The 247,636-nt window shown below is 41.7% G+C and overlaps 6 protein-coding genes across 17 annotated transcripts; 3 read left to right on the forward strand and 3 right to left on the reverse strand.

The window, feature by feature from the left end:
- Positions 1 to 205: 205 nt before the first annotated feature.
- On the reverse strand, positions 206 to 11,016 carry TAF1A (TATA-box binding protein associated factor, RNA polymerase I subunit A). The gene is made up of 10 exons (XM_066316240.1): positions 10,790 to 11,016; positions 9,170 to 9,339; positions 8,232 to 8,345; positions 7,074 to 7,272; positions 6,244 to 6,374; positions 5,236 to 5,394; positions 4,093 to 4,159; positions 2,875 to 2,995; positions 1,668 to 1,828; positions 206 to 522 (listed from the first exon to the last, which is right to left on the reverse strand). Exons 1-10 carry the CDS (start codon positions 10,923 to 10,925, stop codon positions 380 to 382), a joined length of 1,401 nt encoding a protein of 466 aa, XP_066172337.1. The 5' UTR covers positions 10,926 to 11,016; the 3' UTR covers positions 206 to 379.
- Positions 11,017 to 14,832: 3,816 nt separating this feature from the next.
- MIA3 (MIA SH3 domain ER export factor 3) lies at positions 14,833 to 42,813 on the forward strand. 6 transcript variants are annotated; one of them, XM_066316251.1, is made up of 29 exons: positions 14,833 to 14,871; positions 15,952 to 16,085; positions 21,355 to 21,441; positions 23,037 to 25,974; positions 26,901 to 27,188; positions 28,970 to 29,031; positions 30,196 to 30,327; positions 31,500 to 31,521; positions 33,524 to 33,612; positions 33,762 to 33,839; positions 33,971 to 34,081; positions 34,906 to 34,977; positions 35,185 to 35,289; positions 36,062 to 36,184; positions 36,288 to 36,405; positions 37,074 to 37,129; positions 37,210 to 37,300; positions 37,410 to 37,548; positions 39,142 to 39,243; positions 39,344 to 39,404; positions 39,525 to 39,560; positions 39,652 to 39,719; positions 39,974 to 40,071; positions 40,188 to 40,319; positions 40,525 to 40,593; positions 40,719 to 40,795; positions 40,941 to 41,012; positions 41,638 to 41,803; positions 42,153 to 42,813. In XM_066316251.1, exons 2-29 carry the CDS (start codon positions 15,957 to 15,959, stop codon positions 42,410 to 42,412), a joined length of 5,781 nt encoding a protein of 1,926 aa, XP_066172348.1. In that variant the 5' UTR covers positions 14,833 to 14,871; positions 15,952 to 15,956; the 3' UTR covers positions 42,413 to 42,813. The 6 variants fall into 6 exon arrangements, with proteins under 6 accessions (XP_066172348.1, XP_066172347.1, XP_066172344.1 ...); XM_066316246.1 differs by lacking the exon at positions 14,833 to 14,871 and adding an exon at positions 15,165 to 15,336; XM_066316250.1 differs by lacking the exons at positions 14,833 to 14,871; positions 39,142 to 39,243 and adding an exon at positions 15,163 to 15,336.
- An 839-nt stretch (positions 42,814 to 43,652) lies between these two features.
- Positions 43,653 to 73,171, reverse strand: AIDA (axin interactor, dorsalization associated). Of its 2 annotated transcripts, XM_066316254.1 has the most exons (11): positions 72,916 to 73,171; positions 69,267 to 69,336; positions 62,625 to 62,678; positions 60,533 to 60,587; positions 55,009 to 55,072; positions 54,490 to 54,596; positions 52,781 to 52,792; positions 50,017 to 50,139; positions 47,704 to 47,826; positions 47,130 to 47,247; positions 43,653 to 46,270 (listed from the first exon to the last, which is right to left on the reverse strand). In XM_066316254.1, the coding sequence occupies exons 1-11, from the start codon at positions 73,023 to 73,025 to the stop codon at positions 46,174 to 46,176; spliced, it is 933 nt and encodes a 310-aa protein (XP_066172351.1). In that variant the 5' UTR covers positions 73,026 to 73,171; the 3' UTR covers positions 43,653 to 46,173. The 2 variants fall into 2 exon arrangements, with proteins under 2 accessions (XP_066172351.1, XP_066172352.1); XM_066316255.1 differs by lacking the exon at positions 52,781 to 52,792 and having other exon boundaries at positions 72,916 to 73,170.
- Positions 73,172 to 73,345: 174 nt separating this feature from the next.
- BROX (BRO1 domain and CAAX motif containing) lies at positions 73,346 to 90,775 on the forward strand. Of its 6 annotated transcripts, none has more exons than XM_066316242.1 (13): positions 73,346 to 73,393; positions 75,238 to 75,368; positions 76,031 to 76,137; positions 77,630 to 77,726; positions 79,055 to 79,150; positions 79,781 to 79,853; positions 80,180 to 80,285; positions 80,848 to 80,937; positions 81,689 to 81,774; positions 83,057 to 83,138; positions 84,163 to 84,313; positions 85,721 to 85,880; positions 86,335 to 90,775. In XM_066316242.1, the coding sequence occupies exons 2-13, from the start codon at positions 75,268 to 75,270 to the stop codon at positions 86,419 to 86,421; spliced, it is 1,236 nt and encodes a 411-aa protein (XP_066172339.1). In that variant the 5' UTR covers positions 73,346 to 73,393; positions 75,238 to 75,267; the 3' UTR covers positions 86,422 to 90,775. The 6 variants fall into 6 exon arrangements, 5 of the variants coding, with proteins under 5 accessions (XP_066172339.1, XP_066172340.1, XP_066172341.1 ...); XM_066316243.1 differs by lacking the exon at positions 73,346 to 73,393 and adding an exon at positions 73,689 to 73,826; XR_010743297.1 differs by lacking the exons at positions 73,346 to 73,393; positions 75,238 to 75,368; positions 86,335 to 90,775 and adding exons at positions 75,627 to 75,821; positions 84,616 to 84,712 and having other exon boundaries at positions 85,721 to 85,860.
- Positions 90,776 to 100,243: 9,468 nt separating this feature from the next.
- DISP1 (dispatched RND transporter family member 1) lies at positions 100,244 to 185,905 on the forward strand. Its single transcript, XM_066316253.1, has 8 exons — positions 100,244 to 100,493; positions 154,478 to 155,014; positions 170,660 to 170,689; positions 173,743 to 173,866; positions 174,911 to 175,038; positions 175,473 to 175,570; positions 177,674 to 177,771; positions 182,252 to 185,905. Exons 1-8 carry the CDS (start codon positions 100,372 to 100,374, stop codon positions 185,894 to 185,896), a joined length of 4,782 nt encoding a protein of 1,593 aa, XP_066172350.1. The 5' UTR covers positions 100,244 to 100,371; the 3' UTR covers positions 185,897 to 185,905.
- Positions 185,906 to 215,170: 29,265 nt separating this feature from the next.
- TLR5 (toll like receptor 5) lies at positions 215,171 to 219,429 on the reverse strand. Its single transcript, XM_066316256.1, has one exon. It carries the CDS (start codon positions 219,287 to 219,289, stop codon positions 216,704 to 216,706), a length of 2,586 nt encoding a protein of 861 aa, XP_066172353.1. The 5' UTR covers positions 219,290 to 219,429; the 3' UTR covers positions 215,171 to 216,703.
- Positions 219,430 to 247,636: the final 28,207 nt, after the last annotated feature.

Raw genomic sequence — 247,636 nt, forward strand, 5'->3', positions numbered from 1 at the left:
ATGCATCAATGTCTGCTTTCCAAACACAGCAACACTGCACATTTCAACTCATGGGCATGACTGCAAAAAACAAATCTCTTCCAGCAGGTAGAGAATGTTTCAGTATTTCTTTGCCCCTGCTCTTTCAAGATGTATTTGAAATCAACACTGTTTGCACTTCACACAAATATGAGAGTAACATACAAAAATTCTTTGACATTATCAGTTGATTTATATTCATTTTATTATAAAATAAATACAAACCAAAGCGTTTTTATATAAATATATTAAAAAAAATCTAGTACTGAGTCAATAGGGTCTGCCTAGAAATTCTGGAGTAGCACCAACACAGAAGTCAATTTTACAGAGAGGAAAAACCAAGAACCTTAAGGACACCTCATCAAGGCTGAACAGAGGAATCTGGAGGACCAGATATTCTCAGGTAAACAGGATTGTGCCTGTTCACAAACTTCTTCAGCATCCGAAACCTTTTCAGCTGAGCTTTGCAGCCTTGGTGAGATACATATTTAAAGTATTTGCAACCTAAGGAAAGAAAAATAAAAAAGCCCAACATTAAGTTATACCATGATACAAACAAATAAAAAATGCTTTCATTGTTTAAATAATATGCAAACAGCTAAGAAACTTTTCAGTAATTAAAGGCATTAAAATCCAAGACAAGATCATTAGAGATATAACTGCAGCATTAAATAATCTATCTTCACTCAGCCCAGCAAATATTCTACATGTATCTAAATGCCTGTTACCTTGCAAAATACTTTTTTCTCTTTCATTTTTGTTCTGCAAGTTAGATCAGAAAGTAAAAAAGCAGCATTGATATCACACATTAATTTATTATGCTGGAAGGAAAACAGAGGGTCACATTGACACCAATAAGTACTGAAACTTCATTCAAGAAAATCTGAACTGGACTGATTTTATTAGCCATCTTGAAATAAAAGGGAGATATCTGATACTACTGAAAGCAAAACAAAAATATACTAAGAGCTTCCAATATGATAAACTGTTCTGTGAAGTGCAGAAGAAATAGTTACAGAAAAGCTGACAAGAAAGAAGTTGCCTATCAAGAAGTCCAAACCAGTGCACAAGCCATTGTCTCCACACTACATTCCCATTCTCAATTTGGCAGCTGATTCTTGGCCTGATCCTCTCCTTGGTTTTGGCAGCATTTCAGATAATGCCACTAAAGAGATAATGATCTTCACCTTCTTACCAAACTGCTGATGTTTTTCGTTCAAGACCCTCCTTCCTCTTTCCTGCATTACAACATCCCCGTGGTCCTTAATAACCAGCTGACCCCCAGAATTGCTGAGAGTCCAGTATTGCCTAGGCTGGAATCCAGCAAGCAAACTCCCTGCAGTCCTCACAATATTCCCTCAAGAGAGTGCTGTTCATTTTTGGAGTTATGGTTTGAAGGTCAACCAAGACAAATAGTATTGCGGCTGCTCAACAAGGCCAGATAAAATGATAAGACCAGTTGCCTCACTGTTAAATATCAAAACAATTTCATTATCTTTCACATTCAGCTCCAAAGACAAGAATCTGTTTTAGAAGTAAGAAACTGCATTTCTTCCAGGCAGCAGATCAGCTGCATCCCATGTCATTAGGGCTAGAACTAGACATTATTTTTGTTCTATGTAATGAAAAGGAAAAAAGAAAATGTATACCCTTTCCCAGCAGGATTCCAGCCACCAGAGCTTTTTCATATGAAAGGCTTTTATTTTCCTGCCAATTCCTTTTCGCCAAGTAACGGCTAAAATGGAAGGCTGGCCACCAGTCCTTCCTGGAGTTCCACTCTTGCTTGATCCAGTCAAGATGCTTCTCAGAGCTGGAAAAAGGTTGAACAAGTTACAGAAAGGGTTAAATTGCGATGGAAAGATTATTAGGAGACACTGAATGTTATAGTCAGCTCGCTACAAGTCTCCTAAATTGCCCACATGGACACACTGACTTTATACTGAAACCAGAACACTAATACAAGCATTTTTATATAAAACTAATAATTTTTTTAATCCCTCGCAACACTTGTGAGGCTGGAAGTGATCTCTAGCAGTCTTACTAAGCCTTGGCAACAACATAGATTATGGTGTGAAATGAAGCAAGCCTTTCACTTGTGTGCCAGTTTGCCCGTGGTAATATGGAAGTTTCTCCAGGTTTGTCAAAAAATGAGTGGTATGAAGGGGTTGCTTTTTCCTTAGGAAAGGTTTGTGTTACTCCAGCCATACTCAAAGACTAACATTTCCCAAACAGTTATTACTGTTAAGCAATAACACTGTTAAACCAAGCATTTCAGCAACACAAACTCCTTCCAGCCCCTCAAGAAACATGAAGGAGGAGTTTTTGCAAGGGTAGCCAGAGACAGGACAATGAGGAATGGTTTTAAACAGTGGACAGGTTTAGATTAGATATTAGGAAGAAATTCTTCACTGGGATGGTGAGGCCCTGGGTCTGCTTTGCCCAATACAGTATTTGGTGAGTGGTCTCTCCCTGTCCTTCTTTCAATCCATGAACACTTTGTCATATTTTCTCTCCCCATCTAGTTGCAGAGGGGAGGGACAGAGCAGCTCTGGTAGGAGCCTGACATCCAGCCATGGTCAGCCCACTACAGTGCTCTAGTGGGAGGTGTCCCTGCCCACGGAAGAGGGGCTGGAACAAGGTCATCTTTAAGGTCTCTTCTTACCCAAACTATTCTAGGATTCTCTAAAACTGCAACAGGGAAGTGACAGTGACCAAGATACATTTCAAGATACTCTGAAGTCGTGTATGAAAGGCAAAAATGAAGGCAAAGTTAGAGCACAGAGGATCACTGTGTCCACTGCCCAAAGGTGGACACTTCGCACATGTGTATCAAAACACTGCATCAGAGCTACTTACATTACAATTTGTTTCACCTGTCTTGACAAACAGCTCCATGCTTTTGCATTTTCTTTCCAGCCAGCATAATCCAAGGCTGCAAAAATAACTTCTAGGCCCAGTCGACGTTTTTTTCTTTTCTCTGGAAAAAAAATGAGGCTGATCAATGAATTACATAAATCAGGATGAACTCATGAGTGAGGCACAAGTGAAAGGCACACGTCCCCATTCTACCCCCCGCCAAATACTGCTACTTTAAACATAAGTTATGTTTAGTGGTATAAATTTCTTTAAAACATCAAGATTATTCTCATTAGTTATGTAAAGTTGGCAAATATGTCACACATGAACTGAAAAAGAGAGGTTTCAGACAAAAGGTCTATTTTTCCCCTCCTCAAAAAAATACTAGAATGGTATGGGAGAGGGACCTTAAAAATCATCAAGTTCCAAACCCTGCCATGGGCAGGGACACCTTCTACTAGACCAGGTTGCTCAGAGCCCCATCCATCCCGGCACTGAACACTTCAAAGGGATGGGGCACCCACAGCTTCTCTGGAAAACCTGTGCCAGGGCCTTACCACCCTGACAATCAAGAATTTCTTCCCAAAATCTCTTCTAAACCTCCCCTTGTCAGTTTAAAGACATCAATCCTCATCATATCAGAAGAGAGAACAATCTTTATTTATGTACATTTCACCAATCTGTTGACCTGCTAGGACATATCAAGTCACAAGAAGACAGACAGCCTGGAATACAATTGATCAGCATGGAAAAAAATATTATTCAAATTGGAAGACTTTTCTACCAGCTTGGAGATAATGCTCCCTTAAAGAGAAGGAAAATTTTGTTGTTTTATCAGTAACAATGAACTAAAGAATAGATGTATTCCAAGAAAAAAAAAGAATAAATAAAACAAAAATCCCAAATATAGAATGAAGACCTTAGAATTAGGAGTAGGATGCCTAAAAAAAGTTTTGAGATCCTGCCTGTGTCTTACAACGGTTTGCTTTGCTCAGCCTTTAAAATGAGAAAGGTGTTTATTTACACAAGTTTGTAAATGACTGCTCATACATCCAACTAAGAGATTATGGTGATTGGAAAGTTGGAATTTGAGTTTGTTTTTGGGGATTGTTTCTTAAGAAACAAAACTACTTTCAAAAGCAGAAAGAAGGCTGTAGGATAATCCAGAATAGTTTGCTGAAAGTAGCATAAATGAAATGAACAAAGGTAAAGACTTACTTGATTTTTGAAGCATGGTATTAAAATCTATCATTAGTTCATGTGAAGGAACAATATCATGCAAGATCTGAAAAATAAAAGACAAAACCCAGATAGGTTATTTTAATGTGAAAGCATTTGAAGACTTCTACCTGACCAAGAAAAGCTCAGGCTTCAGAGCTTTGGGTGCTTTTAGTTCAGAAAAATTAAGCAATCTCGTACTTTGGTGCCTTGATATAAAGAATGGATCTCTAGATCCATTTTGCACATCTGTGACACTGCTCTGTGGCACCATGGATAAATACCTTGATGACTGCTGACAAACAAATACAGCATTCTGAAGGAGCAGCCCAAATCCATATCCAGTGCCCCTTTTGTGAAGGCAATGTCATTTTTTCCCCTAGGACAGTTCTAGCTCCCCTGTCCACTGCTCTGTGCATTGGATCAGTTTTCTGCACTTACAAACCACTTCTATGATTTATCTCTGTTTTGTAAGAGACTAATGTCTAAAGCCACTGCTAAAATGCACCCAGAAGAACTTCACAGAAATCTCCTACAGTTTCAAAGTCTAAACCAAACAAAACAGCCTTACAAACCTGCTTTTGAACAACATGCTAACAAAAGCACGTTAGTGCCATCCAGTGGCAAGACATGGTTTGAAAGCAGTACCAAGGGCAAGGAAAGCAGGAATTTAAAAGCTTAACCCAACTAGGTCTTGTCTGCCAACAACCAGCAGATATTAGCTTTTAGCTTTAATGCACAGCTCATTGAAAAAAAGCAAAGAAATTAATTGCTAGACAGGATCAATACGTGAAAGAGCAGGCAGTTAATGATTTGTACAATATTGTAAAGATCAAATAGTAAGAAATCAATGCATGCTATGCACAAGACTGCTGACACAGACTTCTGGAATCACGTGAACATGTTCTCTGAGCCTGCTTACTGACTTTAAGTGATATGATGCTCCAGTTAAAGGCAAAACAAGAACTGGAATTCAAGGACAGTTGATTCTGCTGGAAAGGATTCTGCTCCCTCTCACTAACTTCCCTCTAACCCTCTACTTCCCACAAAGAATACAACAGGATAAGTAATGGAACAGAGCTCAAGCAAGCTGTCAGGCCACCACGTGACTGACACAGACTGTATCTCCGAAGGGACACCTACCTTCAGTGCAGATATGAGGGATTTCTTTGGTTCCCGCTGCCTCTTGAGGAACTGATAGAGGTAGACATGAGCATTGGGGTTAGCAGGGAACTTGGAGTTGTAGGCATATTCATTTAACACCTGGCGGGCCTCGTTGTGGTCTCCATAGAACTCCAATAACTGGAAGTCAAGTCTATCATTAGTCTGTCAGATACAGGCAACCAAACTCTTACAACTAATTCTGGACTGTCACAGAGCCATCCAATAGCACAGACTGTATCTAAGAGCATGTAGGATAAGGCATATTAGATAATTACATACCCACCTGTCTTAATTTTACTGGCTACTCTTCAGCACAGAGACAAGAATTCACACAGAAGCTACTCTGGGAGAAAATGCCTTAAGACCTGTTTAATTGTCAAAGGATTACCATCACTTGCTCACTGGAAAGAGATGCTGAAGGCACCTGCCATGTCTCTAAAGACAGAACTTGGCAGATGCCAGCACCAAGGAAAATTCTTAAGATGTGCTTGGAGAAGTCAGAGCTTTTCAGTGTTTACAAAAAGTAAAAGATCTCTTCAAAATTACTAATTCTTAATCACAAATCCTAAGCAGATATTTTAAAAACCCAAACCAGAACACAGAAGGGCTGCATATTTGGCATCACTAACATTTTGTGTATCCAGAGAAAACACTGCCAAAAATCAGAGAAAGTGTTTGCAGGAATTTAAACTAAAGCAGCTATGCTCCAATTTCTGCAGCATCACAGAAACAAAACATGTCAGCTGTTTGTCTATTTCCTTTTCTTGACAATGCACAGATAATTTTGTACTCTGCTCAGGCTCTGCAGATCTACCAGGAGTACACTGTGCCCTACATCAAAGCCAGTGATTTGCACATACAAATGTGTTGCTTTTGAAATACTTTGTTTTCACTCACACACAGAGAAAATCATCTGCATATGGGCATCTTAATGAAAATTAAGACAGGGAAATACAAAAGGAAGCTATCTGTAAAACATGCCCTTACATCCACATAGCATTTCACAAAGATGTCCCAGACTCCAGGTATTTTAATAATCTCCTTCAAGTTCACTGCTGCCTTCCGAAAGTAGCCGTGCATTTCCTGCTCCACAGCCGAGTCTGAAAATCCATCCTCACCTACCAAAACACAAGGGAAGGTCACTCAGTTATTAAACTCTGCCAAGCACAGGGATCTTAAAGTGCTGCACCTAAGGGATGATCACATTTTGCTAAGCAAGGACTCCAGTCAGACAGCTTTTAAGAAAAGAATCCTCAGTATTGAAACAAGAAATTTTCACTGTTCCTCATTCAAATCTATAATCAATTTCAACAATGAGTTGTTCTCCAAGAGACGATGCTACCAGCACAAGGTCCATAATCCAAATTCAACATCTGGTTTTTACAGAAACAGAAGATACTGTGTAAGTGATAAAACACTGCCAGTAGGTATATACAGAACCAGATGTGACACATGTAGCAACTTCCACTTCTTTAAGGAAACTGAAATTCAAACGCAAGTGTTGAGGGCTTTGCTACCACTCAACATTCAAGCAGCAATCAAGTACTTGCACACTTATTAAGCCACTGCTTTAAGGGAATGCATTTCTTTGATCATGATTTTAGGTGATGCTGGCTGGACATGGGGAGAAAGTTTCAGAAGAGCATTTCAGGGCACTTCAGAAAGTGCTATTTTGGCACCACCATCACTGCTGATACAGAATTCTGTACCAGCCACACCAGCACACTCTGAAGTCTAGTAAAGGAGAAGGTGCCATTGCAAATCATGGCATCTGCATGAGCAAGCTGAAGCTACAGCTCAACCCAAAAAACACTTACTGTTCTCTAACAAGATGTTCTTCTGCTTAGACCAGCTGTAGTAGTCCAAGAGTCCCCTGTAAGCCTGAATCAGCTTCATTTCCTTATCCTGAATGGCTGTTTGCTCTCCAAACCTCCAGCTTTCTGCCAGGGACAGGTTCTGGTAGGCTTCATCTATTTGTCCATTACAGAGGAGATGAAAGACATGCTCCAAGCAGACCTACAACCCAAACAGTCCAAACCACAGCATTTCACACTCAAATGCAGAGATTCTCAGCAATACAGCAAAGTACACATGCAGAGAAAAAGGAGACTTATTGACATGCATAAAAAAATATTGCAAACACAAGTAATGAAGAATTTAAATTATTTTTGTTGTCTCAAAAACCTGTTTGTCTTTAACAAGCACTGTACCTATTTCAGAAGATCTAAAAATGACCTGAGGAAACCCAGCTGGGCTGCATTTGCTGATTTTTCAGAGCACCTGAAAGAAGGATGCCCTACCACCCTACCATGTTGATTTGGCATCATAAGATAAAAGCCTAAACCTTCAGTTAGCTCCAGAAAACCCTTGTGTGGAACTTGTTTTGAGGCGCTTCAACAAAGACAGAAGCACCATCCCAAGTGAGAAACAGCCAAGGGAACAAAAACAATATAGGTTTGAGTGAATCACCAGAGGAAAAAAAACATAAAAAAACCCTTACAGCTGTGTGACACAGGTGTGCACAACATACAGTTTTATAATCAGATTAGCTACTCAAAAAGTGAGAGGGTAATGAGGCAAAATTTAAGTAGAAATGTTTAGTCAGGAGCACAGTGGTCAAATTAAAGGCTGGAAATAAAACTTGGCAGGTAATTACTTGTATTTACATGTCATTGGGACATGCATGAAAATGATTTTGACTGTTCCAAATTCATATTAAAAGTTTAATTAAAGGGTTTTTAAGCACTTCTAAGGACTGACAACATGCATCTATGATCAAAGATACAGACCAAATGAGATACGGTTAGGCATAAAATAACCTTCAAATATCATGCAATTGATGTTTCAAACATTTGGTTTGAGTTTTTTTGACACTAATGTCAGTAGTACATTCCAAAAGAGACTTGGAAATTAATATTCAAGTAAGTGTTGAGGTAAATGTGAAAAATCATCAGGGCTGCTTTGAGTACACTCACCTTCAAGTACCTTTTTACTCCTAAAGTTTTCATCTGTTCCATGAAACAGTTGAACTCTTTCATGCTGCTTTGAGAATGATGCCACAAAATTTCAGCTCCTGTTCTCCAAATCATCTGTTAATGGGGAGAAAGAAAATCAAAACCAACCTTAGTACAAAAATGGCAACAGACACCATACATGCAGTCTTACTAAACTTATAGTTACTGTAGGACATGAAAAATGTACATTTGAACTGCAAATAAAAAATACTACAAAGCATTAGCTACTGCTATAGTAACCTACCTACTCATCCAGTGGGACTTTTAGAGTCACTCAGTGGGTAGCTGAATTGTTCATTATAAATGCAGCACTCCAGAAGAGCTGATGAAAAGTGCATGCCAGAGGGCCCCTTCTCCCTTCACTGGAAAATTACACTCTTCTTTGATATGACCCCACTAAGACATCAGTATACACAACTCTTTGAACTTAATAGCAAAGATTATTTCCAAGTTGATGTGGCTCCCCAACTGCACGCACTTGTTCTCAAGGTCTGCAAGCTAACCATATTCAAGTACTCCAATTATTTAAAAGCTTCAGAGCTTCTTTTCCTTCCACCTGCTTCCATCTCAACACCTGCATGGAGATTTGCAGCTACTGGAAAAGCTGGTAACAACCTAAATAAGCCACCAACTTGCAAACAGATTCTGATTGATGGCATGCCAGAACCAAAAACATTTACTGCTATCCCATTTTAGAAGACTACTTGGACTTTTCATAGATACACAGCTGAACTTATACCAAGCCAAGTTTTCTTCTGTTGTGTCAAGGATCTATTTAAAATAAAAATCAAGCCTGTGTTTAGCTAATTAAGACAGATGTTGGACCTGAAGTACACAGATGCTGCTTTGCAAGTATTTTTTCAACTGCAAAAGAACCCAGATAAGGAACATGTACTTACCTCTGATGGACCAATATGCTCTCTGGAATAGTCCTTCTCTAGTGACTCAATATAGCAGGTCAGGAACTCTGCAGCCCTCTTCCACTCCTTTTGGAGCAAGGCATCCTGAATGAAACTTAAACATGCTTCCTTGCTCTTCCTGAAGTTTAACTTGTGTTCATTGGAAGATACTAAACAAACAAACAAAAATGAACTGAGCCCACAGCTGTCACAGCCCTTTTTCAGATAGCCACAAGCTCTCCATTTCGGAGTCCTTCTTGTGTGGACCCTACACAAAAGAGTCATCTTAAGCTCTGTGGTTTTGAAGATAAATGTACCTGTTAGTCCACAGGGAAGCAAGACTATTGGAAAAGCTGGAAATGTGATATGAAATGACATTTTCCATAAGCAGCACGCAGCTGTGCTTGCAATTTCCATTCATTTGATGGAAACAGTGGATAGCCAATTACGTCACACTACTGCTCCACTAGAATCAGGGAGCCATGGTGCTTTGATAACTTCACAGGAAATTTTGTCATATTTTGGTAACTAGTCTCTTCACTTATTAATCATCACGAAAGTTTGTGCTCCCACAGTACTGCAGATTTGCATGCACACAAACAAACAGACCATGCCAGTACCAAAGGCTAAGCAATTTCCACAAAGATAAATGTAGAGAATTATTCTCATTTGAGTACAAGGCTGCAAAGAAGCCACTTGGTCTTTCTATAGCAATAACAGTTCAATTTATACTGAAACCAGCATGAAACTGAAACTTCATTCCCATGAAGTCTGTATGACCCTACAACAATGCTCATTCATAAAAAGCCACCTGAAGGCACACGAAGAGCTCACCAGGACACCTCCCACCTGGATGCTGTAGGCAAAGGAACAAGTCAAACAATGGCTAAGTCAGACAGAACCATTAGGGTTGGAAGGGACCTCTGGGAACCAGCCAGTCCAACCCCCTGCCAAAGCAGGGTCACAGGAACATGTCCAGGTGGGAGTTGAAAGTTTCCAGAGAGGGAGACTCCACAAACTCCCTGGGCAGCTGTCCCAGTGCTCTGCCAGCCTCAGTGTAAAGATCTCGCTCATGCTGAGGAGAAACTTCTTGTGCTTTATTTTATGGCCACTGCACCATGTCCTGTTGCCGGGCACCACTGAAAAGTCTGGCATCATCGCCTTGGCAGCTGCCTTTGAGATATCTGTATGCAGTAATGAAATCCCCCCTCAGTCTTCTCCAGACTAAAGAGGCCCAGCTCCCTCAGTCTGCCCTCAGAAGAGATGTTCCAGACCCCGAGTCACCCTTGGTGCCCTCCGCTGGATTCTCTCCAGGAGCTCCACGTTTCTCCTGTCCTGAGGAGCCCAGAACTGGGCACAGCTCCACATGTGCCTCACCAGGGCTGAGCACAGGGGCAGGATCACCTCCCTGGGCCTGCCGGCAATGCTCTTCCCAATGATACCATGGGCCCCCCTGCCCGCAAGGCCACACCGCCGCCTTGTAAGATAACTGCGGTTATTTCGGACCTCTTTCCCGGCGCTAGCGGGCGATTTGGCGGACGGAAGCTGAAACTCCGTGCCACCATTCGCACGGCACATGAGGGAGTTCACACAGAGAAGGCACAAACGCGCCGCCCTTACCCGGCTGCAGCGGCAGGAAGGGCAAGTGCAGGGGCGGCTGCAAGGCCTGAGCGGCGGGGCTGCTTCGCCTCCTCCTCTTCCCCGCCACCACCACTGTCGGCGCCTCCTCATCCTCCTCCTCCAGGAAGCTGTCCATGGCGCCGCGGGCAGCCGGGCTCCAACCTCACCCTGCAGCTCGTGGGGCTGAGCCCAGCCGAATGCGGGGGCTGAGCCGGGGCCGGGCGGGCAGCGGCCGGGCCGCCCCCTCACGGCGGCGCTTCTCCGCAGGCGCCGGGGCGAGAGGTGCGGGCAGGAGCCGGGCCCGTGTCCCGGCAGGAGCCGGGCGGGAGGTGCCGGCAGGAGCCGGGGCCCGTGTCCCGGCAGGAGCCGGGCGGGAGGTGCGGGCAGGAGCCGGGCCCGTGTCCCGGCAGGAGCCGGGCGGGAGGTGCGGGCAGGAGCCGGGCCCGTGTCCCGGCAGGCGCGGGGCGGGAGGTGCGGGCAGGAGCCGGGCCCGTGTCCCGGCAGGCGCGGGGCGGGAGGTGCGGGCAGGAGCCGGGCCCGTGTCCCGGCAGGCGCGGGGCGGGAGGTGCCGGCAGGAGCCGGGGGGGGCGGGAGGCGCCGGCAGGAGCCGGGCCCGTGTCCCGGCAGGAGCCGGGCGGGAGGTGCGGGCAGGAGCCGGGCCCGTGTCCCGGCAGGCGCGGGGCGGGAGGTGCCGGCAGGAGCCGGGCCCGTGTCCCGGCAGGCGCGGGGCGGGAGGTGCGGGCAGGAGCCGGGGCCCGTGTCCCGGCGGGAGGTGCCGGCAGGAGCCGGGCCCGTGTCCCGGCAGGCGCGGGGCGGGAGGTGCCGGCAGGAGCCGGGCCCGTGTCCCGGCAGGCGCGGGGCGGGAGCGGCGCCTGCGCGCTGAGGGCGGGCGGCGCGGCCGCCATGAGGGGAGGGCGGGCCCGGTTCTCAGCAGCGATCTCTCGTTTCCCTCTGTGTGTGGGAGCGGGGAGATGAGGGGTGCCGGCCAAGGGTGGAGCACGGGGGATAGCTGGGTGTGTGCGGCGGTGTGCCAGAGAGGTGTTTACTTCTAGGCGTTCCACAGTCAGAGCATGACTACAACTGTGGCTAACGCATTGGTTACCCTAAAAGTAAATTAGCGAGCTCCTCCTGTGGCCGTTTCCATTGGCTGTATTGCTAATTCCCTGTTCCTTTGTAACTCATAACGCTCTCCAGAAGGGAAAGATTCCGAATGAAAATCCTGTGCGTGGCAGAGCGATAATGCTGCCTGTGCTCCCGCAGAGTACCTGGGAATCCATCTGCCTTCGCCGCAGCATCTGGTTTATACAAATTTGTGCTGGAACTTGTTTCTTTAAACCACTTCGGAACTGAGTTTGCCCTGCACTCTTTTGATGTGTGTAAAGTCCAGTTTACCGCGTAAGATCTCACAGAGGTTTGTTGTTGCATTTTTTTTTTCCTGAACTGCCCTGGCGTGGGAGGGTGAGTAAATAATAAACGGGTTCAGATTAAAGGTTTGTGTCATGCAGTGACCTGGTTCAGCTGTGATCAATAACCAGTGTCGGGAATAGTGCAAGGCAGAACAGTTGTTTGCAGCATTTAAACACTTAAACCTCAATATCGTACCTTAATATGGTATTTAATAAATCAATGTGGGGATAACAGAAGTGTCCCTTTGCTTTTTCTTTATTTTTAATCCTGTATTCTTCCAATAAAGGCCAGCATTTCAGTTCATCAGTATTGTTATTAATGGATAATTAACTTACTTGGCTGATGACAATAAACTTACACAGCACCACATCTTTATCAGTGTCATCTTCTTTGACTGTCCTTTATAATTTGTACCTTGTGTGAGTGCCCCGCTGATCACTGGTGTTCCCCAAGTTTGATGTCACTTCCTACAACACTCCTGATCTTCTGCTAGTTCAGCATTCTAATTTCAGAATGCAACATATCTCTCTTATTTTGGTAAAAGGTCTCACGTTTGCATGCAAGGACATTTACTTTTGGCTTGTTATTTTTATTTTCCTGTGTCATACATAAGTGAGTGTTCCCTGATCCTTAGGTAAACTTAGCCAACTGATCTTATTAATGGGTATCAGCTACTTTAGTAGATATTTTAGTACAGAAGAGATAGGAGAACCGCTTTGTAAGAGTAGATAAATGTTAGACACCTCGTGTACAGTGGGACTACATTCGTAGCTGAATACATGTTTCCAAGATTGGGGTTGAAGACTGGAAGGAAGTTTTGCCTGAAATATCTTAATTGAACCAAATGAAGTATTTTTCCTTTTTTTCACACACTGAGGAAAGCTGGGTATGTTAATAAGTGGCTACTACATTATTACCTTTAAATACTTGAAATGGTGGAAATACTTGACAGTTGCACTGGTAAACTTGTGTGTATGTATCAACTGCAAGCTACTCGTTGTGGCACAATAAAGGCAGTGACTTATACAAGAAGTATGTGGTCTTGTTTTTCTTCACATTTCCCTTTCTTGCCCTTGTCTTTACAACCACAGATACCATTACCTTTTATCTTGGTCTTAATAAAGCAAAGCTTGATAATTTTTACTGATGGAAAATATCCACACAGCTCTTTCTTCACATGAAATTGGACCTAATAATGTGGGCATTACACAACAGGAAATATTAATGTTGAGGAAAGAATGCTTATCTTTCATTCATACAGTTATCATAAAATGTGACTCAAATGTATTTACTTCCATATTGTAAATTGTGAAAAAGTTTTAGATTTTTCTGAGTTAGGCTTTCTTAGAGCTTTTAATCAGCCAATATCAATGATGGCAAATAGGTTATCACCTCTTTTTCTAAGATGTGAAACACAAAAAGGTCAACAAAATTGCAGGAGAGCTACAGCCACTATACTGTACTAGGCCTGGAGAACACACAGGAGCAGTGGGTGAAGGAATCCTTGCATTCCTGTAGCATGTGGGTCCTGGGGACACACAGGACTGTAAGAAATGCAAGGGTGTCCATGGGATGCTGGGCAAAGAGGTACCAATACCTCTTTTCTATGCCTGTTTCCACCTTGACACTTTTTTTCACAGTGTAATTAAAGTATTAAACTGTTCTAAGTGGGGACTGAAAATGAAACACGGATTTTTCAGAGATTACACAGGAGTAACTAAGCCTGGATCTAAGGCCTTGTACAATGAGACTGGAAATGAGAGTCTGGAGGGATGATCAGTAGGCATGAGGATGCAAGAAGAGCACATGCAATTAGCAACAGTGATTGCTAAGTCTTGAGATGTAGTATTTAAAAGGGCTCTTAAAAAGCTCTTGAAAAAAGCCCCTCAGCTGCTTTGAAAAGTATTAAAAACAAACAAACAACAACAACAAAACCCCATAAAGAAACAAAACCAAAAAAAAAAAAAAAAAAAAAAACCAAACCAAAAACCCGAAAACTATTCACCTTGACCAGCAATTCTCTGAGTGTCTATTCATTTTGGGAGCAGCTTCAGAATTAGCTCTGGAAAGCAGAAAAAAAACCCGAAAAAATTGGTCACTTCATTCACCAGCAAGAGGATTCTCTTATGTCATCAGCCCTTTCTCAGCTGCATCTTTTATTCTCTTTGTCTACTTAGGCTACTGTGTTGAACAAATAACATGGATCAGAAAAAGAGAAAGGGAAGTTTTGTTCATCTGCATCGTGACTTCTGCCGATTTTGCCATTTTAGATCTCTAAGGCAATATTAAGGTGATGGATGTGACGAAAAGGCAATGGTAAGAGCAGGCACACTCGTGAGGAGCACATCCTTCGGCTTGCAGACAGTCAGCAGTTAAAATGTGCCAGCGAGTGGAATCTGCGGCTAGGGAAGGGCGAGGCCGGGGCTGTCGGGGAGCCCTGCGCTTTGGGCTGCTGGCTGTGAAACCCAGCACTTTCCCCAGTGGGATCACGGGTGAATGAACTCCTCCGCCCGCCGCACCGCAGGTGTAACCTCAGACTCTCGGAGGTCACCGGGGAAGTGGCGGCTGCTCCTCTCCAGCAGAGATAAGAACTGCTCGGCGGCGCAGGAGGGAGAGAAGCCAAGTGCATGTTCAGATCTGTCGCGTCCTTACAGGGCGGCACCTACACCCTTTCCGTAGGTTCTTGTTGCTCCAGCGATCCTCAGCTAGAGAAACCCGCACAGATAAGGGGCAGCACCTCCCTTCTTTTCCGGCCTGCGAAGCGGGAAGAGTAGCCGCACTCCTGCTCGGCGCGGCAGCCAAGCCCGCCGCCTCCGCGGGATCGGGATGCCGCCGGCAGCGAGGGAGGGTCCGTGCGCTGCCCTCCTCCCGCGGCGGCGGGGCCGGCCTTGTCCCTCCCCCGCCACATCGCCCTCCCGCCGGCGCTGCTGACGTGTCTGCTCCCTCCTTCCCCGCCCGGCTCCCTCCCTCCCCGGCGCCCGCCGACATGGCCGCAGCCGCGCCGCCGGACCCCCGGCTGCTGCTCGCCCTGCTGCTGCTGCTGCCGCCGCCGCCGCCGGGCCCGCGCTGCGCCGCCGCCGCGCCCGACCTGGGCCGCCGCTTCGCCGAGCGCAAGCGCTGCGCCGACCTCGAGTGCAGCAGTGAGTGGGGGCGGCGGGCACGGCCAGGGGCTCGTGGGCGAAGGGGCCTCCCGGAGGCTCGTCCCGAAGCCCTCTCCTTCCGCCGGCTCTGGCGCGGAAACCGGGGAGAATCGGGGAAACGGGAGCGCGACGCCCACGCGCGCCGTCCCTCTCTCCTCGGCCAAGTTCTCGGGTCCTCGCGGCTCCGTGTTTGGTTTCCCCCGCAAAGCCCTCTAGTGATAAACCCGCTCTCTGGATGTTCTCTGGGATCATTTCAGAACCGATTCGCTGGGACACAGATGTCATCTTTCTGATTTAACATTAATAATTAGCTTCATAGCGCACCACTGAAGCGTAGTATCCCAGTGCTTTGTCAAACCCTTGTCTTGACTAGAATGCTTGCTTTTCTTTTCTAGCTATAACTCGCCTTTTTTTTTTTTCTCTAACTTGGCTTGTTTATGTTAATTATAGCTAAAAATTTCTTAGTTATACTTTCAATTTAGTTCTTATCTCTTGACCCAATCTGGAAAATAGCAAAGCGGTGCATGAGAGGAGGTCTTGTTTACTCCGGTTAGCAGAGACAGTTTTCATGTAAATTATTTTTTAAGTCATACTCTTTTTGTTTTCTTTGGACAGTGTTAATGTGCCGAGGGAAGGCCATGCGGGATTTTAAAGGTCCGGATTGTCGCTTTGTAAATTTTAAGAAGGGAGAAGCAGTGTATGTATATTATAAACTAATAGGAGAATCAACTGAGCTTTGGGCTGGAAGTGTAAGTACTGTAAAACATTTCTTCTGTTTGCTCTTCTTGGTAATCTATTTTAATTCTTTTGCCTTGTAAGAGAATGCTTGGAGTTTTCAACGTGGCTAAATAACACAGTGAATGCTGCTTTGTCATGAGGCTGGTGGGATCTGGGATGAGATTTGATCAAACTTGAGTGCTGTGAAAAATGGGCAACACTAATGTGTCTAAAAACTGTTAGAAAACTGTCTTTGTGTTGAAAACCTCCTATTGCAGCACTGTCAGTGGTGGTGGCCACAGGCCTACCTGGAAGCTGAGCCTCCCTTCCCACTTAGGGAGGCTTAAGCCTGTGCTTGTGTTCTCCCATGACGTGCTCTCATTCTGTACTCTGTAATCCTTCTGAAGATCGCTGCATGTGCATGTTTTCATTGTGTTTCTCATCCTAATACTCATCTGCCTTCTTCCTCTTTATATCTAAGCTGCATGCAGAGTTGGAGGAAAAATAAGTAGTAAAACTAGAAAGGATTAAGGTAAATTTGGTTTCTAAAAGCTCTGCCTCTCTCAACTGTGCTGTGGCAGCTTGCAGAGCAGTGGCCTTGTCTGAGTCAGCGTCCCTGGACAATCTGAGAGGCTTCTGCCAATAGAGAAGGAACATCCTCACACTTGCAGTTACTTCGTAGAAAGCTCCTCTCGACTTTTATAAGCACCTTATTTGCCTTGCAGAGGCAGAACTGAGATATCACAGAGGAAGAGCAGTTTTTGTGAGCTTCCCTTGAAAATGTTGGCAGTCCAGAGGTTGCTTAGACCCAGTCTGAGTTGCTTCCTCCCCATGTTTCCCCTACATCCTTTTTAGTGTCCGAATTGTTTACTTCAACCTCCTTTCTTACTCTAGTCTTCTATAAAGGAGAAACTATTTTGACAGTGGTCTAGGGTGCTTGAAATCACACCTGGGATTGACTGTGGGAGCAGTGGTTTAGTGAAAATCAGGATGTATCACTTTCTGTAACCACTCCAGGCTGGGTGTGGAGAGCCAAGCGCTCAGTAGGAGCTGAATCCAATTAGAACGTTATGGAAGTTAATAGAAAAAAACTGCAGCACATGGTTAAAGAAGAGTTAATAATTCTGTCATGCTGGTAATTCCCTTCTGACATGTACTGTACCATAAATAATCTGGGTAATTAGCTGGTACAGGTTTCCAGGGCTGCCAGTTCTCGAGATGCCGAGTAGCAGCATGGGGCCAATTTTGCATCTTCTAACAAGGTATAATGTAGGCTGCAAGATCAGAGAGCAGGTTAAGGTAATTGCTGAGTTAATATTCAGTTTAATTATTCACTGATAGGCAGCTCATGCAACAGTTAGGTGTGTCTCTTAAGTCAAAAAGGATGTTTGCTTTGCATTTAGCAAGTAAAAGCTGCGGTTGGCAGGTCGGAAGGAATTGCAAAGCTTTTAAATTAAAAAAAAAAAAAGATTTTATTTGTTGTCATTTTTCAACTGTGTTACACGATTTTCAGTGCTCATTTTAGGAATTAGTGCCAGACTGATTCCTTTAGGTTGGTGGCTATAACCTTTATTTCTTTTATCTCTCATTTATTGACTGCTGCTGCATTAATCATAACATTGCAACAACCATCCTGGAAGTGCTGCAGCGGGGTCAGAGGTGCCTGCCTTTGCATTTTGAGTAGGGCACTGCTACGGCTGTCCCTGACTCACAGATAGCACGGGGTCTCTCTCCTGCAGCGTGACTTTGTGTGTCAGATTTGGCTGGGCAGCCTGATTTCCCATGCCAGGTTTGGCTGGGCAGCTTGATTTACGCAGGCCAGCCGTGCCTGCTGTATGTAAAAGTCTTGGAGCCAGGGGGAAGCTGCTGCTTGCTGATTAAAACCAGGCTACCCAATGAAGTCTGCTATCAAAAGAATTCCAATGGAAGGCATATTACCTTCTGCCATGGCCTTTTGGGATCTCATTGCGTGACTTCATGTAGCTTTTGTGTGCATCATTTGATCCCATCCAAGTACCCTACTGCCTTTTTCCCTTCCCCAAAGAGTTTTTTTGGAAAAAGATTTTATTAGGGCAAAACAGGAGCTATGAAATCAAGGGCTAGCTGGAGTTCTGATTGTCAGGTGTGAGCAGAGGTCAGGGAAATGTCTATGAGAAGCTTCAACTAATGTGACCTGCGGCTTATTTCAAACAAGTTGTAAATACAGATTCTGATTCCAAAATCAATTTGAAGGAGCCTAGAGAAATACAGTAGTATTTCTGACCTGAAGGGAGATGATCTGATAAGAAAAGGAGCCTTTCACCAAGGCTGAAAAATCTATAGCAGTTGAGGCTGGGCTTTATTTGCCTTTGCTTTTCTAATTCACTCCACCCTTTTCAAGCCATTGTTGATTTTTTTTCCCTGTGCCAGCAAACATGACAAAATTTATTGTATAGTATTTTGACAATATAGCTCCTTTATTTTGTGGTGCCAGTCTTGAATCCTAAATTGCTTACAGAGCACATTCTATGTCCACTAGGTATTTTGCATGTGAAAAAATTCTGGAACCCAGCTGTAATATATTTTCTATGCATTATATGGCCTGTAGCTTTTAGCAGAGCTCTCTAAGCGTCAACAATAAAGCAAAGCCAAATGCTTGGAAAATACTCTATGACCATTATTTAAAAGTAATTTTATGTTATAATTTTCATTAATACGTCAGTTGCAGGAAAGTGCTTCTTTTTTTCTCCCCAAGCCAAAAGATAGAGCATATCAGGTGCTCTTGTTGTCCTCTGCACAATGTTCTGCTATAAATCAGTCTCCTCTTCGGCATCAACCTTGTATTGCTTTCACCATAAAGTTGTTGTATAGACTCCTGTGCCCTTTTTCTGTACTCTGCCCTCACTTTAGCAGGGTCCAGAAATCCAAAAGTATTTCAGATCATTCCAAGTAAAACCTGTTGCTTTTCCACCAAACATTTTGTCAAAGACACTTTGTTATTTTCTCTTATGGCAAAGGGATGAACTTAATACCTTTGATTCCAGTTTGAGAAAACCAAAGCTGGCCTCATATTACAAGAAAGGGACTTTACTGGAGGTTGTGGCTTCTTTGTGTTATTGTTTTTGTTTGTTTTCAAATCTTGTCCATAGGTTAGTAAAAAAGAAGACAGGGTGGATAAAATTAAGTAAAACAGGAAGACAATATTTTGGGAGGACCCAGAGGGTCAGGGCAATACTGTGTTTTCTTAACGCTGCCAGTGCTCAGCAGCTGCAAACCAGCTCTTCTTTGCCCTGTGTTCTGAAGTTTTAGTTACCTGTGATCCCTGTGCTTTAGGGATGTGGGCCTTAAGGTTAAAAAGATTTGAACATCATCTTCCCCAGCTGTTTTCTGATAGGTGGTGTGAGGGTGTGGGTTCTTGGTCAGTGAATCTGCAGCAGCTGCCTGTTGCAGGTGGGCACCAGGGGGGCCAGATGCTGTACACACAGCCACGTGTTTTGTCTCTACATGACTTTTTAGCTGGGAAGAGAGTGGATATTTCTCCCTCATACACTTGGCATTGCAAGTGCCTTTCCTCTGTCGTGTCTGTAGAGAATGAATGTTTCCTTTATTTGCACAATGAGGCATTTTTTCCCCTTTACAAGAGAGGACTTGTAAGGAGAGAAGCAGATGAAATTTTGGGCAGGCAGGTCCCATATGGCTTATAAACCACAGAAGTGGCAAACTGGGTCACTGCAGAGGACTTGTATGGTCAGCAGCTTGGATTGCAATAAAGGAGTTTCAAGTTATAATCAGTGATGCCTGATCACAGAGATTAGTCTGTAAGGAGACTTTGAAGCTCCAACTTTTGTTTTCAGAAAGATCATTAAAAACTAGAGTACACATTTAGAGAAACAAGCCAATTTTACTGTACCGCACAAAGACAAGCTTTTGATTTGACTTGTCTAAATGAATTTCCCATTCCCACTGGTAATTCCTAATAATAAGCACACATATATGATCTGTTTTCAGTAAGAGAGCATATGTGTTTACAAAAGGTGGGGAGGGAACAGTTTGGGGTTTCTTAATACATGTGTAATTAACCTCAGAGATGTCAACTATGGAAGGTAAGATCTGAATGAGAAGTAGTTTAAAAAGGAAGTCCTGTAATGTATCAGTGCTTACTTTGCTTGCATATCTAAACAAACACCTCCAAAAATTATTAGTACATGTTATTTACTAGATACTAATTTCTTCTTTGTGTTTTTTTGTACCATTGTAAATTCAGAAGGCTTCAGGCAAGGTTAACCTGTTTCAGTGCTATCAGTGTAATAATATATCTGTGTATCCCTAATATTCAATACCTAATTTCTTTTTTAATTTGAACTTTAGCTGAGCGTTCTCTCCACACAAACTCTTCAAGAAAATTGGCAATTGTCATCTTTCTCCTGTAACAAATGATTGAGGAAATTACCAACTCTTTTTTTTCCCCTCAGATATTTTGGTTGTCTGGTTGTCTAGGAACTCTGTACCTTTCTAGGTGCTTCCACAAGGCTCTAATTACTGGAATTATCTAATCAGTGTAGTGATTGTATGCAATTAATATTGGCTTCTTGACAACAGTTGTCAGAAGTCTCAAGTGAGAGCATTGCTCTGTGTAGATCTTATCTGGTGAGCAATAAGAGAGATTCTTGTCTTCCACTGTTTACCTTTCCTTAGCACATTGAAAATCATCATTCTGCGACTGATTTTTGCTTGTGTCAGGCACTTAAGAGAAACAATGCATTTGCAGAGCGGGGTATATTTTCCACACAGGTTTTAAAATTATTAGTACATCAAGTACAATTTAGCATTTCCCTACAATCTGCTTTAAGAATTTTTTTCCCGTAAGTTCCAAAGTGAGCGTATTTTGGGCTATAATATTGTGCATGGATATAAATCTTATTAGTCAAAGATCCTCTTCTGCTTGCTACTTGAGAAAATCCTTGAGGTATGTGTGGTGCCCCTGGTGCCTGCACAATAGCAGTTAAAGCACGTGAGCCAGAAGTCCTGGGCTTTATTCCCAAGTCTCATAATAATTTGTTTTAAGTCAGGCTTTAAAACATGAACAGTAAAACTTAAACCAGCTTCACAAGGCTGTTATGAAATATAAGCATAAAACCTCAGTGAAAACTCTTGCATAAACAGGGCATCATTGATCTTCTTTTATTCACTGTGTTAAACTTCATTTAGAATACTTGAGAGTCAGTTCAACATATTTGCTACTGGTGTCTACAGTTTTTGACATAGTCATGTTGTTTCTAAACCTTCTTTACTGCTTGTTCATTTGTGTTTGTTTTTTGGCAGGTTGGAAGTGATTTTGGATATTTTCCAAAGGATTTACTTGAAATAAACCATAACTATTCCAATGAGGAGCTAGAATTACCAACAGATGTAAGTCTAACGTGTTCTTTCTCAGTTGGGATTTTACTGCTTCTTACCTCGGCATTGAGTAAAATTCCCAGGGAGGAAATAGGAATAGTAGTGATGTTTATTAACTTTTTGTTAGTAAGCAGCTACATATATACAGAGGTGCACATGTAGGTGGGTGGGGTGGAATGTTTGTGCAGCTCTGTGTGTGGTTGGGTGTGAAAGCATTAGCCCAAAATGTGGGCATTGATCTTCCTTTTCTCAAATGTTAAGGTTTTCTTCTAAAGAAATCTGTTAGGATTGAGCTCCAGAAGTCCTGCTAGCTGGCTTGGGCATAGGCCTTCTGGTGTGTAATCAAAATGGCTTCTTTTCCCAAACTTTTCACGTTTAAAGTACTGTCAGAAACAAACAAAACTGGGTACACTCAGCCCTTTGATTCTAGAATTGGTCCTGCAGCCCTTTCACACATGACTGGCTTTCATGCACTAATAGCAGCAGCTCCAGAGCTGTGTCTGTCAGGCCTTTTTGAGGCTGTAGCTTTAGGCATCCTTGTGGCACAGAAAGCCCAGTGAATCCTGGGCTGCATCCAAAGCAGAGTGGCCAGCAGGGCAAGGGAGGGGATTCTGTCCCTCTGCTCTGTGCTGGTGAGACCCCACCTGCAGTGCTGCATCCAGCTCTGGAGTTCCCAGCACAGGAAGGACATGGACCTCTTGGAATGAGTCCAGAGGAGGCCACCAAGGTGATTCGAGGGATGGAGCACCTCTCCTATGAGAAAAGGCTGAAAGATATGGGATTGTTCAGCCTGGGAAAGAGAAGGCTCCAGAGAGATCTAATTGCAGCCTTCTAGTACCTGAAGGGAGTCTTGCAAGATAGATGGAGAGGGACTTTTTAGAAGAGCATGTAATGACAGGACAAGGGGGAATGGCTTCAAACTGAAAGAGGGCAAGTTTAGATAAGATATTAGGAAGAAATTCTTTTGAGGCACTGAAAGAAGTTGCCCAGAGAAGTTGTGGGTGCCCCATCCCTGGAGGTGGTCAAGGCCAGTTTGGATGGGGCTTTGAGCAACCTGGTCTAGTGAAGTTGTCCCTGCTCATGGCAGTGGGTTGGAATGAGATGACCTTTAAACTCCTTTCAACCCAAGGCCGTTCTATGGTTCTATGAAATTGTGTTCAGTGTCTTGCACTGATTCAATTTATTTTTCAGAAATTCCGTGACAGGGAGCTCCTGCTTGGAGAACTTGGTCCTTTAAGGGGACACCAGTTAACCAGTGACACACAAGCTTAGCAACATTTGTTTTTTCTGTTCACTGGCATTCAGCAATAGGCTTATTCTTCATTCAGGACATATGGTGATGAGTGCAGTGTAACACTGCCAGCTCCATTGCTGCCTTACACTTTGTTCCTGCAAAACCTTTTTATTTAGGTTTTTTATGAGTCCTTGGGCAAAACCTCGACTGATTTCAAAGAGAGTTTTGGTTAAGGAGTCAAAGGGTTAATTCTGTGTGAGTAACATGATTTACTTTGCTGCTGCATCTCTGTTTAAGTAGGCAAATGTTTTTGGTCTCATCACTGTTACAAAGAAAATAATATTTTTTGACTGCATATTGTTTTTCATTTCAGGAAACAGACTTCGTTTGCTTTGATGGAGGAAGGGATGACTTTGATAATTATAATGTGGATGAACTTCTGAATTCATTGCAAGAGACAATAGCAAATGAAGGGGAAACTGAATCGAGTGATCCAGGGAAACCAGCTGAAGGAATTGAGAAGGATAAGGAGATGGAACAGACTGATAGAGGAAAGTCCGTTGGTGCTTTGGAGATAGACAATCTTGAGCAAAGTGCTGAAGAAGAAAAGGAAAACCTTGTCTTTACAGACAAAGCTGACAATTCTCTTACAGAAGGAACTGAAAATACTGGGGGAGACTCCAGTGTCAATAGTCACAAAGAAAACTCTCAGGGAGATCAAATCGCACATGAGCACTTGAAAGGAATGCTACATGGGAAATTAAAAGGGCTAGAAAGTGAAAATACCAAAAACACTAGTATTCCTCAGGGTGAAACCAGCCAACTTGACCAAGAGAATGAAGAAGTCAATGCCTATACACTTCTAAACAGAGAGCTCTCTGTGAACTTAAAAACAAAATTTGGCTCAACTGCTGATGCTGTTGTATCAGATGATGAAGTGACTCGCCTTGTTACATCACTGGAAGATGATTTAAATGAAGATTTGAGCATTAATCCTCACAATGAAGAGGAGGAGCCAGAGTTTGCAGATGAGTCTGCAGAAATCCCTTTGCTGTCTTTTATGGCAGAGGATGAAATTACATCCCATGTGGATTTAGAACATGATGGAAACTATGATGTTGAGTCATCACAAAATCACGAACCTCATGAAGATGCAAAGGGTGCTACAAAGCTAAATAACCAAAGAGACAATGGGGAGGAACCCGATGCAGATGCATTAATTCTTAAGGATGCCTTCAGTAAGAGCAAAAAGTCGGGTGACAGTGTAAGTGTAGACAGGTCTGAATCCAAACAAACAAAAGAGAAACAGGATGAGGTGGTGCTAATTAGTAAAAGAGAAGCACCAGCAACAACTCAGCCTGAGGATCTCTCCAAAGAACCCCTTGGAAAGGAACCTGTGGGTACAGGTGATCCGGGTTCAAGAGAAAAAGCCAACAAAACTGAGTTGGAAGAGCAGCTCACTGATGGAACTGAGTCACATTCTGCAGCAATGAAAAGTACAGCTGTGCCTGATCCTCATGCTTTGCCTAGTCCAGGCAATGCTCTGGAGTCCAAACCATTTCTTAAAAACAAGGAAGATGCTTCAGAATCATCTGATGATGATATCAACAAAATTCCTGAAAGGGTTCCACTTGCTCCAATAGAGAAAAGTGAGAAACAGTTTGAGGATGGTACCTTGGAGGAGTCCTTGGAAAGTGATTTAAACCACAAAAGATCATGGGAGAAAACAATGGAAAAGGGAGAAGCCGAGCGCAAGCCTCCAGTTGATGTTCCAGCCAAACCAGTGGAAGAGGTAAAAAATGCATCTCAAGGTGACCTAGGAGATAATGACCTTTTGAGAGAGAAAATAGAGCATGAAATGACCGCTGTGGAGAAAGAACTTTTCAGATATGAAGATTTAAAACCAGGAGGGAAAATTGATCATGAAAATAAAAATCCTGCCTCTTCTAACAAAGAACTGGAAATAAAAAAGAGAAACATGAAAGAAACCCCTGCAGGGGAAGAAGACCCAAGCTATAGTGGAGCTGTTGAGCAACCTAGGCCATGGGAAAATGACACTGAGTATTCAGAGGCAGATGTGAATGAAAACCTTTCAAGAAATCCTGGCAAGATGCCAGTGTTTAAAGAAAGCACTGAGAAAAGTTCCCCTGAAGAAGAATCAAAAAGCACCACACAGAACACTAATATTGATAATCTTACTCAGCAAGGAACTGCTCATCTTGAGGATGCAGGGTCAGACAGAAATCTTGGCAAAGATTCAGCTAAAGAAACAACACAAAGAGTAGAATTGCAATCTGAAGAGCCAGATGATGAAGATGACCCTGACCTCAAACAAGCAGATGATGAGCTACTGGAAGATGAGAATGCAGCAAGTGCAAAGCTGTCTCAAGCAAGGGCTGAAAATGTCCAGGGTAATTCACTAGGTGGTGAAAATACAAATCCTGAAGTAGAAGGACTAAGTGAAGCTGTTTCAGGAACCCCTAATCCTACTTACAAAACAGGAGAGGAATCAAACTCATTCCCTAAGGAGGATACAACAGTCAGCATGCAAAATGCAAGCGAGACTGGGAACGAAGAAGTTGATGTATCGGTAAGAAAAGATGCTAAATTGGATGAGATGCAGCATGTCATGGAAGCTGATGGGGAGTCTTCTGAACGTGAGGAACCATCAGCTATGGAAGAACATAATTTCCAATCTCCTCACACAGAAGACAGCAGTGACTTTGACCTAAGGAAAGATCATCTTCCAGAGGGCATTTCACAGAAAGACTGGAAAGAGGTGCAAAATTTAGAGCAAATGAGAAATGACCAGCAGCAAGCTGCACACGTCCCCAGCCCTGCCGACAGCTCAGAAGCCAGCAGTGACCCTGTGACAGACTTCAGTGAGTCTGTGAAGCAGCTCTCAATAATGAGAGAGTTCCTGGATGAAAAGCGCGTGATGCGCCTGCAGAAGTACCTGGGGCTCCAGCACGTGGTCAGGATTGAAGCCATGTTCCACGACATGAAGGTGGAGATGGAGCTTGCCCAGAAGGCCAGCCGGAATAATGAGGATATGGAGAAAGCTCTGGATGAGATACTGGAGTTTTCAGAATCGAGCATTATGGATGTTGTAGGAAAAGTTCTGGATTCCAGGGTGGCAGAAAATGAGGAGGAGGTGGTAAAGGAGATGGATTTGTATGATGAGGAGAGTGCACTGATGGATGATATTCAAGAATTAATATATTCATTAAGGAGTAAATATTCATCTGCTGGTGAGAGTGTCCCACTTGCTTCTCCTCCAGAACAGGAAGATGAGCAGCTGCACATTCAAGGTAGGATGTTAAACCAGTTAATAAATAGATGAAATGGAAGTAGAGCCCTGTCCCAAGCAACACTAACACAGAAGCTTTAAGAAGCGGGTGAGGGAGTAGAATTGAAATAAGCCTTGTGCAATAACCTGGGATTTTGCTTATTCTTAATGCATGTTTTTAGCATTGTGATCAGAGTGGCTCAGGGACAATTCCTAAGGGAGGATACTGAGTTCAGCACACCTGTTCTTGTGAACCGAGTTCTGTGTAAGAGAAGTGGGATCTATGCATCGATATGGTTGTAAGGAGCCACTCAAGACAAGTCTGTACCTCCTTAAGAAACAGGGATTCACATATACTAATGTGCTGAATTTTCTGGAGGGTTTAGAGCAATCCTTTTTTCTGAACTAATTATCACCTGATTGTGAGAGATCTGATGATTAATGCAAAGTCTAGATACTAAATCCTGGCACCTGAAATCTCAAGTGTCCTTATAATCATATTTTTGCCCACATTCATAAAAGACTGCATAAGCAGAAATACTGAACGAACAGATCTTTTGATTGGGCTAGAAGGAGAGGTAGAGTCTTTTGCAAACTTGCTGGGTTTTCTAATTAGTGTGCAAGAAGTTCAGATACACTTTTAGCCAGGCTCCTCTTACAGTAGTACATGTTAAGTATGTGATTTCTGATAAGGTCACGAATGATGTAAATATTTCACCTTGCAGTGTTTCACTGCAAGGTCAGTGGTTGATATCTTGCATGAATTTATTACACACATTTGATTAGATGTTACTGAAAATTGGTTGAGAATATACTGGGAGCAATACACAAGCTGAACTATTTAAAAAGTGTCAAAAAAGCTTTGTTACAGGCAGCATTTCACTGAAGGTAGCTGTAAGAAATACACATTAGCTCAGTGCTTAATTCGTATCTCCTTCTCTGTCACAGATGGTGCAAAAGAGGCTGAATATGACAGTGTTTCCACTAGAAACCCAAATACCATTGATGAGGACAATCAGGAATTTCAGCAGCTCATTGAAGATAAGAGGCCAGAGCAGCCTATGGAGGAGGAGGAGGAGAGGGCTGTCAATGTTCCACCTGAGCACGAAGAGGCCAACTTCTCAGATAATGGAGAAGCTGAAGAAAGGTATGATAGTGAAAGAGGATCACTCCTGGAAGATACTTCCTTTGGGTCAGTTGATTCAGGAGAGAGTGCCCACGAACACGTTGCTGAAGGTAACCATTTGGAATTGGCTTATTTTGTTCTTTTGCTCTTGAAGATGTGCATGGTTTAATGTGTTTTTAGGCAAATAGCATGAGTGTTCACTGATACTTTCATTTTATGTTGCTGTAACCTTCCTGACTTTCCCTGATGAGGGACAGTCCCTCTAGTGGCAGTGCTGTATTGCTAACTTAGCACGGCAGTTTTTCTACTACGGTTTTGCAATGTAGGAAAAAGGAAAGTGCTGTTGTGTCAGAGCTCTGTGCTCGGGCTTGTGGACTGTGTCTCAGGATGATAGTGGAGAAAGATCAGAAATCCCTGGAAGCATACCATCAGCCCAGATCCCTGCTTCTTTGCAGGGATTGACAGCCTAAAGGTCATGCTCTATAGACAGGACTGCCCATAGATTTGTGTGCCCTCTCCTCTTGCTCTTTTTTAGCCCATGTCTCTGGGCCATATTAATTTCCAGTAAAGGTGGTGTGTAGCTTCCCCCTCAGACAGCTCAATAATTTTCCTCTGTTGGAGTAGGAGAAATATTTGGCTCCTTCTGGCTAAGGCCTTGTCCCTCTGGAGCTAGAATGCCATCTCATCATTTTGCCAAGGAGGGACCCTATTACTGTCATCTTTCCCAGATCTGTTTTGTCATGAAACAATTTCTGACTGGGTTCTCAGTGCTACTCTCAGCTTTGCTGTTCTGCTTTCACTTCCAATTATGCTTAATAATTCTGTCTCCACTCAGCATTTAGGAAAAATTCAGACACATCTTCATTAGCTTTTGTACACTGCTGGGGGGCTGTACCATCTCCAGGCCCAAGCACTTTTGAGCAGCTTCTAAGGTCTGAAGGAAACTAGGTTAAATGCTGAGAGAACTAAGGAGTTTTAAATGGCTAGTGGATCACTTACTGGTTAAGCAGTCAGATGTCCAGCTGTATTTCAGACCGTCTTCCATTCCTTCCTTAAAGGTGGTTAAATGTTGCTTGCCAGGAATTCTTGGGAGGGCTGGTAGAAGCGCTGGGAAGTAACAAGGCAAGTGATCGTAGAATGGCTGGTCAAATGCTGTTCCGTGGTGTGACAGCAGGCTGGGCTGGTGGCTGTAGGATCCGCTGGCCTGGACGTGTGGCAGCAGGAGGAGAGGGCAGTATTCAGCCCAGGGTAGAGCTGGAGATGGTTTAAAGCTTTTTCCGTATTTACGGAGTACTGACAGAGTTCAGGAGTGTTTTACATGGCGTCACTATTTGGGATGTTGGACTTGACAGTCCTTGTGGGTCCCTTCCAACTTAGAACACTCTGTGGTTCTGTGAACAGTGCTGGGAACTAATCGGAGGGATTTGCGGTTAGGAACTGAAGAGTGTGTGCTGGTCTGATTCCCGGCCGGAGGAGCTGGCTGTGCTGTGTCTGGGGCAGGCTCGGCACCGTGCCACCGCACAGCCATGTCCCTTCCTGCGGCCCCGCTGCTGTCGCCGCCTGCGGATACCGGCGCGCTTCCCGGGGCGTTCATTGCCGCCTGCGGATACCGGCGCGCTTCCCGGGGCGTTCATTGCCGCCTGCGGATAGCGGCGCGCTTCCCGGGGCGTTCATTGCCGCCTGCGGATAGCGGCGCGCTTCCCGGGCGTTCATTGCCGCCTGCGGATAGCGGCGCGCTTCCCGGGGCGTTCATTGCCGCCTGCGGATAGCGGCGCGCTTCCCGGGGCGTTCATTGCCGCCCGTTTCCCCGCGGCGCGGCGCTGAGGCGGCGCTGAGGCGGCCCCGGGCCGCGGCCGCTCCGTGAGCTGACCCCGCCCCCTCTCGCCCGCAGGTGCCGGAGCGGGCGCCCCCTGGCGGGGGCAGCTGGGCGCGGCGCGGCAGCTGCTGCGGCGGGTGAGTGGCGGCGGCGCGCGCCGCGTGACGCGGCGGGGGCGGGCCGGGCGCGAGGGGCGGCGCGCGGCGGGCGGGCCCTCGGGGCGGGAGGGGGGGCGGCGGGGCAGGAGGGAGGGCTGACGTGTGCCTGGCGCTGCCGGGCCGCCATGGAGCCCGCGGGCGGCAGCGGCTGGCCGGTGGAGGAGCCCTCGGCGCGGCGGAGGCTGCTGCAGGTGAGGGCAGGCGAGCGGCGGCGGGCGGGCCGGCCGTGAGGGGCGGCGGAGGGGCTCCGGCGGCGCGACCCGGGCGGTGACACGCCTCCCCCGAGCGAGGCGGGTCCCTGAGGGGTCGCCCCGGCGTGCCCCGCCGAGAGGGACCCGGCGTTCCGCGCCCCCGGCCCGTAATGTGGGGCGATCCCGCCGGAGCGGAGGCGGCCGCTGGCGTCAGGGATCGCTGCCGGCCTCCCCGGATGGCGGGGGGAGCTCGCTCCCCGGCCGGGCTCCGCGGGGCAGGTGTGCGCCCTCCTCGCCGTCCCCACCTCTGCCGGCTGTGGAGAAGGGAGGGAGAGAGAGGGTACGTGGGAGAAAAGGAGGGGAGAAGGCAGCGGCTCCCGTGTGGCTCGCACAGTTTGTTCCCTGAGCGCCATGTCATGTCACTATCAGCCCCGCAGCCTGTACCAGGCGTTCGCACCTTCCCCAGATGCTCTCTGACCTCCAGGTGGAGGAGACTCATGACATATGACCCTCTGACAGGGGCAACAGCTGGGAGAAGATCTGAGCCATTTGCACTGGATTGGTACAGACATCCAGATGTAAAACTGGGGGTTTTTTTCTATAGTTTTCCATCCTTTTAGCTGTATTTACAAACAGGTCAGATAACTACCGGTGCTATGCCGTGCAAACTGTGCACATCAGTGTGTACTCCTTTCGGTGTGGCTCTTCCTTGCCAGCAGTCTGCCACTGTCAGGTGTCCTCCTGGTACTCGGGAGTTTTGCACCGAAATGCGAGCAGCAGGCTGCTCTGTGGTTTTCTTCATTTTCGGTTTTCAGTTTGCAGAAAAACTGCAAGGAACCTCTAGATGGTTCTCTGGTTTTACGGGAGGAATAAAGGCACCTGTCAGACTGCTGGTTTTACCCCACTGTTTAATGAAAACACACTCATAGCTGTCACTGCTGTCGGTTCACAGTTGGTCGACACACTGCCTGAGGAAATGCGTCCTGGGCCTGATTTCCATGGACTGCCATGGGAGCCTGTTATTATAACTGCCTTAGTGGGAATTGTCACACTTGCTGTATTTTTCTGGAGAACCTGCCTTTCAGTGAGTATACTTCATGCTTGCAAGCCTGCTGATGTTTCACTAACTGACTGGTCCTTTGTATGGTTAAACTGTTTCAGCATTACTGGGGCAAAGCAATATGTAGCCGTTTGTGGTCTTGCGTTTTCTGTTTAGAGCATTAATGGGAGCTAAATGCTGGGCTGAATAGCTAAAGTAAGTTGCACTGCTAAGAAGTATTTTCTATAAGCTGGTAATTGAGGATTGCTTAGTAAGAGGGAATTTTGAAAGCAAAATAGAGGAGTATGATGTAAGTAAAGAAGGCTGAGGAAAGGGTCAGCATATCTTTGAAATGAGAAGCCTTCCATGTGCTTGAGCTTGTTGCTGGCTATAATCAAAACAGTTAACCCTCTCCACTTCATGTTGTCCAGCTGCTTGCAGGTACTGCATTTAGAAACCTAAAAACATGGTATTAATTTGCATTGGAGAGCCTCTTCCATTTGTCCTCATTCCTACGTGTATAATTTTCTGTGCAACAAAAATTATACACCGCCACAGCAGTGCTTTTCCTTGGGAGCTGAGAATCAAATAGGCAAATTTATTTTACAGCTGCCCAGTTTAGTCACAATATGCTCTGGGAATTTGTGGAGTACTTCATATTTGCCTGACAAAAATAAACTAAAACTACATGTTTTCTGTAACAATATTGATAGTTTTTTCCCTCTTGCTTAGTTTTGGTATTGAATACATTGGGTCAGTTTCAAATGCAAAAAACAGCTTTAATAGAACAGCATAAAAAAACTTCTGAAAGTCTTTAATTTCGAAACAAGCACCTGTCATGTAAACATACTGCTTAGAGGGCACAGAACTGGGATGCAAGGGGGGTTTGTGTTTGCAAGTTTGTGGCTGTGGTTTGATACAAAATGGCTCCATTTTCTGTGCAAATTGGCTGTGGCAGTTACTGGTGTCCCTTTAGTGGGTGAGTAAACAGAGGTTTACTAAGGCTCTGGGACAGGGCTTTAGCCTGGGAGCTTTTATTAGAAAACAGCTTAAGCTCGTTTGTAGTGTTACTCAACACTCATTGGCAGTGATAGATGTGTTCTCCATATGCTGCTTTAACCTGCATGGAATTGGTCACTTCTTTCCATAGGGAATATTAAGTTTTCACTTACCACTTTTTATGGCTAATCTTTTTTGTTTTTTGTTCTCTTCTGTAGGTAAAGAGTAGAATATATCAAGGTAAGTTTCTCTCTACTTTTCAGTGTAGTTGATGCTTAGGCATGTGAAAGTTTTGAAGATTTATAGTGTTTCAGAGGACCAAGTATTCATCTTCACTCCCTTTCAAGGAGTCCAAGCTTACAGTGTAAGCTTGACCAGTAGATGATACTTAGTTGAATCTGAGGGTTTAAATTTTGCCTTTGATAATGCTTTGATCAGGAGAAACAATGCAGCTTGCACCTGTAAAATAAAGGGCAAGGAAAAGCTCCACTTCATCCAACATAAATATGAACCACTGGTTCAGAGGTTGTTTTGGTTTTCTGACCAGCAGTGGGGTCTGCCTTTGCTTGCTGTTTCTCTCAGAAAGCTGGAGCAGGTTCCTTTTGGTTTTTTGGATTGAAGGAAGCCTGAAAATGGCAGCTGTGCAGCTGCAAAGAGACACTGTATATGTAGATCTGAATATGCAGGTATTTCTGTGGCAATTACATCACTTTTTATAAGAGTTTTTCTCTGGCGTCAGGTTTATAAAATTTAAGTGTACTGAATGGAAAAAAAATCAAAGTAGAGTGGTTGCTGGAATTCATAGTTGAATAAAATATGCAAATATGGAGGACTTGTCGTCATAGGCACTCTTTCTCTTCCTCCCCACGTTTTACTTACCAGTCATTCCTCTCTAGTTTCATTGTGGTTATACTGCAGTTTCCTTCTACACAGTTAATGCAGAATTAATGAGCTGAGAAAAGCCCATCTTACATCTCTGAGGTGATTTCTGTAGTGCAGGAAGAATATTGGTGTTGGTAGTAATTTGAAGATTGCTTCAGTAAATTAGTAATTTATTGCATAAATTACTTAGCAGCCCCCCCTAAAAAACTGGAACATGGATTTAATTCCAACACCCAAATACTCTTCTCTTTGATGCTGTATAGAAACTACTAAAGATCAGAACAAAGAGATATTCTTCAGGCATGATACAGGCCACATTGTTATTAAAATCTTTATCAAAAAAAGAGGAATCTTAACAGTGACAAAAAAATGCTTTAAAACGTAGATTACATTTGGAGTCCCAAGGATAAAAATCTGTTACCCTCTCTTAGTGGCAGTAGTAAAACTGGGAGGCCAAGCTAATGCACGGATTGCTGCTTCCTTTAGCCTGCTGAGAGCTACTCTGAACCTTGGCAGGCACTTTCTGTGCCCACAGTGGGAAGGGCTGGGATGCACGGTCCCAGGAGCCCTCGTGTGGGAGGGAAAGGAGGAGTAGCAGTTGCCATTGCACTCCGTGGGATGCACTTGGAACAACCAGTGCTCCCTGTTGTGCTGCAGGATTTGCTGTGAGGCAAATGGCGCTTGGGGCAGTCAGATCCAGGCCAAGGTGGCTTAGCACTTGGAAAGTAATAACAATTGGGTGGGTTTTAAATAATCTGCAATAAAATAACTGAAGTGTGTTAATGATTTTCATTGAATCCTAAGGGTTGGTTGGTGGTTTGTTTAGGGTGAGAAGCAAATGCATGCCTGAAGGCTGCTGCTTGGTCACAGTCCTTTTGAGGTCCAAGCTTTGGAGAGCAGCTCGTTAAAACCTACTGGTGCTGTCTCCTAGCTGACTGTCTCTGTTCTGTCGCTGGTAGAGCTTTCATCCTCTTACCTTTGCTGATGAAACATCCACCTTCAGACAGGTGGTTGTCCCCGAGTGTCTGAGACTGCTCTGAGATCCTGGCTGTCAGCTCTTCCCCTGAACACACCTCAGCTGTGTGTAGCCAGCGCCTCACTCTGCTCTGGGTTCTGGGAGCAGCTTTTGTGAAGTGGATGCAGGAGCTTTGTGCTTTGTGTCAGCTTTACTCTCTTGTTTTCAATCCTAACTTGAAGTGAAAGCTGGAGATGCAGAAAGGGCTGACTGCCAAGGAATTAACACTCCTGATTTATGCTTTAGTTTTTACCTGAAAATGTTCCTTAAAGTCATAGTAATGATAGCTGATTTTTTTCCCAGTATATGAAATACAGTTACTGTAAGCTTTCATTTTCTTCCTAGTGACTGAAAAACAACTTGGTGAAAAGATTAAAAACCTTCTGCAAGAAAAAACAGAAATCTTAGAAAAGTTGTCAGAATACGATCAAAAGGTATTGTTCTGAGCTGTCCTTTGTTTCCTAATTTTGTTATTGCTTTAATGACACGGTCAATGCAACATCTAATATATTTTTATTTTCTATTTGTACTGAATATTATGTTGACAATTTCCTCAGTTCTGTGTGGTTGTTTCTGTGCTTAGATAAAGGAAGCAAAGGAATCTGTGAAAGTGGCCCAAGAGCAAAAAGACATTCTCTCAGATGAAACTGCAGGGCTTAAGGTAAGAGAAAGTGAACTGTCTCTGCACTGAAAGCAGCAGTACAAATAAAAATAATAAAAATAGTTTGCTTTAGGTTGGTCTTTTACACTTACCTTGGTTTTTTTTTTTGTTTGTTTTTTTGGTTTTTTTAGGACACTGTCAAAGAATTGGAAGAAGCAAATCAGCAGCTAGATAACAAAGTGAAAAATCTGCACACTATGCTTGAAACAGAGAGAAAGAAGAATGAGAAGAAACAGAACAAGGTTAGAACAGTTACACTTGTGTCTTAAATTGTCCTTAGCTTGATGTACCTTAAAAGCTTGTCATGACCTCATGGGTTAGATACAGAGGTAGAACAAACAAGGTGAGCCACCTCAAAAAGAGGGATTAAATGAAATATTAGGTTTATCCCAAGATCAAAGGATTATTCTGTTGGTTTATTTTGTCTGGGGGTGTTTTTGTGGGTTTGTAGGGCTTCTTGGGTTGTTTTTCTAAGATCTTGGTGGTCTTGTGTGATTATGTGCTTTCACACACAAACAGATGCATTCAAGGCATGGGCTAGTCTCATACTTCCTAGCTGGAGACAGGAAGTTCCTTAGCAATATAAGCTGAAGGTTTTGGGTTGGGAAGAGACATTTTCTTGTGCTCAGAGCAGGACATAATTCTACAGTTAGTGTGAAGATCTCTGAGCTATCCCCTTTCTTGTTGTCCAGAGATACACCTCTTTTCTCTTTCTTCTCTTTAAAGCCTGATTTTTCTGTATCAACAAGCTCTTTGGCCTTGTTTTGGTCAAAGGTTGCTGCTAATGATAGCAGTTCCTCTCACTGTAGACTGCACAGGTGTACAGGGATCTTCCTGGCCACAGGCAGGTGGAGTCAGGGGCAGGAGTTGATTTGAATGTGCTGAATGTTTCTATTCTTGTTGATAAGGTAGTGCTATGTTGCTGCCAGCAAATGGATGCTTGAAATTGCAGTTCGTTGCTGTTTTGACTTTGCTTTTATGCTTCCAGAAGACGCCAGGTTAAATAATTACTCAGGCTGAGGTTTGTGCCAGGATAACACTAAGTCACTGCTCATCTTTTTCTTAGCTCTCTGAAACCCAGAAGTCCTTGGAGAAGCTTCAGGAAGCTATCACTATGCATTCTGCAGAGCTTTCAGAGGTAAAGCATTATTCACACCCCCTCAACAGTCACAAGTTTTTGTAGCAGAAAAATTATTATCTTTGGAATAGAAAATGCTGGCTTGGCAGGTTGCAGGTTGTTCATGCATCTGTAACCTTCTTCTTTTCCATTTAATCAGGCTTTTTGTAGCTGTCACTCCTCTGTAGTTTGACTTGGTCTTCTTGTTCCTTTTTGCTTCGTGTGTAGGTACAGATAGCCCTCAATGAAGCTAAACTGAGTGAAGAAAAGGTGAAATCTGAGCTTCATCATGTGCAGGAAGAGAATGCTAGACTGAGAAAGAGCAAGGAGCAGGTAAGTTATGCCCAGACTAGGCAACCTTGTCTTTCAAACAGAATATCTGGCCTTTGTTCCTAGGGGTTTTTTGTGTAGCTTCTGAATGTCTCTGTTTTCTTAACATGGCAGAATTCCATGTTTTATATTACCATGATAAAATTTAAGTGCTTTGTGCCTGCTTGCACAGGCTGTTTGTGCAGCTGAGCTACATCTCTGATATGAAAGCTTTGCCAGTTCCCCTGATGCAGTTCTTGTCAGCAAAGTCACAGAAAATCTGTGCTGAGGTGGTAGTCAAGGCATGGTGGAGAGATTGCCACTTGGCATCAGGGCTCAAGGAGGTAATGGTGAAGAATTGCTGGAAAGTATTTCAGAAAGCAAAGATAATGAGGAGGAGTTTTAGCTGTGGAATGTTGGGACAGTTCTTTTCCAAATAATTGTAAATGTCTTTTCTTTCTTCATATGTGAAACGTGTAGCTTTTTAAGGAATGTGCTTTGATTACCTCTGGACTGAAATTAATTCCTCATATTTTGAAGTGTGTGAGCAGTTCGATGTTGGGATGTTAGCTGAGAAAATGTGAAATTTGTAAAGCCGCCTAATAATAAACTGAAGAATGATTTCCAGGATCCAGTTCTGCTAGTGGAACAGCAGTGGGCCTGATAACTGAAGTTTACCCTTTATCTGTGACCTGTGGTGATCAGTTATCACCAGAGCTGGCAGTAGAATAGACTTTAATTACACCGTGCGCTAAAAACACAGCAAGTAATCATCTTGCCTTGGTGCTTCATACAGCTGCTAAAGGAAGCTGAGGGTTGGAGTGAGAGGCACTCTGAGCTCCGTGAGCAGATTCAACTGTATCAGAAATCTCAGAAGGACATAGAAGAGACACTTGCCTACAAAGAAAATGAAATTGAAGTAGGTTCTCTATAATAAGCTTGCTTTCAATATTATGCATCATAAAATATTTTGTCATACCTCACAAAATGCAGGGCAGTTGAACCTTTGATTTCTTTACTAGGTTTTAACCAATTGCATTATGCAGCTGAAGCAGCTGGACATGGATTCAGAGGCCAAGAAGGAAGACAGAGAGCATGAGTGGAGCCCAGGAGATGATCTGGCCAATGGAGAGTTGTCAGGTACAGTGATCCCACCTGAAGATCATTTGGTGCTGTTCTCATGGCATGTTACAGAGGGAATAAGGGGAATCCATGCATGTAGAGCTGGAGCATGAATCCTCAACACAAAATATCCCTAACTGAAGGGAGGAACTGGCTAGAAGATTACTAATTGCTTTTAGATTACCTTTGAGGTAAACCATGATTGTAGTGACACAGTTGTAAAGACTGTATATAAAGGTTGGTCATTAAGAGCATTCCAAAAGCTAGGAGTCTCAGCTTTGTTGTTCTGGTACATTTATTTTTGATAGGAATTTTTAATGAGCTTGCTGCTTGCCTTCAGATAAATAACTAATTTAGGTAATCACATTTTTTTTAATCCGAAAGACCAAAATAGATGTTTTCAAAGCTATTCAGGCAGTTTATCACTTGTGGTGTTGCACATGTATTTGCTGCATCTCTGGTTTTGAATCCCTTTTTGTTCCTTTCTTTTTTTTTTTTTTCCTCCCTTTTTTCTACTTAAAGTGTATGTGGGCTGGAAATTCCCACATCTTGATTTTTTTGGGCAGGTTTTTTGACCGTATAAGGATGTAGGGATTTAAGTGTAGGGAGTGTCACTTTTAACAGTTGTCCACAGACTTATTCATGATTAAAAAAACAGCAAAAACAAAGATATTTTTCTTTTGTAGATGTTGAAAGTGAGAAGATGAAGACTCAGATTAAGCAGATGATGGATGTCTCCAGGGTATGTTGCACAAGTATCTAATAAATGCAGTCACATTAGTGATATGCCTTTGATCATAAACTCTCTGCTCCTCTCTTCAGGTCAAAACAATGTTATCCATAGTTGAAGAGGACAGAAATCTTCTGCAGTCCAAACTGAATGATGAAGTAACAGCAAGACATGAGCTGGAAGGTAGGTTTAGCAAAATAACTGCTTAGGATGAAGTGCTGTTGGTGGCTTAAAAAGAAACAGAACATGTAAGTGGCCATAATGGTTCTTATTGCAACTGCTTCTCCAACAGAGAAGATAAAAACATTGGAACATGATTCCTCTTCACTGCAGTCAGCTAAAACTCAGCTGGAAAGTGAATGCAAAACTCTTCAGCAGAAAGTGGAGATTCTTGGTGAACTGTACCAGCAGAAGGAGATGGCACTCCAGAAGTAAGCCTTTCTTTACTTTGTCTGTTGTATCATGGGCACTGTCCAAATGCTTTTTGCTCAGAAGGATCAAAGAACTTGGAAGTTGTTGAGGTAATTGATGGCTACTCTTCCAGTACAAGTGAAGCTGGTAGCCTTTCTTTACTTCTGCCACCATTCTAGAGATTCTTAAGAGACTGCCAGTGTGCACACAGTCATATTGCCCTCTACTTTTAAACTTCTGGAGAGGACAGGTGGGTGGCTTGATCTGCATATTCTGTGGTTGCTCTGTTACATCATCCAGAAGTGTCAAGGAGAACATAGGGGCTGTTAAGACTTGTTTCTGTTACTCTGACTTCTGTTCAGTGAGTCTAATTCTCATAAATGTAGAAACTTTAGTATTTCAGCCTTGTGAGCTTCTTACATTCTCAAAGGGCTAAATGAAGGTTGAATTGGTGATGGCAGCTGAGAGGAATGAATTGCCAGTGGTGAGATCTGCTCTGTGTATGTTCATTCCTCATTCATTTATTTACTTACTGAAATGTCTGTAATACCATCTCTCCTGTGTGGGGAGACTTTGAGAATAGGATTCAGGGACATTCTCAGCTAAATTCTGTAGAAAAGCTGAAATTGTGATGGAGAAGCAGTTGAGGTTCCTAAGGTTTAGGTGGGTTGGCTGGGGGAAGCACAGGGTTGGAAATGAGGCCGTAGTGACACTGCCTGACCTTGTAACTTCCATGGATCCATGTGTAATAAACTTGGAATGGAGAGGTGAAGGGTAGCCCTCACTTCAGGGAAAACTTCATCTTGACCTCTGTGAAGAATTTCTGTTCCTTCCAAAAGGAAGGAGATTACACTGCCTGTTAGTACTTCTTGATCAGAATGAAGAACTTGTTGCAATGGTTTTTTTTCTGGAAAACTGCTCTGACTTTTAGCCAAGGAAATGGATTATGTTGAACTGGCTAACCTGCTATTAGTTAAATGGTTCCAGTTCTATGAGATAGCTCTTGTGAGTTAGGAACACACTATAGACCTCTTAAATACTTCCAGAAGAATATATATATATAAAAAAGAATGAGGTTATAAAAAAGACTATGGAAATTGATTGTGCAGTGAATTGGTATGGAGAATACTTGGAAAAAGCTTCCCAGATGGTTAATAACTATTGAGTGTGTTTGTCACCTGGACCCTAAATTTGCCCCTTCTCACCACACACTCATTTCTTCATTTCCTGTGGTTGGTGTCAGTCCAGAGGATTTCCTTGTTTATACCTTTGTAAATCTGGATTGCAATCTATGGCATTGCTAGGAAAACTACAGGATCTAAAGGAATGAGCCGTCTGCAGTTGATAGATTCTGACAGATCTTCAGAAGCTGACTGAACTTTCTAGTCAACTCCATAATTTTAAGGTTTTATATACACAAAGGGTTTGTCTGTTGGTTTCAAGAGACAAGACTTCTCTCTCTGTTTCTAAAAAGTCTCTTTTTTCTTTCTGTGATCTCACCCGTTATTGTAGATTTTGATATTGCTGTCGTTGGCAGGGGAATACCTTGATTTTGAGTTGTAATGGATGTAGAATGCTGGGCTGTATGGTGTATTTTTTTTTTCCCTGTGCAGAAAACTAACCCAGGAGGAGTATGAGCGTCAGGAGAAGGAGCAGAAATTGTGTGCTGCAGATGAAAAAGCTGTGCTGGCCATCGAGGAAGTGAAAGTTTACAAGTAACTTGAATTTCTGAAGATTATGATTTTCCTTTTATTTCAGCTACTGAGGAAAATTTATTCTAATATCTGTCCTTCCCCTCTTTTTCCTTTTGTACAGGCAAAGGATCCAAGATATGGAAGAAGAATTGCAAAAAACAGAGAGATCATACAAAAACCAGGTAAACTTCTTGCTTGTTGGTTATTGTGTCATCTTTTACTGCATCTTTCTAGTGCTCTGTGGTGACTTATTGGAAATACTGGTAATTGGATAAAAACTGAATGGCTTCTTTCCTTCTCAGATTGCTGCTCATGAGAAAAAGGCACATGACAACTGGGTAAGAATGTTCATCCTTTTCTGATGCCAACAGTTTGTATTTGATGTCACATGAGTGCCATTAATGCAGTTGACAAAATTTTCCCTACCAGCTCATTGCCCGCTCGGCCGAGAGAGCTCTGGCTGAAGAGAAAAGAGAAGCAGCCAACCTGAGGCAAAAGTAAGTACAGAATAGACCCTCTCTATTGCTCTTTGAACATTCTGGGAGTTGCCTGGGGGAGAATCAGCTGAAGATGTGCAGTGCATTTTTAAGTTACTAATTTTAATTACTGTTAAACTGTTTTCATGGTTAAAGTAACAGTTCTTAGTGAAAGCTGTAACATTTATAATGCAGTTTGCCTTGTTACATTATAATAGATACAACGCACATTTATTGCTTGAATAATAATGACACCCTTTGTTTTTCAAAATCAGATTAATAGAAGTAAACCAAAAAATCATCATGCTTCAAAGACCAGTCATTGTAAAGCCAACTCCAGGCAGACCTGATCGCCAGATCCCACCACGACGAGGTAAATGCTGCTGGTTCTCCCAACACCTTCGGTCTTGGAGTCAGTACATCATAAAAACATAGGGCTGTGCTAAATTGTAGAAAAGGAAATCAAGTGGTTTTATTTCTTTGGCACAGGGCCCTTAAGCAGAGATGGCTCTTCAGGCCCATCACCTGTGAGTGGAGGAAATCCGTCCCCCACACAGATGATTGATGTCCCTGCCCGGCCCCTCTCTGCTCCTCGAAGGGACGGCCCGAGGGGTGAATTTGGTAAGCTGTCAAACTCCCATTTATTTACAACTCCCTCTTAGCCTACAAACCCAGGAACACTAAGGTCAGATATTGGTTCTAGGAATGTTGATATTGATACCTGCCTTACTAACACACTAATGAGTCATTTGTGGTAGTGTTTCATTAATAGAAATAGCTCAGGCTTGTGTTACTTAGGGTCTCTGGTGTTCTTGTTTCCCTTAAGGTCCAATGGTGGATGGCCCCCCTGCTCCACGAAGGCCTCCAGAGCTACCTGGAAGGATGTCTGTTCCTGGTAAGTTGTGTGGTCTGCAACCAACTGCAGCTTACTCGTTACTCTTTCCCTTCAAAAAGGTAATTTCAAGCCCACCTTCCCTACCCTAGGCATGGTAGGACACTTACTCATGGCTGTCTTTTTAGATATTGGGCCTGCTGTGGTATCCCTGATCAGCAGTGAGCCAAGAACCTCCTCCCCTTCCACAGCAATGGATGGAGTGGTGAGTTGAGAATGCCCCAACCTTCAGAAAGCTTTTCTAATACATAATTCACTGTACTTCTTCTTGCTTCTTTAACTGTATCATGTTCTGTCTTGTCTGTATCCTGTCACTATCCCTATTTGCTGTCCACAAAAACCCCCCAAAGCAACCCTCTCCCAAAGAGTCTGAAGCCCCCAGTGTAACTACAGCCTCACCTTCCTCCATGGAACCAGCTGCAGTGAGTATTCCAAGGCTGGACATGGTGATGCTGCTTTGATGGAGAGGAGTAACAGGCTTGGTGTTCTGAACTGCTGAATAACAACTGCTCTGTGGAACTAACCAAGGGCTCGTCCCTCTGTCTCAAAGGGCTCCTCTGACGATGAGCAGTTGCTCTCTGGTTTTTGTGGGATTGAGGAAATGAGATGTTTCTTGTTAAGGATTGGGCAAACACTTTGGAGTGACTACAACAATAATCCTAAGCATCTGACTTACTTGTGGTGTTTAAGCACTAGTCCCTGTGTAATTCAAAGTTCCAGGTCCCTTACCTAAGGGGTATCCACCAAGGACACCTCAGCAGGGCTTGAACTTTTCTGGAGCAGGGCTTCATCTAAACGAACTTGTCTCACTAACCACTCACTCCTGGGTAATGCCAGCAGCGTTCTGGGAGAAGGGATGGCGATGGTGCAGTAGCTGTCCCTGTTTTCTGCCTGGTTAATGTGGTTTGGAGTGTGTCTGGGTTATTTTTCTTTCTCCCCCCAGCCCCCCCGTACCTGTTTGTCTCTGGGTGAGCGGTTGGGTTGTTCAGCAATGTCAGTGCTTGTTTGCTGCAGTAACTCACTGAAGTGTCACCTCGTCTTGCCCAGGGTAACGCTGGTGCCAAAGGCCCGTCTCCTTTCCCAGGGCCACCCCTGATGAGCTCCCCAGTGCTGGGGCCTCCGCTGCCGCCACCCATCCGCTACGGGCCACCGGGACCGCCACCACCTCCTCTGCGGGGACAGTTCGGGCCTCGGCCGCTCCCTGGGCCCCAAGGTATGGCCACAGTGCCCTGTGCTGGCACCTCGCTTCCCAGAGCCTGGCTGCAGCACCCACATCTGCTTGTCCTTGGCACGCGGCACGCTCCTGCTTTGTGAGCTTTAGCTGGCTCAGTGAGCTTGGACTGGGTGGGTTTTTTCAAGCCTCCTTAATGCCGAGGTATTTTTCCTTGTTTACTCCAAAGTGAAAACCAGCAGCCAAAAGTCTCTAGAATACAATTCATGGGCTTTGAAGTCCTGCATGTGACAGTGATCTGCTCCAGAAAATGACAAATGGAGGAACTAATCAGGAGCCGCTTTGTTTAGGTTAAAGCAAGATTTAACTCCACAATTTCCTTTCCTTTTAGGTCCTGGTGCTCCCTTGCCACCTCCGACTGGAAGAGATTTCTTACCTGGTCCACGTTTAGCAATGAGAGATTTGCCTCCGGTCCCGCTCCCGCCTCCCCCCGATCCCAGAGGCTACGCACGTGGGCATCCTCCCTTCCCTCCCCTCGGCCCTCCTGGCCCCAGGGATTATCCTCCAGGCCCTCGGCTACCCCCGCAGGCTTCCAGGGACTATGCTCCTTCTCCTAACAGAGACTTGCCTCCGCCGGCCCCCAGGGACTGAGAGCAGCCGGCCCCACGGACTACGCACAGCCCCAGCGCAGGATCCCGGCCACGGACCTGGCTCCCGTGGGCACAACTCTAGGAAATGGCTCTTGGTTTGAAGACATTGGTCTCATTTCAGTATATCTCAGCTTTTGCAGGATTAATTTTTATCCAGTTGCTACAGACATCTTATGTGCATTTATGATCACAAACTCATCCATCCACTTGGGCTGCAAGAACCTTTCTGTGATGGACTTGAACCTACTCTAAAAGTGCAATAGGAAGGAAGTACCTGTGTGGAGAGTTTTAATTCAATGTAGCCTTTGTAACCAGTTGGCGAATGAACTAATTTCGTTAAAAATGTAAATCAAATCATTTCCTGTGGAAATAATTTTTTAAGTAAAATGCTATCCAACCTGCCTTCTCCATCACATCATTGAACTGCAGTTACTGTAGGCCAGGGGTTTACATGAGGATTCTGGCGTTTTTTAAAAAAGATGTCTGGTCAGAGATCAGAAGCACAAATGATGCTGTATTCAAAGGAAAGTTGTAATAAAAAGCAAAATTCCTTTTGCTGAACCCCAAAGGCTTTGTTTCAGTGCCATGTGTTGTTCAGAAAGGAGATTGGTTCAGTAATGTGACAGAGAATGCTACAGTACTGAGAACAAGAATTGAATCAAGGCCAAATTAATGCTGCTGCAAGGTAATGACACGTTGCCCTCATGCTGATCTACTCTGCCACAGTATGGATTTGCTTAATGTAAGAGGACCATGGGGGATACAGCTTCCAGAGCTGGAAACCTTGATGAAGTTGTGGAGATGACCTGTATTTCCACAGTGTCTCTCCACCAGAGAAACTTAAAACTTCCCTAATTGCTTTCTGCTTTCAAGAGCACCTCACAGCAGCATCAAGCAAGTTTGAGAGCCAAGTTTTCATCTTCCTCAGGGTTAAGAGCAATTCAGCTTCTTTAAGAGGAAGGCTGGATTTGGAGAGCCTTTTTTACTTCCATCAGAAAAGAAAGTAGCTTTCTGTAAAACAGAGTGGGGGTATGTAAACCGTGTAAACATCTACTGCAGCTACCACTACTGAATAACTTTCAAAGCACACCCTACACGTGCAGTTCAAGTGCTGGTGCAAGCATTTGGAATAGCAGGCTTTTGACTGTCTCAGGTGAGCAAGGTTTCTCACAGGTGCACTGTCCAAAAGGCAGCCTGAGGGAGGAAAAAGGAAAACAATCCAGAATAATAAAAAACCCTACTGGGAGGCCATTACAGCTTTACTGCCAGAGTACAAGCAGCCATTAAAGTTGCCATCTAGGTATTACATTCTTACAGTACAAGTGTAAAGCTTTAGATTTCAGATGAAAGACAAGCTGGAACATCACTGAAGCACAAAACAATCCTGAAGCCCATGATGTGTGCAGCAGCAGTCCTGGCACTGAGACGGTTCACAGAAAAAAGGCAAAGGATAGAAGCAACTTCAAAAATGGTATTTCACACTCAACAGACATTAATTCACAATCAGTTAAATACAAAGCTCTACTTGTGTATTTAACAAAAATAGTTCAAAGTTGACATTTCATATAACTGGCATTAATACAGACATCTACAAGCTGGGGAAGGGTCCAGGTAAACAGCAGAAACCATGGGTTTGTACTCAAGGGACAGAATTTCAGTTTTGCAGGTGGCTGATGATACACACATTGATGAACATCCATGATTAAAAGTCAAGTTCTCTAAGTTCAGGATCTTCCCTTCCCCATACAAGCCTTTGTGATGCTCAATGTCTCCTCCCTTGCCCATCCCAGCTAACAGTAACAAAAGCTGGACAGAATCTCCCTCTGGATGCACCAGCATTCACCTTGGACACACACACCACCCAACTGCAGTACTTACCCTGGGTGGCAGAGCTGGACTGAACTTCCAGAACCAGCCCTTCCACCTTTCAGGGACACTCGGGTCGTGCAATTCCTTGGTCAGAACAAGTCCTGAGCCAGCCAGGGACCACTGACAGGTGAATGGGCCAAGCTCAGGTTTACTTGCAACCGCAGACTAATGCTTTGCTCCGTTCTTTTTCGGAGTTCAGAGGATGATTTGCATTTGGTTTTTAGCAGTGTAGGTATCCTCCTTTAGTCTGGTGTCCAGAATGCGGCATTCAGCGATGTTCCTGTAACTCACAGGGAGATCTTGATGGTCACCCATCAGCTTTAAAACAAGTGGGATTTGGTAAAGACCTATTAACAGGACAATTCAACTGCCCTTTTTCCCCTCCAACCAGCAGTGGAATTTTAGAAACTGTTGCTGACTTTTGTTTTAACAGCTAAATAATGTCATCCCTCGTTATACCAGAGCAAAGAAAGGCAAGAAGATTAGGACATTCAAAACCAGCTTTTTATCCTAATCAATATGGTAAAGCTAAAAATGCTGAACAGCTGAGTGGAGACAGACAAACAGCATGAGGAAAATTAACATCCCTTCCCTTAACACATGATGGAATATCTTGGGGTAAGGTGACAGAAAAGAGGAATGGATGATACATCTGCATCCAGGCTGTTTAAAATAATTGACAGTATTTTGAGAGCTGGGTCTTTAGTTAGCATAGCAGAGTATTCAGGCACTAGTTAGATATGCAAGAAGTTTATCAAACCATAAAGGATCGTATTAAATATCCACGCAAATATACGAAAGATCTGACTGGGTTCTACTTCTGTCCGTTTTTCAGGTCAAAAGGCGAATGCAAGTGTGTCATAATAAGCCAATGTCCTGCAGCTTATTACACACCAAATCAAAAATATAGAAAATAAATGATAATACTATCTACTTACATAAAAAGGTAAATTTTTGAGTAAGTTTCCAGACTTGCACAAAATATGCAGAAAACTGCATACAATCAGTTTCCATAAGAACAGCAGTTTCATGTAAAAGGTGGGTCAGCCTGCTAGCCAGACCTACTTTATACAAAGCTCTGGAAAATTGCCACTTCAGCACTGAGGGCCTATCCTGCTGTCACTGAAATGGCAAAACGCCCACTGCCACCAGGACAAAGCCCAGGAGAAGGCCTCTCTATCCCCCACCCACCTTTGCAAACCACTAGGTGACAAGATACAGAAAAGACTAGCTCGATCAGGGAGTAAGTGATTGAAAGGACTGTAACATGTATCCAAAACTCAAGCAAGGCTGTTAAATCATAGTTCAGTGTTCTCATCTGCAGTTGACCTCCTCCTGACCTGACCACAGGGACTCGTGGCCACCCACCCGACCCGCATCCTCCGCTCCCTCACTTCAAAGCACTTGCAGTACCTCAAGCTCCTTCCCAGCCCACCTCATCCTTCTCCCAGTCTTCTGTCACCCTGCCTACTCCAGAGGACTCTGAAATGCAGATGAGAGGAACTACAATAGCACAGCAGTGTAAACAGTTAGTAGGCCTGCCACATCTTTATTGCTGCAGGTTTGGCAAAGGGGCACTCTCCAGCCTCAGGGGGAGCTTCAGGCAAAAGGAGAAGAATGGTTAAAGATAAAAAGTGATGAACAGCAAACTTAGGAAAAGCAGTCAACCTATATCAGGGCTTTTAGAAAAACCTGTAGCTGGAAGTAACTGAAAAAAATCTTGCACTTGCATGGTGGGCTTGTCCCTGCCCCTGAAGTAGTGCTGTGCAGTGGGTGATGGTCTCGTGTGACCTACTGGCATGAACAGAGTCGTCTTCCCGCCCCTCGGAGCCTAAGGCTACTACACAGCTACCAGGACTTGTGGTTCAGTTCACAGAGGTCTCACAACTGGGGTCATTCCTTGTGCAATGTTTGATGGAGGTGAAGGTAAAGTGGTTTCTTGGTCAACAGTTGCAATTTCTTCCTTTTAAAGTCAGTGGGTTTTTTGTACCTGTAACCACAGGAAAGTGCATTAATACAAGCACTAATGGCTGTGCAGGAAAGCAAACTAGAAAGCTCATCCTGTACAGATCTTATTATCCTCATTTTTTAAATACATCTGACAAGGCCCGCTGGAAACAACAGTAATGAGTAAGTTTACAGGAAGAAACAGTGTTTTCTCTGGATGATTATTTTTACAGAAGAAAAATTTCAATACATAAATGAACATAACATTTTTGTAAGGAGATTCCCAACATAATACTCTGGATTGTAGGAGAGAAGTACAGATACTCAGTACTTCAGAAGTACTCCACTAGCACAGACTAAGCACTCTTCCAAGAACTGCAAGATTCACCCTCTTCTTGAATAAAAAACCAAACCCCAGTCCTTAAACCTGTCCCTCAGACCCTTCAGCCACTCAGCAAGGAGAGAATGCTCACCACAACCACTCAATACTGCTTTGAAATGTTCACAAAGTTAATTGCAAATTGGTATCTCATGCCTCAAATCAGATTTCCTTTACAGAAGTTCTGTGCCAAAAGACTGAGTTGATTTTTTTTAAAATGTAGCAGATCTGACACTCAGGCTAAGCTCCAAATTAAAATCTCCCCCACAGGCTTCATTAAATTCATACACAATTCAATTACAAACACCAGCATTTTATTTGGAAACTGGTATAGTTTCTGAGAAGTCTCTAATCATCTTACTTGCCTAAAAGCATTTCATCTTCCCCTCTATTAAAAATAAAATACTCCTTATCGAAGTCAATCTAATGAGTCCAAGAAACTTTCCTTAATACAACAAGCCACACAGTGTAACTGAAGGCTGGTTTCCTCTGTCATTGTCATCCTTAATTTTGAGTCACTTACAGTTCTATAACAATTGCCCCAGGTTTAATTTCATCCATCTCCATGAAAGCAAAGCACTTGGTGCTAGTAAACCTTTTCTTAGGCTTGTAGTGTTTGAATTCAAAGAAAATAGCTGCACCTAGAGGGAAAAATGGTTGAATAGGGAAAGGTTAGCAATTATGGCTAAGAGTTATCTGAAAACTTACACTGCCATTAAGGTGCTCTGCTTAAATTGAAGGGAATTATCTCCCACACTTCTGTTATTTACTCAAAAGCTACACTGTGTACTTACAATACTCATCACATTCAACAGTTTAAACTCTTCACTCCATTGCTCAACCCAGGTACCAATGACTAAGCAGGTGATAAAGCAGCTCAATACCTGTGTAGCAGAGCAGACTGCTCTGTTTTTATCTCTTTTCATTTCTCCCTTGCCTGCGAGCCATCGCAGTGACCAGTTTGAAAGGGACAGGATGCAAAGGTCTATTTTTATCCTTGTCTGGATCTTGAGCCCTGCAGCACCAGCCCAGCAGCAGCCCATTGTCTGAGCTCCCAAAGCTCCTGGGCCCTGTTTCAGGTCTCTGGTACCACATACCTTTTGTTAGTCTTTCAATATGTTTCTGAATCTCGATGTCCACATTAAAATGGACGTATGTGTCCTCCTTCCTCAAAGCCACAGGAGTATCTTGCACAGGAGTCAGATCTATCCCATTCAAATCTGCAGGAAAGAAACAGCATGAGAATGGCAAAAGCTTCTCAGACTTTAAGGTTCAGCTTTAAGAGATTTGTAAGTCTCTCCTAATCCTGCCACAAAAAGTTAACCTAAACCTGGAGGTTTCCACAAAACCTAAAAAAGGGGCAATCATACCCCTTCACAATCAGTTAATTTTCTTTTTGAGTACAACACAAAAGCAGCTAAAGTTCTAGCAATATTTAAGATAAAACGCCCTGTTTTTATTTTGAAGAGTGCATTTCTTTCTGCTGTCAGCAAATCCATTCCCTGTGCACACAGGACACAGCAGAGCTCCAGCCCAAGTGGGTTACACACCAAAGGCTGCCCTCCACACAGGGTCTGCAGAGCACAGCTCACACATCCTGTGTATGCCCTGCTTTGTCCCTAGACCCAACAAGCATCGTTTCTCTTGGCTTTTCCACAGAGGCATTGTAAGGCTGTGGGTTGAGCTCCAGCTCTCAGCACCAGCCCCTGGTTTTGCTGCTCTGGCACAGCCAATATTGTTTCTCACTAAGCCTCTGCTGTTTCTTGGGGTACACATGTCCTCTGTACTTCCTCTCATTCTCCATCCCTTTCCCTCTGGCAAAGGAAGTTGCTAAGGATGTGAACACGATTACAGGTATGGAGTGCACATGTTGTGCTTGGAGCACCAGGGATTGCCTTCATCCAGGACATGGGCTGGGATTGCCAATGCTGTATCAGGAACAAACCTCTCTCCAAACCTGCAGAAGAGCAGCTTGGTTTAAAACTGAGGAAATCAGCTACTATGTGTCCTCAGACTCCTAACAGTGACAAAATGAGTCCTCAGAGTTACTTTTCCTGACCAAAAATCTTGGGAAATAAAAGTATCAAAAGACACCATTAGCAGACTCAGCCATACCCTGCCCACACACTCACTTTTTGATCTTCTTTTCTACCTCATTACTTGGCAGTTACCATTTATAGGTAAATGAGTTTGGAAACAGGGACTTGTTGGGAAAGCAAGCAGCAATACAGAGTCTCCCTTAGCTCCAGAAGAGAAATGAGAGCTACAGCAGCAGTTTTAGCAATGTACACTTAGGCAAACACTTCAGTGGCAAGGAACCCTTTGCTTTACAATGTCTGCTTTACAAGCCCTGGTAATTATTCAAGGGATAATCGATGCTCTGAACCTTCTTCCTGCCAGAGGATGTGTCTGGTGGAAGAAGCACTGATCACACATCTAACAAGTGTTCTTGCCCTACATTTAGTATCCAATAGCACATCTCAAGAGGACACACACCCTACATTTAGTATCCAATAGCACATCTCAAGAGGACACACACAAGGTCATTATCACAACTGAAAATAACAAGAGGATATTGGCTGAGCTACAGATTTTTTACATGATAAACAAAAAAATCATATGCCTACAAAGATTGTAAAGAGAAGCTGAAGTAAAGCAGAACAAGGCAAGGGTAATCAGCTTTGACTACAGGGGCTTCCTGCTAAGAACTGCAAAATGGGAGACAGAGATACTCCCACTAGAAAGAGGGTGAATATCAAAAATCTTAGCCTCAGAAGACACCAGCTGTTACCATCTGAAACAGAGAAATCCTGATGTTGTCTATCCTGGACTGACAGAGAGGTTCCTCCAGATTTATGGAGGCTCTTGGCCCACCAGACTTTGGCTGAAGCCTTTCACTAGTCAGGCTAACACATTTTTTATTTCGTTTCACTTGCGAGCTTTGCTTCCCAGCTTCATGCTCATCCCTCTAAACCGCAAGCCCTGGTAAAATTATATTTGTATTACTACAAAATAGGTTTAACAAGAGGGCAAGAATGAGCTCAGCGGCCTGTGGTTCCCCACCTCCAGAAAGCCCAGACACCAGTGCATGTGGGGAGTACACACAGGCCAGCAGATCTTACTTAGGAGTCACCTGTAGAAGCCATGATGGAGAAGCAGGGCAAAGTCACTCAGCTCTCAGCATGGACAAACCATCCCTGAGTGCACAGAGAGAAGTGTATCCTGCAGAGATTCACCTCCCAGTAGCTGTCAAATACAGAATTTTTCCACCCTTGATTAAAGCAGAAGCCTTAAATCCTCAATAGAAGTGCCAACAAATGTTTTTCCCAGCAGGCTGAAAAATCAATAAAACTTTCAGAAAACGCACTCTCTCCAAAGCAGCACTGAGGAAGCAGAACAGAAATCATTACCCTTTACACTGACTGTGATGTAAGGATCAATGCACTGCCCAGCATCTTTCAGACCAATTTTCTCTATGTTGATGGTGAGTAACGTCATCCCGGGTTCAGACGGCAATCTGGGCAATAAAGTACCTGGAAAGAGTAAAGTATGTTATTAACCCTTGGTGTCATCTCACAGCAGAAGCCTTGCTTGTCCCATCTTCTCTCATGGAAGATGCTTAAACTATAAAGACTCCTGTCCCAGTAGCACACACCACTATGGGAATGTCTGTGCAAAGACACACAGCATCCTCTGACAGACTTCAAAGCCCCCCAGAAAAAACCCTCAGGGGGACTGCCTCAAGTCAAATCAACTGCTAAAAAAACTAATGCCATAAGAATAGAGGGCAGCATTGTTTAAAGCATTACTTCTTGTTGTCACACAGAATAACTCATTCGTGGAACTCACTTGATATAATTTTTGAGAATTAAATTTGGGCGGCTGGATTCAATCTGCAGTTGCAGGAGGTTTAGACACCCCACTGAACATGACTTGGCTTCATGTTGAACATTTAGACTGGGAAATTAGAGAGGAAAATGGCTTTGTTGCAAATCGCACAGCACATAAGGAAACCAGAAAACTGATTCTTAAGTAAGTTCTACTGGCCTCTACTTAAAGGAGGGAAATATATTAATGTTTGCATACCCCAAGTTCCCTTCTGCCTAAAGAAAGGAGTTCCCAGCTCCATATTAAGAATATTTAGCAACAGACCTTAATGGTCAGTGTAAGTGAATCCTCATAGTGCCAAGGAACACAATGTGGCTGGCAAGAGATCCAGACTGTTCAAACTCATGATATTCTGTCATCAAACATGGACTAGGTTACTTCATGCTGAATTTAGATAAATCTGGCACACTTCAGGCCCCTCTCCCCTACTGGATTAACAAACACCAGGATAGAAAATACTCAGGCTCATGAGCAAGTTTGAGTTAAAGGCTTGGTTTTCTAATGAAAAAAAAAGAAGTTATCCTAAGGCTTGAGATCTAAGCAATGTAATAATCTCCTTTGACAAGTCCAACACAGGCTTTTTCACGACACAATTTTTTCCTCTCAGCTGCTTCAGGAGCAGTGGAACCACAAAGATTTTGTCTTATAAGAGACTGACTTTCCAAGAGGGAACTTGCATTCTGCTCTGACAATTACAGGCACAGCTTCAGCAAGATTTCATGAGCATTCCTACATCCAATCCCCCTCTCAGGATCACGTGCAAGACTTGAATGCCCATCTCTGATGCTGTGTGTTTCTCTATCTCCTGTCCTGAAGAGACCCAGGGCCTGCACAGCACTGTGTCTGCAGACACCTCCCAACACGGCACAGCAGAGCTCAGCCCATTCTGAGCAATGGGACAAGCTTCTGACTGCAGTGGAAGAAATGTTAGAGAGCAAATTCAGTAGAGAGCCCTCATTTCTGCAAAGCAGCTCATGCTCTAGCTAGTCCTTCTGCTTCTCTCCTGAAGAGATGTTCAAATACAGAGTTCTTATTTCAATCTAAGTGAAGGCAGATGCAAGCCTGTCTTCTCTTTGGCACAAACCTTTGCCCCACCATATCTCAGTTATCTCCTAAAAGCAGCATGGCCCTCAAGAGCCAGGAACAACTTCAGCTTTCCTGTCCATCACTCTGTGGGACTAAGTGATGTGGTACTTGATAGAAAAATTACCTGAAAGATGCCTCAGCCTGGTGTTTATTATAAAAATAGTGGCTTAAGGGAAATTATTCTGTTCTTGAAGAGTGCTTTCCCAGAATGTGTGAAATTGCAGAGTTGCAACGGGCAGAAGGGTCAGACTCACTTCCAGGAGACAAGAGAACAGTAGGACAGAGAGTATCCAAGGAACACTGTTTCCTTCCTGCCCTAGCAGGAGGAAGAGCCAAGGCAGCAGTGGACTAGAGCAGCTGACTGTAACCTGTCTCACGTGACCCACAGCCCCAGGCAGGCCTGTGCTGGAGCCTCTGCAGCCACAGTAGGTGACAGTGCCCTCTCCATGGTACAGCTTTCCATGGTACACCCCCTGTCTGCCAGCCCGGCCTGAGCAGCGCACACTGAGGCCTTTCAGGAGAAAGCTGCAGCCACGCCACACACAACCACAGGGCATCTGCCAGAGTGGGACGGGAGTGTCTGCAAATGAAGGAAGTGTCCTTCCCCAGGTGGGTGTCAGGGACAGACAGTGAGCCAGCCCAACAGCCCACTGCCACCACGACACAGGCATTCAGGCTCTCCTCTCCCAAATCCCAGTTCAGAGAAAGGGGGAAAAAGTGCCAAGTCTGCTGCTGGGCTCACAAAGTGAAATGGCTCACAGAAGAGCACAGCACTGGAATAAAGTCATATATAACCAGGAGAAAGGCAGGAAACCTTTGCTGTTAGAGGCAGCCAGCCATTGGTCAGTTCAGCTCCACACAGCACAGAAGTCTAACTTCACAAATACTCTTTGTGTAAGATTGCCCATAAAACATGTATTCCAGTAAATAAAACCCAGCTACACCTACCCTTGGCTACACCACAGCCCAGAACCCCTTCATTAGTACAGCAGGACCTCTAGAGAGCTGTTTGAGTCAACAAACATGACCTTCCTCTTTCTCTGTACTGAAGGCAAATGAAGACCAAGAGATAGGTGCCCAGTACTTGATTGTTGCCAAAAATTGTGTTGTGAGGATTTGCACTAAGAGCTGTATGAAGAAGACCACAGCTACATGAACATGAGCACAGAAATTACTGTACAGACTAAAAGGTTCTCATACCTTTGTTGGCTCCTGGGTTAGATGAATGGGGCAATGGGATAACGATGAAGCCATGCATGGAGAAGACAAGACCATGGTCAGTTAGACAGTACAGTCACACACTATGGATCAAAGGCATATCAAAGCAAGGAGTGCAACACAACTCAGTCAGTTCGACAGGGGAAGTTCACTTTACTCATGAGGTTCACCCCAGGGCTGCAAACTGCTTTTGTTTGAGACTTCCTGCTGTACTTGGGGCAGACAGAAGGCATCGCCATAAATGGATTTATCATGGAGAATAACAAAGATCAAGACAGCAAATGTCAGCAATCAATATGACAATATATTATACCCTTTTTGGGAGTTTGGCATGAACAGGTGTAGACTGCATGTCCACATCAGGTCAGCCTGCAGGGGCCATATTGAGCACTGTGCTTGGGATCACATCTGAGTATCATCTCTTTTCTCCAGGCATAAGTAATGCAACACCACAGCTCTTTTGACCATTAATCCAGTACTGGCTTCCTTACTTGTTGCCTCATTCCTCAAATACAAAGTTTGCCAGCCAGCACTGAAACTAGTAATTTGTTTCTTCTGCAAAGAAATTACACCAGGAACCTAAATAATATCTGATGCAACATTTAAATTGTCAGAACCTTAAGACCTTCTCTAGAATCTGTTGGCATATGCAGTTCTACAAGTGCTTTCATATGGACAAGAACTTAAGCTATGAAGAAAACCCTCTCTTTCTCCTCTCATAGCCTGGCTTTACTCTAAGCCACTGTCTCACCAAACAATGCAAAAATAAGCAGCAACAACTTCTCACATCTCTAGGAGGATGCACTGCTCCTTGCTGGAGAAACATTGCCATAATTTACATTTGAGCACATTTGAAATGCCTCACATAGTTAAAGTGCATGGGATGAAAATACTGAGTCTGAGTCAGGATTAAAGGATAATTATTTGAGGTAGATGGTACCACCCTCACAGGTTCTCCATACAGCTGTTTCACAGTAAGACATTGTTGGCTGAAAAAAAAAGTTGACTGGCCACCCTTTGTTGCAGCAGCCCTCTTGTTAGAGGGTAGAAATGAGCCAAGACACAGACTTCTTGTTAAGCACAGCATGGAAAGGGTCCTGGTTAGTTACTCTTTACAGGTCAATCATCTTAATTCCAACCATTCACTGTCTCTGGCTGCAGCAAGCTCCCTTGCAGGTTCTGACTGCTGGTCACTTCCTGCTAAACTCTGACTGTAGGTATCAGTTTGCAGACTCTGACTGCAGGCTTTTGCCTGGCTAGACTGTGACTGCAGGTTCCAACAATACGCTCCAACTGCAGAGCCAGACTGACCTCACTGCAGTGATTTCCTCTCCACAGGATGCTGCTTAATGAGTCTCTCTTTCATGCTCCTCAAGGATCATCGTCCATAATGATCCTCCCCTTACCAGCTAATCCTCTTTTATCTCACTCATCCTTATTGGATGTAGCTGTTACTCATCAGGGGCGAGGCTGTATTGGGTAATTAACACAGTTGTTACTTATCAGGGTGAGGTCACCTGTATTCCCTTCTCCTATAACCCTTTTGGCTCTCCAGTACAGCATTAGGGCTTGTTTACATGACCCTGTAGCTTCCGCCCAAACTTTTCAAATCACAAGTGGAAAAAGAAGTTTTTTAGAGCCAGAACTCAGAGATGCTACAGAGGCTGGCCTGGCAAGTCTAGTGCCCCTACCTGGGACTCTAGCAGGAAAAGAGTCTGGAGACCCTGCTCCAGCTCCTCCTTCCTCATCATCCTCCTCAAACTCCAAGTGTTCCTCTTCTCCAGGTGCTAAAATCTTCCTGTAAAACACAAGAAAGAAGAAACCTGGCTGTCAATTCACAAGCCAGCATCTGAGCATGGACAACACGCTTTAATGTCATTTCACACTTCTTAACTTCTACTTACAGACTTTGAGAGAGATTGCAGGAGCTCAGACCAATAGAAAGCACAGAGCCTAAAGCCAGGAGATGATATTGGAAATTTCAGAGATGTAGGGATGAATCAATACTGATTTTACCAAAATCATGGTCTTGATTTTCAGTGGTACCAACACAAACAGAATTCAAAAGTTTTTATTGATCAGTTTACACAAAGCAGTCTGGCAAGCAGATGTTTCTAGAAATGTGTTTCAGGTGCACACCAGGTCCAGGCCTCACTCCCTTTCAGGTACGTATCTGTACATGAGGTGATGTACAAGAAGTTCTCTCTTACCTGAGTGGGACAGGCTGAACATCAAAGGGGAACTCCTTATTGTAAGTAAGGATATTCTTTAAGACTGCAGAGAAGGGAAAAAAAAATCCATACTCATAAACCAGCATTAATTCTACTACTTTGCACAGCTATGTTCATTATGACAGCATCTTTACACACAAATAATAATAAAATTTTAAAAATAATCAGCTAATACAAAAAACACCTCTCATCTCTCATATTTTAAACACCATCACAGCTATAATCAAAGCTACATCACCATAACATTCACACAGGTGAACTGCAACTGCAGTACAAGATCACCACTACCACACTCACGCAGACAGAGAAGATAAACGTGGCAATAACCAAAACCTTCATGAGAAAAAGCTACAGCCCCCAGGGTGAGGGTAGCAATCTTGGGTGGCTGTGAGAGCAGGGTGGTAGTGTTACTGGCATCAGCTCCAAACAGACTGGAATCTCCACAGCTGGCACACTTCAGCACATGTGCACACATTCAGGCAGCCACCATAGGAGACCAAGTGTGCTGCTAACACAAAGCTTTGGTAAGATTTTCTACTTCTTCAGTCATGTATTTTGGGGGTTTTGTTTAGTGGTGGTGGTGGCTTTGTTTCTTTGTGTTTTCTTTTTATCTGCCCTTGTATGTCTGGGCAGATTAGTGAAATTCAGGAGAGATAAAGTACAATATCTGGCCACCAAGCCTCAGAGACATTGCCTATAATTTCGGCATTCCATGGAGAATAGCTTTGCCATTTATACTGGAAACTTACTCACATTTTAGTAATCCCAACTTTAGCTGCCATTTCCAAACACGATTACCAGTGAAAGAGAAACTTCCAAAAACATGTGAAAGAAATGAGCATTTCAATGATGTCTAAAGGGCCTAAACATTTACAAGAGGACACCTGCAGGGAAAGGCCCTCTCCTACCAGGCAATGAATATTGCAGACTGGTAGGGGGAGCAGAGAGGAAAAAAACCTGACACCCCTCACAGAGCTTCACTTTGCAATAAGCGCTCTCAGAGCAGAGGAATTCTCCCCTTAGGACTATTGAATGAGAACAAAACTCTTTTCAAACAACATTTAGATTACACAAATACCAAGAGGTACTTAAATACCAGTTATGCTTCAGGAGCCATAGCCAGGCCCCTCTGCCTGAGCCCACTACAACTCAGTGCAGAAGAGCTTCCCTGTTTGCCTTCCCATTCCCATCACCCAGCCTGGGCTCCTGCATCAGCTTACCAGACACCATCTGAATGCTCTAAGAATAAATTATCCCTCTGGGAAACTATAAAGAAACCAAAAAGTCTTTCCAGTCTTTACTCATACTGATTTTTTTTCTGATTTCTGTGCTACGACATGAGAGGTTAATCAGTGCCTGGATCCCAGCCAGACATAATACATAAACAGAGAGAAAAGTTTAAAGTGCCTTCAGTCAGAGCTGTGATGAGAGACAAAACTGGTGCCATGTCTCTCTCTCCAGACTTCTGCTCTGAGGGACCAGTAATGCAGATCTCAACATCTAAATCTTAAGAATCACAGCCACTTCCCACCAGAGAAAGAGCTGATCAACAGCAGTCACCTTCCAGTGCTGCTGAGGTCCAGGAAAAGAAGGGGATTTTTATTACTTTCAGAATTCCCCAGCTCTCGGAGAGATACATCACATCAGAAACAGAAAGTGAAACTGCCCCAGGAGGGAAAGCCTCAGTGAAGTGAGATCTCTTAGAGATCACAGGCACATTAAACAGAGGAGACAGGCGTCACCGTAGCTCTCTTCACTTTCCAAAGGGTGGTAAGTGCTAGACTCCACTTCTAGTAACCACGTCCTCTTACGAGCAGCACCTGAAAAAGCCCTCCTCGTAATTCACTTCAGGCATCACTAGAGGGCCCAAAGAGCTCTACTGACATGAGCACAGGCAAGAGCCGAACAGTTCTACAGCACCTAAAATCCTGCTGCTGCTGCCCGAGGCTGAGCACCCCTGTCCTGCCGGGAAAAAATGTGGTGCTGAATGTTCAGCTCAAGAACAGAACCTCTTGCCTTTTGCTGCACAAAGCTGTGACTCAGGTTTTTAAAAAGCTTTCAATTCTTGTCTCACCACCAAAGGAAAATAATTTTGTAAAGCTGTAACACAGCAATTTAAGTGCTTCTTTAAAGATCAACAGGGTAAGCAGCAGGTCCACCACATTCCGCCTGGTGAAATACTTATTCAAAGCCACTAAGAAAAATCTAAGCAATAAAACTTTGAGGAAAAGGAAAGTCCTCTTTGCATCTATCACAAGTGTGAGCTTCAGTTGATTCAAGTAAAAATACCAGATAGCAGGGAAAAAATTAGGTTAATACAAACAGGAATCTCCCTTGTAATGCTGTATAAGACATCCAAGCTTTAAAAGCTTTATTTGGGCTTTTTTGGATCTCTGTTTCATTTTCAAACCCACAATTCACCTCTGGGAGAAAGGGCCTTTCACCTCTGTAACGCTGCTGCCTGAGAATGTGATTCCCAGAAAATTCTCTGTAAGTGTAACTAATGGGTAGATCCCAGCATTGTGGCCTCCATCTATGCTGCCTTTCCAACAGAAATCTTTCAAAAGTACTGTTCTGCTGGCTCTTGTGCAGAAGCTGCCTTTCCTTTTGTGACACTGGACACTGTCACTTTGATTTGCATAGAATCACGGAATCTCCTGATTGGAAGGGACCCTCAAGGATCATCAGAGCCCAGCTCCTGGCCCTGCACAGGACACCCCAAGGATCACACCATGTGCCTGAGAGGGTTCTCCCAACACTTCTTGAACTCTGTCAGGTGGGTGCTGTGACCACTTCCCTGGGGCTCCTTTTGCAGGGCCCAACCATCCTCTGGGTGTAGCACCTTTTCCTGATCTCCAACCTAAACCTCCCATGACAACTTCAGGCCATTCCCTCAGGTCCTGTCACTGTCATTACAGAGCAGAGATCAGTGCCTGCCCCTCCTCTGCCCCTCACGGAAGTTGTAACTGCAATGAGGTCTCCCCTCAGTCTCCTCCAGCCTGAACAGATGAATAGACCTCAGTCACTCTCCTGAGGCTTTCCCTTGAGGCCCTTCATCATCCTCATACTCTGATTTTATCAGCAGTTGGCCCTTTCTTGAAAGATTTCAGAAGAAATTATCAACATAAGCCAAAAAGATCAGGACACATTAACTTGGTAAAGACCACTGCCCATTTAGATTTTCTGTGACAGTGATTTTTTCTGATACCTGTACTGATTTTTTTTTTAATAGACAACATAAAATAATTCAGACATCATGCTCACCAGTACAACCCACTATCCACTTGTCTTATAATTATCACTCAGGCACAAGGGATGCCCCAGCCCATCCATTTGTACTGTGCATTCTAACACTGGTATAAGCTTCCACAAAGAAATGGATTTGTGAGATCCAGTGTATTAACAATGACTTCACACAGCGCAGCCTCAAAAGAACTATTTGTATGTATGGAACCTCCTGTAGCATTATTCCAGCACAAACTATTCAGCGACAAATCCTATAAACAAACAGAAGTAGCCAACATCTCCACTTACCAAGCTGCATAAAATGCAAGCTCAAGTAGGAAAAGTTAGAATTCAACAACACAGGATTAAAGAGGGGGGAAAAAAAAAGTAAATCTAAGGGCCCTGGTTGTTATAACAACACCAAAAACCATTCTGACAGCTTCAGGCACAAAAGTAATTAAAACAAGCCAAATAGTGTGAATAGCTGTTTTGTATGAATAGCTGTTTTTGTTCCACCCTAATGGAATGGCTTGACCTAACAAAGGAATCACTTATTTGCATTGCCAGCCCAGATTTTTTTAGCTTTTTCTGGTGGGATGAAAAAGAAAATTGACAACATGCGAATTAAAACACTTCATGGTGCATTTTATGAAATGGCTGGTACTGGCCTGATTAAGATTTACTCTGTTCAAGATACACTTAAAAACCACAAAACAAAGGCACAATTCAGAGAGAAACAGGCCAGAACCATCCAAGTAAGACAGCAGCATTAGGAACATCAATGTTCAATTGTTGTTGTAGAAGCACCCGTTCTCCTCCAAGGAAAATAACTCAGTGTGTTTGAAAACTGATGGCCACACACTCTTCCTCAGTTTTAATATAGTTACTTGTTGTATGAGGCGTGGGCTGAATGCACTTCACACTGCTGAGCAGTTTTTTTAACAGCTAAAAATCAATTCTCTGATGGAGGGCAAGATAAGCAACAGGACTGTTGCACCATAATTGAAATTTTGGACAGGATTCCCATCTCTCTTCCATCATTCAGTCACTCACAGGGCATTTGCACAATAGAGTCTAAAATCCACAGTCATTCAATGATTACAACATTTTAAATACTTTGTAAACAGAGAGCAGCAGTATCCATACAGAAAAAAGTCCCAAGTCAGAGGAGTCAGAGGCCAGACATGCAACATGTAGAGTGAGGAAGACTGAATATTCAAACACAGTTAAACCCTTTCCTGAGTTATGCTCTTCACCCATAAGACCCAGCAGTTTTGTTACACACCTTCACTCTGCACTTTCAGGGAACAATTTAAAAGCATTTGGACTTTGTGTTCTGGTAGAGATATTAGGAAGCTTAGCTCAATGCTCCACCTCTTAACAAGCTCCCCTGTAGGATCCTGTCTACAGATCCCCTGCAGAGAACCTCAGTCTACTCATGAAGGGAAAGCACTTGCCTGCCCATCATATTTATCCCTAACATGCCACTTAATGTGACAATTGTGTCGTAAGCAAAATATAACCAACTTCAGTCAGCATGAAAGAAGCTATTCCACATTTCCTGTGCCCTGAGAATTGCAGAAAACATTCAGGATAATATTGCTTAGATGTGGAAGCTCTAATCATAAGGATGCTTTGAGAACAAAGCAGCCAGTGTCACAGGAAGGAAAATGAAGCAGATAAATAGATACTTCCTATATGAAAAAGTTATTTCTGGATTGACATACCAAGACCTGACCCAGGATCAGTTGGGAAAAAACAACATCACACAAAACCCTTCAAAGACTGACTCACATCCTCACTTTGACTCTCAACTTCGTTGGTCTGGTAGCATTACAGTGGGAGGTGATAGATGATTGGCTACCATGAGCACAAGTTAAATATTTTCAGAAGAAAAAATAAATGTCATGCTGCAAGAAGGAAGACCACAAAGTGTTGAAATACAGTTCAAAAAAGAAAAAACGCAGGTAAATTGTAAAATGTACCATTGATAGCTTAAAATACTATTTTGTGCAAAAATCAGCAGCACCCAAATTGCTTGTTTGAAAATTAAGATAAATATATTATCTGAAACATTTGGGCTACTGTACTTTTAAATTACTCATGTTACATTCCTTAATACATATCAAGTTTTGTCTGTGTGGTAACAGACACTTGGAATAAGCCCCTAAACCCAGCATCACTGTTGAACTGAAGTGTGGTTAGTCAGTATTCCTGCTGCTGTCATGTTTTCCCCTGTCATGACAAATGGCACTCAAAATACAAAGATACCACTTACTTGGTTCCAGCTTCTTCAGATCCTCAAGCTTAAACTCATCCTGCGACTGGGTGGACTAGGACAGTACAAAAAAAAAAATGTGTCAGATCTTCAGATGCACCTTCCTCTTCTGAGCTACCTTGTCACAGAATAAGCATGCAAGGTGCTTCCTTTCTTCAAGCACATCAAGTTACTACAAAACTCCATCCCCCAAATAAATCTCCCCAACGAAAGGCAGGTTCGCAGCTGAGGCACAGACTATGTTACTTCTCACTTACTAAGAATAAACTTACTCAATATTCCAGGCTCTAATGCAAGATAAATATTTTTAACCCAACTAGTTGTAAATTCTTTCTTATTGCACACAGGAACATTCACATTTCAAGACAAGTGTCCAACATTGTGACACTGGCAGAAATTACAGTACACAGGATGAGCTTGACAAAACTCAGCCAAGAACTCACTGAAAATAGAAGAGGAATTCCCATTTTTCTTTTCTCCAGCTCTGATGATGGTTTCCTCCTCTGTCTGTAGCACGTACATGTACAGTTCTCAGTAAGCTTATCTGAGTTACTAACTCAACACAGAAGTTCTTAAGTTTTTATTCTGAGGTAGCTCACCAACAGTTTGGTAAGATAAGTTTGTTCTGAGGTAACTGGCAGAGCTGGTATAAAAAGAAGTGGAAATAAGAGGATTGACACTGGACATTCTCTTCTGAGTAGATGGTCAGGTCTTACCTATTATGCCATTGAGCTCTTGGCATCCCTTAATATTGCTCATTGTTTTCAACATTTAAGGTCCTATGAGGTTTTTTTCTTGATTTTGTCCAAGATTGAATAGGGACCTCCTGCAAGACTGTGTAAGGATACTAAAGCAGCTATACCTTTAGTGTTAGGAGAGTGGAAAAAGATGAACACACTCACTACTGCTTTAAGCTCTGCTAAGAAACCATAACCTCCCTACAGTAAAGTGGGTGAGAAGTTCTTGTACCTTCTCAAAAGGCTATAAAATCCTTCACTTACTGCTGGGGAATCAACAGCAAGGAAGGCTGTTCTTGTATAACATCATCTCTCCAGCTTGGCATGACATGATTATGACATGGCTATGACATGGTTGGTATGACATAGGTTATGGCATGGCTGCAGCTCCTGCTGCTGCTCCCAGATGTGACTTGATCCACACAGCTGTTCCACAGTGCAACAGGCAGGCCCTCATTAAAGTCACAGTGACTCCAAGCAAAGCAACACTCTTCAAACACACCAGGTTAGATCAAAACAGAATGACAGCTAGAGGTAACCAAATAATTCTTCAGAATCTACACAGCCTCGAGACTGGTCAGCCCCCAGCTCATGAGTCCAGCATGCTCTATCTGTCCCAGCCTTTCAGACAATTGAGGACAGCACCTTGTCCAGCAATATGAAGTACTTGGTAGTGCTGCTGGGAGTAACAAGATGCAAAATTTGCCTGTCAACACTCTTTCTTGGCAAAGAGGTAACCCAAGCTTTGATTCCTCCCTTCCCTATCCACGGTCTTTTGGAAGCTTCCCTCACTTGCTTTTTGTTTTGGGGATAAGCATGTGCTGAGAAAAAACGACATCCACTCCCATGACATCAACTTTCAGGCCAGAAAAAAGCCCAAAAAGTAGTTTACAAATTATTGTTTTCTCACATTTTCCTAGAGCACTGCCAGTTTTCATGACTGCTAAAAAGTGGTTTTTATTCTACACACTCGTTTTTCTTTGTGGTCTGACCTAACCCTGATTTGTGAAGCATCTGGGTAAGTCTAAGGGTCATTTTGGTGATCTTTTTAACCTTGCACATAGGTTAGGAATAGAAATTAAACAGTTCTGAAGGATGAAAATGAGGCAAAGAACCACCAAAGACACAAAATGTGCAGCTAAATTCCTGTACAAGCACTAATAGCTGCTCATATAAGCACTTGCAGTCTTTTTTAAGGCAGCCACCTGGGCCATCACACCAACAACCTAGAAATTCCAAGTGTTCACTCCATTTTCAGACATTTGGGTATTTCTGAAGACAATTAATGAGTTTTAAAAACTTCTACAGTTACCTACTGCTAAAGTATGAAGTCAGGATAGGAAAAAGAGCTATACCTGTAAAGCTGCACTCCTCAGTTCCAAGCATGTTGCAATTTTAGCTATGGTTTTCTGAAAGAGAAAAAAAAGAAATTAGTTCTGAAACTGTATTTGTCCAGATTAACACTTTTAAAGAATGTAAACACAAAAAGTTGCTTTCTTTTGCAAAAAATTCAGGTCTATTGTTCAGTACCAGACCATTCAGCATCAGAAGCTTTTTTTATAGACAAGCAGGATTTGCTGAAAGCACAATAGATGAAAGACATCTGCCACTTAACTCCCCTCCCACAGCCCAACAACACAGATGGGGGTCATTCACTCTGCAGAAACTGTAATAATGCCTATCACATCATAAACTGTTTATAAACTCAACTGCTCTCAGATGATAGGGGTCTGAAAAAAAAAAAACCAAAACCAAGCCAAGCAGTATATTACCTCCTGAGAACCTGAGTGGTTTGTGCTGATTTGCCCTTTTAGGAGCCAGGCCTACAGCTCTTCTGCCAGGTTCACAACCTCAGCAGACCAAGTCCACCCACATCAGACATTACAGCAGCCCAGTATCTCAGCTCTAAAAAAACATAGCCCACTCCTGTGGGTTTTGGTGGGAGAGGAAGTCTAAAGGTGGATTATTTTTCTAACTCTCTATTTTTGTGATTTTAAGAGATTTAAACTCTGAGTGAATCATGGAATATATGCCTGAATTCAAACTTGTCAGCAATCTAAAATATCTGTGAGCAGAACTGTGAAGTAATTTCTCATTTTCATTCAAAAACATGGAAGAGAGGGAAGCAGAATAGCCCACTGCAAGCAGTCTTCCTTTGAAGACAGTTTTAAGTTTTTCTGTCTCACAAAGTAAGATGCTCCAGCAAGTCACATTTATCTCTGTTACTGCCAGCTGAAAGGAGGAGTTAAGACTTCCATTAGTGACATCAAGAGGACACAACTACCCAGTGTATTTTTCCTGACCATCACAAGTTTGATAATTGACTAAAACCTTTTTATGAAGAAAAATTCAGATGATCTGCAGAACTAAGGGCCACATATAAACTCAAAATACTCTGTGGAATATTTACAAGGCAAGAAAACCAGCAACAATGAAGCTACAAAGAAAAGCAGTTTCCTTTCAAATTTAATTTCCCCCCAGAAGGAACAATGAAGTTGAAATACACACCTGTAACTCATTCTCTCCTTTTAAATCAGGCAGTATAAAAACAGCTCCTCCACAAGCTGGATGCAAGGGGAGGAAAAGATTTCCTAGAGCACAACTCCAGCATCAAAGAACTTAAAGAGTATGGGCAACTGGCAAACTATGCAGTGTCAGTCAAATCCAAACAGAGGGTTATATTTTTTGGACTCCAAGAAGTTGGTAACACAGATAAAAACTAGACATGCTTTCAAGGGTACCTCCCTCATCACCTGCTGTGGCTCTCCTGCAAAGGAGTGTCACAAATCCTTCTCAGTCATCTCCTTGGCTTCCACCAGTTTCAACAGGCTGGGATAAAACTAAGTGACTGCAGTTGCAGTTCATCTTAGGCCACACTGGAAGTTGAAAGAGTTCAGGAGCTGAATCATAAGTAGATCACACATCAATGCCCCAAGGGCAGAGCCAACAGCTGGAGTGTGCAAAAGCCTCAGATATCTGATTTTCATCTGCCACCATAGGCTCATCAAAGTTTTTGAAGTCATTTCTTCCCAGCTGGCATCTCCCCTTAACATTGTTACAACACGGCACCAGGCCAGACTTTACATCTTCATAATTTTTATTACTGTGCATTGTATGGAGGCCTTTCAAAAACTTTAGTTCTTCTGAGCACCTTCCCAGAAAGCAGCGAGTGATGCCTGTTAACACAGGCCACATTTTTCAGTCAACACTCCCTCCTCCCCAAAACAAATTCTGCTACACAACAGAGACCCATGACTGGATCTCCAGCACAGCTTGAAAAAACACAGGTATTTGGAAATAGAAAAGAGCATCTACAGTCCTGAGCTCACTTTGAGACTTTCAGACCCACACTGCATACGTGGGTGTTGTGGATTTATTTACATGTACAGCCAGGCTGGGTGGGAGGACACCAAATATACTGCAGAAGCAGATTCTCAGTCCCTGGAATGAAAACACTCTACATCTATCTAATCAGCTGCAGTATAACAAAAGGAATTCCTTTTTATATTTGTGAACAGCTTGAAAAATATATTTGCAAAGGTAGCGTCTTAAACTGGAAGGTGTGAAATAATGGGTAAAAGAAAGGAATCCACAGGTTCCCTAGGGAAGGGAGGGGAATCTCTGAGGTTTGACTACAGCTCCAGCATTTGCAAAAGTCCAGCTGTTCCAATGGTTTGGGTGTTGACTGCTGAGCAAAGAGCATGCCCATTCTGTGTGAGATCAAAACTCCTCCACTTGCACAACAGAAAGAGGGCTATGAGTTTGCAGGGTACCAGCACACAGGCTCCATGCTCCACCACAGAACCAGAACATGTAAACAGATTTTCACCTGGCTCTGCCCCTCCTGGTCTCTTGTTAAGCCCACAACATAAATGAGGTCTCAGAAGCACTGCTCAGTCCCCATCTACTTTGCCAATTCACCAGTAAATTCAACAACTCCACTATTCCCTATCCTGCAGATTCTTAACTGTGTGTTCTGAAAACTGCCTGAACTAGGAACTCCTGACAGGACAAAGGGCAATACAAAACGTGTATCCTCTGGCTTCTAGGGGCTGAAGGGCAATAATGGCTCTAGAAACAGATTAACTGAAGAGAGCTTGGGAGTCTTAAAATAGTAAAGAATAGGTTTTATATGGAATCTATTGAAATATGGCAAGCTCCCAGCAGGCATTATTCATAACTATTTTTTTAAGGGACCACACCCAACCCAAAAGTTAAAAATGCAGCTAAACACTGCTATCATTTTCAGCTGCAACTATCCCATGCAAAGGCTCCTTTCTGCAGCAGGGAAAACAGTCTGCATCTCATTAGAAAGACTGAAGCCATAATTAACTTTGCTAGTTTAAAATAGTTTAGATTCAGTTTTATTTAAACTCGTGATTAGAATGGGGAAAAGTCAGTCGATCTCGTAGTCAAGGTTTCTTCAGAGCAGTTGTGTGAGTAATGACTGTGCTAACTGTAATGCAGGCAAAGATGTTTGCACAAACACAGAGCCAGAGCAGAGCTTGGCTTTTACCAGAGTTTAGGCTGTTAGAAGACCAGTAGTTTAATGAATCATGCTAAGACTGTTCAACAGTGCTCGTATTACAGCATGTTATCAGTGCTTCAAAAGCAGGATTTTCTAACACTGACGAGAACTCAGCCTAGCACAAAAACAGTTACACGAGAAGCAACAACTGTGGTTGGAAAAGGGCTTTAAAGGTCACATTTATTGCACAGAGAACTGGGTGAGAGTAACTCTAGCTGGAGGCAAGCTGACAAACATGGCCAAAGCTAACAATTTCTATCACAAAACACAGTGGCTGATCATGAATGAAGATGGGATTTTTAGAGAATGGAGGTAAAACAGTGAACAGTGGTACTCAAAATGTTAAGACTGAGGTAAATTCGATTGTATCTCTTAGTATTCCACACATGCTGCCTCTAGGAGATAAAACTTGCACAGCCTCTTCATAGCTATTGAAGGGAGACTAAACAAAATGATTTGCTGTTTATAGGATCTGCAGACAAATTCTTCAATGAAATTCACAATCATTAATGAAGATTCCAGCACTGCCAATCACCCAAGTCAAGCCAGAACCTTCCCTAAGGACTAAAACTCTAGAATTATGTCCAGCAGTAGTTATAAGATGACAATCCATCAGAATTTGAAAATACAGGAGTGAACAACAAAATCTGGAGTCTGCTCTGTCAAAGCAAGCAGCATATATGTTTCAAAACTGATTCTTGAGGAGCAAAAATAGGAGATATAACTATTTAAAAGCCTGAATTCTTACCATAAGCAATACATGTATTAGAAGATAAATGATAACTGGCTCACAGCATGACCAGGAAAGAAATTGGTGGTATCTGTCAAGTGTTCTTAGATTAACAGATTGTATGATTACAATAGCAAGTAACACACCATCAATTTTTGTGTGGTCATATCTGCACTGTAACACCACCTGTGATGCAAGAAACAAACCCAAACATAGTAAAAGTTCATACAGACAGATAGGGATGAGGATTTGAACCTGGTTTTGTCCTTTCCCTGCAGCTGTAAAGAAAGTAGCATCCCCTTGGTACAGAGGAATCACTGCTGAGACCCATCTTCCCCACAGGGTAGGTCAAGTAAGAAATGACAACCTCACAACAATTCTCAGCAGTATGTATGGTTCTTTGGAAAACAGCTGCCTGAAAACCTACGAAAAACTGTAATGAGGGTAGATCAAACAAGTGGAAATCATGATTAGCTTCATGGCCTTTCAATCTATGAAATTCTGCATGTGGCCTTGGTGAGTGATATCAGATAAGCAAATCCTGAAGGTTACAGACTCTTCCACAGTTAAAATAAAAATAAAAAAAAAAAAAAAGAAGAAGAAGTGGCTCTTATGCAACACACAGAGCCTCAGAAAGTCAAGATATTAGAGAAAGAGATCTTTGGGAATCAGGAGGAAAGAGCATGCTGGTGGGTGCACTGGTAAGAGAACAGTTGAGGCAAAGTTACTGATTTGTAGCTGACTTTTGGAAGGGCAGACGGAAAGAAGATAAATTTCTATTTAATCAAACTGCTTGTAAACCCAGCATACACCAAGCCCTCCAGCCACATGCCATGTGAATGATATTAGTGATGATAGTAATTAGTCATAATCACTAGATGATATACTGGCTGAGCTCCTGCAGAAACAGGGAAGACCAGCACAGCAAGGAGGTTTACATCAGAGATTTTGCTGTGCAGTTTTCAGTGTTTTTTTCTAAGCAATAGCAAGACTCTGGTCTTTTTTTTTTTTTTTTTTTTTTTTTTTTTTTTTTTTTTTTTTTTATGACTAGCATTCCTCACGGTGGAGGAGATAAAGTGCTCTTTCAACAAAATGTTGGGGAGCTGGTTTGTGCATGTGGCTAAAGAAACAGGCACTGCTATTTGATAACCAGACTCAAAGATTCAGTGCATCAGCCACTTAATGATCTGCAAAAACCAGCAAGTGATAAAAATGCCATCCTCTTTTATAAATTATATCAGCTTTAGAAATGGGCATCACTCTGCTAGGATGTAAAACCACCACCCATCACTTTTTTTCTTTTCTGAAGACTGTTGCCTTAAGACATGACAGCACTTGTGCATGAAACATCTGAGGTCAGTTATCTCCACTTCCTGAGCCCCCCAGGCCTCCCCTCATGGCTGACCTCATTCACTTCCACAATCTGGTCCAAGGTCCTTTTCATAAGACTCAGGGAACATCTGGAGGCAAAGCCCTGTGTGATTCTGGTTCCCATACTCACAGGAGATGATGTCTCCAGAAGTGAGATTAACAGCTTCGCCTTCATGAAGTAACTACATTTTCAAAAGTCTCCACAGAGGGGAAACACGCAGTAAAGATGACTCTAGCTGAGAATGATGGAGAAAGCTACCAGCAAAGGAGGGAGAGCAGAAGCATTCAAGGAATAAACAGCTGTCCAACATTAACAAGGCCCTCATGGCTTACAGTTCAGTAAAAGTGGACCAAATCCTTCTCCAAAATTATGGCTCTGTTTAAGACAATCGTGAGCTTTATCATCTTTGCAGAAGGTAAGCAGAACATGAAAGACCAGGTCTTTGCTTTTCCTATTGGTACACATCGAGGAAACAGCTACAAACCTCTCTCAGAGTCTATGTAAAGGTCCATTTCTTTGAGCTTCTTTATACACATCAAGCTCATCTCAAATTTCTGTAGCGAGCACCTGTTTTCAGGACTTACATTCCCAAGCTCCCATTACTCTAGCAACCATTACCATTGGTGAGATTCTGAGCTAGCAAATGTCAATTTTCAGGTAACAGCATTGCTCAAACAAGTGATCTTATGACATGGAAATATACATCTCTTGTGTTTTATTCCTAAGAAAAGCATGCATTTATACAACACATGGAAATTTAGTAGGGCCTCATATCTCAAAAGATTTTATTTTGCAGTAAATGCTTGAAAGCATGAGTCCACTTAAATTCCATCACAGAACTGCAGTAGGATGTTGCTAAGACAAGAAACAGCCTTTTCAACTGAGGGGACAGAGGGAGGAGTAAAGTAATTTCAATATTTTGGAAGATTATAAACAAATAACATTCTAAGAGGCTGCTAGGGAGCATTCTGCCAGGACCCTTCCCTGTCAGGTGTTACATGTTAAGCTTTCATCCCCCTCAAACACCCTCAATGTCTGCAATTCAAGATGGTTTGTATTCAGAACTCACAACATAAATTGTGCTAATGTTGAATAAGCAAGTTATCAAACTTTAATTGGAAAAAAAAAAAAAAAGAAAGAAACACCAGGTTATGACAGGTTCTGGCCTAACATTCAACAGCACAGCAGAGCACCCCTCACATCTAATGACAGCAACCACTTTAGCCACACCGGGCTCTGTTTCTGTTTGCATATATTGAGGGAGGAAAAAAGGTCTCATAAGGCTCTGGCCTGCAAGATAAAAAAAACATAACACACATCAACATCTATGAGTCAAGCTCCTTGCAAGAGCAAACAGCAGTACCCACCTTTTGATCTTCTGTGAATTCCGAGTTGTTGTGCTGAGACTGTGCCTCTTTCTGGAGGTGCCTTGCTAATCTGGATGGGGGAAAAGAAAATTGGAGAGTGGGAACACAACACAAACACACACACCCCAGCTCTAGAAAATGTATCAGCCAAAAGCCTCACAGACTGCTGCTCCAAAGAGGTTTGGGTGGTTTTGCAGTTGTGTTTTTGTCTTTTGAAACGAAGTTTTCTATAGCCATGGTAGTTCATATTTAAGAAAAAAAAACCCTAGAAGGTGGACAAAGTGTGCAACTACATTATGCAGGAAAGACTAATGCATCATGAAGGGAGAACAGGTAAGAGGGTCCTTATAGCCAACAGCCCTTTTTACAAGCACTGACTTTTCCCCCTCTCACAATGCCCTTCTTTTACAATACCAAGCCCCAGGCCCTGTGCAGCCCCACAGGCTTTCGCAGGGAGAGGCTGAGGGGAGCGCGATGCCGGGGGCTCGGTGAGGGCACCCGAAGCCATGGCACACGCTCCCCCAGCCCTGCAAGCCCCCCTTGGCCAGGCTGTCGGGGTGGAGCCGCTCACATTTGTGCCTGTCAGCATCACAGGCGGAGCACAAACCCCACCCCTTGTCATCGCCAAGGCAGGAGGACCAAGGGGTTTGGAAAGTAACAGTAAGCAAACAGCTCGAGAAAGCGAAAGGAAGCTGGAGGGAAGCTATGGGAAGAGTTACAGTTTCCGTCCCGGGAGGAAGGAGAACATTAAACAAGCAAAATCTCTGGGCAATTGTTGCCATTCCCTGTAAATAATTTTTTTTTTTACAAGCAGTGGGACAAGAAGAACATGGTTGAGGGGACATCACAATAGGCTTCCTCCTGGAACCTCAGAAGTTTGCACTGTGAAAGGGACTCTGCTGCTCTCCACCACTGCTGTGGGCATTGGCCCAGCTTTAGGAGGGGTTTAAAAAATACATACACCAAGATACATCCAGCAGAACAGATTGCTATTAAAGCTTGTGGCAGGAACAATAATCAGAACTCAATTTCTTTACTTTTCCTCAAAATAAGCTCTCAAAAATGCTCAGACTGATTGAGAGCATTGTAGCTTTTAACTCTCACCAGGGAAAACACAACCAAACAGGATGAGGATACTGCACCAACTTAGTGGTGTTGTCCCACTTGAAAAAATGGAGAAAGACTGGGGCTGAGAAAAGACAAACAGAACATGCTTGAACCCAAAAGTACACTCTTTGCCTACTCCCCTGCCCAATGATACACAAGACACAGAGAAAGGGCATTTTAAAGTAATGATTTAAGAAAACAGATCACCATAGCAGCAATATGCCACCCACAACAGGCAGCAACACAGCACTGACATTTCTGCAAGCATCACTAACACAACCCTCTTTCCGTTTGTCACTAATACAAAAAAAAATCCACCCTAATCCAAAAAAATGCATCTGGCATTCTCCTTGAAGCTCGTTCAAAGTTGGATGAGAGCAAGTTCCAGAGATGGGGACATTTAACAGGGAAGCCACTGCTGACAGCTCAAAGGGTTCCTGCGTGAATAATCACCTGAATGATTGAGGGCCAATCTTTGTACCAAGCTTCTTGTACTTCCAGGGGTAACATGAACACCTGAGCAGATGGACACAAGAGGTACGTAATTGTGTTTTACATCAGCAGCCATCAGGACTTAGATTTTTCCCAAATCCAAGCTTTCTCAGTATCAGCAAGCTCAGTGTGAGCAGCTTCTCTCCAGGATGTTTGTGTGGATCAGCACAGACCATGCTCTCACCTGGACAAGAGCAGCACCACACCTGTTCATCCCATCTCAGAGTGCCTTTGAGAAGGCAACACCCTCAACCCATCCTGCAATGTCTCTCCAGAACTACAGCTCGGTATCTTGCCCTATGCTGCTTGCTTGCAACTTCTATACTACAGCTTGATACTGTTTTTAATTTACCTGCTGAAGATACAGGATAAAGAAGATATAAGCACAAAAATGGTTTTGCTCCTCCCTAGGAAGTATGTCCTTGTAATGCCTTGATCTTCTCTCTCCCTTCTACTCAGTCCTCAGACCACAGAGTTCATCTACCAACAAGTATTTAGTAGGAACTCACTGAGAAGAGCAGCTTCCACAGCTTCCTTACAAAGACACCACACTGCTCAGGTCAGGACAGGGCCAGGGTGTGGAGATCACCGCAGCTCTTGTCCGACACAAGCAACAAAGTGAGGAAGGCAATAGAAGCTGCAATTCAATTCTCAGACTGGACTGTCTGCAAATGTCTGGTGACCTCCTTCTCAATGTAGAGAAGTCAGAAGGAGAGACCAAAGACTCTTCATTCCAAAGAAATAGCATTATATGAAACTCACTGCTCAGACTGCTTAAACAGTTTAAAGCATTATGATTCTACTGGACTCCTTGTAGACATCCACATAAGGGCAGTTAGTAAAAATATCTTCTTTTACTTCTTGATGATTTGTTTTTTTTCTGTCGAGATACAGATCTGGAAGAGAACTTTTCATCTCTCTTCCAAGGTTTGTAGAGTAACAGCTTGCCCTACTCTAAAGGCCATCAGCAAACTGCAAATCACTGAACTTGCATCATCCTTCCTGGTAAGTGAATGAAATTATGAGATTACAGTCTCTCCTGACCACATGGTACATGGCCAGCAGAGCAGTGACTCTGAATGACAACTGAACTGGCAGCCAGTGTGGTTACAACCCAGCTTGACCAGTCCTGAACAGTGCTAAAAGATCCCTCAGGGAGCATCTCTTCAGCTGACTTTTTCTTGGCAAACAAGTGCAAACCCTCTTGACAACTTCCAGAAAATTCACCAAGAGAAGCCTGGCCTGAAATACTCCCATCACAAAGAAATAACTTTCATTGTCATGGCAAATGGAGTAGTAGGGAAGAACATCTGACTAAAGGTACCAGGTCTGTTTCCAAGGAGTCCATCATCAGTGCCCTGTAGAGGATTCTCCTCTGCTGCCAAAGGACTGATGGATGGTGCGGTCTCATGCCAGCCAACCTGACTGGGGTGGCCAGGTTCCCCATTCCCACCCTGGCACCATCAGAGACACAACACACAAGTGCATCATGGACCCTTTTTCATTCTGATGGGCGGGTTGGCGGGTTTTTGGTTTAAGGCTGATGCTTAGCCAGTCCATTTGCCAGGTTGCTCCGTTCCCTCAAGCATGGTGCCAGGGTAACAGGGTGATGGGATGGGGCATCCTGGTCCAGTGGTGCCTCGGGGGCTCCACCAACCAACCACCCCAGCAGCCCACGCTCACAAAATCACAACCTGGTTTGGGTTGGAAGGGACATTAAAAATCACCTTGTCCCATCTACTGCCATGGGCAGGAGAACACCTTCCACCACACCGGGTTGCTCCAAGCTCCACACCGGCCGCTGCCGCCCTCCCAGGAGAGCAGAATAGCCGGTTCCTGCCTGGGCCCCGGCCGGGCACCCCCCGAGGGACGCCCCGGCCCCGCGCCTTTCGGAAGGGCCGGACCCGCGGGGCCCCAGGGGTGAGGGGGCCGCGGCCTGGGCCCGGTGGGGCCCCCCTGCCCCGCCCCGCCCCGCCCCGCCCCGCCCGGGCCGCTCCCTCACCCCGGCGCCTCGCCCGGGACTCCGGGGCCGTGCCGGGCCCGCACTCACATCTGGTACTCGTCGATCGCCTCCACCAGCTGCCCCCAGGAGTCGAAGTCGGTGCCCTTCCTGAAGCTGGCGCCCCAGCGCTGCAGGAGGCTGCGGGCCGCCTCCGACATAGCCCCAGCGCTAGGGCACCATGCTCACCCCGCGCCGGGGCACCCACCGCGCCGGACAGCCGCGCCGGACAGCCGCTCCCGCCAGCCCCGCGCCGCCGGCACCGCCCCGCCCGGCACAGCCCAGCCCGGCCCGGCCCCGGGACACCCGAGCGCGGCGGCGCCTCCCGCCCGCACCGCCCAGCCGGGGAGGCGGCGCCGGCCGCGCCCGCCCGCGCCATCGCTACCGAGGCGAGCGCGCCACTTCCGCCCCGGTACCTGTCATGGCGCCGATCACGTGAGCGTGGGCGGGGCCGGGCGGGGCCGTTTCGCCCCTCCCTCCGCCCCTCCCTCCGCTCCCGGCTGTGCCGCCGCCGCAGGCCCGCCCCCAGGTAAGCCCCGGCGCCCCCCTGCAGCCCCGCGGGCGGCTCTCGCCACTCCGGGCGGGCAGGTGCCTCTGCTGGCTCGCTGGCGTCCCCGCTCGTGCCGGTGTTGGTGGCGTTCGGGGGTCCTTCCCGCGGGAGGGCTGCGGGCCCAGGCCGCGCCGGCGGCCGCTGTCCCGGCGGGAGGCCCCGCAGCCGCGGGGCTGTTGTTGGCGGCGGCGGCCCGGGGGCTCCGGTGGGGAGGCGGGCGAGCGGCGGGGTCGGTGCGATCGGCCGCGATGGGGCGGCGCCATCGGCTCTCGGCTGGCGCTGCCTGGCGGCGGCGGGCGCGTGACGCACCGCCGGGAGCGGCGGGGCCGGGCCGGGGTCCCGCGGCCTCGGGATCCTCCCGGGAGCGTCCCGGGCCGGGCCGCCACACCGCGGGCACAGCGGCGCTGCGCGGGTGGGCGGGCACGGCGCCACGGCCGCTGGCCCCATGGACGAGCCCCGAGGGGCCCCGGCACCATAAGCACGGCCAACAAGCCCCCTGCTCGGCCAGTGCCGGGAAATCAGTGCCGGCAGATCTTCTGGGGTCTGGTGTTTTTGTTTGTCGTGTTTGTTTCGGCAAAGCTGCACAGTGCTTTATAAGGATGAACCTGAGGGGTTGCGGAAGGACCACGAAATGATGGAGGTCCTGGGGGGTCTCCGGTGCAGCGTCCTGCTCAGGGCAGGGACAGCTCCGAGGTCACCGCAGGGCTCAGGGCTTTGTGCGCTGAGGACTGGAACGGCTTTGAGGAGGGAGAGCACACAGCTTGCTTCTCAGTTTTTCTGTCCTCATGGTGAAGGAGTTTTTCCTTTTACCCAGTAGGGCCTTCCCATGTTCAGGATGTGCCCATTATGTTCCGTCACCCCACACTGCTGAGGTAAAACTCACTGCAACGCTTGCGTTATATTCATCTGCTGAAATTGAAGCGGAAGAAAAGAGATAGTCGGGCTAATCTCTGCTCTCCCAACCTTCCAGGTCTGATACACGCATGTAAATAGATCCGTGTTTTCAGTCAGGATTCGTGGTTGCAGGTTCATTTATACCAAAGGCTCCCAAATACAGGCTATTTACAGATGGACCAGACACAGTATAATGATCTCAGTGAATTGAGATTTAGCCTGGAAAAGAGGAGGGAGGCTCAGGCGTGACCTTATGTCTCCCTACAACTCCATGAAAGGAGCTTGTGGCAAGGTAGGGATCAGCCTCTTCTCTCAGGTAACAAGTGACAGGATGAGAGGAAATGGCCTCAGGCTGTGCCAAGGGAGGTTCAGGTTTTGCATTAGGAAGAATTTCTTCACAGACAAATATTGTTAAACATTTGGAATGGGCTGCCCAGAAGTGGTGGATTCACCGACCATCCCTGGAGGTGTTTAAGGATAGACTGGACATGTCACTCAGTGCCATCGTCTAGTTGACATGAGAGTGTTATGTTAAAGGTTTGGCTCGATGGTCTCAGGGGTCTTTTCCAACCCAATTGATTCTGTGATTCTGAGATACTTCTCATATAATTTACAGGTATGTTCAGCCTTATGCAGGAGGTAACAAATGTGGAGGTTTTTTCCTAGGAATGTGTGTGCTCACATAGAGCAAAGTAGGTGGTAGCTTTTTGCCCAAATTAAAATAGTTGTGTCAGAAAGCCAAGAGAGTGCAGTTCTCACACTAAGCACATGGATGGTGAGCATAAGGCATATGGAAGCTTGGCATTTCAAATGAGGAAAAAAAAATTCAAATTAATTTCTTGCCTAGTTGTTTACATAGAGGAGCAGGACATGTGCAGCACCTCAGTTGTGCCTGTTCCTGCAGCTGTTCTTTCCTTTCCACTCCTTAGATTTGGCATAAACAACGTTACAGGAAGAAAATGACCCACTGGTTCCATCGCAACCCTCTGAAGGCTACAGCTCCTGTTCCATTCAATTATTATGGGGTAGCCACCACTCCAGCTGCGACAAAGGTTTGCAAGTAAGTGTACTTGGGACTGGCTTCACTCTACCTCTTGCAGTTTGGGGGACATCCTTAAAAGTAAAAGTTGCTCTTCAGTTTTTGTGCTGCAGATGACTAGAGATGTGTAGGCAGGGAGGCAGTAAGACTGCTAACACTGAGCATTTGCTTACAGAGAATGAATTCTCCAGTTTTCCAGTCTCTGAGTGCACAGCAAGGCCAATTACAACAATGGAGAGGCAAAAGACAAAATCATTGTCTTTCTGATGACTGTGCATTCCTCTGCAAAAGATTGCTTAATTTCCATAAGTGGATAAGGCCTGACTGTTCTGTTGTGGATAGGAATGTAATGAAAAGGGATCTCAGCCTGTTTTGCAGATCTATTCTTATTTCTTCATCTCATCATCCCATTCTAATGTGGAGGAATGTTCCTGCTTGTTACTTCCCTTTGCTCTCTGTGCACCCAACCTCTTGGTAGGTAAAGGCATAGTTATTTAAGTAAGTGTTAGAACGATAGATTGAGTACTGGTTATCCACTGCTGTGTGTCTAGAATGGATTGTACTAAAGAGTCAGTCATATGTATCCAGAGGAGAAAGGAAGAGTTTTCTGTATTACTACATTTTTGAATAGGATTTCTTATTTTGGGTTTTTTTTTCTTTTGTTTTTTTCTCCTTTCATTTAGTGACTTGCGGTTATCTCGAACACGGCTGTTGGAGCTGTTTACAGACTCGAGTTGTAATCCAGAAATGATGAAGAATGCAGCTGACTTGTACTTCTCACTCCTGCAAGGTAGGGAGATTTATTAGCAGTGCTACTAACTCATCAAGAGAAGTATCACTTCAGTTTTAGTGGCACTTCTCAGAATGTGAATTGTGCTGATCTCCTGTAAAGAAGCTGTGCACTTCCCAGGAAGGAGTGTGTCTTCTTGGGTTCTGTGCTTGATACCAGTGGTGGCTGCTCACCAGGCCCTGTCTTCAAGTTTCAGTGTCCTTTGTGACCCAGCCAGTGCTGAGTGCTGGCAGCCTTGCCCTCCCCTTTAACCTCATTCTGCTTCCTGTTGGAAGAAAAAACATGTATTTTTCTCTTAGGTGCTGGTGAGTTGCTCCCTAAATACAAATTGAGTCTGTTAACTAGTTGATATCATTTACTATTCAGTGTAAACTGCTGGTTTGTCTAATACTAGACCATTGGCTTGTTGTAAGTTTATCTTCTACTGCTGCTTGTCTTACATGTAATGCATAAATGTAGGTGCTCATTAGCATGGTATCTGCATTTTCAGTAGATGGTTCACCTGTGCTGGCACATTCCTTTGAAACCTTCCTTCTTCCAATATTTTTGTACCTCTCTTAGTGGTCAGGTGCTTGTCCAGGTTTCTTATTACTGAGTTTTCTGGAATCAGCTGATCAGTGGAGAGTGAGATCTTCCAGTCTGTGGGAAGTAAGTGTTGGTTTAGTGAGCCCATGGGAGGGTGTAGGCTAATGTCACATCTAAAGGTCAGATAAGAATCTCTGTTGCTACAGCCAAGACTTGGAAAGTTTCTTCAGGAAAATATGCTTGGTCATTAAAATTTTCTGCATGTGAAAGGAACAAGTATTTTCTGTGTGTATAAACATGTGACACACTGACGGGTGTAGCCCCAGTAGCTGCTGTGGCAAGCTCTTGACCTCTTAAAGTCTGTAGCACCTTCTTCAACCTCCCTAAAAAATTCCTGGGCCTGCATATGCTGGAATTTGAACATCCCACAGTATGAGCTTCATCCCACTGACTGCTGGTTTCTTGGCTACTGGACATAATGAACCAATTTCCTGTAGCCCTGGAGATAGATGATGACTAGGTGAGCCCATGCTTAGATGCCATTTTTCCTCTCCCTGTTCACCAGGCAGATTTTCCTGTGATTTCCTGGTTGCCACTGTGGTGGGAAAGACAGCCACTCACTGACCTTGAACAACCTCACCCATCCTGTACCTGGGCTAGTCCCACTCCCAGCTTGTCACTGTATGGGATATGCAGACATCTGCCAGGTTTTCCTTGAGCAGTCAAGAATCTCAGGATTGAGTTGGTAACATGCTGGGCAAGCAGTTTCCTGTAGTAGCCAGTTGGGTTTTTTTCCACAATTTATTCTCAAGATACTGAGGAATAAAAGCCCTGGGAAGTATCATGGGGTTTTGAGGGGTTCAGTCAGAAGCATTCCTTTATGTATACCTGTATTCATGTTGGTCCATCTCCTTCATTACTCATTTCTGTTTCCTAGTTTGAGATTGCCTGTTTTATTATTCCATAGGTTTTATCCTTTCACTGGATGACTCTTCCCAAGAGTGCAAGTTGAGATATATTCAGAATTTCAAGTGGACAGACACGTTACAAGGACAAGTCCCGAGGTGCGTGTACTTATCTGAGTGCAGGGTGTGCAGCTGCTCTCTGCTGCTCTGTTACACACAAGCACCTGTGCCAGCACAGGCCTGAAGGGAATCAGAAATGTAGCAAAGTTTTGAACACAAAGTAGTTTCTAAAAGGGTGTTGCTGTGGTTTTGGTAACTGCTATACTGTGTTAGGTGTTCTGGAGCGTGCGTGGCCTTTATATAAAGCTGTGAGAATGCACAGTAATGGTAGAAGGATCTGTTGGGTCTCAGTTGATCTACAAACTGAACCTGCAGTTGGCTAGAGCAGTACAAAGAACAGCCTTGAGGGTATTGGTGAGTTGAGCATGGCTCAGCTCAGTTTCAACTGCTCACTGCACTTTAAAACTTAATTTGGCACTATTGCCTGGCCAGGAACTTCTGTGTGTTTGGAGGTTCCAGTGTTGCTGAAGATCTGATTTTGTTCTTGTCCTCTGAGGCTCCAAGTACATGTTCTCTTGGTTCAAACAGAAAAATCTTCTGTTTCCAGTGGGAATACAGATCTGTAACCTTCTGAATTATTCACTTGTCTCTTGCTATTGGAAGTAATTGTGTTGTATAACCACACCTACAAAGTTGTCAAGCTTTAGCTAGAAGTGCTTGACCTCCTCAAAGCTTTTATTCCCTGTGGAAGAAAATCTGTTGATTAGAACTTTCTTCTCATTTTCTCACGGTCATACACACTTGTACTTGTGCCAACATTACTCTTCCCACTCCCACATCTTTCTTTTTAAAAGGTTTGCTAGTTTCTAAACTATACTGAGCTCATGATTTCAGGTTCAGTCTTTTCAAAGACTCTGTTTGTAGCTTTTGAAATTCCCTGCTATTTGCACATGCTGTTTGTCTGCAGTTACATAAATACTTGCACTAACATTCATTTGAGAGAGTTCTAACAGACTGACTTATTAACTTAGCTGTACAACTTTGAAGTGGACATTCCAGGGCAAGGCTTTCCACAAAATGTGCAATTGAGAAAAAAAAAAAAAAAAAAAGAAGATGGTAAAATGTCAGCCACACCCAAATCCAAACAAATCTCAAGTTACAGTTTTAAAATAAAAGTTCCCAAAAGGGAAGGGTGGGCATTTGAATACAGGAGATTCTAATTATAACTTCTTAAAGGGAATAAGTAAAAAAATTGAAGTCTCTTTTAGGCAGTAGAGTATGTAGGAAGTTCTGAATTGGAAATTGTTGACATCTTTAATGAAAAATGTTTTATGGAGAGAATGCTACGTGAGCTATCAGCAGAGAGAGATGTGAAAACAAAACTGAATGCATTAAGTTTTTTTGGGGTTTTGCCTGTCTTTCTTTAGTGCCCAGCAGGATGCAGTGTTTGAACTGGTTTCCATGGGATTTAATGTAGCTTTATGGTACACAAAATATGCATCAAGACTCGCTGGAAAAGAAGAGTAAGTGGTGTTCTTTTCTTAACAATTCTGCTGCAGCAATATTCCACCAAAGATGTTCTTTGATTCTGGGGGTTGCCTGCTGTGGGACATGTCCAGCTCAGACAGAGTTCCAGGAAGCAGTTGGTCTTTACACACAAGCACTTCAATCCCTTCTTGCCTCTGTAAACCAAGTGCAGTAGTACCATGTATCTGTGATACAAAGTGTCAGTTATCAATAAACTCTTCATCAGTCCCCCTCTAAATATCCAGGTACTAAACTGAGTCTCAAAATCACAGCTCTGCTGATGTTTAGCCCTACAGACTTCTACATCCTTGGCTTCTAATACTGAGGTTACCTTTTACTTGAGATCCTGTCATCACAGGATCTTAACTTAGCAAGTTCTATATGATTATTTCATGACTGGACTGTAAGAAGCTCCTTTACTCTGAAGGTAGCACAGCCATGGGACAGGTCACTTAGGGTATTAGTGGACTCTTGATTCTTGAAGGATTTAAGATTTATCTAGACAAAACCATAACTGACCTGATCTGCTGTTGCCTGCTGTGGTGCCCCAAAGCAGGAGGTGGCACTAAATGACACTTAGAGGCCCTTTCTAACTATAATTTTACTGATTCATTCTATTTTCTCAGTATAACAGAAGATGAAGCAAAAGATGTTCACCGCAGCCTGAAGATTGCAGCAGGGATTTTTAAACACCTGAAGGTAGAAGGACTTTCTCTGCTGTCTGTTCTTTGAGGTCTCCAAATACCAGACCTTTTGTCTTAGAGGAGTCGTTGCTATACACACATACCTGAGAGCACCTGAATGATGCAGAAAACAGAAGGGCATTAGTGTGTTGTGGTACCACTCAGTCCCTGCAGCTCATTCCCAGTGGTACTGGAAGAGTGGTTTGTCTGTCTGCCCATGTTCATGTGCTGCAGTGCTGTCTTGGGACCTTCACTCACTGTGTCCCATCCATTTAGGAATGAGGCGCTTGTTTTGCACTGGTATTAGACCTAAACTAACTCTGAGACTTGCTTTGTATTTAGGAAAGTCACATTCCAAAATTGATTACGCCTGTGGAAAAGGGAAGAGATTTAGAAGCTCGACTTCTAGACTCCTACATCATACAGTGTCAAGCTGAAGCTCAAGAAGGTATCTTCAAATATACATTGGTTGGGTGTGGGAAATGACTCTTTGTGGGTCGCTGATGTCTCATGAATTCTGCTTGGCAGCAAGGCCATAGGTTTTTTATTCTCCTGAAGTACTATGACATAGTGGGGCAGGTTGCTTTTAAAGAAAATTATGGTACAATTATAGAAAGAAAATGCCAAAAATCAGTCTGATAATTATAATACGGAGTATTTTCCACTTTAGAAGAATTTGTGTATGGCACTCCTCCTTTTTCTTATTTTCCCCTTTCATGCAACCCTTTCACCACCATGCTTGCCTAACATAAATTCACAGTTCCTTTACTTTAAAATATGTGCAGCTTCTGTTTATTAGCGGATCTTAAGGCTAACATTACTTCCATTTTTCTCTTAAATTGGAATCATTCTATCCAAGAAACAATCTGTCTTGATTTTGCTGTTTGCTTGACTGCACATCATCTATTTCCTGTTCGTGCATGGGTTTTAAAACCCTAAATGTCTCTGCTGATTTGTTGTGATGGGACATTTCAATTAAACTTAAACCACGGTGTGGAACTTCTTTTCAGTGACAATTGCTCGGGCTATTGAGCTGAAACACAATCCAGGCCTAATAGCTGCTCTTGCTTATGAAACGGCCAACTTCTACCAAAAAGCTGGTGAGTGTCTTGTTTTGTATCCTTAGTGACTTGGTTTATGCACTCGTGCCAGCAGAGATACTTCACCCACCCATAAACTGCTGTATTAGTGCTGTTCTTGGTGGATGTGGAGTGTGTACTTAGCTTCTATTTAGCACATTTAAGGCTTCAGTTATCCCCATGTATTTTGATAAGGCTTTTTGGTTTTGTGGGAATCTTTTTTTGTAGCTGATGGTAGGAAACATTAGTGAAGGAAGACAGACTAGCAGCAGACAAATGGCTTGATGTCAGTGGAGTGTGTTGCTGCCTGTGGGCAGCAGGTCATGATGCAGAGTGTGGAGAGTGGAGTAGGTTCATCATGTACCACCTTCCAGAGCTCATCTCTGGGCTTGCTGAGGCAAGTGGGAGAAGTGCAGAAGTTTGGGAGTCAGGAGAACATTGTAACATACATCACACTATAGTTCACTACTGGAACTTAAACTAGGAGCAAGCTTTGAAATGCTCTCTAAAAATACTTAGAACATTAGCCATCCAGATTTAGTGGACAGGAGTTTCAGGGATTCTAGGGACAACTTTATGATAGCTGCATACTTTTTTGGTTTTTTTTTTCTCCTAGTTTTTCTGTGCTTTTGCAGGAGTAATTTTTTCCCTTGTTTCTGGATACTTTATAGTTAAGATGTATTGCTAAGTTTAAGAATTCTGGTCTTTTAATGTGTTCGAGGTTTTTCTTTTTGGAAATATCTTAAAAATAATTTTACATGTGTGTTTACAGATCAAACTTTATCCAGTTTGGATCCAACCTATGCAGGTAAATGGAGGAAGTACTTAAACTTGAAGAGCTGTTTCTATATGGCCTATGTAAGTACTTTGGGTGGCAGCAGTCACAGCTTGTTGTCTGTCTGCCAAGGGCTGCATAGGGAATGGGGGCTAAGTGTTGGCTTGGCTTTCCTTCCATACTGGGGAGAGGAATTGTGCAGTGTCAGTGACGTTAGAACTGGTTTTGTGGAGCCAAATGAAATCGCAGCAGTGTGGATTTGTTGTGATCACAGATCTTTAATTGAAGCCATTCGGGTTGAACATAATGGTCATTTCTGTTACCTACATCACAGTCTGATCCTAGGCACAGTTCAGAGCTGAGCTTCCTTATTGAAGGCCCTGAATGAAACTGCATCAAGTACCTAAAGGTACCATTCCAAGAGCTGTCCCTATTTACCTGATGGATCTCCTAGCAAGTGCTGCAGTGCCCTTGAGATCCTCAGCTGCTCAATTTGCTGTCTTGTAGCTTGCCACAGCCTGTAATCTTTTTTATGCTGTACAAAGGCCCAAGCTAAGCAGTTTACATCATTGTCTTTCTCTTAGGCTGAGCTTGTAGCTATAAGCTGCTTGCCTTACTACCAGGTTTGAGAGGTGAGGGAGGGTCAGAGTTGTGGTACTTCTCATTCTTTTTTTTAATTTGAGTGATCTGGGCAATGGGAGATTTGGATAAATTTGTACTATGGGAATAGACACTAAAGGAAGGGAGGACAAGGTAGGCATTAGTTGCTGGGATTGCTCCTTCATCCATTGTATTCATTAGTTAAACCCAACTCCTGATAATAGATAATAGGAATTCAGTTCTCACTGAATAACAATACCACCTTTAAGCACAAGTGTGAAGGAATGGGACTTTTTGGGGTGGAAAAGTTATTTGGACTATGACAAAATGTCTCAGACAGCAGAACACCTCATCTCTTCCAGATTCAGTGGTGTTTGTTGCAGATGGAGTTTTTGAGTGTTGAGGTAGTTTTAGTTCTCAGTCTTAGCTTTGTAAACTTGCCTGGGGTTCATTCACTTTCTGTGCTGGGGCTTGATGCTGCACACTGCTGCAGTGAGAGATGGGACTGGCCCCTGTGCTGGTGCTTCAGCTCAAACAGCTTCGTGCAGCTCAGGTGCTCCTGGCTGGACTGGAGACAGCTCACTCATGTTCGTGGTTCTGGTTCACAGTGCTCATGTTGAACTGCATTAATGGTTCAGTGAATGCTGCTTTGACTTGCATTCCCCAGCTCTTCAAAGAGCTGCAGCTGCTGTAGGGAGCAGGAGAAGGGAATTGTTGCAGGAAGTGCCCAGTGATGTTGGTAATGATTTTTTCCTCTTCCATCAGGCATACTGTTACCATGGCCAGACTTTGCTGGCCAGTGATAAATGTGGGGAAGCAATCAGATCTCTGCAGGAATCAGAAAAATGTAAGTGTGGTTGAGACTGGAGTACAGGGTCTGGTGATGCCATGCCTGTTCTGTTTTGCTGTATTTTGTTGATTTGCTATTCCATAAAGATTTTATCTGTCACCTGATGGAAATCCAGCACACCTTTGAATACAGTGTATTTTTTTTGTCTTACCAAAGACTGTCTTTCATAACAGTGTTGCAGCAAATTTCATCTTCACTTCTCAGGCTGGCTTAAAAAGACTGGCTTTGAGCTGCCTGCAACATACAGTGTGAAAACCAGTGGTCTGGTCATCCTGTTTTCTGGTCTATATGTTAGAGTAGTGCAGCCATTTCTGCTTCGGAGGTTATATAGTGAGTCTAGATTATGACAGTTTTTTTTAGAACTAGTTTCAGTAACTTACTTCTTTTCTCTCAATTTGAAAGGTATATTCAGGCAAATTTGCAGTAGTTCAAGGTCTTCTGCCCAGTCTTCTCACTTCAAAGCTATTTCTATCCCAATGGCCTGCACTGCATAACTTTACTGCAATGTATCAAAATGCTGAAACCTCCAAAGCAGAAACTTTATTACTAGTTTTAAAAATATATCAATCAAAGATTTATTAAGAACAAGCTAAGTTTCTTGGAGTAAAACAAATACTGTTCTGCTATTCAGAGGAGAGTGCTTCTTCTCCCATTCCATATTGGTTATTGTTTGGTTTGGGGCTTCAGCTTTGTGTGGACACTTTCATACCCTCTGTTTTTCCCTACCATGTGGCACAGTTCTTGGGCTTATTGTTGCGTTTTTCCCCACACATAAGAATGTTTTCCTGCATCTTCCCACCAAAAAAGCTGTCTTTTTCTTTTTCTGTTCCTAGTCACTTGTTGGATGCAGTAAATCTTGGCTGGAAGTGCTGTCTTTGAACTAGTTTGGTTTTGTTTTGTTTCTAAGAAGAAAGAGGTCTGACTGAAATCTGGTGTCTTCTAAGACTGAAGCACTGTACAGCAGAACCATGATTTAAGAAGGTCGTGTAAATAATTTTTACTTCCTTTCTTTCTTGCAAAGTTTTTGCCAAGGCCGAGGCATTGTGCAAAGAATATGGAGAAACCAAAGGGCCTGGGACTACTGCCAAACCTTCTGGACATCTTTTCTTTAGGAAACTAGGAAGTTTGATTAAGAACACACTAGAAAAATGCCAGAGAGAGAATGGATTTATGTAAGTAATTCATGGTTGGTACAGCACTCTGTATGAAGTGTTATTACCTCATTTGCCTTTACTTCAGAATGGGATGGTAAATTTTACTCTCCAGTTGTTACATTCCTTTTGGGCATTGCATGTAACTTAGAGATAAATTTGCAATTCTATAATTTTCTCTTGGCAGATTTGCAGTGGGTCTGTGCTGTCCCACTCTGTGTCCTGTGCCAGTTCAGCAGGGTGGGTTGGGCTGACATCTGGAGAGGCTGAGCAGTTTTCTTCCCTCATTCCTCAGCCACCTGGTTACTTTTCCTTCTGCACAGGAGAAAATCTGCAGAAGTTGCTGTGTTGCTCTGATGCTCCCTTCCTGTCTTCTGGAATCTGGTAGACAAAAGAGGACAGAGGAGGAAGTGGAGACCAGTAGGTGATTCTGCTTTGCAAGCAGAGAAGTCAAAACATGATTCTGCCTTCTGTGATGATCATGCTTAGGGTGTTAGAAGCTTTACCAGTCCCAATATAGTTAATATTGTAAATAGGGCTTTCTGTTCATTAATGTCCTTCCAAAAAGGGTTTGGAAATACCAAGTTTTTATTTCAGTTGAAAATACCGAGATTAGTTTGTCTAGAGTTCTTTTGCTCTTTTATTTCTCCCCTTCCCTCCTGTTATGATTTAGTATTCCATAATAGGTTTGTTATTTTCATTTTTATGATATTTAAAGACCTGCATAATAGGGGAACTGACTAAATGGAAGGGATGGTTAAGTAGATCACAGTGAACTGCAAATAGAAAGAGAAATGCTCTGCTCTGCTTTGGTTCAAATACCCATTGTCAGAGCTTACAACAGCAGCATACTGGAGATTTCAACACATCCATGTCCCTCTAGAACAAAACTTGGGAAGAGGAAGCAGTGACTGTTTTGGGAGAGCTCTGTGCAGCATAGGAAGTGAGGCAGTGTGTGAGCTCCTGCTGGCCTGCCAAGGGCAGAGGGACACCCTGAGTCGGGCTTTACCCTGTAGCCAGTCCTGGGAGGGCTGCTGTGTTGCCTTCATCCACTGTGGCACATTTAAGACTCTTCAGGAGAAGAACTGTCCTCTTCATCTTTGGGAAGTACTTTAAATCCTCATTTGTGTTTTGAAGGGGTATTTTTGGACAAAAGATGCTCTTTCCATTGAAGCACTGGGAGTAATGGTTATTAAGTTGGAGAAAACCCGCTACACAATTAGGGAACAAACAATAGTACCAAGAGGAGTTGCTTTTATTCTTGTGACCCTTGCTGGCAGAATGCATGTTAGGCAGTGCCTTAAGGAAATGGAAGAGAGCAGCAGAGGTTGCCACTGTGAAAACCCAGATTGTTTTGTTTAGAATTGCAAACAAGACTTGCAGAGATGGAGCACTGTATTTTAAATCCATTTCTGTATTCTGTTCCAGCTATTTCCAGAAGGTGCCAGCAGAGGCTCCCCAGCTGGAGTTGAAAGCAAACTATGGCTTAGTAGAGCCTGTCCCTTTTGAGTTTCCTGCCTTGAACACACACTGGACTCCTGAAACAGTTGCAGCATTTGATCTCACCAAGAGGCCAAAGGATGACACCGTAAGATAATCCCATGTGCTGTTCTTTCCCTCTGGCTTTATTCTGTGAGTTGGTTTGGCTCTTCTGTAACATTCCCCAGCTCAGAGTAGGAAGCAGACACAAGGCTACCACCTAAGCTCATCCTTCTGTTGTGCCAGGGGCAAGTCAATTAACCTCTGCCACACTGCCAGCATCTGGAAAATCAGCTCATTTTTTACTAAGTCCTGTAACACTACAGGACTGAATGCTAGAGAAAAATTCTTTTTTAGAAAAGGATTCATTTAACAATGCTGAAACAGAGAACAGTTGGCTTTTCCCTCTTGCTTGAGGCTTACTCAAAGTGTTCAGCCTTGAAAAGAGAGGGGACTATTAGATTATAACATGTAAAGTTAGCCATGCATAAATGCTGTGCACACACAGTGGTTTGTACTTGTGGTGTTTAGTTGTTGTTTTTTTTTTTTCTTCTTGTTTGCAGGCTAAACCAAAACCAGATGAAGAAGTAAAACCTCTGAAGGAACCAGATATAAAGCCTCAAAAAGACAGTGGATGCCAGATTTCTTAAGTGCCATAAGTGCTTTGAATTCACTTTGAAACTCCTATTCATAGGACTCTGGGGCTTTAGTTCTGATCTCCTTTTTTGATTCTCCTTTTTTCATGTAGAAGACTAATTTAATTTACCTTTGTTAATATGTGTCTATCTTGCTTAAGAATGTGGTGGATTTCTAGGAGGTTATTTATATCTGACTTATTTTTGGTTTTAGTGGGATATCATAGAATGAGTGGGCTTAAATGTTCCTATTGTGCCTCTACGGAGTTTCTTTTTGTGGGTTTTAGTTTTGCCCACAAATAGCAAAGGAAGTATCATGATTGTAATGCTTGAGGGTTTTTCCATTACCTGATATGCTGTATCATGTCCAGTTCTGCAAACAGAAGTTTGCATGATCAGTTATATTTATTCAAGTTTTGTCATTTAGGCTTAGCCCCTGTCGTGTTCCAATTCACCTAATTGTAGTGAGGGAAGAAAATCTGGGTTTGGTTTGTAACACTCCTGTGGTACTTCACAGGACTTGCACAGAACTTGGGAAACCTCAAGTTCTGCATAACAGGAGCACAATTTATGTTCAGAAACTGTCTCTGTTCTTTCCTCTATAGATTAGGGGTTTTATATCAGAGTTTGTAGTAAGGTACCTTAGCTTTGTCTGTCCTTTAATCCAAATCCTTTAATATCAAAGTGTATCTGAAAGTGATGCAGCAAGCAATATGGACGTGCTTAAAAGCAAAGCATCCCTGTGTCATTTATTCAGTGTTTTTGAATCATCAAAGCTTTGTTAGGTTTGAAGGCTGCAGACAGTTCAAATCTCTTGGCACTGGAATTCCTGAAGCTGTCATGCTAAGGTAATGGATTTGGAAGTAAGTTGCTGTATTTCCATCTGGGTAGTGTCTATAAGAAGCTGTCAGGAGAACAGGGTGGAAAGATGAGCTGAAGAGCTGATGGCACAGCTGGAAAGCCAAACTCTGGATTTCCTTTATGCCCTGTGTAAACAGTGCTGCCTCTCAGCTTTTGCAGTATTGCACTGAAATCAGTTTTTTCTGAAGAAAACTTGCCAGAAGCCAAGCCCAGTCAAGGCTGAGAAAGAAAGGATTTTGTAGAACTTGCTGCTTCCATTTCTGCCTGCTGTGGAAAATGTGACAGCATTCTTTAGTGCTGAGCACTGCAAAACACCCATGACAACAAGAACATCTTTCTGATTTGCTGCAAATGGAAAGGCATATGATGCATGTGTTGAAGTGAGAGCCTTGCAATCCCTGGGTCCTGGTTGCTGCACTTCTCTTTGCCTGAGAAAGAAACTGAGCAGCCTGACAACATTCACCCTTCCAGCAAACATGATGGCAAATGCACTTACCGTGATGTAAACTGTAAACGCATTCCTCACTTTGTATTCTTTGTTCACCTTCCACTGTGCTGTAATTCAGTGCTTCTAAAATCATTCATGGGGCTTGGAGTCACTTAGCTTAGAGAGCAGGTGTGAAACTCCTTGAAGGCCTGTGGAACAAAAGCTGCTGAGGAGGTTAATAGGGAACTCAAGACTCTTCCTGAGACACTGGACCAAATTGTAAAATTTGTTGATGTAAAAGGCAAAGAGACTTAATGCTGGCTGTTGTGGGTTGATCAAATGCAAGACCTCCTTGCTTCCTGTGATGGATTTTTCTTTCTGTCACTTCTGCACATAAAAGTAAGTGTAAAGTAAGCTGAATTTCTTTTAGAAGATGTTTCTGTTCTGCAGGGGCCTGGAGGATAATGAGTATCAAGAAGAATATATGCCTAAAAAGGCATTCATTTCTTCTGGTGCTACAGAGGGACCTGGGGTATGTTTCATGAAGAGTTACTCAAATCTGTTCCTAAATTGATCAGCTGACTCATTAGACTTCTTGCATTGTTAAAAGACAGCTTAAGTTTTGCCAGAGGGGAGTGTGGAGTTAGTTTTCTTGTAAGATTTTAGTTCTAAAAATGTATTCCAGCTGTAGTGATCAACATTTGCTCAACCTGCCTCCCTTAAGGATCAAGATACAGTTAACTCAGTTTCATAATCACAATTTTTTAGCAACTCATTGTTTTTTGAAATATTTGTCAATATGTACACATCTCAACTGAATTAGTTTTCTTTCTGTGTAGACCAGATCCTGTTTTCCCTCCTCCCCTCATTTTCCCTTCCATCCGCTACAAACTGTGGCACAGACATACCCTTGTTTGCTAATGCTCTTGTAGGTCCTGGGCCTCATTTCCAATGCAACTTTTACCCATGGGTGGGTTCCAGTAGAGGAATATCTTAAAATCAAATTAACACATCATGACTAAATCATTCCCAGACATCTTGGTAGGAAAGATTATTTTATGGACTTGGAATTCTTTGGACGCCTTCTCAAACCGAGCGGTTTGTCTGGATTAAGTTCACTGTAAATAGTTTGGGGCATAACCAAGTGAATTGTGTCAGATGATGACATTACTTAAGCCTAGCTGTGTAACCTTTTATGCCATAGCTGCTTCAGTAAATATGATGTAGTAGTTTAAAAATAGAATAATGGAACAAACTAATTCACTTAACATGTGTTGCTTTTCAAGACAAACTTTGTTTACTTGTAGCTGGAATCCTGTGGCAAACATTGGATTGCCAAAAAATAAGAAGCTGGAGAATGTTTAGTTTGCAAAGTAGAGAGAGCTGTGAGGTAATGAGCAGCTTTATCTTCTGGTTTTGTTGAGTAGTAGCAGGAATTACTGTAAATAGGATATAGATTAACTGTCCAATATGCTTAAGTATATGGGTGAATGAACTGGGAATTTCAGTCAGTCTGGAAACCCAACAGCCCTGTTCCTTCTCTTATAGCTCCCTTCGGTAATTTTTAAGAGTGAAGTATTTTGAACGGTGAGTTTTTAATATTCTGATGCTGCAAGAGCCTGTTTTTGTGGCCTCTCTCTGGTTTTGGAGGCTCTCATGGCTAAGCCTGCAAATCTTGTTGGTGTAAATAGTCTTTAAAGATTTGTGCCCCATCTGAAGCAGGACAGAACTGCAGCTGAATAAAATACGGAGTGCTGGGCCCTCTGTTTTGTGCTTTAAGAAAAGCAGTGATTGTCTTTAATCTACTATAAACCAAACCATTAAGCTTTTTGTAGGATTTCTATTTAAATACTTTCCCCCATGTATTTAAATACACTTCCTCCATGTATTTAAATACACTTCCTCCATGTTCGTATTCCTGGGTTTTCAGTAATTACTCTCCATCCAGCATGTGACACTCCTGCAGCCGAGGGACTAAACCTGGCCCTTGGATGCTGGTGTCTGCCTCCCACTGGATTTGGTAGAGGAGTTTTACCTGTCAGCCTAGGGATGGCCTGTGCTCACTTGGATGTTCAGCATGGATCCCTAGTGTGTCTGTAACGATGGTAGTTGTTTGTACAACAAGCAGGAAAGTGGATCCCTGTGTCTGTGTAGAATAGAGAGAACTTTGCACTTTAGAATTTTCTTGTCTTGCAAATTTGGTACAATACAATATGCTTGTAAATAGTCCTTCCTGTCATTTTGTTGCACTGATTTCAGTACTGTGCTATGGGTAAGGTTTTAATGGGAAACATTACTAAAATGTATTTTTAATTGTCTGTGTATAAAACAAATTCATGAAGCATATCTCTCCCTTTAGTATTGGGGCAGTAAGTAGCTAAGAGGAAGCAGTAAGTAGCTCATCTTCTTCCATGGGAAGTCCAAGAAGTGAAGACTTTCTGTCTCTTGGCTGTGGGATGAAACATTTCATTCCATCCCTGTGTCTGGTGTCTAAGCTGAAGTTTCAGCATTATCATAAATCCTGTTCATGCCTGTTAATTATCCCTAAAAAGACCCTGTCTCTAAAGATCACTCTTAAATTACCATAGAAGCATACGCTGGGTGGTTTTTTTTTCCTTTTTCTGTGTTTTTTTTCCTGTCACTGTCCCAGCTGAGTGAGGAATAAAGCACAGTGAGCAAGACAGGCATGGAAAAGCCCCTGCAGTGTGTAGCTGTCTCCAGGCTGTGAGTGCAGTGGAAAGGCCTTTCCACAGTGACCATTTGTTTCACTCAGACCTTTCCCTGTTGGTGATGCTCTCAAATTCAGAAAAGGTCCCATGGCAACTCGGGGGACCCTTGATTAGCTTTTTATGTAGGAAGGCCTCCCTCCTTTGGTGTAGGTACCTCCATGGATTACAAGCTTCCTGAAGCCATCCTGTGCTCTGAGTAATCCCACTTCAATGGAACCAGCTCTGAGATCACTGACTGAGCAGCCTTACTTTGTGAAGACAGTCACCATGCAATCTTAAACTTCATAGCTGGAGAATTTGTATATAGGCACAAATTTCAGAATACCATTTAAAATAAACAATCTTCAAGTAACATGTTTTATTTTGTTATTTAAAATTTTACATACGAGAAAAAGGCTTTGTCTTGAATATTACTTTCTGCAATTTAAGGCAACTTTATTAATTCTGGAGAATGCTTAATCCTTCCTTAAAGGAGGACTTAAATAAGGAAGATACATTAAGCATGTCAAGTCCTGGGGTGGGAGGAGAGGAGATGGGCTTTCCAAATTCCTGTTTAGAAAAAGGAGTAATTAGGCAGAATTTCATATGGCTGTACAAAATCCCAGCATTTGCCAAGGTCTGTGACATTATGGGATATTCTATATACTATGTGAAGGGGGTTATTTGGGAATAACTTCAGTCTTCTGTATCAGAACCAGGCATGCATCTGCTGGTGGCTCCAGGAGTCCCATCTGTCTCTCAGAGCCATGTGGTTGGTGATCTTTAATAATTTTGCTTCATGCATCCAATCTTTCTGTCTGGCTTTCCCAAAGAAAGAAGGACTCCTTTGCAGTGTCTATGTTGATGGCCTCTGGATGTAAGGCTGCCCTTGTTTTGTTGAGTTGCTCTCAAATCTGAGGGTCAGGGACGTTGTCCTCTGTGACACCTGGACGCTCTCCTCTGCTGCCCGTGCTTCCCCAGTTTCTGCCAGCACAGCTTAGTCAATACCTTCCCCCAAACATCGTTAGAAACTGTGTAACAGCACCAACAGAGCCCTCTCGAAGGGATAAAAAATGCCCACAGGACTCTGCTGGAGTGATGGCCACCAAGGGGCAGCAGAGCTCGTGTTTGCCTGCAGTTTTTCCGCACAGCTGCCCAGCACAGACTGTGCAGCCAGGAACAGCTCCACAGCTTTAAAATGGGGAAAGGTGTCACAAGTTACACCTTCTACATCATTTTATGTAGAACATCTCTGTAATTACTGACGGGGGGCATCCAGGAGCCCGTGCATGCTCTGTGAGCAGGAGAGCAGCTACCCCTCCATCGAGGATGTTGCCAAAGCCATGGAGCAGGGGCACTGACAAACACGGGCAATCTCTTGCCCTGTGTCCCAGTAGCTGCTCTGTCCCAGGGCCTGGCAGCCTCTCCAGGGCAGCTGCCCTTTGGGAACAAAGCAGCATGATACTGTATACAACTCTGTGGGGTTTCTCTGGGGTCGTGGGCTGGGTTTCTGTGGCAAGGATTTGAAGTGGGAAGGCTGCAGGGGTAGCTTCTGTGAGCAGCAGCTGCTCTCACGTTGGCCAGAGCCCATTCCAGCCAGCCCCAAGATAGCCCCACTGCTCCCAAAGCTGTGTCCATCAGCCCCCTGCTCATGGCTGTGGGGAAAAGGCCTTGGGCAGCTGGAAGTGTGAGGCAAGGGCTTCTCTCCTCTGCACACTGCCCTGCCAGCAGGGCTGGGAGTGCACAGGAGGCTGTGAGGGGACACAGCAGGGCAACTGACCCCCAGTGACCAGAGGGTACAGAACTGTGTTTGGTGCAGCTTCACAGATTAACTTGGTTTTATGCTCAAAATTAAAGTTTGCTTCTTGTTTCCGTAGTCCCCAGTGTCCTTGGAGTCTGTGTCTCTGGTTTGACACAGTTTGAATTGCAACGACTTAATTCCTTAGCAAGTTGAAGTTTTTCCTTTCCTTTCTTTTTTCTTTCAAATTTTAATATGATTAAGGATGGATTAACAGGAATGCAATCACTACTCAAGCAACAAAGCTGGCACTTGGCTATTTTTTCTCCTTCTTTTAATACTTACTGGTATTGTCTGAAGGGATTATCACCAGGATTTAAAACCCTTGATGATTTGTAAAATTAGCTGTTCTCCTTTGTTCAAATGACATAAACTCTATCAATACAATTCAGACTACACTGCATAGTATCAGCCTGTCAGCTTTTTCCAAAGCATGCATTTTACAATGCCCACAAGTGAGCTTTTGCATGCCCAGGTGCAGCCTTTGTGGATGAAAGCAGTAGAAGACCACGGTTGTCACACAGGTAGACAGCAATCAGTGTGTGGTATGTTAGGTATGGTATGAAGTTTGTGCAAACTTCTGAGTTAGACCAGTGTGGCAGAGAGCACTTGCAGAAAAATCAGAATAGGATGATTCTAATCAAGGGTGGACCAAGAAAGATCCAATAGTTCTTGACAAGTTTGTTAAATTTGAGTCATATATCACTCGGTGTAGTCAGCCTGACTAAGGACTTTCTTGTTCCTGTATTTCAAATTGCAGAAACTTTTAAGTATTAATGAATAGACCAGTAAAAGGATCCACATAAAGCTTAAAATCAGGTTACATGAATTCCTGTGAAAAGTATTGTAATACATGGTAGATCCTTAGGAATATAAGAGGAAATTAATGAACAGAGAAAGGGGGAAATGTTGAACTCAAAGCTACACATTAAAATTCAAACCATTTGCTTTTGGCAACACAGCTTTAAAAACCCTCATGCTGTAACTATTAATGGAAAAGCCTTTCTACTGGCAAGGCAGATACAAAATCTCTCTGCAGCTTCCACAGTATCTTCTGTCTCCTGATGAAAGAAGAAGTCTCCTTGGTAAGAAAACACTTTCTGGAGAGAGTTTCAGGTAAGTATGACAGAGTTACTCAGTGACATGTCTGAAACGAGCCACCAAGGACTGTCACTGGGTTTCACCTCTTCCCCTCCATCAGCTCAGAGAATGTCCTGACCAACTGCACATGGGCAGCACAGCCTGTGAAGGTAACCAAGGGCATCCTCCCACTGCAGGGATTCCAAATCAGAGATAATTGTGTGCCCCGTTGCTTGTTCGGTTGTAGGGAGTTGTGATTTACAATTTACAGACTTGGTTCTTTCTACCCAATAGATGTACTTTGCCTCTTTTTAATATCATCTGGGGATAACCCCAACTGAAATAATAATTGAGTAAAAGATAGGTGCTTTAAGAAACAAATAGACATTGCATTTGTGGCCATGGAGGTATTACTACAGCAATAACCTTCAGACTGCTCCTCACTGCCACACAGAGTTGGGATGTATGTGCAGGCAGGTTTCAAGGAAAAATAGTGCATTTGATTGAAACCTGCACTGGGGCTGCAGTTTTACATGGTGCTATAAGAGGAAACCTTCCCTAGGATTACATGTGTCCGGATTTTCTTTTGGATAAGGCAAATAATGCATAGTCAGAGTGCAGGAACTACTGATTTTGCAAATTGTTAATAAATAAACACTAATAAAACGTGGTAAATTTAACAGAGTCTCGAATGCAAATGAAAAGCTGTTTCGAGCCCAGTGCTGGGTATGCACAGAACTGCTGAGAGACCTGGCCTGAAAAAGCTCCCCCTGCATGTTGCAAAAACCAGCCTCAGCCACAACTGATTTTAATGCAAATGACTTGGTATAAATAAAGCAGATCTTTTTATTTTCTCTTCCCTCACGATTTTATTTTTCTCATTTACAGTTAGTCCAGAACTCAGATCTAGAAGAACATGAAAAATTTACCACTGAATGGAAAAAAATGGTTTAAATGGAACATTTGATTCTTCCTGGCCTGATTACAGGAATACAAATAAGAAACAGTTCCGTGGAAATCAATGCGGCTGTAGGAAAGTGATCTCAGTATAACCATGAAAATCTATCACCTTGTGAGATACAAGATTGCCATAAATAAATGTTTGTCAATTCCACTCATTTCCACTTTCCACGAACAGGATTGGAATGTGAAGTTAAACTCAGTGTGTTCTAACCAGGCATTGCAAATAAGGCTTTGCAAATGGGCTCTTACAATTTAGGTGCAACACAACTTCCCTGAAAGCCTGAAGTGTCACGTTGTGCCAGTTTGTACTTTAAAGTGAACATCTGCTTTGGAAAAGCAATATCTAAAACTGGTAGCGTAGTTTTCCAAGTTCTAGGTGTGATACAACTGAATTTTAAAACAGGACCTCAGCTCTGGCAACATATTTTGAGGTCTTTCCCTTGAGCTTGATTCCTGTCCATCAAATTGTATTCTTATTTCTCTTTAACAAGACTTAAATTTGAACCTTTGATACATAAACCTATTTAACAGCAAGCTTGCTTAGTGGAGGGAGTAACTTGAGAGGAAAAGGGCAGCACGGGAGTTGGGACTCAAAACATGAGCCAGAGGTGATTGCAGCTCACCCTCACTGCTCTACGACAACTTCTTGCAGTTCTTTGTTGCTAAAGCAGAACTGGTTTTCTTCCAAAGTGTAACAGCAGATTTGCTGATGATGTTTCCACACTGTTGCTTTTCAAGATTTGTTTTAACTGTATTTTGTGGCTTCTGATACTGCAAATGTCTTGTCACCATTCACCACATAAGCTACAGCCATAAATCAACCTTACATGGTGGAGTCTCAGTGCAAGGTAAGTGAAGCACTGGGACAATTACCATTTTTTAACTGTTCCTAACAAAAGACAGCTACATTAGTTGCCTTTTATCTAGTGAATGTTTTACTGGTTTGTCTTCAGGAACATGGAGATAGCGGAGAAAGCCTGGAGGGAAATGACATGGACTTTTTTGAGTGACAAAGGACACCTTGGGGTACGGAGTGTTGACGATCAATAAAGAATACAATGGGTTTCTCAGAACATGCTTTTGCAAATATTAATGAAGTTTCAGAATGTGACCCAAAATGTGTCTCAACAGCTAAACACTGATTGTTGCTGTTCCAATGTGTCCCAGATTAAAGTAATTTAATAGGCTTGGAGTGAATTCTTATCCACTTGTGGCACAACACATCCCCTCCCTTTGTCCAGCCAACAAGATTTAATGTGCAGTAGAGAAAAAAAAACACTATCATGGAAGAGAAAAGGGAGTTTTGTGAGGAAGAATATGACCTCAGTGCCATCTACTGCTTTATTTAAGCTAAAGGGATTGCTGGAGCTCATAATCTGATTCCCATTAACTGAAGCTCTTATTTTCTGATGCAAGGATCTCGGAGCTGTCATTAGCTGATGACTTCTGAACATGGAAAACTGCTTGGGCCATTGCAAAGGAATTCAATATCCTTATGTCCCTTAACCAGCCTGCAGAATCCTCATTTGGTCTGGGCAAATGCAGACTTTTTTTTTTTTTCTCACTCATCAAAGTAACCAGCTGAAAACAAAAAGAGCTTTGGCTAACTGGAAACATGTAAAATTAACCTATATTCAGTAAAGCAAACATTAATAGTAGTGATTTTTTAAAATTCTTGCTCTCCAGGCTCCATATTTTTGTTGCAGATTAAAGTGTTGGTCAGTATTCCTAAAGAAGGTAGATTTGCTTTATAGATCAACTAATCTAATAAAAGAAGAATACTCTTGCCCTAGTTGATATGCTGCTGCAGTAACCTTCTATGAGATACTGAATATTGTCTTAAGCTACTCTCGGTTGCACATTTTTGGTTGCTGGTATTCCTGAAGAAAGGAAGAGGAACCACTGGAAGAGTGCATTGTGTAAAGAACTATGCAAGGCAAGTTTTCTGGACATGCTTTTAAAGGGATATTTAAATTATACTTTTCCCTGACACTTTCATGGTAAATGAGAAAAAGCATGTCCAAAATTTGGGTTTACATGGGTGTGTGGTTTCTGGCTAGCTAAACAGAATAAATGAAATTTTCTAGCTGCTGGGCTGTCAGTTGAAAATGCAAATCAGTGTTAATGCTTTTGCCTCCCCTACCTTTTCCCTCATTTTCTTTTTAAAATAGTCAGTCTGATTGTAATGGTTTAGAGCATGGGGATATTTACAAGGGTAATATATCCTCCCAAAAGCTGTTTTCTCTCTCAACTAGAGAAAACCAAGACAGAAATACAATCACTGAAAGCAGACATTTCATTCATCCACATGCAAATCGCTGCCATAAGCCATGCTTGAGTCTCACAGGAAAGATTGGAAGTGACACAACCTCCAAAGCAAAACTGGGAGCTCAGTCTTTTTCTGTATAACGTGAGCTGTGAGTGATTGAAAGGCGTGAATTTTTCATCTCTCTCTCTCATGAAGCAGCTGCTGAGTGTCTCATTTCCTTGGCATTTCTGGTTTTTCCTAATTTCATAGCTGGAGAGTTGAAGTTGTCCCTTTTCAGCTCCTGCTGAATAAACCAGTGGTAAGACTCAATAAGTGCTCCAGCTAAGCTAGCACACTCCACAGGCCTGTCTGCACTACTGGACAAAATACCAAAACTGAAATGATTTCCATTACACAGGAAATGTAATGGATAATGCTGTTGCATATTAAGTCCCAGGATTTGAGAAAGTAATTCTGTGGTCAAAGCAGTGAAATTTATTTCCATTAGTTATTATCCATATTTTCTTTGTTTTGGTTTTGGAGTTTTGTTTGTTTGTTTGCTGGGGGGGTTGTTTGGTTTTTTGTTTTGTTTTTTTTTAATTTGACTTCTCTTTAGAATGATATGTCCACTGGAGAGAGAACTTTTACAGCCATGCTGTTTCCTTGTTCATGTTCTCAGTGAGGGCTCTGATTTTTTTGTTTCAGCTAAGGCTGCTTGCACTGTCTAGGGGAGAGTACTGTCCTGACTGTACATAATAAACTTTGGGAAGGAACAGCTATTTCCCTCATTAGTTCTGATGTTTCACTACAAGGCAGAAAATGCCCACACTGCCCGTTTGCTCACAGAGATGTGCTTGTCTTTCTCCTGGTTTCATAAGTAAGCAAAGCATAACAGAGGAGGCCTGTGGTCAGCCATTTTTGTCTGGATCATAGCCACAGGAGGCTGTTTTCACCCCATCCAAGCTTTTGGCAGGCTTTTGGTAGTCTTCTGGTAGTCTTCTGCAGCTTAAGGATTAACAGGTTGTCTCTGGCTACTGCTGAAAAACAGACATTTTCTACTTGTTGACATAAAAGAAAGAAAAAGAAATTCTGAATCCCAGGGTATGTCCTTGTTAACTATTTAAAATGCTTCTCCTGGAGAACACCCAGTGCTCTTTCATCAAACCTGCACTGAGGGGCTCCACTATGGCATTCTAACAAGCCTGCACTAAATGCTTTGACAAAAAACATGCACGCTCTGAAACGAAATCTTATTTACTGTGGTGTTATTAAAGTGCTAAATAAACAGACAAACTCAGAAGGGCTGCTAGGATGTGGGCGGGTGAATAAATAAGCTTTGATGCTAATGTCAGTCAATGCTAATTTCTATCCTTTGAAGAAAGTGTGATAAACACAGCTGTCAGAATTGTGATCTGAAATTGCTCTAATTAAATTAGATTTTTACTAAAACGAAAGCAGCTGAGCACCTTGTTTTGTTTCCTCTTTAGCTGGATTAATTCAGAGAATAGTGGCTTTCCAGTTCTTTCATGGCCAGATAGGAAAGGAAAGATTTGTTACATATAAACAAGGATGTGAATATGCACAAGGCTATTGTATAGAATTCTGTACTCATATTCCTTTTGTTGTATTTGCTACCCACAATTTGCAGCTTAATTTAGAATCTGAGATCTTCAAGGGGGAATCATCTCTACTGGCCATTAAGTGCTTTCTTTGCAGTAATATGGGGAGATGATGTAACTCTTTCATGAGCATCTCTCAAGTTTATGTGTTACAGTAAAAGACAGCCAAGGGTGTTTCAAGGTTAAGAACTATTTCACTGCTGATGAGAATAATAATTAGCCACCATAAAGAAGGGCTTGAAGGGATAAAAGATAACAACCCAAAGTCAGATGATCTCAGGATAACCGTTCATTTTTTGCCTCTTCCTTGTTTCAAAAATCACTTTGTTCCTTTCTGTAGATGGATAGAAAGACCTGTTACTTCAAGCCTTGCACATTTACTTTGTAAATGAAATTGTGATTTGGCTCAGATCTGGGAGGCTGCTCCTTTTCAGTAGAGCTGAAAATGAAACAAGGTGATAAATTATTTCATTACTTTTTTTAATGAGACCACTATTTTTCAAAGCAATCTAATTAATTACAGAGAATAGCATAGCCAAAAGTAAATAACTGATATAAAATAACTGATATATACACATATGTTTGATTTGTGAGTGCTATTGATTTTAATTTAATTAATGTAAAAGAGATCTGTGTCAGAATTTAATGCCAAAAAAAAAAGAATTTATATATGGTCAGATTTACATAGAGAAATATTGTCTTAATATACCTTCTACCGGTGCCATCTATCAATTTCCAAAATGCATTAATTATAGCAAATCGATCTGATGAGGAGAAATTCGATTAATTACACCATCTCTTCCATGCGTGGGCACTAGATGGCACTGAAAGACAGGAGCTGGGATGCGGAAAACAGGTATTTTACATTTCTTGATGTTCGCGTACTTCAGTGGAGGATCACTGCAGCATAAGCGATATCCTGTAATCTGTTCGGGGGGCGGAAAGAAAGAAAGAAAGAAAAGAGTCACAGGAATTAGAGAAGGTTTATTGCATGATTCAGTTGTTTCTTGAGTCTACGGAAGAAATTGGTTCAATTACAGACGAAGTGGCAGGACATGATACTAAGTGGCCTAGGCTGACAGCAGTCCCTTTGCAGATGGGGGAAATGCAGCTTTCCCTCTCTCACTTGCTTATGTTTTTTCACAGAAAAATCTCCTCCAGAATTCATATGCTCCCTTCCCGTCACCACAGTGCTCCTTGAGTGTAGTTCTAGTCCCAAACGTGACCGTGTTAAAAACATCCTCTTTCACAGCATTTCGCACTGTGGTTCTGCCCCATCCGACCAAAGGCAAAGCCTCGGGCTGATGGAGGAGACACAGCAATGGCATCCAGGAGGAGGCCCGGTCAGAACTGGAGACTACAACAAGCCCTCAGTAAAAAGCACTCCCAATGAACCCCAGAGGGAGAATTAGCAGGGAAGGATTGGAGTCCACTCAGGCTGCAGACTCTTGGAACCAACCTGATGAGGGTGTTTCGCAGCTTCAGAAAGGTTTTTAGGGAGACAATTACCCTCAGGACAGGATGAAAGGGAAACAGCTCATCATGTGCAAGGGATCACTGCAGATTAGCCCGTGTGTTACTATGGTTTTAAAAATTACAAAGACGTACTTTTATTCCAGCTGCAAAAGGAAGTGCTCAAAGGTTAGGAAACTTCACGTCTGCATTTCGGCCCATTCTATGCACTAAATAAGAAGACGCCTTTTGGGATAGAAAAGTAAGCAATCACGTAATTAAAAACGGAGGCCTTTGCACAAATTGGCACAATTACGTCTAGAGCAAGCTTTGCCTAGGAATTTAGCACTGGGTTTATCTGTATAGATAATAGTGTTTCTTATGTGCAATTTCATTTGCAGTACCATGTTTTTAGAGACGAAGGGTGGTCCATCGCATGGACTCTGATCTGCGTCATTGCCCAGGATGAAACTGTCTGGGGGCCACTGTGGCCTTCACGCTGTAATCTCCTCAGACTAAAGGGGAATCCTTTCAACCCCAGACGCGACTTTCCCACAGTTTTCGATACAATTTTAAAAGTGTGTCTATTAGACTGCGGTTCTTCGGGAAGTTTTGGACACGCTCCCCGGGAGCCGGCCGGGGCGCGAGGGGCGGGGCCGGCCTTCAGGGGAGCCGCACGCCACGCTCAAGATGGCGGCCGGCGGGAGCCGGGCCGCGCGCCGCGCTCAAGATGGCGGCGCCGGCCGCCCCGCCTTCCCCCGCCCCGCCGGCGGTGACTTCCGGAGGGAGCGGGAGAGGGCGTCCGTCCCATGGTAACTGCGCCACGGTGGGGACGCCGCGGCCGCCTTTCGCTTCCTGCCGCCGCCCGGCCCGCGACGACGGGCACCCGCCGCCTCCGGGGCCGCGCCGCCGGCAGCCGCCAGGTCGCGAGGTGAGAGGAGCCCGCCGGGGCGGGCGGGCCCCGCGGGGCGGTCTCTCCGCGCCGCCGAGGTACCAGGTCGGGCCGGCGGCGCCGGGGAGGAGGCGGCGGCGGCCGCTCCGCGCTCGTGTAGCGGGGGAGGACCCCCCGGTCCGGGGGCAGAGCCCCGGGGAGCCGCGGGACAGCGGCGGCCGCTCGGCGGGGAGAGCCCTGCTGGGGGCGGAGGTGCCCTTGTGTCGGCTGAGCCGTACCTTAGAATACCTTGTAAAATGAATTAATTCTTCACCTTCACTTCTGAATCTTTTGTGTTTATTTTGCTGGGACCTGGGGCCTTTTTTTCCCCCCTCTCTATTTAAAGGTGTTCAGGCATCTTAACTTTTTTCGTTCGTTACGGGTTGAGATGTGATCAGCCCTTCGTGTGCTCCTGCCCTTTGTTCAGACACACGGTGCTTGTAGTTGCCTATTTTATTTGTTAGGAGCAAAGACTCCTTGAGAGCAGGTCTGCAGGCAGTGGTTTCGGAAGGGAGCTCCTATGGCAGCCTTTGTTTTGGGAAATAAGAGCACGGTAATTCCCGACTTCTGGCCGCACAGCCGATGTTGTGATAAGGTCGCTCATTGCTCCCAGCGGCGGTGGAAAGTGCTGGAGGTGTGTTGGAGGGGGGCTCTGGGCAGAGGGGTGCGGGAGCCTCTTCAGTTTCTGCATTCAGTGCGAGCAGCCAGTTCCCGTGTTATCTGTGCAGCCGGCGCCCGCAGCCAGGGCAGGAGCTCTCGCTGTACCCCGCTTTGGGAATGGCTTCGTTCCCGCATCGGGGACAGCTCACCTGCTGCTGCTTCACATCCTCGTCCTAGTCGAGGCTGAGAGGACACTAGAAGTTTAATGAAGAACTTCTCTGCGAGTAAGGCAATAAGACGCTCCATCTCTCTTTCTCAGCCTCTGGCGAAGATGGAAAAATACATTTTTGCAGAATGGTTGATGGTTCACGTTGTATGGATGCAAATGAGAACCAGCTCTTCAGGAGAGAGATGAAGAGCTGTAGTTACTTAAAGTGTGTCTGTAACATGTGTGTGATTTAAAGGAACAAAAACTCTCTGATCAGAATTGCAAGTAGCTTGTTACAGAATATCTGGCTTGGACAAACCTGTGAAATAGTAACAAACACTTAACACAAGGCATTTGGATTGTCAGTGGGTTTATAAAAGTGTTCAGCTTTAAGAGTGTTGACTGGTGGAACTACGGGCAAAAATGTTTGCCAGGAAGCAGATGGGATGAATTGAGACTGGAAGGAGTAAGGGATTTCTTAACTGGACCAAGGAGTAAGAGCCTGAAGCAAGCAGCCTGCAGGGATGGGTGTGGGAGAGATCTAGTGTCAAACAGCCAAGGTAGGGCCAGGGAAAAGTGTATTAGAAAAATATAAATCAGACATTGGCATAGCACTAAGGCTGCCAGAGTTCAAGAAGTGTTTGGACAGCTCTCTCAGGCACATGATATGATTCTTGGGGCTGTCCTGTGCAGGAGTTGGACTGCTTGTGGTTCTGTTCCAACCCAGCTGTGATTTGTAGTTTCTTGTCACAGATATTTAAGCTTAAGATATTTAACCAAACCTTCACCCTATACTAGGAAATAGACCATTTATAACCAATATATACCATTTAGAATATATAACATTTACAGATTGTATTTATTTTACATTTATTTATGTTATTCTCTGAATGTAAAATAAATGACTTATGCTTCTTAGATTTTTGGTAGCTCCCAGAAACTCTAACTAGTACTGGGGGGCTGCTGTGCTGGTTCCTTAATGCTTGTGTAAATTGAAATACAAATTAAAGAGGCAATCATCCAGGTGGGGCTTTTGTGCTTAAGTAATTATCTTTAAATGATAAAGTAAGAAAACAAAACGGCCTTTGACACTCCTGTTTCAGAATAGAGCAGTTGCACTTTACCAATGTTGTAGTGTAGGATATTTTGGTGGTCATTAAATAGAAAGAAAAATCAGATTTCACAGGAAGATTTGTGTTCTCCTTTAGAGTGAAGAGAGTGATATCCTATAGTAATATCATAGCTGAGTTAGAGGACACAGTTATTTTGAGATTAGAAGCTTAGTGTGGTTAAAAGCAGATGGAAGTTGAAGTGGGGGCTTGACGCTAGAGTGGTACGAAGTGTGGAGGAGTGCCTTAGGATTGGAAACGCTGTGCCATGACTCAGGAGGCATTTTTCCCCTTTCGAGGGACACAGTATATATGTAGGCTATAAAACGCAGTGGTTGGGTTTTCCGGTTTTTTAGCCTGCTTTTGAACTCATTGTAGCCAAGTTAAGGTTGTTTGTAGGTTATATGAAGTGATAAATAAGGCCACAGCACTGTCTGTTTGCCTTCAAGGCACCTGGGAGGGGGCACTGTCAGTGGCTGGGCTTTCCTGTCTGTAGAGCCATACTTTTGTTTCAGTGGATTTGCCTCCTCTTGCTCAGGCAGTGCAGGGGAGACACGACTTGAGGACGAAGCTTTCTTAGCACAGAGTCACAACATGGCTGAGATTGTGGTTTTTTTCCTCTTCACTTCATTTTTTTTTTCACTCCTTCTTTCCAAATGCTCTACCATCACAGATTCCTGGCTCTATTGGAGCATGCCACATGAAGCTATTTTTGACTGCTCAGAGAATTACTGTAGCAGGAACAAAGGACAGTGATGGGAGAGAAGTGGTCCCAAGGGGCCTTGAGAAGAAAGAGATGGAATTCAGATTAGTAGCCTCCAAAAAAATCTTGCTGTGGAAGAGGTGAAAAGTAAGACTTTGAAAGAACAAAGGTAAAAACAACATGTGAAAACACTTAGTTCTCATAATGTTACCCTTTCCCATGAGGAGGCTTTTTGAATGGCTTTCATAGTAATGTTTCTCATATGTTGACCATAGATTTATTTGGGCAGTTAGCTTGACTTTTTCTCTAAGCTTTTAACAGAGATGATTGATTTACTGGCTTTGATAGAAGGATAGAATTACCTTCAAACTTTGAAATACATAATAAGCACCTCAGGTAATTAGCAAGCCTACATCTATCTCTCGTGAAAGTGATCAATGGCATTAATTTGGTTTGGTAACCATGGCTATTTTCTCATTCAGCAGCCATATGGCATTTCTGAGTTTAGTGTGATTTCCTGTAGGTGGTTTTTACAGAGTCAGCTGGGCTTCGGTGTGAAGTGCAGCAAAAATTAAATGCTATGGGAAGGTGTGAAAATGTTGCTATATTAAAAGGGGAAAAAAAGAAAAGCAGGTTGCTTTAACTTTGGTGTAAGAGTATGTAGCCTCTAAATGACACGTTCAGGGAGACTAATGCTAAAGCAGTAAAAATTTGTAACTGCTGCTTGTTTGACACTGGAGTTTTTTAATGCAAATAATAGTCAACAGATGAGTGTTTTGTTGTAAACAAAATACTTTTTAGCTTTTCTGTAAAAAGGAGACCCCTCTTTCATACCCTTTTAAGGGGTTTTCTTCTTAAGGTGTGATACGTTAATGCTGTTGTTAAATGTGTCATGACATTAATAGAACAGCCACGGGAAATTTCCATCTGAATTCTGATTTTTTGAGGCCTGCAGTAATCAAAAAAGTGTGAATTTTATCTGTCACATGAGAAGTGGCTGAGGGAACTGAGGTTGTTTAGTCTGGAGAAAAGGAGGCCCGCGGGGGCCCTGCTGCTTTTTATGACCACCTGAAAGGAGTTTGTAGACAGGTGGGAGTTGGCACTTTGGTACCTTTTCTCCCAGGTACCAAGTGATAGGACAAGAAGAATCAGCCTCAGGTTGCTCCAGAGGAGGTCTAGATTGGATATTAGGAAAAATGTCTTCATCAAAAAGATGGTCAAGAATTGGAACAGGCTGCCCAGAAAGTGATCGAGTCACCATCCCTAGAAGTGTTCAAAGAACACGAAAATGTGATGCTTACAGATGGAGTTGAGTGGCAGTGTTTGGTTAATGGTTGGACTTGATGATCTTAGAGGTCTTTTCTAACCATAATGATTCTAAGGTTTGAAATCAAGAGCTTCTGAGAAACATTCTGGGCATAGTCCAGCTGAGCTGGTGAAAGCTAGGATAACAGAGAGGACTCTTTGATTGGGAAGCTTGGAGCTGTTTCTGAAGCGGTTTTATAAAGTTGAAAACTCCTGGGTTGTTCTGAAGCAGTTTTATAAAGCTGAAAAATCCTGGGGTTTTTTTAAGCTGACCTTTACTCTCTGCTTATAAATAGGAGTTTAAATTTCTCTGTGGGAGATTATCCAGCATGCGATATTAACAGAAATAAATCTATCTGCGAGAGTTGTGGGAAGGGGAAGCATTGTCAGATGGTGATCTTGGAGGGAGATCTGGAAATGAAAGCAATCAGGTCAAGGGAATGGGGCAAAGAGAAGCAGCAAAAGTGGTGTTGGGAAACGGAATGGGGCAAAGCCAGGGATCACAGAAGACTAAAGGTTGCTGATGGTGTTGTAGAGTAGCATAGACCTTACAAGTGTGAAGTTTTCTGGTTAGTAAAGGTGGCATTGAGGAGAGACAGAGAAAGAAACTGTGTGGTATATAGGCAGGAAAGTTCCATTTAAAATTAAGTGGAAATACATCTGAAAGGCACCAGAAAAAGAATTAGTGACTGTAAGGCGCATGTTCTTGGAGTGTGTGGAAGGAACGGAGAATAGGGACATGTGGAGCCCCTTCCAGTGAGGGAGAAGAACCTCAGTGCTGAGGTGGGGAACCAGAAGTCTTGTGGTATGGAGACAGCTTAAGACTTGCAGCCCTAAATGAGAGCAGCTGTATGGTAGCCTCAAGAGGGACATGGTTGTGTGCCGTGCTGGGTGTCGTCAGTGGTGCACAGCCCAGAGTGCTGCTCGCAGTGTGTACAGCTCATGGAAGCTGTCAAAGAAACATTCCTGTTGCCCTCCCTGTTCTTACTCCTCTCCATCTTTATTCTCTATGGGAGACATGGAAAACTTGGTTTCTGGTGAGTTGGTAGAGTCAACACATATCTGGAAATAACATCAGCTTTTTGCGTTCAAGTCTCTGAAGAAAGGTCTTGCTGTGTATCTTTATGTATAGCATTGTTGTTTTTGTAGAAACAGACAAACACAGCATGACAAAAACATTCTTATGCTGTCTATAGTACAACATAACTCTTGTGCTATGTAACACAAATTAATAAAAATGACTGAATTAAGGCATAACTAATAGCAGATGGAAACTGTGGTTTAGTCTTGTGTAGTCTCTCTCCTTGTTAATGAACTTCACATGCAGATAAAATGGGAGGGAGATAGGCTTTAATGAGGGAAAATGTTTGCCTTGTCATCTGAAAATACTTATGCTCCTGGGTGAAGCCTGCATGCTCAGCAATACTCCTTTCTTGTGCAGAGCCGGAGTGTTTGGAAATCAAACTATTGTTATTCCTGGGTTGACAAGAATATCTCCCCCTCCTAGAGCTTTAATTCTTATCTTTCCTCTTTATGTAGGCAGGGTTGGTCAGGGGCTGTAAACAGCCTTGTTTTAGACTTCCTGGTATTTCCCTGTGCCATTGCCATCCTTGCATGTGATAAGACGTGCCTGCTGGAGCTGAACCAGGGAGTCAATCTCAAAGGCACGAGGTTTATTGCCACAGCCAATACTGGGCTTGTGCCTTGCTTTTCTAAAGTATCCTGTCTGCTGTTTACTGAGTGTTTGGAGAGTCTGGAGGAGAATTGTTTCAGGTTTCAAAGTTTAAATACAGCATCATCTTCTTGTGACTTGTACGTGTCTAGTCTATGAATATGCTTGAAAAAAATTTTAGACATAAAGGGACTGATTTATGAGATGGTTTTTTTCTATCTCTCTTTAAGGCTTCTTTTCCAATACCATATTTATGTGTAACGTAATTTTTCTGTGTTTTAACTTAGAGAAGATTCATTTGCCAATGAGCTGCCTTTTTGTGAAATGTTTGTGATTAAGTATTTATAGACAGGATGGAACATCGGTAGTGAGATTTGAGAAGACACATTTTGTAAACATAAAATCCATTCTACCTGGAATGTGAGTGGAATGGTACAGCTCAGATTACACTTGTGCTTCAGGGTAGTGTTGGAATTAAAGCTGGGGGTTTTGAAGCTTGTTTGTGTTTTTTTTTTTTCCCTTGCAAAGCCTCATTTGTGGTCTTCCGAGTTTTGCACTTTCCTATTACTTGTTCTAAGACCTAGAGATTGCTTGATATTTACAGGCTTAGACTGAAAATGCTTTTAGACTTGATGTGAACTTAAAAGACTTTCTTAGTAATTTTCTCCCTGTTGTGTTTACTGAAAGTAGTTGCTGTGCTCGGCAATACAGCTGATAGGATCCATTTCTAATGGTAACTGTATTTAATATTGAAACATCGCTCTTGGGCTGCAGTTCTTGAAGTTGCATCAAAACTCAGTGATGTGGAGATATCTTTGGGTGGGAGGAAGGAAGAGGGGGATTTTGAAAACTAGGTAATTAATTAAAGATTGCTGTGGTTATGATGTTTTGGGCTTAGAAAATTACAGAGTGCTATGCCACATACTTTGAATATGCAAGTAAGTTAAAATATTTTCTTTAATACGTATGCTGTTCTAAATAATTATATAAAGCTGAAGGGAATTTTTGCCTTTTGGAATAAACTTTACCCTAGTCTTAAACATATGTTCTCACTTATTGTTGATAGCTTCTTTAATACTATAAAAAACTACAGCAGGTATTGCAAGAATTCAGTAACTTAATCTTAACCCTTTGAAGTTAAGTCCTGTGAAATGTATGTCATGCTGATAGCTTTATAAAAACATAATGAAATTAAAACCAAAATCCATTATTAAAACTAAAATTTAGATCATTAATATAGTTTAGAACTCACTTCTGTGACAGTGAAGTCTAAGATCCTGAATGGTCCAAGATACTTCTTGGCCTGAATTAGTTATTGGGTATTTTCTGTGACAGTGCAATTTTATGAACTGAAAAGGCAAGATTTGCTTTAAGGGTTTTGGAAATGTCATTGTGTAATAATGTTTATACACCAAGACAGCTGAAGAAAGTAGTTGTGGCTGACTGTGAGCTGTAACTGGTTTTTTTTTTTTTTTTTTTGCATTACTGCTTAATGGTTGCATCAGTAAACTGCTTTTCTCTGCTTTTCTTTGCTGTCAAGCAAAGCCAGTTTGATCTGCTGCAAACTGAGTACTTTGGCAACTTGTTCGCTGTTAAAAATGGTGGAGATGGCATTAGTGGGAAAACAATTACTTGCTTTGTAAGTAGTGCAGTTGAGTTATGACTAAGTATATTGATTTTCCTGGCCAACACAAACTCCAGACAGATTTCTTTCTTTTTTTTTTTCCCATGGCCTTTCCTTAAAAGGGTCACATGGTGGTTTGTTATTGCCCTGTGTATGGTTGAGTTCTGCAAACCAAACTGCTTTCTGGGGAAATTGAAAAGGGGTTTAATTATTTTTTTTTAATAAATTTTGATCACTGATGTGTGATGTTGAGTGGATTGGGGAAGGCTTGTCCCTCTCTTAGCTTTTGTTACTTTGTGAAGCTTTTTAACTTATCTTTTTTTTGTGGTTTTACTAATTGCATGCACAATAAAGAAGTTACTGACTTCCAAAAAGATAAGATTTTCTAATTTGTTGGGTTTTGGGTGTTTTTTTTTTTTTTTTTTTTTTTGTTTGTTTGTTTGTTTGTTTGTTTGTTTGTTTGTTTTTTTTTTTTTTTTTTTTTACTATCTAGGCAGGAGAACCTGCATCTGTTTGCTTGTGCCAAACATGATTTTGTTTTTTCTTAAATTAGCATCTTATCCTCTAACCCCCAAAGGTAATTTGAATATGCTGTTTAGAGTTCCTTGCTGATTTTAGAACTTGAGATGCTAAATCTGTAGAACCTACAAATTGAAGGCTGCTAAATCTGTAAAACCCTCAAACTGAAGCCATAATAATGGGATTATGAGACTCTGGGATGAATTCCTAGTTTTGAGAGCTCTGTCTTATCTACTGTGCCTCTCATCATTGCCCTCTCTGATTCAAGAAAGGCTCTGGTGGTCAGAGGTATTAGGTTAAAATTTAATCAGCTGATAATTATGGGTCTGAATGATAGCTCAAAACAGTTGTACTACTTTACTCTTCAAGACATAACACCAGCTCTTCTGTCAGCCCTGCTAAGAGGACGTTCTGTGGTATCTTGTTTGTCCTTTCTGGAAGTTCGTGTCCATATTTGTGTTATGAATTTTCCCCATTGTATTGCAGCTTTGAGCAGAGTGACTGGAAAGTAGAAAACAGAAATGCAGCAAGTGAAACGTTTGAATAAAGTAAATATTTTGGTAGTTCTTCATTGGATGTGGTTATCTCTTCTGTGAGCTGCTTCTGGGTAGCCTTCCGTGGTGTGCTGTGTTGTGTAATAAACCATGGGTCAAAACCAGCACTCATGGCTATTCCATGGAGAAGGGCAGGTGCTTTGTTCCACTGCTTAAATTCTTCTTTTCTCACAGTTATCTCTTTCCAGTGGATTCAGACATGCACAGACAGCTTCCTGGGAGGCTGTCCATAATTAACAGTATCGAGCAGTTTTAGGCGTAGCTGTGGCTGCCGTGGGCAGCAGCCGTGCTCCAGTGACGGGGTCATCCTTTGTCCTTGTAAGGTCCTGGCAGGAGGCTGCACAGAACGAGCTCAAGGCATGGTGGGCTGTGCACCAGCATGGCTGGTACAGCTCAGCCAGGACAGGAGGCAAGAGACCTCACTGAGCACCAAGGAGGTGTTTGGTGGTCAGTGAGATCATTTACATCTGCAACATAAGACTTTGTTTTCCCAGTTTACCAGACTGGACTGTTGTTAACTTGAATGTGAAGTGCTGCTGGGTGTTTATAAATTGAATGTGAAGTGCTGCTGGGTGTTTATAAATTGGGGTGCAGACAACTAATAGAAGACCTGAGTGGTGAAAATATTCTAAAAAATCAACTGGTTGCAACCCTTTTGGAAAAGGTTTGAATGAACTTTCTTCCCAATAAAGCATTTAAAATTCTAGACTATGTTTAGTATACTTGTTTCAGATAAATCTGTATTGGAGGATAAGCTGTAGTTATACCTGACACCAGAAACACAGGATTTTTTCTTATGTAAGGAAGATGATGAAGAATACTTACAAAAGGGCTAATTTGGAAAGCAGGTGAAACTTAAAGGATAATTTGGGTCACCTGCTTCCTGGTCCCAGAACCATTATCAGCTTCCATGTAGACAGATGAAGTTCTTTAAGTAGGAAGAGAAGCCAGGCCAGACACCTGTATCTAAGTGGGTCAGGTGGAAAGGAAGCATGAGAGTTCTGGAGTCCACTTGCAAAAACATTGCAACAAATGTGAACCATTGGATAAGTTTTTCGAGTAATAAGTACAAGAAGTGTTAAATAAACATAAATGTGGATTTTCTCAAACTAAAATTCACAACCAGTCAAATCTCCTTTTATGGCGTGGTATCCAGTCTTTTTGGGGAGGAACAAATGTGTTTTTAGTTTAGTTAGTTATTCTAATGGCTTTTTCTGTATTATAAGCAAGGATGTTTCTCTAAATACCATAAAGTTGGTGAAAAGCCTTAAATAGTTTCAGGATCACTGTCAGACCAGAGGATGTGGAGACTGAATGCTCTCTGCAGGGTTCTGTCACTAATTTTGACTTAAGTGAAACATTAAGGCTGTGCAGTATTAGCAGCAGATGGTATCAAGTTTGGAATTGCTGTGAGTGTTTTGGAAAATGTGGATAGGGTTTGGAGAGACTTGAGGACAGAGAAGAAGCAGTCTGGGAGGGAGAAAACCATGCCTTTTGAATGGGGACAAGACTCAAGATCCTCCATTTATCATCTTTGTACAAGAAGACTGGAAGAGGAGAATTGAGTTTTGTGCTAAGAGTTATGGGGATGTTGCAATTGAGAAGCCAGATATGATTCTGTTAACACAGCTGCTGCAAAAGAGCTTGGATGTTCTGTGATATGTAAGCAGGGTGAGTTTCTATATATCACATTATAGTCCTACATGCTAGGCTTAAGCATTTCACCCCAGGAAAAGCTCAATTATTAAGACAATATGGAGGAAAGCAAAGAATGAAGTCTTGAAAAATGTAATTATTTTATTCACAGAGAGATTGAGAATTGTTTCCCTTACAGAATGGAAGACTACAGAGGGAAGGGAGAGTTTTCTTCAGGTGAGGTATAAACACAGAGGGCATTTTTCAGTCTAGTCTCTCTGACAGCAGAGCCACAGGTAACATGCTTAAACTGCAACAGAGAGTGGAAATGGACACTAGAAAAGAGCTGTGACCCACTGAAACAGATTGCTTGGGAAGACTGTGGTATTGCCATTTTTAAAGTGCCTCATAAGGCACAGAATAACTATGTCTAGACCATGTTTTTCTCCCTCAGTCCTGAGAGGCAGGATTAGCTGATTTATTGAGCTGCTTTCTAACCATTACAGTATTAGAAAATCCTAGAAGGGTTTCTAGAAAGTAGGGACATTTGAATTAAAAAGGTATCAAAGTGGTAATAGCACTGGGCCCATGTTAATCACCTTCTCATTTTGTGATAATGGGTCTTGCTGTCAGAATTGCACATCTGTACTCCCTCATTTCCACTCCCTACTCTTCAAAGAAAGTAATATTGCATTGGGGGAGAGGGGGAAATACTTTTATAAATCTTCTGGCTCACTTCCATTTCATGTCTCTAAATATCTTCCAGTTGATACACTAAGTGTTTACTGATGGCTACAAACTTCCAGAATCATCTTTCTTCCCTAGCTATATGTAAAATTGCTTTGGGGATCAGGGAGAAATTAGACTCTTCAAACCCCATGGTAAGTTTGATACCAGATTCTAAGATTTCAGACTGCTTAGCTCATTCCTCCGAGTCAGAATTAAGATATAAAAGAAACCATTCCCTCATTAGCAGATAGCAGCCTTTATCTTGCATGCCTTTTTTTTCTAAACCTAGCAATTAAAATGCATGAATAAGAGGCAGTGTGCTCTGGTAGCAGGAACTTGGGCCTGGGAGACAGAACTGTCAGCATCTTAATATTAGACATGTTGAATTGTGATTTGCTGAAGGGCATGTTTAATTCCTGGCCCTGTTTTCCACTCACAGAATGCAGTGCTGTAAGGATTATTTTTTGGCTGTAGCTACAGAATTAAAACTCTCAGACTTGTCTTTCTGCATTAAAAGTTAATATGTAAACTCAAGTTTTTCATTCATGAATTCCTAAGTTGTGTTTGAATTCTTCTGCTACAGTATTCTCAGATTAAAGAGCAATAATTTAAAATTCTGATAGGTTAAATATATCTAACCCTGTGGTATTTTCTTTTTATATATAGAAAATGCAAATTCTTTCTTTCTTCCTTTGCTTTTTTGGTTCCCTGCTGTCGTTAAAGACAGCTCCCTTCTCAAAGACCTCAGATGTATGGTGTAGTTTTTTTTATTTCCATTCATGATTTATAAGGATACTGAAAGATTGCAGAATTTAAATTTTACTAGAATCCCAGTCCTGATATTTTCTAAGCAAGGAGGCTTCATTGGTATAAGCTGGCTTGATACAGCAATACAGCTGAAAGATTTATTTTTTAATTTAGGTTCCTTTTGAGGCTGAGGGCAATGCTGTGTGATGTCATTCTGGTTCAACAGACCCACAGTGTTGAAGAGTGAGAGGGCAGTGAAATACCTTTTCCAGGGCTGGTAGCATCAGGTTGAAATCCCTGAGGACTTCTTCCTGCAGGTGCTTGTTTCAAGTCAGGTCTGCGCAGACATTTAAATTTATTATTATGGTGTTACCCTACAGGGTTTACAGTTCTTTCAGTGAATTCTTTGTAAAACAACTGGCATAATTTTTTAAAAGGTTATGTTGAATTCTTGTTTCCACAGCACAAGTTGCCATGGATATGTCAGGTTCTTCATGTTTGTTTACGGAGGAATGAGGTAGAGAAGGTTTATGGTAGCTATTTTCAAATGAATGTTCTGCTTTCAAGTGATACTGTTCTCACTGGAGTTAATTGGCCAGTGAATGTAAATTCTACTGTCTGCTTTGAGAATTAGGTTCACTTTGAAAAGAGTTAATGCAGAGATGTTCATGGGTATATCCCTACTTTGCATTAGCTTGTCAGTTGTTCAGTTGCTTTTTTCCCTTTGTGGTAAAGTGACCCTGCTGATTTTTTGTGCCCTGTGTTGTGTGTTGGAGTCCTGTCAGTCAGCATTGAAACAGGGAGGCAGTGCACACACCCAGAACTAAAGAACTGCTGCTGCTGCAAAATGTGCTGCATCTCATGCACCTGCACAAAGCAAAGAGGTCCTAGACTTGCTGTGATTGGGAAAAATGGATGGTGAATTTTGTCTGGCATAACAAGGAAATCAAGCCATAAAACTCCTGCATGCATAGATGAAATGCCCATGAGAGAGCATTTGTGTGTTTTATTACATAATACAACACTTGAAGTATATTTCTGGTCTGTTCTCTGCCTTCCAAATCATCTGCTGTGCTCCTTCCTAGCTGTACATTTAGTTTTCTCCCCTTCCAAAAGGAAGACCACAAAGATAAATGTGTTTATGTAACCTCTCAAATCTTGATTCAGAAATGCAAACTGCTGACTTTGGAGCCCATGCAAAAGATCTGCACGGGACCAGGCTCTGCTGTCAAGTAACCGCTAGAAAAAGTATGTGATTAAACCAGAGGTCAAACATTAACTTGTTCCTTTCCCAGGTCACGCTGGAAGAAGTGTGGGCAGGCATTGAGTGTGAAAGCAGAGGAAAACGAGCCCTGTGTTTGTCACAGTGAAGGTGTCACTGAGTGCTGCTCCTGGCTCACTGTAAGCTGTGCAGTCCTTCAGGACGAGACAAACAACTGCTGCAGGACACTTGGTTCAGTTTTGGGTAAATAGCCAAAAGAGTTGCAGAAAGTCAAGAGGCAACATAATGGAAAAGAGTGAAAAGGTCGTGTTGTGGAAATGGAAGGATAAGAGAGGAACACCTGTTTAAGGAGCAGCAGCTGAAAATGGGTGACCACTCTTAATGGAGTAAAAGAATTAGCAGCAGTTTTCTTGGTAAAATTGATCCTTGTGTAAATTCTATGATGAACTTAATGGTTCAGCCACAATGACAGCACAGCCGCAATGACCCTGCTCCCTTCCACTTTGTTATCAAAGGCAGTTTCTTGAGTGGAGGAGAGGCCTGGGCATGGTCAGTGTGTGCCAGTCGGTTCCCAGATGAGCTCCACTGCCAACCTTTTAAACCTTACCTCACATGTGAAGTTTATTAGAAGTATTTTGAGAAAAGTGTGGTAGTCTTATGCCTTGTGTGCTCAAAACCCTGAAATGTCTCTACAAAGAAATGTCTTGTGTGTTTTAAAAGTGTAAATGAAATACCTTCAGTGTGCTAATTTTAGTGCAGTAGGTCTGAGTTTCCAGGTGGAGGTGACAAGACGTTCTCTGAGTTTGGTGTCCATAGCAATAGCCAGAAGTGACAGGTACAGAGATAGCTGTGTTTGAAAATATTTGTGTTTCATAGAAGAGCTCTTTCATTGCTTTTATAGATGTAGTGCAAAATATCTTGAATGGTTCATGCAAGCTAAATACCATCCCCATTAAGCATCTGCATTTTCCATTCCGAATGGAGCAATGTGGAGTCTTTGCTTTCTGCATGTCTTTAGGGATACGGTTTCATTGGGTCCTTCCTTGTAGCCAAACATTCTGTTGGGAGTGTGTGCCAGTGAGGGAACCCATGCAGAGCAGTGAGACAAGCTGTAGTCTAGTTTTCTTTGATGCAAATTCAACTTTTTTGGGAAGAAAGTGGGCATGAATCTGAAGACATGTCCAGGACTAAATGAAGTTGTGAGAGTCTTTACTGGAATTGCCAAGAAATGGATTTCTAGCTTCAGGTTGTGAGGCCTGATGTAGTATTGGCTCCACATGCTGCTCTAATATAGCCCATATCCCACAAATGTACAAACTCAGCAGGATGTTAAAACATGACAGTGCTTGGGGATGAATGCCTTTTGCAGTCCATGCTTATTTCATTTTAGTAGATGTTGTCTTAACAATACCAATCTGTCTCTTCTGCTGACAATCACCAGTGACCAAATGCGCTTGGGTTAGAACACTTTTATGGCAGTTCAGTCCTAATTTCCAAGTAGATTTCTAGGTAAAAAGCCAGGCAGCATGTTTCTGTTAGTGTGTTGGTTTGTTGCTTTTTTTCAATCATCCCATATGCTGATTTCTTATACCTGCAAAGCCCAAAGTGTTGTGTACATCTGTTTTATTACCTTGTTTTCCATCAATCCTCTTGGCCTGGCCCAACAGCCAGCTCCCAAAGCTGACACTACCAACCATCAAGATCCTAATATTCACAGAGTAGTCTCTATTAAATGCTTTTGGGTTCACCTTTAATACACAGTGAGAAAATGCCCCAGATGCAAAATATTGGGATAAAAAAACCGCAAAACCCTCAGAATTTTGTTCTCTTATTCCAGAAGGGGTGGCTGCTCCTATGAATGTGTCAGTGTGAAGGAAGCTGAGTAGCCAGCTTGTTCTTAACCTCTCCTTGCTTCCATACTGCACTTTCTTCCTACCCATATCTCTGCTGCTTTCTTTCTACCCATATCACAGGTCATGTGGTATGGGTATGTTTTGAACTAAATTAGATGAGGCTCAAAAGTGATAATGCTCAATATGTGACAAGTGTCAAGTTCTGTTTTGCTGGGAAATATTTCATAGTTGTCTGTTTTTCCTCAAGGTGTTTTTACATAAAAGATCCCCTGTCGCGTGCAAGACTGAAGCTTGTTCTATGAGCCATAAAAATCTATCTTAATATTCTGAATTTACGAGACTTAATTCTTCAGTATTGCTGTTTCTCTGTAATCTGCTTTTGGCGTAATTGTTTTCCTTTGAGAGAGGAATGAATGTGTATTACTGCTTAAAAGAATCATATTTGAGAAGTTTGTCCCAAACCATAGGTTAGCTTTTAAAATGTGAAAGTTCCCTTTGTATGCAGATGGGATGTGGGAGTCTCCTGAGAGTTCATGATTTGCACTTCTATGCTGCTTTGTGCAAACAGTACTTGATAGCAGGAACTTACCTCCAACTGTGTTCTTACAGGAATTTGTTATTCTTGATCTCAGGGGGTGTTGCTTGTTTGATCCACATGCTCTTTATTAATCTTCCGTGCTGAATGCCTGAGAGAAATTGTGATAGGCAGGTATGGTCAGTTTAATAAATGAAGGCGTTGTTGTATCTGTTTGAAACGTCATGAGAGAACCTCTTTGCTGGCTGGGGCTGTGACTGTTCTGTAAGGCTGCCAGGGTCTGAGAAAATTCATACTGAGAAATGGTATTTTTGAAGGTTCTTGAAGGGTGTGGTTGAATTCATACTTTTCTTATCCACGTAAGAGAAATAACTGTATAAACAGTATGCCATGGTTCTTTCTCAAAGTAGTAAAGAGCAGGTATGTGGATTTACAAAACAAAGGAATAGGAAATTATTCTCAGCTATTTTTTCATTCTCATTTAAATAGGTGAACTATTTGATTTTGTTTCTTGTTGGTTTTAGTGATTATTTAGCTGAAACTTTGAGAAAGGATTCTTTTCTTGTGGTGACATCCATCACCTATGAAGTCGTGACCAGGTCAGAGACCCAAGGCAGTGGTTTCTTTTGTGAAACATAAGTGTATTAATTATAAGTATCCGATTTTTCCTGTATTAATCCTTTCTCCTCCTTTTGGGATTAATAGAAAAGCAGTTATCAGCTACTTAGTACCAGAATTCTGTATTCTGATTTCTGGGGGGAAAAATCTCCTAAATAGAGAAATCAAGTGAATTACTGTAAGCATGTGATTTTTTGTGAAACTCTGAATTAAGCATATGAAAATTCACTCTTTTCAATGTCCTGCTGTGCTAGGAAGAAGGATTTTCACACAGGGAGAGTTCTGCATACTTTTGAAAGCACAGCAAGAATGCCAGTGTTCATAAGTAAAATGCACTTCCAAATATAGTGGCAGTGCACTTAAACTGGGTGTTTAAAAGTCTATTTACTGGTTCATCAGTTATCTGTAACCTTTACTTTCTAGCTACGTGTCAGTTTTTACACATTTTGGGCAATAAACAAATGGATGATTTGAGCTTCATTCATTTAAAATTTCTTTTTGGATTGGCATTTGTGCAGTTGGTGTCACTTCCTGAGCAGGCTTTTCGCTCTGTTTTCTGTTTCTGGCTGAATAGGATGGATGTGCATGTTAGGGATGTGTACTGTGAAGTCTCTGCTAGGGGCTCCTTAGGTCTGTAAAACTCTGCCAGTGCAGGGGCTGCCTGCTCACCCTCCTGGCCTAGAAACAGATGTTGCACAGAGGCCTCCGAATTCCTGCAGACAGAAACTCTAACTTTTGAGTTTCAGTGGTGGTGAGGGGAGTCTGTGAAGTGCAAATGCACGTTACTGGAGTATTGTGTGTTATAATGACTCATATTTAGGAAAAGACCGTGGCTTGCTTCGATTCTGCATAGCTGCTGTTAAACTTTTATTTGTTTTCCCTGATATTTTAGACTTTTTAGCAGTTGTCATTAGTTGTGCAGTTGAACAGTGTGAGAGCTAGTTAGAAACAGGTGGTGCATGCTCCAAATATCTTGAGATGCAAATGATGGTCAGCAGTGTTGTTACTGAAATGTAGATATTTGTGCCAGCTTGTGTTGGTTTTGTTTTAGCATATCTTCCATATTCTTTGCTGTGGAGAAGAATGTACAAAGCATTCAAAAATGAATTTAGGCGTAAAATGTTGCTGAAACATCAATTTATTTTGAGTTGCTAAGGCCGTACAAAACGAGCATAGAATTTGCTGGCTTTATTGTAGAAGGTATGGATTAAAGCAGCAGCAGGATGTCATGACTCTCAGCTGAAAAGACAGCTTTGTATGGAGCATTTCATTTAGCACACTGCAATTCCCACCCCAAGTATTCCCATGTCCAGTGAATGTGGTGTGTGTTGTAGCTGGGAGATACACTTTCATAGCATGGTGATATCTTTCATAAGCAGGCACTTTGGGAAGGCTCAAACTTCAGGCAGGATCTGGTATTTTGTACTTTATTTCATTTGCAATAGCCTATCCTGTAGCACAACGTTAGTTTTGGGTCTTAAATCTATTCACAAATTGAGCCTTGTAAAGTTGCAGCTAAAAGTGCATAGTTTGGAGCGTGCTGTAATTGAAGACTTTAGAGAAGAAGAAAATTGAGGCGATTAATTGGCCCTCCTTAATTGAATCTGTGGCTGAAAGACTCTTATTAAACCTTTTAAAAATATTATCCGTATCTCTGTACCACGTTGTTTTGCTAATCTGTTCAGTCAAGTAAATGAGGGTTGATTCAGTGCTTTCTTTTAAGCAAAGTCCCTAGACCATTAAGCTGGCTAAAATAAATGTAGACATTTGGTTTTCATTAGTGTTGTAACTGAAACAAAAACATTTTAATGACTGATCCCAGAGTGTTTTGAAGTTTGTGCAACTTTGCTAAGAAGGTATTTAAACTGTAGTATCAGTTGCAAGTTGGCCATAAGCCAGGGTTTCAAAGCAAGATGTTGGGTTTCCCGAGTGTTACAAAACAGGAAAACTTTGAGAGGGGAGAAGTACTGGAAGGTAGTTACAGTCGAATTTGCGCTGGTGAAATGGAATCATCTGCTAAAAGCAGACACTGACAATGTTCCTGCTGTACTACAGTTTGCTGCTTTGTTATAGAGATGTTTCAGTTATTTGGAAAGAAACATGATTTTGAGCTTTAATACTCGCATTAACAAAGAATTAACTTTGCTCAAGAAATAATGTGCATTTTTAGGTGGGCTTTGGGTATCTTAAACTTGTACAAAATGAGATCTTGCTTGTAAGGGAAAGAACTTAATATATTGCTTACCAGATCTAATTTTAAAAGTACATTTTGGGGAAAATATTTAGGTTGGTCTTGAAAGAGATAGCAGTGAAATCTGATAAAAATTAGCATATCATCTTGGACAAATAAAATAATCTATAGCTTTACAGTTGTGGGAGAAGCTGGAGATTGTTAAAGTGCTGTAAGACGAAGATTGCTTATTCTGAATCTTTCTGTAGTCACAATAATGTCTCGGGGCAAACCTGCAGAAATTGCTGAAATGTTCTGGGTGATCAGGGGTCAGTCGGGGAGGTAGGGACTGGATATCAAGAGTTTCATCATGGCCAGACTGCATTCCTGTGGTTGCTGCTTGGCTTGGGTACCAAAAGTACTGTTTACTAGAATAGTCTTAGGTTTTGGTGTCTGTTTTATTTTTTGTGTCCTTATGGTTGATTTGGGTCTAAGTGGCAATTAGAAAAAGACTAGATGACTTCATTTAGAATATTAGAAATGGGTAGCTAGTTGAGCTAGGGAAAACCAGCACTTCTAGCAAAAAACTCCAGAGCTTCTCAGATGGAATTACAGAATGGTTTGTCGGAACATGTTTGAATTTTAAAGGGTTCTTTTGCATAGTTATAACCTTAGTGATTTATCTGTCGTTGACTAAAACCAAGTGTTCTTACAAAAATACCTCAGTCTTAAGCAAGAAGCAGTGATCTTAAAGTTTCATCCCAGTTTTCCAGTTGGTATGTTTATACTCTGCTTTATATATTCACCTTTTAGGAACAGCATTCTTATGTACAGATTTTGCATATCATGAAGATTTTATTTGAACTCCTGAATAAAGATTTTTACAAATGTCAAATAATGAAGAGTTGCTGCCCTTCTGGGGTGGGTCTTAAAGGCAGTTTGTCTTTCCTCTTCTCCCATTTTCTGCCTCCAGAATATTTCTTTTGTGGTTTCACTGTTGGGATGTTCTAGCTGAATTGTCCCATCTCCTAAAGCTTGTGGAGAACATTGTGTACTTAAACCTTCATGTTCTGCAAATGGAAATAAAGGAACAGATACAGTGAATGTTTACTTTGCTTCCTTTCGCTACAGGTTAGAAATATATTCACACTTAAGTTGTTTTTGCTGGGCTGTGTAATAGTCATCTGACCACAAGATCATAATAGAGATAAAAAATTTTGCTGAAGATACCTTGCCTCAGCTGAAGATTTTGGTAGTGCCAGTTTTGTGTTGTTCCACACGTGAGAAGGAACAATTTGTCATAATTCAGTTAAAGAAAGATAACTTCTTTCTGTGATCATAAAATGCTAGAAGCTAATCTATAATTGCATTGTTCTTTGAAACCACTTCAGTCAGTCTTCCCTTTTTTATATATCTTCCCCCCTTCTAATAGTCATTAGAGGTTATTGAAAGTAGTATTTTTAAAGTCTAATTTTAGAACTTAATTTCATGAGAATATTTAGTTGAGATTTATTGCTATTTGGTAGCACCATAATCTTGGTACTGAAAGGAGATACTAACTTGATGCTAGTACTAACATGAAGAGAAACATCTCATCTAGCCTAAGGCACTAAAAACCTTATTAGAAAGGGGAGAGCTGTTCAGTGCCTTCTTGCTGTACCATTTATTCACTACTTGTTTTTAATACTGAAGTAATTTGAGGAGGGATGAGATGGAGATGGCAGAGGACTGAATAGCTGTGAGAAGGCAGAAAGAACACAAATTCTTATTTGTACAAGCTCTGTCAGAGTGCTGGGTATGTATAGGAGCAATGATGCTTTTTGCAAGTATGGAGGAACAGAATAAGCAGGAAGAGAATGTACCATTATTAAGCTGGAGAAAAGGCAAGTTGAGGAAGGATGTGGAATCTTACTGTCTCAGTGTGAAGTTATTTGAGCCAGAGGCATGAAAAGCTTAACGTCTTAAACAGCAGATATTTACCTCTCTTCTAATAGTCCTTCTGTTGGCATTAATAGTATGAGCAGCTAAAAGTTCCTGACAACCATAAAAAATTTGCAGTGCACTAAACTTTGCTGTATTCCATGGTTAGCATCATGTGGCAGGGAATTTTAAAGGCCGATTGATTTCAAAGACATTAAGGTGCCAAATTTAGATTTTTATTGAATGTTCCCTTGTCAGGAGCAGACAACTTGCTTTGCTTCTGTTGTATTTCTGTCCACTGTTAGGCTGCAACTGGGAGCAATATTCTTTCTAATGAGACTCCTGAGCATGGAGCTGCAGTAAGAGCAGCAACATCTGTCTGTAATAAGGCTTTGCTCTCTCTCCTGCTTTGTTACTTCCATGTGCCAAATGCCTGGTGGCTTCATGCCGCTGAATCTTGCTCAAAGCACGTGAGGTGTGGGGAAGAAAATGAAGGTGCTGTGTGCAAACCCAGGAGATGCAGGCAGCTGGGGGGAAAACAATGTGAGGTGGGAATGTAAGTTGCAAGCTCAGGAATGTGTGAGGCTCTTAAGGCTTTGAGACTATGAGGACAGAGTTTTCTAGTTCTGATTAACTTCTCTATGTGGTTATTTTCCATACAACTTCTAGTAAGTACAGCACATTCAAACTGCAAGGGAAATAACTTCGGTAAGTTCATTGTCTTTTGGTATGGATGGGCTTTTATTCCCCCCCAACCTGGGAAAGTCAGAATGACAAGAGTGTTGTTTTACTAGGGAGAATTAGGATGGAGGATAGATGGAAATTCTGTGATTATGAATTGGTTTCTTGATGCTGATGGAGAAGGAGAAAAGTAGGGACTTGGGGAAAGATTCTGCAGTACTGACCAGGACTTTTACTTTGAGAGAAGGACCTGAGGAATCAATCAAGAACAATAATGAAGAGGTTTTGAGTGGCAGTTGCGTTGAAGGTAAATTTTACAAGTACAGTAGCTGACTTTTAAATAAGAACTGGTTAAATGAGCCATTATTATCTCTAAACTGGAAACAGCAAAGTTGAATGTATGGGATTTAAAAGGCAGTTAAGTAACTGAGGATTCTTTTTACTGAATCTTTTTTTTTTTTATTTTCATTGTTCTGATTGTAATTACTGTTATGTCTGATTTGACTCTGTTAAAAAACAGGTAGAACAATTAAATGATGTAAAATATAGTGCAGACATGAGTGCAGCCTGCTGCAGAAGTGCAGACCAAATGGATGTGCCTGGCTGGGATGGAAGCTGGGCACAGGCTGTGGAGGGTGAGGTCTTGGAGCAGGGGAGAGTGTGCCACTAAAATGACATCAATGCTTCACTTAAATATCGGTCATGTCAGTGAAAGCAAAACATTTTCTGTGTGATTCATGGAATTGTTGACTTGTTGGGGTTTTTTCCTTCGGTTTGCCTCATTGCTTGGATAAGTAATGAAGGTGGCTATAGGAGTACTTGCTTGAAATTTGGAATTAACCCTTTTTCATCTGATGAAAGAAGTACTTTGTCTGGACGAAGATGCTGGCATGGTTTCTCTATAGCAGTGGAAAAATTACAAAGTTTTCAGATGACAGAACTGCGAGTGGAACTTGCAAATAAAATGTGCATGTGTGAGCTTTCCTGTTCCCATGTTCACATGACCCACTCAACATTTCTAAAGGGCCAATGGCAGGAAATATTTACTTTGCACATGTCCAAGCAGAACTGCACCAATATAGTAATAGCTAAAGATTAGAGAGATACTGTGTGTTCATGTAAGCCTTGACACTTTTAGTCATTTAATTGCAGAGTAGTTCTGTGACTGGGAAAGCAGCATTCAGCATTAACTGCTTCTGCAAATTTATTTGCTTTGTAGAAATGCAAAAATTGCAGTCTTTGTTTATAAGAGGCATAGTTTGGTTGGAGAACAGAGAATTTGGCTACATGGTGCAGAATTGATGAGGCAGAGATAGGTCTTCTGCCATGTCTGAAACCTACCTTAAAATGTCATAGACTCTAAAAGTGAAACATTATTCAAATAGTGAAAAAAAAATAAAAATCATAGTTATGATCTTAGATATCAAATAACTCCTTGGGAAAGCATTCCCTCTTCTAGAGTTGACCATTTTGTGGTAATCATGCTTTTATCCAAAGAATCAGATATTTTGTTGGTTTTGAGGCTTAAAAAGTTCTTATTTTAATGAATTGATTGAGCACAATCATGCCTATGTTCCAATCACAGAAATGTAAATACTTACAGTTGTATAGACTGCAGTGTGTAGTATTAAAGCTGCTTTCTATGAGAGAAATGATTCTGTGAACTGCAGAAAGCAGGAATGCTTTTTCTAATCCATAAACACCTATGCTTCAGTACCACTGCTAGTGGTTTCTCCTAACCTGATAAATATTGAGAGAACTGTATTATGTCTGTATTGATTTACATGTGATTTCTCCTCCTAAAGGTGCATGCTTGTCTAAAAACATGCAAATGAAACTGTCTCTAAAATCCTCAAGAAAAGAGACTTCTGGCTCACTTTCCTCAAGCAAGGTGATTCTTAGTGTTTTTTTTCTTATTGAATGTTCACTTTCAGTGGCCCACTACTGCCACTGATGACATTAAAGATTCCAGAAGCAAAATTTTAATGTGATTAACCTGAGACATTAAGCAGAGATTGAGTTAGAGTTTCTTAAGCATTCTTGTTTCATGGAAAGTAGAGCAAACCAGCAGACTGTGAAATAGCAGTTGGTCTGCCTTGAAGTTCTAAGCTGGGAGTGGGAGTGCTGGAATGCTAGATTTCTGCCTCCTCCCTGACTTTTACTTTTTGAGACTTTGCACTGCACTTTTTCAAAGAAAGGTCATGAGTAGGAACATAGTCCCCTGCTATTCCCGAGTGCTTAGAGTCTTCTCTGAGAGGAGAGTGAGTGGGGTGATAAACTGCTTTCCCTCTTTCTATTACCTCATCCTTCCACCTCCTTGTTTTTCCAGTGTAAGCCAGTGTTGCAGACACTACTTTTTTTCATCTTTCTACAGTGACCTGGTGGGCAAATTGCATGTTTTAATGGTTTGGTACAAAAAGCCTAATTCTTGTTTGTGCTGTGCTGTAAAATAAAAGTGTGCACTTTGTGTATCTGCTTAGCTTAGCAATTACAGGAGGAAGTGGTGTTTGCATTTGTCTTTTCGTTTCTCAGAGCTGGATGAGTGTCTGTGCAGAGCTCATTTGAGGAGACGAGGGGGCAGTGACAAACCACCTCACTACTTGCATCTACTTTCTATCCCATCCATAGAAAGAGCAATCCATAAGTGCAGGTCCTGCCTGGGGGATGGAGCAGTTTCTCAGATGCATTTTAGCTCTGTGAGTTACTCAGTGGCAACAGCTGCTTCCATCTGTGTCCATGTGCAGGAGGAGATGTTCAGCTGAACAGGCAGCTTGCTTTTTTATTGTGGTGTGTATAATGCTCACATATGGTCTCAGTTTGCAAAGCTGCAGGATACGGCAGATTTTTTTTATAAAGCTCATTGAGCAAAACGTAACTGTAAGAGTGTGTGTGTTTATATTTTAAAAACAAACAAACAGCTCCAAAAAGCCACTCCAAATCTCATAGTGGTAATTTGAAGCTGTGACCAGTTTGGTCATCTATCCAAATAAATTTGTGTTAAAATATGCAGGTACTTTATTTTTCTTTGTGTATTCCACCCTAAAAGTGAAATACTATTTTCTGTCTCCAGAGAGGGAGGCAGGGCTTTTGGCCTGTAATCCCAGTTCTGACAGTTTACCTAGATTCTAGTTGCAGCTCCCTGCTGTCATCACAGGCAAAGTTTCACTTCACTGAGTCTGTGCACCTCAGTCTACAAAACATTTTTTTTGATGCAAATATATGTTTGGGCATTGGGATACATATGCAGTGTGCATTTAGTTATTAAAAAAAGAAACCAAAACCAGTAAACTAAGAAGTAGAAATTCTATTTTAGGATAAGGACAAGTGAATTTTCACTTTTCCTTCTAAAAAAATCTGGATATTGTGTAGCACATAGAAGTCTTTTTTTGCTAAAACAGTGGATAGTTGTCCTACCACTTGTGTTAGCTATTGTTTTGTAACATAAGCTAACTTGGAGCCCAGCAGCCAATTCTTTTCTCCAGTACTGTGATTAAACACTTGTTTTACTTGTGCTTGCAGACAGAGGGAAAAGAATGGTGTAGGTCCCACTTCTTCACCAGACAGATAAACAACACTGACAATTTAGCTTTTGTGAAGACGACTTGTGACTTGGAATTCTTCACACTTCTGAGTTCCAACAGGACAAGCAGAGGTGTGATGCTGCCTTAGGTCAGCAAGAGGGAAGACTAACTGGATCTTCAGTCCCCAGCAGTGTGCACAGAGGGTGGGGAAACAGTGCATAACTAAAGTTTAAAGCACTCTAATTATGTTAAGGTGTTTAGGGCCAACAGCTACCTTCTGGTGCTTCCAAAGAAACTTTTGATACAGACCTAAATAATGTTAGCTGAAAAAAATTAAAAGCAGACCTGTTCAGATATTCTCTCAGTCTTTTCTTATGTTTCGTGTAGAGTACAGATTTTTTAAAAAATCTGTGTTCTATTCAAATGCTGTTGGAAGTACTGGCTTCCTTTCTGCAATACTGTCTGTTTCAGTGATCAGTATAGACATGTCCCACTTTGAAGTGGTCTATATCTAATTACCTTGTTGAAATTCCAAGTAGAGCTCTACTTAAAAATTTACACTGAGATTCCCTCATGAGGCTGATCGGTTCAGACTGTTTATTTTCAATCCAGGTGCAACTGCTTTTTCACTCTAAGAAAAATTTGACTTCTTTGAAAAACTATGTCGAAAATGTGAAGTGACATGGTATTCTGATAATGAGAAACTTTGTTCTGATCTTTGTCTTCTTTGCAGAGATGTGATTTTCCTAAGTGAGCACAAATACTTTGTACTAGTTAATTTTCCATCTCAAATAAAGAATAGATAAACATGAGATCATATTCCTGATGTTAATCAGGTATTAAGAGTATTAGAAATCTGCCCTCAGCTGCACACAAATATTTACCTTTTCATTGTTTCTCTTATAGGGATTGATTACATTTTTGGTTTTGAGTAAGGTACTTTATATTCATGTAGTAGGCAAGATCAGTGAGATGCTTCAGCTAAGGAATTACATTTCCTTGGACAGCTAATTCATGTGGCTTTCCACACCCAGCACAAACTGCATCGTAGAGGCCTTGACTGGAACATCCTTGGGAATCTTCTGCCCTAGTGATAATCTCTGAGGGATGATGAGATAATATCAGATCATTTTTGAAGGCAGGTCTGCTCCTTTCCCATCACTCCTGTGGTTTCCACTGATTAAAGATTTTACTCTCAGTTCTGAAATCTAGTCATTGGTTCAATTTGCATGAGCAGTCAAAAAGTTATCTAAGAACTCTTTTTTTTTAATGGATGCTGCCTGAAGCTGAGTATCAGCTAGCATGCTGGAGATCTTCTCTTCCTCTCCTGCTCCTGGCATCTAAGCTTTATAGTTATTTTCTGAACCATTTCACATGCATATATTTAGCATTTTGGTATCTTTGTGAGTTCTCAATCCTTGTTTTGAAGTTCAGGCATTTAAAAATTTCTTTGTTTTTAATAGCTTTATAAATATTTAAATAGACACTTGCTGATAATTGTTTTGTTGGTAATGTCTAAACTTAAATACAGAGTGTAGATGTCTGCTTTCACTGCTTTGTTTCAGACTTGAAAATTTTTGCTTGAAAATACCATAAATGAAATAATAAATCCATACCAGTTACTTCATGGGGAGAATGAGATTGTGATAATAATTCCTATTCATCTTGTTGTGTAAAAATTGCATCTTGATCTAAAAGTCCCAAGATAACACAGTTCTGACAAGAAGTCATCATCTAGAAAATGCAGAAATTAGATTTTTATTGTATCAGACAAACCAAAAGAGAGGGTTACTGGTGAAGCAGTGTGGAAGGGGAAAAAAAGTCTTTAACTTTTTTGACAGAGGGGTTTGCAGGGCAAGTTTTAGGGAGTTGTACATATGTTGGGCTAGTAGTCATTGGACTCCCTGTATAATGGCAGGATGAAACTTGGTTGGCTCAAAAAAATCTACCGAGAAAGTGCCAGAAAGCTAATCGATGTCTATAGCTACCAGTAGTTCCAAATTAGACACTTCACCTGTTTTTCATAGTGTAAAACTTTCTCTCCTTTTTCAAGATTGACAGAAGAGGAAATTGATGTGGCCGTCATTTTTAGGTAATGGAAATTGTCCTCACATCTTGTCATTGTAAGTGACTTCTGAGACAGTGGTTTTCTTCCATAATCTGTGATTTACAACCGTTAACTTGTCTGCTGCATCCCTACTGTCATGGATGTCACCAGCCAGTGCACATCTGTTCCATCTGTTGGGTGTTCCAGCTGCCACTGTGCTGCTGGAACCTACAAAGCATCATCCAGACAGAAGAATATTTGTACTGAGCAGCTGCCAAAGTTGAAGGTGGCTGAAGGCCCAAGAAAGGCAAGCTGCTGTTACCCACCTGTTCAAATGGCGAATTTGGTTCATGTCACTGCTGATGGAGAGAACAAGGTACAAAGAAAAGTGGGGCCAAGAGCTGCAGTTGAGATTGGATGGAAATCGGTGAGTCCAAGGCAGGACATGCAGCTCTCCAACCCTGTGGTGTAGCAGTACAGGGAAAGCAAGAGATATTCTTTGTTCCATCGTTTTTGGAGTAAAATGTGTGGATAACTCATAACTAGGTTTATCAAAATTTTATGTGCCCATGCTTCTCTGATCTGAGTTTATTAGTAGGTTTGTTTCTCTTGTCTTGTCTTTTCCTTCCTTCCTGCTCCCTGACATGAGTTCTATGAGGAGAAGGGAGAATCTGCCCTGACCAAGGAATTTCTAAGCCTCATCTTAAGCTTCTTTTGTCAAGAGTGGGCAGAAGTACTTGCCAGCACAAACAAGATGCAGAACTCGGGTGCAGAACATTGCATGCGACAGCAATCTTTGCAGCACGTGAATGCAAACAGTGACTCAGCAGTGCCCAGACAGCAGCAGTCTCATGGGATTTCTTAAAACTGCATGTCATACAATAGGGTTTATGACTTAAAATTCTCAGTGCATTAGGCTTGTTTCCAATGTGCAAAAAACTATGCAAAGGTTTGCATGTTCAAGTGGTCAATAAGTTGTCCATGTTAACCCTTCTCAGGACAGTGAACTTCCATGTAGAGCATTAGAGGCACAGAACCTCACTCCATATTCTGATTTAACTTTCTGTTCTGGAAACTAAGAGCGATATATTTGGATGGATGTCTGTGCTCCCTCTGCCTTGTGATGTGTTGAATTTGTGCTGCATATAAATTTTTAAGTAAAACAGATGTGACTTGCTAGAGACCCTTAAATTCTCTGCCTGCTTGGAATCCATTTTGGATTGTCTGGGATGTAGGAGGGGAAGTGAAATATTGCAAGTCATTGGTTTAAGTTGTGACAGCCTGATTATCTTAAGTCTCCAATGACTGTACTGACTGAACCAGCAAAATCCTTCCACAAATACTGGTTTCACTCAAATTGATAAAGTTCACTCAGCCTCTTGTCTGAGACAGGCTGATTGGGGGATTTTGGCCTCTTTTTTGACTTTAAGGAGGGTTTTATTATTTCCCTGGGTTCCAACCTGATGATGACATGCATTCAGTCTCTGCTCTTCTCTAATGTGACTCTGGCTCTCAGACGGATTCACTCTCTTCAAGTTCTTTCATTTTCTTCTCAGAAAATTTGTCCAAAAGGCCAAAAGAAAGATGTGTAACACTTCCAGCAATGCCAGGTGTTTAACCAGGCCCATCACATTAAGGACAAGTTGAAATCCTGCTTTGCCATTGGTATTGTCATTTTAGTCTGATTGCTGCCTGTTTCTGCTTATCCTTGCGGCCATACTAAAAAGCTGTCCTGTAGTGGCCGGAGCAGCTTGGGTTGTTCTGCTGACCTCCCATCACAAACTTACTCTGAATGTCTGAGCTTCTGGCTGGCAAGCTGTACTTTTGATATCTACCTTAGTATCTGTTGTGTAGGGAACTTCATTGAACCAGGTACTTGGAATATGAGGTACTTGTGCACAAATAGTGGCTTGGGCCAAAATCCTCGAAGTACCTAAACATGGTGTAGTAAAGACAGGCCTGTAGCTAAAATCCTGCAATTCCTTCCTTGAGAAGAGTCTGTTTGAGTCATATCCACCTTCAACTCCATTGATATTTAGGATTTTATGTATGTCAGAACAGCTCAATTCAACTACAAACTCTCATTGTTCAGTTTGTTTCTACCTGCCTGAGACCTATTACAGAATCATAGAATCAGAAGGTTTGGGAGGGATCTCAGTCCAACCCCCTGCCAAAGCAGGGTCACCTGGAGCAGGTGACACAGGAATGTGTCCAGGTGAGCTTTGAATGTCTTCAGACATGGAGACCCCACCACCTCCCTCAGCAGCCTCTTCCACTGCTATTGCTTTAAAGAATATTTGAAGAAGGAACACTTTCTGTAGCACTTCAAGGCAATGTTCTCTTTGATTATGTACTGAAAAACATATTAAGAGAATTTGCTTATATTGTCAGTAATAATATTGATACATAAATTTTGGCATTTATTTTTGCCGTGGTAAATACACTTTAAAAAGCCGTTTCAGAATTGTGTAGTGGAAAACTGCTAAAGACTTTTTTTTTTTTTTGGTAAGTTTGCTGTTGGAAACACAAAACATGTAGGTAGCCAAATTGCATTCCAGCACGACCTGCTAGCAGGCAAGAGGATTTCTGCTTCAGTGCTGCAGTTCATTAAAGAGTCGTAAGCAGAAATGCTGGAAAAGTTTGCTGTGGGCATGTGACGGGAGATTTCTGATAACCTCAAGGCTGCCTTCCAAATGATCTTATTAATTCTGTGAGTAATCCGGGGAAAACCAGTAGGGTTTCTTTGACTTTTGCCCTCCAAGGTTGCAGTTTTTACAGCTCAGAGCAGTTATTAGTAACAATAGCTCTTGAAGTGTAATTTAAAAAGCCCCAGGAAGTGTGTTCCTGTTTTTCTTTCTAGTGCACTTACAACTGGCAACTCCTCTTCCTTTAGCCTGTAATTCAGCGTGCTGCTGTTCCTGGAAACCTGTTTGGAATGCTCTAATGAAGTTTTTCACTTGCCTAAAGTACATCAAATGTAACACAGGAGCCTGGTTTCCAGCAGAGACTTCGGTCTGTGTGCAGTCAGCTGCTTCTCAAGAGTCCCACTCGTGGCTGGGTAAGGAGGGATGGGGTTGCTTTGTGCAGGCTCTAGGAAATTCATGACTTTATTCTGCTGTATTGGGAAGGTGCTGTTACTGTTGTCAGCTCACTTGTGTTAAAGGTAACTAATCCAGAACCAGAAAGGGAAATCTCTCTTGCTTTTAGTGAGGAGCATCAACGGAAATTTAGATTATAAGACATATGGACATAGAATGTCATGGCAGGCATCGATGATTGGAAGAAGGAGCAATAAGTATTTGCATCTCTTCTTGTGACCATGTTCTCTTTTTTATGTAGCTTGAGGTCATATTTTTTTTCAGATTCCCTTATTTTTTATTATCATTACAATTTTCTATTGAAGAATAATGCAAAGAGCTCTTTCAAATTGCTTTTCTCTTTATGCAGCAGCTTTCAGAGTGCTATCATCCCACCTAAAACTGGGCTCCTTCTTTCCAGGTGTCTTTTCTTCTTCCCTTGTTCTCTTCTGCCTTTGCTCTCCAGAGTTGACATCATACATTCTGCATTGGAGAAGGCAAGATTCCTGAGAATAGCAGACACTGTTTGGAAGGGATTGTATCTGTGGCCTGTTGTCTGGATGTTATTTATTATTTATACAGAATTGTTAACTCTCTCTCTGAATGTTTCCCATTTTAAGACTGTTCCTTACTCTGCAAATTCACCTTGACTGCTCTTTAAAACTGGTTTTCCAGCTGAAAATAGGAGTCTAACCTTGCTAGTCAGTGTTTGCCATGTATTTATTTGCTGCGTAACTATGTAAGTTTGGTGCTATTACAGTTTCCAGTTCAGCTGTCTTACCTCTTTCCTTAAATTCAGGCTTGGGGAAAGCATACCTTTAAAGTCAGATAAATGGGAAAGGCAGAATAAAGAGTATTAACAAGATTGGTCCAGTCCTCAGTAGTGTTCAACCTTTGGTTACTGCAATTTGGAGACTATGAAAAGTTTAGCTTTTTTCCCAGCTTCTTAAAATTTTCTCATAATTGCTGGTTTTGAAGCCAGCAGCTGTGTTACTTGATGCATCAAACCCTAACTGTTCAGCTGTGAATTTTAAATGGGAGACATAACCAATTGTTTTTTTTCTTATGATTTCTAAAGCTCTAAAGCAACTGTTATGCCCATTAAAAAAAAAAAAAAAGGTTAAGAAAAATAAGTGCCTACAATTTGTCAATATCCACTATTATTTTCTAAAGTTCTGTTTTAAAGGTTTAAAGTTCCAGCACTGGTTTTCAGTATTTTCTGAAGTTAGGAGCTTCCGTGATAAGTAGCTATTGCTTGTTCAGTGGTCTGGTGAGAATTTAAAGGAGTTGCCTGGCCTGATCTGAAATTGGTGAAATGTAACTGTATTGTAACTTACCAGTTAAGTTAGCACCATTTAGAAAGGGTTTTCTGAAGTAAGTTTCTGACTTAAAGTCAGTCTGTGAAAACAGTGTGACTCTAATGGAGACTTTGAATATTACACTTTCTCCCTAGTCTCATGAACTGAACTTTGGATTTTGTTTTTACAAAAACAAAACCCAACTCTTTCCCTTAGGGTTTAAATAGCTTGGAAATAATCTTACTCTAATTGAAGAACACAAAGAATACCTCATGAGTGAGCATTATAATGACTGGCACTTGAGTGTTGTGTGAGGTGCAAGTGCAGTGCAGGTCACTGCAAAGATTAAAAGGTGAAACTGGTTAATGGGGTCTATGGAACCTGTGTGCCCACAGCAGCTCCTTGGTTATTTGTTCAAACTGTCCTTCACTTCTAAACTTCCTGCAATGATGAGTGGTGTTTATGCAAACAGGTATTCTGCACAGGAAGATTGCCTGCAGGACAGAGGCAGATTTTCCCTTCCCTATCTAGGCTGCTGCTTCTAGAAATTATTCATCAAGGTTTCTGATTCCTCTGATTTAGAATTAGGAAAATTTAGGACAAGAGAAGATAAAAACAGAAGCCGGAGATGAGAAAGAAGCAAATGTCCATGTAAAGTGAGGAGGAATGGTGCAGTACCAGGACTGCAAGGAGGGATTGCTTTTGATAGACTGGTGGAACAATGTGAAATGGGTTTGGCACTAACAGCCATTTCTTTGAGATATTTTTGTCCTGTTTTTTTAAAAATTATTTTGGTTATTTTGCTGCCTTAGACTGAAAAGCAGATTGGGACAGCCTCTGCTTTCTTCCCTCCTTTTTGACTTGCCCATGTGTTCTGAGTTCAGTACTGAGAAACTGTAGCTCCCCACTGTGCAAAAAGCACTTCTATTTTAAGTTTCTTTATATTCCTCTGTCGATGACTATGCACTTGTATGGATTCTTAAGGAATTCTGTAATATATGGGAATGATGATCTCATTTAGATTCTTATCCCCCAAGTTTTCAGCATCCGTAATGGGGCAAAAATCCAACTTCATCAGATGTAATAGACACACAAAGAAATGTTTACTTTGATAACAAAAGAGGCTCAGTTGCTCACAAAGATTTTCTGGAAGGATTTTCTTTAGTTAGAGTGCATAATTTCACAACTTCAAAATAAAGAATACAATAATATATTGATACTTTTATACACATCTTCAGCTAAAATTACACAATCAATGGCTTCAGCAAGCTTTAAATAGTCTTCTGTCTATCCTTAGCAACAGATTTCTGTTAAGTAGGAAGATATAACTCAGTGTGTGCTTACAAAAATAGGAAAACTGTTTTTGTCTCAGATGACTCCGTAGTGTTTTACGTTTTTGCATCTCCTTTAGATTTACTGTAGCATGACTTTTTAGACTATGGGGTTGATTTAAGAAATAAACTGTATATGGAGTGTTTCTCTTGTAGGTCACTTTGCTGAACGTGTGATGCCAGCAAAGACCAAGCAGACTTCCCTCTTTTCTATCAAGGACTAAGTTGCTCCTATGGAGACTCCAAAAGATTCAGTAGGCATAAAAATGCAGTTGCCTTTTTCATGTTGTTTATGTTTGCATTTTGTTAGTATTGCCTTCACATTTTTGATTAAGCTTTTACTGAATCCTTATCTGTAGTGACAGTTTAATTTTTCAGAAGATAAATTGAAGCGACATATACAGAAACGTAATTTTTCAGTAGCTTCCTGCTAAACATTTCCAGCTTCAGATGGTGTTTAATCAAATCTACACTTTATGAAAAATGTACATCTGCAGTTCTCTTAAGCAATGTTTCCTAATACCTTTAATGTTTATCATTGTACATAGGGAAGATACACATAATCCCTCTGTGTTAGAAAGACCCTTCAATTTAAATTTCTTAAAGAGGAGCAAAGTGTCCCCTAAATCCAGTTCCCTCCCATGAAAGCGTGAGAATTTCTCCCCTGCTTGGGATCTGTGCAAATCATCTGCACTACAAAAGAGCCCCGGCTTCTTCCATTTTAGGAATCTGGGAAGGGTAAATATTTAGAAGTGCTGGCATAACAATAGCCAAAGTAGAAGGAAATTAAAGTTTGGGATCCAGTGCTGAGACACATTTGACTTAAACCTTGGGTGAAACAAATACAAGCATTTTGGTAAATTGTTGAAACATTATAGTTTTCAACTTTTGCATACAGAATCATCAGGTGCTGTTCTATGTAGAATAAAACACCCAGTTTTGAAAATGTCCTTTTTGTTCTTGTTTAGACTTTTTTACTTTTTTTTTGGTCAGACCAGAGTGTGGTGTTGTTCAGTTCCTTTCTGACAGCTTGCAGGAACTAATATTTCACTGAGCAAATACTAGCACTGTTAAGGGAACAAGGCTCTTCATGGAAGACAACTGCTGCTATAAGAACTTCTTGAATATAAATCTCAGGGGATGTAGGTTGAACGAATATATGAAGCAAACTGAAATTAAGACCGTGGCATAGAAATTGATTTCATTATAGGAACTCTGGTGTTTAGGTTGCAAAGTAATTTGCTCCATAAAAGATTTTTTTGTAGAATCTCTTAGAGAGTTTTCAGCATCTGTTGTTTTCAACAGCTGTTCAATATTGAGCAGAAAGATTCATCTGTTCTCTGCATAGCAAGAAAAATGTATTCTTTATCTTGATAAATTCAATTGAGCTTGAGTAACTCTTTGGATATTAAAACCAGTTTTCCTGGTGTGCTTCACTTATCTTTGGGAGATTTTTGGCACCATGTTCAAATACCTAAATGTGTCCAAAGACTGAAGTCTGTTTCTGCCAGGATTTGCTGTGTGACTTATGAGCCTATATAAAGACCATTATAGTAACTTAAGCTGATACTTGGCTTGTGTTTATGCAAGACAACTCCAAATAATCCTTTAACTTAATTTTGAGCAATGCTGTGTTTTTCAGAAAGGGACTGTATAGAATTGGCTGGATAAAGAGAGCTATACTTTTGGAAAGAACTTAACTTTTGAAATTAAATTTACATTTTTTATCCAATTTAAAAGCTAAAACAAAAAAAAAATCTACATTTCATTGTAGAAGGAGATGGAGTTTGATCTCCACAGGTAGGAGACTCTGATTGGGTAGCCTTATCTGATGCCTGAGGGCTCTTAGCTCTCACTCAGCTTGCTTCAGGTTATGGTTCTTCAGAAAAGGCAGGTTTCCAGTTAGGTCTCTTGGAACGTTGTCAAGCTTTACCATCACCGTTGTGTTTTAATAGTTTTTTTTTTTTTTTTAATGTCCCTTCCTATAATTTTGATTTTTACAGTTTCCAGATGGTGGATAATTCAGCACAGCCCCTGATAGAATTTGCTGAATTTAAGATCAACTAATGTCTGAAGGCTAGCAGAAGTTGCTCTGCAAGAGGAGCTAGACTCCTGAAATACAGTATGAAATAATTTTTGGAGATAGTTTAGATCACTCCAAGCATTCAATGCCTCAGTTTCCCTGCAAATTTCTCAGCGTTTTGATTACCTACTTAAATTAATATTTGTTGCCTCTAAGTTTCTTTAGCAGGATGACAAACACTTCATTCAGTATTTAAATGCCTGTCCTTTCTTAGCTTATTCTCACTGAGAGTCCTCTGCAAATTCTGAATTGGAACAATTAAAAGAAATTCTTATTTCAGTGAGGTAGTTTGCTCAACCTAGGCACTGGAGAGTGTGGTCATTTTTTTCGATTCAGGCACCCAGTGCTAAGAGGAAGTGGAATAATATGGTCTTAGTCTCTACCACTAAGATACAGAGACTAGCACAGCACAGAGCATGTTTGCCTTCCTTGTTCAGAATCAGATGTGTCCTATGCAAAAGATGATATTCAGTCTTAGAGTTGATTAATCAAGCTCTTTTTCCAGCCTTTTCCATCATTATCTGTTATGGGTATGTCTAGTTGTTGCATGAGATATATTAGTAATTAAAACAAATACAATGGTACGCAGAAAAAAGAAATTACAAAGGGAACTGAATTTATAGTAAACCAAATTTAGACCAAGAAACCTGCATTCTACTGTAGGTTAGTCTCTTAATTACAAATTATTATCAGTCTGCTTCAGATTCAAGGTCTCTGACATCTGTGGCATTCTGGTAATAGTTCCATAGAACTCATGACCAGGGTCAGTGGGATTCTATGATCTTTGCACAATAGTGTTCCACTGGTGAAATAAAACATAACAGAGCACATTTTAAATCTATTTAAGGGTTGTGAGACTGTAAGAATTCTGTTAAATTCCTGTTCTATACTAATGAACAGGGCTCAGTTGTGACACGTGACCCTCATTTGGTGTAAGATTTACCGTGACCATTTCATGGGGTGTTCCATTTCTTCCCCAGTAATTCAGTTATAGCCCCATTTTACCTGTCAATTCCTTACGAACCAGCAGCATTCAAGGTGTTTATTTTTACACTGTGTAAAAATAGGCATTTCAAAATGGGTTTGGCTGGGATGGAATGGCATTACTTCTGGGAGTTCTTGAAATAACCTCTGACAAAGTAGATCAGAAGTGGGGAAGGGACAGCAGGGATGAAGGTTGTTGTTGCTTGTGGGAGGAGTGGAGAGTTTGGTGTAAGCAAATATGACATCCAGTCCCTCTGTGGTCCCAGCAGCCACACAAACTGGCGTACTGGGGAGCAGAGCTGTGCCCAGTGCTGCTCCTGCCAGTGCCCCAGAGTCCCAGTGCCACTGCAGCAGCACCACACCAGCGTCTCCACATGCCCTGCAAAGCTGGGATATAACTGCTGGGCAGCTGTGTGATAACCCTGAGAAAAGGAAGACTTGGATGTAATGCTAAAATCCAGCTGAAGGATTTCAAGATGAGGTTTCTCACCAAGTAGTGGACTCTTAACTACTCAGCCGTTTATTGGATTGGGATGAAGGGCATCCTTTGTACTCCTAGGAATGCAAAATTTACAGGACCAGAGTGACAGAGAGCACCAGTAAGAGAAACAGGATTTTATAATCTGGTGGTGAGGTCACTTCCTTGGAAGGGGGAAACACAGGCTGGACTTTGAGGACTCTGTATGTACTTTACATGAAACAGTGCACAGAGTTTATGAACTGTCTTGGAAGATTGAGCAGAACTAAGTGTAACCTATAAAGTGATGGATTGAACAATTTCTGTCTAAGGTGCTTCGTCAATAATTGAGTGAAACTTCAAAATGGTGGTAATAACCATAAAATGAAAGTAAGGGTTTTGTGCATATGGTTTCTTCTTTTTCAGATTTTTGATATTGCAAAATTGATTCATTTTGTAACAGAATTTTATGTGGTGAAAACTTTTGTTTAATCCTATTTTAAGCCTCTGTATAATCTTATTTTAAATGTGCTAATCAAGCTACGGTTTGCGTACTTGCCAGAAAAATGATTCTTGATTTGTGTTATAGTTCAAAGAGAAATGAGCATATTTAAAATCAATAGAAATTCTACATCCACATCTGTGGATATAAAATGTTGATGTAATAGTGGTGCATGCCAAAACTCTTGTATTTCTCAGTTTATAACTTCAAAGTGAAGAAATGAAAATGTATTGTACTACAGTGCATTACTAGATTAAGGTATTAAAGGAGGTTCTTTATTATGTTTACCGCTAATTTAGTTGACTTCAAAAACTCAGTTGTTATTAGCTAAATTTACAGTGGCACTTTAAGGTTTCTAGGAAGCTCCAGTGACCTCTGTAAAGAGGTAATTCAGTGAACCTGTCACTAATAATTTCGTTCTGCAGCTAATAGTAATGGGTTTAATCCAGAAATTATGAACTGGGCCCCCCTTCCCTGAGGGAAATATTTCTTTCCACCTTTAAATATAAGGAGGAGTGAGGATAGGAAATTTAACAGAACCTGTTCTTTTGGTTTGGAAATCATGAGGCTTTTGTGAAGTACTGTGCAGAATCCAGTAACGCACAGGAGAGTTTTCCTTGAATTAACCTCCCTCTGAAGGTTTCACTGCTGCCATTTGAATGGAATACAGCTTTATCTGCTGTCACTCACATGTTTACCTGGGAACTGGCTGCTGATGGCTGTGGAGACTTTGGGGTGCTGTGCACAAGAAGCCTGACTGCTCTCAGTCATGCTCTGACTGATATTCTGAAGAGCATTGATGCTCCTGCTCAGTGTTTACAGTAGCCATGCAAGGAGCTCAGTAATGCAGCACTTGTGAGGAAAGCCATACCAGAAAGTGATGTTGTTAAACTGTTGACTTCTTTCTTTCTGAAAGAAGTGCAGTCATTCAACAAGGAACCTGGGAAAATGCCTCTCAGTGCCTTTAGTGGTTGTACCCCACTATGTTTTAGTATTGAATTAGAATGCTAATCACTGATTTGTTTTCCATTTTATTCTAATGAAAGAAAGCCCTGTATGTAGGGAACTGGAATTTCAGTTTGTAAGTGTTTTGAACACAGCCCTTTGTTACTGCTTTGTCATTTTGTGAGAATTCAAAACTAGTTCAGCAATAACTTTTTGTACAGAAAACTCAGAGGTGGAGATTGTGCATCATGCTTAATCCCTGTGATTTGCATTTCTGCCTTTTAGTTAAATTCTGTGTACTGCATGCTTTTTCTTAAGCATTTTTTAAAAGTTTCTCTTTAGTCCTGTAATGCCTATTGCTTTTTCAGTTTGTACTCTAATATACACATTATATGCACGTGTTCTCCTAAGTGAACCTAAATTATCAGTGCCACTGAAAGAAATGCATCTCCCCCATCTGGTTATCCTTGCCTGCTATGGCCACCATCCTTATGCCAGCAAACAAGCTTGTGCAAGTATGTGGGGGGGGTGAATTTAGAAAATTTATTTGGATTAAAACTAATCTCTGAAGAGGAAGTGTGTGGGTGAGCACGATGAGCACATGTTTGCCTGATAGGCACATCCCTGTTAAAATTACCGCCTAGCTCTGAAATTCTTTGTCCTCTGACCCTGGGCCAAGCATTCCAGGTTCCTTTCTCTCCCTTCTTCCCAGCCCCCATCCCCTTGATATGTGTGAGCAGTTTGCTCTCACCCCCGGTTTATAATGTGCCAGTGACCAAGGAGCTCAGGGTCACTCACTGAGCACAAAGTGTTGGTCCTGCCTGGCAGCTCACACTCGGCTGTACTGGAAAGGTGGAAGGAACACTGGCTGGTCTTACAGTCTCTTCTAATGCCTGGCAATAACTCTGTGTGCCTTTGAGTACTGTGCCTAGATCCATGTGATACTTTTTTTTTGTTCATTGTGAGGAAAAACATGGATGTGTCATACAAGTATGAAGAACAAGTCATGCAGAATTCATTGGGATGTTTCCCTCAAGGTTAGATTATTTTTGGCTTTGTTTCTAAAGCAAACGTTTTGGGAAGGATTTTTTTTTGCCGGTAGATTTATACTTAACTTGTTTTGGAAAGGGCATTTGCAAAGATTAGTATCTTCTGACAAATGCAGAAACCTTACCAAGGCTAGTCTTTTTTTTTAATAGTTGGGCTGTGAGTTCTTGCTGGGAAGGTCAGTATCTTTTATGTGCATTGCTCTTTAAAATGATATCTGCTAGTGACTGTTAAATCTGTAGACTAAACAAGGCTGTTCTGTGAAGTAAGATTTAAAATTATAAAAATATTCAGGTTTTAATATCTGAGCACTTGCTATAAAGGTTCAGTGGCTTGGTAGTAAATGGATTTCTCAGGTTCATTAAAATTACCAGTGCCCATGCCCTAGAACAGGTACATGGCACAATTAAGGAGCTGGAAGGGAGGGAATTGGAAAGGGACCACTCTTCCCTTGGAGCCATGGAATGGCTGTGCAGCTGCTGCTGCCTGGGGCTGCCGGGAGGAGTCTTCCACAGCTGCTTTTTCCTTGTCTCCATGTCTGACATGGAAGTGCTTTGCTGGTGTTAACTTTGTACAGCTGTGGCACTGCTGGCATATACCCAGGCACTCCTCTTTGCCAGGATATTAAAAGAAAACCAGCTACACAGTTGTAGTGTCTAATGACCAACACTGACTAGTGTTCTCTCAGTTCCACAGCCTAGCTTCCTTTACAGGCTGGTATCAGTCTTGCTGCTTCAGAGTCCTGATCTTCAAATCCTGGGTATGGAAACATACTGTACTCCTAAATACATTTCAGCAGCTCCTCCTCTTTAGATTCCTTAATTCTTGTGTGAAGACAGTTTATCTGATACTGGAGTTCATGTAACCCGTAGAGAACCAAATCCTATTCTAATGAATCTCCTAGAAACTGAGCATGTGTAACCTGTATAGTAATTGGATAAAATGGTAAAATCAGTATTGCCCAACTGAATTTCTACGTACATCACAAGTTGTATAAAGTAGTCTAATCAAAATCTGCTCTTCAGTTCCATCTTTAAGTTGATGTCCAGCTGTATTTATTGAATGTAAATCTCAAGAGGTACCCTTAAGCTTGAAAAATACTCAAGTACCTCACCTTAGACATTTTGGTCAATACTGGATCATCTTCTGCATAAAAATCTGGTTTGTTAAATGGACCTCATGCCAAGAAGCAATTTATCTGGGTTTGTATTACAACTGTAATGCAATCTTTGTGTACCTTCTACTTTCCTAAAGCATTTCTTGATTGGAGCATTGATCAGGAAGGTGCAATTGCAGTTTTGTACTGATAACACAAGTCTTGTACTGTACAGTCAGAACTGTGTGACTTCAGGGAACCTGTGCGCAGTAGAGAATGCCAGATCAGTTTTTTGGGAAGATGCGCCTCACTACCCCTGGGCATAATGCAAAAGGACTACAGATAGAATAAAAAAAAAATCCATAGGGGAATATTATGTAAGGTGTTTCGTGGTTTAGACTTGTCTCAAGGTTTCCCCCATAGAGTAGCTGGTGAAATGGAAGCATATCAAACCTGGTGAACAGTTTTGGAAATTTTGTGACTTGCATATGATCGGCAGTCGCTGTATTTTTGTGTAAGTAGTGTGAAATCAGAGGCTCCTATAGAAATGTGACATCTCCTTCTAAAGCCACAGAGGTTAGGGCTCTGAACGGTCTGGTTCTTGATTTATCTGAATGTAGGAGGAATTCCCAGGCTCACATCTGTTTGCTGAGGGACAGCCAGAAAAGATTGACTTCGCATTGCAGGGGCTGTGTTTGGGTAAGCCTGTGGCAGGCAAGCAGCCTGGTGAGCAAACATTGAGGTTGTGCTCAAATACCATTTTCTCTTGCCTTGTCTGTCAGGCCTTCGTTAGTGTGTCAGTAAAGCTCACTTCAAATAAAAGGTCCTCTGTGGGCTCTAGCAATGCTTGTTTACTCCAAACACTTAGATCTCTTTTTTTTTTTTTTTTTTTTTTCTGGGGGGGAAAAAAAATAGCTCTGGTGCTTATTCCACTTTCCTAATGAAGAAAGGTTAAGGTGTGATGTTGGTTGAGCATGAAAGGAGGGGGAGCTCTTTCATGTATTGTTTGAAGGTTTAGGCAGTTAATTTTGAAAATCTTAAAAAAAAATGGACAAAAAAGGAGCTGGTAGGGATTTCCTCTCCTGTTAGTTTTACTAAGCCAAAGGAGCTATGCTAGGCTGAAGGCTGAATGTGCAATAGGTAGAAACAATATTTCAGAATTGCCATTGTTACCTAGTTTACTCTTAAATGAGTAGCAAGGACCTTCTACTTAGCTCTGTAAGTAAATGAACAGCAAAGTGAATACTCTTCTGATATCTGCAACATGAAAGTTTATTTTGCACACAGCTGTTAATATTGCATAAGCATTGTATGGCAATACTTATGCAATTGCAGTAAATAATACGGATGTTATATTTTTAGTTTCCCTAAATTAAGTTTGAAACAGTTGTCCCTGTCTTAAAAATAATTGATAATCTTTTGAAAGAGTCCCACACATTGCAAGACTGCTGTTTCCTGAACTAAGAATATGAATATGAAAAGTGACTTTTCCTTTACTTCCCTAACTGAAATGGAAATAGTGGCATTTGTGGTTTCTGGACTTTGTCTATATGAGTGTCTCCAAATGATGGGAGAAATGCAGCTCTTTGTTACTTCTTTGATTACAGACAAGTTCATGTGGTGGTTATTAAAACAGAATTAGTAAAATACATTTCTCCTGTTGTGAAAAAAAAAATTTACACTGCAATAGTTGCTTTCACTGCCGTCAGGCTGGTGGTTGTAATTTAAGTGCTGGTGTTGTACAAGTGGTAGAATTACTGCTTTTTATGTCACTTGTTTATTTTATGTTCAGATAAAGCATTCTGTTAGTTTTTCCCCCTGGTCAGTCTGGACTATTTTACAAGTGACATTATACATGTGTGCACTTACATAAGATACACTTAAGTTTAGTTACTTCATAGTGGAAAAGGTACACCTGTGAGAAAGGAATGTGAATGAGAAAATATAACTGTGTGTAAACATGTTTATGCAGCTGCATTTTAATGTAACTTATTATTGGAGCACTACGTTTAGCGAATGAAACTTTTACAGCTGAAGACAAGCTATTAAAAATTCCTTCAAAACATTGTAAACTGTAGATAAATCAGAAGTATAGATATTCAATTCTGCTTCCAGATTTATTTGGTTTTTTAACAAGTTTTCTTTCTTACTAGTATCTGAAAACTATTTGAGATGTTAATAAAACTGTCTTATAAACTTTCCATATTAAAGCTTTTTTGCAGAGTTTTAAATCTAATGTTTTCTGGTTTTCGTGATTAATACACAACTTTCAGTTTTATTTTAGCAATGTAAATAATTTCATCCATTGTGGGGAATTTTAAAGCTTAATAGCTTTTCAAGGCTTTTGTGTAACTTTTTGAGTTACTGTGGAGCCTCGGATATGCATTTCAATTCAGAGTACATGTGGTTTGGAAACACGGAAAATAAAAGGTTTATGTCTGTTACATCTCCACCAAAAAAAGTCATTAAATTTATATTAGTGTTTCTGTTCTGTAACTAGATAAGACAGTCTTACATGTCATAAAACTCAGCCTTCACATTTAAAATCTCAGGATCTCAATTTAAAAAGTTAGGGAAATGCTGCTAGTGACTAGTTTCAGTTGGGGGAAGAGGCAAGGCTGTAAAATGTCATTATCATACTTTTGAGAGCTTTTAAAAAAAATCAATAAAGGACAAAAAATCAATAAAGGAAATAGTTTAGAATCAGGCTGTATTTGTTTGCAAATTCATACTGAAGTAACTTTTTCATTACACTAGGGACTGAGAGGACATTGTTCTAGGCACTTCATGGACAATAGAAGACCCTCTTTGCCCCCAGAAACTTATTTCTGTGCTTTGACTTTCAGTGTTATTTAAGCTGATGTGGCCTTAAATGTCCAGTTTCCAGCATATTAAAAAGATTGTGTTGATATCTAGTTTATTGAATGTAGTGTGTGGAGTTTAGATTTTCCAAATCCAAGCCAGATGTCCTTTGCATGTCTTAAACCCAAACAACCAAAACAAACAAACAAAGCCCAAAAAACAACCACGATGGATAGAGTATGAGCAGTGAGCATGTGTTAACTTTCCCCCTGTCACTAGTGCTGGAGAAAGACTGCTTTGTAAGGTTTAAAGATTTCTCAGCCTGTAAACTCACTCAGTTCTCAGCCTTTCTCCAGGTTATCAATTATGAAAGATTTTGTGATAAAGTCTGCATGAGTGGAAGCTGGAGAAGGACAGTCAATTTACTTCATGTCCTCTATTGATCAGACAAGATTTCATCTTTGTGGAGGCAGCAGTCTGTAAGTGGAGGACTCTACTTAAGGCTTCTGCCATAAGTATATGATGATACTGAATCAGTTTTGCTTATAGTACAGCCTCTATTTATAAAGTCTGTTTTCTACACTTCAAGGGGAAGAAAAAAGTGTATAGAAGAATACCAGTGTAAGAGGATGCAGATTTTAATACCTTGAATTTTAGTCACTTCCTTTTTTTCATCCTATATCTCAAATAAATAAACCTACAGATTGAAGTGCCAGATTTTCATAGCTGGCTGCTTTTGTTTTTATATTTTGCAATATTTTCTTTCATCTCTGGATGGGCAACAGAGGTTGTAAATTAACTCCAGTGTTCAGAGGCTTCCAAATGCCAGTTTTGAGGGTTTCTAAGTTCATTTCCTTACAGACACAACCATTCTCTTTTCAGGTTCAGTTTATGCTTAGGAGCAGACAGCTCACATTTGCATGGCTGCAGTCTCAGGTAAGTCACTTGGTGTCTTTGCCTCCTATTTCTGGACACCAGAACAGCTGGGAACACTGTGTAGGCTCTTGGATCTGTGCAGGTTGTCAGGAGTGAGGATCAGTGGCAATCTAGACCTTGTAATCTCTGATGGATCAAGCTGACTCAGCCCAGTTAACCACCTCAGTGTGGTGCTGACATGTCCCATGTGCTGCTAGAAGCTGCAAGTTCCTGGTCTGTGCCCTGTGTGCCTCTGAATAATTGCAGTGGGTGCTGCTACCTTAGTATTACCTCAAGTATTGCACAAAGGTATACTTCAGTATGGAAAGTAGTAAATGAATGGTGGGTGCCTACCATATTTTTCCTGCTACATTGTTTATTTTAAAAGACATTTGGTAAATTGCCTACTCCGAGTACCGTGCTATGGCATCCAGAAGGCAAGAGACTTTTGCATCCAAGAAAAAAAAACACCAGCCAGGAAATTCTGTAGGTGGATAGGAATTGTAATAAAAATTCAATGTAGCTGTAATAAAATATGTGCAGAATATATGTGCCACGTGCAGAACTCATTTTGTCATTTTAACCTCTAATTGGCTCTTCTATTCCGTATTCCCTTATTCTCTCCAGTTCATTAGCAATTCATCAGAATTTCTGCAGCACCTCTTGTGCCTTCTGTCTGGCTTTCAAGGATTTTGGAAGCCTCTGCACTTTTTTCCTGAGCACTTGCTTAGTCCTTCACCACCCATTCATCTCCCAGAACACCCAGGACTTCACCAGTTCTCTTATTAACGTTCAGTTCTCAAAGCCTTTCAGCTTCTTCTGGCTCTCTCTTTGGAAGAGTGACACTGTGACAAGAAGAACCTGTGACTAATGTCATCTTAAGCTCAGAGGGGCAGATGAAGGCATCTAGCCAGGAAAACATACAAGGTGTATCTGTACCTCCTGTGGAAGGGTGGCAGCTTGGTCACGGCTCTCGCTCATGGGCAGCCAGAGGGCAGAGAAGTGCCCGGCACTCAATGGCATTGCTCAGTGTCTTCAGTTGAGGAGAGGCTGTCAAAGGGTCATGGCTGCATATTGCAGCTCTGTGCATCTTGTTTGAAGAGAGAGAATGGTCAGACTTCATGCTTTACAACACTCTGTCAGTCCTACTTTGTACATATAAGCTGCAGGTTTTTAGGCTCACTTTCTTACACAGACATGTACGCTTATTTGAGTCTCTGCCACGGTTATCTTCATAACCTTTTCCCGAGTATTGTGTACAGAAATCTGGGAACTGTATTAGTCTTTTTACTCCTACTTGATTTTGTTTGTGAAGTATGCTATGAAAAATGTTATTCTAAAATCTCAATTAAAAGAACGCCACGACTTATGATAGAAAAATAGAGAAAGCATCTCTTATGATAGCTAAGTTAAAGAATTTTTCTTTGACAGAACAATCGAAGTACTTGCAAAATGTATTGGTAGATCCATAGGTAGATAGAACTTTCTGATATATGGAGGATCATTTTGAATTAAACCAAGGCTGAATTAGTAGTGCAGATGTCCTCCAGATTCCCTGCATAGGTGCATTTCCAGGCAGTGACTAGGGCAGAGTGTTACTCATTTATCCTCTTCAGGCTTCCACGGATCCAATCTGACCTTCCTGGTCTGCCTGGAATTACTCTAAGCTCTTCCATCCTTTTTCACCTTCCCCTGGTTTTCCTTGACCTGCATGGCATATGCTGTAGGGCTCAGTTGTATTTTTTAATCACTTGCAAACAAAGAAGTCAGCATTTGTCTGCTGTTGCTGGAGATGAGTGGTGGGATAAGTAGCAACATGAGAAGTGATGCAGAAGGGGATGTTACAGGGTGGATGATGGGAATGTCCAAACCAGGAACATGCTGGGGGAACCCTGGGCAACCAAGGCTCTGCAGAGCCTAAGTGTAGTGTAGGGAAAAGGTTTCTCAGCACTTAATGTTGAGTTTGGTTTTCAGATACTGTAATGGCGGTAATCTACCACAAGGCTGTAATTCAAATATATGATACGCTATTTAAATCCCATTTGGACAAATACTTTTATTAAGCATATCTCTGAACATGCATTATACATTTGTTTTACTGTCATCCTTGGAAACAAAGTATCTGCATTAAATTTATGTGCTAAGAAACTAACACTATTTTTCTGCAGTACATATAATCTTAGAGTTTTAATAGGCTGTAATCCCTTAGATTTTTATAGTCCTTTTTCTCCTAGATATAAAAGCAGTGAGCAAATATTATGTGCCTCTTGTCACTTCTTTGAAGTGATTAGCAAATACAACGGACACAGTGAACTGATACACAGTAATATTTGCACATTTCAGAAATACTTGTATTAGTAAAGATGTTTTACAAAAATTCGTTTGGAAAAGTAACCTTGAGATTATTCTTCTGGTGCTTCCAGGCTATATTATGTGTTTCAGATATTCAGAAAGTGAATACTGTATTGCAGTCCTACTTTCATTTTGAATTATGGTTAAAAGTTAGCTGCTTTGTAGTAGTGCTGTTTTGCTCAATAAATACATTTGAACAAAATACATTTCTTACATAAAATCTGTCCTAGATCATTAACACTGAATGGTTCTGCCTTGGATGGAAAGCAAGTTTTCCGTTAGAGAATCCATTAATGTTAGAAAAATGATGTTCTAGATAAAATGCTGATGGTGTGGGGGAGGTGGAAATGGCAGCTGATGCCAGTGAAATTTCGCAGTTGAAGCTCAGTGAGAAAGTCAAGGAAGACAGGTTAAAAAAAAAAAAAAAAAGTTTCCCTTAGAAGCAGGGAAGCAGCACATTTTCTCACCATCTGTTAAAGACCAGATCCAATTAGCAGGAAGAGCTGCCTTGTGTAAAAACTTGTATCACAATTGGAATGCCTAATTTTAAGGTCACACTAAGGGAAATTGAACCTCAGTGTTTCCTTTGGTTAAATCTTTTGCTTTACAAAGAGTAAAGGTGTTTATAGATGAGAAATTCCTTTTGCTCTAACCAGTTTAACTTGACCCTGAAATCATAGCTCTTGTACTTCAGTAGAGAGTAAGGAGAGCAGTCAGATGCCTATGAACTGTGATCTACTATGGATTTACAGGGATTGATTCACAACATCTGCGCCAGGAAGATGCCAGTTCTGAGGCTTATATCTGAGATACCCAGAGTTGAGGAAAAACCAGAAGTCAGCTCCCAAAACACAAGGCTTGTGAGCACATGGGCTGTAGTAGTCAGAACATGATATCCTGGTATACCACAGACTGAGATCCGTTTATGGCACTTCCTCTCGTAGGGTTTTCAGCTCCTCATAGAACAGCTCTGCTAAGTGAGCGAGTACCATGTTACCCACATCAGTGCCTGGAATTGAGGGTTTAAACATCTCCAGACTTGGGTAATCTCTATTGTTTCATTTTGAGCTGTGAACCGTGAAATTATCAGGTTTTTTGCTTTAGTAGTCTAATGATTACGTTTGTATTTATAAAGTCTTATAAAAATTGTTATCTGAGACGTATGTGGAGATGAACTGCCATGTCTCCAGTACTCCTGTGTGGAAGAAGCTTTTTAAGGTACAAATATCGTGAAGTCTGGTGGGGTAAAAGCCCTTAAATCCCAGTAGGTATTTTGTTGCTGGAGACCTTTTGGAAATTTGTAGCCACACACCAATATTTTCTAAGAAATACCTGACAACCAAAGGATGAAGTAAGAGCTTGGTGCCGGGGGACAAGCCCTGGCCAGGAGCTAATGAGGGCTGAAGTGGGTTAGAAAAGCACTCCAAATGAGCCCCGGGGCTGTTTTCAGTGTCCCGCCTTCCTGGGCTCTTTCCCTTTCCAGCAGCCGGTGCCAAGGTGCTGCCACTCGCGCTCTGCACGTGGAGAGGCTGGCGTGGAAAGGTGAAGCTGCAGCGCTCGGCCCCGGCCCGACCCCGGTCCGAGGGGGCTGGGAGCGAGGGCGGGAGCGGCCCGGGGCTCCCGCGGCACAGCAGGAGCAGGGAGGAGCCGCCGGGCGCTGCCGGAGCCCGGACCTGCCGAGGGGAGGGAGGGGCGGCCCCGGCTCCCGGCGCTCCCCGCTCGGGGCCAGGGCTGGGGCGAGCGGAGCGGCGGCTCCGGCTGCGGGGAGAGCGAGCGCGGAGCCGGGAGATTGCGGGATCCACACCGGGAGACGGGGATCGACACCGGGCTGCCGCCTCCCTCCTGCCCGTCTGCCCCGACTGCAGCTGGTGAGTGGCGAGAGCTGCGTCCCCTGGGGTCTCTCCGGACCTGGCCGTGCCTTCAGAAAGCGCGGGGATGGAGGTTTAACTCGGTGCGTTTATTTACACTGCAGTGCTACTTTGTAATGCAAGTGGGCTCCTGGGATTGTGAGAGACTTTTCAGCTGGGTAGAAATGCCGGAGAGTTTAGCCCAGGACCCTGTGAGAAAGCAAACCCCCTCCCGGCTCGGGCTGCGGCTCTTTGGGCAGATGCGCTGTGATAAAAGTGCTGTAGGGTTTATCATTGGACCTTCAGAGCACAGTTTAGCAAATGGGAGACTTTAAACCCACTCACGCTTGGGAAATGAAGGGGGGGAAAAAAACCCCAACAACTCCCATGTTTAGCTTTCGAAGACAATTATTGCCGGACTGATAGTGTAAAAGTGCTTTGCTGTGTTTTCTGTAGCCAGATGCAAAGAATGCTCTCTGTTTATCAAATAGGTGTGACTGCCAGGGTGTACCTGCCTGATGTGCCCTGACCTTCTCACTGAGTCATTGCCTTCTTTAATGTACTGTAGGGGGACATTACATTCGTGCTTCTATTAAAATAGGAAGAAAAGTGCTAATATTAGTAACAATTTTTGTTACTATGTTGCTGTGTTCAAACATAGCCTTTAAATTTGGACAGAAAACAAAAAGTCTGGTTCTAAGCAGATGGTGGAGAGGTTTCTTAACCTCTTATGTTAATATAGCCAGGGTGATGGTGGGTATAGCTGGGGCCATCCCTTAAAGAGTGTTGCTTTTGTGTCCCCTTGCAGCTGTAATAATTTCAATGTTAATCCCACAGCATGGTGAAGTAAAAACCTGTGGAACTTCCAATGCAAGCAACTCTTCTAACAGCCATAAAGAGACATAGTTTGGTTTCTCCCCACTCTGCTTAAGCAGGATTAGAGCTATTTTGGATCAGAATATTTGCAATTACAAAACCTTTAAAGTCTTTCATATGGTAATGGAAAGCCAGGAAGTCGTGTAAATAAGATTTAGTGTGATGACAGTGTGGCAGTTGTAAGCAATGTTTAGGGGGTTTTTAACTGCTTTCTGTGCTCTTAAGCCGTGCTGAGGTATACACCTGCTTTCCAGAACTATGCGCATTCTTTCTTGAAGTAGTGTGGTTCCACTACTTTCTGCTTGTAGCTGTATCTCATTCCAAAACTCAGAGTATTTGAAGCTTTTTCATTTCAGACTTTAATGCATTTTTTCCATTTTCCCTACATAGATATGCTTTTTTTCTTTCTCTCTCTCTCTCTTTTGTGTGTGTTTTTTTTTTTAATCAAAACTTTAGAATTATACAAAACTTCTGGAAGAGAATTCAGTGCTCCTTGTTGCTTCTGTCTATAATCTAATTACATCTATTGTAATTTTTTACTTTGAAAAGACTTTGTAGTTAAAGCGCTGCCATCGATTTCTGTAGTCGAAACCCTCCGAATGATTTCTGGAAACGGTCTGCTGTTGTCTTGCTCCCTGTGCCAAGAGAAGTAACTTTAGCTTAAAAGCAAAGCAAAATCTGTTTGTGAGGGTCTGAAGAATCCTGGTTTTCCCAATCTTTTCAGTCTTTCCCAGCTCCCTCACCCCATAGCTGTCACTGGTGGGTCCGTTCTTGTGCCAGCTTGGCAACGCTGCTTGCCAGTGCCCAGCTGTACGTGAGCTGTGCTGCCGGCTGGCATGGTGACATCTGGAAACTCCCTGTCACAGGAATTGCGGTTCCCCAGCCAGCCTGCGACACAGGAAATGAACTCATGGAGTCTCAGGTTCAGGACAGGACAGCTTCACAGCCTCGCAGGCTGTGGAGAGGGATGGCAGGGACAGCTGGCTCTCGCAACACTTGGAGGAGGGGAAATTACCCCTCTACAAACCTCTTCTGCTTCATAGTGGTCTGCTAACTGCTGCCTGATGGATCAAGGAGTTAGATTGTGGAAAATCTGCTTTTTAGTAGGGTGACATTAGCTGAGAAAACGGGTATTTATAGACTGTGCACAAAACAAACTGACCATAATGGCATTTCTCAAAAATAGCAGCTGCGTAGTACCAATTCTCAAAGTGAAATGGCTGCATTAATAAATATATCTGGTCAACTTGCTCATTGATGAAATAAGAAATTGAGACTTCCTGAAGCTAAAATGCATACATTTAATATACTTGAAATAACTGGAGGGGGAAAAAGGAAAGCACAGGGATGGCTTATTCTGAGAAGCGCCTGTATTTTGTACAGAGAGAGCTTTTCAGGGAAGAAGTAGGGGTTAAACAGCTGGAAAAGCAAGAATCGAGGTATTGAGAGAAACCAAGCACCACATATGATAGCATTGGAGTAAGAGCTGGAGAATTTGAAAAATGTCTAGCTAAGAGCCAAAACGGAGATCAACAACCATAAAACATAAAAAAGCAGTTTGACTCGCTAAAGACCATTGCAGTGATAGATAAGTAGACATCTCCCATGAAAGCCAGTATCAAACACCAGGCACCACTTGTTACTTCTCTGAGCACTGAGAAAAAGCAAAGATACAAAGAATTCTGGTAATGTGAAGGAGGAGCACACCCTCCTTCAGAGTGGCTGAGCACTGGCTGGCACTGCAGACGAAGCCTGGTGAGGATTTAACTGAGTTTACAGACTATAAGACTATTGGCCATGCTGGAAAACTTCAGCGTCTTACAGGACTGCAAGGCCATTATGGTATTTCATCTGGAAGGAGCCTTACCAGGTAGTGCTGGGATTGTTAAATGTTGCTTATTTTAGAAATGCACTGCTTCTAGAATCCAGCTGGTTTAGATGAATTTTAAGATGAAAAGACATTTTTGTTACTTCAGACGTCATGTTCATCTCAGGGCTGTGACGCTTTGTAGCTGACAGGTCTGCAAAGTTCATAAAGCCTGGGCTGGTTCAGCTGGCTGGGTGGTGCAATGCTGACTACAGCTGAAAAGCTTTAGATAACTTTGAAATGAAATTTAAATTTTGTCCTGCCTTAAATGAAAAATCTGAAGTCTTACAACAGTTTAGTTTTGGTTTTGTGCAAGTTACAGATTTTGGTTTTTTTTTTTTTTTTTTTCTTATATGGTTAAAACAACCCTCAACACTTGGCTGTTCTCTTTTGTCTTCTAAAAATCTATAAATTATCTGTACTAATGTATTAGGTTATACTAAATTTCCACTACGTCATTCCGTCTTGGATTTGCACTTCTATCATTCCCAATTGCAGCAGGCATTATGAGTCCAGATGGGATTTGTTGAACCAATGTTTTTTTAAGTCTGGTTGGGGTTCTTTTGGTTCTTGTTTTTTTTTTTTTTTTTTTTTTTTTTTTTTTTTTTTTTTTTTTTTTTTTCTTTTTTTTTTCTTTTTAAGGAACTTAAGGAAAAATTCTTTCAGTTGCAGCCAAAGGAACAGGTGAATTTAATCCAAGTTTTAAAAGAACATGCTAGTTGGGGAGCACCAAATCCCACATAGTTTGTGTGGTTCAGCATTACTTTATTTCCTGAAGGGCTTGCAATGCAGATGGCAGCTGTCTGCTGGGTGAGCTGTGCTCACTGTTAGCTCCACAGATAATAGATGGATTACTCCATAAAAGTGTCATGAAGGAACATCACCACTGCAGACCATGGTACATTCCAGATATGATACTCTTCCAAGAGCTGTTTTGAAGTGCTTGGCCAAAGTGCTTTGTGAGCAGTTACTGCTATCAAGAGTGCAGTAATAAAGACAAATCTGGTTTTCTTCCCTCGGTAGTCCAGCTGGCACAGTTTTGAAAGAGACAATCACGTTTAAAATACCTTGTGTCCAGCTAGAGATGTGGGATGTATTAAACGTGTAGATTAACACTTTTTCTAATTGTATTTAATCTTCTGTTAAGTAGGGCTGCCTGCATTAGAACTTGTATTTCCTACAACCTCATTATTCAGAATACCTGTCCACTGCTTCAAAGCTTTCAGGTGTAAATTTCCATAAGTCTCAAAACCCCACTCTACTGGAGAATTCCAGATCCTAAAGCAGTCTGAGGAGTGCAGCAAAAATAAACTTAAGCATTGAAAGAATTCAGAATTCTCAAAGACTGTATTTTCAAAGATTCTTGCTTTTAGATTTTTTTTTGATGATTGGCATGTTATTAGATTTCCTATGCCCATGTCATATTAAAAATCTTACTATGCTTTTATTTGTCACATCTTAATTGGCTAATTTATTCATCTCTAAAGAGAAGATTCTCAGTTAACTATTTCATTGGGACATTGTAAGTCCCCAGTCACTGCAATTATGGCAGAGGAGCAAAATGCAGTGGGGAGTTAAGAATATAATCTAAGAATATGTTTTGGTGTGACAGCTGCAGGTGAAGTTTTGCTGTCAGTGGATTTACAGTCACTTCTGTAGAGAGGGACAAAAATGAAGTACCATAGTATAGAATTTTTAGTCCCCTCAAACATGAGTGAAACAAAACTCAGGTGACATTAGTCCAGTCAAATTTAATGACTCAAAATAGAAAAGTTACCAAACCAAATGAAAACGTACAGCCCAGCTCATGTTCTAGAGAATTGGTTTGAGTCTCAGTTCTTCTTAGCTGTGACTGAATAAAATATTTAATCAGATGGCTACTTTAGCATGCAAAGTTGTCTTGCTTTAATGTGTCATTGAAAGAACTTCAAGGCAAGCAGGTGCTTCCATTGCCTCTAAAAGACTCCATAAAAATGGACAGAACTCAGGAGTTCCTTGAGGCTTGGTAAAAAACGAGAGAATTAGCTCTATCTGTTAAAATTTTAATGCTTGAATGGTTCATGAATTGCTTGTTCAACAGGAGAACAAAGGCAGAATTATATGTTGTGGTACTGATGATCTTTACTTCAAATTTAGTAGTTCTAAAACGGTTCTGAACAAAAGGTACACAGGTAGATATTATATCTGTGGAAAGCAAAGCGTTTATCATTGATGATATTAACTGGAGGCTGCCGAGCTGTCTGGACAGAAGTTACAAGTCCAAGTCGGTGTTCTCAAGGGGCACAGAGGCACTGAAGGGCTGAGCCCATGTGTCTGTGCTGGGATTGCCCAGCTGCTGCGGGCACGAGTTTGGGTATCTGTGTTTGGCATCTGTGTGCCTGGCACAGATGTGTGGTTTTCTTCATGGAGTGATTGAAAACAGCTACTAAAAATTAATGCTGCAAGTGTGCTGGGCTTAAAGCAAAAGGATGTTTGTCTGTCTTCCTGAAATATCAGATATTTGCAGTTTTCTCTGTCCTTTCTGTTCAGTTATTACAGTAGACAGTAATTTTGATCAGTGTATAGCAGTTTCAAGTGACAATATGGGTGAGCGCAACTAACTTAGAAACAAATGGAGCAGCATCATCGTGCAGCCTAGCTCTTATGTGAGTGAATGTAAAAATAAGCAGCCATGAATTCCTAAAATGTTGCCAGACACCTGGAGAGGAGCTTTCTCTGCCTCAGTGTCCATCTCTAACTGTGTCCCCTGAGGTTTGACGTTGCCTGCAGTGTGAGAGAAAACCAGACTGCCGAAACACAGTGGAATTTCTCATAACTAATATGTCTCTTCAGACCAAAGTGAAGTTTAGCCTGCCCTGTGAATTTGCTCTCTGTGCTCAGCAGAAAGTCCTCCTTGGGCTTGACTTGCCTGGGCCAGGGGAGGGGGTACCCGGCAGGAATGTGTGGAATTGAAGGCTGGAAAAATCTGCTTGTCAAGCAGCATATTCTCCTGTTCTGAGCAGTTATCTAAATGAAAGTGATTTCCCAGGGCATCTGCCTCTGCACATGATCTAGAACAAATAGCGGAGGATTAATTTTCGTTTCAGAAGTGGAGGATTTAGCTCTGTCTCAGGGAGATGCTACGCGGGGGGCTGCCAGGGGGAGCATTCCAGTCGGCAAAGCACTTTCTGCTCAGAATTAGCATTCAGGCAGTAAAATAGCTCAGCTGGCTGGGCAGGCTTAGCTCTCTGAGCGCCCTGCAAAGGTATCAAGGAAGAAAATGAGTTAGAAACTTCCTTGCTTGTCTGCCTTAATCTGTGTATGTTGTGTCTCTCAGCAAAGTTCAGTGTCTGTAATGCAAGCCTTGCAATCTAGACTTGGAATGCTGTTAATTAAACTTGGTGTTAAAAAGTCAAAGCAGTTGTAATTAAGTGATTCTGTTTTTTCAGCAAGTGTTGATTTATTCTTCTAAGTAGTACATAATTAGTGTTTTAAATTGGGTAGCAAACTCTTGTCTGAGTGTGGTGTTTGACCTTTCATGTTCTTTATCAAAATAATGATCTTCAACTTAACTTACTTCTTATCTTACTAAAATAAACCTATAGTTAAGATGGGAAAAATTTGCTGTTCTGAGCACCTTACACAAGTTTTGATCTTGAGCTGTGGTCACTTCTACAATGTTAATAGTTCTCATTTACCTACGTAATGCTTGAAAAACCTTAGGAGAAAATATTTTAATATCCTTTATTCACAGCACGGTACATTTTATACTGCCATTGGAATGCGTGTCACTGAGAAGCAAGAGCTTCTCAATCAGCAGTAATTCAATTCTGGGATTATTCTTTGTCAACATGGGAAAAATGTGGTTGTAAATAACAATTATTATTTATATATTAGTATTCATAGCAGTATTAGTATTTTTAGTATTCATAAGTTTACTTTGAGCTTCTGCTAAAGACCTAGTCTACTCTTCAGAAAATTGGATATGTTTGCTGAAATGGCTTGATTTATTCAAATAAGGCATTTCAAAATTTCTTTATAAACATGAATATGACTCATTTTTAATAGAAATTGGACAGGTTACTGAAACCAGCACATTATTGGCTATTAAATAATCTTTATTGTGTGGGCTTGTCTCCTGCAGATTTTCAAAGCACACAGGTAAATTGCAGTGAAAGTTGTGGAGGATGAACCATTCATACCAAAATCTGTTTTTATAAATAGTGGCTATAGTTTAGTTTTGTGCGCGATGATCTTGTTCTTTGCACATCAGCCATTACTTGTTAGCTGTGACAGAGACACTGTCAAATCTCTATTCATTTGAGTTACAGTTTGGTTTAATGACTGAAAATTGACATAACTTCACTCTTAACATTTTGTTGAACAAATTTAAGTACTTTAAAACATACATGGCAGTGTGGGTGACTCTTTCATGATTCCCTATGTTGTGAAAGGTGAAGCTCAGAGCAGTTTTACTCATGTTTAATCCGAAGTTATTTTTGAGCATCTGAAAACACTTCAACTCTCTAAACTGTGCTTTATTTGTTTCTTCAGGGACATCACGTGCCCACTGAGAACTTGGAGCATGGCTATGAGCAGCGCCAGTGACTCTGTGGTCCTGAGCAATGGCAGCATCTTGTCAAATGCTGCTGGCCCAGGGGTTGTTGCAGTGAATGACGGAGACATCACAGTCCAGCAACTCCCGTCCAAGGAAACACCAAAAACAAAACCAAGTCCAAATGGCTGCCTGCAACTAAATGGTACAATCAAACCATCCTTTCTGCCTTTAGACAACCAAAGAACTCAGCAGATGTTGTCGCAATGCTGCCACCCTTGTCCATACCATCATTCTTTAAGTAGCCATAATAGCAAGCAAGAATGTCATTCAGTGGTTGGCAGCTCAGCACCATCTCCTATGACCTCGTGCTGCATGCAGCCTCACACTGAGTACTCAGCCTCTATTTGCCAAAAACACACCCCTGTCTATCAGCCTGCCTGCTGTCTTCAGCCCTCCCCATCCTTCTGCCTTCACCATCAGTGGCCTGACCATTTCCAGCATCAGCCTGTGCAGCAACACATAGCCAGGATAAGGTAAGCAATGTTGCATTATTTCTTGGTTCTCAGGATGGGTAATCTTTCCCAGAACTGTTTTGTTTTCTTACAAAAGTAGAAGATCTGAAAGGAAGGTGAACCAAATTTCTTTCCCAGTGATTTTACAGATAAATTTTCAATGCATTACCAAGTTGTTATTTCCAGAAGAAACCAAGTCAGGAGATCTGTTTTGCTGGGCTCCATGAATAGTCCTGAAGTGAATTAGTTCTTTCTTGGGACAAAAAAAAAGGCCGTTTTGTTGGTTTTTTTTTTTTTTCCTTAGGGATGGTTTGGAAGCTCATTGCCTCTTTTAGAAGACACAGGGTACACCTCTGTTGTGTACAACAAACCAGTATAGAGATAGCTAAGAATACACTGAAAGATCTGGTATGTCTGCATAGTCCAATCAAAACACAATCAAAAAACAATCAAAATATTTCCGTAAAAAGAGGCACTGAAAAATACTTTCAGCAATTCTATTCTCAAATGTACAGGGTGTTTTTTCCTTGTCAGGCCAGCTGGTTCAGTGGGTTACCTGTATGTCTTTTCAGTGTAGATTCTATTAAACTTCAAAATTGCGCTCAGATTGAGAAATTTGGGATTCCATGTTCCTTGTTTTAGTCCCTTCTGTTCTCCATTCCATAAGAACCTGCCTCTTTGTATTTGTAGCTTTGGAGTTCCAGAGCCTCAGGAAGCAACAAACACAAGAAGTATCTTCTACAGCCTCCTGGTCTTGGGTAAAGTCAGTCTAAGAGGCAATTTCTTAAAACCAAATTTCCCATTGAGGGAAGAAGCTTTTAAGCAAGGTTATTATTTTCTCTGAGTTGCAGCTGGACTAAAAGGAGTGAATTTTCATGGGAGCATTAAAAACAACCCTTCTCCCTGTTCTCCAGCATCTGCAACCTTATTCAAGAACTTGGAGCTATAAGTGTCTCTCAGTCCGTTACAGTGATTTTGTCTTCATGAAATATATGAACTAATTTTAAACTCCTAAAACTATGAGACTGGGAAAGACATGTAATGTGGAAAAACTCAAAATGAATAAAGCTTTTTTATCCTAAGGTAAAAGCAGATCAAAATAGGGATGATAATATGGAGCACAAATCAGCTTTCTCCTGCCAGTTATTCCACTTACAAATGGAAAAAATCTTAGTTGTCAGAACTGCGTACAATCAGAGATGTTTTTTCCACCCCATACTTGTTTAAATGTCAAGCAGAGATGTTGTATAATTTTGTATGCAAAGGTATGCAGGAAGTTGAACTATTGCAGGATCAGTCATACTTTTCAAACTGTCGGAATGGTTGCACTGATTTCACTGTTTTTCTTCCTATGCAGCAGGGCTGTTAAACTTCATCTGTATTCTATAGTCATGAGGAAGGGAACAAATGCCATCCATGGTCTGGGTTTCTGGTTTTAGTCTAGAAATAAAAACAGTGAAGATTTCTTCTGGATATGATAAAATAAAGTTTTCTGTCGCACTTCACAGATACAAAAACTGTTTGAACTGCTCTGATGGAGCTCTTGAGCCAAGATGCTGGCTTTTCATCTTGCACTTCATTGCCACGCCATACACTTCTACAAAAATGTACAGATGTTATGAATAATGGTTTATGATAAATGGTTTTTCTTACTGCAAGCAGTCAAAACACCAATGCAATCCAACCTTTAAAGCACCTATACTTATTTAATCAGCTCTATCTGTTAGCATACCCTGCATATCCCTGTCAAATGATTACTGGACTGCTTCCATGCCTTTTCACTATCTAAACTGCCCATGGCTGCATTAATGAACAGTTTATGCTGATCTGGATATCACTTAGCATGGAACCAAAGACTTCTTTTCTCTCTCCATACTCAACAAGGTGTGTCTAAATACCATAGTCTCTTATTGCATTGTGAAGTTATCACCCAGAGAGGCCACTGTCAATGTAGACATGTTGGGAGATGGTAAAAACTGGGAGCAGCTGGATGAAGCATTGCAGGTGGATGGATGTGCACTGAGGAAGAAGCAAACTGCCTCATTTGTAGCCACTTGGCAGTGTTAAAAAGAAGAGGTGATAAATGTGTATTCATTTTTTATGTGCTCAGATAACTTCCTGTAAACAGAAGAGTAACACTTAGGTGTGTGATATTTCAATGTGATCATTGTTCCACACTCTTAATTTTATTGCAATTTGAGCTTATAATCTGCACAGCAGCTTCTTCTCCCGGTATTTTTATTACAAGGTTCATTGGAAATCATCCAGCTTTATAAAATGTGCATGTTTTAAAAGGGTTATTTAAAATGCAGGTTCTCATACAATACATTAGTTAAATTCAATATGTAGTCAAACTGTGCTTAATTTAGCGTCTTTCTATTATTAAAAAAATGCATTCAAATATTGTTATAATTTTAAGAAGGGAGAAAAGTTGTGATTAAATAGAGCAGGGTGAACACTCTTTGCAGGCTGTATCACTGATGCTTACAGCTCTGGGCAGGTAACCAATTGTTTCAGCACAACAGGTTGTGTCAGGTTTTGAAGCCCAAGGCTTAACATTTGTCAGTGACCTAATATTACAAGAATGTGGCTCTGGTATATCATTGCAGATTGAAGTGAGTAAAGACAGATTGAAATAATGCCACACTTGTCCTGTCCTCTTAAAGCTGGCTGAATCTGGAATTTTGTAGAGGGTTCAGCTTTGAAGTTTAACTAAATTACATGGAAATGTCATGTGTCCACCGTGTCTTGAGCATCTGGACGACTGTTAACTTTTTTAGGTTGGGGAAAAAGTTCTGTAGCATAAAGAAAATATTTTTAGTGGTTGATGTTTTGCAGCATGATCATGGTAAAAAATTCTACTGTAAAAGTTGGTAAAAGAGCTCAACATTTGGTCGTAATGATTCTGATGATTTTTAGATGCTTTTCTGAGGTTGGAAGATCTTGAGTAAAGTTTCTTGTGTTATTTTGTGCACATATTTAAGAAGTAGCTCATGTAATCGTGTTCATACCTCTTCTTTTCAGTGGCCATATTATCTTGACCACACAAACATTCCCAGGGAAATTCTGTCCATCTATCCATATCAGAATGCACTTATCTGGGGGTTTGATTTGCTTTCTAACCATTTCTAAATTTACCTGTGTAGGAGCACGGCACATTTAATTGTCTTCAGTACTGTTGTATTTTTTTTCCCTACCCTGCCCCTTTGCAGAGCTCATGCTGAAGTATCCCTTTTTGTTGGAATGTGCTTACAAATCTCAAGAAACCTGGGGGCTTAGACACACTGGAAGATATGTAGCTACTGCCCCTCCTGTGCTCCCACCTGCTTCTTGTAGTCATCAGCAGCCTTCACCAGGGTGGAGTAGAAATGGGGAAAACCAACCAAATAAGGCTGTGAAAGAAGCATGGAGATTGATTCATAACGACTGGAAGCACTAGAGTTAGGAGTCCCGAGGGAAAAGTAAAACTGTGCAGCCCAGTAGCATGCTCAGTGGGATGAAAGGAGGGTAAAATAAACAGTGGACAGTTGCATAGTTCTCTAGGAGAACTAAATAATACTATTTTTAAAAAGCCAGAAAACTCTTACAATCTTTCCTGGTATTTTTCAAAACCTCTTCTTCATATAGGAATGTATGCATGTAAATAGGAGAGGAAGAGGAAGGATGTGTGGAGATCATTCAAGAAGTCATCTCAGGGTTGTGGAAGGCATGGAATACCTTGGCTATATCTCTGGTACCAAATTGGATTGCTTCCCTCAGACACGTACGGGAAGTTTTTAGTGGGGAAACACCAGTTAAAGGCTACCTGTATGCTTGTTCATCTTGATTCCAACTCTGCTGGAATCTCTCTGGTGATAAAATTTAGAAAACTTAGGGCTGTGGACTCAGAGACAAAAGGTAGGGCAGAAGAGGTCAGGGAGCTGTGAAGGAAATGCTGGTGCTGCTGCTAAGGAAAGTGCTCCAGACTGCCAGTGTGTGCAGTGCTTGCACTTTCACAGTATCAAACCAATAAATTCAAACAAGCACTCTTGGCTCAGGGTGAACCTGCTTTGTGTCACCCACTGTTATTTACTTCTTTAGACTATACTGTTAATGCTTTTGACTAAAGCAGACAAGTTAGGAAAACTGTTCTGAAAAGCGTCTGAATTATCTGGGGGAAAAAAAAAAGAGAAAAGGCTGAAAGGATATATGGGTTGATCTCTCCATGATCATGCAATCATCTCAAGCTGGAACAGAAAACCAAAATCTGTTTAAAGCCCTACAGAATCCTTACTTAGGCTAAAATTTAAGAATTGTTCCTCATCCTCCACCAGCCTACTTTGGAGGTTTTAGCTCCCAAAGCTTAGTTAGTTTAAATTGCTGGATTCAAGATTTTTGCTTGCTAGACCAATTTATATTCTAATGAAAGCAAAAAACAGCGTCAGGAAACTGGTGAAGCATCCAGACTTATTGTACATCTTGCTTTCAGTTAGATTTAAACCTTCTTTTGAAGTGTTTTGGCATTGCAGATTTATGTGGTGGTTCTGGGATTCTAGGTTCTGCTGTGTCTCAGAGTTCTGTGCCACACACTGTTCAAACAGTACTGCAAATACACATGAATACTTACACTTTATTTAATACTTTAAAACAAAACTCTATAAAAATGAAAAAGCTGTGAAGTGAGGATAGAACACTACAGCTGTGTGTTACCCATTTAAGATTTTTTCTTCTAGTTATTTGGCATAAGGATTAGGACCAGAAAAAATAAAAATCTCCTGTTTTTTCAAAAAGCAGGGGAATGTTTGCCAAATACCAATCTTAATAACAAGACTTTGTTATGAAACAGTTCCCTGTTTGATTCCAGGAAAAGGATAATTGTTATCTAGTACATTCTGCATGGCTTGCAGAGCTGATTTTGTGTATACATGTGTATGAAATATTTTCAAATACCCTCATTTCAGCAACATGAACTGTTCACAAAATTTTTTCCACTGAGCTTTTTTAACAGCCTATCCTATTTTGAAAGTTGTTAGCTTCTGCTTTATTTGATGCATTAAAAGATATTTTTGGTTTCAGTTTTTATATGAATTGTATACTAATGTCTTTTGTACAAAATACATATGCACATAATGATTTAAAAATTAATAAGGGGGCCTTTCTGCCTTCCCCTAGGAAGATTAAAAATAGGAATCTTTAAGAGGAAACCTTTTTGGTCAGGTTTCTGCAAGTGGGATTTTTGAAATGTTTTATCAGCCTTTAGCAACTAAAAGGCAAAAGCTCTTACCATCGTTCCATTCAGTGCTCAGAGTGTTGCAGATCTTTTGGTTCATGCTATAGATCAGGAGTTCCTGAAACAATACAAATTCTCTATTCTCATTTAAGCCATTTCTTCTATGCCAAAATAGGAGTTCTCCTCTCTTATTATGAAGCATTAACAACCCAATGGCATACTTGGGATTTTGATATAGTTGGGAAAAAAGAAAAGGAATGTGAAGCTGTCTCATGCATCCGAGTCCAAATGTGGGATTCTCTGTTGTGCACATGTGGAGAAGTTGGTTGTCCCTGTGACCAAATGAACTGGTCCATTTTCTTTCTTTGAAATAATTTTTCGTGTCAGTCTGGTTTGAGCTGTGCTGCTTCATTGTCACACATTTTTATTTTAGTCTTGCATGATCTCTGAGTGATACCTTTAAAGTTTTATTCTGGTTTTATTAATTCATGTACTCTTCCCGTAATAAATGTTGTGCATTGTTGGCTGTGCAAACAACTTGCTGCACTTTCTGGAGCTCAAAGCAAAGGGCTGACACACAGACATAAGAATACAAATAAAAATGCCATTTATAATTTGGTGGTGACCAAATTAAAAATAGCATGACTAAGAAAGTATTAAGTACACTTAAAACAACCCCTGTCATTCTGGGCTGTCTAAGGGATTTTTGCAGGCTTTTTAATTGTCCTAATTAAACATTAGTGTTTGTCTAGACTTCAGGTTGTTTGGAATCAAGCCTTTTTGCCATTGGAAGGTGGTGCTTGGGAGGTTCATGCTTTGTTCTGAGTGCAGCTGAGTACCAGCCTGGCTCTATTTTGCCGTGCAGGTTCTGCTCCTTAGGGAATTCAGGTCCTGTGTGTGCTTGAGGATGAATTTCCCGTGCCCTGTATCCCTCACCTTTCCCTGAACAACAGAAGAGCTCACTCATAACCAGCAATCTGCTGGGCCTTTGAACTGCTGTCTTTAGAAGATGTAAAGCTGATAATGGGAGGGAAACCGTAAAAAACACGGTTCCTCTCTTTTGTACTAAATTGACTGGAAAACCAGCATCAGCTGTGCTCCTTCTGGAAAAGGACTAATTGGTGTGGGGTTTGAGATGACTTTTAAAACTGAGCATTTATGTACACTTAGAAAGAACCCACAACATCCAAAATTATGTCTGTTTGCTGGAATGTTTTGATGCTGTGTAGTTGTTTTCATATATTTTTTAATTTAGTAGGAGATTGTAGTAAACTTCAGATGTGAATAAGACACACCAGACAACAAACAACAGTCCAAACTATGCATGACCTGGTTTTCATCACTCTTTAAGAGATGGGTTTTGAAGAATTTGCATATTCCTGCTTAAAAGTTTTGAGTCTTCCTTCTGACAGGGGAAAGTGCAGAATGATCAACATCACCTTTAGAAAGCTCTTTATGAGTTGCCATCATTGTCTCTAACTCCTTCCAAAATCACTTGTTCTTCTCTGATCTTTCAGTGTTGTCTTCACATCCTAGTGAGTAATGATTGATGTGCATGCTTTTAATTGGTCAGTGGTGCTTGAACAGCACAACAAAGCAAAACCCCACACACAGTGCAAGAGGGAAATACAGAGGATACCTGAGCAATTTGGCACTGATTTTGCTACACAAAAATTGCAGTGAGATTCTACTGAATAAAGAAATCTCTTAAAGCCTGGACTATCAATGCAAAATAGAAATAAGATGGTACCACTAACAGATCAGTGGAGGTAAGGGAAGTAACAGGTAGAAATCCTGATGATATTTCATACAGCTTAGCCTCACTATGTGCAAATGAGGGTGCGTTTTAGTTCTTTTCTAGTAAAATCATAAATAGATTTATGTACTGGACTGGAAAAGCTTACTTGCATCACTTCTGCCACTTCTCCCATATTTTCTAGCATATTAATGGGATACCTTGCCTCAAAATTCTTATGTTACATTTCCAGTTTGTAGGATGTTTAGTTAGTTCTGTCAAATGGATAGACTTGTACAAACGTTTGGCTGAACAGCTTTGATTATATTAAATCTGTTTTATAGTCTGTTCAATCCTAGAGCGCTTTTTCGGGGTCTTAGACACAATACTGGAAACCTTAAGTGTTCAGTAAATATTTCCTTTTTTTGCTTGCTTGTTACTGAGCATACAAAACAAATTTCGTGTCAGAAGATCCAGAAGATAATGTTGCATTATATATGTACAAGTTTTCATTAGCACTAGCAAAAACTAAAGAGCCTTCTTTGTGCAATTACATATTAAATCCTTTTACATATATATTAATTGTGTTTAATACACATTTGTTTTATATCATTTAGAAGTTATGGCGTTCTAAATTACTAAATTTACAGCTATTGGAACAGGAATTCAATGCTGAAGAGAAATACTTGACTAAATTTAGAACAAAGATCTTAAGTAGCAGTATTTTCATTTGCTGCAAGAGAATAAATATGCAGAAATATAAAACCTATATTTGTCCTCATAGTTAGATGAGTAATTTGGAGAAATTGTAAATGCTTTTATTCTATCTTTAAGAAAGCTCTCTAGTCAAAGGGGGTTTTCTGAGAGCAAAACGAACCCCCTGGTGACTTAAAATCACAGAGTTTTGTTTCTGCACAGGAAGGAAGACTGAAGCATGTACCAGTTGAGGTGTGATTTATGACACTCCAAGTCTCCCTACTCCAGAGTCAAACTTCCATGTGCTTAATGTCAGTCATAATGCCTATAAGAACATGCACTTCAGCCTGTGTGAGAGATACCATCATAAAAATAGGCACTCTTGGACAGTCTCATTCTCATTGGTACTGTGAGATGGGGTTTTTCGTCTGTGTATGTTGTGATTTCTTGGGTCATGTTAATTTCCTGTCTGCCAGAGAAATACAAGATGTGGCCATGACCTTGTGTTGCTCCATTCAACTGGGAAGTGTAATAAAACCAGCTTTGAAATAAAATATTTCTAAGGAAGGGACTTTGTGCCAGTAAAAATGTTGAAAACTACTCTAGTCATCATTTAAATCCCAGAACATATCTATTAATTTCACTGTAATTACCAAGAAAAGAGAAAAGACTAATGGTTTTAGACTTGTGAAGGATCTTGAAATAATATTAGTCTGCTCCAAATTAGCTGTTGGCTTGTTTTCAAATAATGATTCATGGTGGTATTTTACTAAGCTTCTTTTTTTTTTTTTTTTTTTTTTTTTTTTTTTTTTTTTTTTTTTTTTTTTTCCTTTAATAGTTCAGAACTTTTGTTTAATTTGCCAGGCAATTCTCTATGTGGTCCTGCCTTCAGTGCTTCAGAAGTTTAAGGAATATATATATAGCTTCAATTAAACCTTTTGAAGAATTGTATACTTTAAATTGTGTATAAACTTTGCCATTTAAAGCAGAGAGAATCCTGTTGAAGTATGCTTGATGGCAATCTTCTTATTGACAGGTTTGGAGCAGTGTTTAAAAGTGGCTACACTCCTTGGAGAAAAGTTTAGGGAAAGAAGAATACAAGAAAAGTGTTTGGAGGGTCAGTATGACTTGGCTCCTTTATATGCTCTCAGATTTTCCTACGGAGATGATTTAATCCTTTTTAAGACATGTGAACCAAGTAGGTGCCATAAAGGAAAAGAACCAGCTTTCCTAGTGGTTGATAATATTTAGTCAGATGTGTGAAGATGAAAGTGGAAAGACATTAGAAGTCAGTATTTCAAGAATGGGTTTCTAAGGAACCTTAAACTGAAGACTTGGTCAGTAAATCCTGGGCTCTTATATGGACAAATCCCTATGGAGCAGTGAGGAAAAGGAGAGAGGGAAAAACCCAACAATCCCCTCGGCCTTGGAGATGATTATAATAGGACCCTTTCAGTTTCAAATCACTTGTATGTTATAAATTTATAGAAGTTTTAATTTTAGCATGTAATGAGTTATACAGGCTTAGGATAAAATAGATTATTTCAGTTGGAAGGGACCTGCAAGGATGACCTGACCCAACTACCTGAACATTCAGAGCTGACCCAGTTAAAGCACCTTGTTGAAGGCATTGTCCAAATGCCTCTTGAACACTGACAGGGACATCAACCCTTCCTGAGGAGGTTCTGGTCAGGTGTTTGACCACCTTCTAGATAAAGAAATGTGCAGTCTAAACATCCCCTGGCTCAGCTTTGAACTATTCCTGCGTGTCCCAGCACTGGATCCCAGGGAAAAGAGATCACCTCTTCACTGCCTCAAGGAGCTGTAGAGAGCAATGAGGGCACTGCTTAACTTAATTTTCTCCAAATTAGACAAGTCCAAAGTCCTCAACCCATCTTCCTAGGACATTCCTTAGTACTGTTACTAAACTTCATAATGAAAATACACATATTTAGGATGCTAATAGGATTGAATTACTTTTCCCCATCTCTGGTGCCTTGATGGAAACATATTTCCCTGTTGTCAGAAATTTGTCCATGGAAGATGTCAAAACTCCCTGTTATTTCTGCAAAATATGTTAATGAAGTCTAATATTGATTTCATAGCAGAAAGGAAGCGAGTGAAATGCTGGCTATGGGGTTTTATCCAGTGGGCATGTTGTAGGTCAGTAAAGCTTACTTTAGCTTTACAATATAGCTTTTATGCTAAACTTAAATCAGAGCAAGAATCACTCAGACAATGATTTTATTGTTAACACCTTCCTTACAATTGCTTTCCTCACAGAAAGGTAATCTTATTTGCTCCTATCTGTGAAAATAGAGCAGATGCTCAGTTGGAATTGAAGAGGTAGCTAAGAACACAGGAAAAGCAGATATGAACTACTATAAAGCTTGATGTCTCAGCTGTAAAAACGTGAATTGACATCTGTAATACAGTTGCCAAATAGTGTCTGCTAAGTTGCATTTTGCTTAATTTTAAGCAAAAGAATAGTCATGTGTACAACATTAAGAAAAGCTGCAACATTGACATTTCACACATTTTAATGGGATGAAATGGCACTTAGTTTCAGATCATTTCACCCTGCTAATGTAGACATTAAAAAATATAAAATCCTTTTGGATTATTCCTTGATATTTTATGTGGGGAAGAAACCCATGAAAATTAGTTTCATTCTTCTTGCTTTTAATAAAACCTTAAAAAAACAACTTACCAGAAAACTGAATTCCCTATCTCCTTTACAGTCTATATTTTGCTGTGAGTTGTCCTGTTCCTTAGAGATGTAATCAAGTAAAGCTAAGAGCAGACAAATACAATGAACACTGCGTGTTTAAAAAACATCTAAGAGTTCATGATTAAAATAGTGGAGAACTGCTCATCATAGCAAAAAAATTAAATTGGGAGGCTTATAAAAACCTTTTTGGCAACTTAATCTTTTGGATTTGTTGTCTGAGTGATTGTTAAAGTGATAAAGCACATAGGTGTTATATCTGATATAACAGCAAAAGCTAGCTTGATATTTAGGAGCAATTCAAATTGTTCTCTTGGGTCAATGACATTCTGAAAACATGAGGCTTTTCTTCCTGTGCAGGGATTTAGTTTGTATTGTATGTTCTGTGGGGAATGTACAATATGATGCATATCTCATTCTATCCTGCAGGGATTTAGCTTATCCAGGAGTATAATAATGATAAAAAGCTATGTTTTATCACTTCTGGTAACCAGATCTAGCAACAAAGGGAATAGTTTCCCCCTGGCAAAGTAAAGCATTGAGGTTAAACACCTCATAATCCTTGGACAGGAGAGGGTTTTTTTTTTGGTTTTTTTTTTCCCCTTCAGTAAATGCAGCTATTTATTGCAGCCTACCATTTTTGACTCCAGTGAATCTTTAAGTGAAAACAAGAGTGCAAAATGAATCTGATGTGCTGTGCAGGGCCAGAAGTTGAACTTCAGTGATCCTCATGATTTCCTTCCATCTCAGGATATTCCATGATTCTATACTGTAAATCCTTTATGGTAAATATCAGTAAGCTGTACATTTATTTTCAAATTTTTGTGTGGCTCAGCACCAAAATTATGGTTATCATTGCTGGGAGACCAGCTTCTGCCTCCCTTAGCTCCTGTCCCCCAGGAATGAAGCAGAGGAGAAGCACCCCCACTGACAGTTTCACATTTATCCAGTGTTGTTTGTTGTTTCCTTACACCTAAAAATAGGGCACAATCACAGGCAGTGCCTTTGTGCTGCCCCTTGTCAGGCTGGCAGGCATTAATTTCAGCTTAAAGTCTAACTGGCTTGTTTCTCCAAGGAAAAATAGAGGAAAAGCCCTTCTATATCCAAGTTCTAGTCTCTGGATCTGCACATGGTAAAATAGAAATTAATTGCAGCTAAGTGTATTTCCATAAATCAGAAATCAAATGTTTAGCAAGGGCAATATCCAGAATTTTAGTAGGAATTTTAGGAAGGTAATGTTTGGATAAGTTAGTACCAGCATGTAATTTGGAATGTGTTGATGCTTTTTAACTGACTCAAGAAAAAACCCAACCAATGTTACTTTCAGAGTAAGCAGGAATGTTCCTATTTAAAATCATATTAATACCTCTTTCAGCTCTTAGGTTATTGAAAGCTGCCTTTTTAACACTTTTTTGAAATGATGGGTGCTTCACAACAGCTAGAAAACTCTTCGAAGTATGCTGCAAAACACAGCCTATTTTCCTAATTTTCTGTTTCATGGCTGCATTCTGCAGGGTTTCTTACACCCACTAAGGAAGCAGCAAGCATTGATTCATTACTTGGGGGTGTGTGAGGCCAAAGGGTTCCTTACATTGATATCTTTCTCACAAATGAGGTTTGTGAAGAAAGCCTGAAAAAGAATGTCTTGGAATATCTAGATACTTTTACTGTCTTCTGACACATTCAGGTTTGTATTTCCCTGAAATGCATTGGAGGAATAAAACACACTGCATATGAATTAAATCAGCCATCGTGTTTTTATTAAGTCCATGCTCAGGAACATGTTTTGAAATACTGCTTTGTGCCATGAGATGTCCAAGTGACTTAAAGGTTATGGACTAGATTTAATAATACATAGGATTTCCAAAAGCTTTTTTTCCAGTGTGATGCTTGAAACTAGGACCAAACTCCCCTCTCTGGTGTACCCTGTTAACTTCCATGAGAAAACGCATTCAGTGCTGTAGTCAAAAGGAGACTTTGGCTTCCCTGAGAACTTCCAAAGTCAGAATGTTGCCATGTGGCACAGCGTGTTCCCCTCCAGGAAGCTCAAATATTGGTCATTGTCTTTCTCAGACTGAAAAATAGGAAAAACAATCATATTTTTTTATACCTGTGAACTGCTGCTATTTGAGTAGGTTTGTACACAAAGGAACAAATGTTTTCTACTACCTCACTGTTCAAAGTACTGGTAGAAACACTGAGGTTAAGTGCTAATTTAGGCTGGAAAGCTGAATAATTAGAGCTGTAGTAGTTCAATCCAAAGCTGATCAATCCTCCTGATACTCAGTTATTTCCTGGAGTAAACTGATATTGCTGATATTATAGCAGCCCTTTTTAGAGACACCATTCCTCCTCTTCAGCATGTTACACAGAAGCATGCTGCGCATTGAAAATACATTTCATACTGAGAAACATCTGGGGGTGTTAACCAATCTGTTTATCTTTTCTTTATGTATTTCTTAATTGTGTGATGTTTAGGGAAAACTTGCCACTAGGAAAGGACAGGATGAAGCAAAGCATGTGTTGAGCAGGGGCTGACACTCGCAGTAAATTGTGCTAGAACAGAGCCTGGTCCTTTTCTTCCTCTTTCCCTTTTCCCCTCTTGGTGCAAAGTGTTTATTAGATTTTGATCAGTGACTGCAGTTTGTGCAGTAACTTGGTAGTGCTGGTCTTGCCACAAACAACTGTGATTGTCACTTTTTTCCTATCAGACTTGTGAGAACCAAGTACAAAGGTAATTTAATACACAGATCAGCTTGGCTTTTGTCCCAGCAAGAGAGTGGAATTCACCATTTCTTTCTCATGAAAACTGATGAGGACTCTTTTGTCCGCACTTTTTTTTTTGGAGGCTGATGGTGTTATTTAAACTGACTCAATGAAAGTCTAATACTTCAAAAATTAGATACAGCAACATTAATTAAGTGGGAAGGGTCTGGTTTTGCCATGCGTTTCTGTATTTTGGAGCATAACTAAAGAATTTTGGGGCATAGTTTTCAGGGATAGCTTTTCCTATTGACCAATATAATAGAGTCATCACAACAGCTGCAAGGGATTGGTTACGCTGCTGGAATTCACCCGGGTGTACCCAGGTTTTTTCAGTGCATGCTTTTCAAAACAAAACAGTTTGATAGCAGGTGTGACCTTTAACCCTCCTTAACTTTGAAGAACTTAATCATCATCATTTGTTCAGCACTGAATATATTTTGCAGGTGGAGGAAACAGAGGGAAATGTAGTTTGGTTTTGATGGGACAGGGGGAGGATGAGGAATGATTGTGTTGGTATTTTTACCCACTTTGTGTAAACCAAATTAGGCAAATTTCATTTTGAAGTTGTCCCCATGCAGAAGAAAACAGTTTCATCTGCTAATATAGACTGGAATTGTCATAGAAACCTTTATACATAAAGTCAGCATAAATACAAAGCCTGTACTAATCATTGTCGTTGGGTGGCTCTCCTTGTGCCAAAGCACTGTCTGATACTGTTACTCATAGCAGAGCCCATTATGGCACAGACAAAAACAAGTGACTGAATATATATGGAAATACAGATCTTTACAAATGAAAGCTAGAAACTCATCTTTGAATCACCCCACTAATATGTCTGTTTATATTTCTCTGTCATCTGTAAACCCAAGCATCTATGCTGCAGTTAAAAAAAATGTTATTCTCAACACTGTGGCTTTGCCCCCTTTTCCATACAGTCATGAAGGCAGGTTCAGCGTGTGCTCTGCCTTGGTTCATGAAAGGGACTGTCTGTTTAAGCATTTCTCTTCATCCAGAATCCTGTTACTGCTCACTTCAAATTCACGTTGAATGAGTTTTGACTTCAGTACCTGATTTCTGATCCTCCATTCTAGCCTGAGTTGGGAAAGATTGGTTTTGTGGTTGAGGCTGTAGATCAGACAACGTGCAGTCCCCCAAGCCTGCCACAACTTCTTTTCAGCCTCTAGGAATTTACTGTGTAAAGTAATTTCAGAATCATTTCAGTTGGGTTTCTCTACATTCTGGCTGCTGGTGAGTCTGTTGTAATGCTACCAGAAGTTTTTAGCATCAGTTGGAAAATTGGGTATGTTCAGTCCCTCTAGAAGTCAGATTTGTGCACTTAGTCTGAAGGTTGGTGACACTTCATAAATTTAATCTTTTGTGGCTACATTCAACAGACAATCTTTGTCTATACCTTTCCTTAATCCTTGAGTTACTCTGCAACTGCAAATTGGTTATTTTTCTTTTCTCCAAATTCCTCATGGCTGAAAGGAGCAAATCTTAATACTGTGTAGTAGTAAACAACTCTTACTACTTTGAAGAATTGCAAATTTCATTTCTATTTGGTGGATTATGTTTTTCCGAAAATCTTGGAGAGTCTGAAGTTTGAACTGTTTATTTGTGTGTGAAAGCATACAAACCTATGGTTTTGGCAACCTCAGCTGATGTTACTTAGAGATCTATTTTATGCAAGTACCTGCTTCTTAACTCAGTGCTTTCTATACTTTTAAAAAGAAGTAGTATTAAATGTGTCCTTGGTGGTAAATCGAATCCATAACATAACTGAAGCTGTTGCATGATCACAAGTTCAGAGTGATTTTATGTCACATTCTTGAAGTGATTTGCAGATTCTTCATGAAGTTTTTTTTAAGTGAAATTTATGTGAATGTTACTGATCCAGTAGCTAAGAAATTGAAGTGCCCACTGAATGGTGTTAGATAAGAATAATTTTCACTTGGGTTTGCTATCTCCTCTTCAAAATAATATACTTTATATTAGATTTTTAAGAAGCAACAAAAACTTGCATAAAAATATTTTATAGATGTATCCTGTGTCATTCTACTTAATGTAATATGGCAAGACAGAATTTATGGCCAAAATAATTTTTTAATGAAATTACAAAGGACAACTATGAACTTTTGTGAATTACAGTCAGAACATGGTGTTGTGGTTGTCTGTTTCCATCTTATGCAAACTTTGTCATGATGTTCAATAGTATTGAATTTTTATCATGTTAGTTTATTTGGTCTCTTGTTGAAAGCTGGAAAACCCTCTGGAATAGTAATCCCAAAAATCAGCTGCATAAAATTCCACTTTTGAAAACCCAGCTGTCTGTAGCTGTAATTATTCTCTGAACTACTTGTTTGCAAAGACTCAATTGAATATGATTGTGGGCCTTTCAAAATAATTCATATCCTAAAATATCTGATTTTTGTAATTTATTTGCTTACCCGTGTATGAGAATAATTAAACAAATTGGTGTGTGCATGCATATTTCATGCATTCTCAACTACTCTGTTTTTTCTCTTCTTTCAGACCAGCCAGACCATTCAAGTTACCGAAAAGGTAAGGATCAGTGCTGTCATGGCTGAGGTTTGTGGAATTATTTAGGTGGTAGATGAGGTGATGGCAAAGCCGTTATTCCCCATACAAAGCAAGAATAAAGAATATTCCAAGAAAATAATAAACATTCAAATTAAATCAAATGTTAAAAGTATTTCTTCTTTTCTTCAGTGGGTAGTAAGTAAATGTCTGCAGCTGCCATGGGAAACCAGGGAGGCAGATAGTATCAGCAAGGTCAAACAACATTTAGAAGAATTGATCTACAGTGGGTCCCTAAATAAACACTGAAACAAGGAGCCAGGGCCAAGTTTTTTAACATCCCTAATAACACATCTGTGAATCCCGGGGGAGCAGGAAGGGGAGAGAACATGCAGGATATCCAAACTCAGGCTCTTTTTACAGACAGAAAAGCAGTCTCCTCAGTAATATTAGGCCAGAATTTTAAAATCTGTGCAGATTTCAATGTTTCTTGTTTTCCAACTATTTTAGGGCATTTTTATTACAATCTGTGCCTGCATACTCCATGCCTCAGTACTTTTTTGATTAAGGGTTGCTCTGAGAAGTAGCTTGGTTGTATCATCAATAGTGACAAACAAACCTGACAGGCAAGTTCAGAAAATTTCACCATTGTAGTTTTTAATTCCTCCAAAACCCCCATGCTGTCTAGAACATTGTGTTTGGATTGTATAGGCTGTAGCATGGCAGGGTCAGAGGAAATAACAGAGCAGTCTTTCTAAAACTGTCACTGCATCAGAATGGCAACAAGAAACCATCCCAAGTGAAAATACATTAAAAATACAATCCATCTTTAAGATTTCCTTTCTGTAAAGAGCAAGCCTCTTTGTTTAAGTGTCTGTTTTGAGTTACAGAAATCTGTGTGTTGATATGATTAGGGTCACACAAATATCTGTTGTTCATAGTGACCTTTTTACAATAGAGAAACTGTGGTACCTTTCTGTCTCCATATGAGCCTGGGGAGTGCTTGAACCTGAGGACGTCTGTATATAGAAGCTGAATTGAAAAGTTTGTCACTAGTCATATATAATGCTTAAAATAGGAAAAGAACCTCAACATTCTCTTTTTTACCTTCTCCGTTTGAAGAAAACATCTGAGGTCTTGTCCAAAGACAAATTGCTTGATAGAAGTGGTGCTTTTAGTGATGCTAAATATAGATTGAATTGCTGTATCTCCTAAGCATTTTGAATTACTTAAAGCATTTTTAAGTAATGCTTAATTACTTTTATAGCTTTTTAACAGGTAAGAAATAAAAAACCCTGCCATCTCTTTAGCCATGTGCTGTGGGTTGGGGTTGAGGCTGTTTTTAGGCAACTTGGTTGGAGCTAGAGCCCTCAGCAGCACTACATGATACTCAGGTAAAATTAAAAATAGGGTGGTCAGTCCTTTTGTCAGCCCAGGTCAGCTTTGCTTATCAGAATTTCAGTATGTGATAAAAGAAAGGAGAAATTTGCAGGTGTAAACAAGCACTTCACTGTTCTCTGTATGTGGCTTATTATCACATTAAACACTTAGGACAGAGTTTCTTTTACAGCTGAAAGAATTTACCCAGTTTAAGAGCGCTCAGCTGAGAGTGGAACTGTAGAGACAACATGTCAGAGTGGTAAATCTGGCACTAGTGATGAATAGGAAAATAAATCTTGTGGGTATAACTTTTACGACTTCAGAGCAAATGTCTGTAATGGCTAGTCAGTCTAGCTTGGTGTTTAGAAAAACATTTAGTCCTATAAATAGGAAAATTCTATTAGGTCATTTACTTCCCTTCACTTCTACTTCGTACAATTGCTCATTTGGCAAGCTGCCCCTTTGTGATTGACTTTAATGAAAACTTTGACTTCAGATTGCTTGTCAAGCTTTTGCTAATTAACCTCTTATGTGAGCATGTCAGACTTACTCCATGTTTACTTAATGGGAAATGGAGAAACACCCAGTGCTTTGGATTTCCTTGCTCCTCAAAGCTTTACTTAGACCCCTACAGGTGCCTATTTCCACATGCTATGGAAAAACAGGAATAAGCTTGCTTATGCCATTGATTTTGCAATCAGAACCCTGGGAACCCACTGCTGGAGTGGGGAGATGGACAATCAGTCCCTTCTTAGCAGCAGGACAGAAAATTTCAGTCGAGCTGATAATTGTATTGTGATTATTTAGCAAGTTGCTCTTAAAACTGAAAAAGGGCTATTATCTTTTATGACAGTAGAAATAAGTAAAGGAGCTCTCTGCTATAAATTTTCATGTTATGCTGGCTGCAAGTTGAGGAGAAAATAAGAGTGGAGATCTTCTTGATCAGTATTTAATGTGTACAGAGACCATTCATATAGAAGGATTCATAGCCTGTAATTACTTTTCTAATGCTTTTATGGGACTTCCTATACTCTCTTTACACCCAGTATTAGACAGTGTTGCTTTTGAAATGTAAACTCTATGAATTCAAGTCTTTATTGTAAGAAAAATCATTTAGAAGTTAAGATTTCTTGATTTCACTTAATTTTCTGAACATTTCTCTTGAATTAAGAAAAATAAAAATATTAAAAAAAAAATTCAGTTTGCATGTAACAATTCTTCCACTCATAAAATTTAGAATTAACTAGGTGTTAAAATCCAAGGATGGATCTTATGCTGTAACACTAGATAGTTAATGTTGGTTAGTTTATATGTCATGTCGCCAGCCCTCTTGCATCTTTGAACTACAGGTTTCCTGGATCATTACTATGTAGGTTTTGAATATTATTAATGACTATTTTAAAAAGAGAGGAAATGTTTTCTTTGAGTTCTACTTTAAAACAGATCTTTTTCTTTCTTGGATATTTTCTTCTTTAAAATGCTTAAGCTTAAAAAAGCCCAAGTAGTGATGTTTCCTCTCATTAAATTTTTGACAAAGCATCTTTTTCTAGTGGTTCACAGTCATGGATAAGCTTGCATTTTTGTCAGAATCTTGGGGAAAAAGAATAGTGTGATCTGAAAAGCTCTTTAGAGAAGGATGGCTTTGTTCTGTGTGCAGCTTTCGTTGCTGTAGCCGTCTCCCTGCTCCTCTCCCGCAGCTACGCCGCGCTCATCGCCGACTGGCCCGTGGTGGTCCTGGGCATGTGCACTGTGCTCATTGTGGTGTGTGCACTCGTGGGAATATTAGTTCCAGATCTCCCAGACTTCTCTGATCCACTGCTGGTAAGTCAGTATCAATCAGTTGTACTGTCAAACAAGTATTTTTTGTTTGCTGCTTTTTTCCAGTGGAACCATTAAACAGCAAATGCAAGTGCAGCAATTGATACGGTATTAAATCTTGAGACTAGAGCAGGAAATGATAGTACAAACCTGCAGTTGCCATCAGATGTTACCCACTAGTTTCCATTCCCTCTGCATTTTGCTAAGGTCATGTCTCCTTCAACAGAACTGCTTCAGATTGAATAATGTAAATTCATCTCAGTTTTAGATGTACAGCACACTCTGTACCACGTTCTAAATCAGGTTTCAAAGAATAAAGGCCAGGATCTGTTAAAGGAGAGCAGATTCTGAGGGCCTTCTGGGAATGAAGGGATAGCCATATTGAAAGGCTAAAAGTAATTTTTATCAGATTCTATTCAGTATTGCACTCATTTTTTACTTTTCACAAATTGTCTTAAGTATGAGTAGCTTTCAGGATTTTTGTTGGAAATATGGCATTTAATTATTACCCTCAAAAATAAACTGCTCCTGTAAGTTATTGGTATCTATAGTATAGTATGTGTATCTGTACATATCTCTATGTAATGGATATTTCTTGAAAACAGCAAAGTTGTTAAAATTGTTTCAAAGTCACTTCCAAAATGATTTAAATATTTGCCTTATTCTTGGAGAAACAGACAAGAAATACTTGACAGTTTTTAATCATATTTAATCAATAAAGAGTGATAATGGAGGTACAGAAGAAGACTTTGTAGAATGAAGAACTTCCTCTGAAAACCAAGTGTTGAACATTTGATGGGACTAAATCATCATGTCTTCTCAGGGAGAGCAGTAGGACATGCAAGAATTCTTAATCCCTTGTCACTCTGTGCATCGGGTCATTATTTTGTCTGACTTGTCATAAAGCATTTTACCTCTAAAAGTAGGTTCCTGGAGTAATTATGCTTCATAATGAAAACTATCCATCACTTTGATCGTGTTTCCACTCTCCTGTATGAGCTGTGGAATGAAAAGCATTAATGGAATTTTGTGCTTCTCTCCCTTTAGGGTTTTGAACCCAGAGGGACAGCCATAGGACAGAGACTGGTCACATGGAACAACATGGTGAAAAACACAGGATACAAAGCAACACTTGCAAACTATCCTTTCAAATATGCAGATGAGCAAGCTAAAAGGTAAGGCTTTTTAGTAAAAATGCATTTTGTTTTATTGGTGGTTTTGTATCTGTATCGTGCTTTCACCAGTACCCTCTGAAGTTAATATATATACTGCCACTGATTTCAGTAAATACAGAATCTAGTATTCTACAGTTCTTAAGGCCTTTCATATCAGATTAGATATTTCCCATTGCAAGCTTTTTTAAAAAATGTATGATTTTACTTTTCTCTGTGGATATTTTTGGTACTGGACTCAATTTCCTTTCAATTTGAAGTCTTTTAATTTAAAGAAAAAATGAAATTATTATTTTGGGTTTTGTATACCAAAATCAGATTGGTAAAAATATGTTTTCTCATGTGTAAGAGCTGTTAAGCTGTGTGACTTGTTTGGATGGTGCTTCTTTTAATAGTTTCTTTGCTAAAGTAAAGTAAAATTCTTTATTCTGGTTTAGTCATCAAGATGACAGATGGTCAGATGATCACTATGAGAGAGAGAAGAGGCAAGCAGACTGGAACTTCCACAAGGATACCTTTTTCTGTGATATTCCAAGTAAGTGGAGAAATTATACAAGAAAACCTAAAAACTTCTGACAGGTCAGAGTTTTCTGAACTCTTCTGCATATTGTATGCCATATTAGGAAGATTTTTTTTTTTTTTAACTTAATATATACACACAATAAACACTTCCTTTCTTCATGCAGAAATCTTGATAGAACTGGGCTGAAATGTTTCAAAGTCACTTTCAAAATTATTTAAAGATTTGCCTTATTGGTTCTATTCTATTGGCTCTTCCTCAGAATAAACTGTATTTGCTTGAAGTGCTTCCTTTGACTGTTACCATTTCCTGTAAGGGATTTTATTAGTTCTTGGTAGTACTGAATGTTCTAAAATCAGTGTTTTGTGTGTAGCTAGAGATGTACTCCTTAATTCACATTTGGGAAGAAGTTGTGTTTTGTCTGTGCCATTAACTTAATTCTAAAAAACCTAAATCAAAATCCTTTTTCTGCATATGTCCTAAAGGCATCCACCAGTTATGTTTTGTACAGAATGTAGGGGTTTGTTTACAGAAAAGAAAATACACACCAAAAAATCCAACAAAGAAAACATCCCTCTCAAAGAGACAGAAACCAAAATAAAATATCCTCACCTTAAAGCACTGTAGGCTTAAGAAGCTAAGTTAAACCAGAGGACAAAAGAGACAAAGTCTTTTGACTTTTTACAAGGCACTGCAGAACTTTGATAAGTCCTGTTCTGACAGAGAGATGTAGCTCTTGCCTCTATTCATAGAAGGACCTGAGCTCTTTTGTGGCTACTTCCACATGTGAGGACTGATAACAGAGCACAAAAAACCAATTGTGAAATTATTTGTTTAGATTACTTGGTCTAGAAGAGCAATGACCAGGGAAAACCGGGGTGAAGAACAGATTTTTACTCTTTTTGTTCTATTACAGTATGGTCTTATATCTAAGTAAGAGGGTGGGAGCAAGGTCATAATTTCTGCTCCTGTGAACAGAACCAAATTAGACTGTGCATATCATGAGTAAGGGAGAGGAAATGTCCTTGGTACTCTGCTGAGCATTAACTTGGAGCAGAATTAACTCCTCTTATCCAGGCTGCTGTTCTGCACAGTCTCACTCTCCTTTCCTCTGCTGTTTCTGCATAGTCTCAGTTGTGACAGTCATGACAGTCATGAAGGAATTGCATTTCTATGGGAAAATTTGCCAGTCCATTATGTAAAGGAAACAGTTGATTTCCTCTTGACCCACTTTTGTCATTCCTGGTATCTTTCTTTGTTTGCTCCAGGACTTGTAGGTTTCAGTTCCTTTGATCCTAAAACATGGTTGGAGATCATGAAGCACTGCCCCTGAGTCTTTTCATTGCAGCCTTGTGGAAGGCAAAAATTCTGCAGCTTCGCAGCAGTGGGAAAAATTCAGCCTTTTGGGTTTTTGGAGTATTTAATTAATGTGATAATGTTTGTTAACCCAAGTATCATACTGTGTTAAGCAGTGCTATATATTTGCGTTTGCATATTTGTTTCCCTTCTGAGCTCTGCAGACAGATCTCACTGCCACTAAGTAATTATTTCCTTTCCTAAATCTGTCTTCTGATAAATGTGATTTAATTTGTAATTTAAGCTCCATGTGTCTGAACTGTGGAATTCTTGAAAATGGCCTCCAGGATATCACAACAATTTCCACTGCAGTCATTTTCTTCTAAAGCAAAAACATTTTTGTAGAAACAGCTTTATAATTATTATTTATATTCCCAAATGACTTACTAAATCAGCCTTTGATTACTATTATCAGTGTACTGCCATTATGCTGTGCCAAGAATTTCATAGTTTGCTGATTAGATCTTTTGATTTTTATTTGTTTGTCATATTTTAGAAGATATTTTGTTTGAATAGAAGTCTGTAGAGCTTCTGAGTGGTATGTAGTATTGAAGATGCCATATTTACTATAAGCACTTTCAGGAAATGGAAACTTTCATGTGGAGTGAGTCTTACAGATAAACAGCTCATCTTGAAAAGGAGGTGAATTCCCATGACTGGACAAAGATTTCATGTGTGTCATTTGAGCAGTGGGATTTTGCCTCAGCCTTTGATACCAGACCCACCCAAACAAGCAGTGAAAACCCCCTTCTGTAATTTCAGGTGATCGCTATTCACGAGTGGTGTTTACATCAACAGAAGGAGAGAATTTATGGAATTTGAATGCAATTAAGTCAATGTGCAATGTAGACAACTTGAGGGTAAGTCAGTATGACATTTGTTTCACTTGCAGATACAGAGCATGCATTTGAAACTTTGTTTTGCTGCCCACTGCCATCCAGTAGCATATGAGAGGACTTTATGTGATTCAGCTCCTGTCACATGGTCAGTCAGCATGTACATGCAGTTGAAAAACAACTTTCAATTTGGAGGTCAGGTATATATTGGGGAATTTCTTTGACTTTTCTACTAATTGCATCCAGAATGGGGCAGAAGTGGGTTTCTTCAGGAAAGGACTATCTTAACTTTTACTCTGTGTTTCCTCACAGAATATTATTCCACAGAGTTTTGTTCTTGGGTCCCAGCAAATAATTGATTTTTCTTGTGTTTTCACCTCCAGGTGAACTAGCTATAATCTCATAGTACATGCAGTTTTCTCTGGCACCCAGTGGATCACTCAAATTAACTTTTTTGATAGTTTAGAGTAGGTTGCCAAATGGACAGCAAAGGAACTTAGGTAAAATAGCTAGAACACTAGCTAGCCCAGTTAATTAGATGTGGATAATGATACTTGAAGAGTAATACTAATTTTCTCTTCAAACTTTACTTTATCTGTAAAATATAAGCTTGTCATTTGCTGGAGTGAGCTTCTTTGAACCTCTGGTTAACCATGAACTTTTGGTTCACGCACTGATGACTTTGCATGGAAATGAGGCAATATACTTTTCATCTGTTAATACTGAACAAATTATTTCCATCTTGCTCTTCTCCAAAACAAAAATAATCCTAGACAACTTAATTAATATTTCTCATTTATTTAATGAGGAATTCATTTTTAGATTGATTGTTTCCTATTAGATAACTGTATTAATTTAGCAAATTCCCAGACTGTTTTTTCTACAGCGACCATCATCTGCTGGATTAAAGTGTTGAGCTATAGTGGAACACTGTATAATGAATCTTCCTTGGTAGTGTGCTGACAGGCTTTTTGTCCTGGTTGGCCTCCCTTGGTGGAAGTGGGTTTTGTCCTCACAGGCTGGTGCAATGTACCTTTTTTCCCCATCAGAGATGATTATATTGACAGGATGGCTCATGTGGTTTTATCCCTTATCTCTTGCAATCAGAATGGACCAGGTGAGAAGAGTACAGGATCTAAAGCAGCTCAGCTCAGTTTTGAATGAATCACCAGTTCAATCAGGAGAGCCAGAGGAGGATAACCTTTAACAAGGGTAAAAATTGAGACTGAGGGAGGAGATGCTAATCTGTGCATTTAACTGTAGTTTAGTCACACAGGCAGCTGATGCAGGTAAAGCCCAGGTAGTGTAGATCATTGCAAAGCAATGCAGCCTGAATTAAAAAACATCATTCTGTTTAACAGAAGACAGTTAATTACCTCTGAAGAATGTCTCTGTAATGATTGCATTACTCCTGAGAATTTTTTTCTTTTGTTCCTCCGCATCTGCTCACCTTGATAAAAATGTATTATATCAAATACTGCTATACTTTCTGAGGGAAGGATGAAACTACTTTACTACAACAAACAAGCCCCATAAAACCAGCTCTTCCTTTGAAATAAGAGCACTAGAGAGAATAAGGTATTTGCTGCATCATCTACACCCACAGTTGTGTAGATATTTATAAAGAATATTGTTGTAAATAATGTTTTTGTAGATCTTTATTTGTAAATTACTTAGGAATAAAGTAACTGAACACCTCAGTTGAGCAGAACAACAGTGCATCATGGTAGCAGCATTGATTTTTAGCTCGTTAGTGCAGAAAACAAATGAGTGTGGTTAAGTTTTGCTATTTTTGCTGGTCTGTGCATGTAAATTTATTATAAAAATTAGATACTTAGGGCTCAGAAGGGATGAAGTTTTTTTATAGTTTCTTTTTAAAATGCTTGTTACTTCCAAATAGCATTTTTAATTATTTTAACATTTTCTAGCCATTTTTAAGTACTTCTAACACTAATTAGAACTCACAAAGTGCTGTGCTATGTCCCACTTCTGAATGTTGAGTTCTGTTAGCAGCCAGTCCCTAGAGAGGGAGAGGATGTTGGCTTGCACTGCAGCCATAACAGAAAATCCATGACTTTGGTGACCTTCTGGTCTTACAGACTCTTTCCTGGCTGTACTTATTTTTGGTTTTGAGTTCATGTTTGTTTAGGGCCACATTTCTGTTGAATTAAGTGGTGAAACTTTCTGTATTCAAAGACAGAAAAATCAGGCACTGCTTGCTGAGAATGCAAGCCTTAGAATTTATATATTTTTCTGATGATAAGCAGGATATCAGCACCAACTAGTATTGGCTTTAGCATGGAACTAACAGCATATCCTCTGTGTATTAATTGTATTCCCATCTGCTTGTAACTAGTTTAACTATAGATTTTACTGACACTTAGGGGCTTTACCCTGCAGCTGTTTAGCATATGCTAGTCCTATAATCTTCATGGAAACTTTATATACAAAATAGTTAAAGGAGGTGTTCTAATTTTTTTACTACTTGGATAAGAAGAGGTTTTTTGGGTTTTTTTTTTTTCACCTGTTAATTGCAGAATGTTTTCCCAATAAACTGTAAACAGTTATTTTATAAACTTTAATGACTGTGTATTATGTCTTTAGGCTGCTTCCCCAAAGTAGTGGATTTGTGATTCTGTGTCACTGCAGAGAGCCATTTGGGCAAATCTGCCCACAGATGCGTGCAGGTTGCACAGTTTTCGTTTCCTTACTTGCTCCAAAATAAATTAAAGTGGTGCCAGTGGCAGCCCAGGTCTGGAAACACCAGAATGACCTTTCCAGTTCCTTTGGATCACCAACAAAGCCTAATGCTGCAATTTATTAAAATTTTATGTAGTATTTTAATGAGCTATCAGGAGCTAAGTTTTGTATTTTACTTTCTAATTTCCAGCTGCCAGCTCATGTTACTTTATCTTTGGCAGCAGTTACTTTGCCAGTGAATGTTTATGGCCTGCAGCAAGTGTAGAAGAACAGTATATAAATCTCATTGTCCCATCTTGAACCTGAATACATAGAGAAGACAATACAATCCTTTCCTCCCAGTTTGCCTATTATATCCTCATAGGACTAACCTGGAGATGTGCCATGAAAAACACAGATATGCTATTCCAGTGCTTCCTTTTATTTAGTAGGTTGTTCAGTTTTTCCTGAGTTTGCATGTGTGAGTGTTTTTATCTGGAAACAATCAAATGTGAATTATCCTGTTTTTTTGGAGTGCCAGTGTGTTATTGTTCAGAAACAGGTTGACAAAATTTGGTCCATATTAAAGCTTTTATAACTGCTGAGAGAATCCTCAAGTGTATTTTATGGTCTGCATTTTGAAGGATTGCTAATAATAAGCCATTCTGCTGAAGAAAAAAAAGAAAAAAAGAGGCTGAGTGGTTTCTTTCAGATCACCTAAATTTAAAGCATACATGGACAACAGTTTCAAGGTGCACTCCTACAAAATCTGAAGCATGTGGCTTTATTTACTGTATTAATATGTGTTCATTCTACATAACTTGATCAAAACAGAACTTTTACATATATCTATTAGAAGGACTAATTCTGCTTTGTCACATACAACAGAAGTTCTGTTTTTTGAGACTTTTACTCCTCATGCTCTCCAAAGACTGAGTTTTCTCAGCCTGAGAAAATTTCCCAGATCTAACCTTGTTACTTAAGAGTGTCACTTCTAGTTTATAGTTACTTTCAGTTTGGCTAGAAGTGTCATTTCACCAAGTTGTGCTCTTTCTTCAACTAAATTTGGAGTATTCTAGAACCAAAAGAAAGATATCCCCATAAGGGACTAAGACTCGTTTAATTCAGGAGAATCTTTAACCAGAATGTGCTGTGCACTATAGGTGCAGTGTTCAGAGGCATGACCTGTTATTTTGCTTCTTGACAGTGGAATTATCTTGTGCTTGTGCTTTGGAAATCCTGCATGACTTAGGGACATGCCTGGATGGTAGGCAGAGCTGTTTGGGGACAGTGCCTGCCAGCTGTACAAGAGCTAAAAGAGAGTTATAGAATCAGGGTTGTAAAAGAGAGATCAGGTGGTGGAAGTTATGGTAAAGCTGTCCCATCCTTCCTTTCAGGATGGTAAGTCCTTGCCTCTCCTAGGAACTTCAGGATATGATTCCAAGCAGAGTGAAACTTCACTGATGTATGGCTGATGGTTTACTCTCAGGAGTATAGCATGAGATAATGGAAGAGAGTTAACAGTCCTCAGTCTGGAAAGAAACAAAACACCTCAGTGGATCTTAAATAGTACTCTTAACACTTCTGCCAATTCTGTGCCATTGTGACGAGTCTGTATACTGGCTGGTTTAGTCTGCTGCATGTAAGAGGATACTGATCAAAAACAGTGCATGTGGAAATAAGAATTTAAAATGTTAGTGCCAAAAGACTGAACTTTCATAATTTAAAGTAATTTCGTGGTGGTTTTTTTGTTTTTGTTTTTGTTACCGAATGTTTCAGACTGTTACTCTAGACTGGATTTTTTTCTCTGTCTGTCTTCATACAGATCAGATCCCATTCCCAGTTTGGTGATCTCTGCCAGAGAGCCACTGCTGCTTCGTGCTGTCCCAGCTGGACCCTGGGCAACTATATTGCTATTCTGAACAACAGGTCATCGTGTCAGAAGATCGTGGAACGGGATGTCTCTCACACCCTAAAGCTGCTTCGCACATGTGCCAAATACTACTACAACGGGACCCTGGGGCCGGACTGCTGGGATATGAATGCCAAAAGGAAGGACCAACTCAAGTGTACAAACGTGCCTCGCAAATGTACCAAGTACAATGCTGTTTACCAGATCCTTCACTACCTAGTGGACAAGGATTTCCTAAGCCCAAAGACAGCTGACTATGTCTTACCAGCTTTAAAATACAGCATGCTCTTCTCTCCAACCGAGAAAGGGGAAAGCATGATGAGTATTTACCTAGATAACTTTGAGAACTGGAATGCTTCTGATGGTGTAACAACCGTCACAGGGATTGAGTTTGGAATAAAACACAGGTTGTTTCAAGATTACCTGTTGATGGATACTGTGTATCCTGCCATAGCCATTGTAATTGTTCTGTTAGTTATGTGTGTGTACACCAAGTCCATGTTTATCACGCTGATGACTATGTTTGCAATAATTAGTTCATTGATTATTTCTTATTTTCTCTATCGAGTAGTATTTAATTTTGAGTTTTTTCCATTCATGAATCTCACAGCATTGATTATCCTTGTTGGGATTGGAGCAGATGATGCTTTTGTCTTATGTGATGTTTGGAACTACACAAAGTTTGATAAACCTCATGCTGGAACCTGTGAGACAGTGAGCATCACATTGCAACACGCTGCTCTTTCCATGTTTGTCACAAGTTTTACAACCGCTGCTGCCTTCTATGCTAATTATGTCAGCAATATCACAGCAATCAGGTGTTTTGGTGTTTATGCTGGCACTGCCATTCTGGTGAATTATGTGTTGATGGTCACATGGCTGCCTGCTGTAGTTGTATTACATGAACGATATCTTCTCAATATTTTCAGTTGCTTTAAGAAACCTCAGCAGAGGGTATACAACAACAAAAACTGCTGGACAGTGTTGTGCCAAATGTTCCACAAGATTATTTTTGCAGTCTCAGAAGCATCCAGAATATTTTTTGAGAAAGTTTTGCCATGCATTGTTATCAAATTTCGGTATATTTGGCTTTTCTGGTTCCTTGCCTTAACAATCGGTGGAGCATATATCGTGTGTGTAAATCCAAAGATGAAACTGCCTTCGCTGGAGCTCTCTGAGTTTCAGGTATTTAGGTCTTCTCACCCATTTGAACGATACGATGCAGAATACAAAAAACTTTTTATGTTTGAACGTGTCCACCACGGAGAAGAGCTCCACATGCCGATTACAGTAATCTGGGGTGTCACACCTGAGGATAATGGTGACCCTTTAAACCCTAAAAGCAAAGGAGAGCTGCAGCTAGATACCAGTTTTAATATCGCTAGCCCAGCTTCACAGGTTTGGATTTTACGTTTCTGTCAGAAGTTAAGAAATCAAACCTTTTTTTATCAGACAGAAGAACAAGACTTCACAAGCTGCTTCATTGAAACATTTAAGCAGTGGATGGAAAATCAAGACTGTGATGAGCCATCTCTTTACCCCTGCTGCAGCCACTGGAGCTTTCCATACAAACAAGAAGTTTTTGAGTTATGTATCAAGAGAGCTATAATGGAGCTAGAAAGAAGCACAGGGTACCATTTAGATAGCAAAACCCCAGGGCCTCGCTTTGACCTTAATGACACCATCAGGGCAGTGGTGTTGGAGTTCCAAAGCACCTACCTTTTCACACTGGCTTATGAGAAAATGCATCAGTTCTACAAAGAGGTGGACTCATGGATTTCAAGTGAGCTTAGTTCTGCTCCTGAAGGTCTTAGCAATGGTTGGTTTGTGAGTAACCTTGAATTTTATGATCTTCAGGACAGTCTTTCTGATGGTACTCTGATTGCCATGGGCCTTTCAGTTGCCGTTGCATTTAGCGTAATGCTTCTCACAACTTGGAACATAATCATAAGCCTTTATGCAATAGTTTCAATAGCTGGAACTATTTTTGTAACTGTAGGTTCTCTGGTTCTTCTTGGGTGGGAGCTGAACGTGTTGGAATCTGTCACAATCTCAGTGGCTGTTGGCTTGTCAGTAGACTTCGCTGTCCATTATGGAGTGGCTTACCGGTTAGCCCCTGACCCTGACCGAGAGGGGAAGGTCATTTTTTCTTTAAGCCGTATGGGTTCTGCTATTGCAATGGCTGCCTTGACTACATTTGTAGCTGGGGCAATGATGATGCCCTCAACAGTGTTGGCATACACTCAGCTTGGCACTTTCATGATGCTTATAATGTGCATTAGCTGGGCTTTTGCAACGTTCTTCTTCCAGTGCATGTGCCGATGCCTTGGGCCCCAGGGCACCTGTGGCCAGATCCCACTACCAAAAAAACTGCGGTGTAATGCCTTCTCTCAGGCCTTTTCAGGAGTCCAAGGAGGCAGAAGTCAAAACAAATCACATCCTGTTAGCAAGTATCAGCTGGACTCCAGAAGTCAAAAACCAGAAATGGAGCATGAGCACTATGAGCTTGAACCTCTGGCATCACAAACCGGAATCTGTAACCCTGCAGAGAAAGTGACGTATGAAGAAACTCATATCTGCTCAGAGCTCTTCAACAGCAGGCCCCAAAACTCATGTGTGCCTATGCATCCAGCCTATAATAGTGAAGTCAGTAAAGGCATCAAAAATGTTGCTAATTCTGGTGTGCTGCAGACGTCTATTGACCAGCACGCCATATGCCCGATTTTCTCTCAAAACAGGCAGTGTAGCTGTCCTGATGCATATAAGCAGGTGGCAGTGAAGTGGAGTCCACACTCCTGTCAGCAGTTAAGTGACACCTTCTGTTACCAGTGTTCTCCTTCCCCGGGGACCGTGCAGATCCAAAGCTCTATAGCTCCTATAAATGCTTTACAGCAAGCTGCTGAGGGTTACGTGCATCCAGTCCAGCACGTCCTCCATTGCAGCTGCCTTCAGGGAAGGCTCAAAAGAACAATGACGCAAAACTCTCTGCCTAAAAATTTTTTCCTCCAGTCTGTGCAACAGTTCCAGGCACATCAAAGAATAAACAGGACAGATACACACGCTCATCAAAACCCAGAGGAAAACGTAAGGACTGTTCCAAAGGTGATGAGCTCCTCACAGTTCCTCTGCCGAAACGCAGCACCTCTAATAGTGCGTTGCTCTGAATGTGAGAACAGCCTCTCAAATAACCAAAAGGGATTCTGTCAGCAGACAGACAAGTGTGATGAAAAGGGTGGTACAGAAGCGAATGGGGTGGAAAGCAAGAAAGCCTCTCTGTCAAAGCAGAAAAAGAAAGCTGAGAGCAAGATAGATCAGCGTTCTTTGCAGAATGACCGAGTTTTGAAGGCTGACCAAAACAATAAAAAACACCTGCTGACCAGGTCAGGGAGAGAGGCTCGCTCCGAGGGTCGCCATGAAAGTTCACACTGTTGTGGCAAGGCAATCGCAGTGAAGTGCAATTCTGTTGACTGTCAAATGCCAAACATCGAAGCCAATGTGCCTCCTATGTTAATGCGCCCAGAACTTTCCAATGAAAGTTTGTTAATAAAAACACTATAATAAACCTTTTATTTGGCAATCCAGCGTCTTTCTTTTAAAAGTAAGTTTAAAGCACTAGAAAGGAAGGTCCTGAATAAATATGAATTATAATTTGCCTTTTGGAATGAAAAATGTATTTTACAGAACAATAACATTTATACATTTCATAAAGCCATTTCATGTAGTAAAACCTGATGTTGTCCAGAATGTTTTTTTGCTATAACTTATAAGGTGGATTATGCTTCACTTAGGTTTTGTTCCAGGGCATTAGTGTTTGATTTCTCCATATAAACCTTCTCAAGAAATAAAGCATTACAAAGAAACTCTCCCTGTTCTGAAGCCAGGGCTTGTGAGATCGATAACATTTGGGGCAGACTGAGATTGCCACATTTCCTTAGTACATCATTTACCTTTATTCTACTGCTGCCTTGGCAGGCTTCTGCACACCTTGAAACAGCAGCAGGACTGTAACTGTGTTCTTTCAGGATTGTTTGACAGACCAGCTCTGCAGGGTAGCCTGTTTGGGGAATATTTCTAACTATTCATCCTAACGAAATCTGAAGATAATCTCCTGGAGGTCTACAGCATTTGTATTGGCTGTGTTGCATTTCTGTGTATATAGTGCAGTAAAACATTTTAAACTGCCTTTCTGGCAGTTACTGTATAGACTTTACCATTACATACCAGAGAATACAGGTGGAAACAATAGTCCGTGAACATTATTGACTTCTCAGTGATGACAACAAAAATACAGTTTATGCAGCTGACAGATGTATGTAAAATCAGGAGTTGTAAAATTGGACATGAAGTTCCTTGCAATGCTGAACGTTTTCCCACAGAGTTAATCCACTGTGGAGAAAGGCGAAGTTAATGCAGTCAATTAAGTCAACCCGAAAAGCTCAGAAACATAAATTAAAGTATTGTGTTCTGAGTGTTCCTATCTGGAGAAGTTCCAAGATGAAGTTACAAATACTGAACTGAACCATGTAAGCAAGACATTGGGTTTCAGATGTTGTATCTGTGTAAGTCCGGGGTTTAGTCACATGATAGCTGTGGGTAATCACAGGAATACTTGCTGGTCTTGTCAGTCAGGGAGAGTGGATTTGAGAGCTGGAACTGTGTTGCGTGTCATAATTTCTGTGTACCTTAATGACAAATCTCTCTTCATTTCATCGCTTGGTTATGCTGATGATGTTGATTCATGGGACACAGAAGATAGATTTCATGGGCTGATGTGATATCAGGTACTCGGTGTGTAATGAATCACTGGAGGGAAAGCCTGGCTAATTCTGTCCAAGTGTTCGTGTTGAAGGCATGCAGAAGGTTCACATCATGCAACGAACCACTTTGGTTTGGCTGGGAGTAGTGATGTTAGTGCTTATCTGACCCAGTGACTAGAAGAGGTAGAAATCTACAGGAAAACCTAAACTAGTTTTGCATGATTTAAGAAGAGCATCATTCTTCCTTAGTTATAAAATAAAACTCAGTTACCTTGGAACTTGTCACTCAGTTTAGAGCCTGATTCTTTAGTTTGTAATGAGAGCAATTCAAGGCTTTTCTGTGCACTACAGATGCCATAAATTATAAGCTAACACTTGCAGTGCTAGCAATCAAAGAAATTTAAGGGAATAAGAAATTAACTGGACTGTTGCTGTTGTGTGGCTTTTTTCCTGCCCACCACACCTGCTTGAGGGTAGTTTGGCAGACCTTGTCAGAGCAGCATGTAATGCTCGCCACAGTGCCTGTCACACGAGCTGTCACTCACAGCTTTGAGACATGGGCCTTCAGGGAGGTCCCCAGCCAATGCATCTAGAGAACTTCGTCAGCTGATGAGCTCAAAATGGGATGTTTCCCTAAGCCAGTTTTCCATCCTGCATCCTGGGTAAGGAAAGCACCTTTGATTGCTTGTATTAATAACTGGTTTTGTAAAGGTGATATAAGTGACAGGGATTAATGTTATGTTTCCATAATGCTCTATATGTTCTTAAAGGCTGAGACAGTGAGAAAAATGGGGCAGATAAGGAGTTGTGATGTAATGTGCTCATAGGAAAGATTAAAATGAACCAATGTGCTTGGCTAGAGAACAGGACCATTGCTGTATCTGCCTTTTGTGACTTTGCCATTTCCACCCTGCAAACTGCTTTATCTTTTCCAAATCAGTTAGCTGGACAGCGAGTGATCACTGATTTAGATAAGTTTGATGCTTATGGATGTAACACCATGTGTGTGTGTGCTGTATCTGTGTCAATTCAGGTGTAGACTCTAAAATCCCAGCCGGTGTAACTCCTGGAGAGTGGAAGAGAATAGGAATTGGTTCCAGTGACAGATGAAGGCTGATGAGGCTATGCATTACTCTATCCCCAGAAAATCCAGGAGAGAAATAAATAAATGCTAATAATTAAGTTTTTACAGGCAACTGGGAGCATGCAAGGAGAGGTAGAATTCTGTTCCACTCCAGGAAATTTTAACAAGAACCATTACATGCTGCTGAGACATCTCTCAAAGACTTGCCAGGGATGGCCAAATCCCAAGGGAAGCTGATGAGCTTAAAATACTGGAATTTCCATTAATTAATTTTCTGTCTGAGGTCCTCCCTTGCTTTGGGAGCAAGGAGGGGTGTGGGTGTGTGCACACCAAACAAATTGGCTCAGTGAGGTGCTTCTCTTGGAGGCTGCCCAGGTGGGGTGAGGGCCCTGCCACTGCCTTGTGCTTTCTCCAGGAAGTAATGTGGTCTTGGATTTAGCAGATGCAGAGCTTTTATTTCTATCCATGCTGAGATGTTTGGGAATTGTTCTGCCAGTGATGACACATGTAACTTGAGACATGACAGGTGGGCTTTCTGCCTTTCCAAAGTCTAGGAAAGACTTGACAGTAACTTGTACATGTAGGCAGTCTTTATAGTGACATCTCTTTGATTCTTCAAGGAAGGAAAGACTTTATATATGAGAAGACAGTGGTCTCTTTGTGGCTCTTAAGTTGCTGGTATGCTTTCTTCAGGAATAAAGACTATAAGCATGAATATTCCCAAGAGTGGGGCTTGTAACTGCCTCAAATTCGCTTCACCCAGGGGGAAAAAAAGTTACATTTAACATATTAGATACCTTAGTTATCTGTACTGTCCTTAGGATCTGTGTTTTTCAGGTTATAGCCACATTCATAGCATGGGTAATATATTGATCAGTTTAACAAAAAATATAAAAGTTACACTAAGTTCTTTTAAATATTAAACCTAGCTCAATATATAATCACTGGAAATGCAGCTACCTCATATAAAGGATTAAGGAGTGAGTAGGTAGCTGATAGAGTAATTTAAAGGAGTTTTAAATTACTGTTTCATTGTTTGTGTTTTTAAAGAAAATTAAAATCCATCTTTTTACATTCACCCATGATCACTTTAATTTGATCTTTATGAACTGATGTGGGAGAATTGCTTTGAAGTGCTTTGAATTAGGAACACCCCTCATTTTGCCAGATGGAGTCCTGGCAGTCAGTCCAAGAGAGCTCTAAAAATACAGGTTGACAAATGACAAAAATTTTAGCACTGTAAGAAATGTCGAATGTGATAAAAATCGAATATATTTTATTTATATAAAGAATGTTATACTACTTAATACAGGTAGCAGATGGGTGATTCAGGCCAGAATCACACTGACTTCATTGAATTGGACCTTAAATTTTTTCCACATGCTGGCAAGGTATATTAAATTTTACTTCTGCCAATAACATCTGAAGTGCCTATACATGCAGCATTGGATTTATGATGTTGAGCTGGGACACCATCCTACTAAGTGTTGCATATTCCCACTGTGCAAAACAAGGCTTGCCTTTGCAATAAAGAGCTCTGCCTGGAGAAGTTACAGTCTGGAAGACAGGCAGGAGCTTCTCTGAGTTCTTAACAGATCTCTGCAGACCCATGAATTTGGATCCGGTGTCACTGTTGCAGAGCTACCCTCACTTTAATGGTGTTATCCTTTACTATTTATTAACTCACTTTATCAGAAAAAGGCCTCTGAGGTCTGCAGAGCCTGTGACATAGATCATGCACAGCTTAGAGAGGCTGCAGCTTTTAGGTAGTACTGTCTGAATACTAAGCAGTCTGAAACCAAGGACTCTTGACTTTGCTGCTTCCCTTTACTTGGCAGCCTGTATTCCAAGAGTTTTTCCTAAGATTCCCACTTCAGAAAGTTGCATGGAGTCAGGTGTTTCCTGCACACATGTAATTTGGGCTATTTTGGTACACCTGAAATGTGTTAAAGGTAACATGTCCAGCTTGGGCTTGGATTCCGTTATTTTAGGTTTTGATGAATGTCATTTTACCTGCAAATGGATAGACATATTCCAGAGGAGCAGCTGCTTGTTGCTGTTATTTAAATTCTGTTAGTTAGAAATGTATGTTGAGTCTAGTTCCCAAGCTGTTAATTTAAAACTGATGCCCATCTGTCATCTTAAAAGCAGCAGGATAACACTTGCTCTCTTGCTGAGGGCTGGGCACAATGGTGGCAGTGTTCAAAGTTGAACCCTTCCAGCAGTGAGTCTTTAGAGCAGACAGATGGCTTTGCTTTGAGGCCTAAACAAACCTTCTTAAACCCTTGTAAAGCCTTAACCAAAATTGTCTGTAGATTAATCTTAATAGCAATTCTAGAGCATTTCTCTGTGGCTTAGGAAAGGAGCAGATCATTCATGGCTGACTAGTTAGTAATGCTGGCTTTATTACAGTGCCCTGATCCTTGGAAAACAGTGTGACTAAAATACACACTCAGTAATGGCAGGCCCTTAAAAATTTGACCTAAGCTATGTCTTCTGCATACAATAATATTTTTACAATATTATTCAGTAATTGGAAATGTCATCGTTTAAATTGTAAGATTGATGATGTACTGAAATTATTACTGAGTTTACGTGTATTTGAAGTCATTTTCAGGACAAGTGAAGGACAGGTGAGGACAGCTTTTCTGACGAGGTGGCACCTCTGGTTGTCTGCTCTCACTCACCCCTCAGAACAGGTCACCTGAGATCACTTGGCTGTGGTGGCAGCGTTCAGGAGCTGACAGAGGAGCAGCCAAGAACCTGCAGCATGGTGGGGGACAGAGGGGCAGCAACTGCATCAGCCTCCTCTTCTCCCCTTGCCTCACTGGTAAAGTTCTCCATTTGGGGATAAAAACCCTTTCAGTGTGTTGTGTGCTGGAGCAATAATTCACCTCTTGCTTTAGTGGTATAAATCAGAGGTAAGTTAATTGGAGTTATTTGAGCTGTGTTAGTATAAGAAAGAGAGGTATCACAACTTCTGAGTTGCTGGCTCTCATAAAAATGCCAAAGTGTTTGGCCCAAAATCTGCTTTTGAGTAGAGATGTTTGTGTGCAAAAGCAGAACCCATCAAAGTTCTTACAGTCCAGGTAAAAATGAACAGAAATTGGCAACTGAAGGCATGTGAATTCACTCCTGAAAAGATTTGACAGCACAGAAAAGCAGATTTAGCACTGCTTTGCATGGAGAGATCTGTTGAACCCATCCTGCAGTACCAAATTAGATACTCTCCTTTTCCTTACAAAAACAGTCCCTGTGAATATATATTTTAAAATCTATGTTTTAAATATCTCTTTTATAATATATGATAGTAGTGTTCTAAAAATTTCCAAGTGGCCTGATATGCCATGGCTGAGCATCAAACCTTTTCCCTAAAAAATGTTCTTTTCAATCTGATGGAACTTGAACTCATGGCTGTCACATCAGCAAGGTTGTCCAAGCCTATTATTCACCTTTTCTTCTATTCTGTGTTCCTAGTTAGGGTTCTGTCTCAATTGACCCGAAAATTTTGGGCCTTTCCTAGATGCCCTGACAGCTTGCTTCGTTTCCTGACAGTACTGAATCTGCTAAGAGCCAAATGGAGCTCGTTCTATCATTAGTGTAAATTAAAGGTAACTAATTTCCCTGTATCCCATGCATTCATAAAACTGCTTGTAGCAGGTCCTCTCTCCTTTTGTCTCGAGCTCCTGAAGTACAGCTTCTGTACTTGCACAGCATAATCTCTTTGGGCCTTTCTTATTAGAGAAGCTTTATTTACATTTGGGGAGTATAAAATGTCAGCTTTTTAAGACTTCACAGCAGTATTGCACTACAAAATAGGGCAGAAATAGAGAGGGCTGTGTTACACTGACACCACTTTGAATGCTTGGAGCAGTAGGTAGTTCCATTACATGGAGGTATTTTATTTGGCATAGCACTGAAAGAGTATAATCCTCACAAAGACAGGCATTATGAGTCTTGTAACATAAATGACAGATAATAACTTACTCTCACCTTCTTTTGTGTAGCATAACCTTCACACAAAGAAACTTAAAAGAAGTAATTCAGGAAGTATTAAGCAAAACAACATAAAACTGAGAAGTACTTGGATTACAGTGGCTTGCCAGGAGGTAAACTCTGCTGCTTTTTCAATTCTGTAAGGACTTTTTAAACCACCTTGCTTAATATGTCCCAGGTGAACAACATGCTATTGTTGAATGAGAATTCAAGAAACTTTCCTCTGATAACTCTAGATGGTATCACTTTCCAGAGAAGTTTGAGTATGTGAAATAAAAGGACTGGGGAAAGATACCTTACCAAAATAAGGTGTCATAATGAAACTATCATTCAAGTGTTAATCTGGCTTTTTCATCATTTGCAGCTGAAAGTATTATGGGACTTGAACTAATACATGTTGACTGCAAGCTACTCAAGCCTGCATGCAAGAATTTGAGACAGCTCAGTAGGTGCACTGGATAACTTAGATATAAAACCTTCAATTATCTTAGAGCAGGGGAGAGAGAGAGAGAATCCCAAATCCTTATTTGTGTTGAAATACTCTTGCACACTACACAGAGGGACTAAATGTCTTGAAAATATGTTTAAACCACAATATTTGAGATGACAGTTACTTTTCTGATCTCAGAATAATAAGCATGAAACAGAGTTACAACCAATAGTGTGTATAATATGATTGATGTTTAATTAGGGAATGGGAACTTCTGTGCGTTTGAAAACGCCAGTATTTGAAAAGGGAGCATTAAATGAACCTGCAGTAAATCATAGGATCACTTAGGTTGAAAAGACCTTTATGATCATTGAGTCCAAGTGTTAAGCCAGCACTGCCAAGCCACCTATAACCGTGTCCCCAAGTGCCACAGGTACACTCCTTTTAGATACCTCCAGGGACGGTGGCTCAACCACTTCCCCAGGCAGCCTGTTCCAGTGCCTGACAACCTTTTCTGTGGAAAAAAAATTCCTAATATCCACTCTAAACCTCTTGTGGTGCAACTTGAGGCCATTTACTCCCGTGTTATTACTTGTTACCTGGGAGAAGAGACTGACCCCCACCTGGCTACAGGCTCCTTTGAGACAGTTGTAGAGAGTGAAAAGGTCTCCCTGAGCCTCCTTTTCTCCAGGCTGAACATCCCTAGCTGCTCCTTCATGGAATTTGTGCTCCAGACCCTTCACCAGCTCCATGGCCCTTCTCTGGACATGCTCCAGGCCCTGCAACACGGGGCTCAGAACTGGACACAGAATTTGAGGATTCACTCTCCTCATCCAGATCACTGATAAAGTGCTTATCAACATTAAACAGAGCTGGCCTCCAATGCAGATCCCTGAGGAACACCCCTGGTGACTGGCCACCAGCGGGATGTGACTCCAGTCAGCACCACTCTGGGCCTGGCCATCCAGACAGGTTTTACCCAGATGGCACCCATCCAAGCCATGAGCAGCTCTTTTCCCCAGGAGAATGCTGTGGGAAATGATGCCTAAGGCTTGACCAAAGTCCTGGTGAGTACATCCACTGCCTTCCCCTCATCTGCTAAGTGAGTCACCTCATCGCAGAAGGAGGTCAGGTCGGCCAAGCAGGACCTGCCTTTCATCAACCTTATCCCCCTGGTTGTCCTGCATGGGCCATGTAAGGGCAACCCAGCTGATCTGCTTCATGGTTTCCCTGGCACTGAGGTCAGGCTGACAAGCCCTGCAGACTCCTTCAGCCCTTCTTGGCAATGGGCTTGGTCATACTTGCCATCTTCCAGAAAACTGTGACCTTCTCAGTTAGCCAGGATTGCTGGTAAATGATAGAAAGTGGCTTGGAGAGCACATCCACCAGCTCCTTCCGTACCCTTGCGGGGATCTCACCCAACCCCACAAACCTGTGTGTCTAAGTGGTGCAGCAGATCTTGTAGGTGCTTGTTCAAGTACATCCAAGCAGTTTTTAGTGCTGTAGCTTTTATATACTGCACTTGGTATCTGTTATACAGGTTCATAGGTACATCAGTGCAGTGAATTCAGCCGTCACCAGTCTGGGCTTTGGATGGGGACTGAAGTGCCTCCTGAATGAGCAGCTCAAAGCTGAGACCACCTCTGAAAGCAGAATGTGAGTGTGCCTGTTTGGCTTAGGCCAGACGCTGCTTTGTTGTGGGCAATGGAGAAGGGAGGTTGAAATCTCTACTTCTGTTTGTCCCCTGAATATAGAAGCTGGTAACTTCACCCAGCATAGGTATTTCAAAACTCAAAAGGTGAATCAGTGAAGTAAGTCCCTGTTGTCCTGTGTAGCTGAAACTGTGTGTATGGACTGGGATTCTTTGGTTGTTCCAAATAAATACTTAGATTTTTGTAGCTAAGAAGCTATATTCAAAGTTATTTATTTTTCACCCTGTTAAGTGTAAAAGTTGGCCTGATCTATTTCTGCTTTGGTGCTGTCAAAGAAACATTATGCTCTTATATTTAAATTCATACTTATTTTAAATATATAAAAGCTAGAATAACATGCCAGGCCTAAACGCCTATTATTATAGCTGATGTTTAATGTTATTATTACTTCAGTATTTTTATAAATGGGCAAGACCAGTAGAGACATATAAGCTCTGATTTAATTTACCACTTTTAGTACTTTGTGACTGTATTTCATGAGGCCTTTAAAATAATGAATTTGAAAGGCTAGGCTTGGATGCACAGATGATTCAAAGCAGCTGAACGTGCATCCTGTTACCGTTAGCGACACGAAAGGACGAGGCAGGCAGCAGGAGGTCAAGCAGGAAAGCTCCACTTTATTTTTCTGACTCCATATATACATTTTTACAAACATCCAAGATTGGCTACACAGGTTGCCAATTGGCTACACACCTCTTCGACCTCGTTGGTGAACATCACCATCAGTCATCTTTCTCCTCCCAAAGCAGAAGAATGTAAACAAAAGATAATTTTCTAAAAACATACAAAGTTTACTTGAAGCTGCTTGAGAACAAAATGCAAAGAGTGAAAAGCAGGCAAACTTGAGGCAACACATCCTAAAGGACAAGAAGTGGTTACCATACTGCAAGGGGCCACCCAGTCCCGAGGGGCTGCATTTATGCTGGTGTATGCCTGCTTTTTATGTGTGTTTTGAGACACAGAACTTGAATAAGACCCACTATTATCTCTCTCCTAGTGTTTGGAGCAGAGGGAGGGGTTGATCTCAAGCAGCAGAGCAGGTGGTGTGGCCTGTGCAGCACAGGGGCACTGGGCCATGCAATCCCTGAGGATCAGCACTCTCAGCAATTTATCTGTCTGATACTAGATCTAAATTTTGTCCACTGCCATTGTGTTACTCTGCAAGTTACTCCCTTTCCTTTGGGCAGCCGAGAGCGGCTCCCTCCTGGTGCTTGCATTCCTCAAATCCCTGCAGTTGCTGCTGCCTGCAAAGAGGCCCCACTGAGGAAGAGTCCCTGCTGCTCTCAACATTGTGTGCAGCCTTGTTGGAGCCCCTTGTTAGGTGGAGGAAGAGCTGGGGGCATTCATTTATTTCAGTGGCCTCGCCCCAAAGGTAGCTGTTGTTTGTAGGGTCACCTCCTCTGCCTCCTGGGGCCTGGGAAAAGAGCAGGGGTGCTGTGAGCTCCTGAGGTGGACTGTAAATGTATGGGCTATGAGAATTTAAACCTCTTGTGTCTTCTGATCTTGGAAACTGTCCTGACATCTCACATTTACTGTCTTGCTCCTGGGGTTTGATACACTAAAATAGTGTATCCTGAAAATCCTGATTGATGTGAAACCCTGCTGGAGTTTTCACTTTCTGTACTTGCTCTGGTTTCGCATTGCATTTTGAGATCAGAAGAGCAAAGATTCATGTCAGATGCTGCTGCTGGTGTCCTCCTGCTCCCCTCCACCCAAGCCCATGCTATCTGGAAATGGGTCCGCCCTTCCTTAGGAAACCCAGACAGTGAGGAAGCCACAGCCTCCTCATGTTTTTACATTTAGGTGTGCCTGGCTGAATATAGATTTCCTCAAAGTGATTGCAGCTCTCAGACTGGTTTGTTTTTACTTCAGAGAGTCTGAAGTCATATTTCAGTGTATTGAACTAGATGCAACTCTTGTTTGTAGCCTCTCCTACAGTGGGAGGGGAGATGGGAAAGACAGAAACTTGGTCAAAAGACTTAGTCCTTCCATCTCTTCTCTGTAGTACATTAGCTGATTTGTAACTAATGATCTGAACTGAGAATTTGACTCAAAGTTACAAGATTTTGCCGTGCAATGAATTAGTAAAGGGAGATCTTGGAGCTCCAGCCTGCCTGAGTATGGATGCAGCACCTAGAGCTGATTGCTGTCATAAGGAAAAGGATGTGCATCCTGGGCAGTGCTGTGCTGCCTGAAATCCCTCTGTTCTCACTGCAAAATGCTCCAAATTCAATGTGGGACAGGAAGCTACTGACTATGGAATAGTAACATGAGACATACCCCCCTTGTCTTCTGCAGACAAGCAGTCCAGGTGCAACCTTCTGGAAGCACGTCTGCCTTTTCCCAGTGACTGTCCAGAGAGCCCAAGGTCCTAATTCAGGAGCAGCAAATCATACCTAACTTGGAACATCACCCTCTGAAGGTTTTCAGGGGTTGCAATGTCTTTATTTTTGCTTCCATGGCAGCATAGGCTCTTTCTTGTTAATTCACGGGCAAGCAGATTGAGACCTAAGACTGGAATAGCATGAGAAAGTTGGAAAAGCACAGGAACAGGTGACACACTTCTGTCTTCTCTGAGGCTGCAATGTGGCAAAGGGGCTTCCATGAATCTTTCTGTTTGACCAGACAAAGGAAAAGGCAGACAACCTTACCTGAGATCCGTGCCCTGCTCCCCTGAACTACCAAAGGAATCCAGCTGGGACAACACAAGCTCTGGCCTGGTTTATTTATCCTGCCTTCAGTACTCAGCTCCCATGGGTATCTCTGTGCCGTGGAAATTAAACCACAAGGCAGTGTTGGCTTCGGTGGGAAATCATCCTATGCCATGGTCTTAAGGAGTTGCATTTTAGGGACAGAGCATCTCCTTTTCAGGGTAACTGTTTATCTATGCCATTTTAGGGTTGAATCAATGGATTTGGTCCCTGGCTCTGAGCCCAGCTCTTGTCTCTTGTTTTTCCTGTGTTGATGCTTCAAGTCAATTCATCTTCCTCCCAACAGTCAGCCCTCAACCGTGTGCTGGCTTGGGAAAGCTTGACTCAGTTCACCGATCTATTGTTCCCATTTGTTTGTGTGTGTAGTTTTTAACAGGAAAAGGCGTGGGCTTTATCCATGGCATCAGACAGCCCTCACCCAGGACAGCTGGTAGTGCTGCTCTGTGTGCAACGTGCATCGGAATAAAAACTTTATAAATCTTCTGTGCTCTTTGTAAACAAAAATACTGGATTTCCAGTTCAGAATCTTCCAGTGTGTAAATACAGATGTTGGGAAAAACAGGTGATCTACTCTTGTTCTTAGGAAGGAGCGGTTTTCTTGCACATTTCTGTGCTTTTATGTCAGAGCCTTCATTTGATTTAGATTTTGAACAAAACATCTCTGACTCTGGAATCTACAGTCATCCTTTCCTTTGAGGAGAAATTAAATGGGAAAGAGTTTTTCTGGTAAAGTTCTATCATTATACACACATATGTAAGTGTGTGTATAAAAAAAAGATAAATAAGCAGTCAAACCCCAGGATTTCTTTAAATGTTAGATCTGATCATAAAAGTTGAAAAATGTATTAAAAAAAGAATTTAAAAATCTTGTTCTTACAGTGTTTACTCAGTGTTTAGGCCAACTGAAGCTTTGAGACACACTAGCACACTTTACTTGAGAAAGCTCAGATTTACATTAGTTTCTAAAATTGTAGTCTTTCACTCCCAGCTTTCTAAGAAAGAAGGCACTACATGGTATCTGCTTCACTTCTGCAATATTAAAGATAGGACAATAGTGAAAAGAATGCCAAAATAAGGCAGATGGTTTGGCCATCAAGCATTTTTAGTTCTGTGTTGCTTCTGCAGCCTTTTGTGGATGTTCCAGGATTTACAGATAAATATAAGGTCAACTCTGGAAGGAAACATTATTAAAGAGAGGAATAGATGAAAGAATTAGGGAGAGCTAGGTGACTAACATTCATATTAGTGACTCCTGATTCAGAACTTGCAGAGCTCCAGGAGAAGGCAGAATCCCAGAAATTACATCTCCACTGTGATTGCATGAATATTAAAAACAATATATGAAATAAGATAAACCTAATTTTCAGATAAGGGGTTAAATCTATAGCACTGTCATCCAGAGAAATCCTTTTTCTCCCTGGTAAATAAAGCAGAGACAGCAGTGACTCCTCAGAGGTGTATTTGATGTTGACAGAAAGAATAAAGGGGGCACATGTAGAGACAGAATAGGAGAGCCTGAGTTGTAGATTTGCCTCTCAGAGTGTGTATTGCTGTGCTGCTGGGTGGGGACCTTTAACGTGTTGAGTTAGGAAGAAGTGCCAGGCTTTATGAAGGCAGCCTGACCTTGCAGGAGCAGTGGTTGGAACAAGTGGAGTTAAGCAGTGTGTGCAGAGCTGTGACACGGGGCCCTGGTGGCTGTGCAGACAATATGCTGCACAGTGGCTGGAGTGCCTTCACACACACCATCACTGTGTTGGCATGAACTGCAGCAAGCAGCCATCTGTGCCTCATCTGCCAGCATTTCAAGTGGAAAGGCAAAATTCCTTCATTATCTGGGTTGGATTGCTGCTCTGCCTGCTTTTTGCACTGCTATAGGTACAGGAGGGGTGAGTGGGTTGTCTGGTCAAGGTTTTCCTTGACACGGCTCCCAGGTGGGGCTGTTCCAAGGAAGGTTGAAGTGCAGATTGTGTTCCCACTGTAATCCCATTGAAGTGTTGTAGGGGTGAGGGTGAGGAAGCTATTTTTTCATACTGGCAATCAGTTTATCCCCTTGAAGCATGACAGTCAATACCTTTGGCCATTTTTCATTAGCCAGTGTTATTAAATCCTACTCTTATTCCTACTAATGTCTAATCCAGCTTTTGTTCCCTGCCAGAGGATATCCAAGCAGAAGGGAGAAGAAGACCTAGGAAGGCACTGTACTGATGTGGTGTGACTGATGTTCCTAGGAAACCACAACAGTAATTGCAGGGTTTTCCTGCCCTAGTTTCCTTTTCCTGATGGTACTGAAGCCGATGAGGATTTGAAATAAGTCAAATCTTCAGTCTTGTGCTTGCATAATAGTTATTGATATTCTGAACAATGAAAGCAAGAGATTGATGTGCCATCAGGAAATGCTAAGTGTTGTTGCTGGGGGGCTGAGAGGGTCACACAAAATACAGTGCAAACAATATTTCTTCAAGTAAAGCAGGAAGTCAAAACCTTCCCCAGGCCTTTATCGTTCAAGAATTTGTTCTAAATTTTGCCAAGAGAGCAACTTGTCTAAGAAAGCAGTTTCTGGAATAAATCAAAGTCCTTGTTGCCCTTAGGGCCTCACTGAGATGTTCTTCTCAGATATCAGCTGCGTGAGAGATGAAAATAAGTGTGTCTTTCTGACTGACTGCTGTTCTGCCTTGTCTTTCTGGCAGCCTGGAGAGAATTAACAGAGTCCCAGGCCTGGAGTGAGTGCGGTTGTCAGAAACTGCAATATTTGGGAGTCTTGATCTTTAAGTGAAAACTTCAGAACATGGCTGAACTGGAAAACTCTAAAGAAAAGCAGGAATACAAGAAATGTAGCCATTTAATGAAATCAACACTGTTTATCAACTCTGGAAATTACTGTCCATAGCTGTGTCTGGCCATGGATTTGTAGTAGCAAATGTTTTGTTCTGCTTGCCATTCAGTGTGGGGCACTAGGCAGGAATAAGAAACAGTGAGCCTTGTACCCCCCAAAATGCCATTTTTAAAAAGAGAAGCTGGAAAGAAAAAAATAAATAAGCCATCATGTTACATTCTTTGTTTTCAAAGTGATGCTGAGTGCTACCTGAATCCAGCGACTCAGACCTCCAGAATTATTTTTTGTTTCAAATGTTATTGCTATGATTTTATTCAAGTGCAGTTTGCAGGATTTTGAAATGTCAGAAACGCTTTGTATGACTCAGGGTGTTATTACAGGGTTTGTGAAGTGTCAAGGATAGAAATATTATCTTTAAAAATGTTTCAGTTTGGGAGGCCTTTACATACTGCATAAACACATTGTTAATTCAAAATACATCACCAGCATTTATACAGAAAATGTCCACATTTCTTTGTGGCTGCTTGACATTTTCTCTTTTTCTAAGTCTTCCCACTTTGCCACTGCAAAAGTGAAAGAAGAGGAAAAGAGATAAAGGAAATCAATCAAACAAACAAAAAAAAAAAAGACAAGAAAGCTGAAACTTCTTTAATCCAGGGTTCATTTTTTTTTCAGAGGATGATTCTGAATATATGATTTTTGCTGGAAACTAGTATTTTAAATGTTATTTGAAAAGAAAAAAGCACCTCAATCTGATAAGAAAAAGCTTGTTTTGTTTAAGACTTTGATCTCTTTCCTGCCCCTAGCCTTTGTGCAGCTTTGTCTCCTCTTTTATAAATCACAGGCTGGTCTTTTCACTCCAATTTGGGAAGAATGTCAGGTATGCCTGTGTCAAATTGCCCACATAACCTTCTCTGCTTTAAGGCACACACTGACATTAAGTTGTCTCTGTGTAACTGTGTCCAAGCTATCTGGTTTATCTCTGTCACCTCAAGGTGAAGTCTCCTTCCACACTTTTTCAGGTAACAATTAAAACCAGCAACTGTCCAGACTTCTCAGCTCTGCCATGTATGCCTGATGCTTGCCAATACCAGTCCCTGTGAGCAGAAACTACAGAGGAAATCCAGCTCCAGTGAAGTCTGGATTCCTGATAATTTTAGCACCAGAGGATATGAAAAAATGCATTTCTTTCTCTCATATTGACAATTTTTCTATGTGGAGGAGCCTGGATCTCTGAATCTTTTGTTCTTAGGAAAAGTTGTTACTTTGTCCAGGTGCTGGCACCCACACAGTTTATCAATGCTAAAAGATATCTGAGATCACTCTGGTTTCAGTGATTTTTTGGGGGCAGTTTTGATTCTCATCAAGATGTCTGTACAGCACTGTTCCAGTTTCCCTTGCTGCATTTCCTAATTTCTGTTTGCAGTTTCCCTCCCATCTCAAATTAGACTATCCCAGTAATACTTAGTTCTGCTTCTTTGCTTATTTCCATGTTTCACAGAAAACCTGTTTATGATATTTTCCTTGGCAAAGGCACTTGGAAATTAGGGGTGTTATAAGAATAACTGTGCAAAGCAATGACTTTTTTTAATCTTGACCAAACCTCCCTACCTATGAAGGAAAAGCTTTTACAAGTTGAAACAAGACTGGTTGGTCATCAAGACTGTGCAGTGAAATTGCAATCACAGAAAGTTACTTGTATTGCCTTCTGAGGTGCTCAGTGTGTCCAACCAGTTATGGGGCAAAAACTGAGTTCTATGACTCAGCTGAGCAAAAATGGAATTAATTGATTTTTCTTTCAAAAGATTTTGGATGGTCCACGTGGTGGTTAAAGCAAGAAACACAGGGATTGTGATTACAGCCCAGACTCTGACTTTTCCAATGACTTGTCCTATTCAATTTCTCTGTGCTCTCAGGTCTGAGCAGTGTGGGCAGGAGAAGGCTGATCCTTCAGGGAACAGAGGGAAGTTTACAAAGTACTCAGGAACGGCAGGTTGCATGGCATGAACTGTGAACAGTTCACCCAGACATTCCTAATCTTCTCCTGGAAGGGACTACCTGGTTACTGAAGCCCTCTTCCCTAGAATCCCAAATGAAAAATATCAGTGGGATGATACAGCCATGAAAAAACTGAGAGAAAATGCGCAGACACGAGCAGAATTTCATCTTGTTATTGCACAGTTCTGCTTCCAGAGCCAGCAGGACTGAGACTGGGTCTTGCCTATACCTCAGATTTGTCTTTTTTGAAGCACAAATTGAAAACAACAGACTGAATTTTTGAGGGTTTGGTTTGTTTTGTTTTCCCTCCTGTACGAATTCTTTAATTATTCCCCAAAGTTTTGTATTTCACACCTTGCACTTTGCAGCTCTTCAAGAGGTATGTACAGTGTTGTCATGCTTAGAGATACTTCACCTTAGATGCATCCCATATGTCAGATATTGCTTGGAAATGAGACAGAAAACAATGGGTTAGAGTGTGATGACTTCCACATGATATATAAATCTTACATAAACTTCATATAACACATGGTAACAATGCTATATAAAAAGTTATGATAGATGCTGAGAAACTTCCATGGCCTGAGAGACCTCTCAAGGTAGTGGCACTTAAGCATCCTGTGATTCTTTGCTATCCCAGTGGATACTTTGTCCAAGGTCAGTTATAGAGGTGCTTAGGTTTTGGAACAAATTTTGGTTTGTAGCATGTGCAAGTGGAATGGAAGTCACAGAAGCCTCTGTGTGTAATCCAAAGGCAAATATTTTACTCAAAGCTCTAAGAATTTTGCCTTTAAAGTGCCCTTTATCGATTACCTGGCTCTTCCTCTTCCAATAATAGCTTTTCTGATCTTTTTCTCTGCAAAGAGAAATCACATTATGAAATTACATTAGTGTGCATTGAGAGAGCACCAGTTATCTCATCTGACATTTTATGTATTGATTGAAATGCTGAGAGACGAGAAAGTCATGATTTATAAATAAGAGTACAGCAAAAAACTGAAAAACAGGTGAGGGAAGGTCACAAAACATGAGCAGTAAATGGGGTCTGAGTACACTCAGATGAGTTTGACAGGGCTATTCCATGATGAGAAGGAAGGAATATGGGGGGCCTTTTACTCCCCAATCCAAGTTTGGTTTGCTTAGCTGTTTTATTTTTCTAGGTAGTCTTACCAACCTATATGGAATGAACCCCACTGATTGTAAGAATTTATGCTAATACCTAATGCAGACCTTCTTATTCAAAAATAGTTCAGAGAGTTAAAATAATAAAAAAGAGTTCATGAAGTTAAAGCAGCAGAGGTGCCCCAAGGTGATTACCTAGCTGGCTGCTGGGGAAGCCAGGACAGCCCCCAGCACTCTTGAACCCCAGTCAAGGAGTCTGTCCTTTTGGCTGAATTGTCTCTAGTCATGAGACCAAGAAAGAGTGATGTCAGGGTTGTGTTGTCATCTGCAGTTTGAAATAGCTGGGCAAGTCACATTTCACTTGAGCTGGTTTGTGGAGCGTGCTTGGCCTTGTCAGCCCGCCAACCTTGGCCACTGGGGAAGAGCACAGAATGTCTTTTAGGGGAGGGTTTTTTTAAAAACAAGATTTTTGCTTTAATTGCTATTTACACATTCCACCCATCACCCTTTTTCAGATCTCCTGCAGGGAGATCTTGTTCTATTTTAAAAGCTCGGGCAGGAACTTGAGGCTAGAGTCTGCAGCCAAATCAAACAGGAATCTCACCAACCCAATAGAGGGTTGGCTGATAATAAAGACTATCTTCCCAAGTCTTTAGAGCTCTCTTCTTCCAAAGACACTCCCTTATCTGAAGCCTCTGGCTTCCCATGAGAGGGTATAAACATCTTCCTATGCAGCAGGGTACCCTTTGACATTAAGAGGAAAGCACAACTCAAGATAAGTTGAAGAGGCTTTTATGTCTAATCTCAGTAAGCATTCAGAGGCTGTGAATGTCTTTTTATCCTGAGTTGTTGAGGTTTGTTTTGTTTTTTTTTTTGGCTGGGAGCACATTTTGCTTGGAGTTTTATTACATCCCTCATGGCTTTTTTTTTTTCCCCTTCTTCCAGATGAGCTATCAGTGCAGTACTTGTTTGGTCAAGACTTGTGTGTTTGCTTGGCATCTTCAGTGTATAAACCCAGTGCTGTTTGCACGGCTTCCATGCAGCCAGTTCTGCTAATATTTTAAGGCTCTGACTAATGTGGCTTGAGGGTAAATGTTTTCTGACTTTAACATTGTGCCTCACTCACAGGAGCAAATTCTGATGACTTCCTTTCATTGGCAGAGGTTTCAACTTTGTCAATTCACTGCTATTCCTCATTAGAGGCTTTTTTAAAAGGTGTCGAAGATTATTTTTTCCTTTTTTTATAGCTGTTGGGATCCCATCAATGAACAGCTCACAGAAAGCTCAACTCACTTCACAGAAATGCATCCTCTGTGACTGCTGAAGGCAAGATCCCTGTGCCCCCTTTGCAATAACAATCTCCTCTTCCAGGAGTGCGGATCTCCAATGCGCTCTCCAGGACCTCTGCACTGGTCCTTGTTCCATGTCCATTCCCAGCCCTTGCATCCCAGCCACCCTTCCCCTGGCTAATGCAGAGCAAATGAGGTCTCGTTCAGAGTCTGCTTTAAGTGGCCCCACTGCTGAAGGATGGAGGCTGAAGGATTTTGGAGGTTCTTCATACCAGCCCAGGGCCATACACTCTGCTTCTGCTGCCCTCCAGCCTGCCAGGCTGGGGAGACCCTGGAACTGACCTTCTCCTGCCAGCAGCAGTGCCAAAGGCCTTTCTCTTCTGCTTGCTGGGAGCCAGTTGGAGAGAAAACAAATACATTCCAGCAGGAGATTCACCCCTGTGACTTACCAGCAGTGCTGACTTTACTCACAGGCTGCCTCGAGCCTCCTCCTTCTATCCCATGGATAGAAAGGAGTGCCTCACATGCTCCCAGGAGCCATGACAGGCCTTCCACACTGCATGTACCCTCGTGTTCCAGCCACTTTCATTTCTTTCAGAAGGAAAACATCCCCAGAGGCTCGTGGTGCGAATGTGTTTTTAGATAAAGAACATGTATCCAACCACTATAATTAACCTTCCATTTTAAAGCCTCCAGTTCCAGATCAGCTCCCTACAGGCTAATTCTTCTGTTTGCAGGAATGCATGAGTGATGCACAGATGCTCTGTCAGGACACTTTACCTATTCATTAAATTTGATTAGATAGCATTTGCACTCTGCCATCTAAGAGTGTGCCACTTTCTGATATAATTAGTGTTCCTCCAATTAGGATAAATGGCTGTTTCATTACTTTTAAGTGGATCATTAAAGTGCCATTCCTGTCTCCTGCCTCTGGAGCTGACAAGGGTACCTGCACACTCCTTTTCGCAAAGTCAAACTTAATTTCAGGAGGCTAATGGGGAAGGTAATGTACCAGGGCAGATGTTGCTCAGGGCTCCTGCTGAGAGCAGTTCCTGGGTAGTTGATTTTTCCTATGTGCTTGAGGCTGATTTGTGAAACAGAATTGCCTGATTGCCATGACAATTTTTGAAGAAGTTCCTGGGGGCATCAAAACCTGGAAATTATTTAAAATACATATTGATAAACTTCTGTTGCCAAATGAATTCCTGTTATGACTGTGGAACTGTATCAGTGTCACAAGGAAAACACAGAGATTGTGCCTCAAGACCGGTCCTTGCATCTTTGTTTTCCCATCCCACATTCATCCACAAGGATGTCTTCTCTCCAGGGGTCAGGCAATGCTTGGAAGCTGTGTGCAGCAGCCCTTTTTGTTTCTCCAAGAGGCCTTGCAATTCCTTAATCATTAGATACTGCTGTGTTAAAAACAGCATTTTCTGAGAACCAGAGGGCAGATTTCTGGCCCATGTCAGAGAATTGTGACTCACATTTTGGGAAGGGATAGAGACATCTCTTTTGTAAGGGAGATTTGAGTTGTGAGTCACTGTGCTGGTCCCTTTCTGTAATTTTTTCCTTTTTACGTGTGGAATTCATAGACAGCTGTATATTTTAAAAATGCTTCAGGCCACATCTGCAGAAGAATAATCTTGACAATTTTGGATGCTGTAAGTCAGAAGCTGGTCCAGCTCTGAGGTCATCTGATTTGCCCCATCAAGATCTAATACTGTTTTTAAAAATTTCTCAAGAAGGGCTAAGATTTTGGAAAACAAAGAATATACTTCTGGCTGCAGGATAAATCTACTCAAGGTGTAGTAAGAATGCATTTTTAAAAACATTAAAATATCTGTGGAACTCCTTGGGTATCTTTCTATTGATGAAGCTGGGTCAGATCTTAGATTGCTTACAATGTAAAAGGCCTATTTGTTTTTCTCTGCACTCTTTGTTTTCCTCTAGTTTTCTCTGATTTTTAAGCCCTTTTGTTATCTACTGCCTTGTGTTCACTGGTTCTCTTTTTACACAACATAATTGTGTAGGACTTCTTCTCCTCAGTTCATCCAGCTTACAACCATCCACATATTTCTTAGGCTCACATCTCAGATGACTCAGGAAAGGCAAAACATCCATAAACCAGTTACCAACTTACTGATTGTGTTTATTTCTCGTAAGTCTGGAAGAAAAAAAGAGTCAAAGATGTTTTTCCCATCCTCCTCAAAGTCAGTGGGTATCAGGCAGGTGGGCTGCAACCTTTATCCCCTTCAATGACTTCTCAGTGGGTAGATTGAAACATGCAGAGCAGTCACAAAAGCCAAGTGGGAGCTGGGGAGGAGGGATTAGATCTTGAGGAATTTTATTTAATTAATCTTTCTGCTAAAGTAATCACATCTCACTTCCCAGACTCTTACCCTTCTAGGTCATGTTTTCTCTATCAAACTGTGAAGTAAGACATAGAATTATATAGCCTTCTTGGTATCTTTGATTTAAAATAAAAACATAAATAATTCTGAAGTGACATGAAAGTATAAATAGATGGGGTAAGAAAATATTTACTGCTGTGTAAACAGCTATCAGTCTGTCAGAGATGTGTGCAGCTGCTGGGTCTCGGTGGGAGGCAGCCTGAGCCTTGCACCTTGAGCCACTTGCGACAAAGGTTTGCATTGATCCCAGATGCTACTTTGAAAACTGAGGGTCGATACATCTCTAGTGTTTGCAGGAAGTCAGAATAAACCCAGAAGCTCCTGTCTGAAATCTGTGCTGGTTTGGCTGTGGAAGGTGTTTTAGGGGTGTAGCAGCTCTAAGTGAAGATTCTGGCTCCAGACACACATTCCAGAACAGAAGGATATTTTGCAGCACCACATTTCAGGGACTAAGGCACCGACCACATTGGGGTAGATCATCAGGCATTAATGTATGGATCCTGGAGCTCTCAAGATGAGGTCTGGCCCCAGGTTCATTCAGGCAGGATGTGCTGCTTTGTCATGCCAATGAAACACAGTCAACAGGATATGAGGATACTGAGATCTCCAGCCTCAGAAAGGGCTACCAAAGGGTCACTGGAAGAAAAGCTGCTCCTTCTATCCCTTCAGAGTGTCTCCTGCTAAGCTTTTCCTTCCAAGAGGTAAAACCAAGGTCAGGGAGCAGGAAGTTATTGAGTTAAAAACTCTGGATTCTGAGGCCATCTGAGAAGTCTACAGCATGGCAATAGGAAAGGTGAGGCTTTGCTGAGAAGAGCTGCTCTTGTGCTGCTGTTGATGCAGGTCTGTTCAGTGAATTTCATCACCCATTGCTGTGTCCCATGAATGGGAAGTATGAGCCAGTTTTTGGATAAATGTCCTGCTCCCATGGGAGAACAGACATCTGAGGAATATGTTTCTCTGAAAATTGAGAAGGCAGAACAACCCAGCCATAATGGTTACTTGAAGCAACCTACTCTGTAAAATACTTTTTCTCCAGATATTCCTGATGATCCCTAATTTATAGTGTCAGGCCTCTCTCCTTAGGGCTTGCAAATAATGAGTAGGTGCAAACGTGAGGTGAGTCGTGGATCCTTCCTAAATCTTGGACTCTGCAAGGAGCCCATGGAGAGCAGTTTGAGTGGCAGAAATGATTGTTTAGTAATAAGAAAACCTGGTGCAGCTCTCTGAGGTCAGTCAGTGGTGTCTGTGATGTCCCAGGCTGCCCTTTGGATGGGAAGGATGAAGCTTGTAAAGTGACACTGCTGCCTGCTCACCACAGTGTCAGCAGGATGGACAAAAAAGGTGCCTCTGGCAGCTCCCAAGTATGTTGGAGCTCTGTAGAAAACTGCAGTTATTGTTTTAATTTCTCAGGCTTGATACAAGCAGGCAGCTCTTTTATCTCCCGGTGATTTTAGGAGTGTAACATGTATGTCAGCCGAGTGGAATTGTGCAGAGGAGTCAGGCTTTTAGCTGTGTGCACTATAGTGCTGTAACATGAACAAGATAGTTTAGTTCTGTCCCTTCAGCTAACTCCAAACTCTGTTACAACCCATCCTCAGGCAGGACAAGCTTTCCTGTGTGCCCTTCCTCCTCGCAGGGCACGGATGTGTCCCCTGTGTGTGCACTGTGGTTGGCCACCTGCAGCCTGGCCTGCCTCTCTCCTCGGGGTCAGGCTCTTGGCTGACTGGGTCAGTCTTCCCCAAATCATTTACTGCAGCCACTCTTAAGCATTTTATAGGCCTTCCTCTTTACTGCCCAGCTTGCAGGTAGCTTATTCCTCCCTCATGAGGCGTATGCTCCATGTTCTGACAGCACACGTGGTCTGGTGTGGAAACAGTCACAGTGCCAAATCCTCTAAATATTGTAAAATTCCAAGACCCAGTCCAGGTCTCCTAAAATAGCATGTCTGAGCAAACTTCCTGGGGCTTTTTAAACAGCCTTCTGATGTGTGTGCTGGGGCACGAATGGAACTGCGGATTTCTGGAGTGTCAAGGGGGCGAGTGTGTGTGTACCCAAATGAGAATATTATGAATGAGTCTCTTCAGAGAAGAACACTGATGAAAAGGACACTGTTAGCAAAAACGACCACAGAAGTATGAGCAAATACTCGAAAGGAAGAACACCCAGGGGGAGTGGGTTCCCACTTTCTAGTGAACTACATTATTTTCTTTTCAGAAGTCATGCTAAATAGGAAAGACTTTCCAGTTTTAGCAAAAAAACTGAAATAATGTCTGTCCTTAGTGTAAGTTCTCCTGGGTGTGAAGACAAGTCCCAGTGTACTTAGGATAAGCCTATGGATTTGTGTCTTAAGGGGAGTTAAGTTAAAAAAGGCTAAGCCCTTCTCTGTCTTCTCTGTTTACATTGCTTCAGCAGCATGTTGTTTAATTATCTCTAATTTTTAATATATTCTCAATTACAGCACCCTAATGATACAGGGCTTGTGCTGTCTTCTCACAAAAAAGATGAAAAAGTGAGGCATGAAGAGGGTGATTTGCACAAGAGTCTTTAAAAGTTGAATTTGTCTCCATTATTTCAGGTTATTGGCCTCTCATACCATTGTCTTCCAATTGGTCATCTACAATATGAACAGAAAGTGAGCTGACAGGGACATTGCCCTCTGTAGTAGTGCGGCTCCACTTTCTTCACACTGAAAACCTCTGTTGGCTTCAGATAAAACTTTCCTGCAGCTCTTGTTGGTAGTTCTGCTTCTCTGGGTTCTTCAGCTCTTTCAAATCAGACTAAAGATCTTTCCTAACCTCTGTCTTGAGTGATTTGTTTCCATCTTCAGTGAGGAGAATTGCACAAAAATGGAAAACAGGGCAGAAAACTTCATGGGCTTTTCTAAAGCATGTCTCAAATTTAGGAACAAAAAGGAAGACATTCTCCCTTTATTTAAACCAATCAAGCTCTGTCATTTCCAGCTCAGGTCTGTTCTCCATCAAGTCACATTCCAAAATTGCTCTTGATAAAGAATTGTAAAGACAAAACAAAGTGAAATACCACTGGCTTTGTACTAACGAACAGGCTACATTTTTCCTCTTGCTAGATGTGTCCCTGAAGGGTATCAAGGGATTTGGCAAAGGTGAAGTGTTCTGGATTTCTCTTTTTTGCTCACCAGCCGGTATCTTCCCTCCTGCCATGAGACTGCTACAGCTGAAGACAGAACTGGCATCTTCATAAAAGGTCTTGCCTCTGGCAGGAAAAGTGCAGCCCAGACTTCAGAGACATGAGGAAGGGCTGTGATTAATCCCTGGCTTTTCTCTGAAGCCTGGGTAGTGGGTATGGTGGACATACGTGGGTAAATGGTTTGCAGATCTTCCCTAACTTGTATTTAATCACACAGACATTCATGGTACTTGTCAGCTGCTCTCCCTTGCAGCACAAGATGGGCTGATCCTGAGTGTCTATTTATAACAAAAGATGGAGCAGGGATGTTTGACGGTGCAGAACGAGGGAGGCTACAAAAAGGAGTTGCAAAGAAGTTAAAGTTGGAAATTAAGGAAGCTGATACTGAAAGTTGCAAGATTGCTTCCAACAGGCAGTTGGAATGCAGCTTGAAGGCTGTTCTCCCTAGGAAAAGAGTGAGAAATTCAAGGCCTGCTTTTTGGGAGTGTTGAATGTTTATGTCAGGAGGGCTGCAGGTGCTGGTGCTCTTATACATAGTAAGTGATTCACCCTGGCATTTCTCACTATCCCAAAGGAAAAGCTGGGTATATGATCCTGGGTTTTCCTTTCTGATGAGTTAAAGTGAATAAATTCCAGAACACCAGATGTTTGGATAAAAGGAGGATATATAGTTATAGTTAGGGTAGCTTTATTCATTTCTCATATAATTTATTGTTTCACCTTTTTTTTTCCCCTTATTGACATTAAATTCTTAGGTGTCATTATTTTGAAGCAACCAAATGGCCCCTTCCAAAGATTTTTTTCATGATCACTGATGAATTTTAGTAACTGAGAGTTCTCAAAATAGAGTTCATGGATTTCAAATTCCTCCACCTTCAAGGAGGAGATAATAACATGGACTCATCTTTATAGAACACTTGTAGGTTTACTGCTACAAAGTCCCACATGTGCCAAATATGTGTTTTGATATTGCACCTGATCTCAATGCTGAAATTACACTGCCAATCCAATTTTTAGGAGCAGCGTCAACAGACCTCACGACTTGAAGTACTTAGCTTTAGGTAGCAGCATTAACAGCCTGGTAGGTGTAATCCTGATTCAACACTCTCCCCCAGATCTGCAAATCTGATATCTCAAACTGTTGTTTTGCATGAGGGTTCTCCATCTGCTCCACTCCTGTCCATCACTGCCCTCCATGCAGGCTTGAGGCAGCCTGGTTTCTTTTACTGTGGAATCCTGTATATGGTGATCAACCCAATGCAATGACTGTTCATAAATCCAGTTTTGCAAGAGACTGGTGAACTCGTAAAAATACTCTAAACAACATTTGAGACGTACTAAATAAAGAGTGAAGCCTTCTTTGATACTTACTGATGTTTACATACCATGTAATTATTATTATCATTGAAAATCCCAACTTCCTCTCTTTGAACATAATGTCTAAACAGGAAAAAGCTAACCTTCCTGTTTGGAGAATTGTTAGTTTCAGAAGAAATATATTTTTTTCCTCTCTTGCTTGCAATTCTCAAAGATTTTATTTTTAATACAAATGAAAAAGACAAACAATAGACTATCTGAAAGGAAGGAAAACCACATGTCTGAAACAATCAGAGTCTGCTATGAATAGATAATCTTTGCACTATGAAATAACTCATGTCATACCTACATTTTGACTTTTGCATATTGGGAAAGGAAATGTAGATTTATTTTTGGCACTCACTGCACTGTATATACACAATACAGAAAACAAAGTTAAGGTTAGAGAGTGAAGAGAAGCCTCCTGTCAATCTGTACAGAGGGGAGGGATCATGTAGGCAGTTGGCCTGGCCCAACAGTAGTTTCTAGATGCGATGCAAGGCTGAATTTAAAACTTCAGGTACCTGCTTGGCATACAGTGTTCTCTGGTTCAAGTCAGTGCTGACATGGCATTTTGGGTAAATCTCACCTCCTAAACTTTGCTTTTGCAGCTTTTAGTTTAGTTAAAGGAAATACTGGTGGAGCAGCACCTGTTCCAGGTGTGTGTGGAATTTTTGATGGCTGCCAGGAGCAGCTTAGTGAGATTGAAGACTGAGACAGACATCTTTGGGAGGCAGAAATCAGAAAACAGGTACCTGAAAGCTGAGTATGAAAAAGTGCTCATACCAAAGGCAGAACGAGCTGTTTGGCATTCCAGAAGTGTTTCGTACCTTCCCAGAGTCTGACAGGCAGCCTAATGGAAAAACCACCAGGAGAGGCCTTGTGAGGACTGAGGATGTCAATTTGTCAGTATTGGAAGTGTTCATATTGTCACTTCTCCTTCATGTTATTTCATTGCAGTCAAGGCTGTAGTCTTGCTGATCCTATTTAACAGCAACTACTGAAACGTCTTGCATGAATGGAAGAGGATATATATGATATAAGATCACTGCCCACAGAGGGCTGGGAAACTGGAAAGGCCTGTCTTTTCTCTATCGTCTTCCTAAAGTTCTTTATTCCATGCCTGACTAATTTAGATGTTCTTCACAACTAAGCAGAAGTTCTGAAATACTTGGGTAATTTCTTGGCTCTTGTATTTACAGACTGTATGAATAGCTACCATTTTTTAATCATGTAGAAAGTGTGAAAATGTGGTCTTACAGGGTGAAATACCAGACATTTATAATTGTTTTCTATTCCTTGGTGGTTTTTTACACCAGTCTCTGATTTTGGAAGCCTTATTTTACAGAGCTGCCTGCTTACTGTTGGCAGTACTAAGGGTAAAGAAACCCTGCCAGTATTTTCTCTGGCTGTTTCCAGGTGGATCTTCTTACTACATTAGGGCATTATGCTTGCTCATGTTCGCAGAGTCAGACCCTAAAGACATACCTTGTTCCTTGTCTGTCTTTGCTTGCTTCATGTTTGCATTTCTCATGGAACCCAAGTGTGCACCCTTCCCAACTTTGTGCTTTTCCAGAGATTTGCATGTGAAGCTTCAGCTCCACTTGCAACCACTCGCTCCTGCCACTCAGTTGTGTCCTTCTCCAGCTGTATTTTCCCAGGCATGGGGCTTTGCTTTGTGATTTACTGGACTGCAGCTCCAGCAAGAAGACAACATGTTAAAGCCATTGTAAAATAATGGGCACCACACGAAATTGAGAAGGTGGGGTCCAATGATCTGAAATGCAGATGGTCGCTGGCAGGGAAAAGGAGAGCTGTCATGCTGAAAAAAGGCCCAGAAGTCAGCAAATGAGCTGAGTTAATGATGTGACACAAGAAAATGAAAGGCAGAGTGTTTCTGGGCAATGCATGTAGGAGTGTCCCTCCTGAGGCTGAGCTCTCTGTAGTTTTATCCATGCTCATGTTTTCCACGCAGGTATTGGGGTGGGAGCAGTGCTGGATACTGACTGTCAGTAGTTAGATCTATCATCTTGTTAATTAACAACATGATACTTTACCAGCATGTGAAACAGTCTCTCTGATTTGGATTAACAAGTATAATTGGACTTCACTGAGAACACTCTGCATGTCAGATGGGAGGGGATGCCTGATCTCACTGTGTGGGAAATAGTAATAACAATGTAAAATGCGAAATAATATGTGGCCATACAATTACTTGCTTCTGTTAGTCTCCATAGGGCTATGTTTGTAGAATCTGGATTCTGGTCCTGAATTTCAAGGAGGAACCCATGCAATCCTTGGACTCTGAGAGGCTGGCTAGATGTCACTGTTGAACAACACTGCCCATTTGACCAGGTAGTGTTTAAAATATATACTGCAGTGGTAGGACTGAGCTTTGCTATTGAATATGTGAGCTGATACCATGGGGCACTAAGTCACTGTCCTCCCCTGTGCTGCTACTGTGAATAAATTCACCAGCTTTCACCTTAATAGCTTGCTTTAGAGCCAGTGCCACACTTCACACCCTATTCTGGACCCTCTCCAACAAATTAATGTTTTTTACTGAGGAAGGTGAGTAAAAATGATGAGAGTATCCTTAACTAAGGAGCCATAAAATTCTGATAGAGCAGTAATGTTCCCAGTGAGCCTGAAGGAAATCCGATCAGTAGTTACGAGGTTGAGGCTCAATTTATGGCCTGAATTCATCAAGCATAGTCATTCTCCATTTTTGTACAGGACGCTTTTGTGGTTCCTGCTGAGCAGAGGAGTATAAAGTCAGCACAAGTCCTTTCTCAACAACTCCCCCGGCTTTGTCATTTGAGATAGCTGACTCTACAGAGGTGGTGATCAGGGTCCTGTGATCTATCTGAAGGCAATTTTTCATCATATAGAACAAGCTGTACCAACTGTATGTGTTCTGAGACTCTCAGGCTTGAAGTTTTTTACTCTTTACAAAGAGTAAAAAATAAAGTTATTTTGGATGTCTTTAAGACTTGACACTGCAGTTATTCATTTGCCTGCAAACCACTTCACAGCCAGGAGTGGTTCAGTATCACATTCTCCAAAAATCCTTTTACTACTTTTTGTGGACCCCTTGCAATAGAATTTTCAAGATGGAGGCTGGACTAATTCTGTATTTCTAAGCTGCCTCTGCAGAAGAAGTTTTCCCATCTGCTTCCAGCACAGGTGTGATCTCTTTAAGCTCTGAAATCGGTTTTTAAGGACAGAGGCAGACAAAGAAATTTCATCCAGGGATTTTATTAAAACCTCCATGTAAAAAGTCAGACCTTTCCAAAGTCTGAAGTAAATGCAAAGCTTACGTAGCCACCTCCTACCAGCAGCATAAGCATGAAATAGACAGAAGCTTTTCAGATGAAATGGAAAAGCCTTGTTTTAAACCATCTCCTGCATCTACTTGTCATTCCTGCACACACAGGTTAGCAGGAGAAAGTTTTGTAAATATACGTTAAGGACATGAAGTGACAGGAGTATTTTGTAAATATGCATTAAGGTCCTAAGTGGAGAGGGCTCTAAATGAACACTTTACCAAAAATATTTTGTGATACTCATTCAAATATAATTTCTTTATATTTCTTTATATTTCTTTCAGGGTGCTTTTAAATCCCCAACTCTTACACCATGCACAGATCCATAGACTGAGCATCTGGACCTGTAGATGATCTTCACTGTACAGATTCATTCCTGCTTTGGCTATCTGCCAGCGGGTTCTATTTGCAATACTCCCTGGTATAGCCTCTGCATTTAAAGGATGCCTATAAATATCTGCACTGGTTGACGGGACAAAAGGAGAAAGAATCGGACATTTTCAGAGAAATGTAAGAAGTGCAGAGAGCTGAAATGCCCGCGGTGGCTTTTCTGGCGGCTCCTGGGGGGCTCTGGGAAGCCACAGGGCTGCTGGTGCTTTCCCAGCCCTCTCCTTGCAGCAGGATTTTCCCCTCTCGCCAGCAGCTGCAGTGCAGGAGACAGGAGGGGCTGAGGAAAGCCGGGCTGTTACCTGAGCCAACAGCGACACCCAGGGCTCCACCAGCACAGTCAACCCCTTCTCCCATCTGCAACCCCTGTCCCATGCTGCCTGGAAAATATTCCAAGATTTAGCCCTTTCCGCCTTCCTGAACGACTACACTTATTGAGAAGGAAGAAGTATATTGCCACAGTAATTTTATCACTAGAAATCATGTATATTGTGCTGAGAGTAAATTAGATCAGCCACAGGCACATCTATATTCCAACGACTGCATTCACACAAAGTGGATTATACTCCTTCATCTCTGTCAAAACAGTTAAGATGATGTTAGTTGTTTGCAGCTAAGGTCGAGGCAGACAACTTATAAAACCTCCCATTCCTGCTTCCTTACTAATGCAAAAAATCTCACTTAGACCACACTGAAATTATTTTGGTAAGCTTTTTTTTAATAAATGCACAGAGTGAACAGTACACTCAAGGAGTATATCATGATCAAAATAATAGGTGCAGGTTCTGTAACAGTGAACACCGAGTCAGACTTTTATTAAAATGACCCTAAACAACCCTTTGAAGACATATACCTGAGCAGACAGCAGTAAAATAATTAGAGAAGAGAGAGCCAGGCATTAACGTCTCTAGAAAACATTTCAATTGAAGCAAGAAAACACCTTAGAATTGATCAGCACACAGGGCATGCTGAGGACAACTCAAATTACACAGTACAATTACAAAGTACAAATATATTTCCCACTCCCAGAATGCAAAAGCCCTGTCACCAGGGTACAGCCTGCACAGCTGCTGAGGTACATTCTTGTTTCCTTTCCAAGCTCAGGCTTGCTTCAGATCCAAAGGGAATACTGGTTCCTCTCTGCAGGGCAGGAGGCAGGTCAAGTGAGAAAGCACCAAAGCTGAACAAGTAGCAAATGTGGTAGACCAACAATTGTAGTTTGAGCACCAAGCAGAGAAGTTGGTGGAGGGGAAGGGCATGAATGGAGTCCAAAGTTTGTATGTTCCAGCTGAGCTGAGGTAAATTGAGAAGAAAATAAACAAATTACATCTGTGTTACACCAATACAAAGCATAACGGTGTGAAACAATGACTGTATTCTGAAACAGAGCATGAAAAGTTACCAGTGCAGCAAGCACAGAATTAGAGCACTTTTGGTCACTCCTGGACAGTACCATGGGCTCTCTTTGAAAAAACAACCATGAGCATCCTTCTCTAGCTGAAACAGACCATTAAGCAGTACTCCAAAAATCAGGAGTAAAGTGCCTGAAGAGGCATCCAAAATGTGAAGCATCGGTGATTCATTCAATTCTTCTGAAACTGCATGTTGTAGTCCCCAAAACCATTGCACTTCCATAAATCTGTTGGTTCCTTTGTCCCTGTGTTCTGAAGGATTTATACTGAAACAGTTATCATTCTGCATGTCCTTTCAAGGAAAGATGAAGCCAACTTCTGTTTATTCCTGCCATGGAACAGTTGGAAATGGGATATTTGCCAGGAACTCACACAGTCAGTGTGAGACAGTTGCTATATGCTGCAGCTCTATACCACTGGTTTGCTTTTGCACTTTTTTTTCCTTCAGAATCTGGCAAGAAAGGTTATCTAAAAACCAATCTACATCTTGATAATCTTCAGGCCACCGCAAACACTGACTCCTCTGTAAGAAGTTTCGAATTGGTTTGTGTTTCTTCAGTTGATACTGAGAAAGTGACCCAACCACTACCATAATGAGGACATCCTTCAGGTCACAAAAGTACCTGCTCTGGGCGAAATTAAAGGCTTCCACACACCACCCATCTTTGAGAAACTGCCTGGTCACAATGCAAATGGTTTTCCTGCTGTTCCAAATGGCATCACGAATATTGTTGATATGTTCTTCTCCAGGCAAGAAATCTCTTTCCTCAAAACACAAGGTAAATCTGTTTTTATCAAAATACTGTGAATCCAAGTGCTTTAGCAAAGAATTCTGGACCCATTCAAAGTCATTTTTGCTGTAGCACAGATATGCATCATATTTGTATTCACTTTTATCTGCTACTTGTGGTTGGTTGTCTATCAGTCTTTTTGTGATGGTTTTATACCAGACGAAACAAATCCCCCGGCAGCGAGTAAAAATGATGACTGCCACCAGGAGCACAAGAATAATGACAGAGAGGATGATGAACAGTGAGAATCTGAGTGTCTCCTGGAGTTCATCTTCATCACAGCCATCGTATGTCAGGTGTGACAGGGGCACCCCTTCAAAGGCAGGGGGGAACACACAGTACCTGTCAGATGGGGAGCCAGCCAGGGTCACATTGGTTTCATTCAGCCACACCAGCAGGCTCTTTAAAGAACAATCACAGATATAACTATTATGTGTTATATCCAGAATACTCAAAGTCATAAAGACTTCAGGCTCAGGGGAAAGCAGCTGGTTTCCAGATAAGTTTAGGTTTGTTAGGCTTTGTGGGAAAAGCCCAGGAGAAAGATAAGACAACAGGTTGGAAGCCAGGTTAAGCCTTTTAAGAGATGTTAGACCTCTAAAAATCTCTTGTGGAAGAGCACTAAGGTAGTTGTTATTCAGATGTAGAACCTGAAGTTTGGGCAATGCCCTAAACACATCCAAACATAAATCTCTCTCCCACACCAGCTGTAACATATTTTCACCTAGATCCATATATACTAACTGATTGTTTTTTACAACATTAGCACGTTTCACACAGTAAGAGAGCCGGTTCTGTTTTAAGAAGATGTACTGCAGATCTGGAATTTGGAAAAGAATATACAAGTCACCTAAGTCTGCCAACCAATTTCTTTGTAATTCGAGGTATGTTGCAGTTATTGCTCTGTCAGGTATAGACATTAGCTTATTGTCACCTAAAAAGGCAGAGGTCAGATGTGGAAAGGAAGGGAGTCTTTTAATGGCATTGTCTCGGAGATCAATTGTTTCCAGATTTGCCAACTGTCTGAATGATTTGTCAACAATCGCCCCAATATGATTATGCTGTAAATCAATATACGTTACACTATGTAGACCCTCAAAAGTATAATCATACAACTCACCCAAAAGGTTACCTGAGAGATTGAGAGTTTTTAGGTTCCCCAAGCCAAAAAATGCTTTCCTTTGGATTTGATTTATCTTGTTTTTGAAAAGGTTCAGTGATTCCAGATTGACAAGACTTTGAAAGATAAAAGAATTGAGAGAGAATATGAAACCCTGTGAAATATCGAAAATTTTAAGATTACTTCTTCCTAGTCCCGCAAAAGTAGAATAATCTGGATTTTTTAAGTTATCAAAGCCAAATCCTGAACCCATTATATGAAAGCTAAATATTAAAGATTTGATTTGAGTCCCTTTAATAGCTGTACAGAAATACTGGAATTTCTCTGTGCTCCAGCCATTGTTACTAAGGTCTAGTGAGCTAAATGTAATATTTTTGAAAGGATTGGAGCATGTGGCCCAGGCCACCTCTTCTGTCTTGTACAAATGATTAAAACGAAGATTGAAAAATAGAAAGTGTTTTCCTTGGAAGCTGGTAAGATTGATTTGACAGAAGTTGGATATCCAGTTGGATTCCAGGTTCACACTTTTCAAGGCTGTTAGATTATAAAATAAGGGATGAGGACGAAGTTCTGTGATTTTATTTCCTGAAAGATCTAATTCTTCTAATGACCTCAAATCTTGAAAGTAAGGTTCTTCCAGGATGGAGTCGTTAAGGGAGTTGTGAAACAGACGGAGGACAGTCAGGATTGGCAAGCCCACAAAAGCATCAAGATCCAGTTGAAGAATCTTATTGTTTCCCAAGTCTAAGACCCGAAGGTTTGGCAGGTTCCTGAATGCTCCTTTTCCTATGGCAACAGGACCGACCAACTGGGTTCCAATTTCCAACAACAACAAGTGTTCCAGCAGTGGAAACGAAGTCACAGTCACTTGTCTGATATAGTTGTAAGTCAGGAAAAGCTTCACTGTATCCTTTGGCACAGGTGGAACATCTGTGAGGTTGCAGAAAAAGTATATGGAGACTTGGGCTTCTGAGTAGCAGCTTCTAGATGCACACACCGCAGCAGCCAGTGACAGGCCAAAGACAAGTAGGAGCTGATGACACGACATCATGAACCTATGTGAAAAAAGTGACAATACTGAGAATTAGTTCTGCAGTTGGCTGTCTTTGCAGTGAGTTTCAGACCACATTTTTAACAGCTGTAGAATAGAGGGCTAATGTCATGTTAAAAATAACTTGTGATTTGGGATTTATCCTTTCTCTGAAGTCTAACAGGCATCACCTGACAGGCTGTTTGGTTAGAACATGCATCCCAAAATGATGTGAGGACCTCTTATGACCTAAAAAGTAACTCTCCTTTATGTTCCTTAAAACCCCACCAGGTAGGAGTAAAAATCTTAGCCTAGCTATTAAAACTGCACCATCGAACTGGTAATGTTGGTGCATTAGCTTAACTCCTTAACTAGTTTTTTTCAAAAAGGCTAAACCAGTTTGGATTGTCTGAGTAAAGTGCAGCCACCCAGTCATCTCAACAGGCAAATGCCACTCTTTCCTTGAGTGCTGTCCTTGTCAGGACTGTCACCTGTTTGAAATTCAAATTGTTGTCACATAGAAGTGCCTAACAGCCATGAATTTTCAAGAAGGGGAACTTCTTTTGGGGCTTCTCAAGCTTCAGATTAACATGACAACGTGAAGTTGGTCTGGAAATGGCTGCAAAATAGTTTTGAAAGTATAGGCAGAAACAAGACTAACAGTGATGGAGCAACTGAAAAAAAGCAGTAGGCTGAAACTGTGCTGCAAGATTTCATGTTATATGAAGAACTACATTTCCCAAATTGTAAATTCCTAAATTTTACAAGAAGGTGCATAGCACAATTTACGCAGCTTGCTGATGAATCCATTTATTCCCACTCTGTATTTTTCTTGCATTTTGCCATCTGTCTGTCTGTTGCCCTTTTTATCTGAGACATAAACCTCTTCAGAGCAAGGAAGGTCTTTTTTATTGAGCATGGTAAAGACCAGAGCAAATTACTAGCCCTAAAGTGGTTGTTTGTGTAGTGCAGTTTAAAAAACCTCCCAATCTTCTAACTAAGATTGAAACCATCTGCTTCTGCTTTTAGCCAAGCATTTATTGAAATGAAATGACAACCCAATAGATGATTTTTTGTGTCCTCACGCACAATCTGCTTAAAGATTGGTAAGTGTGAATTCTTGTAGAACCAAACCCCCAGTGGCCATCTAATGTCTGCAAAGTAAATCTGCTTCAGAGAGGAAAAAGTGGGGCTTTAAACAATTTCTGGTCTGATTTGAGCATGCTTCCCTCTCTAAAAGACAAATACAAACCTCTATGCAGAATATTGCACTATTAAATAAAATTGAATTTAAATTATTCTTATTGCTGCCATGCAATGGAATTCCTGGGAAATCAGAAAGTATGTCAATAGAAGCCACTATGACATTCCCACTGCAAATACCAAAGGAAAGATCCAGCCAATTTTTAGAGACTATCTGCCCCATAGAAAGTACAAAGATACTACAGTACAATCCAGTCTCATAACTGACATGAACCCACTGTATCAAACATTTTTGGTGATGTTCTCCAAGTCATCTGATTGTATTAAAACCTTAACTTGTAGCAGCTTGGACTGCTGGAGTGACCCTGTTAATTTTCACCCTAGAGGCTCAAACACTAAGTGGGAAACCCACATAGCTCACCACTTAAAATAGCCATCTTGTAATTTTTAAGACAATCTCATGTGCTTGAGACAAGCTCTGATCCTCGAAAGTAGAAGACATTAGGGATATATGACCAGAGTTGATTTCTGTAGTCCTGGCATTCAAACTCCATTCATGTTTTGTCTCACTAAGGAATTTAGGATGTGCCGCAAAGGAAATCAAATTGCAGGCAGTGAGTATCAAAACTATTTTATTGAGCATAGTAAAGAACAGAGCAATTTATTAGCCCTAAAGGGGTTGTCTGTGTACTGTACTTTAAGAAAACCATGAAAAAATTTTAGCTTCTTCTATGGGGAATAATTCCAGGTACTAAAAAATAATTGTATTTACTAACTTCTTTTTTGACCTAACATGCACTTTTAAAGGGGGCTTTAAAAGCAGTAAACTATTTAATGTTTGTTGCGACTACAAAATATTGTAGGTTATTAAAAAAGACACAGCTAAACATACAGCAAGTCATTCAAGATGTTGTTTACTTTTTTACTTTTCTCTTTGCTTGAACCATGGAAACAAAACACCAAGTTACGCTTTTAATATTTGATAACTGTTATATTGCTTCTTCTTGACACTTTGATATAAGGTGCTTAGCATAAATAGCTTTAAATTACATTTATCTTTCAGACTTTTACCTTTCCATCCCAGATGAGATGGCTGCTTTTAAAGTTTGGGCAAAATCACAACATCATCAAAAGCAGTGACAAAGAGAAAATACTTTGAAATATTTAACAGATATGTGTACAATAGACATCTAGAAAAAGCTCAGAATGTTTAGAGTGCAAGAATTAGAAAAGGTTGTTTTAAAATTTTAAAATGTAGTTTTATCTTTATTATGAGAATATAAAAAAATGGGAAAATATTCTTAGGGATCTTTTCTTTTACATTGACCTACTTTTCTACATTCTTGTAAGCTAAAAGACCATCTAACAATCTCTTAGAAGTTGTTAAACTCCAACTTTGCTCTGGTCCAGTAATAAGCAAGATTTCACTTGTAAACCCTTTGCTCCCTTTCTGCCTAAGTTATTACCTTCTCCCCTGAATCCATGAGCAGCAGAGGGGTCCTGGCAGTAAGAAATGCCTCTTACTGCTCTCACGAAGGCAGCAAAGATTTGTAATTTATCAGAATCCCATCATGTAGCAGTTTATGCAACTCTTCACCACCGTACATTAGCATGTACAACCTTTTGGGAAGAATATTCTTCCCACAGAATGAGGATCACCCCATTCAATTACATTCATTGTAATTACATTCAATGCAATTACAAATGACATTCAATGGAGATGAAAGGATGTGTAAATGCTTAATTCATAGGAACACAGAGTCACAGAATCTTTAGGGCTGGAAAAGACAATGGAGATCACTGAGTCCAACCTTTGACCAAACACTACCATGCCAACTAAATTGCAGCACTGATTGCCAAGTCCAGCTGTTTCTTGAACACTTCCAGGGATGGTGACTCCCCTGCCTCCCTGGGTTGCCTCTTCCAACGTTTAAACACCCTTTCAGTGAAAAAATTCTTCCTGATGTCCAACCTGAACCTCCCTGGTGGAGCTTGAGTCTACATCCTCTTGTCCTGTCAATTATTGAAAATTTTCATTATTGAAAACTGGAGCACTGAAGTTCAGAGAACCAGAGCCCAGCACGTGAGATTTTGTTTCCTTCTACTGCACTGATGTCGGAATGGGTAAGTAGCAAAGGGAAGGGGGAAAATGGGCTTTGAGTCATCTGGAACTGACCTTCCCTATTGTACTCACTGTTTTAAAACCTGATTTTGCTAATCTGGTTTCAAACCACAGCAAAAGAGGATGGCAACTGGCAGTACCTGAGAGTGGATGTTGTAGCAGTGCCTGTCTATCTCTGCATTGCTGTGTTTGCCTGAGGACACCGAGAGAGACTGACTACTGTCAGTCCAGTCCAGCAGGACCTGGAAGAAAGCTGAAAAGGAGTCCTCAGACTGTCTCTTTCTGTTACTCATGCCAGAGTAGCAACTCTCTCATGGAAATTTAGAAAGCACTTGCTGCTCCCCTTTCAACACCCCCAACAAAAATGCACTGGAAAAGCTGCTGTGCAATTGCTGCTTAAACCCCATGAAATTTCACCTGAACAGACAAATGTGTCTCAATCGCCTTCTTGAGACCTTGGGCACCTTCCAGCCATCCAAAAGATTCTCCCTTGTGCAGCATTCTCTTTATATTCCCAGCTCACAATTCCGTAGGGAAATGAGAATCATTCCTACTTCTTGGAGAAAGGGCAGAACAAATATCTTTGTCTGATGATGCCCTAGTATCATTCATGTTTTTCTCACTCGTGGCAAAAATTAGGATTATCTTTCCCAGAGGCTAGTGATATTCACTGACTGTAAAGAACCATTCATACTTGGTGCTTGGTAAAATTTCTCAGAAAAAAAAAAACCCAAAGACCTTCAAAGAGCATAGCTTTCCTTTTAATCTAACAGAAAGCCTGCTGACAAGGCGTTTGTAATATTTATTTAGGCCATAAAAAAGATCATGAAAGATATATTGCAAAACAGTAAGACTTTGTTCCTAGACTGGTCAGATAAAGGCCAACTGCTATTGTGAAAATTTGTATTGCTGCTGTTATCTGATTAGATCAAATCTACTTACTGGAACAAAAATAAAGCCCCAAGCTTTTGCCTGGGCTTTAGGCCATCATAATATATGCATTTGTGCTCATAAAAGTTGTGCAGTGTAAACACACTTTTTGTCATGGGGCCCCTTTAGCCAATTAAGATCTAAAAAAGAAACAATTTCATTCATCTGATGATTAATGAATGTGCCCCATCCCACCTCCTTGGCCTCTCCCTTAAGTTGCCAGGATGCTTAAAGCAAATGCAGCATACTTCCTCTTCAAATCAGGAAGCATCTTACAAGGTAATTGAGCACTGTGACAGTTCCTATCATCGATGGAGAAAAGCATAAGGCAATAAGGCATTTAATGACCTGCCAGAGCAGAAGGACCATAAAAGCCAGTGCTGGTTTGGGTGTAATGATCTACTTCCTGTTTGTATTTATTTGTTTGTTTTGATATCCCATCAGATCATATGATGAGATGCAAACACACAGAGACAGATGTGATTCCACTAATTATAGTGGAACAGTTCTTTACAAGAGAGCAGTCCCCAGAAGGGTAGAAAAATAAAGACTAAAACATACTCTGGTCTATTCTGTGGAGGACAGGAGTAAATTGGGCAGGCAGAGAGAGAGTGCCCTAGCCCCAGACTCAACTTTTGGCCCTAGCTCAGCTTTTTTTTAGCCTGTAGCACTGTTTGAGTGTGTCTCTGCTGAGCAGGGCCAGCTGGGTTGTTTGTTCCAGCAGGGCCCCCAGGAGTGGGCACTGCTCCATGAGCCAGCCCTGGGCAGCCCAGCTCTGCCCTGTGTGTCACAGGGCACCATGAAGGCAGAAAGGGCCTCAGAAGAGGACCAGCAACCAATCTTCCAGGCCCTAAGGAAATAGGACTCCAGTGAAGATTCATATGGAGGTTTGTCATTTGGTGGGGTTTTTTTTTGTTTGTTGTTTGTTTTTCCAAAATTTTTGCTGCTGTCGTTTTCCAGCAGTGACACTGGTTCACAGCTGCACAAACCACCTGTGGGCAGTCACAGTCACCACTCAGGTATTCCTACATCTTGAGGCCATGTTTTCCTTACTCTTTGCAAGCTGTCATGTGAGAACTGCCTGGTCTACATTAGAAGCTACTTCGGAGGACAATAAGTTTCCTTCCTGTTAGCTTCCCTTCCCTCTTTGCTGTAACTTTGGACTGTGTTTTTTCAGAAACTGGATTTAGCCCAAGGACACAATGTTCTTTTTTTTTGTGCCTGCAGGATAATTAGAAGCAGCCAGACTTTAAGCTCTCACCTGGAAAAGATCAAAGTGATAATAGGCAAGGAGTCTTAGGAATGACAGTCAAGTTTTTAAGTTACAGGAAGCCAGCTTTCACACGATACAGAAATTCTTCAGGAAGCAGTGAATTCTTGACCAAGTGAAGAAGCAACATTCAAAATGTAACTCCTAGGGTCACAAGCAGAGCTCTGTACAATTCTTTTTAAAGGTCTCACCTTTTTATAAACCTCATCAGTGCTGTCATGCCTATGAAACAGTTGTCAGGCATAAAACAGTGGTAATGGTTTGGAAGCCAGAAGTCAGCAAAGATGAGTAACAGTGACCAGCCAGAGGGGGAATGGCATGGTTACCACCCCTGCACTTCTGGGACCGAATCTTGGCACAGTATTTATTAAAGAACTATTAAAAAATGCGGAAACAGATTCTTGAATATGCGTAGCCAAATGGAACAAATTATAAGAGATGTTAGTTTTTGCAAGTATTTTTTTTTTTTTTGGCCCGTGCATTTTAAAAATGGTAACAAATGTACAGTGACAAAAGGACTATAAAAATATTACAAAGAGAGATAAAATCTGCTCAGCTTTTAGGTGAAATTAGAAACCTGCTCCAGACTTTCCTGGAATCGAGATGTTTGAATTTATGTGAAATAGGCTTTAGATCTGAATGAATTTGAGTTTGCTCTTGGTGGTGGAGGAGAAAAATGTGAAAATTTCACTCACTAGTATGGCTGACAAAACTCTGTACTGTCAAACCCGCAATGAAGACCTACCAAGTGAAGAAAGTAGAAAAGTGGAGAGCAGCCTTCCTGAAACCGTTCCTGTGGGAGGCTCTTGGTGAGGGAGCTGTTCCATCGACTCCCAGCATGGCAGGAGCATCCTAGGGCTCACCTGCATTTATACTCCAGATCAACTGCTTATCTACTGATTATCCTTACACAAGGTAGTCCCAACCCAGCCAGGAAGAACAGCTGTCACACAGGCTGAGCTGCATGGAAGGCATTTAGAGTGGAAGCAGGGGACTGAACGACACACTCCATGCAGTGCATCTAGAACATGCACCTGATTTCTGAATCTGACCTGCAGTCAGACACCAAGGGGTTGCCAGAATAGAAATCCCCATGCAGGTTATATTTTAAATTCTCTCCCTACCCAGCTCCTTCCAGAGAGAAAGCCAGCTATGTGTTTATTTAGCACATTAACCTGTCAAGTAAAACAGCTACAGTCAGCTCTGTCTTCTTCACAATGCAACACCAAGTCATTTTTTCACACTCATACCAAATAACTGCGGAAGCATTGGTTATTTTGGACAGAAGGCACTCTCCTCTTCCATTACAGCTCTTCCAACTGAGTGAATAATGCTCAAGATTCTCTAAACCAAATACATGTTTCAGGCTAATGAGGGTTTGGGGGATGTTTTGTATGGGGCCAAGGGAGGGAAGGGAGAAGATCTCCTCTGGGCTGCTTCCTTAATCTGATTATGTGCGTGTTCAACCCAGAAACCATCCTTAGAGAACACTGGGAAGGTCCTTCTTGCCCTCTAGCTTCTGTCTTTCACCACCTTTTTCAGCTTCTGAAAGTTCTTGCATAATGACGCAGCTTCACAAGGAAGCCGCAGGCGGCCAAAATTAGCCTGTTGCCACTTAAGAGGAACACATATGTGTCATTCACCCTCGGGCAGAGATCCGATGGCCTGAACTCTCCCATGACCTGTGTGAATGCTCCCGGCTGTACGTCATGGAATTAAAGAAATACAGCAACCCTTCCCTGCTCCATTTTACAGCCCTGCTGTGCTCCATGCGAGGTCTGAGCTGGCAGCCTGCCTACCTGACAATACCTATGCCATGCAGCCAGATTAGGTGCTGCCCGGTCAGCCCTGCCAGACTCGGGCACTGCTGGGTGTCTGCAAAAGCAAAACACTTCGTGGTCGAGTTCTCAAGCACTGAAGTCCAGGGTGGAACTGCTGGAATTCCACAAGCTGGATTCTTCAAAGGCCAGGTGCAGATGCGGCTCTGTCTTACCAAGTCCCACCTCCAACGCCTTTGTGCCTTCTTAGGGACTTCGTACCCCACGGACCTATTTTCTTTTCCCATAAAAGCAATCCATGAGGGGGGAAAAGTGAATGAGCGCTAAGTTACACAGCGCTTTGAGAACCGCGAAGCTCAACCCTGCTGCCAAAACATTCTCCTGGGGTGGAGAAGCTCATTTCTTGGCGGCTTCAAGGGACAGAGGACAGGGGCCGGTCAGAGCAGGGTGTGCAGAGAGGGTGAACACCGGAGTACCCCGTAGCCGTGGGCCGTGAGGGGCCCGGCTGCGCAGCGCTCCCGCCCGCCGCCCGGCCCCGGGAAACGCCGCTTTGTTCCCTGCCTTGTTCCCCGCTCCCCGCCTTGTTCCCACATACAGACCGGGGCTGGAGCGGGACAGCGTCCTCCACCCGCCGGGAATGGCCGGGGCACGGCAAGCACCGCCCCGGGGAGACGGGGAAGGGCTGTGCAGCCGAGCCGCGCAAGGCGGGACTCAGCCCCGGGCACAGCCGGAGAGCTGGCGTGAGGAGTTCGGGGGAAGTGGTGATTATGTGGATACGAAACGGGGGGGAAAAGTGAAGAAGCGCTGGAGGGTAAATTCCCCAGCAGAATCGAAATTCTCCCTGGCTTTCCAAGGCTGCCGGACACCGAATTCTAGGGCCCCCATAAAAGAAGTGAAGTGTTGGAGCAGGTCCGAGGACGGTCACAAAGATTCTTAGAGGGCTGGAGCATCGCTCCTGTGATGATGGGGTGAGACAGCTGGAGATGTTCAGCCTGGAGAAGAGGAGGCTCCAGGGAGACCTTACAGCACCTTCCAGTACCTAAGGGGTGCCCACAAGAGGGCAGGAGAAGGACTTGTTACAAAGGGATGTAGTGACAGGACAAGGGTGAATGGCTTTAAACTGACAGAATTTAGATTAGATTTGGATTAGATGGTGGGAAGAAATTCTTCAGTGTGAGCGTGCTGAGGCACTGGAACAAGTTTCCCAGAGAACTTGTGGGTGTCCTATCTCTGGAAGTGTTCATGGTCAGGTTGGACGGGGCTTGGAGCAACTTGGTCTTCTGGAAGGTGTCCCTGCCCATGGCAGAGGGTTGGAACTGGATGATCTTTACAGTCCCTTGCAACCCAAACTATTCCATGGGCCAGGGAAAACCAGAGTGAGGGGTGCAGCCAGAGCACAGGAGACAGCTTTTATGGACTTTGCTGCATTTTAATCTAGAGATGAGCACACTGACTCATCTCAGTCTAAGAAACATGGACATTTGTGTTTGCCAGCTGCTTGGTGCTTGAACTGTTTCTTCTGGTCTTTTTTTCAGGTGGAAAGAGCCATCACTTCTCTGTCTCTTACCTCCAGAAGAGCTGACTCTCTGATCTGCACTTAATCTGACCCAAGATCACTGTAAGTAGGTGATCCTCCACTCACATTATTATCCTATTCCTAATGGCCGTTATAGTCCATTTCCTACATTACCTTATACTAAGTGGAATATTAGGCTTCCTAAAGAAGTTAGGATTGAATGATATATCTGTAACTGAAGTGATTTATTTGCCTGTTACTGTAATTCTTAGAGAGCAATCCAGGAATAAAAGGGGAGGTAAAAAAGAGGACAGGGTAACTTTTATTTTTTAAAAATCATAGTAATTTAGGTTTTCATGTTACATTTAGATAAAACTTCTGGAAATTGATGCTGTTTGAAAAAATTACCCCCTCTGAGCTAACTTTTGAGCTCACTTTGGCATGTCCATATCTACAGGAGAGAGCTGGGGATTCAGTAACATTGCATGGGAGACATGGGAGCCTCAGGCACTGGATCTGCAGTACACATTTTGTTAACCAAAGCGTTACCTAATCTGCACAGCTGGAAATGCAGTGCTGAGGGCCATGTCTTAAGATTATTAAATAAAATGAGTCTCAAATCTCTTGGGGTTGCATAAATCTCAACCTCTTTTGGAACTAAGTGCCTAAGGCATCTCTTGCTTGCAAGTCACACCGAGTTGTGGACCCTTCTCCTGTGCAGATTGCTCCTTCTGGAGCCTTCCTCTTTGTAATAGGATGTGAACTCTGCTTCCCTCCCTGATGTCCCCTGGTATCCCACCAGACGATGAGAATATCTAGACAGGAAATTCTTATTAAGCTGTTCTGCTTTCTATGGAATCAACTGGGCCAGAGATGACACCAAAGTGCCTATTTTCATATTAATCTGCATTATGTACCTTTAATTACTTATAGTTATGTCACTCCTGTACTAAGTATTTATAAATGATTGCATACCATAAAGCCTGGACTGCCAGGGACGTTGCAACAACAAAAGGCATGCAAAGAGTCCATTTCAGGTAACCTCATTACACTGGATTAAAATCACCTCATTTCAGAATTTTCTTTTATTTCTTTAAACTGAATTTCACTTCATTATAAGCTCACCCCAGTCAGTTTGTATCACTTTGTTCTCTGACTTTAAAATTTTATTTCCTTTCGTATAAGGAAATTCTTCATTTCCTTTCATTAAATGAAAGCTTGTGATTTCAATGAGGATCCATTCAGCCACATTTGGTCCATTTCCCTGCAGTTGAAATATCAAAATCAGAGAAGTGAGTGTAATAAACACTTGGGAAAGCAGATATGTTGAAATAAAATGCAATTGAAGAAAAAAAAAAAGAGAATTTGGAAATGGAGTGACTAAAATCAAGTGGATTGCTGTGAAGTAAGGTGCAGTGGAAATGACCAAAATTTGGCAGAAATATTATTACTGAAATCCTGAAATCAAGAAATGAAATCAAACAAAAAGACAAGAGATTAAATTAATGAAATAAAATGCTTTAAAAAAGGGTAAATTTTGCCATGAAGTGAAAACAGTAACAGCCAATATGATTATACGAGCAGCAGACAGTGGCCAAAAGTGTGCTGCTGCCTTCTAAAATACTGAACATGGTAGGAATTCTCACAGACCAAAGCTGCCAATACCTAAATTTCTGGCAGCCACTGAAGCACCAAATGCCACCTCTGAGCTGACCCCAAGACACTGGTGGAGTGAGTTTTTTTCCCCCATGGAAAATGGCCACCATTCATGTCCAGTTGCACTGGCCAACAGTGGGGTGCCACCTCCTAAATTCACAAACAATGCAGGATTTCTCCCAGAACAAAGGTTCTAGGACTCTGGCTGTCCTTGGATCCCCAGATGCTATCTCTGAGCTGAGCCTGAGAGACTGGGGGCTGAGTATTGTTTTCCTTTGAAAAGGGACCAGTTCTCATCCAGGCATTGGAAATCCAGGGAGATGGACCGAACACTGCCAAATTAATCCTCATTTAATTCCCAAATATTCATTTCCTCTCATTGAATGAAGAATTTCTTTCAGTCAAATGTAATAAAATCTTGAATTCAGAAAAGAAGGTGTATCAAACTCTGTTCAAAGGAGATATTACAAAATACAGTTGAAAGAAAGAATAAAATGTGTAAATGGAATGACTACAACCTAATGTATTGGTTGACCTGCAGTGAAAATGAGCAAAACTTTTCAAAATTATACTGTATGTAATCCCAAAATCACAGAATGAAGTCAACTGAAGAGGCAGGAGAAGAACTTGATTAAATTAAATTCTTAAAAAAAGAAAAAAAGAGAGGAAATTGTAAATCAAAGTGAAAACAATAAAAGGGAATGACATCATGTGTAGCATGACATCATATGTAGCATGACATCATGTGTAGCCAAGTGGACCGAAACTTGCCAAATTTATCCTGATTGAGTTCACAAGGTTTTGTTTCCTTTCATGAAATGAAGAATTGTTTTGAAGCAAGTCCATCCTTCCTGGGATCCTTTGTTTTTAAGGGCTGCTTCCCGAGGTACTCTCCAAATAATTCTCTTGAATAGGCCAAATTCTGCCCTCTGGGAATCCAGTGTGGATGTTTTCTTGATGCTCCCTCTTGTTACACCAAATATTCAAAGCTCTACAATTTCATGATCACTGTGCCCCAGACGGCCTCCAACCAGCACATCTCCCACCAGCCATCTCTGCAAACAGCAGGTTGAGCACGGTCCTTCCCCTGGTAGGCTCGCTCACCAGCTGTGATGAGTTGTCCTCCACATACTCTAAGAACCTCCCAGACTGCCTCTTTTCTGCTGTGTGGAGCTTGCAGCAGATGTCTGGCAGGTTAAAGTCACCTACAAGTCTGTAAGACTCCCACCAGGATGTCAGCCTTCCCCGATTCTTACCCATAGACACTCGACCTTTCCATTATTAATCACAATGTCCATGGCATCAAGAGTCACCTCTCCATCTTTTCTCCCTCACTTGTCTCTTCTGAAAAGCTTGTAGCCATCCATTGCAGCACTCCAGCTACGTGACTCATCCCACTAACATTTCCCTGATGGTGACTATGTCATAGCTTTCCTGCTGTACCATGGCTTCCAGCTCCTCGTTTGTTACCCATGATGCTTGCATCCGTGTACATCCACTTCAGCTGGGCTGCCGATTTCACCCCTGACTCTGGCTTACCCTCCTTGGGCTTGTTTCTGGAGAGCCTAGTTGCATCCCCTTTCCCCTTCAAACCTAGTTTAAAGCCCTCTCAGTCAGCCCTGACATGGGTTAGAATCCTTTTGCCCTTGTTAGTCAGATGGAGCCCATCGGGCTCTAGGAAGCCAGGTGTCATAAAGGTTGCCCCATAATCAAAGAACCCAAAGTTCTGCCAATGGCACCAGCTCTTAAGCTACTTGTTGATAGCGTGGGTTCTCCTATTCCTTTCATCATTTGTCCCTGCTGCTGAAAGGACTGAGCAGAACACCACCTGTGCTCCTGCCCCATCAACCAATCAACACAGAGCCTTGAAGATGCTTTTAATTGCCCTGGTGCTCTTCAATCTCATCACTGCCAGCCTGGAATATCAGCAGTAGGTGATAATCAGAGGGCTGAATCAGCTTAGGGAGTGTCCCTCTGATATCCCATACCCAGGGCCCAGGAAGGCAGCAGACTTCCCTGTGGGATGGGTCCAGTCAACGTACAGGGCCCTCTGTTCCCCTCAGAAGGGAGTCACCTACTATGACTACCCTTCTTTTCCTTTTAAAAATAGAGGCAGTGTCTGACAGACAAAGTGTAATTGTCTGCTCTCTGGACAGATTCTTTTCTTCAGTGGCACCTGGCTGACCCTCTGGGTCCAGGGCCTCATACCTATTCTGAAGTGGTACCTGGTAGGTGATAGGGGTTGGGAGGAATTTTAGTTAACTCTTCAAGCAGGGACTCATTTCCCTGCCCCTTTGTTTACTAGGTCTCCTCCTTCTGCATGATGGCAGCAGGCATGGGCGTCCTCTGACTGCTGGGCACTTCTTTCAGGGATGGAAGGGTAAAACTCCACCAACCCATCTCCCTTTCATTACCATAATACTTCCAAGTCTTTCTATTTTATCCTTGAGCTTGCCACCAGACAGAGGAGATCATTCACCTGTTCCCACCACACACAGGTAGTTTGCACTGTCCCTTGGTACTACTGACATCCTCAAACAATCCTTACAGGAAGGGGTCTGGACAGACACATCCTGCTTAGGGAGTTCTGTTTGGGTTAGTACACTTTCACTAGCTATAGCTTTTAATCGTTTAGAGACCATTGGTGAGGAAAAAACCCCAAACCAAAAGAAAAACAATAAACAAAATTCCAAACAACAACAACAACAAAACCCACCCATAAAATACCCAAGCAAACAAAATAAGAAACTCACAACCACGAGGATGACTGCAACCCAGCCTGGTTACCTTGCCTGTGTGAGCTGCCATGCTCCAGCCCTGTTTGCCCACTCCTGGCCACTGCCCTCCCCTGAGTTTTCCTTAAAGCATTTCCTGTAGCTAGAGGAAGCCCCTTCCTGAGCCTGAGGCTAACGAGAGGGAAACGGAACCATCTTGTCAAGTCCCTTTTGAAAGCAACTCCAGTAACATGGATTAGGATGGAACATGGTGCAGAGACAAGGATAGAACCTTGCAAAAACTGTACTCTTTGAAGTCTTGAAATCAGAGAACAAAGTGAATTGAGGAGACAGAAGGAGTAATTGATGAAATGAAATTGTGTTGATGCACCTCTCTGGTTGCCTGGCATTTATTATACTTATATTAAATCAGGTGACAGATCTGGCACTGAAACAGTCCCAAGGCCACAGAGAATGGGACCTTGAAGACAAGTAATTTTACTACATTTGGAATAGCGTGTTTAAACAAAACACAGGGAATTGAAGAAAGCCAAATACAGGAAAAATCTTATACAATTCTTTGAGGACACATGGAGCATTAGAGAAGTATCTGGAAGCAAATTGTTTTGTGCAAATTTACAGTGTGAGGAAATGGTTGTGATAGTTACGCTCAAAAACGTATTTTCTTTTTGGTCCTGCTTCTTCTTTTTATAGTTGAATAGAGGAAACTGGATATTTTAAGTTCTGAATATTTTTAGGATTACTCTTAGCTGTAAATAATAGGAAAAGACAGTAGGCCTGTATTAAGTCTGTCTCATACTGAGTCTACCACCTCTTTTTATGTGGTGACAGTAAGACCCAGCATCATGATTTAACCATGCTTTTCCCCAGTTCATAGGCTACAAACATCTGTCTGATGTAGATACTTCACTTATAATCCTGTTATTGCAGGTGGGAAGCACTTTGGTCTTTGTAGGTCCTGTCAGCTTGGGCCTCCAGCTTTCTGTCTATATACCTAAAAGGCTGAGATATTTTATATTGACTATTACTAAAACAAGGTCTGAAATGCTGTGACAGTTTAGGTGCAGCTCAGCCAGTTTCAGTTTGTGAAAACTCCAGAAATGGCTGAAGCAGCAGGTAAGATAAGCAAGACTGTTATCCTTTCATGGCTATAGCTTTTGAGAACCTTTTTGTTTCATACATAATGTATATTTCAGCATGGAAGCAATGTATTCACTGCTGCTTGTTGTACAGTCACCTGCTGCTAACAAATGGTCATGAATTTACACAAGTGTTTCTTTGCAAAAGTTCTTTACTAAGTTATGGTTGAAAATCCAGCCTGGCACTTTTTTGGGGTTGGTGCACTGGCTTATTTGTCACTGAACAATGCTTGCACACCATTCTTACAACCGAAGACTTGCTTCCAGATTAAATCTTTTTGATCCAGTTATTAAAAACCCCCAGGCTTCACGTGCATAAATCACAAGACTCTATAATAAAGATGCCAAAATATTCAGCTACTGTGGTTGTTCTCTGTCTGAGAGAGAAGAGGAACAGCCAAGTTGTTTGTTAATGCAGCTGTATTTCCTGTAGCAGTGTGCTGACACCTTTCAGTGCCTTCTAGCACGGAGGAAGTAATGCAATTCCAAATGATGCAGATGAGCATGTCCTGCATGCTCTATTTTGACAACAAAAGGCACACCTACACGGGCCTCTCGTACTGTTCTGTCACTTGAAAGAAAATATGGAAACAAAAACAAAAGTTGTTGTCCTGCCAAAGTGCCTCTGTTAAGCACAGACATGCTTCTTGCTCTTCCCTTGTTTTATGCAAGTCACATACACACAGTGAGCTAGACACCTGTCAGGCACCAAAAGGGATTAGGATGGAGGGGGTAAAGATTTCCTTTCCAATATGCATGGGAAAACACCAAAAATTCAGAAGAATTACTTACAGAATTTTAGTGCCTCCTAGATTTATGCAGCTTCTTGAAATTAAGGACTGAGACCTAATTTTAAGCATGTTGCTAATTTCAAGAAAATACCATATATGAAGGTTCATTTATAAAAGATCAGTAAATCTATAACAGGTTTTATAGTTATTGTCTCACATTTTGATAAAGACTGCAACAGGTTAATAGGCTGTTTATTGCCAGGGTTTATCACCAGCTATGATGTCTTCTGCTGATGTGCTCATAACATTTCCAGTGAATCCCACCCCATTTTAAACATGTTAATAAAATACATGAATAACATGCAGTCTTTATGAGATCTCTTAAAATGCAGCCAGGATATAGTCTTTATTGAAATAAGACCCAAACAGGTGCTTTCTCTTGTATTTAATGGAGTGGATTTAATAGAGAAAAAAAAGTGCTTCCAGCTAAAACCAGCCCCTTGTGTGTGCTGGCTGGGCAAATGACATTTGCCAGTTGTAATGTGCTCAGCCTATGAAATTCTAACAGCCACAGGAGGTTATCTATGGTGAGTGACTAATACCTTCTATATTAAGGCCTGTAATTGCACACCAGTGATTAATGCATTAAATTACCCATTTCTTACATGTAAGACACTTACCAAATGTGTATCTTATTGTACCTCTGAGCTCACCTATAATGTACAATAGGCAGGTGAAATACATAAGCATTTCCCCCAGGCTCCTTCTAAGCCAGGCTTCTACCCACACAAGATCAACGCTGCAATAAGGTCATTATTTCTGGAGATGCACATTCTCAGATCTTGCATAGGTAATGCCATTAAGTTCCTTTACCTTATGAGTCCCAGTTAAAATGATCATAATAAATGCCAAGAACGATTTGGTTTTTTTCCCATATGGATTTCACAACCAACATATGAAAATCGATGATCTCTTTAACAAACCGCTAAATTAAAAAAAAAAAAAAAAAAAAAAAAAAAAGGACGGGGAAAACCCCAGTATTTTGGGAATAATTAAAAGTGTTCTAGAAAGATTTTTATCAAAGCAGTGAACTCAACAGGTTGTCCACATAATGGAGAGAATAAGAAAAGATAAAATTCTACAGGTACAAACTTAATTATTCTCTCTTTATGTACATAGAAGAATCCAAAATGAACTCCTGCAAATTAATTTTTCCTGGATTAGGTAGCATTGATTTTGATCTCAGTCTCCTTCTGTGAGCTTTTTTCTTAGTGCTGTGGTTTTACATTTGCTAAATTTTGTTTATTAACTGGGAGATAGGATTTTGGGAGAAAAAGGTGAAACAGGCACAATTTAAAAGTAAAAACAGATAGATTTTATTAATATACACTAAAGAAAAAGAGAGAGAGAGAAAAAAAAGAGACATTCAAACACTTTTTCCTCCCACTTTCTTCTGTTCACTTTTTCACTCAGCACAGAGAGAAAACTATGATTTTCAGTCATTTAAACACAATTCTATATCATCTTGGGAGAGGAGTTTCTTTAGAGTTATGGCTAACATGCTACAAGAAAAGGTTTGGTGGCTTTTAACGCCACAGATCTGCAACTGCCTGGAATTTTTTCAGATTCTGTGCAGTCCCACCCATGTAACAGTTTCCCCAGCTGTTTATGGGCTTCCACATGTTTGGGGTATTGTTTTAAGAATGCTTTTCTAGTACAAAACAAGGATTCTCTTCTATCTCTAAAATTGCTTCTATCTCAAAAGAAATAAAGACCTTTTTATTTTTTCCCAGGAGCCAAAGACATATTTTATTCAACATTCTTAATTAAAACTCAGGTATATCAGTACACACAACCCTTTAGCTAGAACTTGCATTCTCCCAAGCAGCATTAGGATATTACAAAAATAGTCTATTTCTTTATAATTTATATCCAGAGAAGTCTGGTCAAAAAATGTCCATTTCCTCCATCCATCTTCTAATAGTCTTTTTTAGGTTTTTTACTGACTTTGTCTCAGTGCTGTCTCTTTACATTTTAAATCACTCTGTCTTTTATGGAGGAGGTAAAAAGGGTTAAAGTCTTTGCCCAGACTTGCCTCTTTTTCCTCCTCTCCAGCTGACTCTGGGAACTTCAAGGCTGCAGGTGATGGTGAGGGGAGGGGGAGAAGGAGCACGCTCAGGAACGCTGATGGATGAAACCTCCTCCGCCCCTGGTCAGATCTAAAGTGACTCAAACTTGGATCAGCTCCCTGGAGCTCTGGAGAAAAGTTCTCAAAAGTCTTTTTTCTTTGGACCAGAGGCACTGGCATTTAAGCCAAGGGCACAGCCACTGTGGCCCCTGGCACAGGGACGCCACTGCCGATCTGCAGTCCTCCTCTCCTCTCCATCAGAGGAGCCGGGGGACAGAGGGGACACTGCCAGGGGACAGAGGGGACACTGCTGGGGACAGAGGGGACACTGCCAGGGGACAGAGGGGACACTGCCAGCCTGGGGAGCTCTCCCCCAGGCAGAACCCCCTCCTGACGCCTGGCCAGGCCTGTCCCAGGGGGCCCAGCATGAAGGTCTGACTCACGAGGTGATGTTAGCCCCTTGCCAGCCGGAAAACGAAAGGGCCGAGTCACCTGGGACTTGTGATTTAAGACCGGGTTTCCAGAGGTGTAGAAAACACTCTTATTTGTCAGCCAAGCTGTCAATCCAAGCTAGAACTTCCTTAGGAAAAAACCCTTTCAAATTCATGCTAAACCACTACACTTAGTGAGACTAAAGACTTTGGAGAGGCAGGTTTTTGCATTTATCTGCCCTTAGAGCCTTGGCTGCCACTGACTTCAGTTGCAAATATGCCTGTGTTAATTTGAGCAAAGAAGAGAAAAGCAAGCTCAATAAAGGTTAACTGAGCAAAGCTTGATCAGTTTAATAAAGTGCTCTATCCATCTCAAGATAAGAATAATTCAATATATTACATTTTATCTTGAAAAAGATGATATTTTCGTTTTAGCACACACTGAAACCGAAGTTTCTCTGTTGAAATTAACATGGTTAGATCTTGGCAAAAAGAAACCCACAGGGCTGTGCTTACCCTGCGTTAGATTCTTAAACCCAAGGTAAAAATATGCAAAAGGATAGTGATGGAGGAACTGGTTCAGCTTGCTCTCCTTCTCTCCCAGATCTAAGTAGGTTGTAGGAGAAAAATGTACTCCCACAGTTTACTATGGATAAAATACAGCCCTGGATTGTCTGACCTTCACAGCTGTGCAGGATAAATCCCTGTTTTGGGCCCTGCTGTCAGGTCAGCCAGACGTAGCAGCAGCAGCTGCCCCCCGAGGCCACTTGGAGTAGAGGGAGACCTTTGTTTGGGCAGCATCCACCAGCCAGCTGTTTCGTGTATCCAGCAAAAAAAGGCTGACTGGAGCTGAAATCTGCATCTACTCTAACCTAAATACCTTTCAAACGTTAGGGCTGTAGCAGAATGACCTGTGACAGCTTTCCTGTTACTCACTTGACTGGCATTGGGATGTGAGTGTACACATGGAGCACTTGTGCAAGCTCAGGTTCTGCCATGGAAACCCCCTGGGAATCACACAGTGCTCGTGGCATTGGGAACGACAGGAGAGAGCCTCGAGACATAATTTTCAGCAGTGTTAACAAAAAGGGGAGATGAAGGTAAAACAGAATAGCTGGTAACACCAGAAGAAATGTCCCATGAAGCTGAAAACTGTACATGCTGACAACATGCCAGGGCTGTGCATGCAGATGGGATTTAAAAACCAGCACCTCCATGATAGCCTGGTATCCTTGTGACTCCTGTGGCACTCGAGACATGTGTCAGTTAACAGCATACTCAGCCAGGATGGCCAGTTTGGTCCATCGTGGCCCCTTCTCCAAATGTAAAAATGACACATGAATTGTGACACCTCATGTTGTGCCACTCAAAAACACAACGGATGAGGAGAGCGTAAAACTGGCACATAATTTCTTGCACTCCCAGAACGTTATTCTTTTAAGGATCTCCAGAGTGGTTTAGTAGCAAAGCATGTGACATCCTAGAGAAAAAGTCCTTAACTTTTTTTTTCACGTGGAAAGATTCCTGCAGGCATTAAAATAATAATCTGAAGACTCAATACTAGATCACATTTTTACCAAGAAGCAGAGAGGGAGGGAGGACTGTTCAAGAGGAAGAACTGCTGGGTGACAACATGAATTCCCAAGTTGGGCGACAGCCTCTCTGCTGCTGTCCAGGGCAGGAGGGCCCCAGAGTGGTGCAGACAAACAGGACCTGCCCACCTGAGAGCTGTACAAGAGGCTGTTTCCCAGTGGCCACCCCAGCCCTCTCTGGAGAGATGCCCTTCCACTCCAGCTCCTGCCCCACAGCACTGATGGGGTGAATACAGAATAGAAAAAACCAGCAGTTGTTCTGCAGTTCCTTCCACCTTGCCCAGTGCTCAGTTTAGCCAAACTCCACTAAGTGGTGCTTTGCACTCCTGATCTTATGCCCACAGCACCTGCTAGCCAGGAGAAACTGAAGAAAGTGCTTGGATTGGCATGCTTCATCACTTCTGGCTTCATCCACACCTAAAAGTCCAACCTTTCAGGCATGAAATGTGTTTCACTTTTGTATCGCCTTGTCCTGTATTATTTCTGCCTGTTTTGATGTGACAGCAGTTTCTGCTCCTTTTGTGCTATCAGCACAAGCCCTAAAACACTGCTCTTATCTACACCTGTTCCTGCCACAGAGCATCACTGCCTAAAGAAAAGACAGATGCTGCAGATGCCAAGAAGCTTCTGTGACTCACTGCTGTGAAGCAACCATCACCTCACAAATCATACTTGCCTGAAAAGAGCATATTTGCCATTTTCAGTAACCTTACCCATTGATGGTATTTTCTTTGTACATTTGAGAGAATTTGGTGCCTGGTCATCTTTGCTCCTGGCTTTCCTGGCCAGTGCACCAGTACTGATGGAGCTGTGTGGGTCAAGGCCCAGTAGAGATGGGCTAAACGATAAAAACTTGTGTCTCTTTTGCCCTGATGTAGATGGTGCAAATCAAAAACTAGCCTTCAGCAGTGAACAGCTGTTGTTTTTAAGAGAACAGAATCAATTCTCTATGACCATGCCAAGGGGTAAAGCAGTTGCTCAAGTGAAATGTTTTCCAGTTATCACAAATCTGTGCTTTTGAGGGTTTTTTGCATTTCCTACCTTTTTCAAGTTATATAGAAGCAGTTGTGTTTGGCATCTGCACATGCGAGTCTGTCTACATTTGAAATTTAAAATGTATCACAACCTGCTTGGCAGCAGTTTCCCTGTAAACTTTCAGCATATATTTATGGTTCTCCACAGGCATTTCTCATTTCTTTTTCTATGGCTCTGCTAATCAAAGCCTCAGCTCACTTTCCTTTTATGGTCCAAACTCTTTCCACTCTGTAAAAGAGAAAAATACTCATCAAATGTCAAAGGTCTTTGAACTGTTGTATTGGCATAATCCTGATGATTACATAGGACTTGTTCTGACCAGCAGCCTGGGATTTGTGCCTTTCTCACTCAGTAAACAAATCTTTTCCACAGAGCTTAAATGTGCAATCGCAGGGCAGAGGCTGTTGCTTCCTAGGAAAAGTACTTATGAACACATCTTGCACTGTGTTGAGATTTCAGTGTAATTACGGGGTAATATTTTTCTGGTTTACAGGCTGGATTTCTTACCAGGGTCTAAATTATGAACATGACATTTGGCTTCCCTATTGTGGACTTCTTGTTCTTCAAGTGCATGACTAATCTGAAGAGAAAAATGAATGCATGGGGACAACATGAAAAGGGGCTACTCCTAAGCTTTATTTATTTATTTATTAAAAATAAATAAATTTGTTTCGTTTTCAATGGTACTCAGTTTGAAGCTGATGGGAGTTGAAAGTATTCACTGCCTCACAAAGCCAGGCCTGACGGATGTCCTGAAGCAAAGATCTGGCAGTGCTGAATACTGCTGAGGAAAAAAGCTACGGGGACTCGCAACCATTTTTAATCAGCCCAGCCCTGACCAGTGGCATGTAATCTTTGGAGTCACCAGGAACAGGATCTGCTAAACACGTAAGAAGTTTCAAGCAACTTCTCACAAAAGCCACTCCTGTAATCCCACTGGCTGCAAAAACCGGGCAATGCTAAACCAATGCAATTTCACTCCATTCCATTCCATTCCATCCAGTCTTTTCAATTTCTTTCAAGATTCTACATTTTATCAACTAAATTTAAATTCCTTCAATTCTATTTCCTTCCCTTTCTATCCATTGTGCTTCATTTGTTGATTTGTCATTTCATTCCCTTAAGTGAAATGAAAATTCTTTATTTCATGCAAGGAAATGAAATCTCAAGATTTCAATGAGTATCATTTCAGTAAGGTTTGCTTCATTTCACTGCACTTCATCCCATTCCATTCCACTCCATCCCACCCTATCCCATTCCATTCCACTCCATTCCATCCCATCTGATCCCATCCCACTCCATTTCATGGTTTTCACGCAATTTCACAATATTAACTTTTTTGCCTTTCATTCCATTTCATTCTTTTTCCTTTCCTGTCCTTTCTATTAACTTCATTCCTTGATTTCTCATTTCATTTTCTTCCATGAAATGAAATCTCGAGATTTCAACGAGTATAATTTCTGCAAGGCTCAGTTGAATCCATTCCGTTACATACCATTCCATTCCATTCCATTCCATTCCATTCCATTCCATTCCATTCCATTCCATTCCATTCCATTCCTTTGTTTTGTTTTGTTTTGTTTTGTTTTGTTTTGACTTCATTTCACAATGTTTTTTTCCAAATTCTTTTCAATCTATTTTTTTCCCATCTTTTCATTTCATGTCATTCCTTGAATTCTCATTTCATTTCCTCTCTTTTTATATATTTCAGAGGAGCCAGATATTTATGTCTACTGTCTCCAAGTGACATAAAATAGAGTTTGGTGACATGGTGTCCATGAAGAAACTGAAGGTCAGGGGACAATTATTCACATTCCTGTTCATAATTCAATATGAAAATATGTGCGCATATTTAGGCCACTTAGGCATCCAAAGGTGAAGGCAGTGCTATTCTGAATTTATGAGAATCTGAGAGGGAAACTGTCTTAGTTTCACTTGCTTGTCTTTGCCTAGAGCAGCCAAAGGCTGTTGATGATCTGTTGCACAGCCCTGTGTTGTGAAGACTCAAATGAATCCACTGTATCACAATGCACCCAGTCAGCCTCGAGTCACTGCAAGTGCTGTAATGCAAGTAAAAACAAAAGTCTGAGTAGATTTTCCAGAGTCCAGTTCTGCTGTAAAGAAGTGTAACCCCACCTTCCCTTGAAAGGCAGTACATGGCCTTTCTTCTGCTTCTGGAAATCAGATATGGACTCCTGACTGCATGGCCAGAAAGAGCCCTTTGCTGAATGGGGTTCTCATTCATTTCACGGGAAACTGAGAGCAGTCTATATATCCAGAGCCTTCTGTCTGTAGCAGCTCCTAGATTCAGAAATTCAGGGAACAGGAGCCTCACAGACCAGAGAAAACTGACTGAAGAAGAATCATTATCTTTAATGATGCTTCTTGGCAATTTTTCCTCCCACTTTTTCCATAAACCAAAGAAAACACTATCATCTAAGCCTTGTAGGTATGCCTCTCCCCAGTCAGATGTATTTGTGATAGATCAGCCCAGCACTCTAAGCCTAATTGAGAAGCTGGACACTTTGCAGCTGTCATGATGTCTTTTTTAATGCCAGGCTTCAACATTTCTGTGGCTGTGTCTACATGGCACACTGCTGCAATGTGAATGGATATGTAAGAAAACCTGCTAAGTTATTGTGGCATTTCTCTTCCCAAGTGGTTGCCCAAAATCCAATGGAAAACCAAGCAGGAGGTGTACAAGCAGACAGCTCCCTTTGCCAGCTGGATTAACCCTGAATTTTGCTGCAGCACTTCAGTAAAAGCCAATTATACCAAACTCCAGTAATGGCTCTATCAGTGATAGACTGCAGACATTTATAGTCTTCATCAATGAACAGGCTAAGTGAAGCTAAATCGCTCTGCTAAACTTTTTACTAAGTAATTAACCCTGAATTATTAACAACAGGCGGCTGTGGTAATGGTTATGAAAGAAATAACAACTGGTTGCACAGTTATTAGCACAAGAGCACTGAACAAGGCAGGCGAGCAGCATGTGCTGCCATGGAATTAATAGGAGGGACAAGGGTGGCAAATGTGATCCCCTGCAGGGCAGTGCAGTTCCAGGGGCTCTCAGAGCTGCTCAAAGACACTTGCTTTGGCAAGAGCAGCATGTACTCAGCAGTAGATGGATGGAAGTCAGAAGCAGATGGTAATAAGGAACGTTAAAAATAAATCCAGCCTCATTAGGTTAAAAAAAAAAAAAGAGAAAAAAGAAAATAATGTGAACCTGACAGCTCAGTAACTGGCAACTCTTTAGTTCAAGCAGTTGTCCAGGGGACAAGAAATTCGTACTGGAGCACCAGGAAGCAGGCAGATGAAGTGACTTGCTGTGCACCCTGTGCTCCCTAACTGGACCGTATCAGTGCCAATTTTCTGAAGATGTGAGCTCACCAGTTTCAGAAAGGAGGGGGTCTTTAAAAAGGTCTTACCTCAACAATACCCTAAAACATTAGCAGATCCTTAAAACGCTTGGCTAATGTGTTTTTATAGGAGCATTCACATGCACCTGTAAATGTTGGGCCGATGAAAGCTGGTGAGCTGACGGTCCTGGGACCGAGGCACAGATAAGCATGCACAAAGCAATGTGGGCTCCCCTCAGTGCCCCTCTCTAACCATCTACATGGACCATTTGCCAGCAGAGTGAGGAGCTCCATGTCCCTTCTTGTCCTCTCTGCTGAGAAGTTAAATGAGCAAGGCAAATAAGAGCAACCTCTTACATGGGAGAGAAAGTGTCCTGCTGGGTACTGCACTGCAATTAAGCAACTTGTTTTGCCTCCCAGCATGACTGGGGTGGCAGAATGAAACTGGAACGGCATTAGTTACCAAAAAACCCTGAGTGAATAGAAGGATAAGCAGAGGAGAAATGAAGGCAAGCACAGTAAAATGGAAAAAAAGTGAGTCCAAACTAAAACCAAGGCCGTTATTGTAAGCAGAACCGGTCTGAAGACAGAAATGCAGAGGTGAAGGAAAAGAGCTGCTGGAGCCCCAAAACTTGGAAGCTTGTGCTTGCCTCTTGACTTTCTTTTGAACCAGTTGTATTAAACAAACATCTCCCTCTCTTCTTACTGGAGAACATGGGGAATTTATCCATATCCCCTGGACTTTATTAAAATTTAAATGTCTTTTCTTCCTTCTCCAAGTTTCTGCTTAATATATTTTAGTAGGTGAATGCAATTTTCCTGGGTTATGAAATGTTCTCACATAGCAGCTGCCCCTGGCCTGCAGGGCAGTCCCTTTGCTTTGCTGAGGAAAGGTGCCTCAATCCCAGTCACCTCATCCATCCAGCTTCTTTATGGGGTCTTAGTGAATTATTAAAAGTCTGCTCTGACACCAGGACAGAAGATAATTCAATCTCAGCCCTTTGTTGCTGTTAAATAACCTATCTTCCTGTCCCGGAAAATGTAGGGCTGGGAGAATGGGCTGTGTGCCACTACAGAATAGGAGTGAAGAGAGAAATCCAAATGCATGAAGTAAGTTATATATATTACATGGGGAGAGGAGGACTTGTCTGTCTATTCTGGCTGCACTCTTTGGCCTGGGAGAGCGACAGGCAAAGCAGGGCCCATCTCCCCTCCGCCACAGGGCTTCCCCCTCCAGTAGTACAATTCCTTTGGGAACTGTGTTGAAGGGACCGGATGTCTCCTTGACTATGGGAAATCTCCCTGTGTTTGGGGCAGATGTTTACTTGCTTTGTAATTCTTTCTGCCCTTAAGTCATGCCTGGGCATCCACAGGAGATGAAGAACAGGAGCTTGAGACGTGCTTCTCTCATCTGTGCTACTCGCCCTCTGACAGCTGACATGCTAAGCTGTGCTACCATCCACAGCACAGAGCAGGGAGGAACAAACTGCTTTTGGGCATGGGAAGCAAGTTTTGCATAAACATGACAATGGATTCTGTGCTCCAGTTGCCTGAGCTGCTGTTTCTCATTGAACTCAATAGGTGTCTTCAGATAATTGCCAAGAGAGGATTTACTTCACCTAATGCACAGGGAGTATTAGAAGGGCTGCATTCATTTAGCTGCCTGAGATAGACATGAAGACCAGAAAATCCCAAGTTTGGATTTGTCACAGAACAAAATTCTGAAATCAATGTCACTTCAATGCAACAGGGTTTAATGCACAAGATTTTATTGGAGTTCAGTCCACAGTACATGAAAGCTTCTGTTGGTGGAATAGAGAGTATTTCTGCCTGTGTTTTGATGAGCGCTGACCAGTGTGCCCAGTACCATCAATCTATGGGCAAAACTGGGCATCAGCCAAGGTTAGTTCTCACAAGCTGGGAATCATGCAGAGACAGAATGAGAAGGGGCCCCAAAGCTCACACTGTGCATCTCCCCCAATGTTTTCTTGGCCTCTATTTATTTAAAACAATCTTTAAAAATCTCTCAGAGGTTTTTACAGCTTCTTCAGACCATCTCTCTCTCCTAGTAACTATCCCTGTGACTGGAATGTTTTTCCTAATATCTAACCTAATTCTCTCAAGCTTCAATTAACTCTATTATTCTTGTCCTACTTATATGGATAAATTTCTTCTTTGCAAAATATTCTTCTTATGTTCTCTTTGGTCTTCTGTTGTTCACCCTAAATGTTACATAATCTGTGACCTGTCAGGACAGGACAGGTTCTTCCAATTCTCTCTGCTTGATTCTCTCTGCTTGGCTGCCACCCAGCTACACCACGTTTCCCTTGAAGAAGAAAAAAAAAAAATTGCTCAACATTTGACACACTGCTCTAGCTGAGGCCTTATTAGTGCTGAGTGCAGCTGAAGGATTATTTCATGCATTTGGTAAGTTACAGTTCTGTGTTGACACTTAACATTTTCACAACAGCCAGGTTCTGTTGACTCATGCTCAGTTGTGATTCACTCCCTGCAGAGCTCCTGTGAGACTCTGGATCCCCACCCTTCACCCAGCACTGCAGGTCAAGCCCCTGTTTGTAAGTCAGTGTCGAAGGCTGACACATTGCTCACTTGTGCTCCACTCTTTTCCTATTAAAAATATTGGCAGGGTGAAGCCAGTTCTTGTTTTTCTTTCCTGGAGTTCTCAGTGCACACCCTTTTTCTCCCTGCTGAAGGCACATGGGTTGTGCATCTTCGCTAATATGCTGCTTCTCCCCTCACCAACAAAGGTTTTCCTGGACCTTTTTTAATTCACATCCAGGTAGCTCAAGGGAAAACAGCCCTTGATCTGCATGAGATGTGCTCATCCTCCCATCTGGTCTCATTGCCACAGTGAACATCCTGCCATGACCAGAGTAGCCCTCTCATCTCAAGGCCCTCAAAACATCCTGAGGTCTCAGGCTGGGGAGCTGTGGAGTTCTCCAGGGTGTCCAGGTTGCTGGGCAGGCTGGGAACACCTGGGGGCAACCCCCAGCCCCAGGTTTCACCTTGTGGGTTGGTACACAGGTGTGGATCCAGAGGCAGGCACTCCTCTTATGACAATTCAAGCCCTTTGTGAATAAAAAAAAAAAAAATAAAAAAAAAAAAAGTAGCATGAGAAAAAAATCCTCTCTTTCCCCCCAAATATTCAAGCATGCAAAACCCCCAAACTCAACCACACAAATAATCCCCCCCAAAACAGCCTTTCAAGAAGTCTTATCCAACATAAGCAAAAAATGGTAAAACTCTCTTCCTTTTACAAGCTGTGTTTAGCACAGTGCTACCAAAAAGCTATCAAGCAAAATTAATACACTAATTTTTTGGTGTATTTGCAGTTCTGCACTTCTTAAAATAAAAATAGTCTAATAAGTCATAAATTTACATTTCTTAAGTTACCCTGTCTGGCTCCCTTAATGAAATGACTGCAATACAATACCCACAGTAGTGTAAATCTGCAAGACCTCAGAGCTCCAAATATTAATCAAGAAGCTTTCATAACAGAAATTAATAAATGGAAGCAAAAGAATTTAATAAGGAATGAAATTTCACAAGCCATTAAAAGACCAACAAAGATGGATTTCATATTATTTTATAAGGTATTTAAAGTAAATTCAATACTTTTCAGTGGCATTATGAAACCGAAGTCACTTAACTGACTGGAGGCTTGGGGCATGCTTCAGTTCAGGGCTGGTTTTGCAGCACTCCTGTCTTGTCTGCTGGAGTGATAATTCCAAGCATCAGCTGGTCGTGCAAACACCTCTGGAAAGCTTGAGATCTAAAAAGGAAGGGGTAGCCAAGAAAGTACAAACACCTGATAGACACATCTCTGGGATAAACCTGAACCTACAGCTGCAACTGAGACAATTCAGGAGAAGAAAAATGCAAATATTGTGTAAGCAAAAATGGAGGATAATATGGAATATGTCTCATTTTTCGGTACCAATCGCTGTGTTTTCATCCATCTTACCACAGGAAAATTGACATAATTATTTCTGCTCGCCACAGTTTTTGGTCTGCTTTCGCTTCTTGCTGACTTGTAGAGTTGCTGACAGGATGTTAATAAACCCTTTCCTTGGATGGTTGCAGCACATCTATTATTCCACAAGCCTGACTCAAGAGTGGGGCCACTAAATGCTACCACAATACAGGGAAATCATTAAACAATCATGAAAAAATAACAGAGCAGCTTGTAGTGATCCTCTATTTACAGCAATAGAGATAGTGTTAATTTACTTTGTACATAAAATCAGAACTCCCCTTTGGTTTGGATTAGCCCACATGATGGCAATCTCTGTTATTAACACACAGTGAGTTATTCCTTCAAAAACTGCCAGTTTAAGATGTTTCATCTGCACAATACCAAAAATAAGACAAGGAAATCTGCTTGGATTTCAGTAAGTACATGAAACAGCCAGGAATTTTCCTGACAAAGAACAAATAGCCTGTAACACCACGGAGTGAACTCCTCATACAGGCTTTAGCACAATACTCTGGCACAGTCTGCAGAGCAGAGAAAACCATTAACAAAACCCACACTGCATCTGCAGAAGCTGTGTCCCTGCTGCACCCATTCCCTGTGCTCTGCTTAACCAAATCCGCTCTCCATTTCCAGCTGGATAATGGACATGAAGCTGAAAATGCCACAGGAGGTGCTCTGCTACCTCCTACCTTCTTGGTAGGAGCTGGTGAAAGAAGTGAGGAAGGGAAAAAAAAGCGAAGTAC

This window comes from Sylvia atricapilla, chromosome 3 (genome assembly GCF_009819655.1).
Source record: "Sylvia atricapilla isolate bSylAtr1 chromosome 3, bSylAtr1.pri, whole genome shotgun sequence".
Lineage (NCBI taxonomy): Eukaryota > Metazoa > Chordata > Aves > Passeriformes > Sylviidae > Sylvia > Sylvia atricapilla.

Bases quoted from the DNA above. Each gene is read 5' to 3' on its own strand.
- TAF1A (XM_066316240.1), bottom strand. From the start codon at position 10,925: ATGGACAGCTTCCTGGAGGAGGAGGATGAGGAGGCGCCGACAGTGGTG. The intron at 4,160-5,235 runs GTAGGTGTCCCT...TTTATTTTTCAG, and splicing joins CCCTCATATCTGCACTGAAG to ATCTTGCATGATATTGTTCC. The intron at 2,996-4,092 runs GTAAGTCTTTAC...TTTTTTTTCCAG, and splicing joins TACCATGCTTCAAAAATCAA to AGAAAAGAAAAAAACGTCGA.
- MIA3 (XM_066316247.1), top strand. From the start codon at position 15,183: ATGGCCGCAGCCGCGCCGCCGGACCCCCGGCTGCTGCTCGCCCTGCTG. The intron at 27,189-28,969 runs GTAACCATTTGG...TCTCGCCCGCAG, and splicing joins CCACGAACACGTTGCTGAAG to GTGCCGGAGCGGGCGCCCCC. The intron at 34,082-34,905 runs GTTAGAACAGTT...TCTTTTTCTTAG, and splicing joins ATGAGAAGAAACAGAACAAG to CTCTCTGAAACCCAGAAGTC.
- AIDA (XM_066316254.1), bottom strand. From the start codon at position 73,025: ATGTCGGAGGCGGCCCGCAGCCTCCTGCAGCGCTGGGGCGCCAGCTTC. The intron at 55,073-60,532 runs GTAAGTGGTATC...CCTTCTCTGCAG, and splicing joins TCTGAAGAAGCTGGAACCAA to TCTTAAAGAATATCCTTACT. The intron at 47,827-50,016 runs GTAATGATTTCT...TCTTTCCTGCAG, and splicing joins CATCACAGTCAGTGTAAAGG to ATTTGAATGGGATAGATCTG.
- BROX (XM_066316241.1), top strand. From the start codon at position 75,697: ATGAAAAGGGATCTCAGCCTGTTTTGCAGATCTATTCTTATTTCTTCA. The intron at 79,854-80,179 runs GTAGAAGGACTT...CTTTGTATTTAG, and splicing joins GGATTTTTAAACACCTGAAG to GAAAGTCACATTCCAAAATT. The intron at 83,139-84,162 runs GTAAGTGTGGTT...TTTCTTGCAAAG, and splicing joins TCTGCAGGAATCAGAAAAAT to TTTTTGCCAAGGCCGAGGCA.
- DISP1 (XM_066316253.1), top strand. From the start codon at position 100,372: ATGGTAACTGCGCCACGGTGGGGACGCCGCGGCCGCCTTTCGCTTCCT. The intron at 100,494-154,477 runs GTGAGAGGAGCC...TTGTTTCTTCAG, and splicing joins GGCAGCCGCCAGGTCGCGAG to GGACATCACGTGCCCACTGA. The intron at 170,690-173,742 runs GTAAGGATCAGT...CCTCTCCCGCAG, and splicing joins CCATTCAAGTTACCGAAAAG to CTACGCCGCGCTCATCGCCG.
- TLR5 (XM_066316256.1), bottom strand. From the start codon at position 219,289: ATGATGTCGTGTCATCAGCTCCTACTTGTCTTTGGCCTGTCACTGGCT.